Genomic DNA, 243,793 nt, shown 5'->3' on the forward strand with positions numbered 1-243,793 from the left:
AAGAAGAAACTCTCAATTCCAAGGCTAGAGTTGTGTGGAGCCCTTACAGGAGCACAGCTGGCTTCTGTTCTGAAGAAAGAACTGACCCTTGACATCCAAGATGTGGTGTTCTGGACAGACTCGACTACAGTGCTTAACTGGCTCCATTCAGATTCATGCAGATATAAAGTCTTTGTGGGAACCACAAAGAGTTGCAGAGGTACAAGAACTCTCTGCTGCAGCATCTTGGTGGTACGTTGACTCAGGAACCAATCCAGCAGACTATATCATGAGAGGGAAAACTTTGGCTCAGCTTGCTGGTGAGAATCGCTGGAGCCGGGAGCCACCATTTCTTCAGCTGCCATCCAGCCTTTGGCCACAAGCACCAGTGGGAGAAGCTAAGGAGGAAGTGGAGGAGCTGAAGAAGCCAGTGTTCTGTGGTCTGCTTACTGGATCCACTAGTCCAGCGATACCTGACATCAACCAGTTCAGCACGTATGAGGAACTCCTGAAAGCCACTGCTCGATTGATGCACGGGGCGGCTAATGACACCAGTCACCCTGATGCTGATGACTTTTAAAGGACAGAGCTGGCCCTACGACATTCTCAGATGGAGAGCTTCCCGAGAGAATTCATATTACTTAAATCAGAGAAGCTGATTCCATCCAGTAGCAGGCTAATTACCCTTGCTCCTGTGTTGGAGGTCGACTCCGCAGATGCGAAGACCTGAGCCCTGAGGTACTACACCCTGTACTTCTAGAGCCCACTCACCCAGTTACGAAGCTTCTAATCCAGCAATGTGACGATAAGCTTAACCACCCAGGAGCTGAACGTGTTTTTGCTGAGTTGCGCCGGAAATACTGGATCTTAAAGGGGAGAGAAGCAGTCAGAAGACATCAGCACTACTGTTCCGAATGTAAGAAGTGGAGAGGTCAACCAGATGTCCCAAAAATGGCAGATCTGCCGCCCTCAAGTTTGAGGCTCTTCCGACCTGCTTTCTATTCGACTGGAATGGACTGCTTGGGCCCTATGCTCATCAAAGTGGGTCAGCGCACAGAAAAGAGGTGGGGGATCCTTTTCATTTGAAAGACAGCCTTCAGAGACAGCCTTACTACTCGAGCAGTTCACATGGATCTGCTTGTAAACATGGATGTTGACTCCTTCTTGATGTCACTCAGATGGTTCATCGCCCGTAGAGGGAAGCCCTTTGAACTCCTTTCAGACCAGGGTACCAACTTTCGAGCTGCAAGTAAAGAATTACATGAAGCATTCAATGCCCATAGGTGTGCATGTCTGCAGCTTCAGTTCAGAGACAGCCGGCAGCCGAACAACGGACAGTGTGTGCGTTCATAAGAACGTGAGTTAATGTTTTACTTCACTCGGTTATGTTGGTGTTCAGCTATGAGTGTATTGGATGACTTACCAGCAGTTTCTGCTTCTGTTTAAGTGACGTTATGCATAAGTGGCAGTTCGCTAGCATAACCGATTTGTTCGCTAATTAGCTTCTAGCAGAGAGATTCGTTGTTATCGTGTTGTTGATTCTGTGCTCTGTGTAACAAATGATAAAACAATGTTGCCTTCAGTGCATAGTTGTATGCAGTGTGTTAATGCATAATGTCTGACTTTAAGTTTATGTAACCAGTCTGAAGTATAATGTCAGCTTATTTATTTATATACTGTACTTGAGTACACCTCAGTTGTATCTTTATGTTTATTATGTAATTTGATTCCTAATTGATTTGAATCATTATGTTTTGTCTGCAGAAACCACACACACACACTCTCGCCCGGCTGCGGGCACATTCTCAATTGGAAATACAAAGAATGACAACTTTATTCCTGGACTCTGCCTGTTTGTTCCTCTCACATCTGAACATTTGCAAGTGTTCTGACCCGACACTCTGAAGTGATTGCTGCCATCTCAGATTTCTTTCACCCTTCTAGACACTTCAGTCTCCTTCTTTTGTTAAGTTCAGTCATGTTTCTAAATTTCTTAGTTTCAGTTGTTGGTGGTGATGTTGTTATCCACTTCCTGTTTAACTTTGACACTACTTTATCTCATGTGTCTTGCATTTAGTTTTACTTCCTCTACTGGGCCATTGTCTTAATTAGGTTCAGTGGTGTCTCATTACCCTCCTGTGTACAATTCCCTGATTACCCTTTTGTGTGTAAATAGCTCTGTGTGCCATTACTTCCCTGTGTGTTTCCCTACTGTTTATTAGCAATTGCTCAGAGGTTGTGTTTTGCCTTTTGTACTATTTGGATTTTGATTAGCCTCAGTAAATTTCTTGCTTTCAAGTCAACCTGTCTGTCTCCAACATTTCTATTTAGGTGCTGTCACTCCATACTTCACGACAGACATTGCGACTTTCACGCATGTGCTACTTTTCCGTTTAGCAGAGGAAAACCTTTCTTAGACAATTGCTATGAAGTCAAAATTCATCTCTGATATACAGCGTCTTGCATTGTTATTATATATAATATATTCACATGTTGTAAAGGGTTGACGTGGTAGGCCTTTTTTCTTTTTAAACAGATCTTTGACCTTGTAAGGAAATAAAAGTGTCACTTTTCACATGTGAAAAATGACAACTTTATTATCTGTACTTTGGCACGTTGCACTTCCCTCCAACAAGAGCCTGAGTTCTCATTTCAGCCCACTGACATAAACTTTCTGCTGTTTCCACCACCTGATAGCACCTCCTGATGTTCGTCACGCAAACAGTATTGGTGGTCAGAGATTCAATCCTGTTAATTGGCCACACTTACTTGCTCTTGCAACCGTTGTTTGCACGCTCCTAGCCTTGCCTAAGTAAACCCTGTGGTGAGCAAGTGCTGTATACTGTTGGCTAGACCACTTTGGAGTCACCCAGTGTGCCAGAGGAAAATCAATAGTAATATGGCTCTTGCGATAGTGACCAGTGTTCCAAACAAGTTTCTAATAATAGGACATTTTCTGTAGATCAATGGTACATAGGTATGACAAAAAAAACTATTGTTTTTTTAATGCCCAGTGGACATTGTGGTGGAATATACCTTATATTATTTACTATGATTTTTTTTTTCTTCGTATGTCATTAGTGTTCTTTGTATGATCACAAATATCACAATCAGCTACCTAGAATAACTGATCAAGGCCTCTGTCAATGTACACATACAAACATTCATTCATATTTATGGGTAACTAAAACACTCATGTCATAGCCCAGGTAATATATATATATATATACACAATCAGCCCATTGTAATATATTTTTAGCGTGGTCTGCCATGATGATTGACTGGTTCTTTCACAGTTGGAGGGAATAGATCATTCAAATGCTGAGTTTTGCATTCAGTGAGAAGAGTCACTGTGCCTTAAATTGTAAATCCTTCTTGCACTGCACTTAGTTCTGTATAGCTGTGTGTACATGTACGTTTGTTTGTGTGTGTGTTTGTGTGTGTGTGGGTTTGTGCGCACATGTGCAGCTGGCAGGATTTTATTTTACCGTCCAGTGGAGCAGAAATATGGGAGCCAGTTGGAGAGCAATGCTGCTGGGAGACATTTAGAGGAGCTCTGCAGGTTCCTCTTGGGGATAATAGGTGCTGGGAAGCAGGTGATTGCCTGGAGAGCCCTAAACTGTTTGTCCCAGTCGAATTATGCTTTCTTCCTCAGTGACAGCACTTGGTAAATGGAAGGACAAAAATAAGCTAATTCTGGGTTGTGTGGTTTATACTTAAGGGCACACAACACACAAAGGCAGTGCAACAAACTCTAACAATAACTTTTCTTTTGTAGTTAAAATATCTAATAGTGCTCAGTATATAGTGTTGACAGAATATGTTCTCTTTGGTCAAATTTTGTATGTTCAGTAGGATGTCATTTTTCATTTTTCATCTTTTTGATGAATGCCTGGCCCTTTCTGAGACATTGTTTTGAACTGTCACTGTCAGTATGCACTTTATTTGACAGAGAAACAGAAAATGCTGGAGGCAAATAAATAGCTTTTCAATGAGTCACACTCTTGAGAGGTAGATTTGATTGAATCACTTAATATTGTAAATGAATCTTTCTGATTTTTGACAATATATACCCATTTCAAAAAAAAAAAAAAAATTAAAAATACAAAAACTATGGATGTCCTCAAATGGAAAAATCTAGCTTGATATTGGTAGATAGTTCTAACAAGAAGAACAAAAATCTTCCTCAGCTGTTTAACAAGACAAATTGGATTTAAAAAATACATTTTGATGATTTGTTGCTGTCTGTCTTTGATGCTGGCAGATTTGTACATCTTGATGCACTCTGCATGGATGTCTTCATCTTTTTACACTCCTTTCTGACTGAAATATTGTAAAGTATTCTACAGCTTTCATCAAAAAAATTAACCTTTAGCTAGTGAGTGGCAGAGAAACCTTATGTAAAGCTAGTAATACCATACAATAACAATACAGCATTCAATATATAAAGGTTTATTACTACCAGATTGTTCATAAAATATAAAAAGTAAAAGCAGTTTTTCTGCAGAAAAAAATCTGTATAATCAGCGTTATACAGATAAAAAAAAATATTGTTTGTGCAGATATTTAAAAGCTAATTTTAAATACTTGATAATATGTTACCTTTTCAGTATCAATCAAAATGGTTAACTCTCAGTATCTACGTCGGACATAATATATTACTGATAAATGAAGGTGGTGTATTAGCAAACTCACTGGTTAAACTTTGTACATTTAGTCGTACCCGGTGATTTCTCAGAGGTGCTAATTTGAAATACATCCATGCACCTGTCCAGCTTGTCTATTATCAAATAACATATGGCAGGAATGCCTCTCTCCATCATCAAAGCTTTACTTGATAAAGGAGTTATTAAAGCCCACAAGTTTATCCACAGTGCACACATGCAAACAGCCAGTAAAAGCTGCTGACATCTCTGCTTGACGAGCTCAAGCTTTTGTTTAAAGGATATGCCTAACAAAGCTTGAGACACTGCAGATTTCAGTGGAATCAGAGTTAAGCAAATGTACGTCTACTTCCACAAACAATAGCCAACCGATGCCACAGATGACAGTAATTTAAAGGATGGATAGAAAAATGAATGAAGCTTTATGACAGCATAAATAGAGTGGTTGATTTAAATTTGGTGTGTTTTAACTGATATGTGAAAAGTAAATATTTGGTCTATTTTCGCTTAGCAAGCAGTGTCTGCCTTGTTTACCCTGATGGAATACTGCTGCGATACAGTATTTGGGACACCTGACACTTTTAATTATAAACATATATTTAATAAGAATTTACGCAGTTTATTGCTTGCATCCCTATTGCTAAATAGTGATGCATTTATTCTTAAATAAAGGCTAAAATCTGATTCTGAGGATGTAATGGAACTTCTAAAGCTCAAAAAAACACAAATCAAAGGTGACATTGCCACATCCACTGTGGTCCCACACTAAGCCCTGAACCATGCACCATTCCATTTTAACCACAGTATTTTTTACAATTTAAGATTTAACCAAGATTTAAAAAAAAAAAAAAAAAAAAAACAATGTTCAGTAGCACTACATTGGTTGTTTTGTTTGAAAAGAAAGACCATTCATGTTACAGCAACCAAGTTAAGATTTACAATCCACTAGGGTTACATTTCAGGAGAAAAGCATAGTCTAATTGTTTCTTTTCAACATGTCACTGGTCCACATTTGCAGTTTGTTGGAAGCTTTCACTCACCTTGGAAATCTTACCCCTGAAAGCACAGAAGGTGTTTCTCATTTTCTTTTCCAGTCAGCATTTGACATAGAAAAGAGAAAAAAAAATCACATTCCCCATCTAACACAAGCATTAAAGAAATCACAAATACATTGGAGCTTGCCAAGTTATGGTTTTTCGATAACAGCAATTTTACACCCCAGCCTTGGTACAGTTGTCCCTATTGATTTCTGTAATGGTGAGGGAAAAATGTTCCATTTCTTTAGAAATGATGTATTGAAGCTTATCAAATACGACATGACTTTTATGTTGTGGAAAAATCTATATGTACGTACTGCATGCAGGGTAGATTGACTGTATTATGTATTATATATATATATTACTTGCCTTCTGACATAGTTATGGCAGTGATCACACAAACCAAGATTCACTAAGCAAGCACAGCTGCTGTTTTCTCATAAAGTCGAGAAAACAAACCATATTCCATTTCATTTTATACCTCATTTAACAGAATATGCAGATAACCCATTATTGACTGGTGGCTGAGGACTAGCAGGCCTCTGAATACAACACTGCTTGGATGCTGACAGAATTAGCACAGCTAAGTGTTTCATACTCGAAAGGTCAGGAGCTGGCGGTGATTGAATATTAGCTTGCGTAGTGCCAATGAAATCAATTAACTTCACGCTTCATGAAGGGAGCTAAGAATACAGAGAGACATAGCAAAGGTAAATCTGATTATGAAAGCTTTTTAAACCAATTGCTCCATCACACATCCAACATTCTTCTCAATGTTCTTCTTCATTACTCACAAACTCACACATCTTAACATTTTCAGTATTTTTCTTATTTATACTGTCACGGTCCAGGTTATATGCCATTATTTCTGCTCACTGGTAGCTCTATCTTTTGAGCCTGCTAATGTTTGTCTTTAAAAACATGAAGTGAAATGGGTGCATCTGATCTACCTAAAGCCATAAAGTTTGCACATTCTGTTTAACAGTATGTTTGCACAAGATCTGCTGTTATTCTGTTTTCAATGTTTTTAATTCAGAATTTTTGTATTTTTGATTGCCTGTCTTTTTCTAATAATTGTGCAGTTTTTGTTTTTTTCTTCCCTTTTAGTTTTCCCGTGTTCTTTCATGTCATTTTCATTTCATGCATTTTTGTATTACCTTTAATTACATTTTTGTCTGCTTTGCCAGTGAGAAGTGCTATATACATAAATGTAGCTTGCTTCCTTATCTGCTAGTCATCAAACTTTGAACAAATATTGTTTAAGACCACCTCAAAAATTAGAAGAAAGTCTGGCTGCTGGCTGAAGAAAGCATCTTGTTTTTAATGCAGATACTTTTTTAGTCTGTTTTTTAGTCAAGTGTATATAAAGTTAATGCATAGCATAGATTGATATTGTATGGCATTCTAATGCTGTCGTAGTGCTATAATAGTGCACTAAACTGTATATTCGCTAAGGAAGCAAACCATGGTTTTTCAGCCGCCCTAACCTTAGATCACCTTCATCTTCTCATCATCCTCGCTTCTTTCACAAATTGCATTGTTTAACTTTTGAGTACTTTATAAATATGTTTAACAAATCAGTTACAATTCAAAACAGCCCCCATGTTACTCTAAATGACCTACTTTGTTATATTAAGCAATTACCCTTGACACACAATTGATTCCAAATGCACTTCTTCGTGCTGTGTTCATTTGCTTCAAAAGCGTACAGCTTTATTACATGACGGGAAAAACGAAAGCACACAGAGATGTAGATGTTTATTATGGGTGACATTTTCATCCACCAGCAGCAGTCGGGTTTTGCACACTTCACTGGAGATCTAAATGATCATTTTTATGCTCAGACAATAGAAGCAGAATATTACAAATTGGTCAGAGCAAAACAAACAAAATGCAATGTGACATGGCGTACAGTTACATTGATTCCATGGTCTGTTACACCAGGTCCCAGCAAAGCTCCTCCACCCCACTACAGACTATTTTATTGTACCAACCTACATAAAAATGCTGTAGATCCATGTTTTTTTTTTCACCTTAATTTGCCCATCATTATTTTAACTGTTGCTCTCTTGATTGAGAGCAACAGTTAAATGATTTGGGCAAAAACATCTCAGCAAGAGGCAAGAAATGCCCAGTATAATTTGCAAAAGATGAGGGAAATGTGAAATGTCCTGTTTTTTTTCAGAGTAATGATGCCAAAGACATTTTACAGTAGTTTACTCTCCTACAACAGAACAACACATCAAAAACCTCACAACTGAGAAGTTGGAATCTAAAGTTTTTTGGTGTTTCTGCTTTTAAGATGCCAAAAAATGATTCATCATTTGCTTCTAATTGACTTATTTTTTAACTAGTTCAAAGCAAAGAGATGTTTTCCAACAATTGGCAATGGTATGAGCAGATTTTGAGAGAAAGCATGTACAGTCTTAAATCTTACTTTCTTGATGACTGCGAAATGCCAAAAAAAAAAAAATGTAATGCACACTGCTGTGCTGTTGGTAGAGGGAAGAAATTCCTTCATCTTCATAATAATCATGCTATTTGTCTCTATAAATATCACCCTCCAGCAGCGCTTTGTCACAAACATCACTGTGTTCAAAACATGGTGTCGTGACCTGATCAGAATGTTTTTCTCTAAACCTACCACATGCTATGGATGAAAACATCCCTGTTCTCATCAATACTTCATCCTCTCTTAAAGGGGCTTTTTAAATCTAACATGAACCTCACATTGATGAGATCCACCTAACACATAAATAAAGACTATTACTTGACAGTTTCTCTTTCTCAATGTAATTTCCCGAGAATTTCATTAAATTATATAACAGATACTACATTTTCAGTGAGCTAACAATTATCTTCAAATGTTGGCATTCATGATGCCGTCATTGTTTTTTCTTTTTTATGGAAACACCGTTATGAAAACAAATAAGGGCAAAGCACAAATAAGCCGTACAACAACTGATTTGTTCATTATCCATTCATTGGCCATTGTGTTTGAAATCGCTAAATGGAATTTAATTACACTTCTCCAGGCTCGTTATTAATTATTTTCTCTTCCTGACTTTTTGTGTAGTTGAATATCTCTCTGCCAGTGTTGCTCATAAAAAGTAGCTGCTCAGTTCTCAAAAGGGTCAATTTATGTCGCCAGATAACAGATCTTGTAAAGGCTGTGATTTGCTTTTATTCCAAACCTGAAAATAATTTGTTACTTGAAAAAAAATCCTGATAAGTTAATTAGTCATAAGTTAGCACAAAGATACACAAGACTAAAGACTGGTCAGTGATCTCACAGTAGCCACAAGCCACTAAGGAAAAATGTCTATTCCCTAACTAGTTGTTTAGTGTCACAAAATAAAATTGGCCACAAAGCTGTATATAAGTGCACTAAAATCCACTTTGTGTGACTGAGATTTACTTGAGATTAACTGCAGTCAGATAGGTAAAAATATGTGTACAATATATATCAGATAAAAATTTAAACGATGAAAGAACTAAGTTCCTAATTTTTTCATCCGTTTTTGGAAAAGACTTCACTGTAGAAACGTCTGTATGTGTGTCAGTTTTTATAAATGCTTTGTGCTGTAAGACTACAACCAAAACTACTGTTACAAGCACCTTTATTAACATGGATGCATCACATAGAGTGTTTAGGCTCTCAGACAAGCCGCCATGCTAAGCTGCAGCACCAAAGGAGATGATGAGGCAGCCAAATATAGCCACTCCACAGGAGCTCCATTCTTTCCAGCTTCTCATAATGCTGTTTCAAAACCAATGAAGTGCATCGCATATTTATTGCTGTATACTTTGACGAAGAGGCTAAATGTAATATGAAATCATTTATGACAGCAAATACTTTGAAATTAATGAACTGAAGACATATTAAAATGAAAGGACATCCAGTTTTGTAGGGAAACAAAGTTCATGTCTCACACAGCTTGAGTTAGTCTTCAACAAAACATCTTTGGTTAGTGTCCGTATATATACTGGCCACTTCATTAGGTGCACTTTGTATTCAGTTTAGTTCAGTTTTATTTATATAGCGCCAAATCACAACAGCAGTTGCCTCAAGGCACTTTATATTGTAAGGTAAAGACCCTACAATACTAGATATACAAGTTCAAGTGCTAATTGAGAAAACAATCTAATCAGCCAATGACACTGCAGGAACTCAATGCATTTAGTCATGTAGGCAACCTGCTGAATTTCAAATTGAACATCAGAATGAGGAAGAAAGGCGATATAAGTGGTTTTCAACATGGGATGGTATTGTTGGTCTGAGTATACTGGGGAAAATACTGGAGTATATTGGAGCAAATACTCTGGAGTTTACAGATCACGGTCTGAAAAAAATAAAATATGGAGTGAGCGGCAGTTCTCTTTGTGAAAATGTGTTGTTGATGTCAGAGGTCAGAGGAGAATAGCCAGACTGCTCCAAGCTGAAGGAAGGCAACAGTTCCCAAAGTATGCAGAAGAGCAGATACCTACACCAGGTACCACTCCTGTTAGCTTAGAACAGGAAACTGGACAGTAGAAGATTGCCTGGTCTGAAAAGTCTATCTCTGCTCCAACATTTAGATAGCAAAGTGAAAATTTGCTGTATTCCAGATGGATAGCTCACAAAGCTCAAATCATCTTACACTGATTTTTCTGAACATAACAGTGAGTTCACGCCACCAGATCTCAATCCAACAGAGCACCTTTGGGATGTGGAAGAATGGAAAATGGGTGTGCAGCCTACAAATCTGCAGCGATGGTGATGCTGTCATGTCAAAAATCTCTAAATAGTGTTTCCATCACCTTCTAGAATCTATGCTATGAAGAAATAAGGCAGTTCTGAAGGCAAAAGGGGGGTCAAGCCTGTTACTAGCAGCTAGGAAATGTAACAGATGTAGTTTTCAATGGTGACGATGAGATCAGTTTGTTCCTCTTGTTTTTTGTTCTTTTTAATTGCAGTATTGCTTTTAAAGTAGCAATTAGCTGCCCAAAATAGACAATAGTTACATGCACTAGTGCACATCAAACAACAGACAAAAAAATGTAAAATACTGGTAAGTTCAAAGCAATGAAGTTTTCGAGTATAAATGGTAAATGTTACCTTTCACCATACCTAAGTAGAAATTACATTTCCTCTGTAGAAATATATATATATATTGATGTTCAGGGTAATATGTGCATAAAAAATTGCCAACATTCCTCTTTTATGAAGGTTGAGTACATGCCTCCTGTCTTCCCTCCTTCCCCTGGAGAGTTAGCTCTCTGTACCTGTACTTGGAGGCGAAGTGGCAAGTGTTGATAGTCTGACAGATCTGATTTGTCAAGCCATTGCCCAGGGTATGTGCTACGCTGGCTTTGCCAAGCAACGCTACTCAATGAAATAAATACACATTAGCCTCTGTCTCAGCCCACATTTCTCTCATCGTTCAGCGCATTCTTGAACCATGTGCAAATTACTCTCAGTCAAAAAGGCACAGGGGAGAGCTCTGCTCAAAAACTGGGATGAAGCATGAAGTTGTGGGGAATCGTGGTGAAGAGGCATTTTGCAGGGTTACAAAAATACTTCAGCTGCATTAGTGTACTCAATGGGGCGGAAAAAATGTGCGCATGTGTGGAAGGTGTGAAGCCCATGGATGGGAGAGCAGAAAACACAGGTTAGGCTCACAGTCACATAAGGGCAACAAATGAACCACAACGCAATGTTATTATGCAGATTCAGAAATAGTTACTATACACACACACACACACACACACACACAATATTATATATATATATATATATATATATATATATAAACTGGGAATACCACACATTATATTTAACCTAAATACTTTGTTGCTGAATTTGTCCAGCTTTAGGCAACCACACGGCAGTGAGCCTTGTTGGCACTGTCACATGGGCTCTGCTCTAAGTGAAATTTGCGCTCCATGTTCATTTAAACAGGAAAAACCACAAAACACAGAGTGTGTGGTTCTCTTCTCCATGTGACTGATGGCTGTGAAACCACAGTTCTGCTTGTGACACATGTCAAGGGCCTTAATGATGCTGTGTGCATGCTTGTGAACAAAAAAAACCTAAGAAATGAGGTGACAAAAATCTGCATGATCATGCCAGTTGTGATACTAGCATGGAAAGAAAGAGGAAAGAAAAGGCTGCTGTTATTTATTATTAATATTAACATATTATCCTTATATACAGTATGTATGATATAATCCCATATGCTCATTTGGGGGCATGTATTTGTGAGGATGTGGTGCTATGTTTAGATTTTACAGGGCCTAATGAGAGCCTTGAGTATCTGGGATTGTGAGAGTGGCAGGTTGCTGCTATTTGTGTGGATGTGTGTGACGTGCAGTCACAAGGCTGTGCAGACTTGATGTGTGTTTGAAGTAAAGCTGTGGAATTCAGACGAGTGGGTGTGTGGTCAGCTGTGGTAAAACGTGGATTTCCCCCCAGTGGTTATGGCCAAACTGGGCTGCTCAGAAACCACTGTGACTGTTGTTGGACACTGGCCACTCTAAAGGAAAAGCAGAAGAAAAGCTCTTGCTGTGCATGAACAAATCACAGTTTCCTTAAAGTCCCATGTAGGTTGCATGGAAAGAAAAATGAAATCACTCAAACTGTATTACATTTAAATGAAATGTTATTGCCAAATTCTATTTGAGGACCCATGTGTCATATGTAAAACTTGTTTCTGTGCTGAGTGAAGAGAGTTTAGTGGGTAGCTGCGTATCAGCTTATGAAATCAAAAATAAGAATTCAGTTTTAAGTTTGAGGGTCGGGAAGTCACTCCCACTCAGAGACAATAAAACAGTGAAATTGTGACGTACCACCTGACTGATTGCTGACATTTCCACCCTTCATTCATTAACAGTCCCTGGTTGGCTTTCACAGCTGACCCTGGGCCTGCAGAACATAGGGGCCTAAATGTCACGGTGCCTTCTTCTTCACATAGGTGAGACAGCAGGGCACCCTAAGTGCTTGCATACCCACTCAACATCCAACATTTAATGCTTTTAGAGGAGAGAATGGACGGTGAAATTATATGAATTAAAGCATTTTAAATATGAAAGTTTCAAAATGGCAATGTCCATAAAAGCCTTTTACCTAAACATGATGACACCAAGTGTCACGCAGCTTTTCTTGTGGAAAAAAAGAAGAAGAAAAAAAGACCTGCTTATAACTCAACTCTGTTGTGTATTTTCACATAGACTTAAATTTTGATAAACCCTTTGAGCTTGGTAGAGTTCCAGTACATCACCACGGCTCTGCTGATCTCAAAACATGCACATAGCATCATGTATATTGCCCCCGCTAACCCCTACAAAAACCTGCCTCTATTTAAGGTCCTCTAGGGAAAAACTATGATTTTTGTTGCTCTGAGTTTTCCTCTACAACTACTTCAAATCCACATGAAGACATTTATGGATTTTAGTCTCAACAGCTCTTGGATGCATTGCCTGAAATTTGGTGCACAGATTCAGGCTCTTTAGGATTAACATGTGCAGTAGCATTACCACTATCAACTTCACAGCAAGATTTTTTTGTCTGGGATCTGTTCTGTGCGGAGTTTCTTGAGGGTACTTGAGCATGAGATTCGCCAGGCTGCACTGAAGTCCAAACAGATGAATATAGGTTAATTAGCCACTCTAAACTGGCTGTAGGTGTGGATCTGAGCATAAATATGCTGTAAAATACTGTCTTTTTTTTTTTTACTATCAGAGTATCTATTAGGCCTTTAGTTAATCCCAAAAACACATAGTTTGAATTTTTTTACTGAGCTGCGGTATCTGAGAAAATAAATCATATGAAATGACTATACGAAACTATTGTATGTCACAACAAGATCACTGTAATAATGTTTACAGTTTTAAATCACAGTTACTTGTTAGAAATCTGTCTGTGTCATGAACAGAAAATAATACATTATCAACCAATTAAAAAGTGTACTTTGAAAAGAGACATTTCTCTGTACAGTATAGGGTCGGGGTGTCAAACTCCAGTCCTCGAAACTTTTAAATTTGTCCCTGCTGCAGCACACCTGAATAAAATTAGTAGGTCATTACCAAGATACTGTAGAACTTGACTGCATGCTGAGTTGGCAGAGTCTTGCTAATAACCTAATAGTTTCATTCAGGTGTGCTGCAGCAGGGACAAATTTAAAAGTTTCAGGACCCCGGCCCTCAAGGACTGGAGTTTGACACCCCTGCTATAGGTAGTCTGTTCAAAGTTCACAGTTCAAGGCTCCTAGTTTAAAACATTTCATATGACATATAAAATAAACATTTTACATTCATGTTTATCATTTAAATGTTTGCTTGTTTTTTAACTGAGTATGAACATGGAGACAGTGATTCTACTTTTATCACACAGTCAGATCAATATTTACATGACAACATGGAAAAGATGCATATTTGTGATGATTCAGACTGGAAAAAGATTAAAAATCTCTGAGAGAATCGTCAGTGAAGACCTTGGAATATGTTGAAAACTGAACTTAGAGAGAAAACTTGATCTGCGGAGAAAGAGCGAGAGAGCACATGAGCCACATAGAGAGCGGCCCAGAGAGACGAGACAAACCGAGTGGTGGAAGAGAACAGATGGCAGGGTAATACTGCTCTGCTCTCATTACTTTTTCCTCCCTGACATTGTTGTTTGGAAAATGGATGTTACAGCGGACATAATAGCCTTTATCTGCAATTTTCTCCTGCATAATTCCCTTGCTTCTGCTCCTTCAAAGGGAGATAAATACTCACCTGATGAAGGCAGAGAAGAGGCCTACAGTAATGTAGTCGCATGGACAACACGTGTTTTATTTCAGCCACCTTAGGTGCACTTCATACAAAATCAATACACTAAAACTGCATGAGAAATAAAACACTTCTCATGGATTCAAAAACTGGTCATATTCTTTACTGGGCTGTTTGATGCCATAAATGTAAACCCTGTAGTGCTCCAAAACGCTTTGACGCCACACTGTCCACTTAAGGAAAGCCTCGTCTCCTCCTGCATCATATTTTTCAACTTAATTACACCAAGAATATCTGAAAGTCATACACTGTATCTGTGTAGATTAATGATAATCACTACTGGTAAAATAGGTGACAAATGAACATGCATGTTTTAGAAACAATGGATATATGAGTAATGTTTATGGCTTTTCTACACTTCTCTTTAAACAGCCTAATGAATATGTATAATATGCAACTGCAGCAGGGTTTTTTTAAAGAGGATGATAGGCTTCATAAGTTCTTTCATCAGCAGACTAGTGCGACCAGAACGCGCTGCAGGCCTAATTGGAATAATTTAACTGCTTACTTTGAAGTGTAAAATATGTGCTAGAGAAGAGGTTCCTAAAAGGTCAGTGCTAGAGGCGGCACACGTTGATGCTTTGAGCTGTCGAATGGAATGTAGAGATGATATCATTATTTGTGTTTCTGTTTGATTTGTCAGTCCAGGTCCTGAAAAAATGAGTGGTAACTTTTTGTGCTTGTTTAGTTGATGTTGTCATAATTCCAGCCCTGTCCACTGCTTTGGTTTCACTGTTAATGGCAATAAATAGGGGAATAAAATCAATAAATATGACGTGAGATGTGTCCAAATGAAGTTTGTGTAATTATTACATTATTATACGATTGTCCAGTTTTTGTGTTTTGTTTTGTTTTGTTTTGTTTTTTTTATTTTTTTTATTTATTTTTTTATTTTTTTGGGGGGGGGGGGGGGGCTATGCTGTTGTGCAAAAGTCTTGAGCCAACTCTTGTTTCATTATATTCTGGAAATAGCATCAGCTATTTATTTAAACGTGTGAAATACTGTCATGATTGCAGACTGACAGAAAGACCAGACTCACTCTTGCAAAGCAATCTAAAGATTTTATTTCCAAACTTAGGATGGAGTAAGTCCGTTCCACTGCAAATGTTGATTTGGAGGAGTGGGCATGCTGGTAAGTTAGAAAAGAGCTAGCGGTTTTAAACCTGTTAAATTCACTGAAGCTGGAAGAGCAAGTTTCTGTGTCAGACTGTTTTACGAGACAAGATCTCAGTGAAACGGAAAACTCAAGAGCAGCACAGTGAGGGAGAGGAACTGAGACGAAGGTGTGAGTCTCAAAAACACCCTGGAAATGATTCCAAACATTTCGATATTATCACTAAAGCACCATAAACAATTGGGTAATGAGTGGAAGGAAAGCCAGGACGCAAGAACTGTGGCTAATAAGGTAATGGCACACAGATGTGGCAACCAAGATGCTGCTGCTGACCACACCTCCCAAAGACCCAATCATTCAAAGACATAAGAGCAAGAGAGAGAGCCAGAGATCCAGAGCAAGGCACAGAGAGAGGGGGGGGGTTACAAGATTCTGGGAACCGTAGAATACAATAATAATAATTTAACCTCTTAAAGCCTGAACCACAAAATTCTTTTTAAAAGGAGTTTTTTTTTCAACCTTCTTACAATAAAAAAAAGAAAGAAAAACTAAATATTAACAATATTTGCTACATCTGGAATTTTTTGCACAATGAACTGCTTAAAAATGTATTGTGCAATTTATTTAGGTGTTTCAGTGGAAAATTAAAAATTAAAAATCACACTGATGATGTAGAAGTCGTTCCCTCTCTCTCTCACACACACACACACACACACACGCAGTCTGTTTGGAATCATTGTGATGTGGTTAAATGAAACTGGTGCATACCAGGCTTTATAGCATGGTAGGTCAAAATCTGGCTGTAATTTTTTTCTGCATTCAAATGTCCATAAATTTTGACAAGATCTATGACACAACTGGCTGAAATGAAGTTCCAAACAATGACTAACTCCAAAATGCAGAAGCATACCATTTAAAATCAGTTCTTTGCTAAGCTGTCTGTTATGTTCAGACACCCAGTGTTGTGGGAGGGTCTCAAGACATACTGTATGCATTGTACTGTAGTTACTAAGGTAGTTACTTTCTTTCTAAAAAAAAAAAAAATAACACTCTTTCAAATTAAAATTCACTTTCCATAAATATTAAAATATAGGCTTTTATCATGTCTATCACATTTTATATATTATTGTCAGGATTTGGTCAACTTTTCTATACATATTCTATCAATGTCAGCATTGACAACACCTAAAGTCATTGGCATAAAAACACCTTGCTGCACTCTCAGCTCTCTCATTTGGATGTGGTTCAACGCTCTGTCACCAGCCAATCATTACTGATGCTTTTTAATACCAATGTGTGAACTCATTTCATTCTAACTTTTAAAGAAACAACTCCCCTGACTATTTTGGCTGCATTGGCAAGAGAAACACAGAGGATTTGCTTCCTGTCAGCCTTTCAATAAAGAAATTAAAGGAATTAGTCAAATTATAGATATACTTAGCCAACCCCATCTTTCAGCACAGTTTTCAGCACTTGAGTCAAATATAGTCTGAGTTTATCTATCAATTAGATATATTAGTTAGATAAATAAGCCACAGTTGTGTGAGAAGGAGTTTTTTTGACAAGTTCAGTGATGCCGACTTTTTATAGCATTAATCCGATGCAGGGCTCTAAGAGAAGCAAGAAGAAAAGAAACAAGGACAACTGTTTGCTGGTGGCAGAAATTTCAGTATAATTCAAATTTAATTCTACACTAATATTAGAGTCATGGCGCCCATGCAAAAATACGATCAAATACCCTGAAATATATATGTGATCAAAATGTGAATTTTTAGGATTGTCATTCAGAATGGCACTGCACTGCAAATACTAATGAGCCGCAGTAAAGTAGATGCATATAACATGTTGCAGACCTTTACAAATCCCCATGTGTGCTTTCAAAAAACCAATTCCACACTGTCCTTCAGAGGGTATTCAAATGCTGAACACGTCACTCTAGATATTTTCAGTTTTGGATTGCTCTGTATCTACAAAACGAGACTCAGTGCCATTTGGCAGATTGTCATTAATTTGATGTATAGTTTTATGATTTGTTAGTCTAATTTCATACAGGTAAGTACTTGATTTTATTGTTAAAGTAAACCATAAACATCCTCATGACACAGTTATGAGGATGTTCTGCTGTGATGCTGTGATGCACTACACCACAGCATAATCATCTTCATGAGAGATTTTAAGTTAAAATCTTCCTCTTATCATTCCTCTCCTCAATACTGTGTGATGTTCAACTAATCGCGTATGTAGTTATGGAAAGTATTGACATTACCGTCACCAGTGTTATATCTGTAATTTGTTTTTATTTATGTTTCCTGATTTGATGTGGTGGTGTACAGAAAAAAAGGCAGAAATACGTCTGATAGACTCAAATGGCTTGAATTAAAAACAGTAGTTTCAAGTTACAGGTTTGAAATCTTTTGAATAATGTTTGTTTTTGTCATAATGCCAGCAACTCAGAGACCAGAACAGATAAGTTGTTTCCTCACAGGAGCTTTGCAGGGATTTCTGCTAAAGAGGAGAAAACAAGTTATACCTGACGTGAGGTCAGACAGAGGTCATGTAACAAAATAATGTAAAAATAAATTACAACTGGTTTATTTAGAGATGACTGTGATTTCACTGAGTGTGGAAAACACATGTACCGTACAGACTAGTCTGCAGTAAGGTTTTAGGTTTAAGTGTTAGGTCTAAGACAGGGATGTGAGACTCATTTTACATCGTGGGTCACATACAGTCAACTTTAATCTGAAGTGGACTGAACAAAAGAAACTCCCATTTTTGTTGGTGTGAAGTCATTCAACCCTAAGAGAAAGAAACATAGTTTCAACAGTTTGTCTCAGTTTTGCAGTATGGTAACAACATTTTGCTGATAAAGATAATGAAATGAAAGAAATCTGCCAGAATGAAAAAGTAAATTTTGAAATATACAGAAAAGATCTGGTAGCTCACTGCTCAGGCTCTCCTGTAACTAGTTTTTCATTAATTCACAAGAAATCTTCATCAATTTATTATTGTTTAATGTGGATATCTTATAAAATATATTAATTAATTAAATAAATAAATTGGGACTATCTATAGCCAATAGTAAAAGAAACTGATGCAGGGCTGATTCCAGCCCCCCGGGGTTTATATTGGACATTCATGGTTTCAGGTCTGAGTGTTAATTAATGTTGAATAAATAGAAATACAGGGATCTTTTTTCTATAATACAGCATTGAGGATATTTTTAAATAGTAGTAATGGTTATCAATGATTGCATAATCATTGATAACCATTACGCTGGACAGACCTGGTGCACCTAAACGCGTAGTGAGGGTGTGCTGGGAACGTCTAGCAGAGTCCGCGAGATCTTCAACGCACACCTCCGGCAGAGCTTCAACAGCATTCCGAGGGAGACTGGGGACATTGAGTCCGAATGGACCATGTTCAGCGTCTGCATTGAGCTGCTGCATTGAGCTGCTGCATTGAGCTGCGGCCGCAAGGTGGTTGGTGCCTGCCGTGCTGGTAATCCCCGAACCAAATGGTGGACGCCAGAGGTGAAGGGAGCCACCAGGCTGAAGAAGGAGTCCTATCAGGCTTGGTTAGCCTGTGGGACTCCAGCGGCAGCCGACAGGTATCGACAGGCCAAGCGGAATGCGGCTCGGGCAGTGGCTGAAGCAAAAACACGGGTGTGGGAGGAGTTCGGAGAGGCCATGGGAAAAGACTTTCGGACTGCCTCGAAGAGATTCTGGCAAACCGTCAGGCGTCTCAGAAGGGGAAAGCGGTGCTCTACCTGCACTGTGTATAGTGCTGGTGGAGTGCTGCTGACGTCGACTGAGAAAATTGTCAGGCGGTGGAAGGAATACTTCGAGGACCTCCTTAATCCCACTGACACGTCTTCCGAGGAGGAAGTAGAGTCTGGGGATGAGAGGAATGACCCACCAATTTCCGGGGGCGAGGTCACTGAGGCAGTTAAACAACTCCTTGGTGGCAGAGCCCCTGGTGTTGATGAGGTTCGCCCCGAGTTCCTGAAGGCTCTGGACGTTGTAGGGCTGTCCTGGTTGACACGCCTCTACAATGTTGCATGGAGATCAGGGGCAGTACCCATGGACTGGCAGACCGAGGTGGTGGTCCCCATCTTTAAGAAGGGGGACCGGAGGGTGTGTTCCAACTACAGGGGGATCACACTCCTCAGCCTCCCTGGGAAAGTCTATGCCAGGGTACTGGAAAGGAGAATTCGTCCGCTAGTCGAACCTCGGATACAGGAGGAACAATGCGGTTTTCGTCCTGGTCGCGGAACATTGGACCAGCTCTTCATCCTCTCGAGGATACTTGAGGGTGCATGGGAGTTTGCCCAACCAGTCTACATGTGTTTTGTGGACTTGGAGAAGGCACTCGACTGTGTCCCTCGGGGTGTCCTGTGGGAGGTGCTGCGAGAGTATGGGGTGTCTGGCCCATTGCTACGGACCATTCGATCCCTATACAACCGTTGCAAGAGCTTGGTTCGCATTGCCGGCAATAAGTTGGACTCGTTCCCGGTGGGTGATGGGCTCCGCCAGGGCTGCCCTTTGTCTCCGGTTCTGTTCATAATTTTTATGGACAGGATTTCTAGGCGCAGCCAAGTGGCGGAGGGCTTTCGCTTTGGTGGCCTCAGAATCTCATCTCTGATTTTTGCAGATGATGTGGTTCTGTTGGCTTCATCGGGTGAGGGCCTCCAGCTCGCACTGGAACGGTTCGCAGCCGAGTGTGAAGCAGCGGGAATGAGGATCAGCACCTCCAAATCTGAGGCCATGGTTCTCAGCCGGAAAAGGGTGGAGTGCCCACTCCGGGTCGGGGATGAGTTCCTGCCCCAAGTGGAGGAGTTCAAGTATCTCGGGGTCTTATTCGCGAGTGATGGGAGAAGGGAGCCGGAGATCGACAGACGGATTGGGGCTGCAGCTGCAGTAATGCAGACGCTGCACCGGTCCGTCGTGATGAAGAGGGAGCTGAGTGTAAAAGCGAAGCTCTCAATTTACCGGTCGATCTACGTCCCTACCCTCACCTATGGCCACGAGCTGTGGGTAGTGACCGAAAGAACGAGATCGCGGATACAAGCGGCAGAAATGAGCTTCCTCCGGAGGGTGGCTGGCCTCTCCCTTAGAGATAGGGTGAGAAGTTCGGCCATCCGGGAGGGGCTCAGAGTAGAGCCGCTGCTGCTCCACATCGAAAGGAGCCAGCTGAGGTGGTTCAGGCATCTGACAAGGATGCCCCCTGGGCGCCTCCTGGGTGAGGTGTTCCAGGCATGTCCCACCGGGAGGAGGCCCCGGGGCAGACCCAGGACACACTGGAGAGATTATATCTCTCGGCTGGCCTGGGAACGCCTTGGTGTTCCCCCGGATAAGCTGGAGGAGGTGGCTGGGGAGAGGGAGGTCTGGGCCTCTTCGCTTAGGCTGCTGCCCCTCGGATAAAGCGGATGAGGATGGATGGATGGATGATTGCATAATAAGTTTAACACCATTTTTACTTTCAATAAACTGTATTTTAATCATTATGGCTATTGTTACGGCCCTAGCAGGGCCTCCTCCTGAAGGTGCCTGTGTGGGCGTGTCCCACCGCCTCTTCTGCCTGAGGTGCCACCTTTCCCTGTTACACAGCTGACTCACATCAGTAATTAAAAGTATTTAAGCCCAGGGAAAGGTGAGCTCTGGGCCAGAGTGCCAGTAGTGTGGTTACAGCTTGTGAGCTGAGTGGTTGTTGTGTTTTCAGCTAGTGAGCTGCTCTTTCTTTTTGGCTTTCGTTTTACTTTATTGACCAACGCCTGAGTTTTGTTTGTTTTCTTAAATGGTGATAGCGGCTTGTCCGTCTCTTTTAGTTAGTATAAATTGAAACTTTAATAAAACTCTTTAATTTAACCCTTTTGCCTCCTTGACTCCTTTTTCTGACCCGGTCACTTTTGTTACTTCCCCCTCCCCGCCTAGACCCCTCAGGGGAACGTAACACTATTATGTTTTCATGTCTTGAATAAAGCAGGACATGATAATGTGTTGTAATTAATGTTTTTCTCCAAAACATCAAAAAATTAAAACCTCTTCCAGCTCTCCAGTGCATTTATTGATGATTAATCATCCATTTGCTAATATGAGGTAGGTAGATCTGTTGTTCAAAATTAGGTATTGAGCAAAGTATTACCAGTATGTAAAGGTTAAGTTTGATTTTTGGTATGATTTTAAATCCAGCCCTCAAAGGGTTGATGATTTTGGTTTCCATAGACTGTTCCATCATTTTGTTTTCAATAAATTACAAAATACACTTTTTATGTCAATAAACATTTTTAATGTCAATAGATTTTTTGAGGAGTATATTTTATTCTCCAACACCTCATATACCTGTTTAGTGTGAATACGTCTGTCTGAAAAATATGTGAACAATATTGGAAAGCATTTTTTTTTCATTATTATTCTCACACAGTTTTGCCAGAATATCCTTGAGGTATTGTGCTGGGGACAATACAAATATGCTTTGAAAAGAAAAATAGCATCTTTTCTCCTGAACATTAAAGCAAACAAAGCTCCAAATGTAACTCTAGTCCAAGTATATAAGTAGAACAATTGTCATTTATTTCATAGCACAAGATTTTCTGAAAGATTCTTGTACTGAGAAACTAAATCAAGCGAGAACTTTGAAGCAGTGAATCAGGTTGTCATTGTAAGTTGTGTTCCAGCTGCAAACAGATTAAAAAATCTGCATTTTCCTCTGATGGTGTGGTTAAAATACCGGCAGTGTTGACATCTGATTTAAATCTGGTAATAAAAGATATGTGGTGTGTCTGGGTCGCGGCTTAAAAAAAAACACACACATGCTGTAAAGTCAGGACAGAGTCAGACATGATAACACATACACCTATGAAATTTCTCTTCCTGCCTCATCCCACCATTTAGCCTGATCACAGTGCCTGTCAGACAGCTTCTTAAATGTGAGCTGCTTTATCTGTCTGACATTTGCAATGACTTTTAGCTGAAAATGTTTGCTGGAGCTTAATGGCTGACAAATATCAGTTGATTTTACTGAAATGAGCTCATCTCAAAATATTGACTACTGTGTTTAGGGAATATTCTGTATTATTCTTTTAAGACACGTTTCTCTTTCCTGAGCTGCGGTGTAAGGAACACAGGTGACGAGTTCAGCTGTCAAATGAATATCATGAGTCAGATTGAAAGTTATGAAGGTAAGATTTCATCTCTGATGGACTGCCTGAAATAATTTTGGAGCTTTGAATAGAAAGAAAATAGAAGAAATAGAGCAATTTCAGCAATTCTGTCCACTCTACCACAACCCCTGTAGTCATGATTTGTGTCAGTATTTCTTAAGACTAACCCCACAACTAAAGTTATCCCTGGCATTAATCACCCTCACTATAACAGTGTTCCTTCTTGCTTTTTCTGTTTCCTTCTCCTTCAGTTTCATCAGCCAAACTGTCAGTCATGTATCTGCTCAATAATTCAGAACTATATTTTTCTTTCTTCATCTGATAAAGAGAAAGCACAGCCCACTGCTGCTGCGGAAACTGCCTCAACCTGAGACTGGGCCGTGAAATTGGAGTGCCAGACAGGCATTAACCTGGCTGGGTATGTACATATTAATATGCTCATTATCGGCAGCATGGGGAGACACGTGGTTTGTGGCACACCAGTGACATTGAAGAGGGCACAATGCAAAGGCACACGCGTTTGCACTGGGAAATATGCTTGTGCCACCATACAATAAATATATTAAAGGCCCAACAAACAAAAGACACACAACCCAGCCCATTTTTACACACCCACATTCATTTTCAATATTTTTGAGTTAATTCCCTTAGCAGAAGGTGTAGGACAGCATTATTAATCATGTGCAACTTCCAACAAAAAGCCAGCCAAACAACCCCAGGAAACAAAATGTGACTTGTTTACGCAGAAAATTAATTCTCTGTCATGCGCATCTTGTTTAAGAATTAAAGAAATTAGCCTGCGGTAAAGACATATCCATGGTGCATGTTTGACCTTGTTCTCTGACTGCCTGTACAGGCCTATATGAGGCGGCTGTAATAGACCAAAGACAAAATGAGTGTATCATGATATCAAAGGATACAAACTACTTGTCGGGCATAAAGTAGCGTGGAATCGACTTTAAAACACAATAAATCGCTTATGAATTCCCTTGAGTTTCCTAAGACACGGGTTTTTTAATCATCTTTATGTACTTTGACATTAATACTGTTATTAAATTTGTTATAGGATTATTAATAGCGATATTAATAATAGTAGCAGTTTTGAGGGGTTTGTTAAGAGTTTACACCATAAATGTTGATCAAATCATTGGAAAATGTACTCAAAATTCTGCAGTCAGAAAACAGCAAGATATGAGTCAGAAGTTAATCATCAACTCTAAGATCACTGTGTTACATTTTAACTGCAATCTAGGCTCAGGCAAGAGTTGATGTCCCATAGAAAAAAAAATATGTATGTTGTGAAATCTGTTTATGTTGTCCTAGTAAGGCTACCATGAGGTAAGCCACTAGAGGTCGCTAGAGGACCGGTGTATATGTGTTTTTTCCAGAAATTGATGTAGCGACAGACACTGCTGCTACAACTCAATAAAAGTGGTTCGTGCTTGAGAACCCTGCGTCTTATTGCCTCCGAACATGACATGGTGTCAGAATTGAGGACTTCACGCCGAGTTACACGAAGAAATGGCTAAATTTGGACCTCCGGAGCCGTTCGACTTTACACAGCCGGCAGAGTGGCCGATATGGCGGCAGAGATTCTCCCGTTTTCGAGTGGCGTCCAAGCTAGGGATGGAGAGCGGCGAAGTGCAGGTGAACTCGCTTCTTTACTCCATGGGGAGAGATGCCGAACCAATATATGGCTCATTTGTGTTTCCTGCTGCTACGGAGGCCAGGCCAAGTCCGCAGTTTGAGTATGATCTGGTTATACAAAAGTTCGATGAGCACTTTGTCCCAAAGAGAAACGTTATCCATGACCGCGCCTGTTTTCACAAACGGAGCCAGAGGGCCGGGGAGACGGTCGAGGCTTTCGTGCGGGGCCTGTACGAGCTCGCGCAGCACTGCGAGTTCGGCGGCAGTAAAGACGAGCAGATCCGGGATCGTATCGTCATTGGATTAATTGACAAAGATGTTTCACAAAAACTCCAGCTCGAGGCGGACTTAACTTTGGATAAAGCCATTCAACTAGCACGCCAGAGTGAACAAGTCAAACAGCAAAGTGCAGACCGAGTGGAAAGCACGGTGAATGAGGTGAAACAGAGGCATTATAACAGCATGAGAAGGAGTTACTACCAACCTCATCAGGTACGTGAGCAACAACATGGTGAGAGTAAACCAAAATGCCAAAGATGCAACAGGGTGCATGACAAAAGAGAGAACTGCCCAGCCCGCAATAAAAGATGCAGAAAGTGCAATAAGTTGGGACACTTTGAAGTTGTATGCAAAACCAAAATGCTAAAAGAGGTCAGGGCTGAGGCTGTAGAGGACTCAGATGAGGATTCATTCTTCATAGGGGAGCTTTTCCTAGGAGCAGTAATTGAGCCAAAAACAACAGTCATTGAGGAGTCAGGCTCAGATGCCGACTGGGACATTGAGCTATTGGTAAATGGCAGTCCAGTTGATTTCAAAATTGATACAGGCGCAGACACCACTGTTATGACAGAAACGACCCTTAATAAGCTACAGCAGAGACCCAAACTTATCCAGTGTAAGCCAACTGTGTACAGCCCTGGTGGAAAAGTCAAGTGCATGGGTAAATTCCTTGCTACTACAGAGTACAAAGGCCAAAAGTACCAGTACTGGATTACAGTTATAAAAGGGCAATATGCAAGTAACCTACTGGGGAAGACAGTAGCAAAGCGCATGGGATTAGTCACTAGAGTTAACAAAATCAGTAGTGACTTAAAAGAGGATGTGTTCGGAGAAATTGGCCTGCTGAACTGTGAACCTGTAAAAATCGAGCTGACCGAAGATGCAGTGCCGTACAGTGTAACCACCCCACGCCGGGTGCCTTTTCCTCTCCTCCCAAAAGTGGAAAAGGAAATAAAGCGCATGCTCAAACTTGGCATCATTGAGGAAGTCACCGAGCCAACAGACTGGTGTGCACCAATGGTGCCTGCTCCAAAGCGCAACAAGGATGAGGTCAGGGTGTGTGTGGACTTAAAACGTCTGAATAAGGGAGTAAAGCGTGAACGGTACATCTTGCCCACATTGGATGACATAACTCCTAAGTTAGCAGGGGCTAAAGTTTTCTCCACTTTGGATGCCTCCAGTGGGTTCTGGCAAATACCACTGGATCCCAGCTGCCAAAAACTAACCACGTTCATAACTCCCATGGGCAGGTTTTGCTTCAGACGCCTGCCATTTGGCATAACTTCAGCACCCGAGATCTTCCAGCGGCTCATGAGCACCTTGCTCAAGGGCCTAGAGGGGACTGTCGTCGTGATGGACGACATATTGGTTTTCGGGGCTAACAAAGAGGAACACGACAAACGCTTAGGTGCAGTATTACAGACAATCAAAGCATCAGGACTTAAGCTCAACAGGTCCAAGTGCCACTTTGGAAAGAATGAACTACAGTTCTTCGGTCACATCATCAGTGCGGATGGTGTGAAACCTGATGATGGCAAGGTGGAGGCTATTGCCAGGATGCCCAGCCCCACCAATGTAGAACAACTCAGGCAGGTACTGGGATTAATAAACTATGTTGGAAAATTCCTGCCAGGCCTGTCCACGGTGCTGCACCCCCTCTCCAATCTACTCAAAAAAGAGACTGTATGGGTGTGGGGCGAGCCTCAGGAGCAAGCATTCAACAAAGCAAAAGCAATGCTCGTGGCTGCACCAGCACTTTGTTATTATGATGCAGGCCGACCAACAGTTGTCAGTGCGGATGCCAGCAGCTATGGCCTGGGTGCTGCACTGTTACAGGACAATGACGGGGAGTTACGGCCTGTTGCCTTTTGTTCTCGCACGCTCACAGACGCAGAGAAAAGATATTCGCAGATCGAAAAAGAGTGTTTAGCATCTGTCTGGGCCTGCGAACGTTTTACCCGCTACATCCAAGGCATGGGTCATGTACGTCTACAAACTGACCATAAGCCCTTGGTGCCTTTGATCAACTCATACGACCTTGATAAAACGCCGCTGAGATGTCAGAGATTGCTGATGCGACTGATGCGATTCAATGTCACTGCTGAGCATGTTCCCGGTAAACAGTTAGTGGTGGCGGACGCACTCTCCAGACATCCACTGCATGGATGCTACCCGTCCGAGACAGACAGCCATGTCAAGGCATATGTGAGCAACGTAGTGACAAGCAAACCTATCAAGTCACATAAGTTGGAGGAAATTCGTAGAGCTACACAGAGGGACCCAGAGCTTCAAAAAGCAATCATCTTCATCAGACAAGGGTGGCCTCGAAGAATGGCAAAGAGCTCACCACTGCAAGGCTTTTATGCAGCCAGAAGCCACCTTTCAGAATCAGATGGTCTAGTGCTCTACCACGATCGCATCGTAATTCCCACAGCACTTAGACCCAGTGTCCTTGACCAATTACATGAAGGCCACCAAGGACTAACTAAATGTAGAGAGCGCGCAAGATCAACAGTGTGGTGGCCCAACATTGGACTTCAAATAACACATAAGGTGAGGTCATGCAGCTTTTGCAGAGAGCACAAGCCTACACAGCGACGGGAACCTCTCGTGACTACTCCTCTGCCCAATGGCCCCTGGCAAAAGATTGCAGCTGATCTTTGCGAGCTTGAGGGTAAGAACTTTCTTGTCGTTGTTGACTATTTTTCAAGAGACATTGAGATTGCTTCCCTCACTACAACAACCAGCAGACAGGTCATTAACAAGCTTAAACACATGTTCGTTAGATGGGGCATCCCGTTAGAACTGGTCAGTGATAATGGGACGCAGTTCACATCATCAGAGTTCCAAGACTTCAAACTGAGTTATGGCTTCACCCACACTACGTCGAGCCCTCATTACCCCCAGTCAAATGGAGCTGCTGAAAGAGCTGTCCAAACGGCCAAGTACATTCTCAAACAGCCGGACCCCTGCTTAGCCTTAATGAGTTACCGCTCTACACCAATTGCAGCAACCGGTGCAAGCCCAGCTCAACTTATGACAGGACGTCAAATCCGCACCACCGTCCCAGTACTCGAAAAGACATTGCTGCCCAGTCCAGTCAATAGGGACACAGTGTGCCAAAGAGATGCTGCAGCTAAGGACTCTTACAGATTCTTCTACAACCGCAGACATTCAGCTCGTCCACTTCCTGAGCTTCTCCCAGGCCAGGATGTTGTAGTGAAGCTTGACGGGGAAAAGGGGTGGACGACTCCAGCTAAGGTCATCAGTAAGTCTAAGGAGCCGAGATCCTACTTGGTGGAGATGGCGAATGGGAACGTGACTCGCCGCAACAGACGACACCTTCAGCCTGTCCCAGGCACCGCTGATCCTGAGGAGCAGCAGCAGAGCACTGTTCCAGCTACACCGACTACTCCAACTAAAGGGGCGGCCGCTTCCCAAGAACCACCAGTAAGGCAGACATTGCCAATCCCTGTCCCGGGGTCTCCTCTCCACCCTACCACACCTGTGAGAGTGACTTCCAGGGGGCGGGAAATTAAAGTACCTCTCAGATTCAGAGACTGAGGACTATCTCCTTTCTATGTTCTAAGGGCAGAATAATCCCTTATCAGGACTGAGGGTAGTCTACCCCTGTGATGTCCTGCGTTCTGACAACACTGTTTTATGTTAAAGTACCTTTGTTAAAAGGGGAGATGTTGTGAAATCTGTTTATGTTGTCCTAGTAAGGCTACCATGAGGTAAGCCACTAGAGGTCGCTAGAGGACCGGTGTATATGTGTTTTTTCCAGAAATTGATGTAGCGACAGACACTGCTGCTACAACTCAATAAAAGTGGTTCGTGCTTGAGAACCCTGCGTCTTATTGCCTCCGAACATGACAATGTATTTTCTAGTTAAAGAGCACTTAGTTCACTTACAATTCGTTCCACTATCATGAAACACCACTCATTGTGTGGCCGGGTTCTATAAGTACACACCGAAGGCTTTTGGATTAGCATAATGACCAGCTGCAGACTTTAAAAGCTGTAATCAAGTTCCTCAGTGAATCTATAAATGCTAATTAGACTCACTGAAAACCTCACGTTCAAAAAGGAAAAACACAATTTAATTTGCCTTCCAGCACTGTTTAAGTGTTGAGTAAGTTGAACAAATGAATCTGAAGAGGCCAGCTTACTAGAATTCTCCTCTTTTATCTCACTTTCCATCCATTTTCTTATCCTTTATTGAGATATTACAACCATCCAAAGTGTCACGGAATACTTTTTTGATTATGTTAACAGAATTGAAGATCTCTGGTTGTGTTCTCAGTGCATTTACAAAACACATTTTCTTATAAGCCAACTCTTTATGCAGTCTGTCAGATTTACTCCCAGGGAACTGGAGAAATATTAGTGCAGCTTACTCAGCTTTGGGCCAGGATAGGAGGGATGGGACACAGTGCATGAGGGTAGCCTGCGGTGCTGTCAGCCGGTGATCGGCTGTGATCAGCTGATCACGGGGCCGGGGTTAAAAGAGAGACGCCACCCACCTGTTCGCCGCTCAGACATCAGTATCTTCTTGTCAGGAGCTCCGAAACTCTGCCGACGTCAGTCTCCGCCTGATTCAGCAACTGTGAGTGACAATCCCTTTCAATCCTTTTTCTCTTCCCGGCTCCGCTCGCTCTCTGTCTGTAACGACAGTTCCGAAGCCACGCTTCGTGCACTGGTCATTACTAGAATAACTGCGTGTCTGCTCCAAACCCACCGCTAGCCTTCGCCGCGCTTGGGTCTAGCCAGCACGCCACACGGGCACGCCGAATTACTGTGTGTGATCCGCCCGGCCGTGACAGGTGCTGATGAATAAAGGTACTGAAAGCTATATTTCTGTAAGAGAACCTGAGGGTTGGTTGTGGGTGGAGGGTATTTCACATTTTCTCAGCATGCTTCATAAACCTAACCTGAGACACTCCACATTAGTTGTATTAGTGAACTGTGTACATGAAATACGTATGAAATTAAGTGCAGTCATGTTTGAAAATTTTAAAACAAGACTACATAGCATGTGTTAAGCAGTGGTAACAGTGGCTTCTGTGGCCACAAGTGCAAGAAATGCAGGACTCTCAAAACCCTTTATTAGGCAGAGAAGGTAAAAAAAAAATCTGAATCCCAATTTTTTAAAAGATGACGAGCATGAGGCTATGACAACATGAGGGTTTGTAAACAGACACTCTGACAAGATTTCAAGGGAAAAGCAGGACTTGCACACAAGGTCATTACAGAAGATCGATATGGGAGCATAACAGAACACAGCTGCTAACAATCAAGACAAGAGACGGAAAGTGAACCTAAATCCAATACACAAGAGACAAACAACTACTGAAGTGAAACAGGAAATAAGAGCCAAAAACTAACACTAATAAAACTCAGACATTGAAGAAAAAGAGAGCGATAAACTGGGGACATGAATAAATTAAAATATAAGCTGTAACTGGAACAAAGAACTAAAGACTCAAAACCCAAAGAAAGTACATTAAGGTGAAAACAAACTAAAAGCCAACTGGAGGATATTGGATAACAGAATACAAAGTCCACAACTCAAAACCCAGGATCCAAAAACCCAGAACCGCGAAAACAAGTGGGAATTATTGGAATTTGGTGTACAAAATTCTGCATTGCTAAGCAACCAACTGTAGTACATAGCAAGCACAAAATCATCATCTTTCTAGAAACCAGCAAATCTACTGCTCACGTCAGCGGGTAACTCAGTTTTGCATGTGCCTAAGCTGAAAAAATGTGTTAATTTTCAGAACATTCACTTTCAACATTCCTCTTAACTCTAGGATGTTGAATAACAGCCATTCGTAGCAGTGAAATAAAAATCTAACACCCACACACAACCATCACTTTAAGCAAGTTAACAATATGTAGTAAAGGAAAGTGTTAAAACTAATGTTCTGGCTTGAGTAAAGCAGATTTTTTTTCTACAGTGAGCAACTATGGCAACGTCCATCCATCCAAATTTCTGCCACTGATACAATTCAGGGTTGTAGTGGAGCTGGAGCCTCTCCCAGCTGTCACAGAGAAAGAGAGGCAGGGTACATCCAGGGCAGGTTGCCAGTCTGTTGCAGGGCTAACAGAGAACAATTCACATTCACACCTAGAGCCAACTTAGTATCACCAATTTAACCTAACACAATCCATATCTTTGGACTGTAAGAGGAAGATGGATTACCTGGAGAGAACCCACACAGCCATAGGTCATGACATGCAAACTCGACACAGAAAGGTTCCAGGCTGTATTCAAACCCAGGATCTTCTTACTGTGAGGATAAACGGCTAGCGGTACTAACCAGCCCACCACTGTGTCGCCTGCTGTGGCAACCTCCAGAGCTCAAAAATGAAGCAAGTTGGTAAGGCTGCAGTTCCTTAAATGGCCGCTCAGGGCTCTAAAAGCGAGTTAACCCTGATTGGCCACCACCTCAGCCTGGTACAAAAAATGATTTTGGTTTGTATAACTTTTTCTATTCTATGTATAAATTAACTTTAAGCCTTTACCATTTAAAGGTAAGTATTAGTAGCACCACTGCTTTTAGTGACAAGTGAATGCTTTTTGGTGTAGTGCTTTGCTGTTATAGGACAATCCATGAATAGACTGTATAGTTTATCTGTTTTCTCACCAGCCGAAAGTATACAATTTGTTCTTAGTTGATAATAAAAATAACTTGCTTGTTCTGCTATTAATTAACTATTTCTACCTTCGCATTCATAGACAATTTATGAGCAGAATCTTTGTGGAAATGGACTTGACCTATCATCAAAAACTAACAAGAAAACTGGCAACGGTCCATCAAATGAAACAATGTAAGACAGAGTATTTAGCATAGGATCCTATGTATTCAGTTCTTAACCTGTATTCACACTGGAATTGTATGTGTTTGTTCAACTTTTTATTCCCTACTGCAAGGTCAGGCATCTCCTGAGCTCGACTTTTATCATCCAAGTTTTCTTGGATTGCATGTTTGGTTAGGAAGTGGGAATAAAAGAGATAACACTTACCCTGTGAAAAAACAATCATAATTACACAAATTACTGTAGAAAGGAGAAATCAGATCCCTCTTTAAAGTGTGTTAGTGGCAGCAATATAAGTTGGACTCTAAAGCAAGACCTAACAGGCATTTTTAGGTTGAACAGATTTCTTTTTACTGGAAAAGTCTGCACAAGAGGTGATGCCAACAAGGAGTGTTCTGGGGAACTGGGAAAGTGCAGAGGTAGGTTAGTCCAAGTAAGGATATTTGAAGATATGTCACAAAGTAGTTCCAAAGGTAGGAAAAGTGAGTGACAGAGATTTCTTTTAGGTGTCTAAGAGGATACTCTAAGGGCTGCTGGTTACTCTGAGTTGGCAACAGGAGGCATACGAGGTTGGGCAGGCAGACGGGTGGTTATGGAGAGTTTTCCTGTGAGGGATTCTAGGGGGAATGAAACAGCTCAGCATCAGCAGGTAAGTTGGTCTGGGAAGAGAGCTACTCCATGGATACGCAAGAAACAATGGAATGGAGGGAGCCAGCGAAATTAAACTTTGGAAATTATGGGAACACGGGAGAGCCATATGAGCCTGATTATTAAGCAGGGAATGCAGACAATCTGACAGCGAATGGATACAGGAACTGTTCCTTAAGTGCAGGTTGGTGACGAGGCTGACGTTCCACAGGTATGGTGTCTGAAGAGCAGGAGTGCCAGCATGGACTGAGAGAGTTAAAGCATCAAAGAAAGAATAAAATGTATTTCTGTGACAAATACAGTGAAGTGTTAATAGAATTAACTTGAAATTTTGGATTTTTTTAACTTAAAATGTTTTTGCAGTTACAGAGTTGATCTCATTTTTTAAATAATTGAGAAGATTTGTAGAAAATCACCCTCCTGTGTATATATTGTCCGCATCTCCCTCTGTTCAGTGTGGTGTTCTCTCTCTATTTTGCCTCTTTTTTTGCCGGCAATAAAGCTATAAGTTCAACATTCTGTTTGCTGAGTCCTGCATTGGAGGCCCACTACCCATTCGCCACACTCCCCACTCTACATGACAAAAAGAAAAGAAGAGCTTGCTCAGGACTTATTATGTAGATATATATTGGCAAATTAAATGTTACAATGAGCAATTAAGCCCAAGTAATAACTGAAGATATGTACATGACACGAAGAAAAAAACTGCAATATAAAACTCCAAAGAACTTCTATTTCATTGCCACAAGTTTAAATAGCTAGCTAGCTATTTTACTGAACTAGCTAGCTAGCTAAGTGAGATAGATAATCTTGGGAACTCTCAGGACTATTGAGCCCCTGTTGATCCCCTCTAAGTTGTGGAGTATAAGTTCAAATCTTAATCTTATCACTCAAAACCGAGTGTATTCTATTGTTTTTATTATTTTTAATTTTATTTGATGTATATATAATTCAAGATGGAAGGAAAGGAACTTCAAGTATTTGAACCATGGTTGTTTTGTGGAGACAACCAAGCCTTTGGCATAATGGATTAGAGGTAAATATTAGTATTTTCTCTGATTAAGGCTTGAATCAAAACTTGTGAAATTGTCAATTTCCTTTTCTGCAACAGCATCATAAGCAGTTGAAAGCAGATGGATAGATTAGCTTGGGAGGAGATTGTACATTTGCTTAACATTTTGCTGTAGTCCTATGAGACCTCTGATCTAATGAAGACACACGATAAGCCAGGCAAAAGTTGGCATGGGACATTTTGGCTGAGAGAGGAAGTCAAACAGGGAGCCAGGCCCTGATATTTACTGTAGAAGACCAAATGCCAAGATTAAATGGATCGGAGCCATTTGTCTGCTGGATTTATAATAGAATCTAAAAATCCATCTTAATAATTTACAACGTCCATTGTTCATTTGTTAATTTTAAACCAATAATTAACTATAGTTTTATATTTGATTTATAATCATTTTTTATACTAATTTGTCTTATTTTATTTATTCACCTCTTTTCTTTTTCTATGTAAAAACTGATTCAGCCTGTCTAAAAGATTTTAATGGAAATAACACAAAGCAAAAATCAAGGAGGCAATTCCAGCTCAGCTGTGTCAGGAATAAGGCTGCATGGAATGATGCCTGTTTGGATTGGAAAGCTTTTACTCATCACTTCCTGTCATCCTGATTGCATGTACCCTCATGAAATGTTTCTTGGGGTGGAATTTTCATATATAAGAGGAAGACACATGTCAAGATTTTCATCAAGTTTTAACAAACAGATTGACATGGGGACACACATTATGCAAATAAGCCACCATGTAGTAATTCCCTAAGTTGGCAGTGTCATACTTAAGATGATTATATCAAAATCATTCTGTCTATTTGAATTGCATTTTAATTTGGGGGTACAAAGCTCATTCCGTCCTTTGCCACTGTAAAATAAGAGCATGAATATGCATGAAGAACAGTTTAATACAGTAATATCTTCTGATAGCTCTCTAATGTGTGCCAGTGGAAGTGCTGAAAAATGATATTGATGAGATGTGCTGAAACAGCCATCCCACCCCCAGCACATAGAGGTCAGAAGACTGTCTCCAGTAATATTTCATGGTAACATATAACACAAAACATAGCCCCCAGTTGAAATATGAAGCAGTCCATGTTTTTAAAAAATAAAACAAATAAAAATAATTGAAAAAAAACCCTTCAGGAGACAGAATACAATGGACATATCCAAATGTTTAAAACTTCTTGGCACAGACGCACGCATGTATGCCCATGCAAATACACGCCCTGCTGCTGGCTGCTCTGAGCCACCCCCTAACTAAAACCACTTGTTTACTCAGTGATCCCATGCTGGCTTCCAGACCACAGTGACCTGGGAACAGGGCAACTTTCAGCAGCCTAGCCTGCCCCGTAGCCACTGTCCCTGGCTAAAGATCAAGGCTGTCTGGGTTTGCTGAAAACACAGCCACTGAGAACCCAGACTATGTAGGAAGGAGAGAGCAAAACAGGCAGTTGTGTTGACAGGGAAATTAAAATACACAAAAACATGTCTATAACTGTGCTCCTGCTTCGTGAAAATCGATTGTTTCTAATGAATAATACACTGTTATTTAGTAGTGCTCCAAAGAAACATCCAAAAGTGATTGCTTGTTGTTGCTTGTTTTTAATCAGCATGTCTTCTGTTGTTTTTCTTTTTATTAATAATTATGTCTTTTCTGTAGTTCAGTGCAAAACTGATTAGGTGCAGGATGATAAATATCATCAGCAGAACAGAGTCAGCAGAACAGCTATATTGTACAAGTTAGCACAAGGATTTTGTCAATATTTCTCAAGAAGGAAGTTAGAGATCAATGAATTCATAACACAAGGGAACCACAAAATCAGCCCTGACATTGCAACTTTAAATAGGTACTGACAGTTGTCCAAAGTAACCCAAAGGTCACCGGTAAACAATGTGACCTTAATCAAATTTGCACCTAATTTGTTGTGCTTGGAAAATCTTAAGGAGGATTCTCTGTGGCAGCTGCAAATTGTAGATAAAAAGAGTATTTAGCTTCTTAGCAGGCTCCCATTAAACATAGAGACAAATTGCTCTTTCTTTTTTTTACAGGAAACAATGTTTGCATGTTAAGCAACTTTCTGAACATTGTGGTGTAAACAAGTTTCACACCTGACATGTTGCAGTCAGGATAGGGCCAAGTGGAGCCATCAATATGCAATTACTCTAATGCAATTAAACATGACTCTTCCTCTGCTCTTGTAATCGATACCGATCATTTCCTCTAATCACAGGAAATGTGTCGTCAAGGTCCAGCGGGGGTGTCATTCCTGTAATTAAGCATCTCGTCACAAAAACCACCAAGCAAAACAGGCCACTCGCTCCCACTCTTTAACCTCATCCTTCCTCTACAGTATCCGGTGCTGTCTAATTATGGGCTTCCAGGATGAAAAGTCTTGGCCAAAAAACATTTTCCACAAACAGGAGAGCCATCATCACAAACAAGGTGGCACTGTAATGAAAAGGGAAATGTCTGCCTGCTTCTCAATTGACAAGCCGAGTTTTGTATGAAACACACGTATCTGTTTTTCTTATATTTGGATGTCTGCCATGACTTTTAACGTCTAAATTTTGGAGGTCTAGCCAACGCCCTACAATGACCCATGTGTGAACATGCGAGTGGGAGCAGAGCAGTAACAGGATGTGGCCCATGAGGGATTAGAGCCATGCCAAACACTTGTGTAACAAACAGCCTGTTAAACAGCCAGAGCCAAGAGGAGAGAGTGAGCCCCAGTGTCTACCATACACAAAACAGTGAACAGAGCCACATCATCGTACTACTCTTGGTTGCCCTGGTGACCTGTAACATGTCATGCTAACCTTGCACTGTGGGTAAAATAATCTTCAGGCTGAGTCATCCCAATAAGAGGCAGAGCATAGCAAGTCTGTTTTATAAAGCACAACACACCGCATCAATTTAATGATCTTATGATAAATTATGATATAAGTTTGTCTCTTTGTCATCTTGTTGATCCATGTAGCAAAATTTTAAATTGCAAACATTTATAATGATTTTTGCCACCATTTTTAGAGTCATCTTCAAATTTGAAATAAAATTCAGCAATAGTTTGGAAATATTGTGAGACCCTGCTTCCTAATCTCTTGGGAGTGTAAAAATCTGTATACATTTACTATTGAGTCATTATAAACGATAGGATGGGTGTGCAGGGGTGTGACACCAGATATTACTGTCCTGTTCTGAAGATCATTTCAAAGGGGAAATCATACTATACAACAGTTTGTCCATGTTTACCCTGCCTACCAGACAGGGTCATTTCTACTCGCTTGCTTTCAGCCTGGCAAATGTGGGCTGACCAAGTCTTTAGTTCTATCTCCACAGCTGGTTGTGAGAATGGCAAAACAATCAGTGTCTGGTCTTGTTTGCTTAAAAATTACACAAATTATACAATTTTCTCTAAAACTATAGTGACAGAAGGATTTAAACAAGAGCTTCATATTGCATGAAATTAATTTACTTAAATTCCTCTTAGAGTGACATAGAGCATTACAAATGACAGCTGAAAATACATTCATCTTATGATGGCACACTTATGTATCACACTGTCACTGATTTAGATAATGAAAGGTTTTTTGTTTTTGTTTTTTTATGTGAGGGGAAACATCATATGTTTGGGTAAAATTGGTATTTGCATAGGAAAGCAAAACTGGCATTTTATTATGGATTTTCATCATTATTCTTGCAATGATAAACATTTGGTTAAGGTTCGCGGTGATGTGTGAAACAAGTTACACCCAGAGCTGCCACCACGATTTGAGGCCCTTTCTGAAACAACTGCTTTTGCTGTTTTTCTTTTGGAGACTGCGGACTTCCTGCAGAGGTTGGGAAACAGCAGTCAAATATAGTACTTTGTGGTCCTGTACCTTGAAATTAGCACCGCTACCTTAAGTATAGGACCTCAGTAGCCTTTGATTAGACCATGTCCCCAATATCTGGGGCTGCACACTCTATAATGCATTGATCCATTAATTACCTGTATCTTACATTGACATCGATCTGACAACAATTTTCTTGCTGGCCACAGGGAGCAATTTATCTTTCTCTTCAATGCGCTTGATTCTCTCTCCACTGTATCCTAAACCAAGGCTGAAGTAGTGTGACTCCAAGGCATTTGTTTGGCAAACTAAAGGCAATATCCAAAGCTATAAACAAAAATATATTATTTGAAGTGACACTTCACTAACAATATCATCATTATTCACTTGTGCGCGTTACTTTTGTCTGGTTGAGCAGCGATCCAGCTTCAGCCCTGCTGGAGGAGATACAGCCCCGCGATATCCCTCTGAGGCATCACATCCCAATGTCCAGAGAGCTAATATGACAGCATATTACCACTGCTACATAGCTAACCAATAACCTCGCTGAAATATAAGCCTGTGCTTGCTACAGTCAGCAGTCACAGGCCTGTCCTCTTTCATTGTTAGGACATTGTTGTCACAGCTTTGGACAAGGTGTTAATTTAACCTTCCAAGCCACTGAATGTGATTTTCAGTGATTGTTATTTTTATTTTAACAATATGCATTATAAAAAAAGGCACAGCTGCAACAACAATAAATCACATTCTCCTATGTCCTCAAGTGCAAAGACACAAAACTAGTCTCTGTGATAAGCATAATAACCAGTGAGTTGAATGGAAATCTTTTTACTATGTGTTCGTTTTTTTTTTTTTATTAGAAGCTTAATAAAGCTTCTAATAACGCTCTCATTTCTTTGTGGTGAGAAATAGGATTCATAAACAAAAGTATGCACACACAAAGAGACAAAAAGGGTGAAATCTGACCTCTGACAAAACCAAGAGAACAAACACTGTCAAACGTTATAATGAGACGTGGCCTTCATTGTCATTAGTCTGCTTCTCTTCAGACACTTGACGTCAATAGAGGAAAGATTATCTTCTATCTCAGATCTTGGCATTGTACAGACTCTGGGCCACATCCGCCCCTTTGTTTGTCCCTGCCCGTCCCACATTAGGTCAATGAAAAATTAGGATACAAGCGTAAATAACTGTGCTTAGTTTGTGCAGAGCAGATTGCTGTGTTTCAGGATTACAGTTTGAATGGTCATTCTGAGAATAAACAAACAGAAAAATACAAGAACCTTTCCTATCAAAGCTTTCCACATTGAGGGATGGAGCACTCGAGACCAGCTTAGGTGATTTCCCACCGAATCACAAAAAACAGTAAGCCATCCTCTGATGGTCTGATGGGGACAAGCAGACAATTTTGAATATTTTTTTCCATGGCTATGGACAACAGCTGGGATGTCTTCGGAGGATTACGGAGGAGCTGGAAACAATGTTCTCAGTAAGAGAGACTACAACAGACAGTGAAGGCTGGGCCTGAAATGGAACAAACTACAAGGTGTTACAACCAGAGGTGGGACCAAGTCATTGTTTTGCAAGTCTCAAGTAAGTCTCAAGTCTTTATCCTCAAGTCTCAAGTCAAGTCTCAAGTAATGTCAGGCAAGTCAGAGTCGAGTCTCAAGTCACTGGTGTAAAAGTCCGAGTCAAGTCACAAGTCTGAAACTTTGAATTTCAAGTCCTTTCGAGTCTTTAAAAAAAACAAAACGAAAAAATAATGTTGCAGTTATATGCTAAATGTAAATATTAGACCATGTAATTTTAAAATCTGTGTTTTTCTCAACACATGACAAAATAGTGAACTTAGAAAATATACACAAATTGTGAAATTGCACCTCTTTAAAATGCAGCTCAATTAAACCTAGCTCCAAGAATAATTTTCACCGACAGTTCTGAGATAAGCTGCATGTTATTCTTGGATGCGCTTGTAGGACCAGCTTTAAAATCGCATGACAAAAATATCATACACATTAAAAAAAACTGTATCACCAACGTAGCCTGGACAACATTTGCTAGTTAGATGAAGTCAGCTATCTCATCTTAGCATATTTATATGCATATTTATAATCATACGGTTCTTGGAGTGAGTGCATACACTCATGAAGTTTAGTAACTTCAGGTCACTGCAACAAGCCCAGGTACAGTTTACCGACGGATGGGTGCAGGACCTTGAAATGCACCGTGTAGAACGAAAGACCATCGTACGTATCATAAGTTTACCAGTCTCACAAATCGTCATCATAAATACACATTCCTTAACCGTTTATTAATAGGACCTTTGAGCTCAACGGTAATTAATTAGTAGTGGAAATAATTTCTGGTACCCATCACAGAAATGTAGCAGTGACAATAATATTGTATGCTGTAATCGTACTGGGCAATTAGTGATACAAAAAACAACTGTTTTATCCTGTGAATAAAAGTATATGTTCTTGTCAATGTACCATAATAACAGAAGCGAAACGCAATATTGTGTCAGGACAATTCACTATTTATGCACAATAAATAAAGGAGCATAGCGCGACAATTTCTGTTCAGCGCCAGACTTGCTTGTAACCTATATCACTAATTATGTTATGAAAATGACGTATTAACTACTAAAAAACACTGACCTTCGTGTAAATGCTTGGAGCAGACTAACCTGTGAGCTGGAGTGTTCTGGGACGTTATATATAATCCACCCCTCACAACTCATCAGGAAACTGACAGACCTGGGTATCAGTTCCCTCATCTGCAAATGGTTACTGGACTTCCTGACCAACCGCCCCCAACATGTCCGGCTGGATAACCGCTGCTCATCTACCATCACAATGAACACCGGTGTACCACAAGGCTGTGTGATGAGCCCTTTCCTCTACTCCCTCTTCACCCACGACTGCAGACCTGCTGATGGTTCCAACACCATCATTAAGTTTGCAGATGACACCACAGTGATTGGCCTCATCAGTGACAACGATGAGGCCGCCTACAGGGAGGAGGTGGATCGTCTGGCTGAGTGGTGCGACAGAAACAACCTGCTGCTTAACACCGAGAAGACCAAGGAGCTCATCGTGGACTACAGGAGGAATGCTGACCCACATCCACCCATCCACATTAAGGGGACGGCTGTGGAGCGTGTGAGCAGCTTCAAGTTCCTGGGAGTCCACATCTCCGAGGATCTCACCTGGACGACCAACTGCTCCAAGCTGGTCAAGAAGGCTCACCAGCGCCTCTTCTTCTTGAGGACTCTGAGGAAGAACCACCTGTCCTCAGACATCCTGGTGAACTTCTATTGCTGCACCATCGGGAGCATCCTGACCAACTGTATAACAGTCTGGTACGGGAACTGCTCTGCCTCGGACCGGAAGGCGTTGCAGAGGGTCGTGAAAACTGCCCAGCGCATCGCCGGAGCACCACTTCCTGCCATAAAAGACATCTACAGGAAGCGGTGTCTGAAAAGGGCTGGGAAAATCATCAAAGACCCCAGTCACCCATCACATGGACTCTTCACCCTCCTGCCCTCTGGGAGGCGCCACAGGAGCCTCCGGACTAAGACCACCAGGTACCGGAACAGCTTCTTCCCCACAGCTGTCAGACTCCTGAACTCTGCCTCCTGACATCTGACCCACGTTAAACTCATGGACTGAACATACACACACCCACAATGGACAACTGTACCCTCAAACACAATAATAACATGGACTGAACCACCACTCACAACCACTAGCACTTTATATAGCCTCTGTAGAAACTATCTACACCCTCACTTATCTTAACTGCACTAATGTATAGCTCTGTGTAAATAATCATTCTGTACATTCGATAATCTTTAATCCTACAACTGTTTACAACTTGCATAGTTCCCATTTCTGTATAGCTGTATATCCCAGATTCTGTAAAGTTATTTATTTCATATTCTGTATAGTTTTTCATATTTATATCCTGTTCATATCCTGTACATAGCTTGTACTCACTACAGCCTGTACATACTTATAGTTATAGAATATTCACAACATACTTCATACCGTGTACATTATAACATACCATAATAGACCCATTTCTGTAATATACTCACATATCTATATTATTGCTAATATATATTGTAATATATCTATATCACTAAAGCACTTCTGGATGGATGCAAACTGCATTTCGTTGCCCTGTACCTGTGCATGTGCAATGACAATAAAGTTGAATTCTATTCTATTCTATTCTATTCTATTCTATATTTGGTCTTTGAATGGCTGCAATCCAGGCCATCCGTCGCGTCTTTGTTACTTCGGAAACATGGCTCGAACAATTTCTCTTCAACGACGTAATCCGATAACAACCGATCTCTTTACCCGTCGGCTTCCCGTGGCTGTCATGCGACCGGCTATTGCAGTTAATAATACAACGGCTTCTTGACATTTTTGTGTTTCTTTTTATTGCTGTATAACTGATTTTAATTGAAAGCCTGCGTGCGCTAGTACCGCTTGCCACGAGTTCCCAGAATCCTTTGCGGTTCTACCCGAGAATGACGTCACATTTTCAATCTCTATATAATATGCATGTTAAATTTTATATTTGGGGTAAAATATCAAGTCTTTTCAAGTAAACAGGTTCAAGTCCAATTCAAGTCCCAAGTCATTGGTGTAAAAGTCCAAGTCAAGTCACAAGTCTGAGAACATTTTTTCAAGTCAAGTCTAAAGTCATAAAATTAATGACTCGAGTCTGACTCGAGTCCAAGTCATGTGACTCAAGTCCACACCTCTGGTTACAACCAATAGATTCCCAGATCTGACAAGGAAAAATGTCTTGGTCTTTGTTTTGTTTTGTTTTGTTTTGTTTTGTTTTGCTTTGCTTTGTTTGGGGGAGGGGGGGCATTATAATGTACAACTGCAGGTGTTGTGTAAGTAAAAAAATGTATAAAAAAAGATAAACCATGCTGTTGATGTTGAAATTAAAATAGTTAACTTTAGCAGGGAAAGAGCACTGAATTACAGACAGCTTGTTACGCTTTTGGAGGAGCATGAGATTAAACATGATTACATAGGCTACCAAACACCTGTCCAGTGGCTCAGCCTAGGCAAAGTGCTAAAGAGAGTGTGTATCCTGAGAGCAGAAATTTGAGTTTTCTAAGAAGAATGGTAAATGGCCTGTATTTATATAGCGCTTTACTAGTCCCTAAGGACCCCAAAGTGCTTTACACATCCAGTCATCCACCCATTCACACACACATTCACACACAGGTGATGGTAAGCTACATTGTAGCCACAGCCACCCTGAGGCGCACTGACAGAGGCGAGGCTGCCGGACACTGGCGCCACCGAGCCCTCTGACCTCTGACCACCACCAGTAGGCAACGGGTGAAGTGTCTTGCCCAAGAAGACAACGACCGAGACTGTCCAAGCACAGGTCCAAAACAAAAAGAATTCTCTCAATGAACAAAAATAAAATACTGGGTAACTAAACTACAAGGAAAAACAGCAATTGCACTTTATATAAAGTTAAGTATTTGAAATTTTGCAAAACCATGGACATTTTGTTTATGATTGTTTTGGGGAATCTTAATTAAATTGTGGTAAAATGTTTGCTACTATGGATTTTTTGTCTCATGTTGCTCCGTGGAAAATGAACTGCCCACCCCTGCTCTACCTGGTAATTAATCAGGTATTGGACACAACATTGAGAATTGCAATAATCTTCAGTCAAGAAAACTCCAGCCAACAATTGGTCTTTAATTGCCAAGGTTGTTGTAAATATTTCAATTAAATTATTTATGAAAATAAGTAGGGTTGAAGTTATCAAACAGTGAGAGCAGAGGTATTGTACACCAACAAGAAAGAGCAATTCAGTTTCAAATTCAACAGTTTTATTTGCACACTTTGATATGTGTGCCAGGCAAGGTCATGGATAGATAGTAGGCATGCAAAGTACAGGACACCAGAGTTGGTATTCGTATCCTAAATGTAGGTTTAGCCGACAAAAGCTCTGTGGTCACTTAGAGAATGTGTTGAATCATCAGCAAAATATTTAAGCAAGCCACTGAAAAGAAAAGAATACAGCAGGCTTTCTATTTCTTGTACAGTTAGGCCCAGGTTTTGTTATTTTTCTTCTGTGCATGCCAACAACAATTGTACATTACTGTAACATCAAAAAAGGCCTGAAAGACCACATAAGACTACTAAAGAGCATGATGACAGAATTATTTTCCTGGTTAAGAAAAACCCCTTCACAACATCTAGCTTGAGTGTTAGTACTGTTTACACTGAAGAACAAGAAGGCCAGAATAGCTGCCTGAAAAAAAAGCTTTTAAAGCGTCTGCATAGATAGCACCAAAATTAGTTTGTATCAGAATGGCAGAAAAGGTATGGAGAAGAAAACAGAGAGAAACAGCTCATGATCTGAAGCTTACCACATCACTACGAGAAGCAGCAGAATGAATTCTGGCCTACAGAACAGGGCTATACTCTCTGCTCAGAGTCAGCCAGACTGATCGGACAGCAGTTTTTACTGATGACCCAACAGTATAACAAAAAAGAAAGGCCAACCCAAGAATTTTTCAAGGCAAAGAAACAGAGTAGTTTTTCAAGAGCCTGATCAGTCACCCACCTGATCTCAACACTATAGAGCTTGTTTTTCAGTATTAAATGTAAAACTGAAGGCAGTGACCAATGAATAAGTAGCAGCCAAAGGTGACGGTGGTAACGGCCTAACACAGCATCTCAAGGGAAGAAACGTAGCATTTGATATCCACGCACACCTTTCATCACACTGAATTGAAACTGAAAGTCTGCACTTTAACCTTGATGTTTGATGTCAAACTACAAAAAAGTGTGTCCTTGAAGTGTGCCCACTTCAAGAACCTCTAAGTGAGGTTGATAAGCAAAAGTGTGCTTATGATATAGTATCTACTTCTCCCTTATTCGAGCATCCAACAGTGGAGCATAGAACCTGTCAAAACCAGAAATGTTGATTATTTGCCCCGTTCTAGATTTCTGCATTTTTGCATATTTGTCACACTTAACTTCTCGAATTTTAAATCCAGTTATATCTATAAAATTGCTATTAATATGCTATTAATGAAAAGAACATAATACCAACAGTTAAAAAGTGTGGTGCAGGCAGTTATTATGTTTAGGGGGCAAATACTTTTTCAAACAAGTAGGTTTGGGTAGCTTTTTCTACTTAATGAAAGAAATCAACATTTTAAAAAAAAAAGATTATTTAAAAACATGTGAAATAACTATTATCATTAAAACTGAGTATGTTTGATATTAATAAGTATAAGTGGAAAAAAATGGAGACCTTTCAGCTGGCAATGAAGTGAGACTTTAAGTAACAACAATACTTTTTGATGAACGATGGACAGTTGAGAGTTCACTGGTCAATCACTCTGCTGCACTCAGATGGACCAGTGGCTGTTGTTACCTTGTCAAGTCTATTTTAAGAAATCTATCCATGTACACCTACCAGTTCACACAAAACATATATCCTTTCTATGACTCATTTTCAAGGTCACACCCTTGTGTTTTTCAAATTGAAAATCCCTGAGCTCAGTTTTACCCTGTGAGTCTTTGAGATAAAGAGATCAACACAGCGGGACCACTGTAGAGCTGCTCATGGCACCAGTGGTCTCATTATTCTAATTCTGCAGCGAGCTGTGATTAGCAAAGGGTCCAAATGAAAGATGTAATGTGACCCATGTGGTAGAGTAATGTTTTATATAGAAATCCTGCACATTAAAACGACCATAACATGAATGCATTCATTGTATTCCATTTGACATTATTGTGCAGTAACTGAAATTGAAAGCATGTAAAAGGGTTCAGTTTAAGGTCACGTACTTAGACACAGACACACAAACACCCTACAACAATATATTACTGCTAAGTTAGAGCAAAAGAATTTTAATAAAAATGGGTCTGACCAAAAACAAGTTTTATTGAGTTAGTAGGTGGAATTATTTTAGCCTGAAGTACAGACGCCTAGCCTCATTAATGGGCCCTTTTCACACAACTTTCCTCATATGTCCCCAAAGAAGACCATTTTCAACCTGTTTTCAGTCATGTGAATAAATGTGCCATTACTCAGCACCCACTCTCACAATAATTTTCTCTCTTTCCATTTCTGTCAGTAGCGTTCAGATTCCCTCAGCCACGCCTTCCTTTCTTTTATCCTGGCAGCAGTGTTGACACGCCATTTGTCAAAACAGCGCTTTTATTGCTTTTACTTGGTCACATTATTCTCTAATTATAATCTATACTTGTGACATTTGCACAGCCATTTCTCCCTCATCTTGATATTAGCTGTGCAACAAATCATCAGGCTCATATAACTGCCTACCAGGTTTATATGTGACTGAACCTACCTGTGCTTCTATGGATAGCAGTAATAAAAAAAAAAAGATGTATATTTATATAAATGGATCAGAAATGTGTTTTGCCTTCATCCAGTACTAAAGTTATAAAACCTATGTTGTTAAATAACCAGATTAATTTGATGTTAGTGTAGTCTGGAAGCTCAAGTTGAACTTTGGAAAGTCTACTTCCAACCCGAGGAACAGCCGAGCCCTACGGTCAAATATTCAGACACACAGACAGAGAAAAAAAATATTCATCAGTGGATTCCAATGGACCCCACTAGACCAGACTATGCATTGATTTTTTTTTCATCTGTTCCCTTCCTCTCCTTCCCTTCATTTTAAACATAAGGCGATTCATTCTTCAATTCCCAGAGCTAATCAAAATGTTATAAGACCAGCTTCCACTATGAAATGCAGCATGACTGCGGATCCCCATGTAACTGAACTTCTCCATCTTCAGTCACTTTTCCTTCTTTGGGTCAAAGGTTACCATTATTTCCAGAAACAAATTAGATGCAGAGAAACTGCACTGGGAATGATGCCTCAGGACCAAGAAATATCGTATGTGTAACCTGAAAAAACTGCTGCAGTATTAGTAGCTTTAGGAATGAAGTATTAGAACCTTAAAAAATGTAACTATTATAACCTAACACAATAGGCCATGTGAAAACCTGAATAAATTGCTGCTAATTCTTATTATAGGTCATTCAGCCCTCTTGCCTTTCCTTCTCATATCTCATGATATTATTGTTGTAATAAGTATATTAATAAATACTATATCACTGGGAGTTATTTGAGAAAACTAATGTCACAAAAGCCTGGATGTGCTTGTGAAACTGGATTGTTTTATATAGCAGTACACAGACTATTGTTTGCTGTTGGCCATGACAATAAAATGGTGCAATGCTTTTATAAAATGTTCTAGGTGCAAAAAACAAAAAAACAAGGGGCGCTCGTAGCTGACTGCTACTTACGTCATAATAAGCTGTATCACATATTACTGGGCTTTTGTGGATATAAATGAGAGGCTATTGTTGTGAAAGTAAAATGATAAGATGTTTTCGTAGGTGCTGTAGGTGCGTAAAAGCAAAAAAAAAGAAAAGAATATTAGCTTGTTGCTTCATGGTTGCCAGGTAACGTGATGGCATCATGATATATCATGAATAACTGAACTTTTGTGGATAGAAATTAGATGTTCATGTAAAAAATTATACTGTGCTTTCATTAGGAGCTAGATATACATAAACGCCCATTGTTAGGTGGTTGCTAAGCAAGATGATAATGTCTCAAATAGCTGATACACTGCACATGTGAACCTTTAAGGACCAAAGATGTGCCTGTGTGCAAAGTTTTCAAATTCTGATCATATACAAGGACTTTGCAGCCACAAAAGCAAATAAACACACAGCCAAAGGGATTTCCTTTATTACACTAAGATACTGAACCAATCAGGCATAACATTATGATCACCTGCCTAATGTTGTGCTGGTTCCCCTTTTGCTTCCAAAAGAGCAAAAAAAAACAACAACCAGCAATAACTTTATTTGGCAATTTGAGCTAAAGTCTTTTGGATCGGACCACAAGAGTCAGCCTTCGCTACCCACATGCATCTATGAGCCTTGGCCCGCCCGTGAACCCATCCATGGTTCACCACTGTCCCTTCCTTGGACCGCTTTTGATAGATGCTGACCACTGCAGATTGGGGAACATCCCACAAGATCTGCAGTTTTAGAGATGCTCTGACTGAGTTGTCTAGCCATCACATCTTAGCCCCTAAATCATACATATCTATATGCTTCCCCATTTTTCCTGCTTCTAATGACAAAAATGTTCACTTGCTCCCCATTATATCCCACCCAATAAGAGGTGGAACAATGAAGAGATAATTAGTGTTATTTACTTCACCTGCCAGTGGTCATAATGTTTTGAGCAATTAGTGTATAACACATCAATGTGCATCAATTACCGTTTCTTCAAAAAAAGGTGGAAATTTTATCTTTTTAATTAGTTTCTTGATATTATAATTCCACATAATGTTAGGTTTTAAAACTGCTTGCAATTTGAATATCTTCCTAATTTCAGTGGATTCTTATCATGTGTGCACGTGCCAATTTGTTTTGTTTGGAGCATGAGATGAACTGGGACAGCAGGCCTGCTTTGGGGGAACAATTTGTTTGCTTGTTAGCTTTAAGATCTTGTTTTATTTAGATGCACAAATCTGGCAGTGGCATGAACTCCAGCTCAGTGCCTCTGGGAAGAGGGGCACACGCCAAATGAAGCTCTTCCAATTGAGCCCACTTGGTGAGCCTTCTACACCATTCAAGCACAAGCCAAAGAAATATGTTTAATTTGTTCAATTTATTACTTTGTGTATTTTTTTTTACTGCTAAGGACTTTACTTTTTTCTTTTTTAAAATCATATAACAAGGTTAAATAGAACATATTTCCCTTTTTTCTGTCAGTCAAAAAGTATAGATTTTACAATTTGAACTCAATAGCACCTTCGGAGTTGGGGAGAAAGTCTAGTCCCAGATATAAGTGCCAGCTGCAGAAATTGCTGTAAATCTTTTGTCCCTGTGAAATTATAAATAAAATATGTTTCACTAAATAGAAAAAAAAATCACCTCTGAGAAGACCAGCTGGTGTGTTTTCACTGCACAATTTCCACAGCTGTGAGTTTTTACTTCTGGACAATAAATAACCAAAACCTTTTTGAACATAACAAATTAATCAGGGGATGAAAATTGCTGCTCTCTAAAATAGAATTTAAGGGAACATAATGGAATAAGAACAGGCTTGGTTAATCCTTTAACATCACAACTCAAAATTACCCCATTACAAGTCAGAATGACATTTACATTGGTCATCAAGGGAGGATCTGTGAGTGACCCAGCAGGGATCTTCCACTGATCTGTACAGAACCTGTGATGAACCAAGTGGAAATCTAGTTAATTTCCTTTTGATTCATGATTCGTGTGGCTTACATGTAGCTAAATATGCATTAAAATAGATTTCTGATAATCAAACAAACAATCCATGTAATTTGAAAGCCTAAAACGTCTGCAGCTCTGTGCAGCGATTATTTCTTTCTTGTGATTTTATTTATATATAGTAGAATGTACAAATCCTGACAAACAAGCTATTACTTGCTACTTGCTGTTTGCTTCAAAAGCAACATGCTGTCAAAGACTCCAAATGTCCAAGCGCATTTAAAAAGAAATAAACAAGATGATAGCTTGATAAATATGCCAACACATTTGGGCATTATGTGACTTTTATTATGTGGGAAGTACATTTCCTTCTGAAACAGAATTTCGAGGAAGCATTTTGGGTTGGATTTATTTTTTTCCTCTGATGCCAGTAACCAAAAACAGAGTTACAGTAAATGACGACTTTATGCTCACGCTTCAATTAAGGTTTCCATGGACACCGCTCCAGCTCCATATTACCCTGTGACTCTTGGATGTCAAAGCAGGGATTTACAAGCACCTTTTCTTGACTGTAACAATGCCACTGAAAGACTTCTGACCTAAATGACAATTTTCCATGTTTCTATAAACTTTATAAGAAATAGAAAGGACTCACCCGCTACCACCTCAACAATAACAACAATAATAGTCATGGCTAATTCACAATTAAAATTAATTTCTTGTATTTCTTCAGTTCGAATAATTTTTGTCTAAAACACTCGTTCCTTCATCCCTCTATTGAATGTCCCAGTTTAATTTACCCAATTCCTTATTTTGATAATGATCTAAAAGAACACTTCAAGCACATCCAGTAGGAATACATACCCATTGCCCTCCGTGTGATATAGGATGCACAATGTTTCAGGTAGTTCCAACGCCCTCTGGCTGTGTGCGGGGGACTTGCAGCCTTACAGGGTTTCAGCATACAGCTTTTTATCCCCGAAGCTCGCCTTTCATGTCACTAGTGCTACTTGTATGTGCAGACGCAGCCAATCTCTTCCTCATGACGCCACCGAGGTTGGGCTCAGAGGGCTTCGATCATAATATTTAACACACCCACTCTGGATGGACACTTGGAAGGAAGACAAAGCAGTGCTGAGAGGAGAAATCACAACCAGGATCCCACACACCTGCCGGCCAGCCTGCCAAGCCAGTCTCTGATTTGACTTCAGCGACGTTTGCAGACAGCAGCAGCTTTGTGAAGAAGCGGGGCAGCATCCAGGCATCTTGCAGCGGATCACCTGTTATTTGTTTTTTGGTTTTTTTATTATTATTATTATTATTCCTCTTTCTGTTTATAAATTGATCGTAAATGTTAGGAAACCTGTGCTTTTGTGGACTACGTTATATCAGTGTCATCCTGTTACTTTCCTCTGAAGACAGTTATGACGCGGTTGACATCTCACTCCGTGCTGGCAGCGACACAGGGAAGCAGATTTGAAGAAGACTATTGATGCTTTTAGCAGGACCCCACTCCCTTCTCTTAGCCTAAGATACATCTTCAGTGAGATTTATTTAGTCACTCGTCCTCCTGACACTATAGGCTATCCTGCTCAACAAGGCAATGAATGAAGAGCACTTCCTGAGCCAGCAAAGTGTCCGGGTTTTTACAATGTCTTGGTCTTTCCACCTGTCTGGGAATGAATCGTTGGGACTGTTTTAAATATTAAACACCGCACATAAAATGGGCTTTTTAAACATAGGCTGACGCTCATTATGTGTGGAGCGATCATAGAGAATTCCCAAAGTAACATCGTTGTCTCGTCCTCAGAAAACAGTGTTAGACACCAATGTCGGTGCTGTAGCTAAGGTGCGCTTAAAGCTTGCTATAAAATATATATTTATAGAGGCTAAACATGATCTTGTTTCGCAAATTCAGAGTCTTGATACTTATGGTGTTTTTGGTTGCGTGCACCATGCACATCATGATAGACTTGTTACCAAAACTAGAGAAGCGGGCGACGGGAGCGGAGAGCGGGGACGGCGGCTGCCAGTGCGCACACCACACGGGCGGGGAGTCGCAAGGCTGGGGGAAGCAGCGAGCCAGGACGGCGGCTGAAGCCGGCTGGCCTAATAAGCACACGCTGCGAATCCTGCAGGATTTCAGCAACGAGCCGAGCTCCAACCTCACATCGCATTCCCTGGAAAAGATCACCACCGCCGGGGACAGGGCGGACTCTTTCCGGCGGATGAAAACGTCGGCGGGGAAGGCAGATGACCACAAGCCGCTGATGGGAGACGCAAGCGGGGGTCGGATCGTCCCTTCCCGTGCTGTCTCACGACTTTCTCGCCTGTTTGAGCATCCTTTATACAAGGTTGAGCTTCCGCCTCTCACGGACGATGACACTTTGTTTAACGTCAACAACGACATCAGGTTTTATCCCAGAGCAACAGGGAACCAGGGATGGTAAGCCGACGAGATTTAAATTAAACTTGTGTGATTTAAACGAGTCCATGAACAGCTAGAGTGCTCTGACTTCAACACGTTTGCTCTATTAAGAAGTCATTTTGTCACCCAGGTCTTTTACTTTTATATAAGGTTTAAAATCACTCCTGTTCTATTCTATCATGTCCATTCAGAACAACAAATCTATTTTATTTCCTTATCAGTCTTCACCTCTCTCTCTATCTATCTACTTTCTTTGTTTGAGCACCCAACTTGGCCTCTGCTTTCCATCATGCTGGATTTTGTTTTCTTTTCATTGTCTTGGATTATCCATAGCCAGCCAGGCAGCATTTTGTTTTTTGTAGTTTGTTTTTTTAAAAACCATCTGTTATAAGCTTGTATTGTTCTTTGTCTACTCCTTCACCATCACTTATACCTTCCCACTCTTCTCCTCACTTGCTTGTCAGGCACAATGAGGACGGAAACGAAGACGAAGAGGAGTTCTCTCCAACTGAAGAGGTGACAGCAGAATCCTACCCCAACTGGCTGCGATTCCACATCGGGATCAACCGCTATGAGCTCTACTCCCGACACAGCCCTGTGCTGGATGCCCTGCTGAAGGACCTGGTCACACAAAGGATCACCAGCGTAGGTGAGTCAGTCAGCTATGCTGAAAAGGTGTATGTGTGGGTGTGTGAAGTTGAGGATTTGATGGGGTCTGCAGTTAAACTCTTTTATCTGGTCTGTGTTGATCAATTTCTAACTGTTAGATTCTGTCCTGTCATTTTGGCCTACAGCAGCAATGTCCCAACTAACTTAAAGATATTTTCCCTAATTATACTCAAGGTTCAATGTTATACTAATGTGTGAAAAATGCAACTTGGGAAGGCTTTTTCACCTTGGTATGAACAAAAAAAAACAACTTTGGCATAAAATTTGAAAACTGTAAAAAGTGGAGTGCCTCTGGACCTGCTTGTTTTTGTAATGACTCCTAAATTATTTGAAGTGTAACAATTATATAATCAGGATTTTTGATAGAAATTCATTTGACACTCTTACACTGGAAGGATAGTGCTGTATTCAAATTCCCTTTTGTTTTTTGTTCCATTCAATCACAGTATTTCACTGAGATCTGCATTGTGTCATTAAAAATTAAAGTGGAGCACCAGGAATTTTTTTATCAGAGAAAAAAATAATAAATACAAAAGTTGTAGGTTTTTTTTTTTTCATCTTAAATCAGACAAGCTTAATAACTGGGAAAAACTGGAAGAAACATTTGAGGAGAACTTCCTCCCCATCAACTCTGAATGTCACAACATTGTTTTCATTTCTAAACACCCATTACTCTCTTTTGGAAATGCTTTTCTTTTAAAGCAGATTATAAATGAGCGCAACAGTAAGAGCTGCTAAAAAAGTTGTTGTTTTCTCTATGTAATGAGATCAGATGTTATAAGGCAGATGTGCATTACATTGTTACCACTGTGGCCAAACTTACTTTGAGTAAATGTGAGTAATAATCATGACCACAATCCCAAACTGAGACCATTTGTTCCCTTTTAGGATGAAAATTTTTGTCGAGGTGTTTCTGATGTTTTTGTTGTTGTTCTTGTGGGGAATGTTAGTTACTTATGCCTATTTAGCCTCCAATACTTGTTGTATTTGTCTGGTGTCTCAATATTATTACATCCTCGTTCTCTCAAAGAACACTCACAATTTCTCGTTCTACACATCTCCTTCACTTTAGCACTCTCTCTACCTTTAACCCTTCTTTTCTGTTTTTCAACAAAAGACAATATAATTGCTCACGGCCAGACATACCTACAAAGATACTGTTTGTCTGCAGTGAAGCAGTGCTCTATGTCTGTGTGGCTTTATGTGTGTTTATATGTCTGTGTGTGTGTGTGTGTTTGTGTTAGTGTGCACGCCCTGGAGGCATGCATTAAAACATTTGTGCCCCATAATTAGCACAAACACTTAGCTGTCTCAACAAAATGACAAATCAGACACAGCATTAGAAAGTTTTCTTCATCAGCATTTTCTCCTCACTAGTGCCCCCCCCCCCCCCCCTTTCTTCCCTCCTTTGTGTCTGTCTCTCTGTTGGGGCAGGCTGTGGCCTTTTGTTCAGTCTTCAGCTGCACTCATAAATCATACGCACAGTAACATGAGGTGATACAGGTGAGAGCAAGATGGATTTATCATTGCTGCATGAGAGGGGGAATCTCAGAGCGTTGGGCGAGGCCTGGAGCATATCTGAAAGACCTGCGAGCAGGAAGGTGTAGAGAATAAGTCAGCGACATTGATTCACTTGTGGTCTCCTGGAGAAACAGAGCAAGATAGATGGTTAGATCAACACAAATGCATACTCTCAGGCACAGCTGAGACAGATGGGAGAATCTTAAGAATGTTTTGTTGTGGGTTTGTTGCTGTTCAAGTCATGTGTGATTGCACGTCAGTGCAGAGACAATCCAGTGAAACAATCAGCCAAGCTTTAGCGGGATTTTTCACTGCGGATTACCTTTTTCTAGTTCTCGATTAGAAGGTGGATTTTTATGAAGGCCTGCGGTGAGCAATGAATTCAAGAATTGTGGCTTATGTGTTCAAGGTCATGGCATTAAATCATAGTTCAGTCATTTGCAATCTCTTAAAGGTTTTAGATCCGTTGTATAGCTGCACCAAGTTTGAGGATTACTCTAGGGTGCTATTCACTTGACCTGGCTTCAGCAAATCTGTCATATGTGAAGGCCAAATGCTCTCAGTGTATTTTTTTTTTAGCTTTGCATTCACTCAGCATTCATCCTCTGTCATAAAGAAAAGGCACTGACCTGAGGTTATGTAGGTTGTACTGTTGTGTGCAACAGTGTATGTAAAAATCCAAAAGCTTTTGAAAATGAGTCACGGTAAATGGAGAGGCTTGCCAGCACTGAGTATGATGAATTCAGACAGACAGAGCATAACAGAGAGAATGTGAATACAAGGATGACATATCCAACTAAAAAGAGAGGGGGGAAAGCAGAGGAACACACCGTGAGAGCTCTGAGAGAAACAACAAGAGAGTCATTGAAGACAAAAGACAGCTCGGTGCAGGGGGTAGAGTGCAGTCAGCTACTCAGCCAGCAATCCAGTCAGTAAGTGGGTCCACTACAGGGGGCTTATGTGGATATTGGGGTTAGGCAGAAGTGCTGTGTTGTGTAATATGATCAAGTTAATGCGCTGTAATAAATGGGCAAATACCCGAAAGCTTGTCCATTGTGACAGAAACACAAAGCAGTTGGGCAGGCCTGGCGGTCTTTTTGTTTGAGTCGAAGGAAAGCGGGAATCTCACAGTGAGCCTCCATCACCCTCTGGGAGACACCATGGACATGACTGATAGTCAGTGACATATGCCCTGGCTCATCTCCCTGAGTACAGGAGGTTAATTTGTCTGAATGAAAAAGGAAGTCGCTACAGTGAATCCAGTGTGCACAAGAAACTTGCTGACAATGTGTTCAATTCATGAAGGCTTACAGACAAACATCTGGTGAGACTCATGTTTCTTATATTATGTAGCTTGTAGCTAAACACGCATGGATGGAAGTCTACATTTAGGTCACTTTATTGGACAAACGGACAGATAGTGAGGGGTCGATTGAAATGGAACAACAGGTTCAGGCATCCTGGAGTCAAACCATAATAATGTGCTATGTGCCTAAAATATTCTCAGCAATGTGCTCCTGTTGAGGCAGCGTGTGTGAACTTTATGTACTAAAATTGAAGGGGCTTCTTTTCCTCAATCACTGATATTTTGTCATTCTCAGAGCACCATGTTCTTCTAAAGTTGCATGCATGCTGCGAGAACACACAGTCGCTCTTTTCCATTCAGATAAACTGTCCGTTTCATGTTCAACCCTCTGTTAAATCCAGAACTAGCCAGAGTTTTTAGCAGATGCTCTTCAGGCCACTTTTTGCTCTCGGTCACACCCAGCTCCTGACTGGCACGATTGCCAGCAGATGTGATAGTTCTATTATGCATTCATGCAAAATTGCATTTTTCCATAATGGCAAATAACAAAACAGCTGTGCATGTTTTGTTTTGTTTGTTTTTTTTGAGTGCATCCATGTGTTTGTGCATGTATGCTTATGCCTCAGACAGTTTAGTTTAGATGCTGATCTAACAGCTCATTTTGTTTCCTCCCAGCCATGAAATCTGGAGGCACCCAGCTGAAGCTGATCATGACTTTCCAGAACTATGGACAAGCACTGTTCAAGCCTATGAAGTAAGTAACACATGAAGTGACTGCATGACAACACAGGTAAACTACATTTTATATACGTTAGGTGTAACAATTGTTCCTGGAACTTTCTTATTAAACATCTAACTGCAGATTATACTCTTATACAAGTTTTTCTATAAAAAGTCTGTTTGATACACTCAGCTTGATTTACCAGTTGCATATGTTTTAAAGAGGGCAACACGAAGTCTCAGATGAATAAGTGCCAAGCACTGTCATCGCATCTCACTGCGTGTTCACCTACACATCTCCCCTCCTCCCTCATTTTTTTGCGATCTTCTCCTGATGGGGAATTGTCTGTCTTCTTTTTTAATTAACATCAGCAGGCTTATGTGTTAATTAAAACGAGCATTGAGCCATCGTGAAAGCGTCTTTGGGGAGGCATACATACTGGCAATGGCACATTGCATTTGAAAAAGAAATACCCCCACCCCCACCCCCTCCCTCAGCTGTCTGAGTTTTGCCCAATGAATTCCCATGGCGACATGGATAAACAGCGTCCAGGCCAACTGGGCTGCGATCAGAAGTAATTGCTCACGAGCCAGGTTTGATTGCTATGAAACGCTGAATGGTTTTCTACATGAGAGCCTCAGTGGAGAGTATTAGATTTTGAGAGAGAGAGGGACAGAGGGAGGAAGGGAGAGAGGTAAAGCTTTACAAGTTCATAATGTCATAATTCAACAAATCGTACAGGTGTAGTTCAGGATGGTTCTTTATTTCAATTGTACCAAGCCCTTTACCACATAAGCCAAAGTCACATAAATAAGAGGAACAGTGAAGGATTAGGAAAGCAGACGTGTGAATGCAGTGCTGGCTTGACAATGAACTGTGAAAAGTTTGGAACTGTTTTCTTGGACTGATTTATGGTGAGAGAGCCTGCAACATGTTTTCAAAGTTTATTCAGCGAGTGCAGGTGTTCAAACTCTTCATTTGTCTTCTTTTTACATTAGGGTAGTGGCACTCTGTGTGCTCAAACAACTGGTCATTGTGTCCCAGCTTGCCAAATTATTTCAAGGTCAATTAGTGGATGAATTTTAGAACATGTGGCACTGTTTGCAAAATTAGCGTCAGAGAATATGTGGTTCAAAGCACAGCGGTCTGAGGATGTATTTTAAACACAGCAGGAGCCAACACCCAGCAGGCATCATCTAGTCATAGTCAAGTAAACTAAGTTTGGTGATTACCCTGGGTTTCTATGTGTCTGGCTGGGTAAATCTGATATTACTGGTCTAATCATTCAGGGGCTGCTGCTAGGTAATACGGGCGCTTGCATGGGTAGTATCTAAGTTTAATGAAGTAATAAGTCAAAGGAAAGGGGAAGCTTAAATATTGTCAGCAGGGATTTGAAATGTTACACCATCCACCAAACTTTAAAATGCTAAAGAATCTGTGATGTCTTAAAGTAGATAAGTAAAGCAGTCAGTTGCCATCAGAAACAGTTTTGACAGTTTCGGAATCACATGCTACCGATTCCCACGGCTCCTTATTTAGCCTGTCATATTTTTTATTCAAGCCTCTTGCTTTGACTGTCACAAACTGTCTCAACTGTTTACAGATGTTATACAAAATTCCACAGAGCGAAAATACAAAAATATCAGTGCTTACTGAGAGTCGTAATGTAGAAACATAACCTTTGTCTCTGCTTTTGTTCAAGCACGGTGTGGCATTTTGTTGTTTCTGTCAGTGCACTGATGTGTCCCACTTTTATTTTAGGAACCAGTGCATTCTGGGTACAGTAGTTCAGTGCTTTCTTGTGTCGACTTGTTTTTCTTCACCTGTCCCTTTGTGCAGCATCAAGTGGTGCATCAGAGAGACTTTGATGTTTCAGGCCTCCTTTGAGCCAAATGCAAATTTCTACACTGCCATAGGCCAGGAGCTTGCACAAGCTGACAGCTTGCCAGACACCTCCACAAGATTTTCTTTTTCCTGTGCAGAAAAATTGTCAGTTTTTTGGGGGTTTTTTAATCTGTCTAACTGACTTTATAATTATGTTTGATGATTTAAAGTATGATCCCAGATTGGAGTAGAAGGTGCTAATTTAGTCTTCAAACTACAATTTGTTTTTCCCCACAAAAAGATTTCATTACTTTTCCCTTTAAAGAGACAAATGTGTGTAATATCCTGCATTACCAAGCATGTACAGATGTCCTTGGTTTGGGTTCTTGTAAATCATATCTAGAGCCAAACGGATATGTACTGTAAGGCCGGAGTTTTAAGGCTGATATCAGTATTGGGTGATTCCAACACATCGGGTGATATTTTATTCTTTAAAACATAAACAGATTTTTGTAACATTTGTTATGTGTAGTTATTTATTTACTTGTTTACACTCTGCTTGACTCTGCTCAGCTGGTTGTTGTGTTTATACAGTAGCATACCAGGCAAGTTGCAGAGTACCCCCTGGTGGAAAGACTCTGCAACGTCAGCACTAATAACGTGGTTGAATGGTGTTTCTACCAACTCATCTTTACTTTTTAAATTTTCATTTATCAGTCATTTTAAATGCCGATACCAATAGATCAACACTTAGTCTTTTATCATATGCAAGACATACTTGTCTCCAAACAGACATGTCTCCAAATAAGTATGAAATGTATGAGTCAAAAAGAGTCCAATTTTGGTGGTGTAACTTTGTGGCCATCTTTCCTGTAGCCAGTGAAAATTGATAGAAAATAGATTAAAGAAACTGAAGTTAGGAATATAAGATGGTTGTAAGATAAAATGTTCTAAGGCTGTTATGGAAATAGGGGAAACTGGCTTGACGGAGTACTGACAATGAAAGACAAATGAGTAGTTGTGGTAATCCAGAGGGTTGGGGCGAATTTGTAATGCCAACCTGTCAAAGAACTGGGTCCTCCAGCTAGAGCCATGTTTACAGGCTGAGAGAAAATAATCCATGCCAAACCTCCATGTCTGTCTGGCTTATGTCCCTGGTGCCTATCCTTCCTATTCCCTGTCAAGATCCCGGTTACAGTGTGTATACAGAGCTATAATGTTTATGTAATGCTAAATAGATTTGTCAAATGGAGGTTTGAAAGTTTGAGAGAGGAGGTAAAAGCCTCTGATATGCAAAGAAATAATTGATTTCTCCTTCACATCCTATCTGACAGCTCTGTTTCGACTCCCTCCCTTTGATGTTGTTGATAGTCTCACATTTCAGAATGGTTTCAGAATTGCAAGAATGATACTGATTACCTTTTCAGGTGCAGTCCAGCTCCTGAAAAGGTAAAGTATTTTCAACAAATGCAGGTTAATAGATTTGTTTATGCTTGCAAGCATGAACTCAAAGTGCACACCTGTAACTATGAGCATAAACACAAAAAACCCTCTGCAATTCAACACCATGACTTAACTGAAGCCTTTTCAACAATTTTGGTGGAAAAGGCAAAAACTACTTTTGAGATCTTATCAAGTTTTCTTGGTCTTGGGTTGTTCCTTTGTAAACATAGCCACTGTGGGCTCAAGAATACTGCTGGCTCTAATAAGATGGACAGATATTGAGAGGTGCCATCTGAGCTCAAGGTTCTGTGAACAAACACAAATCAGGCATGTTACTACAGACAGATGTTCAGATAGCTGTAGCGCACACACACGCACATACGCATATTTACAGACAAGCTGCAAAGAGAAGGACTCTTTGGGGGTTATAGAGTTCGTGCTCCTGCCATCAGGGACGGCTGGTACTGGAAAATCCGCGAGCAGTGAGCCAAGCTGCAGCTGTAGCCACTCACTCAGAGCTGTGGGTATATTACAGAGAAGGTGATGACTGCAAGGCCACACTCTGCCTGCACACACAAAAGAAAACTAGCTCATTCACTTCCTACCACTCACCATTTAGCACTCCCCTAATGATTTTCACTGTGACAAGTCAAAAAGCCTTGAAGCGCAAAGAGAGACTTTAAATGTGATGAAACGTCAAATCTTTTCACATTAACACCCCTGTCGTCTCGTCCGTGATGAAGTTTTCTATGATGATTCTGACCTCAATCTTGCATATTATGAAAAGCTTCAGCTGAGTTGTCAAATCTATCTTTTCACTTGCTGATAGGTTATGTAAACTTTAGCTGCATGATTTAGTGGCTTTATCAGCCCTTTCATATGAAGGGCACTTGGCGGGGAGGGATTCATCAGGTTTTCAGCTGCCCCTGCAGCACTGTCTTAGGTGCCAGGGGACAGAGCAGCACCTTGGGATGCCAAGTAATTTGTCTGACTGGGATGTTGCAATCAATGAGAAACTGAAAAGAGCTACTGTGGTTAGATCATAAGGGAACAGAAATAGAGGAGGCTATAAATTTCAAGCGAAGTGTGACGTACGCCCACTATGTAGTTTGTTCTGGAGGTTTCTTTCTTTGCTAAGTGTGTGTATGTGTCTGTGATTGGATTGTTTTTAATGTAAGAATTTATCATTCATTCAGAATTATTTGTGCATCTATAGAATATTGAACAAACTGATATTCAAACCGTGTGTGTGTGTGTGTGTGTGTCAGAAGAAACACTATGAAAAATAATGTAAGATTTATGTGGAAAAGCTGATTGCATTGTGTCCAGCCAAAGAAACGGTTATATGTTGTGCAACATTATTGTACAACATTTCCTAGTTGTGTTGACATTCATGTTGACGCCATTGCTTTTTTTGTAATGTTGTGAAATTGGTTAGTTTTTTTTAAGACACATTGGAGTGCTATTAGTGTACAGATTCGGTTTTAAAGTGAAAAATTAAAAGCACTGAATCTCATTGTTCTGGTTTATTGTGCAAGTATTAGGCAAGAACTAGCTTCTGAAACAGATTGAAAAAACAATAGTAACTATTTTAGCACTTAGGATCTGCTGTAGTGAGATTTAACGATGCATGTTACCCAATTTGTGTATGATCAAAGTTCCATTTAATTTAGCAATAAATCAGCTTGCCTCTTGCTGATTGGCCACAAAGAGGCACAACACAACACAACATAATAAAATACAACAATCACAGTGTTGCCCTCTGGCACATTTGCATGATCACAAAACCACTTAGCTCTTCGCTAATTAAAAGCACAAGTAACTGATCAACTTTCTCCCACTTCAAGCACTAAATTGGAAGGAAAATGCAAAGCTCCACCTAGTGGTTGGAGGTATTATCAGAGGTATCACTCCAGCTGCAAGCAGCCATCTACTGTAGAAGTGGCACTAAGTGTGGTCTTGTGCTGCTGTAGCAAAACTCCATCAAGGTTAATATAGAGATGTGCTTCTGCATATCCTGGTTATAATGAGTGGGTATTTGACCTCTGACATTAACATGGCATTTTCACCAGAGAACCGCTGCTCACTGGATATATTTCTATACCACCCTGACCATTCTCTGTAAACCATAGAGATGGTTGTTTGTGAAAGACTCAAACTCACCTGGCACAACCAACCATGTCAAAGTCACCTAAATCATCTTTTATCTAACTTTAAATATCAGCCGGCTATTTTAACCATGTCTGCATGGCTAAATAAATTTAGCTGCTGCCATGTAATTGGCCTATTAGACATTTGTACTAACAATCAGTTGAAAAGGTGTACCTAACAAAGTGGCCATTGAGTGTATATATGGACGTTTAGGAAACAGTGGCATAGGACATTGAAAAAGATTGCAGGTTTTGCACAACAAGCAACGGTACTTGGAATAAAATGTACTTTTTAAGCCTATTTTACCTTTAAGTGACTGTTGTCTAAATGTAGCAGTACCACTGAAGTAGTAAATGTACTTGTAATTTCTTCTCCTGCTATAAAACTTTACATTATTCTGTGTCATAAGCTGAGGAACTCAAACACAGAGAAATATATTGTACTCTGCAAACGACATCTGCGATCAAACGTTATCTGGAGGGTTCTAACTGTCTTTTATGTTTCATTGTCTACACACACACAGATATACACGCTCAGTATTACCGTGTCAGGCATTCACAACATCTGTTTTTCATGCAGCTTTGTACTCGCAGCCAGGCAGCCTGCAAGGGCCTGAACCCAGCGACTCTTCTTCAGGCTCTGAGCATGTCTGACTCCTTCTGTAGGTCTTTAAGATTAATTTGTTCTTTAAGCCATTTTAATGTGGCTCAGGATTGCTTATATTACAGAGGCTTTTTCTGCTTTCCCTTTCTCTATGCACCTCTTTTATCCCCTATCCCCCCTTTCTTCATTAGATGTTGTATCAAAAACTTTGTGTAGTCAAGCTTCAGGCTGATACTATCATAAAAGTTAATACTAAACACGGATTTCTATCTCATACATACATTTCCAGTATTTTTCTTTTGCACTCAGATGTGCTCTGATTCATATTTTTCTTTTCTATGAAAGCAAAACCCCTTAAAGAAATTCTCAGTTTCTCAGCTACACACTGTGTTGAAGCAGAAAATGTGGGTTATTTATATTTAGACGTTCAAATTCAAAGTCTCTCTCTCGATGTGTGTCTGTGTGCTGTGTAATCAGTGTGTGGGCTCTTTGATAGGTTGACCTTTTGTAGGCTGTGAGATGAGCTGGTTAATTAGTGCTGTACTTTAACAGCTGTACAGCCACATGCCTTCAGTAATTTATCACATTTTCCTAGTCATCAGCACACACTATAAGCGCTGTTTGAGTTGGGAATGTAAGATAGCTTAGTGAGGTCTTAGCAGAACATTTACTGTGAAATGATTTGATTGAAGTGTCAATCATTTCTGTGTGTTCTGTTTATTATCTAACTATGTCCCACCAATAAAGGAAGTGTTTGGGTGCCGCAGCACTTGCGGCTTTTCTGCATAATTACCACTGAGTCACTTAGTCTTCCATTTGTTTGCTGGACGTTCTCAAAAGAATCCACTTCTTTTCATGTCCCTCGTTTCTTCTCGTGTCTCGCTTACTTCTGGGTTCTGTCTCACTCCGGTGTCTGTTCTCGATTCGAGAGGTCCGCAGTGTAGCAGCTGGCACCAAGCGGGCCTGCATGTCGTCTCAAATCTCAAGTAACTTATTTATTTATTTGTTTGTTTTGACAGGCACACTCTTATAGGCTCCCAACACAGACACTAAAACGCAGAGGACCGTCTTATTTTAGACTCCCGAGTCTTAAACTCCCTCCCCTCCACGTCCTCCCTGCTCACGCACACAAACTTCACATAAAGACTTCTCTCATGAATGTTTTACTAGGTCAACTCCTGAGGAAGTCTTGTTTTCATCACCATCTCTCCCTCCCTCCCTGTCCATCCCTCTCTCTGTCTCCACCTTCCATCCGCGCTCCTTTTTGGACTTGTTTGTTTGATTCGCTGAGGCAGTACTAATCCTCGGCTTGTCACTCGCCTCTGTTTAGAGCCTCGCTGCTCTGTATTTTTAGGTTCTCTACATTTTCTCTCTCCCTCTCTCTGTTTAACAAGTGTTTAGGCACTCACAGCGTAATGAGGCAGAGCTGCGAGTAGCCTAATCGTAATGCGATTACAGGCCAGCCGAGTTGCAGGAGATGACTGATGTTTGATTGCTTAAATGGTCATGTGTTGTTGTTTTTTTTAACCACATTGCAGCAACAGCACATTCTCAGCTGTCAGCAGCTAACTCAGTGACTACAATGCATTACCATCATCCAAAGCCACGCTGTGAACACATTTACTCACTGTTACACTTCCTCATGAGACAGACCCTCATTTTTGACAAATAGGTTTTAAATTTAATGTGTAGATTTAAAAAAAAAGAAAAAAAAAAAAGAAAGTAAATATTTGAATTTCAGACCTACTACAAGTACTTTTGCATCCTTGCCTCTAGGTTCAGCCAGTGCATGTGCTATACCACGTACAAGCATATCATATTTTTGTAATTATGTATTCTTGTTGTGGCTCCTGACATTGCCACTGCTGTGCATGGCAATGTTGATCATGTGTGCTAGCATATCATTATAGTCCAAAATACTAGATGGGGGGAATTCCTAAGCTTCCCGCTAGGAATGTCGCTGCCGCATTTGTCCTGAACGCTGGAAATTCATTTCCCTTCAGGAGGTGATTTCTAGACATTCCAAATAAACATTTCTTCGTGAAGCAAGAAAAGCAGGCCAGGTGCTGAGTTCCTGTTGGGGTGCTTATTGTGCTATGAGCAGGAATAGCTGTTGAAATTACACAAAATTGCATTGTTTATCTTAATGAGTATGCAGGAGCATGGTGTTTGATTGAGGGAGCTTTGCAAGAGCTGATTGTCAACTAAATGCTTTGGTGACTCCACAATCTGAGACTAAGACCCAGCATTTATCTTAACACAAAAGATAACCACTCGCTGTGTGACATAAAATCTTCCAAGCCTTAACATTTTTAATCTCTGGTTTTGCTCTAATAGGAGTAATCGTTCAGGCTTAGATAGAAAGAGGACTATTCTTCTTCTGTTGTTTTCTTTTTTTTGTTACAGCTGTTGGTGAATGACACAGAACACTTGCTTCATTCTTACTTTGTCACTAACTCAACTGTTGCCCTTTAACAATGGGACCACATGCATCGCACCACCCCTTACAACCGAGCACCGTGATTAGATAACGACCTTTCCCAGATAGATCTATCACAGTCCAGCTGAATGCCTCTCCGAACTCAATGAATGAAACAGTTCTTCAACAGAGAGACAGAGAGAAAGCACTGTAGCTCTGTAACTTGGGCCTTTTGTAATAGCACACACAGAGGTAATGCATCCATAGTGGGTAAGGCCTGTGCTTGTCTGGGCCTCTGCCATCCAAGGTGGCAAATAGACCATGTGTGACTCCTCTGTTCTACTGACAGAGGTCAGGAGAAGAGGAGAACACAATCATTGTTTATCAATTATACTAGAGGAGGGAAGGAGGGTTCTCCCTGCCTTTGCCCATTGTCAGAGCAGGAAGTGGGAGGGGCTGCAGCCAGGTCTGGTTTCACCAAGAGGCAGGAATTTGATCCAGGGGTTTCCTGGGCTTCCTCCTCCCTTCTCACCCTCTTACCTTCCTTTTTGCAGCTCTGGCAGCGGTGATGCAAACAGAGGAGTCTCTGTGCTAAAGGAGTAGGGAGACTGAGGCAGTGCTGCTGCTGCTGCTGCTAGAAAGATTATTCACACAATGACTGCAACCTTAGATATCTGAGATCAGTCACTCTGATGTTTGTGTATGTGTAAAACTTTTTTTTATTTTACTTTTGAGAAAATAACATTCACATCTGTTTAATCTCCTCATGTTATACAACTTTTTGGGGAACAGAGCATCAGTAAATATAGACAGAGACTGGATGTATCCACAAACGGGGGCAGACTTACAATTTCACATGACAGCTGACCTCCAAGTGGACCCATCAGCTAGTGGTGCTTTGAGCCATGTCAGCATCCTAACAAGTTCATATTGACATCATAAGATGCTGACATAAGCTGCTGATAATTGGCAAGTATGGCATGGAGCTTGAATAAAGACACTATGTAACCAGCACAAAACAAAAAATACAGCAGTGGCTGATGAAGGTCATATTTTGCCTTAAAATGGCGCTAAAGGAAACTGAGTCCACCCGGAGGATGTAGTAATCACTATGAATTCTGTGGAATTATGTGGACATTCCGCTTATAATGGATGTAGTTGAGGAAGAATCCAGGGATAAAGTGATTAGGATTCCTCCTTTAGGCACCTTCTGCTGGGTTTCCCTATTATCCTTCATGGAATAGTATTGAGTAGTTCTTAAATAACAAAAATGTAAAAAAAAGAAAAAGAAAGAAAAGAAAAAAACCCTGATTATGGAGGAGTTGATTGACTTTGCTGTCTGTTTGGCCATAAATTTTGCAATTTATTCTCTGCATTCTGTGCAAAAGTACTTTTTCAGCCTGGGAGAGAGGTAAAGCAGTAAAGCAGGGTTCTTTATTGAACTTAGTAAAGGCTGTGTTTTGGGGTTTGGTGCTTGGTGGTTGTGTTATTAAGTTAGTAAGGAAAATGTATTTATATAGGATTTTTCATGGATGAAAATCACAACGTGCTTCACAATAAAAATTATGAAATAAAGATATAACATATCCTAACAATGTAAAGCACCAGAATACAACATAAAACAACAAATGAAAAGGTTTTCTGTATAAAACATTTCTTCAGATGCTTTTTATAAGAGTCAGTGGAGTCTTTAATGAGTAAAGCCCAATCCCCATGAGTTTTGAACTGAGTGTATGAAGCCAGCACCAACTTTTGATCTGTTCTGATCTTTTGTACCTTCTTCTAAGCTATATAGACAAGAAAGACCAATTAATGCTCAGAGAACACATCATTATCACTAAATGTTGCATTTGAACACAACTTGCAATATGATGCATGAGCAGTAATAAATAAAAAGAAAGTTTTAGAATATCTTGCTGTAATTCTTTCATTTTTATGTTTGACCAAGTCCTCCACTTCTTTTCTTCTCATTTTCATTAGTCTCATAAGCCCATCGATGTCTCATTGGTGCACTTAAATATTTTGTTGTGTATCCTTTGAGCAATGTTTTCACTAGAAACTGAATATACAGGGGTCTACCCGAAACGCGTCCTTGGTTTTAGTGTGACATCTCCGCCTCACTCCTTTCACATATAAATTAACTCTTTTTATCCTCAAGTGTTTTGGATTTGGGCCATCCCACTTAGCTCGTACACAAGGATAAAATGCAGCCCTTGGAACTGTTTTTCCAGTCCTTTCCCCACTTCCTCTTTTGCGCTGTCACCCACTCATGACCACAATGACATCTCTCAGCCACCACTTAGCCTCTGATAGATGGTTTCTATTTAGGAAACGACACCTGACCACAAACCACTAAGCACAACAAGACTGTTGACAGGTCTAAATAGAAAAGTTCAGCTGTGGGAAAAACAAAGCACGCACACTGTTGGCTCGAATCGGGGGCCTCGCCCACAAAATAGCTTTCCGGATAGACTTTTTTGATTGCTTTTTTCGGCGTAGGTATCAAAGTTTTTAGCTTTATGTAGTTAGGTTTCACTCTGTGGTGGAAAAAGCACTGAAAATGACTGATAGGACCCTTAAAAACTGAGCTGTTTGTGATGGATGAACTGTTGGGGCTTGTAACTTTTAGCTCTGAACAGAACAGGTTGTTGTGAATCCCCCAAAGCTTCTCGAGTAATTAACAGTCACATTCATTGGGGAACTGAAAAAAACACAAAAAAAAACATGGGAAAAAACCATGGGACTACTTAATCAAATCACATTCACGGTCATCCATCACTAACAAACCTCACATTGGACTAATTAGGAGAAATAGTACCAAATCCTTCAAGCTATTATAGACCAAAGTCTTCAGAGATTATCAAAAATAAACCGATGCCAAGTTTCTCTGTCGGTCTGCTGCTGTGTGCATGCATGTTTGTGGCTGCTTTAGTGTGTGTATATATGTTATCATCCAACAATCTTTGCGGTGTGTTCACATTCAGTTTAAGTAAACACAGATGGGAAAGGGAGTGACTGGCCGGCAGCCACAGTGTCCTTCAGGATAAAATCAGAAGACGGAGGATGAAGAGAAAAAGAAGAGGATGATGGAGATGTGTTTGTGGATTCATGGATATTTGGGTTATAGCTAGAGCACCTTAGAGGATAATTACATTTTATTTCAAACCCAAGTGTATTTCCCACTACCAGCATGTGGCTAATGAGCCAGCATAGCTAGTGTGTCCAAATTTAGCCCACAGAGCCATAATATCTTGTGGGTCATGTCAAGTTGAAGTAAACTCATTACCTTTTAAGGTCATCAATTTTGCACTTTGACTGATAACCAGTAGAGAGGAAGATCATTTTGGGGCAGTTGAAGGAAGATCTGCAACTGTAGCAGGTGATATCAAATATAATTTTATACAAAGAGTGAGTATGAGTGTGTATTCTTATCTTTGGGTCAAGATAATGCGATTGCTTTGGATGGGACATCTCTAGATATTCACCCCTACAGATGATAAGATAGTGGACATCCAAAATGCTTAGACAATCCAATTAACTTCTCTTGGCCAAGCCACACAGGCATGTCCTAGATGAGCGAGTGCGTGCGTGGATGTGTGTTTGTGTGTGTGTTGTTGGGGGGGGGTTGTACAAATGTGATGGGGTTGTGTGGCTTCAAAATTAATGCTTCCCAAGATTTAACATAATTTTCTCTAATTGCCATTTGCTGTTGAGCAACTACTTAGCAATAATCAAATAAGTTCTTAATGGTTTGTACCACAGGCTACTCAGGAGGATGGACCAGCTTGCCTCTAAGTGGATGATTTATATGGTTTTGGAATGTATTCCTTTCACTGCACTTTTTCTGACTCCGTCACAAGCCAATTTGCAGTCAGGGAGTCTGCCTTGAATTTTGTCTGTTTCTATTCTGTCAGAGACGTTTTCTTTCCCCTTAAATAACCTCAATTTGTTTTTATGAATGCTGACATGCAGTCATCAAGACCTTTCCAGTAAGACGCAGCATCAGGCAAAGTAAATAGGAGATAATTCACATGGTGAATTGTTACTGCTCCCTGTATCTTTCTCACTCTTTCTTTTTGCTAACTCTGCAGTTTCTGCACCTTACTGTCACTCTCAGACTTCAGAGCTTCAGCTCGTATGTCATGCTGAATACTGAGGCTTGTTACTCACTCCCTGTGAGATGAAGACTTGGTAATACCCATTGATTTTTTTTTTCTTTTTTAGTTGCCAGCATAAACAAAATCTTGCGCACACATGCATACAAGCAAAGCTCATAAAATCCTCATCGATCCCACCAGGCTATCCAGTTTGTTTTGATTATAGAAGTAATGTTGGGCTTTGCTGTTAGCTGACCTTTTTTTTCCTTAGTAAGACCAGAGTGTCAAGACTTTACCACATCACAGAGTTCTTTGAAGCTTCAGTCCCTCCCTATTCTCATCTCCTCTTTCTTCACAATTTCTGAAGCTCTGAGGGATAGAGACAACTGGTAGAGGCTTGAGCGGGAATTTTCTGCTGAAAGACTGTGAAGGGTCTGTAAGAATGCTCTTTGTGACTTTTTAGAGTGTGGGTGTGCGTGATATTTGCAGTGGTGTGAAGGGACTGTTCTTACTGTTCCTAGTCAGTCTTTACATAAATCATGTCATGGTGGATACACATGCAGTTAGGTATAGCTGTCAGTGTCTTGAAAATGTTTTTGAAACAGGTGGTTTTGGAGCTGCCGTTCAATATTCAGCAAGCCTATTTATGTAAAAAACATACAGAGGAAGGTGAAAAGCAGACTGTCAGTATGCAATATCAAAATACTCTGGCATATTATGAAGCTTATTGTTCTAAACCTTCCCACGCTCATGCTTTTGACATCTAATCACTGTTGACCCAAGAATACCCTTGGTGTTTGTGTATGTTCTGCATAATTCATACTTCATATTCTGTGCAAAGCCTGTCATAAATCGCACACCCCGTGAAGGATTGCCTCAGACTTGTGCTATTGAAAAGAGCTAATCCACTGTAGATGGATATGTAAATATAGCGAAGTGTGGCCCTGTGCTGTGGGAACACTGCTGATTGTTGAGAATTGTTGTGGGTGATGGTGTGGGAGAGAGAGGAAGAGAGGGACAAAACGAAATGTAACTATAAGCATAAAGACCTGTCCTTTGAGTAAATAATCCACATAGCTAATACGCAGCCAACATACATAGTGTACATGAACAAAAACAGTCTTACTCCAGTATATGAATCTACAGTAAGAGCAGAGTAAATGTCATGTTACGCCATTAGATTTTCTCTTTATAATCTTTATATTGTTTTTAAAGACATATGCACAGGTGATAGTTGTATTTAGGTAGTTTTTGGTCCTTTTAGTCAGTTATTCCATTAAAACAACTATGGAAATAAACTTCCAAGAAACGAGGGGAAGGGTGTCTCAACCATAACAAAACTTGGACATGGTTACAGGATGCAAACATTACAACTGTTGAGCAAATTCTGAATATAATTTGAATGTGACAACTGATCAGAAGCACGTTTTATACTCAAATTTCCTCTGTGGGCCATAAAGTCTGTGTTGCCCTTTATTGAGTGTCTCACCTAAATTTTAAAGTCGTTTCCCTCAGTTTTTGGCCTTTTCAGTCCAAACTACACCTCATGTAAACAATGCAAGTTGTCTGTTACAAGTTATATTTGTATTGATAAAACTGCCTTTCTTGTGGGATTTGTGGGTTGTTTACTGTCAGTCATCATCGACCAGTTGTGTGTTGTGCACTGCTTGTACTATTGCAAGCTTAATGCTCATTCCTGACAGCAAAAGGTTTGAAGAAATGATCTTTATCGGTCTTTTAGGTTACAGCTTCTCTTTGATTTTCTTTCAGATACCACTGACTATCACTAGAACTTTCTTTTTTGACACCAAAATTCTGAAAATGCAACAGTCCTTGTTTTTAATAGGTCAGCAGCATATATACAGAGGCTGCCATTCTTCTTCTGGTGACTAATTTGACAGTCATGCAAACTAGAGAAAAAAATGATTTGACTAATCAACTCTCAGAACACATATAAAGCACACACACTTACTTTAAATGGATAAAAAAAAAAACAATGTTAGCTAAAGAAATTGGAGCTATATGAAACTGATTAGGTTTCTAGTAAATTCAATCATGTTTTAAATGTTACTAAAGTATACACAGCGTAAAGTAGGGGTGGGTTTTGATTATCGATTTATTGATTAAAATCGATTCTAGCTTGGATAACGTGATATCGATTCATTAAAATCCTGTATCGATTTTTTTAATATAAATTTATTTTGCCCAAACAGCAGCATCTCAGGTTAAACCTCACAAAATTTCAACAACCACCAAACAGCTAAAACAGAAAATGAGAGCAGGTACACGGATTCTGCACAAAGACATAAACACAAAGCGCGACCCGCTGACAGATCAGAATCAGTGAGATGTCGCCTTTCTCACCCGACGGCACGGACACGGTCGGGGCTGAAAGCCGACAGCTTGCTAATTCTGATGTTTCAGCAGGTACGCCCTTTTTGCACCGATTCTAAAGCTGCAGGTTTTATCTCTCTCCAAACTATTTGACTGAACCAGCAGCAAAAGAAGATCCAAACTACGCTTCACATAAACATCGTCATGAATTCCTTCTGACTTTTGCTGTTTTGATAAAAATCACACTTCATGCACAGCTCTCTCTCTCTCTCTCTCTGTACTTCAAGAACAGTTTCCCGTCTAAAAATCTGTTTTCTACCTTATTCAGTTGCTTGTTACGCTCAAGTCTATCGTTGTTTACAGCGCTGTCGGCCACTGTTTTTTTTCTTATACTTACTTCCGAAAAGAAAGCCTCATTTCTGTTGTTCAATAAGCTTCTGAACAAATTTAAACTTTTTAGAATTATGCAGAATTGCAAAACGCTAGCTAACTGCTAGCAGCAGTAGCTTTGGTTTCTTTCACGTTGAAGTCCACAGGCCTGTACAGAACATGGTCACGCATCTGCTTGGTTACATTCCAATTTATTCTAACAAAGCAAACATACAGGTGGTAATTCTTTAAAGAATTGTAGAACAGCGCTGGTTAACACAGCTGTCATCTGTTTGCTTTTTTCCTGACTTAGTTATAACTTCCATTCACAGACAGTGCGTAAGAGAGGGTTGGTGTAACACCTTTAAACTGGTAACTGCCATCGTATATTACTAATATAGCATTGTTTAACTGGGTATTTCTGGTGCTAGCTAGCAAAGGAGCAGCGTTTAAAAATGTAGTCAAACAAACACATATATCTCTAGTCTATGCTTGCATACTGAAGAGAAAAAAAAGAAAGATGTCCACAAGAGCAGGAAAAGCTACTTGTGGAAAATGGGGACTAATTCTGCTACTGCAACAGCTCATCCAAGACTCATTGATAACAACAGAAAGTCAGGCAGGAAAGTACTTTGTGTTTGAGGCAGGATTAAAAAAGGCAATATGCAAACAATGCTTTCATGCTTTTCAGAGCAAGGGCGGAAGTACTTTCATATAAATATTAATACTGATGTAATGCAAATATCATTATACCTTGAAGTAACATTAGTCGGCTACTCAGTAACCACTCTAAGGTTTAGATCTGTTTCCTGTCAACAAAATATAACATTAACATTTTTGTACTATTTTTGTTTTGTACTGTAATTTTGCTGGTAATCGTAATGACTACTCAATTTCTAGCACTGTGACATCTCTTGTTCTCATCTCAAACAGGAGAACAAACAGGCCATAGTATTTCATAGATTTATGTTTTAAAAAGACACCACATATCTCTCACTGTGTTCACCTCCTAATTATAGGTCATGATGCCGTGCATCATGCCTACAACACAACATGCAAATTTTACGTAAATCTGATGATGCCACCTGCCCTTTTTTTCTTTTTCTTTTTTCAAAGCAAAAGTTCGAAATTCACTATCTCCACAATGAAAAGTAAAAATATTAACAGTTTTGAAAAGGTCAAATTTCCATGAATGATATATTTGAATTTACTCTGGTTAATTTTTTGGGATAAATCTGTTAATGTGCAAAAACTTCTGTGGGGGTTAAAGTATGACTTCAATAGTCTTTTTGTAAGTCTGATATGATTCATGTTCCTGTAGAAACTGGTATATTTGGTTATAAGTTCAACTTTAAGGTTTTAGAAGGGGCACTAATGAGCTGTTTTGCTACATCTAACTAATACTCATGAAGCACTTCTGACATGTAAGCAGAGAAACACATTCATACATATTTCAATCAGTTTTTTCAAGCGTAGAAGAAAAGAAGGAATCCTTCAGATACTACCAAAGATACAAAGGGAAAATGACATGTGTTCAAATACATGTCTTTGACTAGATTCTAAGAAATCTCTGAAAAGCTGTAAAAATCTGTTAAGCAAAAATTCCTAACTGGTGTTTAATATTCATCATGTAAAGTGATATAACGAAAGAAAACGGTGCCAATTATTGCTTTATGAGAGTGACAAAAATATTCTTTTATCTCCGATATCTGTCACTGAAAAAACAAAAACAAAATCTTCTTGATGTTGAGCTGTGTTAATATGAAAAAAAACTGTACGTAAATTATTCTGAGCAAATGAAATGCAACTGAAGCATTTGAGTCATCAAACATTTATTCCACTGATATCACGAAGCTGCTATTTGGTGGTGTTTCTTATTGAAAAGCACCAGTGAATATACTTATCCATTAACAAGTACAACAGTTTCATTTTGACACAGAGAAGCGTTCCCTTAAAACGGATTTATGAAAACCAAAATAACAAAGTGATACTAATAAGATTTACTTTTTTTTTCCATATATGTTCCAAGTCTGCTTACAACTCAGGGGAGCCCGTTAAGATGATAGTAGGGAAGAGATCCCAAAATGCTCAGATTTAATTCGGCAGCTTTGCATCGGTTCTTCAGTGATTTCAGCTCTTTACACACTTGAAGCACTATGAAGCAGTAAGCTCAGGGGAACAAGGCTGAATGTGTCGTGCCAGTCAATTAAGGTTGGCAGTTAAAAAAAATAACTCATGCCCAATTCAAAAATAGCTCTAAAAGTAATGTGGAGCAGAGTAGACACTGAGACTCAGAGACTAAGAACATGAGGAAAGCCTTGTTATCCTCTATAGGCCATTTTCCACACCAGACACTATTTGGCTGTTTCACAATAATCCAAACCTCTGTCTTGGTATGAATTTTTTCAGGACCTTTTTCAACACTACAAACTTCAGAAGTAGTTTTGGTACCCCTATCGTACCCACTGGACCTTAGTACAGCAACAAGTTTTTTTCTGATCCCGTTTCTGTTACCAAGGTGTTTTTTAACCACACACGGTTGTTATCTGTGGCCTCTCCCCCCGGACCTGTCCAACATGGGTGACCCTACCAGGAGCACTAGGCTCCCACCAGTATAGCGCTCAGGTTCATCAAGGCATACGTGCCCTCTAACCAGCCCAAGGTTGCGATACTCTAGAGAAAGCAGCCCTAGAGGGAAATAAACCCTTGAAAATGTTAAAGGCATGTAAGATTACTGATTGGTTAAACTTTGAGAAAGGCCATCTTTGTGGCAAAGAGCAGCAGGCTGGTCTCTCAAACACCATCAACACAGAAAATCTACTATAGACTAACAAAACAAAGACTACTACAGCAACCTTTTTGAACATCGTTATTGGTGTCCTTGTTGACTTTTGGGGAAAAAACTTTGTGTTCAAGACTTGTTTCATATTGTCCTTTTATTGATTTGAAGAAAAAAAAAGAAATAAAATACTGTACTTGATAGAAAAAGAAGCAAGCAAGGTGCAGTTTTTTGACAGTTTCACATATTATATATTAAAACACTTACATAAATAAGCATAAATGGCTAAGAAATGTTGCTTGTATTTAAGAAAAATAGGCTCTGGTAATACTAGTATGTGGAGAAAACAATGTGTGGCTATCTTTTTCCAACCATTTAGCAGCCAGATTCGCTGTCAAGCAAATATGATTGTATCACAAAAAACAGACATGCCTTTAACTTGTTCATAGTAATAACCTGATTGGTATTTGTTGTTGTGCCTGACTTATATGTGGAAACAGTGTCAACATCTGCCCATTTGCAGTTCAGTTTTTGATGTGATGCTATATCCCAATTGGGATTAGAGTGCAAGACCAGCTGAAGAATATCAACCAAACTGACTTCACATTGCTTCCAATACTCACAAATTTACTACAAATCAACCGGTTAGAAAGCAATGTGTGTTTTTTACAGGAAATGCACAGACCAAACGCTGGTAGAGAAAGGGAAAAAAAATAAGGAAGTTGGAAAGCTGACTTTTTCAAATGTAACAGCATTGCAGATCAGACATGTTTTCTCTGTGCAATCTATGCCACTTACATCGATTAAGATGAAGATTTCATTCCATCTATCTGGTCCATTAAAACATAACAGTGATTTTGTACAATTATTATTGGAGTCGAATTTAGCTCCCTACGAATATGAACACTCGAAGTTCACTTTAATTCATTTTTTTAAATAGCACTAAATCACAAGAAAAGTCCCCTTGATGCACTTCATATTGTAACGTAAAGACCCTGCAATAATACAGAAAACACCAATAATCAGATAACCGCCTTCAAGAAAACACTTGGCGAGAGTGAGAAGGAAAAACTCCCTTTAACAAGAAAAAACCTCCAGCAGGGAGGGGCAGCCATTGTGTAGTGATGGGATTTCTGGCTCTTTTTAGAGAACCAGCTCTTTCGGCTCGGCTCACTAAAAAGAGCCGGCTCTTTTGGCTCCGAACCAGCTCTTCAGGTTGTTTTGTTGCTTTAATTAATTTATTATTAACCATAATATAAAATTATGCACAAAAGGAATTACTAATGTAAAAAAAAGTGGTTTTATTTATATATGTTTATATATAAATATATGCGGTGGCCCCCATAGACAAAGCACGTACAAACTCCAAATAGCACGTACAAACTCCAAAACACATTTCTAGTGTTAACTGAACTTCCAAAACAGAGCTACCTAGATCACTTAAATTACACAGTTGAAAGCATATGTGTATTGTTTGTGTATTTATACACAAGCACTCATATATATTCAAATAATCAAAAAAAAATGTTCATTTACCTGTTACTACCACGCACCAAATCCGGTCCTGGCTTGTGTAGCCACTAGGTAACAAAAGCTCAACACTGCACCTAGCATTCTGGAGCATTTCTGTTGTCTTTTGTACGTGATTTGGAGTTTGTACATGCTTCAGGGTTTTTATCTGTTTTGGAGTTTTTACGTGTTGTGGAGTTTGTACATGCTTCAGAGTTTTTACGTGTTTTGGAGTTTGTACGTGTTTTGGAGTTCGTACGGCTTTGTCTCTAGGGGCCACCGTAAATATACTTTTATTTATTCACTCCACATAAAATGTAATAAATAAGTCATATAATACAAAAACCAACTATTCACATTTCAACTTTTAACCATTTACATTTTCAGCTTTGTCCTTTTAAACAAATTTAAGGTGAAACAACACAAAACACTGCAAACCACAACACAATTAAATATAAATTAAAATGTGAAAACAAAAAGAAGATGCACATTCTCTGTCATATATAGTGATGCGCGAATCATGAACGAATCGTTCAATACTCGAGAATCACTTTACTGACTCATGAATCATGATTCACAAGCCCAACTGACTCACTGACTCATCCCTGTTGCTGTTAGCAGTAATGTATCTAGCTTATAATTAAAATTGTGGAGAAAAACACAACATCCAGTATCTTACCAAAATAATTTCTGCTCTGAACTAGAAGAAAAAACCCTGAGTAGAAGCTCACATCAAGAATATAGCTCCTCGGTTCACAGTAGCATCGCTCTGCTAACATGCTAACAGCACATTTGAGCTACTCACCCCCTCCCTGCTGTGCTGAATCATAGAGCGAACGAATCACTCAGGACACACTAACCCCCTCCCTCTTGTGCTGAATCATAAGCGTAAGCGAATCACTCAGGACTCGCTCACCCCCTCCCTCCTGTGCTGAATCATAGATGAGCGAATCACTCACTCACTCACCCTCTCCCTCCTGGCTCACAGCTTCTTCTTCTTCTTGGTTGGCAACCAATGTTAAGGCGCATCACCGCCCCCTGGCTCACAGCTCAGTGGACATTTAGATGAGAAAATGTATATTTAACACATTTAAGGAAAATACTAATAAAATAAAAAGAAACAAAATAAATGTTTATTAAGCAATTTTGATAGGAAATTGCTTAATTTTAGAAATGTTTTTGCTCATTTTTGCTCTATAAAATAGTTGGTTTTTTTTAGAATCATTCATCTTAGCAGTAGGATTTACATGAAAAGAGAAACAAATTAAGTTTGAGTGAAAATGTAAATTTTTTGCACTCTCTGGTCAACTGACTAAGTGAATCAAATGACTCGAAAACCCGATTCACTTTGGTGAGTGACTCATTAAAACTTGATTCAGTAAAAAGAATCAAATTTACCATCACTAGTCATATAGGCCTGCAGGAATACACTTTCTGAATCCTTTATCATCCGCAACTGAAAATAGTTGTGGATCATTACTATACCTTTCTAATGTGACTTTGTTGTTCCTGGCTCTTTTTCTCTGTCTCTCCATCCTGCTCTGTTCCCGTGCTACTACGAGTGTAACTACCGCCCCTCCCCCCTCTTCCCAGCGCAAAGCACAAGGCTCGCCTGCGGAGTGAAGCGGAAAAAAAGTGCGAGAGAGAGGGTGAGAGAAAGAAAAAAAAACATGGCTCCCAATAAGGAGCCGGCTCGCGTCGTTCACTTCAAAGACCCGGCTCTAAGAGCCGTTTCGTTCGCGACTGACACATCACTACTGACGTGACTGTGAAGCATGATGCATTGGCCTTCACAGTGGAATAACAGTTGTACATTTGAAATGAAGAATACTTAGCCATAGACCTGACCTGGTCAAAGATGATGATGGAGTAGAAATTTGGGGGGGAAATACATATCAGATGCAAAAGTAATATAGGTATGTGACCCATAGCAGGACAATTGCTTAGCTTGTTTGTTAAGTTACTTTAAGCTGATGCCCTGATGTTTCCGGAACATTTTCCTTTCTAAAACCTCAATGCAAAGAAGTTTCCATTTGACATATTACAGTGAAAGAGAGAAATGTACACCATTTCTCTCTTTCACTGTAAAAAAAAAAAAGTCTTTGAGAAGAGAAACTGTAGGAAGGGATTATGATAAAACTCATTTTAAATTGATGAAGTACGTTGCTGTTAATGTGCTTAATGTGCCCTTATTGTATGTGTACTAATCCTCCTCGGGGCATTAAAAGCTTTTCAATCATTGACTGTCAAATTTTGTTAAGAGCTTTTGATAGATATTAAAGTTGTACTCCTGTGGTTAACCCTGATTCTGAGTCTTTCACACAATAGTTTGTGTGCTTTATTTACACGCATCTGTACTATGTTTGGCCTGTCTTGTTGAAATGAATAGCCAGAAAGTAGTTAGAAAGCAGCAGGACTTAGCAGACCTATAAGCCATGGTGCGATCCCTGACACATAAGCCCCTATCAGAGATGCACTCCTTTCTATTAATCTGGCAGCAACTGAATGTGTCTGCTTAATGTCTAAATGAGCAGCCTTTTCCATAAAGGTCACAGTAATCAGCAATTAGGTTTGAACAATATGGTCAAACTTTTTAATCAGTCCATCATTGCCGATACAGTCACAGAGGTGTGTAAAGTTTTTACCAGGACAAGCCAAAGGTCAGCAAGAAAATACCTTCTGCTATTTTAAAGAACTAATAGTTGGGATAATATATGCTATTATATAATCAGTGTGTACAGCCTGTAATTCGCGGCGGTTAATGTAGAAAAAAAATAGCAACACATGGCTAATTTGCCCAGCATGATATCTGAGATAGCTTGTTAGGTCAGTAAATTATCCTACACGGGAATAAAGATTTACACATGGGTGTTTTCTTCTACAGTGATCAACACTGATGTCTGAACTGCATCCACAACATGATTGTTTGCAGAATGCCCTTAAAACTAATCTCTTTTTATTTTGCAATAGACATTAGCCGTTGTGTGGAACATACAGAATGACCCAGTTCTTAGTGGCAATGTGCAGATTACTAAATGTGGTGTACTTGTCTGTAGCACATTTGTCACATATTGCGTTGCGTACAGTGGCTTTCTCTTTCAATCTTGCGGGAATGTCTGAATGAAAATGTCAAGAACATTAACGTGACAGTGACCTACGTCCGACTGATCGAATGCTGTCACTTTAATAAAGTGATGAAGCCAGCGATGTTACACATCCTCTGTCTGCAAAGGGCTGCACAGACAGAGATTTGCAGTCATCTGGTCAGATGAGATAGTCGGACAGACGCATTCACTCCCTGACTCTTGGTCGTGACTCAACCGCACACTCGTGCAGACACACGCGCTCCCTCTAACTCACAGACACGATTTACACTGGTTCTGAGGGGTTCTGTCATCTATCTCAAGGGTTGCCAGTGAGCTCTGGTGGTCACAGATAGTGACCTAGCCCAGAGCTATGCAGCTTCCCTCAAAGCCCCACATTTAGAGTCTAATTTCAAGGGCTGACTTCATGCTTGCAGCTTTTAATGTAGACAGAAGGTCAGACATCGATGAAAGAATGAGGAAGGAGACACGAGATAAAGTGAAGACACAGAATAATACACACTCTATAACTTTAAAAGGTTGCATTAAGATGTCATGCTAACATTTTAAAACTTAATACTTAATTAGACGCTCAGTAACATACTTTAACAACATACTTTTAGATAAGAAATTGTTTACTTTTCAAATCACCTCAGTCACCTCAGTGTTTTTTAAGAAATGTTTTAAGCATGTCGTTTGAGCACTTATAAGTATTCTGAACTACGGCAGACATGTATGCCTGCTAAGTAACAATTTGTTGCTTGCGCTCTCAACATTTTAACCCGTGCGCGCTCAACTATTTCTCTACACCGTTATATTTGTGCCACAAAACCAGCCAATCACAGACTTGGATGCAAAGAAATCTGATTGGCTGTTCTGGTCTCCAATCAGCTCGAAATGACGAAATGCAATATCCCAAAATCCATTTCGTCCAAAACTTAAACGAGGCAGTGGCAGAGGAACACAGAGTGGCAGAGTTTGAAATATTACTCTTTCTGGGTCACAAAATAAACTTTTAAGATATTTTCATGCGAGAATGGTGCTGTGTAAACTTCAAATATCTGCTCGATTCATCAAGACATCACATATTTGCATAAGTGTTCTGATGTTTTCGAAGATGCCTGTTACCCACCAGCTGACCACACAGCTGGACTGGCCATTGGGCATACCGGACATTTGCCTGGTGGGCCGATGATAATTTTTCATTTTTATGTTTGTTTTTGTAACGGTATAAACAATGAAAGGTGGTGGATTAGCCAATTCGTCATGATCAACTCTGGACTGGACCAATTACAATACATCCGTATTGAGAGGAAAAGGAACGCGATTAGTCCTGCACTTTAGCTAGAATGAAAAAAAGACAAAGCTGGAGTTATTCTGTCTTTACGTTGCACAGCTGCCTCTTCTCCCCCCCTCCCTCTCCTGTTGCTATTTCAATCATGAAACTGATCAATGATCAGCTGATCGTCTCTCTTGTTTGTTTATCTCCCACTTTGCGCCAGAAACAGGAAACCAGCGGATGTTGCGCTAAACAACAACAGCAGCACGTTCAAACTTGATAAGCTGTTGTTATAATTTATTTAAAATTAATTTCTAGTATCAGCTGATGTTTGCTGGAGCCACAGCTGTAAAAGCCGCTGCTCATGATATCGGTTTGGAAATGAAGATGATACAAATCATACATATATACCAACAAGACAGTGTACGTCACTGTCACAGCAGCGTTTGTTTTAGTTCAAAGGCTTTATGATTTTTCCTATAATACCTGGTGGTGTAGTTGGTGATTTTTTTTGTCAGTTCAGCTTTATATATTATGTTTAACCCGAGTGACCACCCGGTCAGCTGGTGGGTAACAGGCATCTCCGAAAACGTTAGAGCACTTATGCAAATATGTGATGTCGTGATGAATCGAGCAGATATTTGAAGTTTACACAGCACCATTCTCGCATGAAAATATCTTAAAAGTTTATTTTGTGACCCAGAAAGAGTAATATTTCAAACTCTGCCACTCTGTGTTCCTCCGCCACTGCCTCGATTGAGTTTTGGACGAAATGGATTTTGGGATATTGCATTTCGTCATTTCGAGCTGATTGGAGACCAGAACAGCCAATCAGATTTCTTTGCATCCAAGTCTGTGATTGGCTGGTTTTGTGGCACAACTATAACGGTGTAGAGAAAGAGTTGACCGTGCATGGGCAGAAATGGTGGGAGCGCGAGCAACACATTGCCAGCGAGTGCAAATGCAAAAACTGAGCGAGAGGGGCTGCTATTGTGTGTGTGTGTGGATAATAGCAATCACTGAAAGCACAAAAATAACGCCATAACCAAGCAGTATTATTTGTTGCATAATCCAGTTAGCAGAAGTAAGGGTACAGCTCTCTGTCCACCTGTCACACGACTGTTTTCAACCCTCACAAGTATCCAAACAGGTGAGTTCACCCCACAAACAGTGGTTATAAAGAGGGAAGCTATGCATAGAGGCCAAACCATTTTTTTCCACCAGCTGTAAACCACCTGTAAATGCTGTGCATTTGAGCATGTTAACACTTGAGTCTACAGGGAATAGAGCCAGCTTTAAGTGGCCATTAGAGGAACTGCACTTTTTGGCACCTATGCACTGGCTTCATTTTTCTGCCCTCGGGCCTGCTGCTTGATCAACTTTACACTCCCTACATTTAAAAACAGAAGGAAAAAAAAGACAAACACATACACAGCTTGAAATCACAATGGCTTGGAAGCAAAAATATTGAGTTTTATCAATCATCACTGCTGATACAGAGCTAGGGTAATAGGGTAGTATTCATATGACTTCCTTGCAAGAATTTTTGATAAATGTATAAATAAAAAAACAAATCTTAATAAATGACCTTTTTTTTTTTTTTTTTTTTTTACAGCTGATAGGTTTAAACTCTGTCTAGTAAACCACAGGCTGAGGAGCTTTTGACCAGTTTTTAACACTGTTCTCTCAGCCCACATAGCAATACATGTCCCATGGTAAACATTTTACAGACTGCAGTAGATGGTGATGCATATTTGAGTTCAATAAAAGACCGTTAAAGGTAGCATAAAGGCGGCGAAAGTATGCTGTGCATGCAAACAAGTCAATTTAACATGCCTGTAATATATTTAAAGAACTTTTTAGGAAGCAAACATGTAACTGTTAATCTTTAGGTTTCCTCCCGGTGAACGGCATATGCCAGTTTGGACAACTTGACAAATAATATGCATCTTTCCTTTTGGTAGTTCAGTGGATGTTTAATAAAATGTGCACTATTTGAATAACCTCTAACCCTGCATCAAAACTTTGGGCTCCAGAAACCTGATCACTGAGAATTTCAGTCTTTGTGTTAATTCCACGCTGTCCCTGTCACAGTCTGGCGAGGGCAGACTGTAGGTGTTGGCAAAAGGACCCAAACGTAACTACATAAACTGAACGTGGCGTAGATTTAACAGAAAATAAGCCGTTTATTGAGGCCAGCAAAAGGGGAGTACAAACAGCAGGACACAGGTGAACACTAAACCATAGCCTAAACTGGGTGAACTAAAGCTAAACATGAAAAACCTTAAACGTGGTGAACTGACATAGAATGCTGACGTGAGGGCATGGATGAGCAGACGACCTGACAAATGACATGCAAAAACAGGGGACTTAAATACACACATGAGGTGATCAGGGGAAGTGGAGACCCATGAGGAAACAGCTGACTAACATGAACCTAATGACAGGAGCAGTGAAGCTAAATACAAAGAACCAAGAACACACGACTCCTTCCAAAATAAAACAGGAAACATAATGAAACGCAGACATGACAACCAGAACTTGACAACGTAAGACACAGACATGAAACACATGAAGAGCAGGGGAGACTTAACATGGGTTGGAAACACAAGGGGGAATTAATAAGAACTAAAATCACCTAGGCATGGTAACAAATGAACTTAGAAAACCTGAAGGGCTTAACATAAACTATAAACATCAAAATGAACTAAAACTCAAAACACTGGGTCATAAGACCCAGGACCGTGACAGTCCCACCTTGCGAGTATCTAATAACTTTGAAAATGAAGCACTGCTTTCAGGCTAACATCCATCTTCTTCAAGTCAAGTCTTTTCCCCAGCATTCTTATGATAATACCGCACATACCACTTCCCACACATGCAGATGACTTGCCTTTCCCTCCTGGCAGTGTCTCACCCTGTGTGTTGAAAATAGCTGAGGCTGGAACACAACTTGTGTAACATTGATTTGAAATTCAATCTAGACAGCTACCTTGGCGCCCTGGGCCGATTCTTTACATCTCTCGCCGATAGCAGTGGTGGAGGAAAATAAAGAGAAAAATGCAGACACTGAGTCAGGAATGCTCAGAAAATGTATATATATCCACAGAGTAAGCTGCTGTTTGCAGATGTAAAGAACACACACACAAACAGAGCCTCGACAGTGTTCTGTCTTCTGTGTGCAGTGCTGCTGACAGACGAGCACACTCTGACACAAATCACCAGGCTGAAGAGGTTTTATCTCCCAATCTTTCATTCTGGTCCTACATTCTTCCACCTGTCTGTCACCTTGAGATGTGTTGTGAGTACTCTTCAAGGTGCCATTTACCCAGGAGTGTCCTGAATACGTCACGCTAATCACTTGTATACCTCGAAAAGCCTCGCATACTAAAAATACTCTATGTGGACTATTTTCATAGTGAATTAGGCATTTTGTAATGCAGCACTTTTTGAAAACATAATCCAAAGAGGGATGAAAAATAAATGTGATTTGTTCAAATTTGTTTGTGAAACATCAAAATAGGAGGAGAAAATAAGACAAATAGCAGAGATGAGATGAAACCATAGAAGTGTATGTGGAAAAAACATGTTAGGAAAAAGGAGAAAAGCTGCAGGATCCTTGATAATTGGAGTTAAGTAGGGTCAGGATAGCGAGAGCGAATTGGATTTGGCTGCATGGTAACCAAACAATTGGTAAATGAAAGCAGGTTAGAAAACACTTAGCAGGGTCTTCTTTCTACTTTTCTTCTTTGAAGCACTTGAGATCATTCTTAGGTGAAGTGATTGTTCGGGTTTTTTTAGTCTTCTTAGTATATCCACTAAACTACTGCACATTCACATCTGACTTGGAGGATTTCATAGTAAGTACGAAAGCACACAAAACAAGCAAAAAGCAGCAATAAGTTAAATCCATGGAACAAATAGGAATCTAATGAGTTAATAATCAAAACCAATAACAGACCAGCAAAAATGTGAAAATACAGGTCTTAAAACCCTTAAAAGAAGTATAAATTAAATCTAATAATAATCAGTATCACCACCACCACTACTTACCATAACCACAAAATTAGAAATGTAGTTTTGGCTGCTCCCCTATTTCCCAAGAGGTCCGCATATTTGGTTTGGCAGAGATGAAACGCTGGATGTCATTCCTGACGTATTTAACCCGGCTTGAAAGAGCAGTAGGAGAACAGAAGCTTACACCCCCTAAGAGTGTGCTTATGTCTCCCAGGGGCTCTTTTGCATGCAAAGAGAACATGTTAACCTCTCAAAACTAAACCAAAATTTATAAAACAAACAGAAATTAAATGTAATGATAATTAAGACTACGAGCTAGACTACCAGCCACTATGCTGGCTGTGGTTCAGGAGGTAGAGAAGGTTATCTACTAATCAGAGGGTTGGTGGTTTGATCCCTGGCTCTTTAAGTCTGCATGCTAAAGTATCCTTGGGCAAGATCAGGAACTTTGAGTTCCTGATGCTTTCACTGAACTGCAAATGTTAGAGTGAAAGAGAAATGATGTATAAAGTGCTTTGAGTATCCACAGAACGCTAAGGCCAAAGGGATCTAGCTTGTTTATACATAACCTATATGTTTACAGGTTACATAGATGTAAGAAGTATCTCTTAATCATGCAGAGCTTTAAAAATTACCTTTAAAATTTAAAAATCAATTCTAAATGTAACTGGAAGCCAATATAATTAGTCAGTACAGATGTGGTATGATCATATTTAAGCTAAAACTGATAGCTGTCTTGTGGAGTAACAGAAGTTGAGGTGCTTATGGTGCTTTTTTAACAACTTTTAAATATGCTGCTGATGTTTCCAATGATGACACCAAGGTTTCCAACCAGTGGTGTGGGACATTTACAGAGACAGTTGTACCAATTTATAAAATATTTCCAGTTTTCTTTATTGCTAAAATATAGCTCCCTTATTTACAAGGAGTCACCACCATGCTGGATGTCCTTCATGACACAACTCCAAAGGAATTCGTCTCCTCACACATAAACTGTTATTATTCATAAAGAAATAATGTGAGATATTTGAACTTGACACGTACCTACTGAGTCTCCTTTCCTGTGTGAACTGATACTTTTTTACTCTCATTCATAATCTAACCATTTGTTCTTTACTTCTGCACGGACCATTCACTCGGAACTTCCAAAGTTGATAGCCTCTTTAACTTTTTTCCATTCAGTAGTTTTGATTTTCTTTGTGAGTCCAGAAGAAAACCCCAGAATTAAATCACGGTTCTCTGCTTTGCATACTTAGGGCGATGTTTGGCTGTTTTTCACACCGCCATGTCTCATAAACTTGTGATGTAAACAGCATCTACTTCCATTCATAGCTAAAGAGGGGAGGCCTGTGCATATGGACACAATTTCGTCATGACTGAGATTCATAAAAACAAGCACGTGTAGCCATATTTAAAGAAATATGACCAGAAATAATATGTGTATGCACATTACTTGTCTGCTAACAGTTTTACTCTTGAATCTACAGTGTTGTGCCCCTGGCCCTACAGTATAATGTTTACTTTGGGCTCTGCAAGACATCCAGTGTGTAATATAATTGACAGCCACATAAATTTCTGTTTTATTAAACATTAATATTGGAGTATTATGACATTTTTTAACATTGCATCTCTATTTTGTGTACTTGTATGTTTTAATGCCATGATCACGTTTCACTGGGATCAGATATGATGTAAAATGGTAACTTTAACACCCAGTGAAACCTTTGATTCAAATATAATCCAACTACTATGAATGTTTGTAGTCTGATGCTGTCAAATGCTTGCATCTGACTCATACATACATACATACATTACATTCAGTGTAATATGTGTGCACTGTAGCATTAATCCCAGCGTCATATTATACATTGTGTCTCAATGGCAAAGCCCCGTCCATGTCTTCTTAGCCACCTACCCACAGGACAAAGGGCCAGACAGACAGACAAACAAGCCTGTCAGAGGAGGGCTGAAATCTGCTGTGGGTTACGAATAGATGACTGTCTCTCCTGCTCCTTCTCCTATTCTCTATTTTCAATCAGAATCCAGCTAACATTACAAAACCAGATTAGTGGGGGTATATGTAACAGTTGCAGTTGTAAATACAGGCAAGTTATTATTGTGAAGTTAACTCATGTTTGTGTAATGAAAGCATACATATCCTTAATACCTAGATTAAGTGATTTTCTCACAGGTGTCTCACAGCCTCTCACACACTTTGCCATTTTACAGCTTATGTGCAAAATATTTGAGCTTATTAAATATTCTGTGATTTATGTGCTACTTTCTTTGAATTTCACTGCTTTAAAGAAAGTGTGATTCAGCTGTTCAGGTAACAGTTTCTGAACTGAGATTTGTGTTTTATCCTTTATATGGTGCTGGCATTATTATGTTGTGCTCTACTTTCTAGAAAAAGGTCATGCCTAGGTTTTAAATTTTATCAGGTCCAGTTAATCCCAAATAGCTAGGAGAAATTAAAAATGCATCACAGTGAAGAGTGCAGACCTCAGGAGGATATAGTTTCACAGAAACATTCATCACTCAAAAAGATCTTAAATCTATCCCAGTTTTTTATGTTTTCATCAACTTTTACGCACTCTTTCTGCAATCTGAAGTCTCTTAATGATTCTGTACTTTTTGTTCATGCCTTCAATGAAACCTTCTATTTTTTCTCACTTGTTCTTTTCAAACATCTGATTCCCCTTTGATAAATTTCTCATTCTTTCATGCCAAGAGTCCTACACTTGCATATCATCTTTTATATATAAATGTGAATCATCTTGCGTTCTTATTTCAGCTTCAAGATACCTTTCAAACAATTCAGATCGTGAAAGGTTAACTTGATTTTAGAACATTGCGGTAGCTTCACATAACCATAAGTTATCAAAAAAAACCCAGCTGTAATAAATATGATTTAAATCATGACATAGCCATTTTGCAAACTTAGGTTTATGCCCATTTATTAATGTTCTTAGAAAACACTCTATCTGTAAAGCCTTACACATGCAAGTTTGAATAATTTTGATTGTGGCTGCATGTGGGGTTTTTTCTATTTCTATCTGTAGGTAGGTGATGAAGATGAATCATCCCTAAACATCCTTTTCACTTTGCCTACACCTGGCTTGTAAAAACAAGCTAAAAACTCTTTAATCTTTATTTCGCAGGAGAATATGAACAGAGCTGTTTATTCCCTCATCAGTTTAATGGTGCTCCAGGTGATTGAGTTTCTGTCTGTGGGTTTGTCTCTACTGCCCTCTGTCTGCCACAAACATGCATCATCAGCCTGGCTCTGTGTGTGTTTGTGTGTGTGCGTGTGTGTGTGTGTGTGTGTGTGTGTGTGTGTGTGTGTGTGTGTGCGTGTGTGTGTGTGTGTGTGTGTGTGTGTGTAAAAAGAGTCTGGGACACAGCTGTTCTTCTCACCCCTCCCTCTCCCATCTTCCTCTAATATAACCCTCCACTGTGCAGGCCTAAGCTCATGAAAGAGCATTAAAACGGTTGAGTCAGCACAAACTGAGTCCACATAGGCAAGCAGTTCAGCTTCATCATGCTCACACATTCTGCTGAACTGCATACAGTAGGTCTGCTGTAGCCTAATCACACAAGGCTTCAGATAAAAAGCCTTTTTTATTATCAAGGACACTCACTGATAAAGGGTCTACACAAGTGTGAGAGGAAATTTGTTTGAGATTTTGAATACTGTTTGCGTATGCAGATCTGTATCGGTGTATTTGTGCCCTGTGTTATAGGTTTTCCATCACACACCTACCATAGCCTTTTATCAGAAATGGTTTTGCAACTCGGCGATGAAGTAATACCCAACAGTCGGGTTTATATCACAATCGTTTTTTTACACATGGCGGAAAATGAAACCAGAAGCAGAAATATTATGCATGCTTAAAAAGCTTGGAGCAAAATATATCTGCACAGCTACTGACAGAAGACAAAAGGCTCCCTCGCTGACTGCCAATAGAGCAGAGCAACTTACTGTAGTAAAACTTATCATTTACATCTCGGAAGCGCAGTTTTCTGGATTCCCAAGCTGTGTCCACAAACCTGATTATCTATGATTTTATTTAATCCATATTTAGCCAGGAAAAAAGTAAAACTGTTGAGATTAAAAATCTCTTTTACAGTAGTGTAAGTGTATGGATACCTATCCGAACACAGAAACAACCAGAATATACACTTAAGTATAATTAAAAATGAATACTTTTGGAAAAGCAATTGTCTAATGCCAGAAAAAAAGGTAATAATATTATTCCCTTTGGTAATTATAAGTGCATTCAAGTCATTTAAGTCCGCCTCAATTGCAAACTATTTAATTGATGTCACATTGAAATCACAGCGGCTTGCAGTGCGATGACTCACGGGGTCACCTTTAAAATCCAAGACTCTTGCTGCTGTTTATTCAGCTCCCTCTCCACTTACACGGTATCTTTTATCCCCCACCCTGCACCCTGAAAATGAAAACACCATTACTCCCCTCCCTCCTCTGGGTTGGAAAGAAAGGATTACAATGGCAGCAATTGATTTATGGGTAAATGGCTGCTTCCCTGAAATGTAAAAGAGAAGGAGGACAGGTCATTTTCTGTTGTCACCGCTTTAGATTTTCAAGAAAATAGAAAGGGTGGAGTGGGGATAATGTGACACTCTGCCCTTAAGTCTGAGGAGACGAGACGGGGGAAAAAAACAACAAGGCAGGGCAGAGCAGAAAGTGTTAGCATTCACAAGTATGTGCATGTGTGGATTGTGCAAGCAGAGGAGTTATAGCACAGGCTGTTGTCAGGTGCGTCAATATATGTGCGGTTTGGGAGAAAAACAAAGAAAGTGAGTGAAAGTGGAGAGATAATATTCTTCTCCCAGACGGGTGAGCAGACAGTGAGAGCCAAAGACAAAGACCGGCACAAAGAGGCTTCTAGCATTTCCTTACTTGGCAGAGATTCCGAGTTTCTTGTGTTTGCTGAGAGGAACTGAAGGATGCGAGGGAGAATCTCGTGCAGCTTCCCTTCAGCAGCCTTGTCCACACAGGCTTTACAGTCGTATGAGTCAGATTCTGGCCTAGAAAAGGATGCAGAGGCTTAGATGAGTTTGGCCCTGCAGGAAGCAAAAATCTGATGAAAGTTGAAAAGATTTGCATAGACGGGAAGAGAATGTCACGAATCAAAAGGCTGCATAATTCAAATTAAAACACATCTGATTCATAAAATGACTTGTTTATAAGATCACCCTCCTGATGAATTATCTTGAAAAGAAATGAAAGCAGGGGTTGATTTTTTGTCGTTCAGAATTTTTAATGCACATCGTCATGTTCCTAAGCAAAAAGTAATTATATATATAAAGTATATGTGTGTGTGTAGACATATATGTATATGCAAGGAAATCACATTAAAAAAGCAACTGCTTTGATTTCTCCTGATGATGCGGTGCTTTATGCTGTGTTTTATCTTTCAGGCAGACGCGGGAGCAGGAAACGCCTCCAGATTTCTTCTATTTCTCCGACTTCGAGAGGCACAATGCTGAGATCGCTGCTTTTCATTTGGATCGGTGAGTTTTCCATCTTTTACCACTCAACTATAAAAAAAGAAAAGGAAACATACATGTGGTGCCAGAATGTGACCCATGTGCTTCCCTACTTCGCCCATTTTCTAATCATCCCTCACAGTCTGTTCCAGAAAGAATGACAGGTCACACCGACCGCGACTTTTACCCCATTATAAACCGGAGGTGTGCCATAATGGACTTAAACTGTGAAAATCTGAAAGGGATTAAGTACACGAGGGATTAGATAACACGCCAAAAGCAGGGATCATCTCCTCTAGTTGGTGCTGAGTATACTGATTTCAGCATGATCCCTTGGCTCTGAGGACTTAAGCTGACAAGGTAGAAAAATATATCAACAGAAGAGCACTCAGATTTGATCATTTGGGATTCTGAGACAGGATGATAAATGGACTACTGGGCATCTTAGGATTTCTTGAGGGTGCGGTAATTATCTGACACATGCTCACAAACACGCAATCTCGCTCTCTTTTAGATGAGATCGCCAACACATGTTCATGTGGGTAGGCAGATAGAGCCAAATAGGAAAATCTCAAACATGCCATTACACCCAGAACATGGTTATTTGCTGCAGGGAGGTGGTGCCTGTGTTACCCCTAAAGAGCTGTTTGTTTTTAGGTCACATTCACCATGTGGGGGTGCCTGTGAGTTATAGTGCAGCTGCCCAACCACTGCAGCCTCTGGATACCAGACTGAGCTACTACTGTTATATTACTTCATATTGATGCAGAGTAGGAGGTTGTTTGGCCCTGCTAAAACTAGACACTTCTTACAAATTGTACCACCCTGTCTTGATGATACTAGGAAAAGTAACCGCTTTCCAGTGGTTACTTTCAAACCCGCTTGTTCTTTGCCTACTGTCGTGCCATCTGTTTTGAACAATGCATGACTCAAGGGCGTGTAAAAGGTGGAGTGCACACGAATAAAAGCCTGAGTGTGCTCTCACAGAGACTACACACTGGCACACACATGCATGTAGAAGAACAGGTGCTCTTTTGTCGTCACGGCCCAAAATGACGGTGCATTTTGTCGCTCCTGAATGCTCTCCTCTGTGGGCTTAAGTTTCGCCAACTCTGTTCCACTGAGCCTGTCTGTGTGTGTCTGTCTGCTCCCAGGAGGCTTAGCTTTAGTTTCAAATAGATCAAGATCTATTAGACGGCAAACATATAATGGGAGAGGCTAAACAGGGGTTGAATAGGTGCCTTATGTGACATAATATAAGAAAAGAAGAGATTGAAAGGCGGAGACAGAAAGGAAGAATTGGGCCAAGGAACATAGAACTACCCTGATCTGAATACTGGTGGTGAGAAACGAACGTGATCATGTGAATGGTCTGTGTAAATCTTGTATTGGAAGTTAAATAAAGACAAAAAAGGTGTCAACAGGTTCAAATAAATTGATTTTGTTTTGGTGCCATTCACAGAGGGAAACAGATTGTCCAGTAAAGATGATTAATTTATTGCTACATCTTGAATGCTGAAGTCATAAAAATGATGTCATGTAGTGTAAAATTTAACTAGAAGTCACTAAATATAATATCAAAATACAGAAAAACTCCTGATGTCTCACTTTGCCAGTCTTTATTCATTCACAAATGGACTTGTGTGAAGGGGCAGAGCCATGGAGTGTCTCTCACAACCCTCTGGTCAGCCCCACACAACCACAGGCCCATTAGGGACCTTGTGTATATTCTTAGAACCAGAGTTACATCTAGTAACAACTTTCTAGCTGAACTTTTTTTACAATGGTTTTTACAGCATGTATAACACATTTTAACCACCCATCTCAGTTGTGTTTAAAAACAACTGTCATGAAGTGTTTCTTATTATTATATATTAATATATATGAGTCTGCTTCTACGAGACATACCTACGTAAGCAAACAATACGTGTGAGTGAGCCTTCAGCAATTTGCCATGGAGAAAGAGAAAGAGTCACACGTTTATGCACACAAGTTGATCCAGACTGGATGAGTTTTATTAAATTATAGTTTTTTTATGTGTTTTATGGCAGCAGTTTATAAATGTTTCCACCTTTTTACTTGATCGAGCACATAGTATTAATCTGCAGAATGACGCCTTCTTACATGAAAATATTTCCTTTTAAGCCTCTGTTGGCGTGCGTGTATCAAAGATAAAGTGCAAGCAGGATAAAAGAGGAAGTTCAAAGCTGTTTGTTAAAACAAAGCAGGTGCTCAACGTTCAGAGCTCTCTTGCTTTGCTGGAAATACTCAGCCCTGCCTGGAGCACCACAGGAGAATGAGCTGCAGGCTGAAGTTGCTATGTAGCATCATCTGTTCAGTACAAAGTAAATTTTGTCCGATGGTTTAAAGGCAGTAAAATGTGGACCTAGTCTTCCAATTTGCCACTATAGCAAAATCTGCTTCTGTGCATCATCACTTGTGTTTAAATACTGAATGATTCGCTTTTTCTGCACTTCTTTCTTTTGCTTTATAGGATTCTTGACTTCCGGAGAGTTCCCCCAGTAGCAGGACGACTGGTGAACATGACGAGAGAAATCAGAGACCTGACACGTGATAAGAAGCTGTGGAGGACCTTCTTCATCTCACCAGGTAGAGACTTAGGTCTCTGCAGCTTAGCAGAGAGATGCAGCTACTTGACTGCATCATAAATCCAACTTGGAAACAGCACAGAGCAACCCCAACTCACTGACTTATCTAGTAAGACTTCAGTTAAACTGTAAACTGTAATTTGCAAAGTGGAGTATGGACTTGTAGCTTAGGGTAGTGTCAGTCACTGTGTCCTGGTCTCCTCTTTAAAGTAATAAAAATGCCAAGTGTGGAAAAAAATTAAGTCATATAAAGCTATAGCCAGAACTCTCCACATGGTGGCACTGCAAGACAACACACAAACCTCATCAGTGCAGGAATTAGGATGTTTTGGGATTTGTTTGTTTTTTATAGAAACACTCCAGGTTCTAATAATAATAAGATCTTGAAAAAGTCAGTTTTTCTGACTTCATTTAAAAAGATAAACTTTCACATTTTCTGTGTTCATCACATGTAAGACAAGTATTACACCACTTTTCTGAGATAGTAAGCTAGGTTTGGAGTACGTGGTTGTAAACGTGCACAAGCAACAGAAACGAATGCAGCCTTTAAAGTCAATTCAAGAAATTTCACAAGGAAGACTGAGATGCTGTCAAGAGCCACCAATTCACAGATGCCTTCCAGAAAGGAGCTATCATAATGAAACTTACAGTGACTTACATAGACTTACATAGACTTACATAGAGACCTTTGTGTAAAACAGAAATAAGAAATAAGAGGAAACTACATGTACTTCATACGGTCTAGGTTTTAAATACCTATTATAAGTTTTTGGAGCTTGTTCAGGTCTTATGAGGCAAATTAAAGAACCAACACATGTGTACTTCAGATGTTTGGTCACCCAGCAAAAGTAAGTGTTTTTCGGTTCTGTTTTTTCCTTTAATTTGTCAGTGAATAAAGTTTTCGCATGTTGTCTTTGATTGTACCGGGGTCAGCGGTTCCTCATCGCCGCCATTAATCATTTTCTCCTCTGTGTCTCCGTGTGAACTAAATCAGCATTTCTAAATCCGTGCCTTCACCTTTTCTTTTGTCAGCCAATAATGTCTGCTTCTATGGTGAATGCTCTTACTACTGTTCCACCGAGCACGCTCTGTGTGGCAAACCGGACCAAATTGAAGGCTCACTCGCAGCCTTCCTCCCAGATCTGAACCTAGCCAAACGCAAGACCTGGAGAAACCCCTGGAGGCGCTCCTACCACAAACGCAAGAAAGCAGAGTAAGAAAACGATACTGAGACACAACATTCATATATGTTTGTGATCACAGTCATGCCTTTAGCCAGCCCAAACATATGAGTCATTAAAAACAATTACTCATTAAGTATTAAGTGATTTTCTGCATATTCACAGGTGGGAGGTGGATCCAGATTACTGTGACGAGGTGAAGCAAACACCCCCGTATGACCGAGGCACTCGACTGCTGGACATCATGGACATGACCATCTTTGACTTCTTAATGGGTAAGAGGAAAACCAAGTAAACATTAAAATGATAAAAAGGTGTGTTTGTGAGTCTTCTAATGTGCCATTTCCCCCTGTACAGGTAACATGGATCGCCATCATTATGAAACTTTTGAGAAGTTTGGAAACGACACCTTCATCATTCACCTTGACAATGGAAGAGGGTAAAGATATTCAACTAATTTAAAAGGGTCTGTCTTGGTAACCAGTTTAGGTTTGATCTACTTCGGCACCAAATGGATGAAAACGTCATTGTTTTGCTGTTAGTAGCAGATTATAATCAGTAATTAAGATACATTTGCGGTATATGTAACTTTGCCCAAAAAGTGTGACCAAACACACGAGTTTACAGCTTCCAAACCCGACAGTTGTGTATCAGGTCAGGAGCCTAAAGAGGAGGATTCCAATATTTTTTTCTGGATTCACTGGATCATGAGCAGTGAATGGAAGACACGCTGAAGGAGATACAGCACAAGTGCACAAGGGAGTCATCTAAAAACTGGAAGCAGTGGAAGCAATACAGCTCCACCCTCTGTGACTACCTAGGGTGTCTGCAGAGGTAGAGCAGGTCATCCAGTAATTGGAAGGCACCGGTCTGCATACCAAACTATTGTTGAGCAAGATACTGAACCCTCGTTGCTCTCCGGCGGATTCATCAGAGTGTGACTGTTAGATAGAAAGAACTTGGGAATAGAAAATAGTGCTTGTGTGAATGAGGCATGTTGTATAAATTGCTTTGAGTGCTCCAGTAGAGTAGAAAAGCCTATAAGATTTAAATCAAGTATGTTTTGTTTTTATTGTTATGCTACTAGCTGCAGAACTTTGTGACCTTACCTCATAATCGTTCTTCTCATTATAGAGTATTTTAAAAACCATTTCAAGAGGACATTTTCACAATTAATAAGGAAATAAACTCGAAATTTGTCTAACAAACTTAATCCTTGTGATAATTCATTCTTTTTTCTTTATCCCCACACTTGCAGGTTTGGAAAGCATTCTCACGATGAGCTCTCCATCCTGGTACCTCTGAGTCAGTGCTGCAGGTAAGATTTTAGTTAGTTAGTGAATGACAGTTATTTTGATAGGTTCCTTCTCCTCTTAGCTTTAGGACTAAAGGAGGCTGATCGCCCCATCAAACAGTCATATTGTGGATAAAAACAAACAAGTATTAAGGTCAAATCCAGAGATCAACAGTCCCCGTGGAATAAAAGTTCAGTTTTGGACACACCATATGATTTGGTCTAGTGGTACGCTGAAACAAATAGGTTTGTTAGTATGAAATAAACTTTTCACTTTTATTTTTCCACAGCATGTTTTTGGGCTTCTTCCTGTTAAAAGGGAGTTTTTCCTTCCCACTGTCGCCAAAGTTGTTGCTCACAGGGGGTCAGCTCATTGTTGGGGTTTCTCTGTATTACTGTAGGGTGTTTACCTTAGAGTATTAAGCACCATGAGGAGAGTGCTGTTGTGATTTTGTGCTATATAAATAAAATTCATTTTAATTAAATTGAAAAAAAGTACTAGTTGGTGGGTTTACTAGATTCATGTGTTTTATGATCATCGTGTTAAACACAAAAAGTTTCTATTTTCTTAAGAGATGGACAATAACCCTTTTTATTTTCCACCATTTCAAGGATGAGGAAGTCAACTTACCTGCGTCTCCAGCTGCTGGCCAAAGAGGAGTACCAGCTGAGCTCCATGATGGAGGAGTCGCTGCTGCGTGACCGCCTATCCCCTATTCTAATTCAGCCTCACCTTCAGGCCATGGACCGCAGGCTCCGGCTGGTGCTGCAGGTCGTGGCTGGCTGCATAGAGAAAGAAGGATATGTTAATGTTGTGGAGGAAGATTTAGTTGGGGACACAGCCACCCACAGGGGCCCTGGCCACAGGTAGTGAGTGCGAAGAGCTGACACCAATGGACCGTGGCTGTTCAACTAATGGGATTAGACACACACACAAAAATAAATAAATAAATTCTACTTCTGATATCAAGCTGAATTCAGTGAATTCCAAGACTTGCCATCTTTGCCTATATGGAAACTGCTTTTAAGTGTGTTTATATGGAAGAAACTGTCTACAAATACCACAAAAGACTGTCCACACGCAGCACTTTGTATTTGTTAGATACAGATGTATTTTTGTTCTACCAGATGTTGTATGAGACATCAAGGAACCACTGCTGTGTTCTGACTTTGTCCTGTTTGGCCTGAGTATGGAGGGCATCGGTTTGCTTTGTGTGTTTTATTATATTAGAACATAACCAAATGAGAACCTACACTGACTAGGGAATATATGGTCAGACAATAAGCTTTATGAGTTATGACGATGTATGAAAACGTTTCATTTTTGCAAAATGTGTCAGAATTCAGTGTTTTGCATTGAATGTTTTCAAGTTTTAAGTCATTCCTGGCTCAAACGACGACCAGGAGAATATCAAGTTTTCCAATAATCTATATTTATAAGGTTTTTGTCTTGGCACAAGCTCGACAACATAAGTGCAAGTATTTCACACTGTAGTTCAAACAGTACCTTCACATTGCCTTATTTCAGCTTTGTGTATTTTTTGTCACCCCCTTCCTCCCACGAAAGTTAAGCTTGCACTACATACAGCACATCACTACAACACCACGATATTTACCAAAAAACTTCAAATGTTAAGACTCGGCACCACACTGACATGATGGTCACGTACATCAAATGAGGGCAACCTGATGTAACATCACAGTTTCTGTGATGCAGACTTGTTACAGATTTTGTGTCCAAATAGCTCCCAGAGCATCACAAAAGCCTGTTTTTTCCATCCTGGTTTTGCTTCCTGTTGCATTCAGTTGGACAGGAGGATACTTTTGAATTTGGATCCTATTTAAGTTGCCATTGTGTATATTTTTTATGTTTGAAATGATAGGAAAAACCAATCAAGTTGCTGACATGGGACCAGTAGAATTTTCTCTTTCCTTCTAAGAGTCCTCTGTATTGGCTAACCCAGTACCTGTGCAATGACAGAAATACAGTACTTGAATGTTTTGGGGTTGGCAGTACAGACCGGATTCACAGAGCAACAAAAGTCTGAGTGGCTGATGTCAAGTTTGGAAAACACTTGGCAGGGATAGCGACGTTAAAATGCCAGGGATAGACACGGGGACATCGAAGTCCTTTTTTTGTATTTTCATTGTAAATACCGATAAATACTTTGAAGATCTATCAAGCTGCACTGCACAGTGGTTTGCTTCTGTTTTCTGCTCTTGCATTGTTACTGTGAAGACCTGTTTACTAAATGATTTAAGTGTGCAATAAAAGCAAAAAGTGAGGACAAATCCCTGTGTGTCAAGAGTAGCAATGGTGAAGAGTGCACCATGAAGTGCAGGAGGACGAAGTGGAATGAGCCCTTATTGGCCAACAGCAACAACTATTAGTAAAACTAAACTAAACTCACAAGGAAACATGCAGAAGTAAAACAGCAACATGGAGTGAGCCGCTAACTAACTCAGGTAGCCTAAGCAGAAATCCTAACAGAGGAAAAGACCAGACTATACACAGACACAGGTGGGGACACTTAAAACAGGTATAAACAGTGAGGACGGACCAATCACAAAAGAGGCACATGCAAATAACAAAACAGAAAGTAACCAAAAGACTGAAAGATCCAAACCAACCGGATACCAGGATCATGAAAGCGTGCGCATGTGTTTGCATGTTTCTGCAGATGTGTGATTTATACTGTTCTTTATTTTACGCATGGGTGGATGTAAATGTGTTTGCCCGTGAGGACTAACATCCTCATAGAAACGAGGCTGGGATTACTCAAGAGTTTCCAGTCAAAACACTCTTCAACCTCTGAATATTAAATGAAAAAACTGCACATTCATCATGGCTGTTTGATCACTTAGCCTTCAAGTTACCAAGTGGTGTCATTTAGGACTCGAGCTATAAGGATATTGCCATATAAATAACTGGCTATTGTGATATTTAAATATAAAAAAAAAAACAACAACTTACATTTTTATGTACGTCTACAAATTGTCATTTTTACTTTTACAGAAATTGGTGTGGCATAGATAACAAAAAGCTGTGCTGGCTCATCTATGAGTCTTTGTTTGTTTGTTTTCTTTGTCATTATATTCTTTGATTTAAATGTAATTCATCATTTCTAATAATGACATTTTAATGTTCGCAGTGAACCACAGCTAACAGACCTCAAATACCAATATTTACTGCTGCAGAAGGCTTGAGGCAAGCTCTAACTAATCATAAAAATGATTGAAAACTATAATTAGAACCATTAGCACATTATAGAATATCTGTCACATGAAGAAAACAGATTGACAAACACAAATAGAACCATTAAAAAATATTAATAGCTCATAAAGTGGAATCATAAATGACCCCACTTGGTCATTTCCATAATATAGGCTGGCAGCTTTAAGGGTGAGCAGAGTCCAGGCTATACACACAACTACAAACAATTCAATTTGCATTTTTGACGGCAGCATTTCACCTACAATTTCCTTTTATCTTTTCTGATACAAGTGGCAACACAATCCAAAAAATAAGTGCCCAAGTGTTCGGGATCTGTTGTTCGGGGCATGTTTGTTGTATTTCTTTTTACAGTGAATAACGCACCAAATGTTTTTAATGGGTCACAGGACTGAACTCGAATCTAGATAACCCCTCTCTTACTTACAGGTTCATGCGGCCAGAGTATGTGTAAAGGTTTGGTGCTGAAATAATACAATATATGTCCCAAACCTGAAAATAATGTTCACCAATAATGGGGACTTCACATGTTACGGGCACTAGGTTTACAAATGCTGACTTATAAACTGTCCAGATTTCCATTTTATCTCAGTAAGTCTTAAACGAGACTTGGCACAGATCATGTTGGTATATGTTATGCCAGTTAACCAGATTAATAGTGTTGTTCCTCCAGCAGCATTAAAAAAGTCTATCTGGCGCTAAATTCAAATTATGCTTTGCCTCTCTTTTTTTATGTAAGCTTCAAATAATCTGCAAATCATTGTTTTTCACAGCATCCTAACTTGTTAACCAAAATGTATATAGCTGTATATAACTCTGATGTAATAAAAAAAAAACAACTTCCGTTTATTTAAGTCAGACAAACCCTGAACATCACATAATTTGATGTCACGTGTAAATCTCGGCTCAGTCTTTCATTCCATAGAGCCTGATTCTCGGCCTTTCACTTAAACCTTCAGTTAGAGAACGCTTTTAGTCCTTAAAGGCGAGAATATCGAGCTTTGCATTAGTCGTCCGAGCATACACACACATACATGCACATATCCCAGAGCGCTGATGGTGTTAAAAGGTACTAAATTAATGGTGTGCTTAATAATGGCGACCGAGGCGCTGTCCGTGGTGCTAAAATTACTGCCGGTGTAATCTCAGCAGTGCGGCGAACAGCACCGCGGACAGCGCCTGGTGTTTGTGGGGCAGCGGATGTGCAGCCACACTTTTAGGAGGTGTGACGACTGGAGCCTTCTAGTGGCTGTGAGCTTTATCTCTGGACTTTTCTTTTAGCTGTTGGTGTTTTTAAAAGTCGCAGTCAAAGGCAGATGATGGCTTCCGTGCCCGTTTTTTTCGATGGCTACTTTTGTGCGCCGCTTTCCTGCTTCTCATTAAATAAAAGTACACCGATTACTCCCCAGCAGATGGCGCCAGTGGGTAGTTTATCTAATCAGCTCTTCCCGGACACATTTCAATAGGTGGCGCTCGAACCTCGCGTTCACGTTTGAGTTGTTTACATCTGTGTCGTGGAGGTGACGTTATTTGTTGTCCTGGGTTGTGCACGCAGACGGTGATGCGTACACGCGTGCATGCGTGCTCGCTGCGCTTGATGAGCTTGGTTTGATTATAGCTTTCGTGACCTTCGCTGTCCCTCAAAGACACAGAGGCTACCAGCATGGGACAGCGTCAGTCGGTTTGAAGGTATAATGACACCCACACACACACACACGGTGTCGGCATGACGCCACTCGTTTGTTTGTGAAAAGGGTTAAAGGAACAGCTCCCCCCAAAATTAAATATATCCGTTTTCCCTCACTCTGTCCTGTAGTCCTGTTTAACCATCTAGACTGGATTGATGGCAGCAGCCCAGTTTCTCTGCCCTTTCTTGAACAAAATTACGTGATGCTACAAGTGTCAAAATTACATTTGAGGAGGGTCGGAAGCACATGCTTTAAAAAAAAAAGCACTGCACGAGTGAACTATATAAATAATTAAATAATTAAATAAACATCAAAAGAAGACAGATGCAATTTGGGTGATGATGATGATGATGTGTGTGTGTGTTGGGGGGGGGGGGGGGGGGGTGAAAAAGCTATTTTAGCCATGTTGTTGCAATTAATAGCACTGCCACTAGGCTGGGATTAGACTTTAGACTGACTCGTGTAACTGTAAATAGCTGTCTGTAAAAAAAAATTAAAAAAGAAAGAATATCGAGTCTGTGTTTGAAAAGGTCAAATTCTGGGATTTGTTTATTTATTCATGGATGTACGTATTTATTTAATGAAACATGGCACACACACACACTTCACCAGATTACCATTTGCAGTTTACTTGACCAGAGGGAAATGACCTAAACAGAAATATTTAATGTTCCCTCACTCTCGGCCCTGATGTTGTTTCCCCCTCCACAGCAGGTCACCCCGCTTTCAGAATGGCGGCCTCTCCTGCCTAGTAACAGTATCCAACACCACTGTCCTCCCGTCTCTATGGCAACAGAGAGCCACCCCTTTCCTGTCCTCCTTCCCATTGATCCAAGTTGAGCCAAGGTGTGTGCGTGTGTGTCTATGTGTGTGTGGTTGAGTCCTGGATGACCGTGACCCTTGCATCACCCGTGCTTTTCCCCCATCAGTGAACTTGAAGTATGGCCGAGTTGGCATTTCTTGAAATCCAAACTTTTGAACTTCTGAAAGGAGGCAAAAAACAATCACAAAACTAAACAAAACGATGATAAACACCATTTAAAAACGCCGATATCCACCCCTGAGATCCACGGCTCAGTGCCGCAGACTGACTTATTATTATAAGCAAAGAGAGCTGCTTCCTCCCAGATATATTTGACTGGTAAACAAACACACCGCTCTCCCTTCAAACTGTTCACACAACCCAGCTCGCAAGTGTGCGTCAGAGCGTATGGCGAGATGAGATGAGAGGCGCTTTCAAACGCGGCTTCAGAGGCACTCGTTTCTAACCCCGGTCCATCTCCACTGATGTCAGCGCTGTAGGCAAAATCACGCTCCACTCAGATCCGCACTGATCAAAAAAAGAAAGAAAAAAGAAAAGAAAACAAATGCGTCCCCAGGAGGATAAGCTGCACCGAAATGATTCAGGGCCCTGCGTGGTTTGGTTTGGCTCTGCGCGTTCAGTGGCATCGCCTTAAAGGTGGACGAGGCCGAAATGTCACCTGCCTGTCAGATTGACATCTTTGTGTCCCATTTCACCTTATGGGAGGGAAGGAAGGGGGCATTGTTGCTCTGTGAGCAGCGGGGCCTGTCCACGTTGTTTTTCACTCGGCTGAACAACAGCCTGGCGGTAGCTTACGCGCTTGTGCCAGCAGCAGGAGGATGCTCTGTGTCTGAGCTCATGAATGATTAAAAGACGGCTATTTCGCGGCTGCAGCTAAAATTGGGAGTTAGCCCTGCCTTAGCTATAATTAGAAAGCAGATGGAAAGCGTTCATTTATAAAAGCGCATAGGACGGTTTAGACGTTTTCAGGTGACCATGCCCCGTGTGTGTGTGTGTGTGTGTGTGTGTGTGTGTGTGTGTGTGTGAGTGAGTGAGTGAGTGAGAGAGAGAGAGAGAGAGAGAAAGAGAGAGTAGAGGGGGTCTGCGTTGGGGAGGTAATGTAAGCGCGTGTCCCGAAACTTCCCCCACCCCCGCACCCCGTCTGCCGTCAAGGTCAGACGGAGGCGCATCCTTTTGCGTCAAGAACCCGGTGGGGAGAAATTAAACTCCAAATCAATCGCCCTTGAGCCGAAGGCGAGCACGCGGATACGCCCGCGTGCCACTGAGTCTCGTTTGTTTTGTGAACGTGTGAAAAAAAGAAAGAAAAAGCAGCCGAGCGTGGCTCTTCTCTGCTCTTCTGCTCATCTGTCCATCCTGGCGCGTGCGTGCCAGGAGCAGATCACGGGCCATTGCCGTAATTGCACAGCGAGCGATATACGGAAGAGAAGGGTGGGAGGAGCAGGAGGAGGGGGCATTCTGAACCCGATGAAGCGCCCTTGGCTGCACGGGAGAAATTCAAGAATGACCGAAATAGGCGAAGCTCGAGCAAAGCGGAAAGAAGAGGAGAAGACGCTGATTACTGACGCGCGCCCGGGCACGCTGCCGGCAGCGCCTCGTCTGTCACTCAAGAGGGAGAGGAAAGGAAAGAGAGGAGGAGATGGCTGAATGGGAGGAGAGTCACAGTCCCTCCTCCCCCTCCCCTCCCTTCCTCCTTATTTTCATTCATGGCACAATCAGTGACACATGCCTACACATATCTCCCCCATGCAGTGCCTGGCTCGCTCTCTCTCCGTCAAAAGACCGCTCTGTCTCTCCCCTTTACACACAAGCACACACACGCACACCGCACACACCTTAGCATAGGAGAAAACACCCCTCCCCTTTTTTTTTTCATTTGTTATCTAATTTTCTCATAAACACCAAAACACACTGCAGCCCCCCCCCCCTCCCTCATCTCTTCCTATCACAGTCTTTCACACTGGGATTTTGGTCATCTCTTTTCATACGTGAGTAAACACAGAGAGTATGTCTCTGTCCCCCATTCTCTCTCGCTCTCTCTTACACACACACGCACACACACACACACATATTCCAGATAATAACAAACGACAACAAACACATCCAACCCAAACAGGATAAACAAAAAAAGAAGGACACAACAAAACAAACACAGACACGGGCAACTGCACACTGAAAATTGCATATTAAATTCTCTCCTTCCCTTCTGCACACACACACGCACACATACACCCATACACGCACGGTTGTCTTTCCAGACACACATGCAGCTTCCTCGCCACCCACTCAGAGAGAGAGAAAAGTGAGGAAGGGTGGGAGCGAAGGGAGGGAGGGAGGAGAGGAGAGGAGGAGGGTGAGCGAACCTGAGAGAGAAGGCTTTGAAGCTGCCGCTCACCCTTTCTCTCTCCTGCCGAGTACCTCAGAGTGCAAGAGAGAGAGAGAAGCAGGTGGTCCCACAGCTCAACCACTCCTCTCCTTCCTCCCATCAGCACATCAGCAATCTCTCTCTCCCTCTCTCTTTCGCTAGTCCTAACACACAAACACACACACAGGGCGATAGCAATCACCCCACACTCACACTCACACACACACTCACACTCACACACACACACACACACACACACACACACACACACACACACACACACACACACACACACCCATCTGCTCTCCCTTGCGCACACATTTCTGAGTGGTGACTGTCAGACAAGCTCCTGGACTCCCCAGCAGAGGCTGCAGGACCACGCACCCCAGTGTCCCTCCAACCTCCCTCCAATGCTCACCATTGACCCCCCCCCCCCCCAAAAAAAGCTAATTCCATTATACATTCCCGACTGGTAGGAAGAGGGCCGTCTTCTAATTGCTTTCTTATCCCCCTGAGTCCCCTTCACTCTATCCTCCACCACCACCACCCCCCCCTCTTCTCGGCCCGCCCCTCGCCCTACGTGCACTCGACATGGCAGCAGACAAGCAGAGGAGGGAGGCGAGCTAGAGAGCAGGAGAGAGGGAGAGCAGGAGAGAGAGAGAGAGAGAGGCAGGCAGGCTGCTGCTATCAGGGAATACTGGTGCCATTTTCAGCATCGCAGGCTAAAAGGATTGAGCCTCGCCGCTGTACGCTTGGCTCGGCTCAGCTCAGCTCACCTCAGCTCAGACCAGCTGAACAAGAGGGGGACTGGAAGGGCCAACAAAAGAAGGAAAGAACGGCTGACCCCTAACACAGGTACCACGCTTCTCCCTGACATTTGCATCTCTTCTAAGGCAGGACACAAGTTGGAGCGCAGCACAGTGCAGATGGAAGTGTGAGCAAGGTGTATTGGCCAAGGGGGTGTGTTTGTGTCTCTTTGCGTCTGTTTTGTCGATGTGTACATCTGTGTGTGCGTGTGTGTGCCTGTGCATGCTGAATAGAGGACAGCAGGGTCTCTCGTGGGACTGCGTTCTATTTTCATTTGCTGGGTGTTTTTTTTTTTTTTTGGGGGGGGGGGGGTTCAGAGAGGAAGAACATTTGCCTCCCACATAAACACACACTCCCAACACCTGCTTCAACCCTGTTTTCCACCAGCATCTGTCCAAACAACAGGCACCAAAAAAAAGATTAAAATTAAAGCCATATCTGCCTGCAAAACACATGGATAACAAGCAGCGGAGGCATGAGCTGCAACCTCTCTTTCTGTTTGTCTGGGGTTTGTTTGTTTTTTTCCTCCCTTCCAAGCTCCGCTCAGCATCCTGCGCCTTAGGATGTGTTACGTAGTCTTCTAACAGGACGCTATGTCAGAGCAGCGATGTGTCATAGCACGCTGTTTACTCTGCCTATTGCATAAGGACAAATCTGAAATACACACATCAATATTAATCTTATGAAACCAGTGATGAGGTCAGATTGTAAAATGTGTTTAGTTTGGGATACAGATAAATTTTTCTAGATCTTTGTATTTTGTTTGTGTGTCTGCATGGAGTTTAGGCACAGCGTGTTAAAGCTCATATGCTATTTTTAGTATGGCATTGCCTATTTCCTGGCTCTGGATGCATGCTGTACGGTACATATGCACACTGATCTATATGTGAGTGCCGCATGTCCAACATGCTGCATAGCTCATTTCTGAGGTGCCTTTACTACAGCGTGTCATTAAAAGATGCACCGAGACTGCAGTGTCACTGCCGACTGAAAGTGATGCTACCGACAGCTTCGTTCACCCCGAGGAGAGGGAGAGATGGGATGAGGTGGACAGAGAGTGTGCGAGGGAGGGAGGGAGGGAAGAGGGCTGAGGGAGAAGGTGTGACAGAGAGAGAGAGAGAGAGGGAGAGTAAATAAAGCGAGGGGGGAGGTGGAGAAAGATACGGCAATGTGTGTGTGTGTGTGTGTGTGTGTGTGTGTGTGTGTGTGTGTAGGTCCGTTTGTGTTTATGTGCTGGGATAGGACGAGAGGGAGGGAGAGAGTGCGCACAGCGGGGGAGGAGGGGTAACGACGCGATAACGCAGAGAGGGTGTAGAGAGGTGTCAGGGAGAGAAAACAGAGGTGAGATGGAAAACAGCAGTGGCGTGTGTGTTTGTGTGTGTCAGGAAATATAGTGACAATATGCACACAAGAGGAAGAATAAGAGAATGATAGAGCGGGAGAGGGGAAGTGATAAGAGAAGAAGTAAAATATATGAATGGAAGATGAGGCCGATCCCCTATAGCGATGCAGCGGCTTGATTGTCGTCAAGCGCGTAAACAGTGTGCGTGTGCAGAAATGAATTTTTTCCATGTAAAAAGAGTACAACAGCAATGAATGCACCACATATCTACAGTTACAAATCTGTTTTCCAGCAATACGTCCATAGGATTCTGAATGTGTGTGTAAAAGAAAAACTTGAGTCAAGAACTGCCCCACTGCTTTGCCAAAACATGGCAAGGCACTTTCCCTCAAACACACAATCGCTGCTAAAGAGACGGCAGGCTGTTGCACGCAATATGCAGAAACACACGCGAAAGCACACAAATCGTCTGCTCTCCTTCTCCTGTGACTCTTTCTCCTTCACACACAGACTATACACTGGCTTTCCTGCATGATGCAACACAATGAAAGGAAGCTGATTATCATGGAGATTGGGAGTCATGTGGAGAGCAGGTTTCTGTGTGTGTTTGTGTGTTTGCGCGTGTGCGTAGGTGTGTGCATGATGGCCTGTAAAGGGCATACTGAAATTGGCAACTCATTGTTGTGGTGAAATGAAAGGTGAAAGCTTCCCTCTGTTCTGTGTCCCTCTTGCTTTCTCCTCCTCAGCCCTCCACCCCCCTGCCTGTCTCTCAGTCTCAGACCAACACAAATATGTGAGGTCAAAGAGAGGAGAGGAGACAGAATGGGTAACAGAAGCACAGATTAAAGGTACATACCAAGGATGACAAGACACCATCCTTGTTAAAGACTTAAAATACCCAGCGGTTGTCTTTCTCTTCTCAAAGTTTCTTCTCCTTAACTTTTAATCTTTCTATCTCGGCATTGATCCGTCGCTTTGTTTACATCGGATGTCTCAATTACTCCATAACACCATTTTTAACTAGGCTGTTTCGGTGTGCACGTGTGTCTCTGTGAGTTTCCAAGCAACACACTATAAGCCCCAAGTGCCTGTCTAATTGCCCCGGAGGCTCATGGTTATTTACTGTGAGGGGTTATTAGGCAGACACAGAGAAAGAGAGAGTCGGGGAGAGAGAGAGTGTTTGTCCCTCATTAAAGAGAAGAGGCACAAACACAAGCAGGGCTGTAGCAAGCAGCCAGACCACAGCACCATCATCAGCTAACGAATGTGGACACTCCACCTATGATTCATAGCATGTCATTTGTATTCATACTGAGTGACAATTTCTGTTTTCTTGTCTGAAACAGCCGTAAATCTTCCCTTAACCTTCCCATTGCTGTCATGATTTCTGTCAATTATCGTCAATGATTTCTCAAACACGATGTCCTCTGTCAAGGTCTGCAGTAACTGTGTGCAGCACCTTGGCAGCTTGGCGTGAGCACACTGCACACAGATGTTATGCGCAGGGATGAAATTACTAAAGGGCACAAAAAATGAGCTGCAGGTCCCTACCCACTCTATCTCTCATATGCATGTTCCCCTACTTTGCCACTGTGTCACAAGCTATTCACCACACTGCAAGAACCGCAGGGTTCACTGTTCAACATTCAGGTTTCAGACCAGGTTTACTTATAATGTAGTCGCACATTAAATAACCGCACCACAAATCGCATGTTTATGAAAATTAATACACTACCTGGTGGCGAGTTGTTTGCTATTTTTTAATCTGAAACTTCATAGCAGGAAATCATGCTTGTCCTTTTGTACACCTGATTTGTACGGGCTCTCTAACACGTGAAGCACACACGCAGAAACACACATGTGCTCATGAAAGTGTAGACACACAGCGTGCAACACGACGCCGCTCTGAAATCCTAATACAAGTTCAAACCCAGGCGTACGCTTCCTCTCATCACGTCTGCTTCTGCACTTACACACAAGCCTGAAAAACTCTGCCTGCGTGGACATCATTAGACCTTACACAAACACACAAACACACACTGTGTATTTCCAGGAGCTCAGTGTGATGGGGTGGGTACATGCTGTTCCAGTGAACATTATACGACGGCTGCTAACCTAGATCTGATTACACACAGAAGCTCGCTATATTCACAAATGTGTGTGTGTGTGTGTCTGTATGTATGTATGTGTTACTTACACTTGGGCCTAATGGAGTTTGCAGGTAATATGTTTTTATTGGAGCAGCAGCTAGGACAGTGTCGGTGTAGTGTGTTTGTCGAGCGAGCGATGGCTGATGTATTTCTCTCCACGAGAGTGAGGAGCATCAAGAGATGGAGATGGAGAGGGAGGAAGTTGGGGGTGGGGGTGGTGGTGGAGGTGTGTGTGGGGGGGGGGGGGTAGCAAGAGGTTACTGCAGGAAGAGAAGACAGGGGTTGTGATGAGAGAGAGGGAGAGAGATGGCAAGGAGGAGGGGGAAAGGAAAGGCTCATCTGTATGCTGCTTACTGTGAGCTGCTTGTTTGATCTGGAGGGAGTACTTAGTGCTGGATGGTGGGATGCTGCAGAGTAGGGAAGGCAAAAATAAGGTTCCTGCAAATGCATGTGTGTGTGTGTGTGCATGAGAGAGCAACTGAGAGAGAGAGAGAGGAAGAGAGAGAGCGAGAGAGAGAGAGAGAGAGAGAGAGAGAGAGCGTGTAATTACGTGTGAGGTGTTGGGTGCAGCACTTTGCTCATTAAAAGGATCTGGCTGCTGTCCAGCTCCGCGCAGTTTATCAACTGTCCTTCATGTCTCTCATCCTCCTCCTCCCCTTTCTCTCCTTTCCTCTCCTTCCTTCTCTATCCATTTCTTTCCTGCTCTTCTCTTGCCCCTTTAGCTTTCTTCCTCTCCCTTCTCTGCACTTCATCCTTCTCTTCCAGGATTACTGCAACAAAACGCTGCTTTGCAATGGTGCTGATAGCCTGGTGGGGGGGGGGGGTGTCTTTCATCACTGATGGATGTTTGTGCCTCATTAGAGATGAATAAAAGTGTCGGTGGAGCATCAGAAATGAAGATATTTACACATATAGCGTGAGAAACATATATAAATGTAGGAAAAAGCGTTTCGTAACAAAGGTGAGACCGACAGCTTGTTAGCACAATACACCCGTGGGGCGACTGCTAAACATTCAAATTCACATTCAAGATAGAATCAGCCGTCTGCTGCAGTGAGAAATAAAACACTCTTGTGCGTTGGTGAACACCACAGACCGGCGCCGCCTTCTGTATGTGCCCCACTAATGGTAAAGAAATGCATAATCAGGGCTTTCTCTCAGCATCAGTGAGGGTAGGGGTGATTCTGCTCGCGAATACAATGACTTCACTCACGCCTTCCTTTCTGCAAGCATATGGAGAATGATATATATGCTTGTTATTATTAAAGTTTTTGGGTGAGTTTGCAATTGTGGGACTAAGTTTTCTTTGCCTGCACAGCTGTTCAGCCCTGTGTGTCCAGCACGCAAGGCCTCCGTTTTGGCTGGAATGCATATTGTGTGTGTCTGTGTGTGCGTGCAGGTAAACGAGTGCTGCTGCTGTTCAGTTAGGACGCGAAATAAAAAATAGAGGAACCAAATCAGGCAAATAAAAGATGACAATAATGCTGGAAAGAGTTTAAAAAAAAGTGAAAGAGGCAGATTGAGAAAACAAGAAAAGAGGGAAACAATTGAAGAGTGATGCTAAAGCAGAGATCAGGGAGACGTAGGAACAGAGAAAGACAGATTAGGGAACGGTAAAATGAAATGATAACCAGAACGCAATATGGAACACTTGAGCAAAATGGAGAAACGGCTACAAGTCAGGCGGGGAGATCGGTCGCGTGTGTTATGCGAGAAGGAGGAAGAAAGCGCATGAGATGGGACCCGGCGATTGTCAAGCATTGTAGCGGAACCAGAAACTGTCACCCGTTTCTCTCCTGTGTTCTGATCAAGGAGCAAGAGACACACTTTGAAAAGTTTTCTACCCACCTACCCCCTTCCTGCGTCTTCAAACAGCTGCTGGAGTTACATAACAGTGAGGTGAGAAAGAACGAGAAGCGTGAGAGAGAGAAAAGGGAAGAAATGACTTACAACGCAAAACTCACACATAGCCTGAATTAGGATTTATTTGTCACATGAACACAATTCTTTTCCCTTTACTGTTTTGACAGTGATGTTTCTGAAGTATCTTTGCTAAATTTGTGACAATGACAATTAAGAAAGACAAGGATAGAGAAAGAAAAGGTATAGGAGAGAGGTGGATGTGTCTGTGAGCATGCTGCAACTTGACTATATGAACAGAGTGTATTTAGGTTAAGTTGAATGTATCAGTGATGCCTGTTGTTGTTGGTAAATGTGGGTTAGAACATAGAAGATTCTCTGGGGTGAGAACTTAAGATCAGTCTGACGGAACTTCATTTCCCAACATTCAGTATTACAGACAGCAGGAATATGAACACATGCAGACACAGAACCTAAAACATTACTTTGGAGACATATTCCTGGATAGCTGTGAGATGGGTAACATGAGTAAAATTCTTCGTTATCTTAAAGAACAGAAATAAAAGCAGCACATTTAAAGTGTCTCAAAGTGAAAATAAACCAAACAGATCATTTTTTCTTGCAATTCCTGCCTCTATATGATGATAATGATAATGCATTATATGGTCATCTCACCTGTGTGTGCACAGTGGCCCAACCCACCTGCTGCTCCAATCCTTTTGTTTATGTGAGGCAGCCAATCAGAGGAAAGCTAGCTTAAATATGGGTTGGTCCTAAAGAGAGATGAGTGAAAATGGCTTAAATTGCACCGATTCGCCCATTAAAAGGTGAATAAGAATTATTTTGAGTTGTGAATCCTGCCGAGCTACTTTTGTAGAGTACTCATAGTCATAGCGATTCACACTTGTATTTTATTGCTAAACCTCTTCAGTTCACCACATGCCATCAAACAAATAACCATGTGTGGCTGAGGAATGCAAGCTGAAGTGCCTGCATTCATCTACTCAACAGGGTTAGGTTCAGCGGGCTACATCACTTAGGTGCAAAAGCATGCTTCCCACACATATAGTACATATACGTATGTTTCAGCGATGTTGGGCCTGTCTGACGGATTACAGCACAGCAAATTGCAAACGCAGGTAAAAAATAATGCTGCGGCTCCTCTCCAGCGCCCGTTGAGTACATCAGCCATGCCCCGCATTCAGTGCTGTTGCCAGGTTGCATGCTTGTTTGCTTACACGCAAGTGTGCGTGGCTGCATGTGCCTGTATGTTTTGCTTGACTGCCTCTGTACTATGAACACAAAGTGAGTTCTCTGCCTGTGAATTAGCCTCCATAGCAACCAGTGCCACACAGTCAGCCAGCCATCCAGCCAGCCAGGCGGTGCAGTGAATGAACGCCATTCTGCGATCAGAAAATGGGTACAGGCCTGTTGCCAGATCTGGGTAAAGCGGGCACGTCGGTATGCCGATGTGCAGAGACAATGGGCCGTTGCTGTGGTGATGGGAAGGGCTGGTCGGGTAACAATGAGCATTGGTATGTGGATGACAAACAATGTCAACAGCAACTTTCAGCCACTTTGTTTGTTTACCTGCTGTTTCTCTTTTTGTCCACCGCTATTTTTTGTTTGTTGCTCAGCATCTACCTACCTTTCATCCCCTGATCTCTCCCTGTTTGCTTTCCTCCTCTCTTCTTTCTCTTCTGTCTGTGTCTCTATGAGAAAGAGGTTGCGGCATTGCGGAGGTGGGTGTTGAGCGGGGGCACAGGAGAGTTTTTTGTTTGGTTTTGTTTTTTTATCAGTATGTTATTGTCAGAGCCGTCCCATCACCTTGGATACACACACACACATATATGCGCCCACAAATACAGACACGTGAACACACACACACACACACACACACATCTTAGACGTCAAACATACGTCAGATGCTAATAACTGACAGTCAAGCTCAGAAGCGAGCCCAACAGTACACAACTCACATGGTAAGCTGTGCTAAATTGACCAAACTGTTCTAGACAAAGATCTAAGTATAAACAAAACAATCATGGCACACACGTCACACATACGCTTTATGCTCGCTTCTGATCTAAATGGTAACCACGTCCCAAGGTGCGCTGTTCAACCACCAGGACAGGATGAGGGTGAGCAGGGGCATAGTTGGGACCTGGCTAATTGCTGATGTTCTCATGCAGAGAAAACATGAGGGAGATGCTAATGACCTCTCACTCAGATGTGTATCGACTGGCCCAGGCGTAGCCATGGTAGCCAGCCAGAACACATACACATATACACACACAAAACGCAAAATTACCTGAGGCTCAGATGAGGGATAAGTGTAAGCCAAATTTTTGAAATTAAATTATAATTTGATATCATCAATTATCTGACTTGTTAGGATGTCTTACTGCTACGTCGAGCTAAACATAATGAGTGCTGAGAATGGAGCGACTTCGCTGTACTGCACATTGATATTGCTTTTTATTATTCCTACCATTCTGGAGATTAAAAAAAACCTGTTTATTGAGCCCAAAAAAGGATATAAAGAGAGAGAAGAAGGGAAGGAGAGTGTGAGAGTGAAGGCTGCTGAAAAGCCGACGCACCTGGTACAGGATAAGAATAGTAATCAATCACGCACATGCACACGCAGAGGCAAACATGTACAGAGCACAGCTGGGCTGCAAAAAAGCCATCTGTATTACCACAATGTAACACTCAGTGTGTACGTACTGTGTGTGTCTCTGTGTGCATGTATACGTGTGCATGCGGGAAAAATCTAGATCAGCTTCCTATTCGCTCAACCATGTCTGTCTTTACGATGGAGAAACAGACTTGCACAAGCCGGGATTAACATGCATGCTCACTAATATATGCAGACACCCCACACACACACACCTTCACACAGAGACTCATGCGGAAGCACTGACTTTCACCTGCAGCCATAGGCTACATAGCAATGCATACTAAAAAGACCAGGATAGAAGAGGGGCAAAGTGTAAATAGAGAGATGGATGAGACAAGTAGGGGTGGGGAGGCTGAAGGATGGATGGGTAAAAGAGGGGAGGCTGGTGACGGGGGTTTGTAGAGCCGGGGAGATCTGTAATGAGATCTCGGTGAGTCAGACAGGATGCTAAACTCTTATTCTGACTGGATAACCAACAAAGCCAAAGCGGGAATGCATTAGAAAGCATTAGCCTAGCTGGCTAATAGCAAAATCTGTGTCAATGGCATTAGAATGAAGTAACATCCACGGAATCACTCTCAAAAGCATTGATCTTCTTCTTTTTTCTAAAAAAAAACAAAAAAAACAAGGAGCACAGGCATCCGGGCGGTGGATTCAGCTAAGGCTGGCAACAATTCACAGCTACCTAAGCAGTTTTCCCCTCAGCATTAAATTAGAATAGCTTAGCGTTGACCCACTGTTGCTTTTAGCGCGTTAGCTTGTATCAGAGTGTGAGTCATAAGCTTTGCTGGGAGAAGCCACAGCACAAATTTAAACATCAGAGCAGTCAACAAACCCTGGGCTATCTCCGTGGCCATATTTATTCATGCGGTGTGACACCCATGAACATGCACATGCACGCACGCACACATAAAAACGCACACATAATGAAGGCACATGCTGAGCTTGGGTACAAACTAGAGCAAAAATAAGCAAATGCATCAGATTTATGTAGGAGAAAGACGGCAGTATTAGACATTTTTCTCACTGTCAACAAATCCTGCATAAAAGGCCGACACAGAGCATAACTTGGTCCAAAAGGCGAGCGTTTTCTGTGCACCCAACACCAGAGAGCTACGGTGGTAAGAAACTATTAAAAGCGCATAAATGAGCCACTGTGTTGCATCGGGTGACACTTTACTTCATTATGACAAACTCCAGGCTAGTTTATTTTGAGCGAGTCTTTCATATACTGTCCTGCTGCAATGAATATTAATGCGTATTAATCCGCAGCGGAAAATAGACCCGTCATGAATGCAATCTTTACTTCCAACTGGGAGATATTGTCGAAAAGCTACACTGCCCGGCAGTTTCAGGAAATTATCTTTGCTTTTCTTAAAGAATAAAACATTATAATTGTGAGCAGCTTCAAAAATTTACATTAGCTGAAAAAAAAGTGCTGCCCTTTCTTATCCTTTAGGACAAGTTAGTAATTCAGAAGTGGCAGTAAGTTATTCTCTCTTTTTCCATGTTTTTCCTCTCTCTCTTCCTCCTTTGAAATTTCTCTCCATCCCTCTTTGTACCTCCATCTCTTCTCCGTAACTGCTCCATCTTTCAATAAAGCATTCTGCTTTGCAGCTTCCTCCCTCCTTTGAGTTATCCCCATCTCACTCTCTTTATCTTCTCTCAGAGCCTCCATCTTTCACTGTTTCCCCCTGCCTCTTCCGCTAGCCATCTTTCTCTCCCCGGCTCCCCTTTCTTTAACCTTTTATGCTCTCCTCTTACTCCTCTCCACCTCTTTTCACTCTCTTTCTCTCGCAGCGTGTGTGTCAGCTCCCTGTTTCAGTCTTTCCATCACCACCCCTCCAACCCCCCCGCGCCATCAACATCCTATACACCACACCTCCTCCCCTCTCACTCCTGCCTCTTTCTCTTTCCTCCTTCCGCCTTTTTCCATCTTCAGCACACATCTGCTAGTCTAACACCAATCGTCTCCCTTTTCAGCATGCTATCCTCACACCCATTACACTCTTCCCTTCTCCACCCCTCTATCTCACTTTCGGGTTATGACGTGTGATTGCATATTCCTGCCTCATTCAAGCAGCCACATGCTCACACATAGATGCACGCACCTTCATCCTCGTTAATATATTCAGTGTGTATAATGTCATCGTCAAGGTTAACAGCTGAGGTGCAGTGGTAAGAGGAGCCAAGGGTTACTGGCAATGTAAGAGCCACATTGTTGTTATGGGGTACTCTTACTGATTAATGAGTTTCACAGCTCAATAATCAGCAACATCTAAGTATTTTAGGGTAGAAATTATGTAATCCAACGACCTTTCATATACATCATCAAGGAATGCATTGAAGGATAATTGAAGATCCTCTAATCAAATGGTAATTATAGTCATAAATGTTTGGAACTGAAGGCAATCAGAGAATTTCATGCTGTTTTAGCCTCAGCCTCCATCCTCCATCCCCTCATTTATGTTCATTAATATGAAGGACTGCCATTGTTCCATGGATAATTCATTGACATGCATGGCGGCAGCGTCCCCGTGTTTGTTTGTGTGTGCGTGTGTGTGTGTGTACATTCACCGGGCGGGCGACCAGATGCAAAAGGCATGACAAGAAAATAACCTTCCCTCCTTCGTCTCTCATATTGACGAGACGCCTCTATTGCGCTCTCACCACGCCACCCCACACCCCACGCCCCTCTATTTTTATCATCTTTGCACGGTCTCTCCGTCTCTCGCGCTCGCTCTTTTGCTGTCTGACTCTCACTCTTTCAGCCTCTCTGTCCTTGGGTGTCTGCAGCCAGCTGTGTTTTCAGGCCATTAGTGCCCCCCCCCCCCCCTCCATCCATTTTCCCCATCACCGATTCCTCCAGCAGACCTCACCCTCCTCCTGCCCCCCCTCCATCTCACTCTCTCTCTTCCTTTCTCCTCCTCCTCCTCTTCCTTTCGCACTCCTCTGTCCCCATGACCACTGGGGCTCCATTGTCAAAGCAACTGCTGATAACAGCCTCGTGTTTGGCCCAGCGTTCTGTTATGCCACTGCACCAAAATATCAGATGTCTGCACTCATCCTCATCTGTAAACATCCACAAGATACATATGAATGTGTGCTTGTAACAGGAAAAACATACAATAAACGTCTGCACCAGCAAACGCACGCATTATTTTTATACATGCATGGCTGTTGCAACATTCACACACCCGCATACAACAACAAATCTACCCAGTCAGCACCTTCCCCTTTATGTAAACATCTTGTTGTGCTGCTAGCCTCTTGCGGTTGTTTCCCGTTATGAAAAGTTATTACACTGCATAGTGCCATTTACTTTTCTACACCCACCCTAACTCACTCATCATAATAAAAACGTGATTAATCTACTTTCCTGGTGGCTTGCTGATGCTTAGAGAGTCTGGCCTTCGAACGCACAGCGGAACAGAGGGAGCGAGAGAGAGCAGGTTGTCTTTGAGAAAGTGGGCCACGGATATCGCGTCCCCGGTGGATCTGTGCGGTCAGCAGAAGAGGGCTGGCCCAAGTCACTCGTGATGCGGATGATGATTACTATTTCATCTTCTTTTCCAAGTGGCTAGAAATTAGTGCAGAATCCCAGTAGCTTCGATTCCTGGATCACCAAAGTAGGGCTGGGGTTAAAGAAGAAGTGCGTTTGTCTAGAATAGACATTACATGACACTATAACACATAATGCAGCTGACTCATGAGGCTTATATCACTACTTCCTATCTTTCTAACTTGAAGTCAGTTACAGATAAAGCTAGATCTATTTGCTCAGGTTGCTAATAATAGTCAATGCAATATGAAAGTTCCAACCAAGTAAATATAGCCAGGTAGAGCACACATATAAAAAGATTTACAGCATCACATCAAAAATATCATGCATCAGTAAAAAAAAGAATAATCTCAAACCAGATTGGATCGTCCTTTTCTGACTGAAGACAATCAAGGCACTTCTTTTTTGGCCTATGATCATTATAAATGAATTTGTACTACCATGTTTCTGCTATGCCACTGTGTGTGTGTGTGTGTGTGTGTGTGTGTGTGTGTGTGTGTGTGTGTGTGTGTGTGTGTGTGTGTGTGTGTGTGTGTGTGAATGCTCGAAAATGGATTCCGTGTGTGTGTGTGTCTCACATACACACACATGGATTCCGTGTGTGTGTCTCACATACACACACACACACGGAATCCATTTTCGAGCATTCACACACACACACACACACACACACACACACACACACGGAATCCATTTTCGGTTCCCTTTAACCACTAGAGGACAATAAAAATGGGTCGTCCTAAAAGAGGGGGACATGCACACACTCACACATATACACAAGATGATGGCCCGTTGCATCATCTGCATCTCGTCTTCCTGTCGGCTAACACTCCCTCCTCCTCCTCCACGTCCTGCTCCTTCTCCTCAGTCTGTCCTTCCTCCCATCCATTATGCGCACCCCCCCACCACCACCACTCCTACTCTATTGATTGAGCCATTCAATTTCCGGCCGTAATTCAACTACACTGTTGCACTTGAATATGTAAATGAGCCCATGGGGGTTGCTGGTGCTGTTGTTGTCATGGAAACCTCTCATCAAACGCGCATGAAAGACACGTGCGCACTCCCGCACGCACAACGGCTTCCTTCGGGGGTTAGGAAGGAGAGACAAGGTGAAATGAGCGTGTGCGCGTGCTGTGCTCCTGTGAAACCGAAACTTTGACAGAGGCTGAAATGACCTCACCGCACCCTTGCTTGTGTGTGTGTGTGTGTGTGTGTGTGTGTGTGTGTGTGTGTGTGTGTGTGTGTTGGTAGGAATCATGGATGTATCTGTAGCCTTGCGCTTTTTAAGACCACCCCCCCACACACACACACACACATACACACACCCACCCACCATCATCTCCTTCACCTCCCTTTAAATTCCCTGCCCTATCTCCCTCTCTCTTGCTCGCTCCCCCCCCCTCCCACCATGTTAGTGCAGCCCTCTAATCGCACTGACAGGAGAACAGCGCTCTGTGTGGCTTCTGCCACCATGCATGCACTGAAACACACACAGGGAGCATAAACACATGCAGAATTAATACATCCTCCGTGTTTTCTCTTTCTAGCTCATGCACGCCACCGAAAACTTCCAGACACGAACAGCCGCGGTGCGCATCACTCACAGCCTCTTGTTTAGTCTCGTGTGTCATTAACGTGCTCCTCTCCCTCTGTGCTGCTTCCTGCTCCCGTGTGGTAGCTTTTGGGACGTTTTTGGGTCACGGGGATGCTACGCCAATCTCTCAGTGGGGTTTTTTTTTTATGTGTCTGTGTGTGAGGGGGGTCAGGGAGATTCAGGGGCAGTCTGTGATCATTGCAATATATCTTTGCATTGGTTATTCTGTGTTTGAGGCATATGTCTGTGATTTTGTGCATGCAAGACATGGGAGGAATTAATTTTAAAGCCCCTGAAAAACACCCACAAGTTTTTGTTTGACACAGAATGAAACATTCAGATTTAACCAGCAGTGCAGCCAAAGCTGAGCAAACAATACACTTCAAACACTTCTGTGGCTGCTGCACTAAAGTATGTGACATCACCTTTTTCTAGATTAGTTAAGCCCACTTTAAGCTGGCAAAAAAAGGAAAATCAAAACTTGTGTTTTGTTTTTTTGGTTGTTTTTTTCTGTAGGTTTGAAGTGTGTTTTTTTCTTCCTTCCAAATTAGTATAACAGAATGAAGGCAGCTGTTCAATTCATCACTGCAACGCTTCCTACAGATAAATTATTAATGCAAGTCACCCAAGCAAGGGCATTTATCCGAGCAATAATAAGGCATTTGATGATGTGGTCGGGGTTAAAGTGTTCAGCTGGCAGTTGAGCCGCATCCTTGTCATGAACAATGACACTTCAATTTGGCAATGAATCAAGAGGGAAGCATTTTCTTACTCCCGAAAAAAAAAATACAAATCCAACAAATGTCTCCCACAGTGGTTTTGTTTGAACTCAATTTTGGTGGAAAGTGGAAGACCTAGTGGGCATAAATGAGTGAGGGCTTGCTCGTGTGTTCTCAGGCATGTACATGTGTGCGTATGCATGTGTGTGCACACTGCTAGGCAAATGAGCTTGTCAGTATGCGGCGCAGGCCTCTCTCTGGTGGCAGGCAGATGACAGTGCAGTGATTGGGCTGATTTCACTGAGGACGTGAGGGGAAATCTGAAGGCTGCCTTAGGGCTCAGGTGCTTATCACCTCCCCGCACACTGACGCGCACATGCGCACACGCTCGTGCACGGATTCGGACGCGTGCGCATACACACAGAGATGTGCGTACAGCTACCTTTTACAGCCGTCTCTATAGACACACGCGCACATACAGATGCATGGACAGACGCATGAAACCAGAGACATGGACAAGTGCTCACCTGGGTGATACACACATGTATGTACTTACATGCACTCTGTCTCTTCTACTTTATTACAAAGTTAATTATCGAAATCTCTTGCGAGAGTGCTGCACCATACCGTCTGTGTGTCTGACCACCCAGTGCTAGCAACACATCACACACACACACACACACACACACACACACACACACACACACACACACACACACACACACACACACACATCTGCAGGATTCTGTGCAAGAGAGAGCAATAATTATAGCCCAGGGCAGGTGGGAAAGGGGAAATTAGAGTTTGTGTGAAGGTCTGCATGCACTTCCTAAGACAATAATTGACAATTTATTACTGCACACGTGGCGGTTGGCATTTTACAATAGATTTTTTCTTTTTTTTTTCTTTTTCAAAGGAATGGCTTTTTAGATTTCTTTGCATGTCTGTTGATAGCATTATCTGATAATTACCTTTCAAATATTTTTTGTCATAGAAACAGATTGTGTTTTGACTGTTTTAGTCCCTCTCTAGTCAACGGTTGCAGTTCAGTAGTAAACTGCTTGGTTTTGGTCATTTTGATCATCATGTTGTGCCCAAGCTTAAATCCCGAGCATCATATGAGTCAGTGTGTGCTTTGCATTTCACGTTTCTATATAGTTTGTTCAATAAGCCTCACTCTTTCTGCTCTTGAATGAACTTCAAGAGCAGCTGTAGACATAAAGACTCGTTTACACATTTAGAAAGGCCCTTTGCTAAACAGTATCATTCGATCTGAGTCAGAGTCTTGTTGGTTTGATTAATTTTTAGATCTGAACACAGCATAATCCAGCTTGGTTAGCACTTTTGTCTCACAGCAAGAAGGTGCTGGGTTCAAATCCAGGCTCTCTGTGCAGAGTTTGTTCCCTCCTGCTAATATGGCTTCCTCCTACAGTCCAGAAACATGCATGTCGGTTAATATGTGGTTTTAAAATGGTCATAGGTTTGAACAGTTGTCCGTCACTGTGTGCTAGACCTCTGATAGATTGGTGGCCTGTCCAGGCTATAGCCTTCCTCTCACCCTATGACAGTTAGGATAGGCTCCTAACTGTTGTGGGATCTCAATGAATTGAGTAAGTGGAAGAAAATGGATGGTTGAACACAGCAATAAGATGAGGGTCTTGATCTTGTTACATATGAAATCTGCACCGGTTCATTTTATGATGTAATCTGCATGCTTGGAGCTCTTCTAGTCAAGCGTATTTTGCACACCGAGAAACAGATTAGCAAAATTAACAGCTGCCAGCAGCAAGCTGGAGAATGAATTGAGGTCTGACCTGGACAAGCAATGAAGTACGCTGCTTCCTCCATATGTTAGACCTTATTTGTGTGTTTATTCCTCTTCCCTCCCCCCCAGTCCCTAAGAGTGAACACCGCTGCGTGGCTTTAGGTGATGCATTATGGTGCGTTTGAAGTCATTTCTGGTGCAATGCAAAAACTACTGCTGAGAGTGCACTAGCAGCTGAAGTTATTATCTCTCAGATTAAATGTCGTGCCGCTCTAAACTGGGTATGCGCTATAATTCATGTAGCATTGCCGAGATAACGCGAGGACTTGCAAAGCTAGTAGCATTAAACATTACACAGTGTCCTCCTTCTCTGTCACCTGAGTGATTTTAGTGCTTTGGCGGATTATGTGCAACTATATCTGTTGACTGGGGGTTGTTTTTCATTCAGCTCCAAAAGCTATTCAGTAATGGTAACTTGTACAAACCAATGCCATTTTGCTTCAGTTCACAGAGGTGCAGCAATTTACAATGAATTACCTTTGATAGTTCACAAAAGATTGAAATGGGAAGTGTGAAAGAGGGTTAAGGGGAAAAAAGTACTCACAAATGACAAAAGATAAATTGAGGGTAAGGGACTCTGAGAGGTTCAAGTCTTTGGTCTCACTCCACTTGGAAAAAAAAAAAAAAGTGGCTCAATAGCTGCTGTCAAAGAGAAAGAGATGTTAGACAGCCTTTCTATTTTCAGTTTGTCTGTCTGTGTGTTTGGCTGTCCATGTGCATGTTTGTCTCTACGTCCGTCCTTCTGTGTGCTTCTCTCCGTATACTTGTCTTTCTCCAAACTCACAAATCTGTCTGCAGCAGGAAAGACTGTAAATTAAACATCTAAGATTTTCTCTCTCTCTGTCCTTGGCTGTTATCCCTTTGCTCTGTTCCTCTCACCCTCCTCCCCTGTCTTGTGCGCTCAATCGGCCCTCCCTGGCTCGCCCCCGACTGTATTTCTTCTCCTTCCTTTCATCTCTGTCCTTCCCTGCTCTTCTCTCTGGGCAAGATAGAGAGAGAGAGAGCGAAACAGAGAGCAAGTAAGGGATGGAGCATGGAGGCGGAGGACTGGGGTGGGTGGAGATCATAGAGGCGATGAGGCCGTGTGGAGCGGATGGATAGACAGATGCATTGATAAGGGCTGCCGACTCCACAGCGCACTTGCTGCATATCCAATCTCTCTCGCCCTGTCTCTCTCTCTCTCATCTCTCTTTTTCATTTCAGGACTAATGCTCCCCTAGCCTTCAAATGTCAGTTCAGTATGGCAACCTATTAGATGGTTAGCCAGAGTGGCTGACAGCTCTCTCCCTCCCTCCCATTCTCTCTTGGCTTCTCGCACACATTCAGGACAGAATTATTGTCTGAGGTTTTTGCAGTCTTTCAGAGCTGGCAAGAAAGACATGAGACAGACAGATACTGAGGGAGTATTTGCATCTCAGTCGCTACTCCACCTCCCCGCTGCTGGAGTACTTTTCCTCATATAGGTCATTGTATTAAAAGCTATCATAATGAACATTAAATACCAGCCAGTGATGACATGACTACTTCCTTGTGAAAGAAAACGGTTGTCAACCCACAAGTTTCCTTCAGCTTTATGTTTGAAAGCTTATCACCGTAGTTTTAGAGCCTTGACTTTACTGTTTATGTCACTTCCATCGTTCTAGCTGCCAAAAATTTATTAGGAACGGTTCTGTTTGGCCAGAAGTGGGAAGAGCCATAGCAAGAATCCCCAAACACAGCGGGCATCAATGACCACAGACATGGCACTGATTAAGTCAGACACAGTATGACTTAGTCAGCCAGCCTACAGACCAACTCTAGGCTGGCTAAAGCAACGTAACGTAAACGTTACATGTGGAGAAGGGTGTCTGCTGTGCCATCAGCTGATGTGTGACGGCATTAAGATCAGTTTCCTGTCTCGAAATTGTGTTTCTTTTCTTTGTCCTTATAATTTGCTACATTTTAAAGAAAAAAAAGACATGTAATGGTAAACTTTTGCTTTGGATCATTTAAGTACACCCAGTTCATAAAATTACAAATGAATAAATGATAAGAGTAACTGATATTTTCACTTATGTAAAAATGTAGCATCTGAATACTCTTCTGAGCCATCGCAGCCTCACTGTGAAAGCAAGTTTCAGCAAAAGAAAGGTAGAGTGAGCAAGAGAGAGAGAAAGAGAGCGTGCGCAAGAGAGAGAGAGAAATATATAAATAAACCAAAAAAGAGAGACAGAGGAGAGGCATGAAACAGAGGATTAGGGGCTTAGTTAGCCTGCATGAAATCCCCTTTTCCTCTCGCGCCCTACAAAGGGAAGAAGGCAATTGGCCACATTATACAAAAAGAGAAGGCGAGGGAGGCGTGTGTGGGGATTGAGGAGGGAGATGAAAGGGGGGGGGGGGGGGGGGCAAAAAAAGCTTTCTGAATACTTTGCTGTTTTTCACATCTCCAGTCTTTCCACAGTGCCACTCAGCATGGCTGCCACCCCCACCTGTGACATCACATATAGCAATACAGGAGGTTTTTTTAGGTTTGCCGTTTTTTTGGCAAGGTGAGGAGGTGGGGGGTGTGACATTGGCCTTGAAACCTGCTATGGTCTTGCCTCCAGGACAGACAACCAGGCAACTCAGTAAGAGAAAGAGAGTGATCACAGTGAGAATGAGGGAGAGTTGGGAGAGCAGGGGGGGACACGGTTGCCATGGTGACTTGCTGAAAGATGTGAGCACGCTTGTTTATCTGTGGGCCGGGCGAGCGTGCACGGCGGGCCCTCTAACCGAGCAGATGTGTGTGCGCGCGCGTTTGTGTGTGCATGTGTTTATCAGCATGTGGGTGAGGACGCTCACGTGCAGACAGACTCCAAGACCCATAAACTGACCCTTCCACAGCTTTCTTTGTAAACAAACCTGCACGGACAAACACACAAACACAGCCTCACTTAATAGAAGCCCACCTTACCAGCTCGGTATTATTGAGCCAACAGGAGTGGGCTGATAGAAGCTAATTGGCCTGGTGTGAGTCGAGACTGCAGATAAGAGGAGGGACAGAAACAGACTGAGGGTATAATACACAGGGTGATAGACAGAGAAGGAAAGAAAATGAGAGACAAAACAAAAAAAAAGGATGAGAGGATGTAATGGAATGGGCAAAAAAAGAAGAGGAAAACAGCAGATGCGTAAGACACATTAGAGCAAAACTGAAGGAGTATAAAAAAGAGGTTTGGGAGTTTTCAGATAAATGGAAACAATGAAGATAATGAGGGAAAACAAATGAGAAGTGATTATGAGAATGAGAGAGAGTAAATGTGACGTGATGAGACGTCTTATGATGTGATGAGATTCAATGCGACGTGTGCAAGCGGGGGCATGCTTCCATGCTAGCAGAGAGCAGCCCCAGTCCCATGGGGCAGACACTGCAGGCGTCGTAGTACGTCAAATGTCACAGACCAGACATTAAGCTGCAAGGCTGCATGACCACTGGTTTTACACGCATACACACACACACACAAATGCACAAACATCGTCGTATGCAGATTCCCCCACAGAGATATGGAGACTGCTTAAATATTTCTGAAATCTAAGGTCATCACACAGAGGTAAAAGCTGCAGACTGTGAATAGGCATAGCTGCACACAGGGTCACATGCATTTGCACATAATGTTCTCATGGGCTCTGTGACACTATTTGTGTCATCTGGAGGTTGATGTGATGTCGTGAACACGCACAGTGTGTTGAGCTTGCCCCCATTACCTGCGACAGATAGACTTATAAGGCACTGTGTTAGCTGGTATGCCATGTGCTGGCAGCTTAATTTGCACAGAGGTATAAAAAATACTTGTGTAGGTGTGACTGTGTCCCTATTTATTCTTTGTGAGGTGAGCGCCAGAGTCACCCTCCTTAAAATAACAAGCTACCCCTTTCCCTTAGGACAGCAGACAGCCATCCATGCAAGCTGCCTGATCCCGAGCCGCCCTAGTTCACTGCTCGATCCATCTCCGGCTTTCTCTTCCTGCCTCTCTCCCCCTTCTCCCTTTGTCTCACTGTCCATGAATCACCCACACATAGTCAGTGATGGCCTCATAAGCTGAGTTTCTCTTGGTGACTTTTCTGTCTTTCTCTCGCCTTGTGCAACGTTGTGAGTGGAACAAACACATAAAAGTACGGCCGGTGTAACCCACAACTCTGGCTGAAATTATCAAACATGCAGAATAGGGGTGCAACGATACTCGTATCGATATTGAACCGTTCGATACAGTGCTTTCGGTTCGGTACGCATATGTATCAAACAATACAAAATTTTTTATTTATTTTATCAACTTTCCTTCTGACGATGCTGTCTGTGTTGAGCGCTCAGTGGATCTGCGCTCGACTACTCCGCCTAGGCTGCACTGTCGAGCGCAGAAGCTAAGCTCGTTGCAACACGGCAAATTGAACCTCCCCCACCCTCATTCAGATCTGGCCTTTGGAACTATTTTGGTCTTCATGTGACGTATGACCCTGAAGGTAAGCGCGTCATGGACTAAAGTAAAACAGTATGTTGGATGTGCCACGCAATGCTCAATTACATGGGTGGGAGCTAGTGTGTTAGCGCAGTTAGCTCGTTAACGTGTTGACACCGTCCAGCCCCACGCACGGGGCGATCCGCGGTAGCTCGTTAACGGAGATTTGCCGTGTTGTGGCGTTAACGTCATTTCAGACTAACGCTGACAGCACTAGTGGGAACACAACGAATATGACTGCACATTTACTCCGACATCATCCTAGTGCAAAGACAAGTGGAAGCAGACAAAAACAACAAGCACGCATGCTACAAACTTTACCCGAGTCATTTAGACAGCCGTTAGCACATGATTCTCCTTATGGGGACCTGATATGTTTAATATGCTGCTGAGAATATAGCCCAGAAGAAGCGTATAGTATAGCTTTTATTTTGGAAAGAGCCATTTCTCTGTAATAAACTCTCTTTTCCAAAGATGAGGGATTCCTCCATCAGATAGATTTATTATTTTATCCCTTTGTTGTTTCAGCAACATTAAATTTAAAAACTGTATTTTTGAGTTAAAATATATATTTATAATTTTAATAAATGACAAATTAAAAAGGCATGAACATTTTTTTATCGAAAAAATATCGAACCGTGACACCAAAGTATCGAACCGAACCATGAATTTTGTGTATCGTTGCACCCCTAATGCAGAAGGTGCACTGTTTTTAAGATAAGAGATACACACACACACACACACACACACACACACATATCCTAACAAGGCAGACCACCTTCACCTCCAGCTACGCTTAATGAGCTCTCCCCCGGCTAACTGGCCAAGAAGAAGCAGCGGTCAGCTGCCCAAATCTATCCAGCTTGCTCTAATTTTTTATCAGACTCTGCACTTGAGTGGCTGAGCCCTCGGCTCTGTCTCACTAGCTGTGCGGGATAGGCTGGGACAGAATAGGCCTCGTTCACTCAATTAATAGCGCTCTGTGTGTATGAAATGAAGCTGAAATGCATGCAGTGCCAAAACTGGAAAGAGTAGATAAATAAAGCGGCAAATGGTTTTAAGGACTTAGCAGTGTCTAATTTGCCACTAAAATGTGTTTTTATTGCATTTAAATAATGATTATAAACACATTTGTGGAGATATTCCACAGAAGATGGCGGGGGGAAAAATACAGCAGGGGCAAAATCTCATTATACCCCAGATGAATGTGTGTCTGTTGCAGCGTGAGTATGCGAGAAAGCAAGCGTATAAATTCTTCATGCGCCTGTCTTCCTTGACCTGTATGTTACTAGATTGGGGAATGTATGTGAATGCCTGTGTTTGAAGGTGTGTATGCTTCCTAACCTGTGTTTGTGTGTGTAGATGCAGATATGAGGCAGTCTGCAGGCTGCAGGGCTGTATGGAAATTAGGAGATACACTGCTGCGAAGCAGGTGACGGAGGAGGGAGGGGGAGGACAGGGATGAGGGAGTGAAAGGAAGGAAGAAGAGGAGAGTGGTGCAAGGGGGTCGGATAATGAGGACTCTGATGAGAGGGAAGGAGAGCCCTGAATAGAGATGTCTCAGTGATGGAGAGAAGTTTTTTTAAAAAATGGGAGCGCGAGAGAGGGAGCGAAAGGATGCAGGGGTTATGAATGGACAGGAAAATGTGAAACAGCTGCCACTAGTGGTGGATTGTGGAAGTATATAATTGATGTAGGAGGGGGGGAGTAAAAAGGAGGGAGGAGATGAAAGGAGGATATGAAAGTGAACAACAGACAGAAAAGCGGTTTGGTCTGAGGTGGAAGGGAAAAAAGGAGCAGGTAGGTAAAATAATAAAAGAGACAGACTGTGATAAAATGTGGTCTCAATAAGACAAATGGACCACATGAGACAAAAGGGATATGAGAAATTAGAGGAGGAAGGCAGGTAGAGGCTCAGCTATTAAAAAGATGTGAGGATGAGAGGGCTGGGCAGAGTGGTCACAGGCATTAAATGAGAGGGAAAAAGGAAAAAAAAGGGCTGCACGCTGGGGAGACAGAGCTAAAGACGAAGCAATTTATCCAAAACAGAGAAAACGAGAGATGGGGGAAAGAGCGTGAGCGGAGAGATAAAAAACTGAGAAAGGATGAAAGAGGAGGAGGAGGAGGAGGAAGGGGAGGCCAAGAGACTGATACAGAGAGAGGAGGGACAGAGACGCTGGCAGTAGGAGGACACGGGTGCAGGCGTGGAGACTGTGGCATGCAGCTCAAGTTGGCATGGACTCTATCACTCAGTCTCAGGCCTGGGCACGGGGCCCTCAGTGGCACAAACACACACACACAAACACACACAGACACGCACGCATAGATGTACACGCACAAGCAGATCAAACACAAGGACGTTCGCGTTTTCCTGAGTCTCTTCATTATACACACACACACGCGCGCTCACAGCAGACAGAGACACAGAGAAAAACACTGAGCTCAGACACAGCCTGATGCACACATGCACTCAATTAGTCTCAGCCACACACACACACACACACACACACACACACATTTACACACGGAGGAAAAAGATGGATGGATGAGCGTGTGCATGAAGGTGTGTGTATGTGTGTGTGTGTCTAATTGTGCCACCGCTTGCAGAGCAGAATGAGGGATGGTGTCTCAGAGCTGCTGCTGCCGCTAATAGCCACTGACTAAAGGTGACAGGCTCTCTCTCGCCTTCTGCCTCACTTTTCCTCCGGTCTCTCTCTCACCCTCTCTCTCTCTCGCTTTCCTCCTGTTCTCCATCCAATCAGCAGTCAGCACATCTGTCCTTCCCGCTTTTCCTCAACCTAATTCGGCACATCCTCTCCCCTTTGTTTCTCCCTCATCCTCTATCTCATATGCCTTCTTTGCCCTTTTGCCTCAAGCCCACCCCCTCCTCACACACACACACCCTGCTTTCATCTCCACTCTTTACCCCCTGCCACCTTTCATCACTTTCTCTCGCCCCCTCCCCACCTCTGTCCTAACCACCCGGTCCTGATAATACACAGGAGATGGCTCACGCATGAATGATCGCATTGGGGTGCGTGCACCGCACAAACACAAACATTTAAAGACCGTTATCAGCGAGGCAAGGTTTGTGTATGCAGCGGGATGGGTGCTGTATTTTGTATGTGCGCATGTATTCGGTCTGATAATGTGCACTTGTGTCGTAGGAAAGTTATTATTCCTGGTGTGCTGCAGCATTTCAGGCCTGGGTAGAAAGATCAAACAAAGAGCAGAGGACGAACGCACACTAACATAGATACACACAAATACACACAAACATACATACACATCTACGCCTGTACCCCTCCTATCTCCTGCTGCCTTTTCATATCCCCGGCTTCTGCAGTTGCCTCACGTCTGGACTCTGTCTACAGAGAGACGAGAGACAAGAGAGAGCACTGTTCTGCTTTCTATCTCCACCAGGTTATTAGACGCATGCAATTAGCGAGCTCGATCAGGATAAATACGCCTGTTTGTGTGTGTGGGTGTGTTCGGAAGTGTGTGTGTGTGTGTGTGTGCGCACGTTTAGAGGGCAGCTGGAGTGTTTGTGTGCAATCAGGGACAGATTGTATGGGATGCATCTGGGTTGGCCTGATGTGGAGACAAGGAGGGGGAGGGATGGAGGTTGTTAATATGATAGTGGCTGCTGGGTGTCTGTGTGTGTGCACGTTTTGCGCCTGTTTGAACAGTTTTCTGTCGTCCCGAGTCGTACTTGTTTATCTGTTTTTAACGTCTGATTATAAAGAATTCTGTACACTTTTCTCTCAGTTTATCTCTCAGTTTATCTTTATTAAAGACACGAGGACGTCCTGCTGTATTTTTAGTGTCCCTGTACATATTTAACGTGTATGTGTGTGCACATTTGAAGGGGAGTGGCCTGTCATGGTATGTCCTTCCTAGAGGGAAAGAGCTGGCCCCGCAGGGCGTACAAAAAGGGGGGCTTTACTTCACAGCCAATCAGTTTATCTCTGCTGAGGGAACCAGCCATTGCCACCACAGCAACAACAACACCAAGCCAGGCTGCTGCAGGGGATGGATGGGCGATGTGTACAAGCTCCTCTGCTATATTTATCTATCAGTTATCGCTTGGTTGCTTTGTTTTTTTTCTCCTTCTTTTTCGTCTTGCTTAGCCCACGTTTCATCCAATCTTTTACCAGTTATCTGCTCTGTTTTACCATCTTGAGTCTTTCTGTCTCTCGGCCTGATATTTCACGTTAATGGGGTCTTTGCGGGAGCTCTCTAAGGTGTGACCTAAAGGGTGAGAACAGAATTGAAAGAAAGAGGGTAAAAAAAAATGAGGTAACGAGAGAGAGAGAGAGAGAGAGAGAGAGAGGGAGAGGTTGCGCTTGCAGTTTCCCACTGAAAGGGCTCTTTTTCATTTCTTTTAATCAGCGGCGGCCTGCCTGCATATCTCACCTCTCCTCCTCTTTTTTCTCTCGCGCACAAATCCCCTTTCTCTTTAGCTCATATGTATGCAAATAAGGCATCCTATGCAAATGAGACAGGTAGGGATGGGCAGCAAAGAGGGGAAAGAAATGGGCAGGGGATGAAAAGAGGAAGCAGTGAAGGATAGAGAAGGGAAGCGATCGCTGCTGGCATGCTCCAATCAGGCACTGATAAATCTGGCTTTAACACACGAGGACAAACATTTCCGCACTTTACAGGTTCGTAGATTGAATGCAGAGGATCTCTAACAGCTTAAAGTTCTTACATTGTTTACAGCATAACTTTGAGGCTTAAAATGTAATTGATGCATTTATGATCAAGTCTTTAAAACATCACAAAACCTCAAGCAGCCTTGTTGTTAGATGCACTGCTTTTAAAAAAGATATGTCCCCACGTTTTCCACAAGCCCCGCTTATTCTGCTGACAAATAAGATGTGGCTGCTTATACCTCCTCCTCCTTTCCACCTCCTCCTCCTCCCTCCATATGCATTTGTTTTCTCTTTCGTTTTACTGAAAAGAATAAACATCTTGGAAGGGATTTTTCCATCAGCTCGTCTCTCTTTCTACCATCTGCCATTGCGAGAAACTCAGAATGCTTCAGTTCTCCGCTTCTTTTTTTTTTTTTTGCTGGAAGAGGAGCAACTCTTTCTTGGAGTAAAGTGGGCCAGCACATTTTCTGTGAAATTCAACCCCGTTGCACACATTGGAAAATGCAGCCAATCTTCTCAGCAGTTTGTTTATCAGCGGTACACTAATGTCCCAGAATTAACATTTGTTAACGGTTTATTGATGTTGAAATGCTGCACAGAGTGAGACGCCTGACTGTCAAAACACACTGATACTAGATGGCAGAAGCAGTTTTGTCTTGGGTGTTTTCATGGGTCTACGTTAAGGCAACCAGATCTGTGTTGCAAGGAAGGAAAACTTGGCATTTACTGGCTGTAGATTAGTTGCTGGGTGGAGCAGATGATATGGATTTATTGATGTTGACATTTGGACCAGAATCTGGAGCCGGTAGGTTGAGGAGAAAGCTTTGAATGTGCATAAAGGTGTGAACAGGAGGTGTTGAAGGGAAATGTCTGGAAAGCCCAATAAAAGTCCAACAAAAAGGAAAACTGAAAGTCAAGGAAATAACAGTGAGCGAATGAAATCAACTGGGCAATGAGTGAGGACATGGCTGGAGAAGCGAACAGGTGGAGACACAAGACAAATAGACAAATGGGTGGCTAAATACTCGTGAGGACCTAAAAGGTAAACAAGGAGCAGGGCCCTATTCCAAGAAGCGTGTTCAACAAACTCATAGTTGTTAGCTCAACCTGCTTCCTGGAATAGGGCCCAGGTGAAACCAATGTGAGCGGGGAAGACAATCCCAAAGGAGGGGAAAAAGACAAAGACAGGAAGTGGCAGGGTGGAATTAACAAAAATAAAATAGGAAATTGCTAAAACAACAATCGTAAACACAAACAAAGAGGCACAGACAAGAAAACACAGGAGATGCAAATGGAAACTTTGACCAAATCCACGTAAACAGATTCACTTTGTCTCAATGTCAAACCACCACCTATCAAATTGCCTACATTCAGAGGTGATAAAGCAACCAGACACCACCCTCTGTGCAGATGTGCATGGGGGGGCCTTCTGCTGAGGGACTTGGGAAGATGCAATGGCCTCATTTGCTTTTCACGCTTTACTGGCGTGGTGAGTCTGCGTAGGTTCACTCGAATTTGCAAGTTTGCGCATTCGCTGTCTGTGAATCCTCACGAGCCAAATGCAGGTTCCTAAAGGTTTCAAAATGTGCGTGTTTATAACTGACAGAGAGCGAGAGGCTGATGCTCAGCGTGTGTGTGTTCAAGTGTTTCCAAAGCAGTGCGCATAGCTGCCGCTGTATCCACTCACCAAACTGCTTTGTGGCAGAGTGTCAGCTCAGCTCCCAAACACACACACATACCACTAACACACTCATACTACTGTCTTGTGAGCTTAATGCAAAAAGATTTAAGCTACTTAACATATGCATTTTGATGGATCATTACTAAAGTTCATATTTGGAGTCCATGAGTCAAACAGAGGCTCTGGGAAAGGATGTAGTGCAAAGCAAGCAGGCAAAATGAGCATAGAGTGTGGATACATGCAGGTCGAGGAAACTAAGATGAGCAACACTGAAGTCTGCAGAGATTAATTTCTGTCATTCACTTGCTTTCAATGTTTTCCACCTCAGGCTTCATTCATTCTGTGTCTGCGGCTCTCTTTTTTTCCACGCTCTTCCTCCTTTCCACAGAGCAGCATCCCTTCACACCCTCTAAGTCAGTCAGCTACACTTAGTCCCAAATCCCCCTTCTTTCTGCAGGAGGGATGAAGTCATGCACCGCAGGCATAGTGCAGATCCCTCCTCGCTCGCTGTGCCCTCCCCATGCCTGCCACTCAGTCAAAAAGCATATGGGCACATTGTTGTGCCAATGCCCCTCCCAGAACACCTGACTCTGTCTAGTCACGCATGGTGGGCACTGCACACACACACTTGCAGAGAGGACAGACACACCTGCTTGCGCACAAAAAACACACACACCACCATCCTTGCATGACGGGCATATCCTTGATTGTCCCCCGATGTTCCCCACTGCGAACCTCGCCACCAGCTGTGGGTAATACGCACAGTGAAGACACCCTTCAGCGTAGTGCTCCGAGACCTGACATAAACTGTGACACGTGTAGTTACTCTCTCTTTTGTTCCAGGCCCGGACTTAACTGCACAGATGACACCAACAAGCTCCGAGTTTAAGGGTTTTAATTCCCGCTGGCGAGAGCTAGGCTGAGGAATATATGCACTCTCTGGCATCGTTAGGTAGTTAAGATAAAAGCGTTCACCGCGTAGCGTATGCTCAGTTCCCTGGTCCTGCATTAGCGCTGCAGTATTTACTTAATAATTTCATCCTGGGATATTGCAGCAGCAGTAGCAGCAGTTAATCTACAAAATGGGGCCTCTATGATGGCTAATTTGGTTGAAGTCAGCCCCACTCACCACCTGCGTGTGGATTAAAGGAAAAGATCGGCCTTAAAACACCGTAACAGCACTAAGAATGATCAATGGCGCTGTCACAGTTTGATGTTTCATGCATGGCCGCGCTCTTTACTGTTTTCAATGAAAATGAATCTCTTTCTGCATGTTCTGTCTTATCGCTTTAGCATTCTAAATTGGTTCGCGTTGCATATTTTTTAGCACATGTTCTACCTGACCGTCATGGTTCTTAGCTTATGAGGCATTCTTGGAAATGCATCTACAGAGCAAATTAGAAAGCACGCGAGACGTCAACCTCGCCAGTCATTAGTGAGTCATGTCTTCATTTCTCTGTCCTCTGTGACCTCAACTGTTGCTGCCGCTGTCCAGGCAGGCTGTATAGCTGCTGCTGCTGATAAGCGTATGTGAACTGTAAATGTGGCACGTTGGAGCTGTTTTAGGATTTCATGTCAGTATTTTTTGCTTGCCAGCGGATCAGTGATGTCATCCACAGAAAGACGGGCGCGCACATATATATGCACACACAGACTCTTGTGCATCCATACAAACACAAGCTGAGAGTCAGGCTTGGAAAAGAGGCAGGTAGGAAAATGGTGGTAATTATCGTTAGTTCTTTGTGATTAACCAAGTGACACACACATACACACGCACGCACTGCTGTGCTGCCCTCTGCTGTGTGGCACAAAATGGCGGTGTGTGTGTGTGTCCTAGCAGAGGCTGCGTCTGTAAGAGAGAGATGGGAATGAGGCCAGGCAGAGGAGAATGCGAAGACTTGGCTCGCAACAACTTTGTGTGGCTGTGTGAGTGTGTGTGTGAGATAACATTCAGGTGTGAGAGGGAACATTAACTAGCTCAGAGAGAGAGGTCCCAGCTGACTGCTCCATTTACAGCCCTGGTGTCACGCACACACACACACATACACACATAAACAGCACAGGCATAGATGTGTGCTCATATAAATACACAAAATCTGATGACAGAGGCGATACAGGAGACAGAATCAGGGGGAGTGTAAGAGTTTTTTTCTCCTACAGGTAGTGTGACCTTCACTCCAACTCTCCTTGCCTTCATCTGTCCATCCCTCCCTCTCTCCACGTAGCCCCGTAATTCAGCGCTCAGTTGCGTGGCAGGTAATTTGTGCGCTATTGGAGATTAAAGTTTAATTAGTGAGCGAGGAGTCATTTGGGTCTAACTTGAGTGGAATAAGACAGCAGTGTGTGCGCGCGCATGTGTGTGTGTGTCTGTGTGTCCCTCCTCATTCGCTCACCCTAACACTTCAAGGCTCATCACCAAGAGAGAAAGCGTGAGTGGGAGTAGAGGATCCAATTCCTCCTTTCATCAACGAAGAACAAAGGAAGGAGTCTTCCCCTCTTCTCTTCATCTCCTCTTCCTCCTCCTCGTCTTCCTTTCTCTCTCTTTCTCTCTCTCTTTTCCTCCCTCCCCACTCCCATGCTCAGTTGGCAGAGTTCCACAGCCATATTCACACTTCCCTGGTCCCTGGCGAGACACTCTCGCACACACATCACCTCTACTGCCACCATCACACTGCGCCAAGGAAGGGAACGAGAAAGACGAGGGCCCAACTTTGTCTCTCTCCATCTATCTCCGAGAAATGACCGATAGATCTGTCACCTGGAGTGAGAGGCGTATCACCTGAGACGTCGTGGCCAGATCACTTCTTTTCTTTTCTTTTCCAGCCTCTCTCTCTTTTCCCATCATTCAGTCTGCCATAGTCTGCTGCTGGTCTCTCCCTCAATATGTTTTCCCATCCTGCAATCTGTTTTTGTCTGTCTCTCTCCCCCACAAAGTGCTTAAACTTTGTCATCTGTCTCTCTGTTTTGCTCTTTACTATTCCTGGCCCTAATCATATGGGCAGCGAAGATGCCATATGGTCACAGACTAACATGGATGCACGTGCGCGCCGCACACTCGGGTGTCTTAAGAGCTCTCTTTGCTAATGACGCAGGAGTCTGCCTCCTTGTACCGCTGTTATTCCACGATCCTAACGCAAATCAATAGGCAGCACGGCCCCGCGATAACAATCTCTCCTCCCTGCGTCTCTCCATCCCCCTCGTCACTCCACCCGTGCCCTCCTCCCTCACATCCTCCCTCACATCTGCCTTGATCTTGCAGCTTCAATCTATCTCTCCCTCCCACTCTTCCTCTCCCTTGTCTCTATGCCCTCAGTCTCACATCCTCTTCCCTCACCACTCCACTTCCTTCTTTACATCGCTCCTTCTGATTCTTCGCCATGCGCACCTTTTCCTCTCTCCCACTTTCACACTGTGTCGCTTCTCCTCAACTCTGCGCCTCCATTCACATCACCCCACTTTACCCCCTTCACGCCACACAGCTGTCTTTTTACTTCCCCCTCTTATACTCTCGTATCATATTCCCCCTTCTTTCACTGCCTTGCTCTCATTTTCCTCACCTTTCCCCCTGCTGCTCTTCCATTTCTTCCAATATCTCCTCATTTGTGCTTTGCTCTCCCATATATTTGGGCTGCAGTGCTTCCCTCATCTCACTCTCTCTCTCTCTCTCTCTCTAACGATCCCTTCTCCTCTACCTCAATGCTTCTTCTTTTCTCTGCCCTATTGGATCAAACTCTTCTCCTTGCTCTCTGCTTTGTATCCTCCTCTCATTTCACGTATCTGCAATCGCTTTATCGGTGGCTATCCTGCTTTTAGTGTCGGGCTGTCTGTGTCTGCAGATGGAAGGAAGTATTCCCCAGTCTGGCTCTCAGGTAACAGCTGAGAGAAGGGGAAAGCAGAAGGAAAAGGAGAGCCGGTCATCAAGGACACCTTTTGGGAATTACGAGGCACAAGTACAGACATGGGTATAAAAAAATAAAATGAAATCATAAAAAATGATCCAGTAGAATGAATTCTGCCCTGTGAAACTTGAAGATGAGAGTAGATATAGATAGATATAGACAAACACACAGTCACATGCATGCACGCACATCTAGAACCCCTAGAAAGCCTGTGTCAGCCTTTAATTTCCTATTGAGCAGGTAGAGGGAGAGATGTGAGACAAAGATACTCTCTGAAAGCAACAAAACCTGGTTCATATGAGGTGGTTTGTCCCCTGTCACCAGCACTGTATTAGGTGAAGATGGAGCAGTAGATGTGACAAACCTCACCGATAAATTAAGCTTGCAAAGCAATAACGCAGCTTATTGATCATATTAAGGCAGTTCAAAGCCCTCAGTGTCACATAAATTCACTGACATTTTTTAATTGGAGCAAAATGAGAACCTCTTCTTTTTCAACCTTTCTTCAGTAACAAACTAATCTGGTAGTATTTGTCAGTACAAGCACAGAAACAGATATTACAAATGAAAATTGCACGTACCTAATTAGGCTCATTTTAAGCACAATTTGCCAAAATGAGATACAAACAGATGCATAACCTGAAGCTAAACAGGAAGGTAGACTGGCTTGCACAGCATAATATTGGTGGTTCACATCCCCCAAGTCATTATGAGGATTAAATCCTGATTTTAAGCCTGCTTGTATGGCATTTCTTCTGAAATTATGAATGCAGGAACAAGTCAAAGAATTGGCTCACCACTGAAAGCTCTCAAATATCATCCCCACATCACTCAAAAATAAAAACGAGTTACTGCTTAATACTTTGTATAAAATCGAGGCGACTGCACACAAAAAGACACTCACTCCTCTGCACTCAGTAACCCAAAGAGCAGTCTGCCCAAGTCTAACCTCAGACAAGGTCACGCACACACACTCACACACACACACACACAACACAGGCAGGCAAATGCACACAGACACGAAAAGCACCACCAGCAGCTGCACTGTAGCTAAAGGGCGAGAGCAGGGACAGATAGAGGACAATGGAGGACAGGGTACAACTTGGAGGTTACAGAGACAAGGAGAACAGAGAGGAAGCGTGTGCGTGTGTGTGTGTTTGCATGTGTGTGTGTGCTAGAGAGACAGCAGGAGTGACACAGCATCATCAATTAGATGAACCGAAGTGGCACAAAGAGGGAGCAGGTGCAAATCAGTGTGTGTGTCTGCATGTGTGAGACCAAGTGAATTTGCGTACATTTACACATGTGTGAGTGAGCGCATGTGTAAATGAGCGGAGGGACCAAAGACATGGGAGTGGAACGCATCACGAGCCCCAACCGGGATGTCACACCAGACCTGCTCCAACTCAGTTCCCTCTGCTTCAGTGGAGCACTCCACCCCATTACCTGGAAAGGACGGATGTGTGTGTGTGCGTACGTGTGTGTGTAAGTGTATGTGTGTCTGTGGCAGAAAGATGTGCTTTGATGGGCCAAACCAAAATGGGTCACTGCAAAATATGAGCCATTTCACATCTGTTTTTCAACCTCAGAAAGCAGCACATTCACTTGAAGCGAAGGTACGTTACCTCCCTGCGCCTGCTTTTTGGGCGAGCCGAAGTGGATTTCAGCTCTCGCATATGAGAACTTACCCGACGCGCTCGTTCTTGATTGCTTTGCTTTTGTCCTCTTCTCCCGTGTATCATCTTTCTCCTGCATCGTTTCTTTCCCCTGCTCCACAATCCTCCCTTGCTGGAGGATTCTGATGGAATACCAAGTAGCTCTGCGGCCCACTTTACAGGACCCTAACTCCCTTGTGTGTGTTGTGAGTGCGTGAGAGGGAAAGGGAGATGGAGAAAGAGAAACCTGGAGACAGAAAAGCAGAGAAGTGTGTGGGCATGGGTGAGGTTACCTGCACTGTGGGAGCATGAATCCACATAGTGCTTCTTTCTCTTTATTCCTTTTATTCTGTGGCTATATCTCTCACTCAATCTGCACCCAGCAAGGTCATTTAGAGTCCACCAGACACAGACGCATATGTGCACATACACACACACACACACACACTGCAGGAATATTGCAGTCAATCAAGCCTGATCATTAAGCTCTATCCCTCTTTTACACACGAATATATTCATGCTAAGCGCTTGCACATATTAGTAAAGAGTTCCGCAAGCCAACATTGACTTTCGTTTGTTGTCGCCCACCTACACACTGACAATGACTCGCTCACACAAGAGCATAAAAACACCAGGACACGGGTAACGAGCAATCAGGTTTATTTGTCCTGATTCTTGTCACAGGGCCTTGTATCCAAGACAACCTTTGCACCAAAAACGCACAGCCTACAAATGCGTGCTTGATTGCATGTGTGTGAATGTCGCCCTCTTTCGCTCATCCCTCTCTCCTTCTCCACTCGGACTCGTCTCATCACTCCGTTACCATGTCAACAAAGCCAGGTTTAGTCCTTCAAAGGGCAACGCACGGCAGCTGCCCAACGGAGGTGACCGCGCTGAAAGAGAGAGCGAAAGAAAAGATAGATGATAGGAAAAAGAGATAAAGGAGAGTTGTGCAGAGGAGCAGGAAAAGGGAGGATTCGATGATTTTTGGGTCAAGGCTATAAAAAAAAGAAGAAGATATTAAAAGAAATAGGTGTCCAGGACTTATCCTTTCACAGCCTGCATGCTCATTTTCAGCCTATTGTTCAGCAGGGAAGTGAAGCAGTTTATTAATAATGAACAAAGTGATATAAGAAGAAGTAGCAAAGTCAAATCGGAGTTGATTTGCGAAAGAGCTCACAGAGCTGACTAAATGCTGCTGATTTGAGTCTGAATCGTGTCGAATTGTTTTTCCTCTCTGTGAGGGATAAAACAATCAATATGTAGTTATCAAAGATTCAGTGCAGAACAAGGAAATCTCTGCACAACTTGTCAAAGTATCACGTACAAACTGGGAGCCCTCTACTTTTCCAGGATGCGATTAAAAGCGAAAGGCCGTCAGGTTATGGCTGCAAATAGAAAATAAATGAAAACCCTGTAAAGATATCAGTGCACATGTGCCTATGGCGCGTGAATAAGGAGAAATGTCGGCGTCATAGTCTTTAATATCTGATCACATAATATTGTATTGTTTTTATTGAAAAAAATGCACAAAACTAACATGTGACTAATCTGTGTCTGAGTGTCCTGATTTTCACTGCTGTGTACGCACTCACAAGGATTGCCTGTGTGATTGCCTCATGCCACTCAAGGTTTTCACTTCTCTGATTGGCTCTGTGGTTACTATGGTGACTGCAATCCCTATTGTTGTTGTTTATGGCCTAACACGTCCCACTGTTTAGTTGTTCCTGTCGAAAAGGTCATTGGCAATCACCAGCTTTTCGGCCAAATAAGGGAAATAGATTGACACAGATGCACATTTGGGCACCGTCCAACTGCTAATGAGCAGAACGTCTTTGTTTTCATGCCACAGACAGAGAGACAGAGGAAGAGAGAAAGAATGATATTTTATAGGCTGGTGGGATAACCTCTGCACTCTGCCTTAAGAGCCAGATAGGGATTCTGAGCCTAAACCTTCCAGTAGATTGCTGTGGTGGCTGATGCATTTCTCTCTCGCTTGCAGACAGACACATCTGCCTCGCTTTGTCTCTCTGACCTTTATTTATTCTTTCCCGCTGAACCTGAAGCGGTGTGCGTGTGTGTGTCTGCGTTTCTGCAGTCAAGAGTTTCTGCTTCGATTCTTCCAGTTCCAGGCATTTAAGTAACTTCTGTGAAGAGTGCGTGCGCTTGCTGTTCACGAGTTCACGTGTGCATGCAGACATTTGTGTCTAGAGTCATGTCTGCGAATGCCGATGAGTCATCCCCAAACCCCAGAGACAAGACGATATCTCGCACACGCATGAACTCCAATTACATCAAATGTAGACCTCAGATTAGCTGGATTCCTACGTGGAATCAAAGTCATCTCCAAGATCAACCTAAACAAGACTCACATTTAGATGATATGGAGGCATTTCAGCCTTAAAATGTTGCTGGATATGAAATTGGTTAAACAGGGAATTTGGTGACAGACTAGTTAGGCAGAGCAGTCCAAGATGGGAAGAGCAGTTCCTGATCAGTCTGATACGTTTTCACAAGAACACTTAGATGACATCTAACAGTTTTTCTTTATTTAAATGATCTGTATTTCCATTTTTTTGACATAAAATGCCACAAAATTTCTGGATCTACATCTGGATCTGAACCAACCGTCAAATTTAATCACGTAAGTTTTGGTCAAACCAGATCCCTGGTAAAATTTCCATGCAAATTTTACTGTAATTTTTAAGTGATTCAATTTTAGGTTGTTTTTGTAAAAATACACAAGAAAAATTAACTATTCATTCATTTTCTTCTAATTATCATTGAACTTCATTGAACTTCTTCAATAGTAGCAGAGGCAAGCGTAACCTCGTATGTCTACATTTGGCTGCTTTCGAACACTTACATGTAGCACACGGTGAACGCTGCATTCATACATGTGTAAAACATGAATTTCAATAGGGTGGAGTTACACTTGCGGGAAATGATGACTCCAACATGTGCAACGACTTCTCAGTAGGTGCCACTGTGCCACAATTCGTCCTACAGCACATGTAATACTAGATTTTTCTACAGTGAATACTCCAGTTTCAATAAAGACCAAAAAAAATGCCATAACACATGAAAGAACCACATCTGTAAAAAAAAAACCACAAATCTGCCTCTGTTGGCTGTGTTATCTCTGGCTCCCCCTCCTGGCTGAAACTTAAATTTGGGTTTGACGTGAACATAAACTCTACACTGTCAATTAGGAGCTTTCGCCTTGTTTCCTCTAAATCGGCCCTTCAAGTTAGTCTCAAACAGGCCTCAACCACTATCTATCCATCAGTCTGCCCGTCTGTCTATAAGTGTCAGTTGCAGGTCTCCGCCCCCTTCTATGTCTCCTCCAATAATCTATGTGACTGGCTGCGGGTGAACCCCTGTGACCTCCAGCTGTGTGTCATGACAGTGGGCCACAGACAAATGTCAGAGCAGATATTGGCTTCTTCCATCTTCTAAGCGTCTCCTTTGGGAAGGAACCCACCCACACTGTCTGGGCAGACACTGCGCAGGAGAGGAGGAGAGAGGCAGAGAAGCTGTCACTCAGACTGACCACCTGTCCAGTGTGTTGAACCTGAGGTGATCGAGTTAAAGGGCAGAGCATCCACAGAGAGAGGGGGAGGGCACGCACAGGAAATCTGAAGAGGCCAAGTGATAGTTTGAGGCATCCGAACGCTCTGCGTCGTACTGAAATGTGTGTAATTAGGGAGGGGATTGCGGCGTACTGATTGGGAGCAGCAGCCGAGTGGTTTTGCTGTGTTATTTTGGAGCGTGCTGTGTTAAGCAGGGTGTTAAAGGCAGATGTGTTAGACATGAGTGTGTGTGTGTGTGTGTGTGTGTGTGTGTGTGTGTGTGTGTGTGTGTGTGTGTATAGTGCAGTGGAGAGAGCAAGGGGGTGCAGGGAGCATGGCATGTTTGGGTTATTTTCAAATGCGTTGTCAGGTTGTCGAGGAGCATGTGAGCCGAGCTTTGGCGTGCGTGGTGCTAGGTTGCGTTGTGATGATTCCGGTGGTGGTGGTGAAGTGTGACTTTTTGTGAATATCTGTGATGAGATGCGTGTATATGTTTGTCTGCGTGTGTGTGTGTGTGTGTGTGTGTGTGTGTGTGTGTGTGTGTGTGTGTGTGTGTGCGTTTCCTCCCAGGCCGCTCCACCTCCCGAGCAAACTGCCTCTGCATGCATAATTAACTGAGATGACTGGGGAGGTAAACACACAGGGAGACGTCCCATCCCTCCACTCTTTATGCCGCCATTTTTTTTGTATGCGTGTGTGTGTGTGCCTGTGTGTGTTTGTTTGTGTCAGACAGACAGAGTGCAAGGAAAAGATTTGAAGCAGAAGTGCTTCAGAGTCACAGTTGATGGAACGAGAGAGAGAGAGCTGTCTGTATCTCCCTTTGTGTGTTTGTGTGTGTGTGTAAGTGTGTATGTGTGTGCGTGCGTGCAATAGAGAAAGGAGATAAATCCCATCTCAAGCTGCCTCTGAAGATGATGCGATGAAAGCGAGGGAGAGAGAGGATAAAAAACGAATGAAGGCTGTAACCAGTCACAGCTCTGCACATTATGAACCATCCAGCGGAAAAATCCGATTCAGCCATCTCTCCCTCCCTCTCGCTCTTTCCCTTCTGTCTTTCCATCCTGAATGTGTTTTATTTGGAGACCGACGCATTCTAATACTCGAGATGGGACACTCCTGCTGTGTACGTCCTTTTAATGCATATGGAAAGTCATACACAAGGTGACTTCATGGTTTACAAATCTACAGTAACACACCAAAAAAAAGAGAAGGCCTTGAGGGAAGCTTTCTCGATAAGAAGTGGAGAAGTGCTCCGCGGTAATCAATCACTTGTAGCAGCTCATGTTTGTGTGTGAAGCTGAAGCATTTGGCTAATTATGGACCTGCATAGTAAGTTTCCACACATCTACAATTTTGCATGCATTGGACCCCGGTGTGTATGTGCATCTATGTGTGTGTGTGTGTGTGTGTGTGTGTGTGTGTGTGTGTGTGTGTGTGTGTGTGTGTGTGATGTTTGCTGGAGCTCATATTTCCCAGGAGCCCAGGTTGTAAAGCCCACTCAGTCAATCATCGCTCCTCCTCTGTCCTCTGCATCCTCATCTTCCTCATCCTCAAACTTATCATTCTATCACTCTTTTCCTGCTTTTGCATCCCCCACACTCAATTCCCCCTCCCACACCCCGATTTTGCTCGGTCTCGTTGTCTTTCCCCTCTTGCTGCCATTCTCCTCTCTATTCAATGCGTGTGAGAGAAAAACAAAGAGAGAGAAAGAGAGAAAAGGAGAAGAAAGAAGGGAGAGATGATGGAATAATGGAGGAGATGAGCACCTTCCCAGCACAGATAACATTGTGTTGAGAAACGCAAGAAGACAGTCTATTTAATAAGAAGGAAGAGAGAGCAAAAGAATTTGCATGCCTCTCCGTGTGTGTGTGTGTGTGTGTGTGTGTGTGTGTGTGTGTGTGTGTGTGTGTGTGTGTGTGTGTGTGAGGGATAGTACGTGTGTTTGCTTCACCTTCATCCTCCTTTCTCTGCGCTCAAGCACCAGCAAAATCAATGTTAGCACTACCTCACTAAACAGACGCAGGTGGACTGATAGACAGCTAAACCAGGAAGATTTGGTGATCTCAGCATGCATCCTTCATTCGCTCTCCTCTCTGACCCCTACCGAGGCTGTGGCATAACGCAACCATAAATGCAGCAGTCGGCCAACTCCACAGTGCCAGGGTTCTCTGTGGAAGATGGCTATGAAAGGAGGAGGCGCAGCACAGAGGTGGAGGAGAGACGTGCCTGGAATGTAGACACTGGCATATGCACGAGTGCATTTGGGTACAAGAGAAAAGACTGATGGAGGTGAAGTAAATTGATTGGGGAAGGCATTCCTTTGGTTTATTTGCTTCTTAGTGTGAGAGAGAGACATACACATACACACATTTGGTTAAAAGTCCAATTAATCCTTATTGAGAGTGGACTGTTGAGGAGACGAATAGAGACAGACAGACTCAAATGCAGTGTGTTTGAGGCCATCTTATTCACTGTGCTTGGTAGGCTTGGTCCTTGTCCTCTACAAGCATGTTATATAGGTCATTGTGTAAACAAGTGTCCTACTCACACACAAACACACATACACACCACCTCAACGGAAATCTGTATCTGTGTGCATTTGTGTTTGTGTATAATTAAGCAGTACCAACATCTGTACACCTACACTGTACAGCACAAACCTACGCCAATAAAATCACTCACAAACGTGCAAGAATGTACGCAACATTCGCACACAGCTTTCTCCTATCACACACGCACACACTCCGTGTTTCTGTGATGAATAATGCTACTGTGCATCTGGTGGGATGCACCACTGTCCCCGGGGTGGGTAGAATGCAGGGATATTGTGCTGAAGCTCCCCAACAAACACACATATACACTCAAACACATACACACACATTCACAGAGGCTCAGTGTTCTGTCTCCAGGTGACGCTTTTCCTTTTTTAGATCAAGAGCAAGAACACTTTCCACCCCTCCTTCCTCTTTTATATGAATGTAGGAAAGCACCTCCCCTCCTCAAAAAAAACAAAACCACAAAACAATCACCCTCCTGCACCTCTCCATCACATGCACACATACACACATTACAGGCAAACATCCCCTCATTCGCTCAGATATACCATACATAAACACTATAAAACCCCTTCTGGTGTACTGAGAGCATGCACACCAACACAGAGTGTAGCACTTCCTGCTTCCCCTTGGAGAAAATTGGAGTTTGCATCTGTGCGAGAGAAAGCAGGGAGAGGAGAGGCGGGGAGAAAAAGAGGGCTTGGATGTACCTTTCATGAAATGCTGCATCAAAAACAAGCCAGAAAATATTGCTTCACAATGCTTGTTTATGTAAGAAACTGTAGTTTCTGGAAGAGCTTGAGGAAAATAAGGAGAACAAGAAGTTTGTGGATCGTGTTTTGAGACCTGAAACGGTTACAAATAATCTCCTAAAAACGTTAAACACACATCATTGTTATTATCCCGCCTACCTGCAGTCTGTGAACATGTGCCTGGCTTCGCTTATGCACGCCTGCATCTTCACCCACACCCGTACAAACATTATTTATTTATATGATAAATAAATAGCTGATTTCAAAAGTTCAGTGCGACACCTTTCATCGTGAAAAGACTGAAAAAAAGATCCAGGAGACACACAGATATATGCACATTTCTTCACGTATGAACAACAGTTAGCAGCTGGTAGTATTCTAAGAAATCTACAACACAGTTATTGTTGTGTAATCATCAGTGATGGGAATAACGGCATTACAAATAACGGCGTTTCTTTTTTCAGTAATGAGTAATCTAACTAATTACTATTCCTATTGTTACAACGCCGTTACCGTTACTAACAAGAAAATGCGGTCCGTTACTATTTTTCAACAAACAGACAGCTGAAGCTGTGTTCAGCTTACCCCACCTTATATATATATATATATATATATGCACGGAAGTAGCTGTACAGCTTTAAGCAGCTGCGCGCGCTCCCGCGGACCAATCACTTTCTGGTAGACAAATCACTTTTGGCCCCACTTTTGGCTAGGGGGGAAACAATCGCATGAGTGCTGCTGTTTGACTGAGGACGAATATAGTAGTCGTGGTAAGCCAATAACATGACCACTTCAAGATGACAAAGCAACAAGGTGATATATATATCAGTTTTTAAATTGTGTTGATAGGCCACGTAAAACCAGAGTCATGATAAACAATATACGCGCGTTTTTTCCTCAATATTGTCATCATGTTTGCTGTCTAAGGACAGCGCTAGCAAGCACTCTCTGCTTATGACCAAAAAATAAAACAAAACAAAACAAAAAAACGCCCGTTCTGTTAAGTGACGGCTGTGTGCAGACAGGAATAGGACCCAAGGTGCAGACTCCAGAGACAAACTTAAACCGAAACAGCTTTAATGCTGAACTCAAATATAACATAACTGGAAAAAATCTAAATAAACTAACACCGGTGGACTGACAAAACACACAGCAACATAAACAGTAGATCGCAACACGGACATAGAGAAACACAGGGCTTAAATACACAGAGGGAGCAATCAGGGAATGAGTAACAGGAGGGAAACACAGCTGGGGCAAATCAGGCCTAACGAGACAAAGGAAGCAAAACCAGACACATTAACATGAGACATGGACTTTCAAAGTAAAACAGGAAACATAACAGAGACTGAAAAAAAGACACAGACTCACATGCAGTCACTACAACAGAGGGAACAGAGACGTGGGACCAGGGCAGACAGGGGAGACAGCAACTAAGGATTACACAGACAGAAAACCAGAACACTAAAACTCTAACCAAACCCCACCCAGAGAACCTTAACTAAGAATAATCCTAAAACCCGTAAAGCAAAGCTAGAATATAATGAAATAACAAAATCAAAGAACCAAAAACACAAAACACTGGGTCAACGACCCAGGGACCCTAACACATTCGTGTTGGTGGAAAAATGCACCATGTCGACCAATCAAAAAATGATATGGCGACATGACATTTGGTTGTTTAGGGAAGAGGGGGAAGTTTTAGGAGTGACGGTGAGAGAGAGAGAGAGAGAGAGAGAGAGAGAGAGAGAGAAAGAACAGAAAAAGAGAGAGAGCAAGTTTTGAGATGTGAGAGATTTGTGACGTTTAGCATGTTTGGAGTGTGTAGTTCATGTGTTGTCTTGTGTAGTTAGTGTGTAGTGTTGTGGATAGTTTTGTGTTGTGTGTCAGAACAATGAGGTGACTGTTGTCTCCAGGTAGAAAACAGGAGTGATGCACCTGCTGCTGTCAGACCTGCAGGTATCAGGCTGTGATGTTCTCCTTTATAGTGGACAGAATTTTTTTTTTTTTTTTTTGGAGTGGCACAAATAATTTGGCATCTTATAAAATGCAGAACAGCTGATTGTTCTGTAAATAGTTTGAAATGGTTATAAAAAAAAAGAGTGAAAGGTAAATGGCTGCAAATAACTTGCTGTGTGCAAAACTTGTGCATATGATTTTAAAATTCACAATTTATATTTGCATTTAAGGTTATGAAATATGATTCAATGAACATGTTTGTGGTTGTTTCAGTGAAAATATCACTTTTTTTATCGGATTTGATGTTTTTGTCTGATTTTAGATCAGTTGTGTTAATACAGTATATCAAAATGAAAACATAACTGTAAATTCAGACACGTGAGGTTGTGCTAAAAAGAATGATACCAAACAAGGCAAAGTAAATAGTTGTTAAAGGTTAAATGTCGAGGTAAAATCAAAAGTGGTTAAAATGGCCAATTATACCCTGGACCCCAGAGGCAAGTAACGCAATAGTTACTTTTCAACGAATTAATTACTTTTAGAATCTGGTAACTCAGTTACTAACTCAGTTACTTTTTTGAAGAAGTAACTAGTAACTATAATTATTTACTTTTTCAAAGTAACTTGCCCAACACTGGTAATCATGTTATGATGATGAAGTGAATATATTTAAGGAGTGAACGGTGCATGTACCTGTGTCTGTGTGTCTGAATGTTTGTGAGCCGGAGTACAAAAACTGTCATCATTAGTTTCTCATAGAAAGGGAGAACTTTCCTTTGACTCCAGGTGAAAGTAAAAATAGATTTAGACACTGAATATCAAAGGAGAAGATGCAGAATAGCTGAACTCCAGGCTCAGCAGCACTAACCCTCATCATTTCTTCTTTTTCTCACTTTTCCCTCTCTCCCTGCCTCCAGAACCCCCAACCCCCCCTTTCCCCTTTCCCGTCTCACCTCACCTCCCCCTCCCTGCTCTGGCTACAGACGGAGAACGTTATGCAGTCCTTCCGTGAGCGCAGCGGTGGTTACCACAGCAACCAACCCTGCTACCAGCAGGAGCCCCATGAATTATCCCGCCTGGAGACCTACCGGCAACACCCGCATCATCCCCATCCACAACACCCGCACCCAGGACCCGGTCCACATCCAGGCCCAGGCCCGGGGCACACCAGGTCAGGCTACGAGGCACATTCCTTGGCAAACCCGACAAGCATGCCGACAACTGGAGGACCAGGAATTGGAGGCGGACCTAAGGACTGTTACAGCCAGCAAGCCTACGCTGGTTACCCAGGAAATGGCGGAGGAAATGGGAGTGGAAATGGGGGCTCAGCACCCTCACAAGCAAAGAAATCATTCAGAGGAAGCAAAGTGCCCCCACCTAATCCCAGTCAGCACCTGCAGGGTCCCGGGGGCTACAGTAATCACATGGGCCCAGGAACTTATTCAGCCCAATATATGAGCGAGGGCCACCTCCAGCAGAAGTGGGAGGACCCAGCGCAGTTAGCACAGTATGAGCAGGAAATGGTTGGACGTTTGGAGTCTAGTGGTACTCCTGCACCTAGTTCCTCCCAGTACATGGAGCAGAATATGCTGGGCCACTCCCAGACCCAGTGCCACCAGCCCTCTACCCCTATCTATACTAGCCCCCACCACCAGCCCCATCCTCCCAACCCTTCCCCTTCACCTCTCATGTATCCCCAGAGTCACCTACACTACCCGCAGCACTCACCCTCTCCATCTACATACATGGAAAAGTGCAGCCCTATGCCCCACTGTTACAAAGGGTACAACTTGCCTCCAGGTTCTCAGTATGGCAGACAAATGAGCAGCCATGGCAATCTGAAGCAGGGGGCCTACAGGTCGAGCCAAAACAGTTACGGATATCAGCAGCCTCCCTCAAGAGGTTACGAGCAGCAGCCCATGACCAACCCCCAGGAACCCCATCCAAAATACCAACACTATAGCCAAGCCCAACAAAACTACTGTCTCTCAGAGTTGCCTGTCAGGTCCCCAGAACAGTATTATCAGACTTGTAGCCCCTCCTCGAGCCACTCCCCAGCCCGATCTGTGGGGCGTTCCCCTTCATACAGTTCCACCCCTTCACCGTTAATGACCAATCCAGAGTCATTCCAGTATAGCCAGCCACCTATGACCCCTGGAGCAGCCTCCTCCTCTTCATCATCTTCAGCTGGCATGCAGGAACAAGCCAGTGCCAACACTATGTTGATGCCCCCACGCTCACACCCCTCACCCAGCATACCGCACAGCTATTCCACAACACCGCAGGTCCCCACAATGAAAGAACGCTTCTCAGAGAAGCTATTGTCAAACCCCAGCTTGTGGAGTCTGAATGCTCTCACCTCTCAGGTGGAGAGCATCTCTAATAATGTACAGCAGCTCCTGCTTTCAGAGGCCCTGGTTGCAAACAAAAAAGGCAGTAAGCGCAGCAGTGGCGGGAGCAACAGCAGTGCTGGAAGTGCAGTATCATCCAAAAAGGGTGAGGAATACAAAAGTCCTCCATATCCAGACAGTGGTGGCAGTGTGGGTGGGGGACCTATACAGGATGCTTACTGTACCCCACAGCATCAACCGCTGCCCATGGAAATCCATGAGGGTGGCTACTCCAGCAGCAGCGATGAACCGCTGGACAGGGGCTACTACTACTTTGGCCAGGGCAGAAGTCCAGCCCAGGCCCATAACAACACACAGCTCAGCGTCGACACAGCCTCTTCATGCTCCATGGCATCTCCCGATGACATGTCTACCAGGTCTGGCGACTCAGGTCTGCACAACCTCACCCCTGACCCTGCTAGATGTCAATCAGGGCAGGGAGGAGATGGCATGAGCACTCCAGTGAAGAGCATTAGTGACGAGAGATCTCCAACAAGCATTACAATCCCCAGTCCCATGAAGCAAGAACAAGATTCTCCCTCTGATATGCAGCACATCAATGAGCCTGTCAAAGAGAATTTCGAAGAATCGGCCTGGACAGAGAAATCTTCTGATAAAGAAGAATTGACAACAGAGAAGACGCCTGACCACAAGAGTGAGAGAGATGTGGACACGACAAAATGTGGAAAGAAGCTAGAAAAATGGTCAGATGAAGAGAAATGTCCAGATGTTTACAGCAAAATAAACAAAGAGGGGACAGGAAAAGCCTACTGCTATGAGGAGACAGTGTACCAGACTAAATATGAACCTAATGCAGGAGACTCGGTTGAACAGTCACCGGCAGCTCTGTCTGATTCCAGCCACAAAGATCATTTTGGCCAGGAGATGAAATCAGAGACATACAAATCTGAGTCTCCAACTGCATCTGAGAGCTCAGTGAAAACATTGCCATTCATTTCCAGGGGTGACCTTGAGCAGGATCAATACTCCACAGGGAAGGAGGACAGCTCAGAAAACACGTCTCCAACTCCTCAAGTTGAGGCCTTGGAAGACCGTGTCTCAGACAAGAGAGACACAAGAGACCTGGACAATGAAGGAGAGGGTGAAGAGGAAGAGAGAGAAAAGGAGAAAACCAATGCAGAGGAACAAAAAGAAACAGAGAAACAAGAGAAATGTTCCCTTTCACCACCTCTGTCTGTAGAGATGAGGGAGGAACTGGGGAAGGGTGGGGAATTGACCGAGTCATTGAAAGAGGAGCACATGAATAAAAGAGATGAATTAGAAAAGATGTCTGGGGATATTGGCAGCAAGACAGAAAGCCAGACTGCTGAGCTCCATTCTGACAAGGAGTTTGCAGGCGGACCTGCCCATCCAAACTCAGCAGCAGTAACGGCCGCAGCAGATGCCTCTGAAATGGAGTCAGCAATTGGTGACACTGCCCCTCAGCCTCAGTCTGCTATGCCAGTCTTCTCTGCTCTCAATGACAAGTCAACACCTCCATCTCAGGCCAGGGATCATATTGATCACAGTGATGCTAAAGTGCTGGAGCCAGACTCTCCTCAGCTACCAGGGAAGTCAATACTTCCCTCAGCCCCCTCCTGGGCAGACACTCCACCTTCCCCGAAAAAAGGTGACGAGGACATGGAACCAGGCATCAGCTGTTCCAGCGCTGTAACCCCTTTGGCCAAACCAGAACCTGTGGCTCCATCTGCTCAGCCGAGGGCATTTGGACGTAAGCATGCCAGGGGCAGAAGAAGAATCATGCATTCAGGTGTGGGAATCAGGCAACAGCTAAGCTTGGAGAGGGAGGGGGAAAAGGAAGAGGAAGAAGGCCACTCACACACACAGAAAACAAGCATGCCTCCAAGCAAAACCGAGCTATTCTCAGATCAAATGGATCTAGCCCATCAGGAATCTATTGTGAGTCAGACTCCCAAAATGCTAAGTGATGGTTTTCGTTCACGAATGTGCACACGCTCATTCAACGCACAAGATTTGCCACCTAAAGCCGAACCTCATGTAAAAAGAAAACCAGGCCCAAAGCCAGGTTCAAAGCCTGGGCCAAAACCAGGGCCAAAACCTGGTGTAAAGCCAGGGTCAAAACCAGGTGCAAAACAAGGGCCTAAACTAGCCCAAAAACCTGGCCCAAAACCAGGGCTAAAACCAGGACCAAAACAGGGACCAAAACCTCTGCCAAATGAACCAGAACTGCCACCGAAAATTGAGACTCCTATAAAACGAAAACCAGGACCCAAACCAGGTTCAAAGCCTGGACCAAAACCTGGGTCAAAACCTGGATTAAAACCAGGACCAAAACCTGGTCCAAAACCAGCTCTCAAGCCAGGTGCAAAACCAGGACCTAAGCCTGGACCCAAGTCTCCAGGCATTTTGTCCCACACTGACACTGCACCCATCAAGGCCCCAGTGGGCCGGCCCAAAGGTTCACTTGCTAAACCTAAATTGTTGCAGCAGGAAGAAACCACTCAGCCTTTCGTGGGGCCGCAAAGCAGGAGTAGGAAGAGCCTGAAATCTACAATATCACAAGTAAACCAGGGAGCAACACAAGAGGAGCAACAAGCACACCATGAGCTAAAGACGCCAGAGAACGAGAGCAAAAATATGGTTTTGAGATCCAGGAAGCCCTCCCAGGAAAAACTGTCAAAAGAAAAAGAAAAAAATATGGGTGAAGATATTCTCACAGAGACAGTCACAGAATTTAAAGCCAGCGATGTTTCTCTTAAAGAAGAAGAGCTCATAACTGTGGAGCAAATGCTCTCCCCCATTCAGACTGCAGTCACAGATAATGAAGTTACAGGAGACCCACCCACACCACACATGCCACCTGAGCAATCTGAGGAAAAGATCCCTCTTCCACTAAAACGGAAACCTACTTCAGAACTTTCTACACCATTAAAAAGAAAGAGGGGTCCAAAACCCAAACCAAAAACGTTACCGCCTCAGCCCGCCCTGGTGGAACAGGCCGTCCAAACACCTAAAGAGAAGGTCACACGTGGCCCACGAAGAAAGCGAGGGCCGCCTAAGAAAGAACCTGTGGTCACTCCCATAACCAAAGACATTCTGGCCAACACCAGTGGACCTGACATCACTAGTGACCCGCCTGTGGTGCCTCCTCAGTGCCCCACTAAAACAAAAGTTCTCCCACCACGCAAAGGCAGAGGACAGAAATATGAGGCCATGGTGCAGAAGATTACATCTCCTAGCTCAAAGAAACACCTCCCAATCCCCCAGCTAGACAGCAGTCTGACTGATGACATGACAACCAAGGCTTTGCCTGAGCGTATCTTAAAGGAAGGTGAGACGTCTATTGTGACGAACAGCACTGAGGTGATAGAGTCTCAACAAGATGGAGAGAAGCAACTTGAGGTGGGAGAGAGGAAAGTGGAGGTGACACAAGACAGAGAAAAGCAAGACATGAGTCCAGAGGCACCAACACTAGAGGGGGTGAGACAAGGGCTGGAAGAAGAGGTTGTAAATAAAAATGAAGCAACACAGGAAGATATTAAACCAGGGACAGAGCAGGATGTTCTAGCTGATAATGTCTGGAGTTCAGAGGCCGCAGTAGAAGACAGCGCTCCAGGTGAGTGGATACCGGAGGCCTCAGAAGGCGTATCTACAGCTGCCGCCAAGTCTGTGAGGACTAAAAGGAAGCGATGGGCCATGGTGGAGAGTACAGATGCCTCAGTGGTAGCCTTGGAAGCAGGGAGTCTAATAGTTACAACACCAAGACTAGCAAAGCAAAGGGCCATCAAAAACAACCATGAGATGCACCTGAAACAAAGGAGGAAGAAAAGAAAAGGCCAGTCCTCTTCAGAGGAAACAGATTTAGTTGAGGAGGCTAACACTGAAACAGACGAGCAACAGGAGAGTGTGGAGGACAAGGTCAACCCCACAGAGCCCACAGTACCTCTGCCAATCAGCACAGATGACATCATAGAAACTCCCCAGGTTACCAGTACAGACCTCATCCATAAACCTCGAAGAGGCAGAAAACCATCAGCAAGCCCAGCTAAAAGGAAAAGAAGCAAAGCCTCAACAGAGCCGATTCCTGGCAAGCCAATTAAGATCCACAAAAAGCCCGGGCCAAAACCCGGGATGAAAGATGCCATCGAGGTAATTGAGGCAGTAGTGAGGGCAGCAGGATGTGAACAGGAGGAAAAAGAGGAGAAAGAAAGACAAGAAAGGGAAAGAAGGGAAAAAGGAATCACAGAAAACGAGGAGACGTGTGTTATCGGTCCTGTAGTGACAGTATCAGAAAAACAGACCGAGACCATTTCTGTGAAGAGGATCAGGCGTAGATGGATCCATCAAAGGTCTAAACTGTCTTTCTATCCTTATGTACGGATTAACAACTCAAGAGACTTTTCTTCCTGGTGTGCCATAGTCAACAAGGCGGAGGATGCGGTCGTATTTCAGAGACGCAGAAAAAAGGGCATCCTCAGAATGAGGAATCCTTTCACAGTTGCAAAGGTAGTGCCACACACTGCTGCCATGCTGCAGGGACCCACAATAAATAAAGATCTCGTTGGGAGGTGTCTGACATGTTGCCTGTGTGGGAAACCGGCAAACTACAAAGACTTAGGTGATTTATGTGGACCTTACTACACAGAGGACGGGGTTCCACGGAAAATCTTGACGATTACACACACAGAAGCCTTCAGGGAAGAGTTGGACAAGACCAACGACGACAACAGCGGCAGCAGCGAAGAACCGGGCAACTCCTCAAAGAGTGAGACTGAGGGCACCCCAGAAACGGAAGGAAATACAGAAGCAACCGCTCAAGAGGGAAGTGTTAGCAGTAGCAGCAGCAGGCATCACTGGCGTTTTCGACGGGCAGAAAGAATGGAAAGACCGGGTCGGGAAGGTGGCCTACGAAGGTTAACTCTCCGAGAGAGGTTCAAGAGGATGAAGCAGCTACAGGCCGTCAACACAGGAGCCCCCACGGGCCAAGAGGGCAATGAAAGCTTGTTCCAAAGGCTACAAATGGAGGCAGAGGCTAAGGAGCACTGGGCCCATGAAAACTGTGCCATCTGGACCAAGGGGATAATTATGGTAGCTGGAAGGCTATACGGACTGAAGGAGGCAGCCAACACCTCAGCCCAAACGGTACGACAGCAGTTATCATCAGTGAATCTTAGACCAATCTGACATGTGTTTGGATGCTAAGAAATATCTTTCAGAATTACTGAAAACTTTTAACATTTTCCCCTCTTTTCTCTCCCTTTCTGAATGTGCCTCTGTTGGTCAAACTGTTTGTTTCTTTACTGGTCTTGATCCATATGTCCATCTGTCTTACTAACCCCAGAGCTGCTACAAGTGCCAGATTGTGGGGGCGTCCCTCAGCTGCTGTTGGAGAGGCTGCTCTCATAAATACCACTATGTCTGCGCCAAAGAGATAGGTAAGAGACCACAGCGAGAGAGGGAGGGAGCAACAGGGGGATAAAAAGACAAGAAAAAGCTAAGAAGAGAAGGGAGAAATGAGGAGGGAAATTGGGAATGTGAATGATGAGAGGCCAATTGGGAGGGAACAATTGCAGAAAAATAGGTGGGAAAAATGAAAAGAGAGTGCAGGGGAAGTGGTTGTGGTTAAATGAGAGTGAGAGGGGGGGAAATGCATCAAGGAGTAGCATTATTGAGTGCGAGAAGAGATGTCTGAGAGTGTTAGGGCAGAGCAGAAGAGGAAAAGAGAGAGGGAATGAAGAAGGGAGCTTTGAATACAGGGAATGATGAGAGGAAAGTGGAACCCTGGAGTGTGCAAAAAGGAGAAAGCGAAGAGATAGAGGGAGGAGGCTGAGCTTGCATGTATGTGTGTGTGTATTATTGACCACAGCCCCTGTGGCTCCATCCATCCACGCTGCTGCTGTCTGGAGGCTGAGCGTGCATGTGTGTGTCTGCATGTTCGTGCCTTCCTTTCCAAATGCTTGCCAGAACACTGCCATGCACACCTTATAACAACTTGGCCAACGTGCATTTCCATCAGCGCTCGTGTGTGGTTGCTGTTAATACAAGAGAGTGTCCATGTGCCAGCATATGTGTAACATGGTTTCCCCCTTATATTATCTCATGCCAAGGAAGTACAGTGCGAGGATTAAACGGTCTGCCACGTCTGCCGAGCCAGCACAGGGAGCAGAGCGAGGCCCTTTTTTAATCCCGCTGAGTGCACCAGCCATATCTGACTGCCTGCCTGCCTGTCTGCATTGCAACGTATCCACTCAGTCTTCCTCTTTCCTCTGATGCTCTCCCTCGCTTGCATCGCTCTTTTATTTAGCTCAGTTTTTTTTCCATTCATTTGTGCTTTTTGAGGAGAGCTGTGGGTTTGTTTTGTTGTTGTTGTTGTTGTTGTTGTCAGGATTAGCCTCCTGGTATGTTTTTTATTCAAAGTAAAATGTGAATCTGAGATTTCACACCTCATTCTGTTGTTCTTTGCTTTTTCTCTTTCTGCACAGGCTGCACATTCCACGAGGATGACTTCTCCATCAAATGTCCTAAACACGAGGTAAGGAAAAAAACCCCACTAAACTAGTGAAAGCATGCTTTATTACTTCGTCCTGCTTTAACAGTTAGTTTAACAGTTCCCCAGCATTTCACAGGCAACATCAGATATCAGTGTTTACACATATGCCTAAGCACACAAGTTCAGTTTTTCTTTCTCCTCACCTGGCCTCCCTTTCCATTCCGATCCTAACACCAACGCCGCCAGCAACACCCCCCCACCATCCCCTGCCCCTCTCTTTATCCACCTCCTCAGCACAGGGATGAAAAAAATTGAATTCACACATTTCTATAACAAACAGCAGCACCTTGGCTGAACAGATGATATGGTGCTGAACAGGAAACACAACCGTCAGTTCCTGTAAAGCAGAGAAAAACAAAGAAAAAACACAGCTGATGTTCATTGTAGACTGGCATAAAGTACCTTTTTCTCTTTGCCACATGAAGACTCTTCCTACCGATTCAACGTGTACCCAGTGTACCTCGGCGAGTTAAAATCACCATATCAACGAGCGCCCTTCATTTTATTACCATCGCCTGCTACTGTGACTTCAAACTGCTGCATTTGCAGGGTCACTGTTCTCCGAGTTCATTCGAATGGTCTCCTCCACGTCCAGTTCTTCCTTGTAGGGCAGACGCCATCTGGTGGCGATGCGTTTGCATGGCAAAAGGAGGAAGGTCAAATGAGGGAGGGAGTGTGGAGGGGGAGGGGGTGCTAGAGATGCTGACATTCAGCAGGGAGCAGCGGTGCATTGAGGCAGCAGTGGCAGTAGCCTCCCATCCTCCCTCCCCGCTCTGCATCTCTCCCTCCCTCCCTCCTTTCCTCTTTTCCTCTTCCTTTCCTGTTCTCCTCTGTGCAGACTGACAGGGATGAAAAGCTGGCTGCTGATCAAAACACCCCACCCACCATCACTGCCTGCTATCTTCCCCACATGCTCTCTCCACCGTTTCCCTCTCTCTTGCTCTCCTTTCTCTCATTATTTCTCTCCCTTCCTCCTTTTTCCCCCCCTCCGCTCCCCTTATTTTGCTTCGCTGCTACCCTGCTGTTCCAGCTCTCTCCCCCCCCCTCCAGTCTCTCACTCTGTTCACCTCTCATCTCCTGCGAGCTCCCTTTTCCGTTTTCAGCCGTCCTCCCTTCATCTTTCCTCATCCCATTCTCCCTCGTTCTTTGTCATCTTCTCCACTCCTCTCTTCACCTCAACTCCCACGTCTAAGCAGCAGAAATAGCGTGTGAGAAACGGAGAGAAAAGGAGAGCGAGTCAGAGAGGGATAGATTGTTGTTAGCAGGCTGAGGCAGAGCTGTCATCAGCTGAGGGATCTGAAGGTCTGCATGTGTGTGTGGGGGGGGGTCTGTGCCGTGCCAATTTACGCCGAGCGGCTTAATCAAAGGGAAGAGCAGAGACACACGTACGCACACATACAGACACAAGCACACAACCACCCCACCCATGGGTCCCCCTAAGAAATTCTCCCTTTCGCCTGCGTTCACTTGCTTTCAGGGCTGAGGGGGAAAAAATGCACACAAACGCACTGCCTGCAGCTGTGGATTGTCCAGTGCTAATGGACACACACTGTGAGAGTCCACGCAGGTTCATTAACAGGTTGCCTGGAAGCTCGCACACATATACTCATAGCGAACGCAAGACAGACAGACAGGCAGAGAGAAAAACAGAGCGTTTTGTGCTGCAACTGAGTGGGAACAAAAGACGAATGGGGGCAGTTACATCAGAGAGTGGCAGGCTGAAAGAGACGGAGATAGAAGGAGAAAAAGAGGGCAACAAGAGAGACGAGCAGCAAAGGGAGCGACACTCTGTGATAGAGAGGTGGGGAGAAAACAAGCGGGACTGAAGGTGTGAAGGAAAATGAGTTGTACCAGAGAGGAAAAAGCAAAAAAAGGAGTGAGAGGTAGGCTTTAAGGAGGGAGGAGAAGGGGGGAAGTAGAAGGATTGAAAGTAGAAAGATAAAACAGAGAGAGCAATGCTGCTGGTCTGAATCCAGGGCATAAGGATGGGCAGCTGGCAGTTCAGAGAGAGAGAAAGAGAGAGAGAGACAGTGGAAGAGATATCAGGGGATGCAGAAGAGTAGAAGGGGGAAAGAAAGTGCTCAACCACCACACCAGCACAATTTAGAGGTGTTCCTGCTGCGTCTTTCATAGGCGAGCTGGTTCACTGGTCAGCTGCATCCATCTCCCCACTCCAGCACACCAGAGCCAGCTTGCTTTAATGCCTTCACTCTGCAAATCTGCACAGAATCCCTTTCAGCATTGTATTATACCAACATCTGCACAGAAGACGCCTACGCTTGCAGTTTACCTGTCTGCACATTTACTGCAGCTTTTAAGAATTTAGGTGCTTAAATTCGAGCACAAAAAAGCCTCACAAGTCACAGGAAATGATGAGAAAAGAGCTCAAGAGTTCTGGGCGAGGAAGGAAAACTTCTGGCACACCTCACACATTTGTATCCCAATTGTGTTTTTGACTTTGTGTTTACATCTGTGCACTTCCTTCACAGGACCTGTAAGATATTCCTGTGTATCACTTTCATCGCCAACACCATCACCTCTCCGCCAGACAACACCGATCCAGCGAGGCAAAATCCACTCCCTATTCCTAAAGACACGGTGACGACTGATGACGAACAGGCACGCCAGCCAGCGCGGCTGGGCGAGGGTTAAAAGGCAGCGCTGAAGTGGAGCTAGGAGCAATACAAACAGTGGAAAAACAGCTCTGCAGAGAACAGCTGCTCCTTGAAGCCGCCCTAGAAATGTGCTTTCTCAACTGAGCCCCTGACTGCAAGGCAGAAGGCAGTGACACTGTTTAACAGGAGGGTAGGCTGCGCTTTAGAGACTGCGCGCCTAAGGCCAGTGCACATGGGGACCTGTTTGAAATGCAGAGCGAGGAACGCATGTGTGTGTTCTGCCTTCGGATGGGTTGCTATCATATTCAGACACTCGGCGGACACTGATTGGACAGGGACATCCCTCTGGCCACCTTGTCTGTGGGCCAAGAGGTGCATATGTGCGTGTGTATGTGTGTGTGTGAGAGTGCGCGCATGTGTTTGTATGTGATAACCATAGAATTGTCATTCTCCAAGCACACCATCAGTGTGTTTGTGCATATGTGTCTGTGGGAGTATGAAGAATTGCTTCTCTAACTCAAGATGTCACGCGTCAAAAAAAAAAAAAAAAAGAAAAGAAAAAAACAGCAGCCAACCACTGGATGTATCTCAATGTGCGCGTTTGTGTTTAAAACAAGAGACAAAATAAAACAGGTGAGGATGAGGAAACCATACAAGATGATGGTGATGATGATGATGATGATGATGTGCTTCACAGGCTCGAAATATTCTGATACTGAAGAGTTGAGGAAAAAAAATGGACGCAGTATTTTAATATACGGCTCTTATCTCGGGAGCTGTATTTTGATGTGCATTATGGCTAAACATCATTGCGTCACCCTTGGTATATGTCCGGCTTTGTGCTATTCAGAAATTAAAATATATATATATAAATATATGAAAATGAGAAAAAAAATATGAACTCTGTTTAAGAGTTTACTTCAACTGTGCGCACAGTCAGTATGTACAGCAGACACCACCATCATCACTCGACAAGCTGCAGACGAGGGCTCAGAGGACCCACCGGGAGTCAGTCCATCCACTTCATATCTATGTACAGTTCAAGAAGTATTACCTGTTAACAACATTTCGAGATTATTTCGCACACCACAGCCGCGAGGAAAGACGTGCATTCAGTCCTGATGTCATGAAACACACACACACCCATCTGTTTGTGTATCGAAAAATGTAGCCTCTTTTCACTCCGCCATGCTATATAACAATGCCCCGTGCGGGGCGTCAGTTAAAGTACCGGTCATTTTCAAAAGGAGACATATTTAAGTATTAGGGCATAAAAGAAAGTGCAAAAATGCCACACCAAACTTTCTCTTTTATGAAGCTCATTATTTAATGGTGTATATAGGTATTTGATGCTGTTTAAATGTAAAATGTGATGTACTAATATAATTGTGTATAGTATTTCCTAGAGATGTTTATTTTCTATAAAATGGAATATGTTATTGCTTATAAAATGTTATTAAAAGAATCCATTGATGAAAAAAAAACAAAACCTTTTTTGGGAATGTCACTGGTCTTAAGTGGGAGCATGCCGTTTATTGATTTTCATGTCTATTTGTTTGGACTTGATGACACAGCATCACTCTGTTTGAAATGTTTTTTGTAACGCCAATGTTAAATATACCAGCACCTTTCAATGCTGCTATGACCAATGCCTGCTCTTTTTGTCTTCACTCAACACGCACTGACAGTAAGACATGTAAATTGTGGTTCTGTGCAGAGTGGCCACTCAAGGGCACAAATTAGAAAGAGGAATAATGACAATGCTTAAAAAGCCATATTTTAATACAGTTAATCCTTAACATGATAAGAAATCATACAGAAACATTCTGCTATTTATTATAATTAACAGGACCCATAATGCTCATCTTCAGCTCCATACGTTTGTTCTTGGACTCTGCTAGAGTAGCTTTGCATCAGTCACATTTCAAAACATCATCTCAACCTCTCACTGAAACAATAATTAAGTCAACTTTGTTCTGATTGGCTGCCTCTCACAAACAGAAGGTTTAAACACCAGAAAAGGTCTTCTTGACGCTGCGGGTCAGAGGAGTTATAGGATGGCAACACTAACTCAAATCACTCCTTCTTACAACTAAGTTATGCAGAAGAGCGTCTCTGACTGCACAACACGTCAAAACTTGAAGGAGATGGGCTACAGCAGCAGAAGACCACACTGGCTGCCACTCCTGTCAGCTAAGAACAGGAAACTGAGGCTACAGTTCTCACGGGTCACCTAAATTGGACGACAGATGCCTGGTCTGATGGATCTCAATTTCTGTCATGACATTTGGTTGGTAGGCAAAAACAGCATGAATTCACTCTACCTTATAATTATGATTAGGTGATGGTGTAATTGTGTGGGGGAGATTTTTGTGGCACACTTTGGGCTCCTTACCAGCAACCAAGCATTGTTTAAACACCAAAGCCTACCTGAGTGTTGTCGCTGACCATATCCAGCCCTTTATGACCACAGTGTACCAACTCTGATGGGTCCTTCCAGCAAGATAACATACTGTGTCACAAAGCTCAAATCATATGAACCTGGCTGCTTGAACATGACGAGTTCACTGTATCCGAATGTTTCGACAAATCTACAGCAGCTGCGTGATGCTATCGCACCAATATGTACCAAAATCTCAGAGGAACTTTGTTGAATTCGCCACAAAGTAATAAACGGGGTTCTAACCCAGTATTAGGAAGGTGCACCTAATGACGTGTTCCAACACATTTATTGGCAAGCTTAAGGTCACTGGTTCGATTCCAGCTGGAGACACAAGTCCCCTTTGGGGTTATGTCAGGAAGGGAATCCTGCGTGAAACTCAACCCGAAAAATGGAGCCTTTGCTGACATTAGTCCATATCTGAGTTAGAATTTCAGCCAGACACAATGCAGACATCATCTCAGGTTAGTGTAAGACTTTTAATTATTGATCATTTTTCAACCCGTATTACCCAGTTGTTTCAAATACCACAGGAAACGCTCATTTCTTCTTTACAAAATATTTTAATATTTACATGACGAAAAGGAATAGATGAAGAACATAGAAGAGATGAAAGCATGTCATTGAAAGGTCTACATCAACATTACCTTCAGACATGGTTGCATCACTGTCATCTTAATCCCATGTTTTTCAGTCTTTCACATTAGTCACATGCTATAAAAAAAATATACTGGTCCTGGGACATGTCAAAAAATTTGTTAAAAACCCCCCCAAAACAATCCTCTTAAAAATTAAAACATGGTGCTTTCTCTAGGAAAGAAACCAATAATTGAAAGAAAAAGTAACATTACAGCTACAAATAAAGAAAAGATTTGTCACAGGTTTTCTTTGGAACAAAAGGAAAAAAAGTTAATTATTTCAAAACCTTCTGCATGACATACGCAACTTTTTGTAGTTGTACAAACTACAAAAAGTTGTACCAACAGCTCATGTTTAGCTTGAGCTGTTGATTTACAACTAGCCAGTGCCTACGACAGTCGCATGGGTATGCAACGCTAACCTGATACCGCACAAGATATGCAGCGCCTAGTTTAAAACTGCAAAATAAAGCAAGATTAAAAAAGGAAAAACAGGCATTAAATCACTCTTCTTATGCAAAATACTGCTTGATCAAAGATCATAAGATTATAAATACATATTAAAATATGTACACAGCAAAACAAGAAGGAAAAAACAAACAAAACGCGACCTCTATGAAAATAACCTCATAAAGCCATAATATTACTTATCTCACTGAAATCAGCCTCACAGGCTTAGTGCAGATAGAGAAACGGGGCTCAGCTTGTGAGGCATGATTTTTTTTTTTGTTGTTGTGTTTTGTTTTGTTTTTTTTCTATTTACCTCGACAGTTACGGTTTAGTGCTTTCCCACCACACAAGCCCACGCGCTCAGACCAATACAAGTTCTCGTTTTTCTCCCACAAAAACACAGATGCCTCATTCTGCAACCAATCAGAGCAGCCCGCCACTCCAGCCCACTAAGCTCTCCGCTAATCGGGAAAAAAAAGAACGAAAGAAAAGTGGGGCGAGTGGGGATACGCCAGTAAACGCAGGGCAAAAACCTCTTTCATACTTCTCACCCTCTCCAGTTTCCATTAGGACACGACAGCTCCTCTTTGTGGGCAAACTGTGGCACTGCAACACATTCTCACCAAGGGATCCTTTTTATTTTTTTATTTTGACAAGAGGAAAATCGTTTTTTTAAATAATCCGCAGCAACAAGAGTGCGAACTCGACAAGTGTTTTGTTGTTTGACTGGGGTGATGGGAGGGACAACGCATGAAGAAAATCCAGTTTGATATGAATCTGTACAAATCTGTTCGATAGCTGCTCACCAAAGAGAGACTGTATGGTTTTGTCTTCTGTCTGTGTGACTTTATATGTTACAGATGTTTATATATATATATATATATATATGTACACAACGTCCATGCGTGTCTCTCAGCACCCACCCCCCTCTAGCTGTTGGTGACAGTGGTGCCGCTGCCCAGTTTTATGATCATTTGCTGGCAGTCGTGGAGGGTCCTCTTGTCTCCCAGCTTCTCCAGGGTGCGGGCAGCGTCGGCCAGCATGCCCACCCTTTGGCCCGGAGCCGAAAGAAAGGACGGAGGAAGGTAGCGGCACGCCAGCATCACAGCCTCCGCCTGCTCCCGCTGGCCAGGCCGCATCTCACACTCCTCTGCACACACACAACACACAAAAACAAAAACAGTTAGTTACTGTGGAATTTCGGGTGATCTTTTTGATGTCGTTAACCAGCAACAGCCAAACAGAGTTTAATCACTGATCTGATTTATAACGAAAACTGAAATGGCCTGCCCTTCTCCAAAAAGCCTCCCACCATCACTTATAAACACAATGACAAATCAACAGCATGTCCCAGCTTCTCTGTCTGCCACAAAACAAGCTAAATGAATGGTAAATAAAGCAAATACTAAAAAAAAAAAAAAACTAAAGTAATTGAGTCTAACAATCCATAGATTGCTTTTAGTGTAAAATATATTAAAATATATTGGATTTCACCTGTTTATCCATTTATCAAGTATTCTAAAGAACCTTAGAAAATAATGTAAAGAAATTGTTTTCTAGCAATTCAGGAGGATCTCCGAATGTCTCAAACAGATATATACTTAGTTTAATAAAAAATAAGTCAAGAAAAAGCATCACATCCACAGAATGTAGAAGCTGCACTTATTAAATGCTGGCCCTTTTTTGACTAGACTTAATAAAGAAATACATTTTCAAAGCAGACGGATTAGATAAGGACTGAGTGACATAAATATTCAGAGCTTTCTCTGTTACTTCACCAAATTAAAAATATCAACAGGAGTTATTAAAACAGAATCACCAGTGCAGACTGAATGAAATATCAAATCCACAGTAATATTGTACACACACACACACACACACACACACACACACACCTGTCTTGGCTCCGGGTGTTGCTCTGCGCCGCAGTGAGCGATCCAGAAGCTGATGTGTGCGGGTGGGACTGGCCCCCGCCATCAGCCTGGCCGTAGCTTCATGGAGAAACAACTGGAAAGGGATGGAGTGCAAAGAGAGAGAGGTGAGAGAAGAGGAGGAGGAGGAGGGACGACAGCGAGTGATGATGACTCACACATAATGCTCGGCTCAACCTCTGAGAGACTTTGAAGTCTTGTGAACAATGCTGCTAAACGCTTGCCTCAGGGTGTGTGTGTGTGTGTGTGTGTGTGTGTGTGCGCATGTGTGTGCTGTAACACCTCCCAACCTCACAGAGAACTATATATACCCTGCACTGCCTGCAAATACGTGCACTGGATTATATTTGTATCCATTTCCAATGTGCTGCTCTGTGCCTTTATTAAGTGAAGAAATTCTATTCTTTTTAATTCACTCATTCACGATACATATGCAGCAGATTTGTGTTTTACACTTTCATTAAAGAGCATCTTAAGATTCATCTTAGCATGTTTTGGTTTGGATAGCATGCTGCACTCAGATCCAGTGTCTTTGTATGCAACTACTGAAATAGTTTTCAGTTGAGACAAACTTCAGATTTAGCACAAACTCTTCCCTCATATTAGGCCCAGCACAGAGCTTTGATAAACCAAAAGAGAAAACTTAAAAGACAGAATGTGGTGACAAGGTTTTACATACTCTTCGCATCGCAGGTCTGAAACTCTGTGCCAATTTGCGTAGCGAGCTGAGGTCTTGCTGAAAGCCCACGAGCTCTGGTGGAGAGGCCTGCTGAATGCCCGCAGGGCCGCTGGTCCCCGCTGAGCCTTGTCCCGTGGGAGTGGCCCCTTGTTGCTGCAGACGCCAGACATTTGTCCTCATAACCAGCAGCAGATCGCACAACAGCAACTGGACAACCTAGCGAGAAATAATTAGCTTTAGTGCTCAAATATTCTCAACTTAAAAACAAAAATGAAAAGAAAAGGGAGAAAAAAAGCCCCAGTCTCCACTGACCTCAGAACTGGATACTGAAGTATGATGAATATGTCATGTTTTGAAAAACACCAAGAATTAGACTAAAAAAATGTTTGCATGTTTGTCATACAACACCGCTTCCAGTTTATAAAAATAAGTAATATCCATCACATTTTGCTCAGGATGTTAATCTACAAATAGTTTCAGCTGCTATTATTAAAACAGTCACTTTTCGTTATGTTATGCATCTCTAATCGACGCTAAAGGACATTTTCCCACCTCTCCTACGCGAGTGTGTGTTCTGCTGTGAGTGGCCCAGCTCTGTGTTGCACTGCAGGTACATTGCACTCAGCTGAGACACACATGCAATGCAACTACAATGCACTGCAGCTCTGGCCATGCACATACACCGCTGTGAGCTACCTATCCACCAGCATCACCATCTGTTGAGTGCCAGAGGGTAGGACACTGCAGCATCGCAGAGTGGAGATGCTGCGAGGGATTCGCTGTCTGGTGAAGTGTGTCGCTTTGTACTGTGACAAAGGTGCACGTGTCTGTGTGCGTGCATCGTTTAATCACTTTATAACTATGTAACTATTCCCGACACTTTAAGTATTCTTGTGCATTTTTTTCCCCTCGTGCAGATGTTGCCACCTTAATGAAATGTCCCTCCTAGGTGTAATAAACATCACTTACGTGCACAAATCTGGAAGAGATTGTGCCTTTCTTTGTGCGTACCTTGTCTAAACTGGAGCTATGACAGTGTGGTCCCAGGTTGAGGCTGTCTCGGAGCAGGGCGCTGGCCTTGTCACTGTAGCTCAGACTCAATTGGCAGTTTTCTGGCTTGGACAGCAGAGCTCGCACTGCTCTGAATGTGTTCAGACAGGCTTTGGGCAGAAGACTCCTGATAGAAAGAGAGTGGTGGGCGGGCAACAGACAAAGGACACAGGTTAAAGTGGTGTAAGTGTTAGAGGGTGGGTGGGTGTGTGTCCTTAGCCTGGCATTTGCAGGGCAAAGTTCCAAATTCACATCTTTATACGTCTAACTTACTCTGCGTTCTGCAGACTGCGGGGCAGGTGCTCAACCGTCGGATACAGTCTCTCTGCTGCGGCATCATCTCCTTGGAGCCAGTTGATGATCACCACAGTGATTGAGGACCACCACTTAGAATGAGGGTCACAGCCTGGATATTAGAGGAAAAACAGTCAAAGCTGAGACACCCTCAGACAGAAACAAACATGCAGATATTTAAATCCCAGAGTGTCCACTTTCACATTTAGCATGCATGGCGGTGCACCCGTGCAGACAGCTGCTGTCTGCATTTTGACCTCTGAATCAATCTGTTTCTACCCTGGAGGATTTTGACGACTCCCTCACAAGGAAAAAGTACTCCATTTAACACAGGGCAACACACACAGACTTCTAAAACATGTAGCGAGTAACCTGAGGCTCTGCCAAGAAAAGTCTCCTATTAAAATCCCTGCACAGTCTCTCATCCCTCCCGCTCCCTCCTTCCTCTCAAGGTGATCACCAATTTGACAGTGCTGAAGATAGATGAAGCAATCTAGCGAATGCCTCCCTTTCACCTAGCCCTCTCTCGCTCAGATCAGTGATCAGTAAGGACAAAGGAAAGCGGTGGGAGGATGGAAGTCAAAGGGAAATCAAGCTACTTGATCTCTGTAGTGTAAAAATGAACTTTGTCACACAGCTTCTTATTCTGCACGCGCAGTAAAGAAAGAGCAGTGTGCAGAGAAGGCTAATGCAATTATTGCAAAAAAGATAAGTAGCAGTGAAGTAAGGAGTACGCATCTAGACAGTGTAACTGCTTGATGTACTTAAGCAACAGAAACATTTAGAGGCAAGTTCTGATTTTTCTAAAAGCAAATTTTAACCAGATTAAAAAGTCGGTACCATTAGTGATCGCTAATGTTTTTAGCGCTGAAGATACACTGTCAAAGATTACTTTTCAATACAAATGAGACCGCAAACAGAAGCGACAGTTTCCATAGCCATACCTGTGACAGTTGCCATGTTGGACCCAATAGCAAAGGACTGTGAGGTGGCACCAGCCGCATCTGAAGCATTAATCAACAGCTGGAGATATTCCAGGGCATCGGCATACTCGCTGAGGACACACACACACGCACACACACTGAATGGTTATTTTGCCCCACAAATCGTTAAAATAAAACATACCTACAAAAGGGTTTTCTTTTTAAATGCCAAATTTAATTCTGCGTTTATTATCCTCATTCCTTTCTTTGTATGTTGGCGACTCTATGAGAAGTAAACCGTAACTTGTTGCCAAGAAAAGCAAACGAACCAAAAGTTACAAGAATCGATTATATGAAAGCCCGTCTTGATTTCTCACCCGTCTCCCGGACTTGTATTTTTCTCTCCGCGAGGCTGGGCCACACAGTACAGAGCCTTTTCCAGGAGGTGTTCTCTAAATGCCTGAGTCACCTGAGCCAGAGGATCCACTGCAAGGGAAACCAATAACAAATATAAACATCAGAATGTGCCTGCATATTGTAGGCAAGAGGATTCCAAATTAGGTATTGTAAAAACACAGTTATAGACTGAGTGCAAACTTTTGCTTTCACTGACCAGTGTTGCCAGCTTGGCTGTAGATGCTTTCTTTAGGGGTGCTGCGAATAGCCCAGTCCCCATCCACGAAGAAGCGGTGACCTAGTGGGTGACAAAGCCACTGCATGGCTGGGGGGACACTGCCGCTGGAAGATAGGCAAGCTTGACGAGCACTGCTCAGGAACACACGCTGTCAAAAGAAGGAAAAAAAAAAAAAAAAAAAGGTTTTGGTTCGGTGTAGTTTAAAATATTACACGTTAGGACAGATCGCAGGATCTTTAATCACCTCAGTGAATGTTTATTAACCATGAAAGATAAATTAAACAAAATGTCAACTCAAAACTGGTTGTTGTTACATCACGTGAGCACAAAAGAAACAGAGTCGGGGTAAAAACACTGCTTATAAATGACTGAGCATGCTTGTGCAAACAACAGGGACTCACAGAGGTGAAATGCAGAACCCTCGGCAAACTGGCTTTGACTCGTAGAGCCGCAGAAACATAGATCTCAGCCAGCGAGGCCACAGGCAGGCATGAGCCAGAACACTCTGCAAGGTTCACTGCACTTAAAGACATGTGCACTGCTGAGAGGTGGCTGCCATTCAGTTTACCTGCAGGCACAGATCGAAGACAAGAAAACAAATTTTTTTTTTAAATATTCACAAAAATTATTTAAACTGGAATTTATCTTTAGACAGAATCTTTTTGCACAGCAAAGACTGCAATGCTTTTTAAACCTTACTTCAAATGTTGCTGAGTCGCTTTGAAATGAATGACAATTCACCTCCTAATGTCCAGCGTGTCACACTGATCTGATCTAAAAGCAGGACTCTTATGGTGACCAACCTGTCATGTGAAGCTGGTGCAAGCGGTGGTAAACCAGGGCGGCATCACGGCTGCTTTTGCAGGCATCCTCCTGCAGGGGGCGATCAGATCGCAGCCCTCCTGCCCTGGCAGCTAGCCAGCGGCCAACCCATAGACGCTGGAGGCAGAATCTTAGCAAAGACCAGAGCGCTGCGCAGGCCAAGTCCAACTGGGAGGTGGGTAAGGGGCGACCGAGAGCCTTCAGACAAGTCCACAGGTTGTGACTGGCTTGAGCAAAATCTCCCTGTGAAGTGTAAAAGATAAATAGTGAGAGAAAACAGACGAAGAGCCACTTTATAGATTCTGTGAGAGTTCAGAAGGATTTCTGATTTAAATATGGTCAAATTCCTCCTTGTGGATCAGTACACTTTGTCAATTGGGCACACGTTGAAAAGAAAAAAAGAAGCATACTCTTGCCAGGTCCAGGTCAGCCTGTTTGCGATGCCTCCAGAACAAGACGGATGATCCAGAATGTGGTCTGGTTACAGGTTCTCCATACACCAACAGCCGTATTAGAACTCCTGATACCAGAATACCGTTCAGTAACCACACCAGTATAGTCGGGAGCATCCAATCCATCCAGCCCCATGAGTCAGCTATAAACAACACAGAGTCATTTAACTGCAAAGAAAATCTATTTATTGAGAGCTAATTATGTGAAATTTGAATCACTGCCATCTGTCTCCCTCCCAGCATTTTCCCCACTCTGTACCTGCGACATCCACACCCAGGACGGTCCTGCCCGCGTGATGGGTGCTTACAGCTTCAGTATTTCCAGATGAGCTGCTACCCGATGAACAGAACAGAGCAGCCAAAGGGTTGAGGGAGAGGAAGAGAAAGGTAAAGGCGCACAACGCCATACGGGAACGGTCCAACATGCCAACGGCACTGCCACCTGCTGTCGACTGGTCCGGCGTGCCTATATTTGGCTGACACACGAGAGAATCCAGAAGGACACATTTGTGATTATTCAGTTTATTAATTCAGGCAGCAACATCAATCTGACAAAAAGTATGAGTAATTACATTTTTGAGGTGTTATAGTGGTTGATTAATAGTTGAGCGCTGTACACAAGCTGTCAAGCATCATGGGTGTTCATGGAGAATTTTTTCGCAGCCAAAAGAATCACGTTTGTATTTTTTTTTTGTGTCTATTAAGACTGACAGTTGCAGTGTGGTCAAGGTTTCTGTTGGCAACAGTTTCCTAGATTGTTCATGGGAGCACCTGTGAAGGAAGTCTAGCAAGGTGAGGTGCTTTAAGCCGTCACCATGGCACCGACCAAACTCCAATTCACAAAAATCAGCTGATGCCAAATTTTATCACCAGAGCACATTTGGGTTAAAGGAAGAAATAGGCCGAGTTCGTGTGACGTCACTCCTGCCGTGACGTCACTCCGGCAAGCACACACGCAAGGCAATGGCGGTGTGACGAGCCAAAAACAGACTCAGGCGAGCTCACACTTTCAGAGCTCGGCACAGACAATGTTCTCTCCCACGTTTGTAGTGCAAAATGCAAAGCTGGAAACGGCAATGCATCTAATCTGAGGAAACACCTGGTCAAACACAAAACACAGCTCGAAGAATGCACCAGATCTGATAGCCCGAAAGCCAAATTCACAATCACTGCAGCTTAATTTAGCACATCTGTCACCAGTGTACAAGAGTGTGAACCAATGGATGATGACAATGATGAAAAATCTTCGTCAGGTAATTAATTAGTAAGTCGGACACGCTGCACGCAAAAAAAACAGGACTTTTTTCACTGTGTTGTTTGAAATTTTAACTCGCGTGCTGTTTACGGCAAACATACACGTCATGTGAGATTGTATATCCAAAGCATTGGTAGATAATCGCAACTAATTATAGCTTAGAATTAATATTAAATGTGTTATAATAATAATAATGATAATAATGGATTGCATTTATATAGCGCTTTTCGGGGCCCTTAAAGTGCTTTACAATACCACTATTCATTCACTCTCACATTCACACACTGGTGGAGGCAGCTACAGTTGTAGCCACAGCTGCCCTGGGGCAGACTGACAGAAGCGAGGCTGCCATGTCGCGCCATCGGCCCCTCTGGCCAACACCAGTAGGCGGTAGGTGAAGTGTCTTGCCCAAGGACACAACGACCGAGACTGTCCGAACCCGGTGTTCACTGCCAGACAGCGACCAAAGCATTAAATAACAAAATGTTTCAAGTGAGAAGTTTGGACTTATTTTTGTAAGAGAAATCTTGGATTTATTATGTCACAATGAGTAAAATACCAAAAAACAGTACCAAAGCCCAGGTACAGGTATCTGTATCTATTCAAATGTGAAAGGTAACCAAGGCTTGTTGTTCCAATAAACAAAAGAAATCCCATACAGATGGCACCATATGCATAAAGGAATAAACAAAGCACAGCAAAAACAGGTTTTATCTAGTTTCAGTTAGCCATATCTCATTTTCTATTTTGAGAATATGCAAATCATTAAAGCAGTCTATGGAAAAAAAAACTGTTGGGGATTCATCACAGTGTGAAGAACTGTGTGGACAAATACTTCCAACAATTTAATGTATCTTAATTTTCATTCCCAACCCATCAATTCACCGCATGGGCTCAAATGAGTCCACTAACCAGTGCTGTGCTGGTGTCCCTGCATCCATAAAAAAACCTATTCTAAACATTTATTCACAGCTGCTGCCCATCTTATAAAAGGCACCATTAACACTAACATATGCTACTATCAAGACAATGTCTTTTTTTTTTTTTAATGAAGGGCTTGGCCACTTTGCCAGCACACTACCAAATTGCATGCATCCATCTGCAGAGAGTCTGGCAGCTAAACTGACCTGCCTGCATTCTGACAGGGCTGTCACCCACAGAGCGTCCGTTGTTGTGTTTTTCCTTTCACAATGTGCCAAATGTTCAGACTGCTGAGCAGCTGAAATCCTATATCAAGCAAGCACAGAAAAAGATTGTGCTTTCAGAACTACAGCAACTGTTCTCCACGGTTCCCTCGCGCCTGCTTAAAGGTGACGCAAACCAGCGGGAAACATGCCGGTGTATCTACATTTGTCTTTAAACGCTTTGCTTTTGCTGGCCTCGAATTCAAAATAAGAAAGAAAACTTTCAAAATTTGAAATGTTTTCTTCGCATCATTTTCATGTCAATGCAGGATTTGAATGATTTGCAAATTCAGATTTTTTCAAATATATATTTTACAGAGTCCTAACTTTCATTCAAACGCAAACCTAATGGGAACAAACCATCTGTCCTTGCATCTCTATCCCCAACCCTCATCTCAAATGTTTAGTTTAAATGAGCTCTGCATACCTTTGTGTCCTCTCCCATTGGACTGTCAGGTTCTGAGTCACTGCCACAGTGAGAGAAGGAAGTTGGGGAACCCACGTCAGAGGCTGGCGGGGTGGGCAGCTCGCTCTTCACATCAGCCTGTCCATCCACCTCCATGGCAACCAGGTCCTTAAGAGACTCTGTAGAAAAGGGGTTTAAAAAAAAAAAAAGATGATGAAGGGAGTAGTTAGAGGGTCAATCAAGGGTACAAAAGAAAAGAAAACCCTACAATACACTTCATTTCATTTTATATTTGTCTTTTCAGGATTAAAAAAAAAAAAAAAAAAAATCAGCAGTCATTGTTGTTAAAGGTTACCGGAATGATTGACTTTCAAGAAATTGAAATAAAATCCCAAGAGGCTGTTGACGAATAAAGAAAAGAGCATTTTAAGCACATACTGTTTTTCTGGGCTGCCATTTTAAGAGTCATGTTCTCTTGTTTGAGCTTCTGGTTAGTCTGCTGCAGGTAACGGATGTAGTCGATGGCTTTCCTCAGTACTGCAGATTTATTGAGCTAGAAATGAAAGAAAAAGACCAACCGAATTATTAGACCTCTGCTGTTCATGAAAAAGACAACTGGACAAAAAAAGAAAAAAAGAATATGGCATAAAAAGCGTGGGATGCTTGTAAATACGTGCTTCTTACTTTAGCATCAGTGCCAGCCACCAAGTCTTTCAGCTCCATGATTTTGTCATTGATGGAGGAGCGGTACCGCTTCTCAATAGCGTTGTGGGCGGTGCGCTTCTCCCCTTTGTGTGGCTGGCCAGCCGGCTTACCACTGATAGCGATGCGGTTGATGGGAAGCTTTTCAGCATCCACCATGACAGGCACTGTAGTCAGGAAAGTACCCCCACCCATGAATGCCTGAGAAAACAGGATGATGTAAGTGCCAGGGTTAACAGCGTGGGTGTAAACTCGACAGCGGTGCACTGTGTGACTTCAGTATTAGGTTTGAGTTCATATTGTGCATCTACCTGCAGCGAAGTGCTCTGTGCTGGGGTGGTGGTGGCCAGGGACGTGGGAGAAGCTACAGTAGTGACCATGCAGGGGTCAGGCTTCAAAGTGGTCAGCAGTAGACTCTCGGCCTTGATGAACTGGGGCTGAAGCAACACCTGAGGACACCAGGGCAGATAGATGCACCGAAAATTCATTTACGTAAACGAGGACTGCAGTGCATTCGTTTTTAAGTCCATCCAGGCTCGCTCAGAGAACACCTTCACACACTTACAGGTACTTGCTGTACGTGGGCTGCGACAGTTTGAACCGGAGGGCTTGTTGACGTGGTCAGGAGAGGAGATGCAGTTGTCAGCCCTTGGAGCTGAGCCTGAATGGCCACTGGCTGAATGCTCGGCGGTGAGGATGACAAACTGGTGGCAGGAGTGCTCACACTGCTGGGACTGCCAGCTAGAAAAAAAAAACAACACATTGATGCCAAAAAGACTTAAATCACACAGGTAAAATTTGAAGTAAAATCCGAGCAATTCCAACTTGAAAGTAACATTTTTATATGTTAAGTATTTGATGGTTTGTGTTAAAATTTCCGTGATCATTTAACGGTGTAGTAGCACACTACCCATTTCAACATTTAAGCTTCCAAAAGAACCGCCAGCTTTAAAAGTAAAAAACACCTGAACTCTTAATTTCATCAAAACTGCATTAGTTTTAAGACTTTGTAGGCAAAAGGTGAACTATGGACTCATTATAAATGCGATACTCTCCAAATGATATGGCCGCTACTTTCGCTTATCTCCACCAAGCTTTAAGAGATATGGATAAAGATATGCACATGCAGTGGACTGTCTACTGTGTACCCACCAATGTTCCACGTCTTGTCCACACACATAAATTTCATTTCACTTGCAAACTCTTACGCAGCTGACCAAAGTCTATGAGATTACGACATTAATTAGAAATCATGCGAGGTTAAATGACCTAGTGTCCTGATAAATGCGATGCACGTGAACAGCAAACTTGCAGGGCACTGGGCATCAGCTGCTAGATTCCATGGTTAACACAAATGTGCTTTATGTGAGCCACTAAAAACATCCTCAGCATTTAACAGAAATATAAATAAACACTTGGAGTTTTTTTCCTTCACAGATGACAATTTGTCATTCTCCCCTTTTTTTCCTTTAGAGAAAAAAAACGCTGGTAAATGAGGTTATGTATCTCTATGAGATTCCATTTGTTTGTATTTGAAAAGTCGGTAAAACAGCAGTGCATGTATTGTTGAAAAGAAGTCTAACGACTGAAAGGTTAGCATCACATATTTTAATCAAATCACAATTGACAAAAATGAGATATTAACATTTTCCTTAATAACCCATTTTTTCCCCCTCACTGAATACCTGACACAAGAGGTTTGTCATTTTCACTGCGCAAAAAAAGGTTCAAAAACCTTGAACTTTAACTGTAAATTACAGAACAAAATAAACTGGTTAAGCCAGGTTAATGAAAGTTGTAAAAAGCTAAAGACAGCAGGAAGCTTGCTGGTCAACGATGCAGACAGAACTGGATTAGAAAGATCCAACATCAGACATGCAAAGTCAAGGAACTTGTCTCTATGTGAAGAAACACACTACAATAACATCACAGTTTTATTTTCATCCTTTCCCTTAAAGGTTTTATTTTTAAAGCACAGTTTGATACCCCCTACCATCTAACTCGCACATAATCTATGACTCAATCATCACCATCAGAGAGGGCTTACCTGTGTAGCTGTTTGGGCTGCTGTAGTTGGTCCGGGCCTGAGGCTGTGTCTGTGTCTGTGGTGGAGTCTGGGGTGCAGGAGAGGTGAAGAGTGCCTGAGGCGTTGAGCTGAATGCTGGGTTTGGTCCTGGGGAGCCATTAGGTGAAGCTGCCTGGGAAGGAGCAGACGGGCTGAGAACTGGTTGGGGTTGGTCCACTTGGGTCTGTCTGATGCTTTGAGCTTGTTGTGGGGAGGACGGCTGCTGCCTCTGGGTGGAGCTGGGTACCTGGGCCAGGGGAGACTGCTGGAAGGTGGGAGGCTGGAAGGCTTTGTCTGGGCTGGACGCGCTACGAGTAATAGGAGGGCCCAGCAGTGCATCCAGATGGGGGTTACTGCTTAGGATGGAAGATGAAGATGGAGGTGTGGTAGTGGTGGCTGGGGGGGAAGCTGAGGTGATGGTCTGAGTCAAACCATGAATCTCTTGTATGGGAGGAGCCGTGGTGTATGGAGGGGCATCAAAGAGTCCTCCAAACTCCATGTCCTGGTTGCTGATGAGCTGGAGCATGTCTAAACAGGAAGACAAATCACAGCCACTGTGAATGTTATTGTTCAAGTAGAAAATTTATAGCAATCTGCCAGCTTTAAACAATTAAATATGGACCAAGATCAAATCTATAGGAACTGTAAATTTCTCGAGAAAACTTGTTTAGAGATTGAATTACCGTACTATCCATTTCAGTAGCAAACTGCACTTTAATTACCAATTAATCAACCCACATGTGCTGTGACTGTTTATGATCAAACATCACTGGCAACAATTTCAGTCATGCTAAAGAAAATAAAAACGCAAGTTATCATATATCTAAGTATTATTATTAATATATAATTGCAGTGTAGAGTGGGAATGCATAGCGTGTTTTGGTATTGGGTTTAAAAAAAAAAAAAAAAAAAAAAAAAAAAAAAGCTAAATGGCAACAAACAAAGTTGCATTAAAAAGAAGGTTTTAAAGGGGCTTTATGCAGTCCTGTAAAAAAAGTTTCGTTCAGACCTTTGCAGGCATTCGTTCATGCACAGCTCTTTTAAAGTCTCCCCGCGGCATTTTCTTACCGCGTTGATGTCTGGACCTCAACTGGGTCACTGCAAGACCTTGACTGTTTCCTTTTTCAGCCACTATCTTGTACATTTGCTGCTGTGCTTGGGAGCATTGTCCTGTTGCATGACACAATTTCGGCCAAGCATCGGACAGATGGCCTCACACTTAACTCTAGAATACTTTGAAATACAGAGGAGTTTATGTCAACTCAATCAATGCAGGTTGTTCCAAACACAACCCCCAAGTCATCACCATTCCATCGCTATGCTTAACAGTTGATATTAGGTGTTTATACAGATATGCTGTGTGATGTTGTGCATTATGAATTATTGCTCTAAAACTGTTCTGGTTTGTTTAGCTGCAACTTTGCTCCTGCATGTGCTTTTTAAACTTCAACCCATATTTGTGTTCAGTCTCTTTCCAACTTTACTGTCATTAATGTTAAAATTTAATATGCTGTAGATTATGTAGCTCATGTGTTTTTTTTGAGGTTTCTCTGACCGTGAGGTGAATTTGGGACTTCCACAAACCCATGTACTGCGAACCAGAAAAACTTCTGCTTTTATAGAGTCCATTCTTTTCACATGACTGTAAATGTAGTACATCACATGTACTTATGACTACAGCAGTTTAAAATTGCTAAAAACTAAATTTTGTTTTGTTTCATCACATTTTCCATTAACACTCAAAGAACTACTAGAAAACTACTTTAAAATATCCAAGCAGGAGATGGGGTGTCTTACGCAGTTTAAAAAACACACTTTACAAGAAAGACTGCCTCTTGTTGCGTTAGAAAACACAGCAAGAAATACCAGGTACAGGTATACAGTACATTTCACACTTTAAGTTTATCAAGCCATTCATCATGTGCGTGCAGCTGTAGGTCCAAGAATCCAAGTGGTATATTATTAATGAGTTATTAATCTTAATTTGTGCTCGTGCACATATGGACTTGTAGGTTTTCATTAGCATGATCTAAAAGATATAAAACATTTTAATATGTATCTTTTCCAGAAGATTTGCTAATTACAAAGATTTAAAACTGACAAAAAAAAAAAAACTTTACATGGAAAAAAGTGAGATGGCACGTGTTCACTAATCATTTTTTATTCTAGGAAGCAGTGTGCTCTTGAAAGACATAAGACACTGAAATAATTTTCACAGCATTTTTTACAAGGACAGTTGACCGCGTTTAATTTCTCTGTTAAGTGATTCTGAGTTCATGTTGTGACTGCAGTATAAAAAAAGAAAAAAAACGAACAGCCTGGATTTGTGAAGCAGCGTTGTGTATGAGGTGATCGCTCTTGGCCAATCAGAGCGCATCTCGGAGACTTGCTATGCCGATCAGCCCAAGACAGGAAAAGAGAGGGAGAGCTGCCTGTGGCAATGAGTGTGAGGTTACCATCGAGCAGTGTCACAGAGGGTTACTGTCGGTCAAAGTCAGAGAGATGGAGAGCACGGCCGCAGGGTATGAACACTGTTTACGCAGTGCGTGTTATCTTATTTACACGTCGCCCCCTATCACAAAACACATACTGGCCAATTTAAGAAGACTGACAGAAAACTCCAAATCTTAACAATACTCGAAATACTCTTGTGATTTCGATTGAAGGCTTAAATTGTTGCACGAATTTTATATATGAATCATACTATATATGCTGTTTGTTTTTTGCAAAAACGGGCACGTGGATAGCACTATATTCGCAAGAAAACAAATAAAGTCGTCCACAGAGCATATGGCTAGATTAGTTTTCAACCGATTAATTTGGCATACATAAATACATAAATATTTGTCAAATCGGTCAAGTGAGGCTCTGTGAACCCAAAAAGAGAGGAATGAACGACAGTAACCCCGGTCTATGGAGCACGCTGGGGGCGGGGCGCACACGAAGCTAGCTGTACGTTAGTGTCACATATTCGCCTCATGAAATGCGCTTCTATTTTTCTATTGAACAGTAAGACACACAGACGACTTCTGATATTGCAAGAATCATCGTTATAAATTACTAACAAAACATCCCAAATATCACTTCCGGCTAGCCTCCATATACTTGCTCACTGATAGTTAGCATGTAGCTAACAGTGGATGATGAAAGCTAGCTCTCAGCTTTTAAAAGCTTTTATTTAAAAGATGTCTTTGTATCGAATGTCGTTGTAAGTGATGTTGTTAGTGTGATTATTACATGCAGAACACTTAAAGATACGAAAAGGAATGATAACACGTACGGTGTTACCGGTTTTAGCAACTGTTTTAAGCCAGCAGCAACCATTATATTTTCTTACCATCAATGTCGCTTAGGAGGGCCGTGTCAATATCACTGGGGTCGTTAAGCGACAGTGTTGGATCCAGATTATCCAACGAATGATCGTCAAAAGACAGGCTGTTCATCTTTACTGTCGTGTCTGGGCTTTCCAGTGTAGACTTGACTGACTGTCGGCGAAATCGGAAACTTCTGAGTCCTTACATTTGACAAAAGGACCAAGATCCCTGTCCTTTCGTCACATGCGCAACGCGAGCTGCAACTTTTCTTATTTTTGTAACTTTTGTGTCAACTAACTGCTCACAACTAGCCCCATCATCATCCTGGGAAACTTGTCAAACCAAGCCAAACACCGACGCTCATTCACTACTAACGTGCTTATAGCGGTAGCCAGAGAAACCCATCCAACCGATGATGATTGACAGTTGCCCCAGCCAATCACCCTCCTTTGAACTAGATTCCCACGTCCCTGTTTCTCAGGCTTGTTTTGATTGTTTGAGTAAATGAGTGAGGGCATGTGCAGTATACGGCCACGATCTAACACAATTTATACACAAAAATCAGATAATGTACAAAAAACAACAAATAATTACAGTAATCGAAGAAGTGATGCCGTGGCTAGAAAATATTTATATGGTTACATTTGATGGGTATGTAAAAAAAGCTAACTACAGCATAAACGAGTTAAGTTATGATTCCAGAGCAGCTTAATACAGTTCTGAATATCTTTTATAATATTGATTATAAATAAATATATTTTTTTCTCTTTGTATACAGCATGGACATGTTTATTGTGGGCTTGCCACCAATAGCCAATTATAATCGTGTGGGGCGTGCGCTTAGCGACAGCCAAGCTTGTTTGACTCGAATTAGCGACTCCTCCTGTAGAACCAGTAAAACCGTCCAATGAGAAGCTCAGAATCAGAGTGGGGTGATCTGACGTTGCATCTTTGGGTCTAGCGATTACATCATGTGTTTCGCTCCTGGAATGATGGAAGCAGGAACAGCAGGAGGAAAATAAACTGCACAACTACATGTAGCCAGAAGGGAAAAAAATGAGCACGTGTATTTTAACAAAAACAGTTCCTGCAACTCTTCGTAATGGTGGTTTACATTACATTTTTTCTCCCTCTCCTATAATAATTAGTAACGTACAAACAGGCAATGCGGGTGTTTTTGTTTGTTTGTTGTATCCCTAAGACTTCATTTGAAACACAATCTTTCACAATGTCTATGTTTAACGCACTGTTATAGTAACACAAAAGCAGAACCCCACAACGGTATTGTAGGAAAATAGGTCAGTGACCTAGAGTAGCACTGCTAAGTTGTCAGTAAAGTTTGGTAAGATTATATAAAGTCCAGCATGGTTGGTGGTCAAGTGTGTAACAATAAGTCTCGTCCGTTTGTTTGCCGGAGTTTGTAAAGTTGGCTAGTCTTGGTCCTCAGGTAAAGGAAGGAAAAAATGATTCTTTTAAGGATCTATGTTGTGCAAATGCCCATAAACAACCACATGTGAGAGGGTGAAAGGCTCATTTCACAATGAATGACCAGTACAGTACAAGATTGAGTCTGGGTTGCATCAGCATGTACATGAGAAAAGAGAGACTAGTCACAGATCCCCTAAGTGTAAAATAACCACAAACAGTTATGAGGTAGAGGTCACACACTGCTAGTGTTTTATTGGGCAGTTACATACGTGCATTAGGTCAAATACAAATCTGACCATTAGTAATGGCAGCAGACAGCACAGCCAGAGAGACATGGAGCACCCACCGATAGAAAACAAGCCTCAATTCCATGTCCACGAAACACAAGCTTAAATATCCCGCTTCGCGGGTATTAAAGACATTCAGTTACCACTTTAAAGATAGCCAGAATTTAGAGGAATACATGTTGCAACCAGGACTTAAGCTTCATAAGAGCAAGTTAACACAATACACTCTGTTACAGATGCAAAGTTACAGAACACACAAACACAGAAAACTGTCAAAGTTCCCTTTAAAGAATCTCCTGTTACAGTTTTAGTAACCGTCCTTGTTCAACTTGCATGGTAGATGTTTTTATATTTGTTATCTGGCAATGATAATAAACCCTCAAAACCAAGTGTAACCATACAGCATGAAAGAAAATTAAAGCTCATTATCATTATTATTTTTTTTAATCTAAAATACATTGATTACACAAATACATTTTTAATGTCACCTTTGCATCTATGTTAGCAAGAAGCTTTACAACTGAGGTGCAAATGGGCTGCCTCTGATTAACAAGGCTTTTGGTCTTAAATGGACTGAAAGGAGAAAAAGAAAATCTGTTTGAAGTGCAGTGTTAAAATGAACTGGAAAAAGAGCTGCAAATAAGACGGGTTTTCTATTTTGCCTCGGATCAAAGACAAAACCTTTCTCGACAGAGCAACTCTGCTGAAATCAGTCGGTCATAGAAATGCTTGGCAGCAGCTCCAATGAGAGCAGATGAATCATAGCAGGTTGAAAATGCACAGGAAATAAACTGTAATGTGTTTGACTGCACGAAATCAAAGAACGCAAAATCGTGCTTGCTTTCCGCACGGTTCAACCTCGGCCTCAAAAACATCAGTTGTTCGTTTCCCCTTTGTTGTTTTTTTAACCATGAATTATAAAAATACAGAAGGGGAAAACAAAATAATACTTTCAGTGATCCTGATATTATTATGACCCAATAGATTTTTTACAGAAACCACCATTTCTGTATTTTGAGGTATATTGATTAAATACTATGGAGTATGTGAAGATTTGCCTGTGTGAATGCATCTGTTACCACAGCACACTTGTCTTGTAGATGATTATGATGCCAGTGCTAAGCTGACATTATCATTTAAATCTTTATTTCTGTGTTGCATCTTTATGGAATTTCCAACAGTCCAATGGTCCATCTATCCACTTGTTAGGCAAACAAGCGCACTAATTACATAGTTAGAAAAGTTATGTGCAAAATGAACTCATTCTTAAGATCATTTCCCATCCCCTAGAAAAATAGTAAGCATCTTGTAAACACAAAAGGACAAAATACAGATTTTTCTTTTTTTGCTTCAAAGTGCACAGACATTAACGCGGCGGGGGGAGGAAAATTTTGACAATCCAGCAACTTATTTTGAGCGTGTGAATGTCACTATTTTTCGATTGGTAAAATGAAGAACTAGTTTGTCATTAAAGCATCAATATTCTTTGGAATGGCTTAAAGTGTTTGCAGTTTGCGGCACTTTTCTACATTAACTTCTTGTAGCTTTTCAATGAGCATCTTCCTTCCCCTTAGCTATCTGAAATAGATACGAGATAAGAGTGAATCCTAACTAGTACATTTTTTGATTTTTATTATTCTTAATTCCCTTTGGTTAGAGGAATGCTGGCATACACATTTTAAAGAGATTAGCTAATATTATAATCTTAGTTTGCAAAATTAGCCTGCTAACATGAAACTGTTCATTACAGTGCCTTAAGCAAACTGGGTAATAAGAGGCGCTGCCCTGCCACGAATATCTCAGTATTAAGCATAACTAGAAATCCACAACTCTTAACAAATGCACTGATCGATCAGTATATAACACAAAAAAATAAAACAATTAATGCATAAATAAGCATTTAGCCGAAATGTAGTAAAATAACACAATATACTCCTAATAAAATGCTTCCATACTGACTCTGTGAGTAGACCTTCAGAGAAATTTCCCAGTAATCTCACGGTCAGGTGTCACATTTTTAAACCACATGTCAGTTAAGTGAAGTTGTTCTCCTTTGGTGGCGAGTTATGGAATGAGATGCGGGGCTGCGAGCAGTACATCCCACACTGACAGATTAATACATCCATATACAGTAAAACATAACGCAGTAATGTGCATTAAACTTGTTGGACCTCTAATGGTTAGAGCAACACTCTGGCAAGATAACAACAAGGAGGTGGAGATCAGTTGCTACACCAATGCCAGTCAGCAATGAAATGGGACTAGGAGGATTGTTTTGGAGGGTGGCGGGTGGGGTCATTTTGGGCCAAGACCTTTAGATGCCCTGGAGAGAAACCGAGGTCCTCTGAGAACAGTCTACAAGGCAAAGAGGGCATCTTCCGTCCGTTCAGTCTTCTTATGGGAGCCACTCGGGGCACGGGCGGGGTGGGAGAGGTTAGCAGGGTTAGATCCTGGGGGAGATGGCAGAGTGTCTGCAGCCTTAGCTCGCTCCTCCAGGAACTTATCAAATTCTGAAAGAAACAAATTGATTTGTCAGAAACATGGAAGCTGAGGGTCACAGTGTTAAGACTCTCAATCATTCCCACACACATTTGAGCGAACAGAACACACCCATAGGTGTGAATCAACTGACTATACCTTCACTAGTTACCCCTTCTTCAGCAGCATCACCTTTCTATTAAGAAGAAGAAGAAAAAACATGACATAAGACACAAATTTCTATAGAAAACTATCAAGAACGGAGTTAATTAATGTGAGTGTAAAATCGACAGCACAAGCGGCACAAGTCAGCTGCCTGTAAAGTTCCCACAAACTCCAAACCCAGTGGCTCATGAAGGATCCGTCTCTCATGCATCCTCCCCACATTTTCCATAATGAGAAACCTTCTAGAGCACCACCACAACCACCACATGCACAAGTTAAAGAAGACCATTGCAGCTGCTTTAGGTTAATTATCATTAGCACTGTTTCCACATATGTCTCACCTCATGGCAAACAGTTATGTAAGTGATTGCTGGAAATGATTAAGGTGAATGATTACGGTAAAGATTTTAAGGAAAAAGAAAACCAAGGTCAAATGTATGCAGTTATAAGAAATGGTTGGATGAAAAGTGCTTTAAGGGTGGAAAAGAGGGAGAAAGAGAGGCTAGAAAAACAAAAATGTTAATCAAGGTTAAAAAAAAAAGAAAAATTAAAATCTCACCACGTCAGTACAGAGCCACTCCTCTATGTCATCCATGACAGAGGACTGCGATACTGGGATCTATGGAGCAAAGCCATGGACAACAACGAGGGGTAGCAACAAAGCCACACGACAACAAAAACAACGTAACACACGCACACACACAAAAACAAGAATCACCAGAGGCTCAGGAGAAAAGATAAAAAGAAAAACAATAATAATAATAAAAAAAATGCTTGAAAGACACTCAACCTCTCTTGATTCTGTGCCATTATTGTTTTATCATGTGCAACGACCTGCTGCCGAGCACTCCTCTGTATAAGAAGAGGACTTGCCGGCCTGTGTATTGTTCTCATTAACTCTGTACTGCTGACATGGCTTAACAGCTGCCGACTAATGTCACACACAGCCGTGCTAATTATTCCGCATCATTAGTTAATTAGCAAATCACTTGAACGTGATTAAGAGATTGATTGGTTGGAAAAGGCTGAAAGCACAGGGACTGTCGAGAGGCACGGGAACCCTGCACACCCACCCACACACACACACTCAAAAACACAGGGCGCACAGAGCATGAGCATCGCTGCATGGCATGTAGTGACACTGGTGATGGAAGCCATGTCAGACTGGATGGTGTCCATTTGTGTTCAAGATTGTGTGAGCACCAAATAATCAGAGTGATTAAGGAGTTTGAGGCATTACAGGAGGAGGCGAAGGTGAACTTTAACCGTGACTCAAGAAACCTCCTCTGAGGAGTAACTGGTAAATTTTTTAAAAGTTACTTGAACCCTTTAAAAATTAAAGTCTGCAACATTAATTTCATCTATTTTGACAAAGTTAAAGACCATCGCCCAGTCTCAAAGTTAACTAGAGAGAACAAAACCCATTTCCTAAGGCCTTTACAGACACTAGAAAAACACTGGTGGGGTTTCCTTGTGAGATCACAGGTTATGCATATCAAAAGATTGGCCAAGGCAGAGTGGCAGTGAAAAAATGCATGCAGCTGTGTGAAAAAAGGGAGGAAAAAATAGAAAAAGAAGTCTGTCCTCATTATGACTCACAACAATAACACTGATATAACTTCAAAGTGTATAACATTGTGCTGAACATTTATAAAATCAACATATCATCTTCTTCTACATCTACTGCTTCATCTGTTAGTTGGTTTATGTGTTAGAATGTGAGGTAATAGTGAACTGTATAATATCTAAGATCCACAGACCATTAGAGGACAACTGACAAAATACTCACCACTACACAGCAAACCACAATCACTTTTAATAATTCTCTTATGCTTGGCTGATATTTCATGAGTACTTGGATTCGCTGATTGGATTTTGCTGTGTAGCAGGAGCATCTCTACTCCTCCGCTTTTTTAGTGAGTGACCGTTAAATGATGATGGAGCTTGGTCAAAGTTCCTAGCGACCCATCAGCCTCATTTTAACATCCATGGAGGGGTTAATGTGAGCACCAGTAATGAGTATAGTCTTTAACGCTTGGGTCAACAGAGTACAATAGAGGTGGGCAGTATGGATAAAAGAAATTCTGTATTAATATGCCAACCAATTTGGGAGCTACAGTCAGGGTAAAAAGAAAGTACCCCTTTGTCAATTTTACAGTTTTACATACAAAGTTATAATAAAAAACAAACAAAAAAAACCATCTGATTCTTAGCATCTTCTAAAATGATTAAATTTGATTTAAATTTAAATTTAACAACCGCCAGTGCTACTCCTCCCTCAGCCTCCTGGTGGAGATGCTATCAATTTCAAAATCCTACATTGCCTTCAGAAAGCTTACTCTGACTTTGAGGTCAAAGTCGCTGAAAATCAGTTTGAAAATTCTACGTCACCTTGTTCTTGAGTTACCGAATTCACAAACTTGGGTGCCCACGCCATTCTTTTTCAGTCATTTTTTGTAGATCTGCTGCTGTGTTTAGGATCACTGTGCAGTTGCATGACACAATTTGGGCCAAGCTTTTAGTTGTTGTCCTCATATTTGACTCTAGAAAAGTGACTGCAAGGTGTTTATATCCTGTGGCTGCAAAACAAGCCCAAATCCTCACCACTCCACCACTGTGCTTGACACTTTATTTGAGGCGTTTTTGTTGATATGCTGTTCGGCACTTTGAATTATAGCCAAATATCTCCACCTTGGTGTCATCAGTCCAAAGGACACTGTTGCAGAAGTCCTGTGGTTTATTCAAATGCAGTTTTACAAACACGCTGCTGCATGTTCTTTTTAGAAAGAAGACACTTTATACTATAAACCACACTTGTTCAGTCTTTTTCTAATGGATTTAACATGCTAACTGAGGCCTGTAGCTCGTGAGTTTTTTGCAATTTCCCTGAGCATTGCACAGTCTGACCAAGAGGTGAATTTCCTGGAAAGTGACACAGTGTAATATGCCATGTTTTGTACTTGAGGCTGTATTTACCTCATTTTAAGACTTGCTAGTTGTTTTTTTTTTATGGCCTGTTATGTAAAAACTTCCAGCTGAAAGAGGGTGTGTTTTCTTTTTATCATGACTGTAAGTGTAACTCAGAAGAAGCAGATTCCAAAATAAGCCCTAGTTTAAATATCTGTAATGACATATTGCCCAAGACTACAGTACAATATCTAAACTAGGCATGGACATGGATGTTCTTAGAAGGAAAAGCCACTTGGAAGTAGGACTGTTGGGAAGATTTGGGAAAAAGGTGAGATGAGGCTGAAAATGAAGCGCAGCTCATGAGGATGATGGACAATGCTGGAGGAGGCTGACATGAGGTGGACATGAGGGAGGGGTAGGAGGACACACTGTGGATAGAGTCCTCACCATTCCTTGGGTAATAAGCCAGCTGTCTATGGGCAGCTCCTGATCTGCTGGGTTATCATCCCCTTTAACCCTCAGCTGAATCAACAACAGAATAACACCTTACACAAAAGAAGAAAGGCCCCACCACCACAGCATAGCACAAAGTGCAGAGAGAGAAAGACAGAGAAGAAGTCAAATGTGCAAAAGACGACTGAGAGAGGAGGGAATAAATGAGGCCAACATAAGAAAATGGCAAAGGATCACTGCATAAAGATGAAAATGAGGAAAATAAAGAAGGAAAAAAGAAGAGATTTAAAACTCAGTGAAGTATACGTTCTAAACAAGGAATAAATCACCTAAGGCAACTAAAGAATGGTGCCACCTTTTTGTGTATGTGTACCTAGAGATAGCCAAGCAAATATACTGCAATGTGTGCTCAGAGAGAATGACTAAAAATCTTGAAGCTAGTCAGTGATTTAGAGTTTCTGTGAGCACTGACTTTAGAGATGAGCAGATTAAAGGAAGAAGAAAGACATCTGCTTTGAAGAACGAGAAACCTAAATGCATGTTTTTTTAATAACTGGGAGAAGTGCTGACACTAATGGCTAAAAAGTACCAGTGGTTCAGATACAGTATAAAAACTCCCAGTTAGACTTTGCTCCCATCTTCTGTACATAAAACTCATTTATATGCTTATGACTGGCATAGACACTATAGACAACAGCACTATATTTGAGGTATTCAAAAATGAGAAAACCTCAAGCCTCTGTTTGGTCAAAGTTCAAGAAGCACTTCATCAGGACAAATGTCACTGTAAAGTATTCAGTGTTACAAGCCATCACATGCAGAGAGCTAAAAAAGCTCGTCAGCCATGCTTATTTGTACTCACCCCTCCTGTATTCTGTTGTCTAACACCCAAAGCAGAGGCCAGGCCACCCAGAGCCTGAGGGTCTTCATATTTTACACTGTGTACAAAACCAGAAACAGATTAAGAAGAATTAAGCTGTATATAAAAAGAATTAGGAGCAAAGATGATGTCTGACAGCTTTTTTTAATATCATCTCTGTCCAAAGAGAAGACAAGCAAGACATTTCTTCTTAAGAAAGAGAAGAATAAAGTGCAACAAAAGTCTTCAGTTCTGTCCAAACTAGGGATTTTGTTGATTCATGGCATAGACCCTTGAGCTAAAACACACCCCAGTGGACCCCTTTGTTCACAACTTGCATAAACAAAAAACACAGTAACATTCAGGTAGTGGAAAAAAAATGGGCAAACATACTTATTTATTCACAGTGAGTAGCCAAAAGTAACACAATAAACTAGCCGCAGGGAGAAAATACCAGATTAACATCCAGCCTGTCCCGATAGGAATTCAAAAGGCACTCCAGGAAATATAACCGGATATCAAGCATTTCAGAAATGTAGTGAGCACATTACAAAGAGCTATTTGTCAAAATAAATTACATTAAGGGAGCTAAATTAAATGTAGACCTACTTTTTGCGCTGTTCAGCCAGAGAGCTCCCCCTGGTCTGTGCGAACATGTCAAAGTCGTCCGGGTTCTGGGCCGATTGAGACGACGGGGTGCCGCTCGGGCTTTCTGAGCCTACATCTGGATCAAGAGGGTGGCAGGAGACAGCAGAACATGGAGAAGAGCAAAGATTAAAGTAAAATGAAAGAGGATGAAAGAAGTGGCACAGAGAAATGAATTTAAAATTAATGCAGCAAAGTTTAAGACGTCCTAATTATAGACCAGACTTACAACACTCCAGTTTGGCAATGTGTAATTACCATATATTACTGCACAAATATAAGAGGTAATCCCTCTAAGGTTGAACCACAACACTTCAGTGAATTTTACTGCAATTAGTTAAAAACAATTAGCTACAAATTTAACTTTTGTCATGTAAGAACCAGCAAAGGTCTGCAGGGATTTGAGAGGACAGGAAGCTCCAACAATTTCTAAAAACATGCTTTTACTTTGTCTGTATGGATCTCGAATGGATTATTAGGAAAATTTTAATTTTACAACAATAAAAAGGTGCTTCTTGTGCACCTTTTATTATCCTAAAAAATAGATTTCATTATGTTTTATCCTTACCAAGTCCAGCTAGAGCACTGGATAGGGATGCTGCAGTGGGGTTGCGGGCAGGAGAAGCCATGGCTCCAACAGTGGAGCTAGGTGGAGGGCTGGATGTGATCCTGGGTGTTACCACAGCTGGGGATCCTGGGCCCAGGTCTATCAGGTTGTCCTCTGTGGCTTCAGTTAACATCTGAAAAGAGGAGAGCAAGTGAAATATACTCGTTAACTACAAATATAAAACAATGCAACTATGCAGCATTTGTGACACCAAGTAAAAGATTAAATTATTGCTTTTTCTCCTTTTTTTTAAATGAGAAGAAATGCTTCTAGCTGCAGAAATGCTACACAATTTCAGACAACACTCTAAACCAGCAGTCATGGATTGGCAGCTATGCAAAGGAGCAATAATGGAGCCGAATAAACAGCTGCAAGAGATTACAGATGTGTGAGAAGGAACACCATGAAAGGTGGAGGGAAGGAAATAAAACATCTAGTTTCAAACAGTAGAACCAGTGTTCACACATCACAAGGCTCTAAACACGAGATTCATATAACAGACGTTTTGACAGTCATCACTCAGTTCATCCCAGCACACTGGCTTGGACTGAATGTGGTCGTGGTGTTATACTTGCCTCCATCAGCTAGCCACAACACAAACAGACAGAGCACACGGAAAGATCAACAAGCTGCAAACACAAACAGCTATGTGGGATGTAGTGAGAGATGGCCCAGTCCATTGGCAAATGTCTCAAACTGGCAAATGTGCACTTTTTAATGGAAGTTTGGCAGCGCTCAGCTCGCTCAGTTTTACAAAGCACTAAAATGCATTCCACTTGCATTACAAATGAATGCTGCTATGGTAAACAGTTGAGGGGGATTATTAGTTCAGATAATGTTTGAATCATCTCTCACAGCATCCATAATGTTAGGCAAAGGTATATGTAGTGAAATGTGAAAAAAAGAATAGAATAATGATACGTGCAAAAAGAAAACATGCAATTTCAGCCAGTAGGCCTCTGTTCTTTGTTTCTACTCTTTGTTGATGGTACTCACCCCATTGTTCTGTGCAGCTCTACCTGACCTGTACCTCTCATACCTGTGAGCAACATGAAAAAAAACAAAAAACAAAACAATTAACACTTTGCCACATGCTCTCTGAGCTTAAACGCTCTTTTAACACAAACACGATGAAAGAAAAGTTTTAGCATTAAGAGCCCACAGAGCACATAAACAATGCACAGTGCTTTACCGTGCAATATTTGGACAATCGCAAATCTCGATTCATAATGATTCAGTTATCTTAACTGATCTGACCCACTTATGTAACCTTATGAAGTACAGTGAGTCCGTTTGACCTGTTATATCGCGATCTGTGTCATGCAGGTTTTTCTTTTTCAAGAAAACCTGATAAGCTTAGGTCTAATGATATCTAGAGAGTCATCTTTTAAATTGTGCTCGAGATCTTGCCAAACCAGAAAAGCAAAAACTAACAAGCACTAGTGATGGAGGTAGTAACCAAAATACACAAACAAGTATTTCTTTTTGTGACACTAATGCAGTTTGATTGAATTCACCTCTCGTATCGGAGGAAAATGTTGTTGAGGTCATCATTTGCGTGTAGGAGCTCCTCGGTCACTTCCTCATTAGAGACGCGCGAAATCAGCTCGACCACTCTCTGCTGCATAGCTCGGCATGTTCTGTTCAGCTCCTTGACAGAGTGTCACATGAACAGATTGATCAATATATTAAGTTATAAATCAATTTGAGAAAAAGTGAGCTGTAAAGAAACGGACAAGCTGACACATACTCAGACAGTCAAGCGTGTGTTTGTCTGTCTACTGATGACTCAAAAAACCCTCTATAAACCACTCCATTTGCCAGTACATAAACTGTTATGCTGCTTATTTATGACTCACGAATGGGTGGAGAGCTTTCTATAAATATAATACAAAAGGCTTTTAGTTTTAAGCAAGTCAAAAATATTTGTTAAACTAAATTCTGTTACAGTTTTCTCTACATTACCTGAAATAAATAGCAAAGTGAGTCAGGTACTACATAACAATTACACTGGCACAGGCTCTTTAGCCCGGGGCCAGATACTTGGAGCTGATACAAATACCTGAGGGGTTTCTGGCCTTCAAAGATTAAAATCTGCATGAGCTTGCATGAGAAAATGTTGCGATTTGACCTGCTTAATTGCCAGTTTAAGGAATTTTACCACAGAAAAATGGCCCTTGGCAGGTTAGCATGAAACTTAGCCCATAACACCCCCTGGTGGCTGCACAAAATTACAACACTTGGCAGTTAAAAGCAGTGTTGGAAAGAATTTGGCTTTCTGAATGCACATCATGCATGGGGGTGTATATAAAGAAAAGAATTCACAGGAGCCTAAAATAAATCTTCTGATAAGAAAGAATGTGACAGAAAAATCTGTGATCTTTAAAGACTTGTTCTTCAGAATGGCAAATGTCTTCTGATATGCATTAAGAATTGAATTAAATTTATGCCAAGTTGGGTTTTATTTTGTTTGGATTTTTATTCTTTTTAACTACAATGAAGTTGTACACAACACAGGCAACTACTGAATGCATTATAGTGAAATTCATAGTGTATTAATCTAACCTGAAGCAGTTCTAGATCAGAAGCCTCTTCCTGACCTGGGACCATCTCAGTTAACATCTCCGACATGACTTTGACGTTTCCTCGCACTACGTCCAGCTCACTACGCAGCCGGGCAATCTGAAAGCACACAAGATCAAAGGTCAATGAAAAACATTTGGACTAATTTGGTATCAGCGGCACAGCAGCGTAAGTTGAAACTGTACTTAAGTTTTAAACTCACTAAACACTGAAAAAAGCTTTTTTTATTCAAAAATTATTTTAAAAAAAATGCTGTGTGAATTAATTTAGCTGAACAAAGGTTGGTGTCCCTCACCTGTTCAGGAGTTGCTGTGATGGGGTTGGGAATTTCAGGGGCCTGTGTGGCAGGGGGAACGGGTGAGGCAGGTTTAGGAGTCGTGGGATCAGGTGAGGTTGGGGCAAGGTACTTGACCATGGCTGGATCTACCTCTGGTGTCCCCTATGATAAAAATAAATACATAAATAAATAAAACAAAAACCCCAAAAAGCAAAACTCTAGGCCAGTTTATCAGGTGCACCTGTTTAATGGCTTATTAACACAAATAACAGATCGGTCAGGGGCAGGAACTCAACTCAGACATTAAATCCAAGAAGGGATGGTCGACCTGCTAAAGTTCAAACCGAGCATCAGAATGGGGAAGAAAAGTGATTTAATTGACCTTGAATTTGACACTTGTTGTTGGTACCAGACAAGATGGTCTGAGTATTTCAGAAACAGCTTATCTACTAAGTCCGGCATTTACAGAGAATGGTCTGAAAGAGAAAATATCCAGCAAGCGTCAGTTCTCTGGATAAAAATAGACGCCTCGCAGATGTTAGGGGTCAGAGGACAAGGACCACACTGCTTTGATCTGACAGGAAGGCAACACTAACTCAGATAACCATAAGCATCTCTGAACACAGAGTACATTTAAACATGAAATTGATGGTCTAAAATAACAGAAGAGCAGTGATGCTACAGTTTGAATGGGCTCACCAAAATTAGACAACATAGGATTGGAAAAATGTTGTCCCTTCTGTTGGAACATTCAGATGGTAGGGTCAGCATTTGGGATAAACAACATGAAACAGGAGAGTCCCATCGTGGATGTGCAGCTGACAAATTTGCAGCAACTGTGTGATGCTGTGATGTTCACATGAACAAAGAGGAACGTTTCCAGCACCTTGTTGGATTTATGCTATGAAGAATTAAAGCAGCTCTGAAGGCAAACATTGGTACAACCCAGCACTAAAAAAAGTGTACCCAAAAAAGTGAATGAATGTATTTGTGTATTTCTTCCCTACCCTCTGTGGTGTGTGAATCGGAGACAGTGCATCCAGGTCTGCCATTGGGAACTCAACACCTTTCCTTTTCAGTTCCTCATAAATATGCACCACCCCAGTTAGATCAGGACTACTCCTGAAGGCATCTGCCCAGGCCTGTCAAAACACAGACAAATTATTTAGTATGCTCTCAATTCTTGGTATTAATAAAACCAACTAAAAAAAAACAACAACAACAACAACTGAATGAAAGCACGTAACATTACTAGTACGGACATTATTTTGCTCCAATGCTTAGGGAATTTCTTTTTTTTTTTAAATTAGTCAAATATCTCTACAAGAAGGCTATCCACAGGATCTCCTTCAAAACGTTCCTATTAATATTTAAGGGAGCGCAAAAAAGAGAAATGGAGAACACCATCTGTTGGCTGAGGTGACCTCAGGTAACCAGATAAAATCACAAAAGGCTGAAGCTGTTGTGCAACACGTGTGAAGTGGCGCATGTTGTGCCCACCTGATTTAAAATTCTGCAATGGAGTGTGTTGGTAAAAGCAAAAAGAAAAAGAAAATATGTTGCAAAAGAATTTTATCATTTAAAAACAGCAAATACAGAGAGCGCTCCAATACCTGTATAAGAGACAGCACTTTGTCTTGTACGATCGTTGGGGGGTTGGCTTTGGGGGAGATGATCTTTACCAAAACACCATCAATAAAATCTCTGTTGGCCACCTGGACATGAAACCTGTGACCACAGTTCTTCACACATGTCTCCAATACCTACAGGAAGAGAGAGGATTAAACAAAGATGCTTTAAAAAAGTTTGTGTGTGTGGGGGGGAACAGCAGAGAAAAGGCAGACTTAGTCAGTATTTTGCTGCACACAGGGCCTTCCAACTAGCAGAGCTATCAAAGATGTGGGAGGACATAAAGACAGCTCAAAGGGCATAGCCACTGTAAACAAATGGAAAGAAGAGGCAGAAAAACACAGGCCATGCAGTGGAAGGCAGAGGATGACAGAGCAAAATAAAATGACCAGGAGCACAAGATCAGTAGTGTTTTCCCTTTAATGTGACATTAAAAACCTACACACTGAAAAGCATCAACACCATGGGCATGGCCCAGTGAGTCATTTTTGTCTACCAGTGCCTTGCTCATATATTCAGCGACTTTATTCCTAGTTTTGCAATATAGTTCCAAGAAGAAGTATGAACTTACGGTTAGTGCGAGCATAACTTCTCTGTAGTTCTTGTTGCCGCTCAGTCTCTTCTTCAGTGCCCGCATGGCATCTTTTGGCCTAGACAGGAACAGCAGAAAGTTACAGCTGCACAAAGTACCCTCTGCTTATAGTGAGCGTAACGTCACCGACTTTGATGGAATAAACTCTCCTGTGTGCCACAATAACAGATGCGATTCAAGTCCGTCAGCATATCTATTTGACTAAAACAGAGAAGTACTGTCACACCATCTGTCTCACTCTTTTCTCTCTGTGTGACTATACTGTAAGTCTGTCCCACAGCAAGATCAAAAGCAGCCCATGCATGAAGAGTTCAGATTGGCTGTCGGCCTAACATTGTCCATCTTCATTGCAGATGAGACGGTACGCTTTTATGGACTACCTACTGAGCTACAGTACATTTACAGAGTGAAGGAGCTGAAACAGAGAGAAATGGAGGGAAGCATATTGTCTTATATATATACATATATATATATATATATATACACATATATATATATATATATATATACACATATATATATATATATACACATATATATATATATATACACATATATATATATATATACACATATATATATATATATACACATATATATATATATATACACATATATATATATATATATATATATATATACATACACATATATATATATATATATACACATATATATATATATATATATATATATATATATATATATATACACATATATATATATATATACACATATATATATATATATATATATATATATATATATATATACACATACACATATATATATATATACACACATATATATACACATACACATATATATATATACACACATATATATACACATACACATATATATATATATATATATATATATATATATATATATATATATATATATATATATATATATATATATATATATATATATATATGGTCCCAGACAGCCCTCTGCACATGACTGAGTTTATTGAATATAATCTACCCTGCATTTCTGATTCTCTCCACAGTTCCCTGTTGTTTCCTGTACATGTATTTTCGCTATATCTTGATTTAGTCCTTACCATCTGCTGTCAAACTTTCATAATTAAATGCACACATTAGCATGTGTTAAAACGTCGCACAAATGTTTGTGCTGCATTTCAAAGTCTGGAATTAAGGAGACTCGATCTATCTAGCTAAACATCTTGAAGACAATAAGTTCTGTGAAGCTGAACTCCCTCTCTCATGCCTTCTGTTTTGCAAGCGTGACCCAGAGAGCGCCTGTGTCGCATGTCAAGACAATGAGTGTGTGTAGGCATGAAGAATGTAAAAAATAAAGTAAAAGGGGAAGCAAAAAATACATTTAGCTATTTAACAGAAAATGGAAGTGTCTGATTATCATGCATCAATGTCTGTAACAGGTTAAGACTTTTTCCTGAGATAAGACGTGATCAAACTGTTCTGTTAAAAAAAAAAGTACAAAAAAGGTTTTCTATTTATATTAGACCAATAAACCCTTCAAAATGGTCTTTTCAACTGTTTCATAAAAGTACTGTCATCACCATTTTCTATGCCCTCCTTGAATTATTTTTTTTAACCACTAAATGGGGAAGAAAGGTGATTTACGCGACACTGAACGTGGCAATGTTGTTGGTGACAGACAGGCTGATCTGAGTATTACTACTGCGATTTTCCCACATAGCCATCTTTAGTGAATACAGAGAATGGTCTGAAACAGAGAAAATATCCAGTCAGTTTCAGTCTTCTGGGTAAAAATGCCTCGTTACAACTAAGGTACGTAAAACAGCATTTCTGAACACACGTGTCAAACCTCAAAGCAGATCAGCTTCTGCAGCAGAAGAGTACACCAGGTGCCACTCCTGTTGGCTAAGAACGGGCTCAGCAAAATTGGGACAGCAAAGGACTGGAAAAAACACCGCCTGGTCTGATGAGCCTCAATTTCTGCTATGACATTCAGATGGTAGGGTCAGAATTTGGCATAAACAACATGAAAGAGTGGATCCATCCTCCCTTGCATCAACCGTAATGTGTGTAATGGTGTGGGGGATATGTTTTCTTAGTGCCTTCCTTAGTACCATTTGAACTTCATTTAAATGCTACCCGACAATTGTACGCTACCGAGTTAACCATGTGTCCCTTTATGAACACAGCAAATAAAAGTGTAAAGCAGAAGTAGTAAACCTCAAATTATAACAAACCAGTTTCTTGAAAAGGAAAAGGAGTTCTCTTTAGCTGAATGAGAGACAACCATGAGGGGAAGCTTGTCAAAAAAATGTCAATGCGGTTAGTAAGTACGGTTTCAGCTTTTTTGAGGAATCCTGGAACTTTCTGATCACACCTTGTACACTAACTACGAGCCAGTGTTTTGTGGTAATTAATTCTGATATTATGGGCTTTTCTGCATGGCAGTTATAATCACTATATTATGCAAAGTAGAACCCAATTAATAACAATATTATTAGTGCATTCTGATTAAAACAGTCATTCAGATTTACTTATTTGTGGCCAAAGGTCTAACTCAGGGGTCAGCAAAGTTTTTAACTTCTTTTTAAAAGAATCCACAGAGCAACTAAAGTGTGTTGCTTATGAAATCCATGAAGTGCTACAGAGAAAATTTTATTTTATTTATGTAATTAACACATTTTGAACTCTTAAAAAAATATAATAAAAAAAAAAGGAAAGACACTCAGCTTAACTAAAATCATCCATGTAGCAACAAAAACTGTTGTGAGCCGCCACCCTTATATCGCCTTTGGGCTTTTGGAGCGTTGACCTGACTTTTAAAAAGTAATTGGAAAAAAAGCACTATGCTGCTAAAAAATGAAAAATAGATATTTGCAAAATTCTGCCTAAATATGTATTTTACCTGGTTAATGTGTGTGGCGGGGCGTGGTCTGCAGCGCCGCTGCATGGGAGTCGGACGCACCTGAGCGGCACCCGCAATCACGCCTCGCCGCCTTAAAGTCTGTGCTCTTTCTGCTGTTGTGTTGTCGGGCTGTGAGCTGAACAGCTACAGCCAGCTGTATGTACAGCAACTGTGTGTGAAAAGTGGTCAATAAAGAGATGCTGAAAAGCAGCGGGTCTGCCGTGGTATGTTTTCAATGGAACTTCTGCTCCTGAACCTCTGCGCACAGCGTCTGCAAATCGGGGCTGTACGAAGTCACTTTCATCTTTACGCAGGACTGTAAGCTGTCATCTGTGAGGCGTGAGCAGTGTTTGTTTTTAACATACGGTAGTTCATGGTGGAGAACAGCTGCCAACATAATGTGGATCCGAAGATCAATAATTGGCCTACCTGGGTTTGAAAGTCTCGATAAATGCACGGCGTTTCGGTGGGTACACCGGCTTCCGCGAGTATGACGCTTATTTTGAGCGATGAAAAATAATAAAATTATTTTATTTTATATTTCAATATCACAATAATCTTCCAATTTAGAACTACAAGTTAAAAAAATAACTAAACACAAATAAAATACACTTCACCTAAATATTTCTAATTTATTTTCCCAAACCACCCGGAGCCGCAGAATTTCTCCATGCCCAGATAAAGCTTTCCATGTTAGTAATAATAAACAAAGATTTGTATAAGCTCAATAAAATAAATGCCAATCGTCTGGTTTTATGGCTGCAAATCTATATAATTTGGGAGACATGTTCACCAAGTGCAGGCTTGGTATTTTTCAGTGTGGGAGGCTGACATGAGAATCTATTCATTCATTCACTCATTCATTTATTCAGACAATAAGACAGTTGGTCAGTCATACCTAAAGAAACAAAAGGCCATGTGTAGTAGAGTGTCTGTCAGCAAAGAACAGTGGGCAGTGTATTATTTGCTCGAGCCTCTCAGTTAGCCACTGTGTGATAAAACAATGAATGTTTCATTACAAACCACAGCAGGAACTTGAGTCATTTTGGGTTAAATACCCTTGCTAATCCCACTTGATAAAGCAAATTATAACCTAATAATAATAATGAAGGAGCTTACCCTTCATCAGTTTCATTTATGATATCGCAGATCTCCATGTTGAGGGTCCAGTCCTCATTCTGTAGGCCTCCATCTGTTGCTCTCTCTGGAGGAAAACACAAAGAGTTCAACTGTTATGTTAATAAGCTAACTGCAGTGTACGGTCTATGCAAAAGGCAAGGTTTGAGTGACACAAATTATGATTGTTAGGATGTCAGTTAAAATCAGTTACCACTTATAACAAGAGACACGTCAGTATATACAATAAGTTCAGACTCAGTTGTGCAACGACACAAAATGTGACTATTGCAGAATAATAAGTTGTGGACATTAACCAGCGCTCGGGCTGCACCCAACGAAATGTTACTTTTGATAGAAAAATTCATGGTTTGCACAATGCCAGCTGTCTCATGTGTTACCATGGTGCTGCATTTTAGCCAGGCTCAGTTGTTCTCAAGCTAAAGCACACTGATTAAAGCAACCCTCATTTACATAACATCACAAGCACACTTGTGTAAATAAGCCAGCATGTGGTCGCAGACTTGTCCATCCATCAATCTTCGATTGCTTATCTGGATCTGTCACAAGGCAGCAGTCTAGACATTCCTCCCCCAGGGAAACCTCCTCCAGTTCGTCTGAGGGTTTCCAAGCCAGCCGAGAGATATAATTTCTCCAACATGTCCTGGTTCTGCATTGGAGCCTCCTCTCATGCTTGAAAGACCTCACCCTCCACAAGGCATCCCAGTCAGATTGCCAAAGCACCTCAACTGGTTTCTTGCAATGAGGGGAAGTAGGCCATATCCTGAGCCCCTCCCGAATGACCATGCTGCTTAACCTAACCCCAGCCACCTCGCTTGTTTGCATTCAATTCAATTTCATTCATGTAGTGCTAAATTAGGGCTGTGCGATATGACCAAAATCTCATATCCCGATATAAGAATTCTATCGTCCCAATAACGATATAAATCACAAAAATGTAACATTTTCTGTAAATTCTGTGAATCTCGGGCAGCTCGACTTGCGGGAAGTGTTTCCAGCTGCGCGTCATGTACCTGGAGTCGAGTGTTTTAACCGATGCATGAAACAATACATTTTTAGACATAAGTTGTAACAGCCGCCGTTTTCTTTGTATTTATTACACAGGGTGCTGCGGGGAAAAGCCTGTTCTAACGTTTGAGTCTAAGGTCTATTTTTTTAGCACCTGGCGGCTCTTTTTTACTTCTCATCCGTAAATAATCTGCTCTTTCACGTGATTCGGTTTATTTTGAAAAGTCTCAACAGGATCTTGAGCTTTATTGTGAAAGGTTTATGTGGAACATAAACAAGCGGACACGCGATGGTGTTACCATCGTTGTTGCTAACGACAACGCATAAAAACAGGCGCTTGTCCATCAGTAGTGTGGTTATATTCAATATAAGAGAAATAGAGAACTTTAAGAAATTAATATAGCCACTACAGTGACCATCAAAACGATGAAAAAATATTGCCGTAAACAGTTTATTTTGCAACACCACAAAACAAACACAGCTTAAAATGAAACGATAGACGTTTTTATATCGTCATATATATCGTTATAATGAACAGCCCTATGCTAAATCATTACTACAGTCACCTCAAGGCTGCAATCTCATTCTTTCATTCAGAGCTCATGGCTCATATCAGTAGAAATATAGATTACTGAAATAATAAATAGACCAATGGAAAATGTGACAAGATTTAACTCAGTACTACTTTTAACTGTTTGTTTTTGCAATTATAAATACAGATGAAAAAGCTATTAAGTTCCCTTTTTGAGATGTGAGCACTGTGTGCAAGCAAGCGCCATAAATATAGCCAAACGTAAGAGTAATCTTTGTAAGAAGAGGTTTGGATGAAGTCTTGGATCCGTAATCACCAGACTACCATTCTATTTCATTTTCACAACGCTGCAGTTTCCAGCTGTCACGGTAAACCCAAACATGCAATAAAATTTTGCCAAAAACATGCTCCTCCAAAGCCTCCAACGCCAGTAAATTAACTGAAAAGAGCCAAGAAGTCAGTTGGGAAGTGGAAAGCCGAGATCTCAGAGGGAAAGCCACACTGACTGACAGTGAGTGATCCAGCTGTGTACTCAGTTTTAACTATTACAACATGCAGAAAAACAGAAGTTCCAATGACCGGCTCTCGCCTTCACACTCCACCCTTTCATTTAATAGCATTTTGGCTACAAGGAGGAAATAAGGAAGCCAGACTGTGAAAGCTGACAAAGATGAACTGGCTCTGCATTCATCACTGTTCCCGCTCCATCTCCTTCTTCCTCAGCAGCCCTCCAAATCCATCCATCCTGTCTGTGGAAGCTGCCGTTTTATAGAAACACAGAGACTTAGAGCAAAATTTTTAAAAAGAAAAAAGATTTTCTACTGAAGCAAAATACGATACAGGTTCTGACTGCATAGATCGTCATTAGATGAGTCCTGAGTGTAGACAGGAGATGTTCCTCTGCAGGAAGCTCAGAGGCCCTTAGCAGGATGTCATGCCAGAGCCAGGGGTCTCACGGGGCCATGCAACCACTGGACATGCCTCAAAACCATGAATTATTCATGCTTTAACTCCCCTCTCAAATCAACTTTTCACAGGCTGGGCAGCTTCAACAAACCCACTTATCTACAAAAATAAAAAGGCATGCAGTGAATTCAAACATGAATAACACTTAAAAACACCTCTGAGTCCACCTTCTGAGTCTACAGCATCCAGAGCATGAGTTTGAAAGATTTAACCAGCTACTTCTTCTGGGATAACCCATGTAATCTCCTCAAGTGGATTGTCATGTTGTGGCAGGGCAAAGCACGGGCAGCAGAGGACAGAAGGAAGGGACGCCCCCCTAAAACTCCGATCTATTCGTGTGACACACACTGTAAGGACACTGAACATGAGCCTACTAATGGAGTTAAATGCCTGCTAAGTGCATTAATTCACGGTGTTGTGTCAAAGCACCCACCCCAGCCCTGAGAACTGACACCACACAAGTGAAACCAGTCGATCACATGGCTTTAACAGAGGCAAGCTGTGCCATGCACTTGGCAACAAAGCCACAAAGTCCTTCTCTGGCTACAAAGTGAACTTTTAAGACTCTTCTTTAATTCCTGCCTTTCGTTGTCTCCACTCTCACATATATCCTATTTGTCCCATGCGTTTGTCTTGATATTATTCGATTCATTTCCTCTCATACATGTGCCATGGTCATAGTAAGAGCTGCCAAAGGTTGGTTGTCTTTATTAAATATGGACACAAATTGTGGTAATGCATCGGGCTCTTACAGCAATTAGATTTACCACACATCTCCACTGTCAGGCTTGAACTCTCACATTCCCTTTGTGTCTGGTAAGATGATACTTTGCCCCTCCACTGAGGTGTACAGATCACTACCGCTGCAAATGACAGCTGGGTGTCAAGCCCCAAACAGTGCAGCAGCTCAACCGGAGAGATCTGGCAGGAGACAAGGCCAATTCTGTGATGGAAGGGGGGATGGTGGTCCAAGACATGCTGCATGCAAAAACAAAAATGCATCTGGTTCTGCCCAGTCGAGAGCTTGATTAAAGCACTACATGGCTCTGCAGAAAGTAAAAACATGAGTAATTCTGACACTTAACCAAAAAAACAGCAGCTGTTGCACTTGGTCAAAGGCAAGCACAAACAAACAGTGGGAGAAATTAAAAGTCTCGCACACATCTGTTTTGCAGGAGTAGTTTGCCAAAGCATTAACTCTTTTTCACAAAAACGGCGAAAAAAAGTAAAGTTCAATGTACCTACGGCACCTACAGTACACTCCTACTTTCACATTCTTCAAGTAAACATAAATTCTTATCTTTATACTTCATAAAACAGCTGTTGTCAGTAGCCGGCTCATTGTCAGTTATAAAGGCATGGTCAGGCCTTGGTACCAACTATTATGAATCTCAGCTTGCTTTGAAAAACAAAAAGGGAAATGCAAATATTGATGCAACTACACCAAAGGGATGCTGCAGCTCACGTATATGCCCCCCCTGGGGAGAAAAAGCACCACACCGTATCGAGACTGGAGGGAAAAAACCTCCAGGCTGACCGCACAGTTTGGTCAACCATTGTTCAGAAACTAAGGAAGTATGGAAGTTATCTGGGTCTCTCTTGAAGACACTTTAAGTCATGTCAATACAATAGCGTCAATTTCAGTTAACCTGATTTGATCTTCTTAAGCTGCAATCAGTGTCTACACATATGCATGGTTATTCAACTTAATGCATTTCTTGTGATTACACCGGACTAAGTTATGGGTTAGCTGGCTAACATTAGCTGAGAGCCCATTCCAGGCAGATGACGTTTGCTACGATGACACCCGTTAGCTCGCTATTTCCACCTTTGAGCCCAGTAGTAAACAATATATGATGGCCCACATTCAAAGTACGTTGGGGGAAGGAAGCAGCAAGCCTTTAAAAAATAATTTCAGGTCTAACGTACCTATACACTGGCCCACGGGAGTACTGTACGGATTTCCAAGTAAGAACTCCATCTTGACAACAAACGATCCGCCCGGGAATGACAGGCTTCGGCCCAGAGGCAGTACTATCAAGTCCCGCCTACCAAGGAATTCTATTGGTTCAAAAAGTTGGACACGTACAGAGGTTTTTGGACACGTGTGGCTACAATCGATGTCAGTCACAGTCAGTAACTAAAGCTATGTTCAACAAACCTTTTCTACGTGCATCATTTAATTATTACAGAGGGGAATAATAACTCTAAACAGCTAATAAAAACAATGCAGACAAGGATTAAATCCTTGGAATATAAAAAATGAACGTTCATTGTTGTTGACTATAAATAGCTCATATCTTGAAAAAGCTACCTACCCCCCAAAAAAATTCACAAAATGTGTGATCCCAACTAAACACAATTTCGACTTGTGGTGCTTTTATGAATATAAGACATACATGTACATTACAAGATAACCTCAGACTTAAAAGACAGAATGTATGGTTAAAGCAAAACTCTTACAGAGTCTTGTCTCAGGTTGATGCCTTTTTCAACGGGATCAAGTACTTGAATGCAGCTTAAAATGAACCTGTTGCTATGTAACTGAGCGTAAACAACAGGGGTAAGTAGCGGCATACTGAATTTATCGATAACACCAGCTGGTTTTCTGTATTTTTAAGCGTTTTACGGTGACAAAAACAGCAGTAGTTAGGTTTGGCTTTGGCTAAATTCATTTATTTATTTCTTAGAGAGCCAATGACGGTGTTTGGCAGTATATTCAGAGCAATATCCTCAAATTTGCATACAATGATGTGAAAAAGCATTTACCCCCTTCCTGGTTTCTTAAGTTTTGTTTGTTTTTAATGACATATTTTTCTTTTTTCTTTTTTTATCAGAGTGTAAAGTGATGCCAAGTCTGTCTCCGGTCACAAAACAGCAGCATGAGCTCGGAATATATTATCTCTGAGCCCACGTCGATGGACAAAGAGATCCTGCAGCATGCTGTGCATGAACAGTTTAAACCAGATCACATCCTGCGTTTTCCAGATACGAGCCAAATCCACTTTAATGAAGTCCAGAAATTAAGACTGGAGTACAAAAGTAAGGGGAAATCATGAAGGTGATGAGGAATGTAGCAATGTTTAGCATGCTGATTTTGTTTGAGTGAGAGGATGCTTTTTTATACATTTTCAGACATCCTGAGGATTGATCACTTATGGGACTTCTCATCTTTGTCCAAACTTGAGTTAAATAACAATGCTATAGAAAAGATCCAGGGACTGGACCATCTGATTAATCTGACGTGGCTTAGTAAGATACAAAGTTTGTTCTTGTTGACCAAATGATGTGTAGGCACTGCCATCTTATATCAGCTCAGAATCTACTGGTAATGATGAGAGTCATTTCGAATGTGTCCCTCAGATCTGTCATTCAACCAGATTGAGAAAATAGAGGGTCTGGAGTGTGTGCAGAAGCTTGAAGTGCTGAATCTATCCAACAACAAAATCTCTGTCATTGAAAATATGGACACACTTGAGAACCTAACTCACTTCTTCATTTCAAACAACCTAATTGGGCAGTTGGATAATGTAAGAAACGTTTCTGCATTTGCCATGCAAGTATGGGGAAACATTCATGTGATACTGTTTAATTAACCTAATGCATTTCAAAGGTGCTCTACCTCAGGAAGTTCAAGAACCTGGCAGCGTTCAACCTGTTTGGAAATCCTTTCCTAAACGAGGGTGATTACAGATTTTTCATCGCTGCCTACTTTCCAAAGCTGATGTTCCTAGACTCCAGAATACTTGACCAGAAGACAGTAAGTGCAAACCCAATCTACATTTTGTTCTGCGCTTACCTTTAAAGTAGCATTTACATACACATTTACAGAGTATGAGTATACCCAAGCCTAGGACATGTATGAGGACAGTGAGACAGTGGTGAGGTGTGCAGAAGGAGTGACACATTAGTTCAAGATGGGGATAGGATTACACCTGAGCCCCTTTTTGTTTGCAGTGGTGATGGACAGGTTGACTACGATGTTTGCAGATGAAAATGGGATCCGTAGTGAGAGTAGCGAGCAGGTGGAAGAGAGTCTGGAGAAATGGAGGTGTGCTAGAGAGAAGAAGGAAGGTCAGCAGAAGCAAAACAGAGTATGTGTGTGAATGAGAGGGAGACAGATGTAACAGTAAAGCTGACTGTACCCAAGCTTGTTTGAAAGTCATCCTCATGTGCATTTATGAATTGCTGGTTGATGCAGAGTAACAAAATTTTATTTCTGTGTACGTACAGAGAAAGGAAGCATCTATCAAATATCACTATGTCCTTGAGAAAATGAGACTTGAAGAGCTGGAGCTACACCAGGCTGATGAGGCTCGACAAAGACACGAAGCTGAGCTAAAATTACACCGAGTACTATCTTTTTTTGTGACTCATCTGTTGATTTGTATACATACAGTCTGACACTTATGTTTTCTTTTTTGTTGTTTTTTGTGAAGGATGCCTTTGTGGAGTTCCTTAATGGCTCTTCTCTGTTTAAGACCATGTTTAAAGATGATCCAAAAGCACAAACACTGCACTGTGCACCAGGAGTGGATTCTCTGATTCAAAGATATCTTTTATCATCCTGGTTTCCTGATCCATGCGTGCATTGTTATTATTGTCATAGTACAGGCTAAACCAATCATTCCTTTTGGTTCCTTGACCTTGCACTTACATTTGAGCACCAAATGGGGGAGCTGTGTACACAGTTATTTGAAAGGGGCTTGGCTGAGCACAAACGAAGGGAGACAGAGGTGAAGTCTTTCTTCAGTTGCCAAGAAAAGGCTGTGACAGACTGCCAGGAGAAGGCGTCGCAGATGTTAGCAAAGTTTAATCATGAACACAAAGAGGCAAGCAGGGAGCAATCGCCTTTTCCGTGTGCACAGTGATTTACATGAATGCAGTGACTCAGCATGAGATGATATTTTGTGTTTTCTCCTTTAAAGCGGACAGAAGAGTTGCAGCAGTTATCAGACCCAGAGGTACGCAAAGTCAAGATTGACCACTGCAATGGTGAAATTAACCGGCTCTGTAAAAACCTCATGACACTGGAGTTTCAGCTGGTCAGCGAGATGGAGGTTAGTGTATGCTAGAGTTTGTACACTTGTATAATTTGTAAAATATCTCAATGAAATCTCATGAAATTTCTTATTTTATAAATTATGTTAAAATACTTGATATGTCATGAGACTGTATGTCTGTGTTTCACATTTAATCAAAGTGATGCTGCTTGGTCATTTTAGGAGAAGATCAAAACTTTTGAGAGCAGAATCTCAGACATGGTTAGACACTTCAGTGAAATCGCACAGGGGATATATCCTTTTTTTTTTTTTACAGGAAAATAACAGAACTGCCTCAAAAACATTCTAAAAACACTCATTACTGTATGCTAGTAATTATATAGTCATGAGCACTCCAACTCACTGGTGACCTGTCCCTGCAACCTTAAACTGGATAAGCAGAAGAAAGTGGTTCATCAACTCACCAGAGTGTCGTAGCACAAATGAGGGTTTAATGGGGTTTAATCAAACAGATGTTTTCCTGTGTGAGTGATTTCTTTAACAAAACAATACGTTCTCCCACTGTCGAGATCTTGAAGATGACTATTATCAGAAGATGCAAATAGTTGCTGCTAAAATCTTGCAGACAGTGGCCAGAGACGCCCGGAAGGAGGACTTGCCAGATGATGTTATAATGGTCAGTGTCGTCCTTTATAAGCCAAACTGGTATTACAAAATATATGGTTACAAATATATGGCTGAAAAAAACCCCCCTGCAAGTTTCTGTCTCTGTTCTGGTCTTTGTTAATCTAACAGATAACTGTGCATGAATAGAGGGTGCAGATCATTGCGTGTAGTTTTCAAAGAGTGAAAAAAGAAAAAGAATCAAAGAAAATACAAAAACTGCATTATATTTTTTTCAATTCCAGATCAAGTATAATATATTTCTTCAGGTGAGCTTAAAACATGGTGCGCTAACAGTATCAAGGCCTCATTCTGTCACTCCTATGTTTTATATTTTAGCTGTTTGAAGACAGAGATGCAGTGATAGATGCACTGGCCACAGCCCACAATAACCACCTCCTGAAGATCAATGACCGAGAGACTCAGCTGACTACAGGCATCAGTGCCTGGAAGGAGGCCCTCATTAAGGGGGTAGAGAACTGAAATTACATTAAACAAACAGTCTAATGTAAAGTCGACATATAAATCTTGTACTTACCGTCATTTCTTTATATGTTGCTTCCAAGTAACCAAATCTTTTTGTATTTTTTAAGTGATCTTGAGCAGTAGTTCTGTAGGATTTCCAATAGTGTTTCTTGAGAGAACAGAATCCAAAGAAGAGATTTGAATGTCCTTCAACTATTCCTGAAAACTACGACTAAGAGAGTTCAAACTGTTGAAGAATAAAGGTGGACATAATAAATACTGATTTTCAGGCTCTGCTTTGTTTTCCAGTTGTTTTTTACGCCTTTCAATAAATCACTGCATGCATTTCCCATTTTCTTAGCAAAATATAAAGAAATGAGAGGGGGACTCAAGACCTTTGCACTCTATTTTAATATTTCTTTGATCAAAGACTATTTATTTGTTTGATGGCTTTGTTGCTTTTTACAGATACGAGATGAGGAACTGAAGCGGAACCGCATGAACATCTCAGACATCCACAGATATGTGGATAATTTGAGGGAGCAGCTGGAGGAGTTGATATAGTGGAAACCACTTGGTGGCCTCAAGAACACTTCAAAAACCACTGTCAGTGAATACAGTTGTATTCACAAATGAGGGTTCAAACACTACCGCTAAAAGAGAAAAAAAGATACAGAGCAAGAACCTATACTCGGGGCATGAGCTACTGTGCTGTGAAAAAGTATTTAACCCCTTTCTGATTTCTCTGTTTTGTGTGTGTGTATTTATCACAGTGGCTCTGTGATGTACTTGCACACTCGTTCTGCAAATGAAAGGTTGCTGGTTCAGTTCCAGGCAGAGACACAAATCCCCTTTGGGGGAAGGAAAGGCATCTATACAACCACCTCTGCTCACAACAAAGAAAACTGCAGTTCACTACAAACAAATTCAGATAAGACAACATCAATTGCCCTGAATTTCTCTGTAAAAGATTCATTTATTGGTGAAAAGGCCAAAACGACCAAGGAAAGATAAGCAAAACGGTGGAGAGTAAACAAGGAATCTTAAAATCCAAAAGCCCTTGAAGAAGTGAAAAGTGGAGGTCGTAGGTCAAAGAAATTGAATAGAAAATAAAGAGAAGAAAGTTATAAGTGCAAAGCGGGAAGTGCTGAATGTCAAGAAAGCACAGAAAGGGAAGAAAAGGAGAAAGCAGCAAGCAAAAATACAAAACAACTGTTGGAAGTGCAGAAAGTATTTGAAGAGGAGAAAAGTGTAACACAGATGGCAAAAAAGAAACTTCAAAACACAAAACGGGAAGCGGAAAATGCCAAGAAAGAATTACAGGAAGTCCTTAAAGCGCTTGAAGAGGAGAAAAGTAAAAGGCAGGAGGCAACAAACGAACTGGAGAATGCAAAGAAGGAAGCTGAACAGCTAAAGAAGGAGTTATTGAATGTCCAGAAAACACTTGAGGAAGAAAAGGGGGTAAACAGGAGGCAAGAAATGAGACTGAAAATGTAAAGAAGGCATTGTTAGAAGCTCAAAAAGCACTTAAGAAGGAGAAAAAAATGCAAGAGACAGCAAAGGCAATGCAAAATACAAAGAATGTTGAAAATATAGAGATCAAATTACAGGAAGCCTGGAAAGCATTGGAAGAGGAAAAATGTAAGATAAGATAAACCTTTATTAGTCCCACACGTGGAAAATTTTGGTCAGTGTGCAATGCAGTAATGTATTCACAAGTTTGTTTGTTGATGTTATTTTTTTGTCAGAGACTGTTTGCAAACATCTCTTGCTTTCATCCCCCTGACCCCCACCCCTACCCCTGCCCCATTTCTTTCCACCACCCTACATCATCCACTGATATTCCTGACTTAGGAAACACCCAAGTGGACATTTTTTTTACATAGAACCAAATGTACTGATGAAGACATCACGGCCACAAGCTGCCCCAGACCATCCACACTACCACCACCATGTTTGACTGTTGGCATGAATAAACTAATATATTGGTATAAATCAGAAAGGAGGAAAATAGTTTTTCACAGCACTGTAAATGAGCATTAGTCTAGAAAAGACGGTGGTGTATGTGAATAACGTGTCTTCTTTTTTCCATCATGGATGTTTAACCTGTATTTGTGGACGGTACAGCAAATTATGTTTTTTTGGGAAGCGTTCCTGAGTCCATGCACTGGAATAGCACCTGTGTGTAATGCAGTGATTTTGAGCCTTGTCTCTTAGGCAGAGATTTTCTCTGAATCTTTTGATGATTTTATGTGCTGTAGATGAAGAGATATTTAGTCTTTACAATTGCATGTTATGGAACTGAAATTGTTACACAATTTGTATACACTGTTTTTTTCCAGATTGGTGAGCCGTTGACCATTCTGCTCTTTTGTTTACCTAATTATGTAATTGAACTGCTGTGAATTAACCTTAATTGATCTCAACACTTTCTAAAATATTGTATGATTCTATGTGTGATTTCAGCACTTCAGCACTAAATCATGCAAACGTGAGTTGGTCGCTGTCTGTGTTAAAGTGTATAAATAAAGCTACTGTTAAAAGAAAAAAATCTTGAACTGCGTGAGATTTGAATACAATACCCAGAACAACTTTCGGTGCCTTTTCCAATAAGAATCCAGCTGAAGCAGCCGCGCGCCAGTTCCCAGCCAATCAAATTCAGGGAAGAGGCGTTTGGCAGAAGCGAGTTCTCGGACTAGGTTTTCATTTGAGCGAAGTTTTGGAGCTCTGAGAATTTACGTAGCTGACAGGCCCTCCTGTCTCAGCACCCACTTTTTCTCTCTGCAACTGCGGTGTTCCCGGTGACAAAGCTCATGACGGTTGCTGACGGTGGCACCTTATCGCTCGTCATGCCTGTCCGAGCAGAGTACCGCGGCACCACCCGATCGGCCTGCCCATCCTCGGCCTCTCTCGTCCCCCCTGCCCCGATCAACACCCACCAGCCGGGGGTGGCCACCTCGCTTCTGTACAGCGGCGCACAGTTTCGTGGATACCAGAAGAGTAAAGGCAACTCGTACGACGTTGAGGTGGTCTTGCAGGTAATTTTGTGGTCCTGTATAGTTATATACAAAGTCTGCATATGAGTAGACTCTGTGCATCCATAGTTGCTAACTTGCTATCTTTCCAGATGTTAGCTTCATTAGCTCATTTTTTGTTTTTTGTTGCTTTTCCTACATGTTGAGCAAATTTTGAGCTAGCTTAATGACCTTATGTCTTCTTTTGGAGTTTGAATTTGGGACAACTTGGCTTTAAAAACCGATGTTTCACAGACAAGTTGGCGTTTAACCCCCCCCCCCCCCCCCCTCAAAGCTACCTAAATTGCAGTATTAATATAGCAGCTGGTGTTGACACAGCTAATATAATATTTCCCATCTCGGTGAGCTTTCCCACCAACTTACAGACAGTTTTCTTGTTACCATGAAGGATTTTGTGCTCGTCATGTGGAACCATCAGTAAAATATGTGTTCTGTCTTTCTCAGCATGTGACTGTAGAGGACTCGTATTTGTGTGGCTACCTGAAAATCAATGGCCTGACTGAGGTAAGTCTCCCAGCTACATCATGAGTAGTAAGACTGACCTTTATTCTTTTGAAGTCGTTCCACTGACTGGTTTCCACTCGCTTTAAGCAGACTGCAATGTGACAGAGTACATTAGACCAGTGGTTCACAACGTTTCCACTTCAAAAGCAAAAAATCTTAAAAATGTAATCAATCAACTTATGAGTAAAAGAAGAGCCAAGTTTAACTTTAGTTAAATAATGGCCAGCTTGGTTGCATCAACCAACTCCTTTTTTTTAAAACTTTCCCTAGAACAATCCCATTCATTCAACTTAAGCAAAGTAGATTTGGCTAGATGTGAGGCCTTTAGGGCTAACCACACATGCTTAAGCTCAAGTGTCAGCTGTATACCCATTACATTATGTAACATATGGAAGCAAAAAGGTCAGGGGGATCTTGGGTTAAAGTTCAGCTTGGGCAGAGCGAGTGAAAGATGAGAAGTCAGGTTGTGAGTGAAGGAGTTGTATTAAAGCTCACCTGGTATCCATGAGAAAATTAAAGCAAGGGAGCATTCCTCTTAATGCTGCTTTATTATTTTTACATGTTATACAGTACCATATTTTAAGAAATTGTGAAAGCAGCCAGATGAAAAGGAATAATGCACTACATCTATTCTGCTGATCCTGAAGCTTAAGCCCTGCCCATCAACATGTAAATCACAGGAAATCTGGACATTTGAATAGGCTGTTTGCACAGTGCAGGATAAATGCAGTTTTAAAACGAGTACCAAATCACGTTGCGAACAGTCCCGTTTTATCTTTCCCTCCTAATTCATTCTGTGTCTGGCAGGAGTATCCGACTCTAACAACGTTCTTCGCTGGAGAAATGATCAGCCGGAAGAGGCCATTTTTAACTAGAAAGTGGGATGCGGATGAGGATGTGGATAAAAAACACTGGGTAAGTCGTGCTTTTAGTTTTCTTCATCATTGATTTTTAAGTTTTTGGACATGTGTCAGTTTTCTCTAGCTTGGAAAACTGGATACCATGACACAGCTTTTTCTCAAAAGGGCACAGTTAAAGTCGCCACAGCTCCTTATCTAACCAGTTTGAGGGCAGTTTGTGTCCTCATGTCTTTCAGGAAAGCCTTTCCTAATGTTGTGTGTGGAGGTCATTGCTTCGCCATTCCTGATTTTTCAGCTAACAATGGGTGTTAAATAACACCTATTGTTATTTAACACTTATACTACTTTATCCCCTACTTTATCTTCTACATGGCAGAAGATAAAGTAGGGGAATCAAACAAAGCCTATTTCACAACAGTTTTGTTTTTTTGTTTTTTGACCTGATATTAAGGAGTATGAGTAGCACAGGTGTTACTAATGATGCAGTGCTTTAATTAATGTGATTGCTGACACCTGTTTACCAACTCTTTTATATCCAAATGGTTACTGTCAGAAGATCTGTTGCAGATGTTGGTATTTATTTCCTGCTCTTCTGTTTTGTCACCAGAGCAAGTTTAAGGCTTTTTGCAAATATGCCAGGAACTTCAACTCTGATGACTTTGACTATGATGCACTGGAAAACAGTGACTATATCTTCATGAGGTGGAAGGTTGGCACTCTGTCATTCATTTTAGCTGTGAAATTAATTTGTGCATGTTCTCAGCTTGGGGTCAGACTTTAACCTCCGCTCTTGTTGTGCATTCAGGAGCAGTTTCTAGTTCCAGACCACACGATCAAAGATATCAGTGGTGCCTCCTTTGCAGGTTTCTACTACATCTGCTTCCAGAAGTCCACAGCCACTATTGAGGGTTACTATTATCATCGGAGCTCAGAGTGGTAATTACTAATCATTAAAACAGTTTTCACACATGCACCTCAGCCGCGTGACTTTGCATCCATGTGTTTGTTGGAATGTTGTGTAAAATTTTGCAAATCGTAAACTTTTATTCATAGTAGTACAAATAAAACGATCAAATGTACCATTTTAAGAAAAATATTAACTCATTTGTAATTTGACGCCAGAAACGCGTCTCAAAAGTTGAGAAAGGGCTGTGTTTACCAATGTGTAGCCTCCTATTTTCTTAATCTTCTATAAACTACCTGGAACAGACAAGTTCAGCTGCTGGGCTTTCGTCTTCATAGAATTGTAGCTGCCCGAGTTGGCTTTGTTGTACGTTTTGTTTCACTATGTGCCAAATGTTTTTAGTTGGTGAAAGGTCTGGACTGCAGGCAGGCAGTTCAGCACCTGGACTCTTCAACTATGAAGCCATGCTGCTGTAATTGATGCAGTATATGGTTTAGCATTGTCTTGCTGAAATATTGAAGGCCTCCTGTGGGGAGAAAAGACTTATGGATGAGAGGATATGTTCTAAAACCCGCATATACCTTTTAGCACTGATCGTTAGGGATGGGTATCGTTTAGGTTTTAGCCGATACCGGTGCCAAATCGGTACTTTTGAAACGGTGCCGGTGCTCAAACCGGTGCTTAAAGAATGGAGAACACAAAATTGGTCCAAAAACCTCTCATGTTCAGCTGTTTTTTGTAAAAAGATAACAATGTTAGCCTTTTCTGCAGCTATGGGGCATATATGGTATCACTCTTGGCTGGAAGCAGTGCTTAAACAATGGAAAAAACACAAACTTTGTCCTAAACCTCTCATGTTTAACTGTTTTCCACTTTTTCTTTGGTCATTTTAGCCTTTTTAGCCAGGGTGAAGGGAGTATCTGCCATCAAACAAGAGGACAGCCGCATGTAGCTATGATGATGTTTGCTAGTTCACCTTACATGCATTAATGTAATAACGTGGTTAGCCTACTCAACGTAAATTAGCTACTCACGCAGAGAAGAACGGCTGCTGCCACCATCATCCGTCATCATTTCTGCTACACTGGCAGGGCTAGGGGCCAGGACTCTCCTCTTCGTGTTTTTGGGGGATGTTGCATAACAGGCAACCCGCCCGCAGTAGATGCGCTCGGTGTGAGGTCTCGCAGCAAGCTATCAAATACGGCGCATTTCTGGGCTTTTAAAAAAAACGCTATGCGTCGCCAGGTGTTTCATCAGATTCGAGGTGTTACCTCCTTTGACAGTATCACAGTATCAGCTTAAAGCACTTGTTGCAGGCTGCTGAGTTTGCATATTTTGCTGTGAAGTACAGCCAGACTTTTGACCGCTTCGCCTTGGACATTTTTAATCTGTAGCTCTGCTCTAACAGAACGTACGTACCTGGCCCCGCCTACTATCCTCGGAAACGTAAAATGATTGGCTAGAATCTAAAGTGTATCACAGCTCAGGAAAAAAAAGCACCGAAATAAAGCACCGAAATGTGCGCTGCTTTTCGGTCTGGTTACTACCGTTTATGTCAGGATGGCACCGGACACCGGTACCCATCCCTACTGATCGTGCTTGTTCCAGATGTACAAGCTGCCAATTATAGGCACTAATGCACTCATATACCAGAGAGATGCTGGCTTGTTAGAGTATTGCCAACAACAAGGTGGTCAATCTCCTTTTTTGTCATAAGGACCAGCTTTCTTATTTTTCAAAAGGTATTTCAATTTCCTTGACCTTCAACACAATCTGAATCTGAATTAGAGAAGCAGAAACAAATGAATTGATGATTTTTAGTCTTGTGTGCTGATTTCTTCAGATTCTCAGTCTTTGATATGATACTGTAAATCAGATATTCAGTCTTCACAATTCTGTGTTATGAAACGTTTTTCTGAATTTGTTCAATAGTTTCTAGATGCGGTTTCCTGTCGATTGCTAAGCTCCAACCATCCTTGCTTCTGGGAAACTTTGCCTCTCTTAGATGAACTTTTCAGACATGTTGTTACATCAACTTCAAAATGAGTTAAAGTATTTAAGTGTTACACTTGTGCAGTTCAAACATTTTGTTCTGAAATTTACAAATCACTGTTTGTTTTTATTCATTTGTACAAGTTTTTTGGTATTGGGATTGTAAAGGGGAAGAGTAGCAGTGGTGGTAAATGCTTTGCTACTGACAGTAAGCCAGGACTATATGGTGGCTGTAATAGCAGAAAAATATAAATTGGGAGGTGGTGCAAAGTGGGAATAAATTGGAACAGTATCAGGGTTATTATGTATCACTAGAGGGAGTCATCCCAATTTGAATAGGTGTACTCACACAACATTGATATAATTCCTGAAGGTAATAATATTTCCTCATGTTTCCTTAAGTTTTAAATTGCTTTCAACAGTCCTTTGTATTCTTTTCTATAACTTGTTATGGCCTCATATTGCTGTCATTTCACTCATGTTACTGCCTGAAAGCATTGTAAAACCTGCACAAGTTGTAATGTTTCTAATCTCTCTGTGTGAAGCACATTTACTGTACTTAGAATTAAATGTGCTATATAAATAAAAATTGCCATTTGTACTATTAACTCAGTCAGCCGAAGGACTGATGGGCTTATTCCATCCCAAGGCATCAGTCACCCACAATTGACAAAAATGACTCCTCCTCCTACAGGTTTAGAAAGAATTTAGTCAAACATGCAGACAATGATCACTGTATGATTCTTTACCCAAACCATGCTTGATGTTTAGGGCATAGCTGCCATTTTACAGGCGAAATTCTTAAACGCTGATACATTGTGGTATAATGTGCACAATGTTTGGCTTAATTATTGCAGCAGATGAGATCCTATCAGGAATGTTTCCAGAAGTGTCTCTCTCTTTGCCAGTTTACTTTTTCAAATTAAAACTGAATCTGCGCCATTTGCAAAAACTTTGTTTTCTGAGTCTTAAAGTACCCAAGTAGCGCCGGTTACTTTAAGTTTGCAGTTTTTCACATGAACACATGTCTCATGATTGGTTTTGTTTTTCCAACTTATTTCCTGCAGGTACCAGTCTTTAAGCCTGAACCATATTCGAGAGCACAGTATGCCTATTTACGAATTTCGGTGACGTGGCTGTGCAGGGATGTGGAGTGACAAAAGAAGGTTCATGCTGCCCTGTGCTTAAACGGGATGGAGAATCCTTTAATGCCAAGAATGGAGGTGACCCATTTTCCTCACTGGCAAGGAAAAACACAGCTGGTCAGACACTCTTCTGCTGGACTGCTAGAAAGAAGGCACAGATGAAGAACCATAAGGAAGATCTGTGAGACGTGGAATTTTCTCACAGTTGCTGCGGCAGATTGAAATTTGTTTTCTGGTTTTGTTTGTTTTTCCTGCACTTGTAAAAAAAAAAAAAAAAAAAAAAAAAAGAAAATTCCTCAGTAGTTCAAAACAGATTTCCTCCATTTGTTTCTGTTAAGACAAAGTGTTGCTTTTAAGAGTTGGGGGAAAAAAGAGTAAAGCTTAATATATTTATCTTATTTGAAAGATACAAAATCTTTGAGGACCTGTGATGATTAACGAGTTAGACGCGCAACAAGCAGAGATGCATGAGAGCTTTTATGCAGGTTCTATATGATCAGGGATGGTATGCTGCTGTAATGTTCAGGCAATATGTATTTTAGTAATCCTGATATGGATGAGCTGGAAATGAGTGAAAACCTTGTTTGTAAAAAGCTGCAGCTTTTTGAAAAATCATCTCAACTTTGTAAAGTGTTTATCTATGCAAGCCAAAGATTAATAATGGGTCGAATTTCTTACACCACTTAATTTTAGTTTTTATTTTAATTTTCAGATCACTTCTGTTTAAGGGAGATTTATTTATTTTAAATCAGGAGTAAAATGTAAGGGGGGGGGGGGGGTTAATTATACTAACCATCAACCTGAAGCACAGCAACTGTAACCAGTGACTCATAATCTAGTTGAGATTGAAAGTTTTTTGGGGGGTTTGTGCCAAGTAAAATATTTCTGGGAAGAGTTTGGAAAACTTCAGATTGAACACAAGAAAATGAACGCAGAGCTCTGACTGCAGTGTAACAAATTGGAGAATCAAATAATGTGTTGCTGTAATGTTTAAAAGCACCTGTGTGTGGTTGTGAAAGCTTGATGGAAAAAGAATAAAACCACCTTTGATGCTTTAGGAAAAACCTGCTGCCTTACAATTTTAACTGTAAAGCTCCTGTTGTTTTTAAGATGGGTGACTAGTTTAATGTTGCTTTATTTGAAATCATGAACATTTAATAATATGAGAGAAACTGTGTGTTATCTGGCTAAGCTAAAGGTCAGACCTCGGGTATAAGTTGATGTGCGAATGCTATTCACACTACAGTCTTTTAACTCAAGCGAGGAGATCGCAGATATTACTATCCTAATGACTCTTGTTACATGATTAACAAAAAACTGTAAAATGTGCAATGTAGAAGAAATGTTTATTTTGGAGTCTGTAATTAAGTTTTATGAAAGACGGTGTATTCTAACTCTGCTGTGAGGAGAAATAAATAACTTTGATACATGTTTGTATGGTTGGCTGCTCTTTAAAGAGTGTTTTATAATAACAGCAATTACTTGGTACATTCTGAATCACATGTAACAGCAGCTAGCAGTAGCTGACCACACAAACCAAACTGCTTTTCTCTTGTGACCATCTCAGCCGATATCAATACTGTTGTTTAGCTGTTTGGGCAATAGTCCCACTTTGTAGTCCCTCTAACATGCTGGAAGTGCTGAAAAGTCAAAGTTAGCCATTGTTTGAGTCTCACCTCTGTTTCAGCCTGAACTGAATGAGGAAGTAGTCACTAATGCTAACTCTGTATCACAGTGACCATGAGAAAGCTATTTATCAAGACTTGGTCAAATAAAAGAGTTTTGCATTGTTAAACATTTCACTGGTTTGATCTTCCTTTAGTGTTAAATGCTAAGAGAAAATAAAATATATCTATGTTGAGCTGCTTCAGCTTTTATTTTATTTAATTTTTTTTAAACAACATTTAACCGAATGAAATGGGCAGAGACTAAATGAATATTTTTGCTTTGGGGGTTATCCGCAGGCTGCTGATGACAGTCAAAGAACATAAAAGTCTAGAAAGAAAACAAAAATTGTCACCACGTTGGCCTACGTGCCACAGATCAAAATTCCTCAGAAGACAGGAAGAAATATTTACGGCCCACAGAAGGAAAGAGATGCCATTTTCCCCCCCACTAACTTCCTCATCTGGCTTTAACAATGGTGGTTTCTTTCTTAAGAAATTAGTTATGAGTAGTTGTTTGCAGCAATACTTTATGGTCTTTGGTTTTAGACCAACAGCAGGAAATCCAATAATTACTCACACAAAAAAAAAAAAACACTTTCATAGGCGTGCATAATAAATCCATATTTATATATCAGAATCAAAGCTGTATGGATTTAAAAGAAGTGGTGCTCTATATTGTCAGGTATTTTTGTAAATTAATAAAATAAACTAGCAACGCTACCATTACAAACACTAGTTGTTCTTTTCATTACACCACATGTGTCATTTGTGCTACTTCATTATCTTCATGATCATGCAAATTGATCCTCTAATATATAAAAAATATTTTTGATCATTTCTGTGTTTAATTTATTCTACTTTTTTTCTTCTTGTAAAAAAAAAGTGCTACACAGAACGAAACATCACACAACATATTATCAAACAAAATTAACATTAAGCTTTACATTTGGATTAGACAAAGTCTCCAGGAAATGAATGTAAATCACTGTCATGGAAATACAACTGTGTGTGTGTGTGTGTGTGTGTGTGTGTGTGTGTGTGTGTGTGTGTGTGTGTGTGTGTGTGTAACAAAGAAAGAAAGAGAGAGAAAATCAGGAGTAAATTCTGTTCTTTTTTCAAAAATGAACACTAAAAAAAACAAAAACTGCAGTTTTATATAAATATCAATATAAATTCAACTTTTTTGTGAAAATATATTTTGTGTGATATGCACCAAAGCTAATTTGCAAGAATTTCCAGCATGTACACAACTGCAGATTTTCCCCCTCTGGTTGCCTACGTAAACCAGAGCCACACCTGCTCCGGTGGAGGAAGCATAAATTCACCTGCAGAGCCTCACTGCTTCAGTCACATACCTGGGAAAGGCTGAGCTAGTTTGACTGCAGCTCCCAAGCACCCATCTGTGCTGTCATTATGGAGGCTAAGCAGTATCCCATAAGCATCCATCTAGTTGGAGTACTGCAGAAGGAAAAGACCAAAGTAAGCAGCAAAGGATTTTTCACTTTCCTGGTTCTATGTGTGGGTATTTTTATTAAATAAAATGCGTGCCTCTCCTGAGAAAAGCTGCCTTTTCTTTTCCAGTTTTACAAGACTTCTGTGCTTTGGTCCGACGAGAGCAGTGTTGTGATTTACAGACGTTTTCGAGAATTCATGAAAATGCACGTGAGTATAAAACACCTTCTTTCTTTTGTTTTTTCCAAGTTGCACATATCCAGGTAACTTTTGTTTTGTTACTCAAATTATTTCTCACAGAAACAACTGAAGAAAGCATTCCCACCTGCAAACAAGCTGAGAAAATCTGACAGAATTGTCCCCAGATTTCGAGGTATGTTCGGGTCATGTAGACCACACTTGCTGCTTTACAAGAATCGCATGGTTCACTTACAGACCGATGGGATTGTAACTAAAATCGTTCTCTGGGATTTCAGAGGGGAGGGTGAAGCAAAAAAGTCGAGGGAAAGCCCCAACCAAGTCACTGGTGCGCCTGAAATATTTGCAGAAATATTGCAATGCAGTCCTGTCCTGTGACCAGCGAGTGACTCAGTCTGCAGAGCTCATCCAGTTCTTGAACCCTAAAGACCAGGACCTGCAGCCGGACTTTGCCAAAAACGGGTACGGCTAAACATTTATTACACAATAAATGTTTTATAATAGCTTTTAGTTAAAGTTACCCACACAGATCTAATTTAGGGACCGTAACATTTGCAAAATCTTGTATCTGCAGGTTCAATCTTCTGAGTGCACGAGTACATAAATAAATATGTATAATGCAAGATGAATGCATGACTCTGACATTGTGCACGTCTGTGTTGCTCTTCCTCCTCAGCATCATCATCATGCCCCCGGAGGATGAACTCAGAAGCGAAGGACTTCACGCAAACGCCGGTGAAGTGACCCAGCCGTTTATCACAGAAGCATACACGTGTGTCGCCCCGTATGACACCAAAGACTCCAAGAACAAACCTTTGAAAGTAGCCAAGGGTGACAAACTCGATGTGGTCATCAAAGACAAAGGAGGTGAGCCGACAGCTTTCAGTTAACACGGATAACTCAATGTGAGCAGTAAAATGCATGTTTCTGGTGATTCAGGATGGTGGCTGGTGGAGACTGAAGACAGGCGGATGGCCTGGTTTCCTGCACCCTATCTGGAGAGGACAAATGATGATAATGAAGATCATGAGGAGATTCCTGAAAAAGGTAGACATAGCTACAGTTTTTCTTGTACCCTTTCTCACGACATTGCACTCTCATTATGTATTTCCTTATTCAGTGAATATCATTCATATTGCAAAGCATTATGTCTAATCCTTCATTCTCTCTCCAGGAGCACTCTACACTGCAGTCAAGAGCTACAAGGCCACCAAAACTGACGAGGTGACCGTAACCATAGGTGCTGTGGTGGAAGTCCTGCAGAAGTCTGAAAATGGCTGGTGGCTCGTCAGGTATTCTAGCCTGGGCTGAAACTTTTATTTCAAGTTATTTTGTTACAGATTCTTGCAAGCCATGAGAGTTGCAGCCACCCAGATCTTTCTCTGTGACTGCCAAAAAGCCAGAAACACAGGTTGGGTCGCATGAACATTAGTACGCAACGATGAACAGCTGATAAAAGAAAAGACAGGCTCAGTGAGTGTCACTGCCCTGTCAACCAATCAGCAGAGGCAACTCAAATGAGATGAATAATCTATTTTAAGCACAGACAGTTAATGACCGATTATGTTTTCATGGTAATTTCCTTTGAAAAAGAAATTTAAATCTCTTCCGAATTTAAAAAAGAATAAATAGAAGAATTTTGTACCATAGCGCAGCCTGATTTAACTGGATTTCTTTCATAACATCGGTTGTCATGGCTTAAAGTTTCACAAAAGGCCTGACACTTGTTATGTAGCCATGTATGTGGAAATAAAAGAACGATGCATGATTTCCAATTTTAAATTACTTTGATTTCTTCATTCTTGTCATCTAACAGATCCAGTGGGAAAATGGGTTACATTCCCACCATGATACTGCAGCCCCACCGCTACCCTCATATTCATAACACTTCCCATCACCTGGATCAGCGCCGCCACACTTCCCTTCTCGTTCCATCCTCGAATCTGGAACAGCACTCCCAACTGAGCCTCTCCCAAGGAAGCCTGCTGCAACATCCCCCCGTAAGGTCTTCGTCACCTCTCCTGATCCTGCCGGAGAGTAGGCAGAGGTCTGTGTCTCTTGAGGTTTTGTCTGAACAACCTCATGCACAGCCTGCTGCAAACAGTACCAGTGCTGCTACCGATATCTCCACTTCACCCACCTCTCCCTCTCACCCTCCTCCGCCCGTGATCACGGTGAAGATGGATGGAGAGGACGAAGAACGCGTCCTCTCCAGGAGTCAGACGGAGGATAGTGAGGATAGCTTTATGAGCGACAGCACCGACTTCAGCTTCAGTGACGACTCCAGCTTTAACTCGTCCCTGAACCTGAGCCCCACTGCCAATGATGAATGGCTGCGTCTCAGCCGCACGCCTCCACCGGGGACGAGCAACACCCTCAGCCCAACGAGCGGCCCAGGGGGGAGGCTGATCTCGAGTGTCTCTGATCCCACGCTCTACAAATCACCCAAAATACCCAAGGTGCCACCCAGACCGGGCGCCCAGGAGATCCTCTCCCGGTGTACTTCTGTCACCCGCAAGAATGCAGCAAAAGGTGCTCTGTCACCCAAGCTGAGATCATCAGCCGATAAAGTTCCTGTTTGAAAAGTAAAGCTTTATTTTTGTCACTGTTGAAGTGATAAAAGTACAGAAGAACAACTGTTCTTTTGTTTTAGATGATTAGATGAATATGTGATGGCTCCACTTTGACCAATCGATCATTTAACATGCCTCGTTTTATTTTCCATACTGGAAGCCTTGTGTTGTGCCTTATATGCATATAGTCTGTGTAGATTCCACAAACGATGGCTCTTCTGCTCATTTTGACTGCAGGAAAAGTAAATGTTTGTCTGCATACCAGTGTGTGGAAGTTGTTTAAATTCCTGTTGAAAAACCTTCGCAGCCTATCCCGCCGCCTGTGCATGCGGATAGTCAACAAACACACACTTCATTATCTGATCTGGGTGCACTCGTGTTACTGAGTAGCTGAGAGCAAATAAAAGCATTTTGGGGAACTCAACCTGTTTGTTTTGGCATGTTTCACATCTCAACCTTGTTTCAAACACATGAAGTTAGAAGGAAAATGTTGCAGTTCGGTTTTGAATGTCATAAAATCAGAGGCTTAGAGGACAATCTCGCCCTTGCTTGGGTTTCCTCCAAGAGCGCCGGCTTCACCTGTCATTTAAAAGCATGATAGGTTTACTTCTTGATTCCAAGAGTCAACTAGGGTTAAAACTCTAGTTGAGCTGGTTTATTCAATACTGACATTTCCCATAATGGAACTAATAATACACCTTTACACATCCTGCTTTTGCTTTCATACCTTCAGCTTGTTTTACACTTTCAGGGGCCTGTGCTGCAAAAACCTGGATGAACCAGGAAGATAAAGCTGTATCTAAACTAAAGGACATTTTTCAGCCGTTTTCCATGCTGAGCATGAATCCTCAAGAACTGCAGTCCTTATCTAAAGCCTGCCAGGAAACCACAACTCGTGCTGGCGCTCACTCACATAGCAGATGGTCTGGTTCTTGTGCATTTTAGGCACTTTATAAAACATGCCTCATTCACCTATTGACACACATTTGTATGAATGTGTGTCAATGGGTGAATTGACACACTTTTTTCTACGCCTGTGCATCAAGTGAATGCCATGGGTTCAAATTTAATTTACTCCCTTTGTAGCTATTTTATTTTAATAAAAATGTGACTCCTTTTAAATCAAACATTGTTTATTTTATTAACATTTTCAGAGAAGACAAAATACTCCACGGTTATATGAGGAAACTGCTGTCTGGGTTACATAAAAGTGTGTTCATTTAGTTGAGCTGGTAGATCAGGACATTGCACTACTGCAGAACAACACAATGGCATGTGGTGAGTGTGAAGATGGTCCAGGTTTCCTCCTCCTGCGCGTCCCCTTTTCCTCTTTTTTGTCTGAAGAAGTCAGGGTCATTAAAATCTGCATGGAGGAGCTGATGCTTTGGCACATGACTTAAAGTCTGTAGAGAAGCCGTCCTAACAAATGTTATCATTTCACATCTGAACTGTCTCCAGCTGCCAATAATCTGAGATAAGAAAACCTATTGTTTCCAAACTGATTCCTGTCAGCTGGCAAAAGTCTGGCACTGTTGAGCCGAAGAAACCGGGAGACCTTTTGTCTTTTTAACTGTCGTTTCCTCCTCCTGGTCTTCCTCTTCAGAGCTCTCCTCGCTCTCAGAGTGGTGCTTGCCGTTAGTTTTGTGGCTTGCTCCGTTTTCCACTCGCCCGTTGTCGGTGGAGGCTTTGTTGGTGGCACTGACATCCTCGAGCTCCTCTTCATCTTCAACACAGGAATCTGGATCTTCGTCTTGTTCACCGTCGCTGTCGTTGCCTTCGTCTCGTCTCTCGTCGCTGCCGCTCTTTTTCTCCTTGTCGATCACAAAGAAAGGCTGAGCCTGTGCCAGAGGTGTCGTATCCATGTCTTCATCTTGGCCCGTACTGGAGAAGATATAACAGCATAAATTAGGCTGACAAACTAAAAATATTTTCATTTAATAACCTCACATAGCTAATTACACATAGCATGTTTCCAGCTTTGGTTTAAGGCTGCTCCTGCACTACATTTGGAGAGCCAAACGGTCAAATATGCTGTTAAAAGTTGACACCTCATTCATGTCAGCGGTTCTTCATTCTAATTAGATTGGAAAACAAAACAAACACAAACTTAAATCTGATTTTGTGGTGAAATTTTCCTTTAATATAACAATTTGCTTTGAAACCACAAACAAGCAGCACGAGAGTCAATATTAGAAAGGTGCCAGTGTTGTTTCGGAAACACCGGGATTCAGTCAACATTCAGCGCGGTGATTTGTCAAAGCGTTCAGAGCAGAGTCTCACCTGGACGGCGCTCCGGCCACTCTCATTTTCTGCCACATGTAGTTCAAGAACATGGAGCCCTGCAGCAGACGCCCAATCCTCTGCATGTGTCTCTCTGTGGGGAAAATGACCATAAATAAAAAAAAAAGAAAGTAAAAAGTCTGTTAATTTACAACAGTTATTTTTTCCATGTAGGAGAATTGATTGTACTCATGTATATCATGTTTAATAAACATGGCATAAAGACCAAAACATCCTTTTTTCTATTGTCTATCCAGTTTCTCTAATTAACCACATACTACAATCAAACCCCTGCAGTCTGAACTCTTTACATAACATTGCACACACCTAATTTTCACAGAACGCTACAAGGAAAGGGTCACACTTTCAGTTTTCATTCCTTTAACTCTAGTGTTCTATTCCGTATATGAGACACTTATTTGTACGTTTCTGAGTGTTTCTAAAGTTTAGATCAATCTGTGGCCACTTTGAGTAAATAATCAGAGTAAAAGCTTTTTCTTCTTTTTTGTCTGATGCAGTTTTGGTCTCTGTTCGTCAAAGCACTCGTTCCCCCTCCTAACCTGTGTAAGGAATGAGGCCCTCAAGGTGTGATCGGGCTCCCTGGTACTGCAGCAGCTCTTCGGGGGGCAGGTGTGTGAGGAGCACCTGTAGGACAGCCTGGGCATTCAGGCAGTTCCTGGCGTTGGTGTTCCACACCACACAATAGCGCAGAACTGACTCTGAGTGGATCCAAGAAAACAGAAGAAAGAAATAAGGAAACTTCTGTATCACTGTCTGAAATGACAGGTATTGGTATTGTGTAAAAACACAGTCATTCTCTTTTTAACAGGCTACCTTTTTGATCCTGTCGAAGCTTCAGCAGCGTCTTTTCCAACAGCTCGGAGCTATTCTCTCCTTCACGGATCGCTGGAAGCAACATGGGACAACTAGTCAGAGTCAGCAGACAGTCTGTTCATATAGGGTCTGACACATGGACTCAGCAAACTCTCTCCAGAGTCCATCCATTCAGCTGTGTCGATAGCTCAATGTTTGTCTCACTTACGGCTGTTCTTGGCAATGGCACAGTTTTGTCTGGTGCCATCTGAATGTCATGATTTCTCAAAAAAACAAACTTGCAGCCAGTGACATGAAGACACCTCCAAAGCAAACTGTGAAACACCAACTATGAACCATTTTATTTTTGTCCAACTATCCTGGTGTGTTCAAATTATACTATAAACAGTGGAAGGATTAAACTACCAAACAAACCAAAAAACTCCTTCTGTGGAAGCCAATCAAACATGGTGTGAAAAATGAGCATTGCTGTTACAAAACAGGACATTTTCTTCCATTTCGATGAAATTGCTTTGTACTAACACAAATAAGTAGTGCAGCAAATCCAAAATACTGAGACGTTACAGCTTCAGATTAACAATATGTCACTGCAGTTTTAACTACATGTCACTGAACAAAAGAGAGTGAGCGCAGAAACGAGGTGTGTGTTATTATATGTTCACAGACCCACTGTTTGCCAGAGCTGCATGTGTCAGTGCTCGAGTGACTCAACGTTTAAAACAAAGCAGCCGTACAGAAGAAAAATAACAACATTCCAGGTAACCACAGGTGAAAAGCTAAAGGACAGGCGTAGATGAGCATCTAATTTGGACTTTACATGCACACAGCTAATCAAAGTCAGACACTAAAGACCAAAGTGTGATAGATCCGTGTGACAGAGTCGGTACCTTTGATAACAGTGAGCACGGTGTGAGGCTGGTCCAGTGAGATGGCGAGACCCAAGGCCTTCAGATATTTCTTCCCGTGGAGCAGATTGGACAGCTCTTGCTGCCTTCAGACACAACAAACATACAGGTGTGGGTTCGTAGGCAGAGACACAAACACACACGCACACACCTGTACATACTGCAGGGAATTTGTATCATGATCACTTACTGACAGCCTGTAGGCCTCTTTTTCCCCATCATAACAGAAAAAGTTATTATAGCTCATTGCACAGACTATCCATTTACCGTGGACTCACTAATGGTGGAAACATAGAAACTTTCCTGTCATTTATTTATTTTTCTGTCAATTACTTTGGAGTAATATGAATGGAAATGAGGGTGGGCAGTCTGTATCAATAGGGAACGCTGTAAAACGTAATAAAGAAAGAAAATATAGTTAAAAATGATTGTTTCAGATAGTTGATGAACTGTGGGCCGGAATTTGTGGGAATCATGCAAAGCTACTTTAGCAAGAATAAAAACATGGAGCTGAAATGTACTCTTTAAAAGTGCAAATTAACATTTAATACAGAAATAAATTCTTTATTGTTTCACATACTGCAAACCTAAAGTTTTTTGTGCTTATCAGAACAGCAAAGCACGCACTCCCACACTCATACTTTACTGACAGCTTTGACCTGCGAACCTCCACAGCCAAGCAAATCACAAAAACCATCTGAGGGACTTGCTGACAGGCAGGATGTCAAAACAGATGGAAAAACAAAAGCAGATCATGTCTGAGTGATGTTGAGTGATCCTTTCCACACGCCTAAAAGCAAAACAAAGAGTGTGTCCACCCCTGCAGACGGAGTGGAGAGGAGGATGGATGGTGCAGGTGTGCCTGTTCTACGATAGTAAATCCCTCTTCTTGCTGTCAGAGATGTCGTGTGCAACTTACTTGAGTATCTGATCTTCCTGTTTCGCCTGCTCCTCTGCCAGCTCTATTTCAGTCACATCCTAGATGTGCACAACAGAGAAAACTGTAGATCTACTGAACACACATTTTTTTAAAAACACAGAAAGGGAAAATAAATTTAAAAAAAGCAAACATTACCACCTAGATAAGATGTGCACTGAATCCCTCTTAAGGGATACTTCAGAAGGTAAACTCCCTACTGTCACAACAACACAGCTACCTGACTGTAGGGCTGCACGATTAATCGTTAGAAAATCGCGATCTCGATTCATACTTATGTGCGATCTCATTTCCAAATGACAACGATTTAAAAAAAAAGGAAAAAAAGAAAAAAAGACGACGACGATTGTACCGCATTTTGATCCGGGACGTAATCTGCATGAAAACAAGCGCTCACTCTTCCTGCTCAACAAATGACAAGGGCGGAGCCTTATACCACGTGATACAGAAGCTGTGCCGTGTGACGCTAAAATTAGCAGGGAAAAAACAACGGAGAGCACGTCAGGGATGACGAGAAAGTGACAGGAGAAAATCCGTCCCGGTCAACCACCCAAACATCAATAACGGGAACCTTATACAGCGCTTCCCTATACACGTCGGACTCCCGCAGGCACAAAGAAATTACGGAGGCTATCACTTATCACCTGACCAAAGATATGGCTCCCATCAACACTGTGCAAAACGAGGGATTTAGGAAAATGATCAACATCCTAGACAAACGCTACACAGTGCCGTCCCGCAACTATTTTTCTATTGTTGCACTACCTGCTCTATACACGCAGCGTCGAGCAACGGTGGAGACGGAATTTCAAGCAGTACAACGTTTTGCAGCAACAACAAAACGTGAGACATTTATTGTTTTTATGTTTATTTATTGTTTTTATGTTCAGTCTCAACTGTTACGAAGTTGATGTGCAGTTAATAAGTGCAATAAATGTTTATATTGGAAAAGAAAATCGTGAGAGAATCGTGATCTCAATTCTAAGCCAAAAAATCGTCGTGATTCTCATTTTATGCAAAATCGTGCAGCCCTACCCGACTGATCACTTTGTGCAAATGGTGATTAAAAAAAAACAACCAAGGAGTGAAGTTAAGTGCCTGCTGAACATGGAAAGTATTTATTAACTGTTAAAAAACCCCAAAACAATTCTTCAAGTTAAAACTTCCTCTCATTGTCCATTTCAATCTTTATTTAACTTTGTGGATTACACCATGAAATCCATTGTATAATTGTGACGCAGTTTTTAGGTTAAGTCATAGAGAAAATAGCAACACTAATGGAAAAACAAGTGAAACTCTTCGTTTTGGTGGTCAGTATTTGTTTAGAAGACTGACTGCTAAGTGTTTAAGGCCAAAGTTACCTTCCCTTCTTATTCCCTATCCAGCTGGAGGCTAGCAGCCGAATGCTACTTACCGACCACACGGTGATGTTAGAGTCTGCTGAGCCAGTAACCATCTTGTCATCCTTGCGACTGGCGTGGAGACCCCACACTTTGTCCTGGTGGGCATCCAGTGTCTTCACACACTCATTGGTCTTGATGGTCCACAGCTTCACTAAACCATCGGAGCCACTATGGAAAACAATTATTAATTACTGTGTGGAAACCAGACACAGCGTGAAAAACTGACATAGCTACCATTATGTCATTTGTTGGGTTTCCACAGTCATGCTTTGAAGCCTTGAAATGAGCATATCCGCTGTTGCCACAATCAGACCACGGATCAGGATACGTCTGACTGTGAAACCACTGTCTAATGATTTGTTGATTACAAGTCATTCACCAATGTATTTATAATATGTGATCCTCCTTTATGAAACAATGTGATCCTCCTTTATGAAACATAGTATGACCAAGATTTAAGAGACAAGCTAGATTTTTTTTTAATAATCAATATGACCCAAAACATGTGAGCGAACCCACCAGACTTCATGTTACTGATTTACAGTCCAGTTCTCGTGTAATTTGGCATACGTTGTCATTTTCTCCCCATTTCCCTTCCTTAAAAACAGCTTCTTGACACTCTACCCTTCCACTGACCATTTCTGATGAGACTTCAGTGAACAGTAGTTGGATCAACAGAAAGGCCAGTGCATCTCACAGATCCCGTCTCCCATATTTGCTGAATTTTTCCCTCCCCTCATCGACCTGACTTTCAGATACTGCAAACCTGTTGTAGATAGATTCTTCTGTCCTCCACTTATTTCCTCACTTTTTTAAGGACTCACTGCAAATCACAGCAACTTTTTTAGCTCATAGCACTTTGGAAATAAACTTGTTGGTGCAAAAGCACTTTTCTTTTTTTTTCTTTTTTTAAACGTGGTATTATATTGGTTCTCTATTATCTATTGGATATAATTATGAGTTAGGTGTCGTTTTATGCTTGAATTATTCATTAGGTCAGTGTACCTGTACTCTATTCTGATTTCTTGTACTCTTGCAAACAACAGGGAACAATAAAGATGGAAACAAAGATACAATTAATGGTTCCCATAATTTTCTCAATCTCTGCCATCTATAAACACCAAACCTCTGAAAGATATTTCTCACTGAGACACAGACAAGCCTCTTGACCTTTCAGCTTTGGTTTTAAATTACAGGGTTTGTTTCATTGTCTTACTATAAATGAGGAAGCTTTGCAAACTACGACAGATTCATATCTGAAATAAGATGAGAAACAAAGCCATGATTTTTAAAGTCTGGATTGGGCATTCACATCGATCCGCAGCGTGGGCGTGTATTTGGTTTCGTGTTCGGTGCGTTTACCTGGTGAGCAGCTGAGTGCCTCGGCTCACAAAGATGACCTTAAGAACCGATGCATCGTGGCCCTCAAATGTCTTTAAAAAAGTAGTAAGAACAGGGGGAGAAACAATGAAGCAATATAGCTACAAATTAGACCTCACTAATGTCTGAACATGATTACTTTTATGCAACACCATAAGACTGCTGTGATTCTGACACGTGGACAGTAAATGTCCCACCTTGAGGCAGCTGAAGTCTTGCAGGCTCCACAGCTTGGCTGTGCCGTCTGCAGAGGTGGTGGCCAGCACTTGGTCCACAGGAGAGAAGCAAACGGCCCAGACGCCACGACGGTGGCCCCGAAACACCCCCAGCAGGCTCACTGTTCCCTCCCCCGTCAAGGACCACAGCTTGGCTGTGCGATCCTGGGAACCTGAAGCCAGCAGCTTGTCATTGGGTGATACGGCAACACTGTTTACATCCTGGAGACATGACGTGGAAGGTAGAGGAGAAAAGGACCAGACGTTTTAACAAAACTGATGCGCTTCCTATAAATGAAGGTTTGAATGAGTACATGTATTTTTTTTTTAAAAGACTGAAGTAATAACTGAATTGGGATCAACTAATGTGATAAAGTTTCCAAAGAAATTCATGATCTCCACTAGGGATGGGTATTGATAAGATTTTCACGATTCCGATTCCATTTTCGATTCTGTTTAACGATTCGATTCTTTATCGATTCTCTTATCGATTCTTTTTAAAAAAGGAGAACACTAAGTTCGATTAGCTTAGAACTTTGTTTTATATCTTCTCTTTGAACAAGATAGAAATTTAGGAGTAACATGGCCTTACAAACCCAACAGTGAGATCTTAAGAGATCCAGCCTACGGCTCTTCAATGGGTGTCACAGGGTCCCCAGGAAAAAAAAATTGTAAATGTAAAATAATAAAATTAATATTCTTCTGTAGCAATAACAAAGCATAACATAAATTATTCAGTAGCAATTACACAAGAATATCCAGTAATGTCCCTGCCTACAATTAAACACATTCACTTACCTAAAATTGGGGGCATCTGCTGTGGCAAATGGGTTCAAGCCAGTGTTTCCAACTTAGCGACTTTGTCGCTATATTTAGCGAGTTTTCAGACCCCTTAGCGACTTTTTTTTTTTAGAAAAAAGGTCGCTAAAAAAAGGACGTGAAAGCGCGTATCGATTTTACTCTCAACAAGCAGTGGGTGCTGTAACGCAGTCAGTTCTTCTTTTACTCGTATGCTGTTTTGTGGATCACAAGGTTTAAAACTACTTATAAACACACACACAAAGTAACTCCACCAGAGTGCCTATTTCAGGTCACTTTTGCCGGTCCAAGCCCAGGTAAAGGAGCAGGGTTGGAATTGTGACATTAAAAAAAACAATAATTGCTAAAATAAATTTAATTTGTAGTTCTAAATAAACTCTAAATGCATTTAGGAAGTTTTTTACTCACTTAATGTCTCTTCCACGATGTTATTTCTCTCTTCAACAACATAGGTTACAATTAGATTAGCATGACCAATTATGCAAATCAGGCGATGACATCATTTAGCGACTTCTAGCGACTTTTAGGACAGCCAATAGCGATTTTCCTTACTGAGGAGTTGGCAACACTGGTTCAAGCCTTTTACCACAAACTTAGTCACTGCTCGGTGACATTCGTCTATCCTGGCCTGAAAGGAGACGCTACCGGTAGACTGCAGCGAGAACTGCCAGCATCTGAGCCAGCCAGACTCTGTCTGTCTCTCTCATCATGGTCACCTAAATGCACAGTAATAGCAGGTTTTGTAATAAGGCAGATCGCGCTAACATAATATGCACTGTTAGTTGATTATTTACCTGCCGCATTAACGGGAGAGGACGTGCAAACGTTACCGCTGCTGCTGGGTTGAGATTCACGAGTCCGGAGCGGAATTAAAAACATGACATTCATTTAAGGTTATCACGTGTTTTGTGAGCAAATGCTTTTGCATATTCGTAGTGTTTCCTCCCTTAAATGAAGTATCTACTTTGCAAGTATTGCAAGTTTCCCTGTTGTCATCCGTTCTCGTAAACTTTTGAGCGTTTGAGCCGCTTACGCGCCGTGTTTCCTGCCAGGTAAATGACGCTCCGCAACGTGGTGACGTCATTCGGGGCGACTGGAATCGATAAGGGAATCGTTTGCAAAAATGGCAAACAATTCCAAGGAATTGAAACAGTGGGAACCGGTTCTCAACAAGAACCGGTTTTCGATACCCATCCCTAATCTCCACTCCTGTTGCCACACTGCCTGCAGTTCCACCTTACTCTTGAGTAACCAATATCCTACTTCGGTTTAACCTGGTATAAAGAAATACGCATAGCACACTATTAACTGACTTTTAATTGCTCTATTATGCTGCCAAGTAAGATGAGGGCAGGTGTAGCAGGAAAGATTACTTTCCAGCATCGTCCTGGAAATCAGATCCACGATCAGATTTTTCTGCATTTCCTTATCAGAAGAGGCCAACTAGCTTAAAGCTGTTTACATAACTGGTGGCTGACTCACACATCTGTGTGTCTTATGATACACAACATCTGTGGAGTTATTTAAAAAAGAAGCATCATAATCTAAATTCTTCTTGTTTTAAATTATATTTAAATAACAGTTACTGACTCGCAGTCATATGGCTCCTCTAACCTTCCTGAGTCAGGTGTTTTGCAGAATATGAAGATGCCACAGTGAAGCCTTTAAACAAAAAGAATTCAAGGGATGAGTGGGTAAGTGGGTAAATAAGACATATTTACCCATTAGTCTAATACAGAGAGATGGCCAGTCTTTACTCGTGTTTTCTTGGCTTCCTGCAACTATAATATGAATGCTTGTTATAAGTCACAGTAATTGACCAAGTCAAAATGTTGAGTGACTAAAGTTAAATTGTACTTCTCAGGGAACCAGACAAATGAAATTTTATTTTGGGCAGTCAGCAAACCCTTCAAGCATTTTTTTATAAATCAGATTTGACTGGTGATTCTTTACATGTGGTTTTTATATCCTAGAGACCACTGATTATGACTCTCTCCTTAATTTATTTAGACCTAAGCTGTTCCCAAGATGGCAGCTACACGGTGACCGTGAACCTGTCCTGCAACTTTAATGTGCTGGACAAAATGGACAAGATCTTCTTGGACTGTGACCAGAACGTTCTGCCTTGTACCTTATCATGTGCTTTCTCTGTGGCGCGGGCAGTTAGCTGATGGATGCCTCCTTCTGCAGAGCAGTCTGCAGGTAGATCCCACACCTTCACGGTACAGTCCTGACTACCAGTCGCAACGAATGATGCCTTCATCCTAGGCACAAGCACAAAGACAAGGGCAGATGCACATACAGTCATTTCCCCCTTCAATTTGTATCTGTGTTGTCACGTGTGTAAAGAAAACCAGCTTATTAGACGGCTTGCAGGCAGAGTGTTACCTGGAGCAGGAGATGGAGCCCACAGCGTTGGTGTGGCCGGAGCCCTGGGCCACACATCGCACCTGACCACTGTCACTGTCCATATGCCACACACGCACTGACCTGTCCTACAGATGCAATATACAAATGTTACTGCTGACCTAATAAAGGGGGGATAGCAGCTTTTGGTCACATATAATATATAATTCTTCGTTCTTTCTTTTAACCGTACCTTTGCACAACTTGCAAAGAGAGATCCTTTTTTGAACACATCCAGTGTGAGGACCGTATCTGAAAAAGATAAGCAGATAAAAAAAATAAGCAGAGATAAAAATCTACCAACCTGCTCAGCAAGTCCCAAAGCTGAGACAACCACATTGTGTCACCTCTGAATTCTTGCGCAAAAACTTGGCAGGAACTTCATTTCTGTTCTTCCAACCTTACTTTAAAAACAGCTGTCCTTAGACTTTTACTTTCTTTTTATTATTAGATTTTGTGCTATACTACATTACGTACATTGTAAGTCTGGTGCAGTTACATCCCCTACAAATAACTATGATGACTTGTTGGCATATGGCAGAGATGTTAAACATAACTGAGTCCTACAGTTGAAATTACAATTATTTATCCTATAATAAGATACCTCAGGAATTAAATGTTTAGTTAAACTTAATTTACATTGAGAGAAAGAGCCGTTTCACTACTCAGGCCCACTCATTGTGGGCTATATGTGGCCCATCATGTAAAATGAGTTTGACATCCCTGCTTTAGTGCTTCTCTAATTCCATGTGGTTGCTGCAGCCTATCACAGGCTGCATCCTAAGCAGGTCATCAGCCAATCAAAGGCTCAACACAGAGACCGACAGCTGCACACTCACAATCAAACCTACAGCCAATTTAGAAACCCCATTTAAACTGACATGCATGTCTCTGGACTGTAGTTTGCTGTACATGAACACACATACTGTAGGTGTTTCCACATGTAAGCATACACACACACTGCCCTCTGCTGGCGACTCACCTGTGTGTCCATAGAGGATCTGGCAGCTGTTGGTGAGCAGCTCAAAAACCTTCAGCTGGCAGCTGTTGGTGGCCACCACGATGTGACTGTCACCTTTTCCCAGAAACTTCACGTCCAGCACCTCGTCACTGTAGCCCACAAACTGAAGCGGGAGGGTGAATAGAGCAACCGAGGAGAGAGTGACTGTTAATTCTAATACGCAGATACACAGAACAGCAAAAAATAGAAACATAGTGAACCTTCTGAGATGATACCAATGTTTAAAATAACAATTACATAGCTGGTGATGATATATTTTATTATTTTTGTAAGATTTTTTTTTACTTCTCTCTTTCTGTGTACCAGGGAAACAAACAATTCCATAAAAAATGATTTATTTTTAATGTGTATGTAAAAGTAAGAAAAAGAAACAACTAACAGATGTTTGAAGCTGTAGTGTGATGTCATGTAAGTATTGGACCTAAGCAGTCCACTAAGACGTGACCCCAGTACCCACTTGCTGCTGTGTGGTGAGAGCAGGCAGCTGATACAGCAGTATGTTGTGCTCTGCAGTGACTGTGGCCAGTCTAGCTGAGGCGGGCAGGTGAAACAGGTATGTCAGACTGCGGGGGTTGTCGTTCTCATCCTCCTCAGAGGCAGAGGGGAGGGTGGAGGGAAGGGTCTGCGTGTAGACACAACGTGCCGTGCTGGCCTCCCACACCCTTAATACACCTAGGAGAAAGAAAGGAGAGAAGATGAGTGACACAGAGGAGATAAAGGACATTTATATAAATATTTGAGGTACCGTATTTTCACGACCATAAGGCGCACTTAAAAGTCTTAGATTTTCTTCAAAAAGTGCGGCGCGCCCTATAGCGCGGTGCGCCCTATGTGTTGTAAGGAGGACGTAGTAGAGAACACCATGAGAACGTTAAAGGGTGAAGTGTGGGCGTTGATCGTATATACCGGGACAATCACACATACCTGTATAAAAGGACAGGTATGTGCATTATGTGGAACATCGTTGTTTTAACAACCCTGAAAATGGCAAAGAGACACGCTTACGAAGCACAGTTTAAACTGAAGGCCATCAGCTACGCGGAGGAACATGGAAATCGAGCAGCGGCGAGAGAATTTAAGATTAACGAATCGATGGTTCGCAAATGGAGGAAGCTGGAAAACAAGCTCCGGCAGGTCAAGAAAACGCAGCTGAGTTTCCGCGGACATAAGGCGAGGTGGCTCGAGTTGGAGGAAAGACTCGAGCGGTGGATCATCGAGCAAAGAGCGAGCGGGAGAAGCGTTTCGACGGTCACCATTCGGCTAAAAGCAGTTTCACTAGCTGAAGAGATGAACATTGAACATTTCCAAGGAGGTCCGTCTTGGTGCTTTCGTTTTATGAAACGGTGCCATTTTTCCATCCGGACCAGGACTACAATAGCGCAGCAACTTCCAGCGGATTATAAGGAAAAGCTGGCCATCTTCCGCTCCTACTGCAGCAAACACATCGGCGACAAAAACATCCAGCCCAGCCACATCACTAACATGGACGAGGTCCCGCTCACTTTTGACATCCCGGTGAGTCACACTGTGGAGAAGAAGGGGACCAGCACGGTAGCGATACGCACAACGGGGTATGAAAAGTCTTCTTTTACTGTTGTGCTTGGCTGCCATGCTAATGGACAGAAACTGCCACCTATGGTGATTTTTAAGCGAAAGACTTTGCCTAAAGAGAAGTTTCCAGCAGGAATCATCATTAAGGCAAATGAAAAGGGCTGGATGGATGAGGAAATGATGAAAGAGTGGCTGAGGGAGGTGTACGTAAGGAGACCAGGTGGTTTTTTCCACGCATCACCATCGCTCTTAATCTGTGACTCTATGCGTGCCCATCTCACAGCCGATGTGAAAAAACTAATGAAACAAATGAACTGTGAGCTTGCTGTCATTCCGGGAGGCCTGACAAAGGAACTCCAACCGCTGGACATCGGTGTGAACCGCCCGTTCAAAGTAAGGCTGCGAGCGGCCTGGGAGCGATGGATGACCGGTGGAGACCACAGTTTCACCAAGAGTGGAAGGCAGCGCCGGGCGAGTTACGCCACAATTTGCCAATGGATTGTAGATGCTTGGGCTAACATGTCTGCTGGCACTGTTGTTCGAGCTTTCGCAAAAGCCGGCATCATTTCCGAGGAGCCGCACGGCACGGAAAGTGACTCTGACGGTGAAGACAGTGAACCTGGCATGTTTGATGAAGATTTAGCGCAGCTGTTCAATTCAGACACAGAGGATGAGGACTTCCATGGGTTTGATTGATGATAAAAATGTGAGTACCAAACTTTGTTTTGCTCCTGCTTTATTTTTAAATACGCACACTTGTATGCTTGTGTGTTGTTGATGATGACGATTACCGGCAATAGAAATGTGAGTAAGGTACCGAATTCAGGTTTGCTCCTGCTTTATTTTTAAATACGCATACGGTACTTGTATGCGCCCTATGGTCCAGTGCGCCTTATGTGTGTGTTAAATACAGTAAGGGCACACATAACTGAGACTGCGCCTTTTAGCACAGTGCGCCTTATGGTCGTGAAAATACGGTATTTAGCAGCCAGACCTTTGCTTCCAGCTGTGATGAAATGCAAGTCCTTGCTCTTTACTCTGATCTCAGCCAAGTCTGTACTTCCAGGAAGAATTACAACACCCTCCACAGCCTGTAAGATCACATACACACAAATAAAGCTCCAGTTTTCTCCCCAAATGAAGAGCACAAAATGTATTTAAGTTAAAATGAATCTAAATTGACGAGCTTACCTCATAGACTGGAACAGTTCTCTTGGCTTTGCGAGTTTTCAGGTCCCAAACTGTGCAGATCTTGTCTCTGCCAGAACTGAAAGAGCACAGGACTTTAACACAGCGCTACACAAACAAAAAGGAGTCTGAGGTTGATTTAAAATATCACAGTACCTGACCATGGCGTTACCATCGGGACTGAAGCTGAGAGATGTCACAGCACTGTAGTGGCTCTGCAGGACACACACACACTGGCTGGAGCGCAGGTCCCATATCCGGATGCCACAGTCCAAAGAGGAGGAGAAAAGCTGCAGCAGGTCGGTATTTGGGTGGAACTGGACCAAACTGCACAAAGACACAAAATATTTCCTTTGTTTCTAGTTTCTTCATATTATTGTTAAATCCTGCTACATATGAGCATTTGTAAAAAATACTGGCAGCCACCAGTGCTACCTCTCAACCTCCTGGTAGATAAACCCATTGGTATCAATTTGAAACTTCCACATTGCCTCTTTTAAGTTATCACATTAAAATAATTGTGAGTCCAGTTCATGAGAGAAGGAAGAGCTGAGTGGAAGACTGACAGATGGACTGGTGCGGCAATAGTGTCCATCACAGACACTGTACCAATCTGCTGTGTAAAAGAGTGCACTGAGTATAAAAGCCAGTTGAGGTGGTTTGGGCAACTGATCAGGATGGCATTTCCAATCCAGATGAGAAATGTCATCTCTCCAGCATGTCCTGGGCATGTCCCACTGGGAAGAAGGAGGCCCTGAGACAGGCCCAGGACATGCTGGCTTGGAAGCGCCTTTGTACCTGTTTAGTTTCCTGCCCCTGCAGCCCAGACCCAGATAAGCAGCAGAAAAATGGTATGCTATACGAATATACATCATTTTAAGATGAGAGCCTGAGACTTACTGTACAACACCAGATGACCCTTTCAGGTTATGAGTGCAATACTGCTTCACCACATCCCAAAGTTTTATTGTGCCATCACAGCCACCTGCAGGTAAATAAATAGAAACAATATATATATATATATATATATATATATATATATATATATATATATATATATATATATACATACATACATACATATATACACACACACACACGTAGCAGATATCAGGGAGAAGCTTTTCTTTTTAATAAATCATGTGGTAGCTGACCTGTGGCTAGGAGAGTAGAGGTGGAGTCAAAGGTCATACTAGCTACGGGAACAGTGTGAATAGCCCTCCAGGACCGAGTGCAGTTAGCCTGCCTCCAATCCCACTGCTTAAGCAGCAGCGCCCGGCTGGCTGTTACCAGCATCTGTGGAGAGACACGAAGCAAAGACCAACTGAGTCCTGTTGTACAGGGTGACAGCTGAAAATACTGAAAACACAAATGTGACTGATCTAATGAGAAGTGACTCAGGCATTTCTGTACCTCATCATCACAGCTGAGAGCAAATGACGTGATGTCCTCTTGATCATCCTACCGGAGAAAAAACAACAACAAAATATTCAGACAGGAAACATGGAAGTACATTTTATTCACAAAAAGAAAGAAGACTGATAAATCACCAATGGCAATAGTTAGAATGAGGTTGTTGATATAAAGACAGTAAAGATGCAGTAGCCAAGGTTTCTGTGAGACAAAGGCTCATCACAGCAGGCAGTGCTGTTTAATTTGGCAGATCATTTGGGCTAGATGCCCTTCATGATGTAACCCCAAAGCAATTTGGATCTCTTTCCAAGATGAAACTAGAGATTTTTCAATTGTTAGATGTGCATGAGAATGCAGATTCACTGTAAACATACTAGAGCAGATGTTTATGAAGGTTTATGAGATGTTTTACACGTCCAGCAGGGATGGAGCAATGAGGATCCGCTTTGTGGTTTCTCACAAAATCGCAAAAAAAACAAAACAAAAAAACCCCCAAAACACAGTATCTCATTCTCTGACTGGGAGTTTATGAAAGAGTGTTTGGTGCACTGCTGTGCTAATATGCGCTGAGATAAAAAGAAGCATTTGAGATCCCTCTTGTTACAGTTTACCTGGAGAGGTAAACTGTAACAAGAGGGATTGAGGACACTGAGGAAAATCTTAATTTTTCGGTTAAAAAGGTAAGCGGACAATTTGGACTTTATCTCTTTGGCTCTGATCGAGAGCTGGGATGTCTGCGACACAACCTGGTTAGTCTTCTTTGTATATTACAGAGTAGCAAGCCACTAAGACAGGGAGTGATTTCTTCATGGAGGTAACTGCACACATAGGGTGTTTCTGCCATGGGACAAACTGGCAGGTATTACAACCGATGGCTATCTAAATGTGACAGGAAAAATGACAGGTGAAGGAAAAGAGTGACTGAAATTGGTATTTTCCCACTGAATCAGACACCAGGAGGTGTTGTATAAGTCACAGCTACAAATTAACCATGTTGTAGATATAACTAAAATAGTTAACTTCCCCAAAGCAAAAGAGCTGAATCACACTGTGAACAAAAACTCTGAATGATGGAAGTTTAACAAATCCAGATGATGTTCTGTCTGCTGAGATCACCTGTCTGCTGCTCTTCACATTTCAACCTTGGACACAGAACTTGACTGTAATGCACTTGTTCAAGTCCAAAACAGAACTAGATTTCCATCACTCAACAAGAAATCAACAAATGCAGATGAAGTTATTAAACTACAGCTGCAAGTTTAAAGTCTTTTAAATGTTGAACAAACATGCACATTTTGTTCACAGCCATCTCTGGGGATGTTGAATAAACAGTGAAAAAATGTCTGTGCTTTTAGTTAACCTAATTCTCATCATTATTGCCCCGTTGTAACATCTACTTTTACTGGGAGCAGTTTATACAAAATGAAAGAAATGCCAAGCTGAAGTCAGTTCAACTTTTTTGGCGCAGCCCTACACAAGAGACACAGGTTCTCATGTGGCCCTCTGGTAAAAATAAACTGCCCACCCCTGATGTTAGATGCTGAACTCACATGCTCAACACAGTGAATGATCTTCCCAGTGCTGATCTCCAAAACATTGACTCGAGAGCCACAGGTGCAAAAGATGTATTTCTCATCTTTGCTGATCTGGAAAAAAAGGGGAGAGGTCAGATTTAAGGTAATCTTGGTTATTGTCATACAGACTTAAAACAGATGTGTGAGACTCTGAAAACATCTGTTTGTCATGATTATCAAGAAACAAAGTCAGGACTTTCTTGATTTTGCTGCACTTCCTGTATACCTTGTGCAATTCGCTCAACTTTATACCAGCGCATTGTTACAAAAGTGTCTAAAGTGTCACAAAAGACATTAATAGAAGCTTCACACACAGAGACACACACACACACACATCAAAGCCGAGCACCCACCTGCACTTTCCCCCCTTTGTAAAATGGCTCGATCTTGCTGGAAACAGCATAACTGTAAAGGAACAAGAAAACGGCAACAGTGGATTCAACAACTTCATATAACACCTTAGCCTAGCTCGTGTTAGCTTGCTACATGATCTCCAGCTCACACGTGCAGAAAGTAAAACTCACTTGGTTTTGAACTGAAGGTTGGTATTTGCCATCTTGCCCGTGAGAAATGGCCCAAAAAAGAAGTGATGTAGAGAGTACAGGCGGCGTATACTACTTATTTCTCATGTCACACGTTGGCTACAGTCAACACCGCCATCCATCCCGCATGTTGACGGCAGGGTCGCACACGTTGCACGTCATCTGAGCGCACGGCGCGGTGATTGGTCAGACTTCTGTTGTCAACAAATGAACGCACAAACACCAAACTGGTGGTTTTTAAACTTTTAATTTTGACAGTAAACTTTATATAAAGCAAGGGAAAATAATCAGATCTATAGGCTTATAGTTTATTTATTTATTTATTTATTTATTTATTTATTTATTTATTTATAATGTAGTTCCTGAGTATCACAACAATAGCAGCCGTGTGAACCATGAGTTTGGTGCTAGAACAGCAGGGAAACGACGCTCTCCCATTATGGCTTCGATTCTACAGTTTAGCCCACTGTTTTCATCTGTCGAGCGCGCGCGCACACACGCGGTCCCTCCTTCGTTGTTTAGTCAGGAATGTTCACGCGTGTTGTATTGATAACGCGGGTGTGTGTTACTTATGTGACATATGAGAGGATCGATATGCAGTAAAACCAGCCCCCCGGGTTATGGAAACACGCTGAGAAAAATAAAACAGGAGCTTGCCATGGTGAGTAGAGGGCAGCTTTTTGTTTTGGCGTGTGTTTTATATTTATTTATTTGTATGATTTTTTGTATTTTAATCTAGATTTAGAATCTCAGATTTATGGACTGATGCTCAGTAGGTCAAAAACAGATTGTGTATATAGCCAGAATCAACTCTATTATTTGCTTGGTATTTGAATTGTATACTAATACATGAGTATTGTGGCATTTTTATTATATGTTGTACTTTAACAAAGTAAAAATACCATTGAGGACAATTTCAGATCTTTTTTTGTCATTGTTTAATGTTTTGTGTGTTAGAAAAAAAGATTTTTGGAAAGGGAGCAGACTTGTGATCATGTGATCAGTCATATGGCTTTCCAGAACAGCTCTGTTTTGTTGTCTCTCTTTTTTTTTATTTTGAGAACACTGTGGAGAGGTTATAGACAGTCACAGAGGCATGGTTTTCAGTCTCAGGTATATCTGAAATATAAGATACTGTTTTTTCTACACACTGTGGCCACATCTAGGCAGACCCAGAGGTGTCAACACAGAGCGGGGGTTATGATGTGGAGCTGTTTGTGGACACTCCAGACTATGATCTGATCTGCACCATATGCCAAGGGGTCCTCAGATGTCCAGTAAGAGCTGCGTGCCACCACATTTTCTGCAAGAAATGCATCTTGCAGTGGCTAAAAAGGTACTGAATGTATCTTATCAGTATCCTTGGACAAAAGTTTTACCTGGCTTTTTTATTTGGTCAGAGACTCATTCCTAGTTGTCCTCTGCAGACAGGAGACCTGCCCCTGCTGCAGGAAGCCGGTGAACCCAAGCTTGATCTTTGTCATGTTCAAGCTAAGCAAATCTATTGGACGCCTCAAGATCAAGGTAGGAAAGGGAATTTGAACACATTTTTACATGATTTTCTATGAGCCCGAACAGAGTGGATACATTTGTATTTGCCTGATGCTGCCTGGCATTTTCATGTGTGAACCACTTCATGGGACATATTTATTTGTGACTGTTTTTATTAAGTTATTAATAATAAGGACATCATCAAGACAAATTCTCTGAGCCCAAGATGACTTATTTGAGATGGAGGAAAGCAAAAAATATAATTCCAAGCTGACATTTTTGCTTGATAAATGACTGAAATGATTAGGTTGTGCATCAGAATTGTTTTGTTTTCAGTCGTCTATGGCTTGGATTAGCTTCTATCTCAATTCCTGCAGACCGATTTATAGCACATTTATAACACAAGTCATTTTATTAACTATATGATTTTTTCTGTGTGTCTCACAGTGCAAGAATGAGATCCGCGGCTGTGCAGAGACCTTTCCCCTCTCAGAGCAGTACTGCCACAGCATGAGCTGTTTGTATGAGCTAATCCCCTGCCCCTACCAGGGCTGCAGGGTACAGCTCCTCCGCAGGGACCTCGAGACCCATGCGCACCACTGTGAGCACTGGCGCCAGCCTTGCCACATGGGTTGTGGGACGATACTCTCCCACCGAACCCAGGCTCAACACAACTGCTACAAGCAGTTGAGGCAGGAGTACGAAGCTAGGCAGAGGAATCACAGGGCCATTGCCACCGCCCTACAGCGGAAGATGAGGAGGATGCAGAGCACCATGGCCCACATGAAAAGGCAGATAGGGCTTATCTGTGAGAGTCTGGAGGTGATGGATGATCTGCATGAGGTGGAAGAGGAGGACCTTGGGGAGAGTAGTGGCAGCTCCAGTGGGACTCCAAGTAGCAGCAGCAGCTGCTGAGGAAGGGAGTTAGTTGCTGGTGCTGGTTGAGCTACTGCTGTGTATAAATTCAGTATGTGTTTAATTCTTTGAAGGTGTGTGTTTTTGAGTATATGCAGTACTGTGAAAAAGTATTTGCCCTCTTCCTGATTTTAATAGTTTTTGCATATTTTGTTTCCAATAAAAAACACGTTTTTAATATTAGAAAAAGATAACCTGAGTGAATACAAAATGCAGTTTTTAAATGATGATTTCATTTTCTGAGGTAAAAAAAAAAAGCCAAACCTACCTGACCTGTATGAAAAAGTCATTCTTCTCTTGTTAATTTATGAATTCACTGTGATTAACCACATTTTTGTGAAGCTGAGGTCAATTTCAGCATTCACACAAATAAAGGCTCTAATCTAAAAAAAACAAACAAAACTGCAAGAACAGAAACAAAGTCACTAACATCCATCAGTCTGGAAAGGGTTACAAAGCCATGTCTGAGGCTTTGGGACTCCAGTGAACCACGGTGAGAAGCATTTTAGACAAACAGAGAAAACTCAAAACAGTGGTGAATTCCAAGAGATGATTGACGACTCATTCAAGAGGTTATAAAAAGGACCGAGAACAACATCTAAAGAACTGCAGGCCCCACTTGCTTCAGCTAAGGTCAATGAAAAAAGTTTTTTGGAAGGTTTGTGTCCTGATACATCTGGCGTGAGCCTACCACAGCATTTCATAAAAAGATCATACTGACCGTCAAATACGGTGGTGTTAGTATGATGGTCTGTGACCCTTTTGCTGCTTCAGGACCTGGACGACTTGCTATAATTGATGTAACCAAGAAGTCTGCTCTCTGCCGGAAAATCCTGAATGTCTTGCCATTATTTCATGAAATGAAGCCTAAGCGTACTTGGGTTATGGTTATTGTTATATCGTTTATATAACCTATTGTCATATAAACGATAACCTGGGTCAGGTTATTGTTTATATAGAAATTAATGTTAAAATTTGTTTGATGAGCCGGAACATGTAAGCGTGACAAATATCAAAAAAGAAAAAAAAGAGTGAGAGAAATATAGGAATGAAGGAAAATACTTTTCATGGTACTGTAGGCATCTGATTAGTGTTTTTGTTTTGTTTTTTGCCAGGTTGCAATGTAACCTGTTTAACCTATTTTGTAAATAAAGCTTTTACATTGTTATTATTACCTGTGCTGGTCTTATTTAAATAGATCAACTGATAAAGGTATTTCATTGAAATCTCACAGATGAACTAAGGCCAGGCTTGTATTTCTAAATTTGACTACATAAGTCCCGGTGCAGGTCTACCTCCTGCACCGAGCTCTGGCTCACCTGGAGAAGCCTGGAAGCACTGTGAGGATCATGTTCTTTGATTTCTCCAGTGCTTTCAACACCATCCAGCCACGACTTCTGAGGAACAAGCTGGAGCTATCGGGAGTGGACCAACACATGTCCCAGTGGAGACTGGACTACCTCACAGAACGCCCACAGTATGTAAGGACACAGGGCTGTGTCTCTGATATGCTGGTCTGCAGTACGGGGGCCCCACAGGGAACTTTGCTGGCACCGTTCCTCTTCACCTTCTACACTGCAGACTTCTCCATCAACTCCCCACGCTGCCACCTACAGAAGTTCTCTGACGACTCTGCCATAGTTGGCTTCATCACAGGTGAGGATGACTCAGAGTACAGACAGTGGACTCTGGACTTTGAGGACTGGTGTCAGCAGAACCACCTGCTGATCAACACTGGGAAAACCAAGGAGTTGGTGGTAGACTTCCAGAGACGCAGACCCACCACACTGACACCTTTGAACATCCAGGGAGTGGACATTGAGATAGTGGGCTCGTGTAGGTACCTGGTTGTTCACCTGAATAATAAACTGGACTGGAGCCACAACACTGATGCTCTGTACAGAAAGGGTCAGACCAGCCTCTACCTGCTGAGGCGGCTGAGGTCATTTGGAGTTCAGGTAGCGCTTTTAAAGACTTTCTATGACTCTGTGGTGGCATCCGTCAATTTTTACAGTGTGGTATGTTGGAGCAGCAGTTTATCGACAGCTGAGAGGAAGAGGTTGGATAAACTCTTTAGGAAGGCCAGCTCTGTTCTGGGGTGCACTCTGGACCCAGTGCAGGTGGTAGGAGACAGAAGGACTCTGGCCAAAATAACATCTCTGACGGACAGAGTCTCCCACCCCATGCATGTAAATGTTGCTGAACTGCAGAGCTCCTTCAGTGACAGACTGCTGCATCCTAGATGCATGAAGGAGCGTTTCTGTAGGTTCTTCCTCCCTGCAGCTGTCAGACTGTACAATCAAAACTGTTCGCAACAAACATAGATGTTTACATCAGTGCTGTAACAACTTCAACTGTTATAATTGCACATTACTGTTCTCAGCTTATACATACACTAACTTATTGGAAGTTACATGTCTACTTTTTAATGCACAGGTACAATACACAATCTGCACTTTTCTAACTTTTCTAATTATTCTAAATATTCTTAACTATTTAAACATCTTTCAGTATCCTGCTCTGTTTGCACACTATCTGTACTCTAATTTTAACAACTGTACTGTACTCTGCTCTGGTAACTTTTGTCTATGATGTAAATATGTAAAAATTGTTTTCTGTTCTGTGTCCTGTTCTTTTTTGTATATGTGTGTTTTTTGCTGCTGATACAACCAAATTTCCCCTTGTGGGACAATTAAAGGATTATTCTATTCTATTCTATTCTATTCTATTCTATTCTAATGTGTTATTATTACATTTCACTAGAAAATTAAAAACCAATTAAAGTATGTTTACAGAATAAACAGATTAATTAAATGAACACTTAAAATGGATTTTAAAAGAGTGCGTTTTGATTTTATTATAATTGATTTTTTAAGAACTGTGTTTTTAGTAAGCAAATATAAAATCTGTCTCAGTTATTCGGTAGAGGCGGTAGAGAGTAGGTTTTCTCGTGGAGTAAATCTCGCGATAAAACTTTAGCATATAACCCGGCGGAACCTTTCACAGGCCTTCTTCCTGTTTTGTCGATCACGTAAGTGTGCTGTTGAGTTTCTCTTCCTAGTTTATATCCTTAAAAATCTCACGCATCGTTCAGTCAGACACTTCAGAGCTGATTATAAGATCATATATGAACATATTAAATTAAAATCCCAGACCTATTTAACAGCGAATTTGAATACAGATGGAAATATTTGTAGTTTGCTTGTATGAATATGGCGGCGATACTCGTGTCCCGTAAGACTGAATTTCGGTAAGCATGTCCGTATTTTGGGGGATAAATAACTAAACGTCTTTGTTGTTTTCTTGTCGTGTAGCAAATGGCGGACGACGCCGGTGGTAGAGGAGGTTTTCGCGGAGGTTTTGGCGCCGGTGGCCGCGGTCGGGGCCGTGGACGCGGCAGAGGCCGCGGCAGGGGCCGCGGTGCACGGGGCGGCAAGTCCGAGGACAAGGAGGTAGGTTTTTGGATTAATAAGTGTTTTGAACATAAGCACTTAGTATTTTGGCTTTTTGTAGTTTACTTGAGTTTCTTTCCTGTCATAGTGGGTGCCGGTCACCAAGCTGGGCCGCCTGGTTAAGGACATGAAGATCAAGTCCCTGGAGGAGATCTATCTGTACTCTCTGCCCATCAAGGTAACTACAGTTCACATACATAAACAATCATATTTTATTTTATTTTACTTGTCTTGTGGAAATGTCTGAATGAACTGCAGTTTCTGTTGTGATGTAAACCCCTCAATGCTTACTCCTTTTCCTGTAGGAGTCTGAGATCATCGACTTCTTCCTGGGTTCTGGTCTTAAAGACGAGGTGCTGAAGATCATGCCCGTCCAGAAGCAGACCAGGGCTGGTCAGCGCACCAGGTTCAAGGTGAGTGTGGATTCCTTTGCAAAGGAGAAAGGTGTTTTGTTTTTTTTCTCCTGTTAATCAGCGTTGTCTAAGCCTAACACTGTGTGCCTTTTGCTTTTTGTCTACAGGCCTTTGTTGCCATTGGTGACTACAACGGCCACGTGGGCCTGGGGGTGAAGTGCTCCAAGGAGGTGGCCACAGCCATCCGTGGGGCCATCATCCTGGCCAAGCTGTCTATCGTCCCTGTCAGAAGGGGTTACTGGGGTAACAAAATCGGCAAACCCCACACTGTGCCCTGCAAGGTGACTGGCCGCTGCGGCTCTGTCCTGGTGCGTCTCATTCCAGCCCCCCGTGGTACCGGCATCGTGTCTGCCCCAGTGCCCAAGAAGCTGCTCATGATGGCTGGAATCGATGATTGCTACACCTCTGCCAGGGGCTGCACCGCCACCCTCGGCAACTTTGGTAAGCTTCTCCCAGGGTCATGATCTGCATACTGTATTTGGGTGGGGGGGGGTTGTTTCTCCTCGCTCTGCCCAGCTTCACCTCGGCAGTGGTGTAGTTGTCGTTAAAAGGAGAGAAAGAATTGAGTATTGCACGGCAGGGAGACGTTTTAGTGGTCTTCCCTGTTACCCTTTTACAATGCTCAACATTTTTTTTACCCCCAACAAGACTGTTGTACTTTGTTACTGGAGCGCCATGCTACACACACTTACTCTTTATAATTCCTTCCTCAGCCAAGGCCACCTTTGACGCCATCTCCAAGACTTACAGCTACCTGACCCCTGATCTGTGGAAGGAGACAGTCTTCACAAAGTCTCCCTACCAGGTCTGTACAGAGCCAACATGAGCTGTTATGGTTATGTCAGGATTTTGTGTAACCAGGCTTTCTGCTTTTTGTTCCAGGAGTTCACTGACCATCTGGCCAAGACTCACACCAGGGTGTCTGTGCAGAGGGGCCAGGCTGTGCAGGCCGCTGCCTCCTAAACATTTTGTATAGGGAATCGTTGAATAAACGTTCTGGAACACCACTTCTGTGTCTCGTGTGCTTAACTCACAAAACTATGTATGCTGCAAAAATGTGCAGACTTCGGTAACTGAACAAGACACAAGTGATATGTTGGGCAATAGGAGAAACTGCATCAGTTAATGCAGTCACCTCTACAGTAATACAGAGTAAAATTAACTTTATCTAGCCAATCAAAATACTTTAAAGATACTGAAACCTTTAAAATGATTATTTGGAGCAGCAGATCCCGTATTGTGTGCTATCATGAAATAAAACTAGTTTTCAGCTTCTGGTCAAAATGGTTTTGGAGCATTGTCCATCACTTGGATACTTTCACAGTATTGGGGTGACTTGTAGGAAGCAGGTGAAAGGGGGGAGGTATAATCAAGAAAAGGGAATGAAAATTAGAAATGGGATGATACGTGAGTCACTGAGGAGGATGAGATTTGGAAATTTAAATACTTTCAAATCAGACTGAGACAAATGTTGGGTGGATTACCATAGGATATCAGCGTGAGCGAAAGGGAATATAGGTGATATGCCTAACTCACCTCCACATAATGCTATTCTATGGTAGTTGTTTTGTTATGCTTTTAGTTTGAAATTACTCTGATACACATCTGAAAACGTAAGTGTGATAGTACTGAAGGTTTGTGAGGGGTCACCCAGGGGCAGATCTAGAGAAATTTTGTGAGGGTGGCAAAATCAAAGCCTTTTTTTCCAAACACATATGCAGGTGGTTACAAATGGTTAAAATGAATCAAATGCAGTAAGTATACACATTTTTCATATAAATAGTCTATAACTTAATTGTTTTCTGTAGCCCACATAATTAAACACTTCAGTTACAGAAAACATGTGATGTTATGTACTGTATAGCCTGTATAATAAGTAAATATAGGCCAGTAAGTATAAAATCCAGAAAGCTACACAACATGGGGCAGCTCATTGACAAACAAAATTCTAACTTAAGTTTCACACTGTTTTTTTTGTTAGAAAAAAATTAAAATTGTTACATGCTTAACAAAATGTCAGAAATCTGCACTTGCATGAACACAAATTTAAACCTAATTTTTCATGATTTGTTGGATTAACCCTCTGAGGTCCAAAATATAACGAGCCATTTTTGACTCCTTTTGATTTTACATTTGTATTTCACCTTCAAATTGTTTCTTTTTATTTTTCCCCCTTGCCTTGCTTGGTATCGGCCCGGCTATACGCTTAAATCAACCTTTTAGAAGTTGAGAAAGAAAATAATAGATTACCCACAAACTGAATATGGACAAGATTTACTACAGCCGCTAAAAAAATCCACTGGAAAGGCGGAAAGGTTTCGCATCTTGTTCGCTCTTTCCCTGCAGCCTCACACAGCACTCGGCAGAGAATCCCCACTCATCCTCGTCCCAGCTAAACATCCAATCACTGTTAATTCAATTCAATTCAATTTTTTCAAGTCAATTTTATTTATATAGCACCAAATCACAACAGTCGCCTCAAGGCGCTTTAGATTTAAGGTAGAATACAATAATAGATACAGAGAAAAACCCAACAATCATATGACCCCCTATGAGCAAGCACTTTGGCGACAGTGGGAAGGAAAAACTCCCTTTTAACAGGAAGAAACCTCCGGCAGAACCAGGCTCAGGGAGGGGCGGCCATCTGCTTCGACCGGTTGGGGTGAGAGAAGGAAGACAGGATAAAAGACATGCTGTGGAAGAGAGACAGAGGTTAACAACAGATATGATTCAATGAAGAGAGGTCTGTTAATACATAGAGGGTGAGAAAGGTGACTGGAAAGGAAAAACTCAATGCATCATGGGAATCCCCCGGCAGCCTACGTCTATTGCAGCATAACTAAGGGAAGATTCAGGGTCACCTGGTCCAGCCCTAACTATATGCTTTGGCAAAAAGGAAAGTTTTAAGCCTAATCTTAAAAGTAGAGATAGTGTCTGCCTCCCGAATCCAAACTGGAAGCTGATTTCACAGAAAAGGGGCTTACAAATCATACAAGCTTCCAGGCCAAAAGCTCTTTCAGGAACAAGCCCAGAATAAA

At 41.9% G+C, this 243,793-nt stretch overlaps 10 protein-coding genes across 16 annotated transcripts; 7 read left to right on the forward strand and 3 right to left on the reverse strand.

Annotated features, from left to right (window-relative positions):
• Positions 1–49,183: 49,183 nt before the first annotated feature.
• Positions 49,184–95,794, forward strand: fam20ca (FAM20C golgi associated secretory pathway kinase a). The gene is made up of 10 exons (XM_085271072.1): positions 49,184–50,795; positions 51,242–51,426; positions 54,949–55,027; positions 88,350–88,442; positions 90,913–91,028; positions 92,060–92,240; positions 92,374–92,483; positions 92,566–92,647; positions 93,467–93,526; positions 94,115–95,794. Exons 1-10 carry the CDS (start codon positions 50,245–50,247, stop codon positions 94,371–94,373), a joined length of 1,716 nt encoding a protein of 571 aa, XP_085127198.1. The 5' UTR covers positions 49,184–50,244; the 3' UTR covers positions 94,374–95,794.
• Positions 95,795–102,229: 6,435 nt separating this feature from the next.
• rai1 (retinoic acid induced 1) lies at positions 102,230–156,535 on the forward strand. The gene is made up of 5 exons (XM_085271073.1): positions 102,230–102,462; positions 144,267–150,863; positions 151,063–151,156; positions 152,204–152,253; positions 154,761–156,535. The coding sequence occupies exons 2-5, from the start codon at positions 144,345–144,347 to the stop codon at positions 154,767–154,769; spliced, it is 6,672 nt and encodes a 2,223-aa protein (XP_085127199.1). The 5' UTR covers positions 102,230–102,462; positions 144,267–144,344; the 3' UTR covers positions 154,770–156,535.
• A 1,334-nt stretch (positions 156,536–157,869) lies between these two features.
• srebf1 (sterol regulatory element binding transcription factor 1) lies at positions 157,870–174,513 on the reverse strand. The gene is made up of 19 exons (XM_085271075.1): positions 174,149–174,513; positions 170,794–171,339; positions 169,312–169,487; positions 169,058–169,195; positions 168,729–168,947; positions 168,483–168,597; positions 168,066–168,223; positions 165,459–165,675; positions 165,158–165,342; positions 164,729–164,990; positions 164,327–164,493; positions 163,905–164,073; positions 163,669–163,777; positions 163,313–163,422; positions 162,348–162,480; positions 162,036–162,201; positions 161,025–161,240; positions 160,310–160,421; positions 157,870–159,564 (listed from the first exon to the last, which is right to left on the reverse strand). Exons 1-19 carry the CDS (start codon positions 174,252–174,254, stop codon positions 159,344–159,346), a joined length of 3,525 nt encoding a protein of 1,174 aa, XP_085127201.1. The 5' UTR covers positions 174,255–174,513; the 3' UTR covers positions 157,870–159,343.
• Positions 174,514–175,779: 1,266 nt separating this feature from the next.
• Positions 175,780–197,572, reverse strand: tom1l2a (target of myb1 like 2 membrane trafficking protein a). 3 transcript variants are annotated; one of them, XM_085271076.1, is made up of 16 exons: positions 197,485–197,572; positions 193,032–193,116; positions 189,018–189,096; positions 188,431–188,580; positions 187,825–187,959; positions 186,836–186,979; positions 186,523–186,639; positions 185,475–185,608; positions 184,954–184,996; positions 183,919–184,090; positions 183,315–183,429; positions 182,709–182,784; positions 181,841–181,915; positions 179,043–179,102; positions 178,478–178,514; positions 175,780–178,350 (listed from the first exon to the last, which is right to left on the reverse strand). In XM_085271076.1, exons 1-16 carry the CDS (start codon positions 197,534–197,536, stop codon positions 178,196–178,198), a joined length of 1,629 nt encoding a protein of 542 aa, XP_085127202.1. In that variant the 5' UTR covers positions 197,537–197,572; the 3' UTR covers positions 175,780–178,195. The 3 variants fall into 3 exon arrangements, with proteins under 3 accessions (XP_085127202.1, XP_085127203.1, XP_085127204.1); XM_085271077.1 differs by lacking the exon at positions 181,841–181,915; XM_085271078.1 differs by lacking the exons at positions 179,043–179,102; positions 181,841–181,915.
• Positions 197,573–198,264: 692 nt separating this feature from the next.
• drc3 (dynein regulatory complex subunit 3) lies at positions 198,265–204,215 on the forward strand. Of its 5 annotated transcripts, none has more exons than XR_014892207.1 (13): positions 198,265–198,597; positions 198,691–198,807; positions 198,919–199,085; positions 199,169–199,315; positions 199,546–199,629; positions 199,789–199,908; positions 199,995–200,107; positions 200,213–200,387; positions 200,484–200,615; positions 200,781–200,851; positions 201,111–201,234; positions 201,561–201,949; positions 202,155–204,215. XR_014892207.1 is itself a non-coding variant. In XM_085271081.1 (13 exons), exons 1-13 carry the CDS (start codon positions 198,438–198,440, stop codon positions 202,248–202,250), a joined length of 1,596 nt encoding a protein of 531 aa, XP_085127207.1. In that variant the 5' UTR covers positions 198,265–198,437; the 3' UTR covers positions 202,251–204,215. The 5 variants fall into 5 exon arrangements, 4 of the variants coding, with proteins under 4 accessions (XP_085127207.1, XP_085127209.1, XP_085127206.1 ...); XM_085271081.1 differs by having other exon boundaries at positions 200,037–200,107; positions 201,561–201,692; XM_085271080.1 differs by having other exon boundaries at positions 198,266–198,597; positions 201,561–201,692.
• A 121-nt stretch (positions 204,216–204,336) lies between these two features.
• Positions 204,337–211,555, forward strand: gid4 (GID complex subunit 4 homolog). The gene is made up of 6 exons (XM_085271086.1): positions 204,337–204,724; positions 205,166–205,225; positions 206,033–206,140; positions 206,693–206,794; positions 206,891–207,021; positions 210,049–211,555. Exons 1-6 carry the CDS (start codon positions 204,500–204,502, stop codon positions 210,110–210,112), a joined length of 690 nt encoding a protein of 229 aa, XP_085127212.1. The 5' UTR covers positions 204,337–204,499; the 3' UTR covers positions 210,113–211,555.
• Positions 211,556–213,142: 1,587 nt separating this feature from the next.
• On the forward strand, positions 213,143–216,382 carry noxo1a (NADPH oxidase organizer 1a). The gene is made up of 8 exons (XM_085271085.1): positions 213,143–213,272; positions 213,375–213,455; positions 213,546–213,618; positions 213,722–213,905; positions 214,120–214,310; positions 214,383–214,490; positions 214,618–214,735; positions 215,260–216,382. Exons 1-8 carry the CDS (start codon positions 213,207–213,209, stop codon positions 216,023–216,025), a joined length of 1,587 nt encoding a protein of 528 aa, XP_085127211.1. The 5' UTR covers positions 213,143–213,206; the 3' UTR covers positions 216,026–216,382.
• Positions 216,383–217,131: 749 nt separating this feature from the next.
• tbl3 (transducin beta like 3) lies at positions 217,132–234,643 on the reverse strand. Its single transcript, XM_085271084.1, has 23 exons — positions 234,467–234,643; positions 234,296–234,347; positions 233,919–234,014; positions 232,369–232,416; positions 232,110–232,251; positions 231,856–231,940; positions 231,112–231,282; positions 230,959–231,034; positions 230,762–230,858; positions 228,674–228,888; positions 228,178–228,319; positions 227,389–227,447; positions 227,178–227,284; positions 226,921–227,053; positions 223,953–224,192; positions 223,738–223,808; positions 222,387–222,543; positions 220,955–221,013; positions 220,018–220,121; positions 219,131–219,202; positions 218,857–219,015; positions 218,297–218,390; positions 217,132–217,897 (listed from the first exon to the last, which is right to left on the reverse strand). The coding sequence occupies exons 1-23, from the start codon at positions 234,496–234,498 to the stop codon at positions 217,525–217,527; spliced, it is 2,784 nt and encodes a 927-aa protein (XP_085127210.1). The 5' UTR covers positions 234,499–234,643; the 3' UTR covers positions 217,132–217,524.
• Positions 234,644–235,064: 421 nt separating this feature from the next.
• On the forward strand, positions 235,065–238,119 carry rnf151 (ring finger protein 151). The gene is made up of 4 exons (XM_085272623.1): positions 235,065–235,145; positions 235,651–235,820; positions 235,912–236,008; positions 236,423–238,119. Exons 1-4 carry the CDS (start codon positions 235,065–235,067, stop codon positions 236,888–236,890), a joined length of 816 nt encoding a protein of 271 aa, XP_085128749.1. The 3' UTR covers positions 236,891–238,119.
• A 2,050-nt stretch (positions 238,120–240,169) lies between these two features.
• Positions 240,170–241,762, forward strand: rps2 (ribosomal protein S2). The gene is made up of 6 exons (XM_085271087.1): positions 240,170–240,342; positions 240,431–240,520; positions 240,648–240,755; positions 240,863–241,196; positions 241,469–241,560; positions 241,638–241,762. Exons 1-6 carry the CDS (start codon positions 240,208–240,210, stop codon positions 241,716–241,718), a joined length of 840 nt encoding a protein of 279 aa, XP_085127213.1. The 5' UTR covers positions 240,170–240,207; the 3' UTR covers positions 241,719–241,762.
• Positions 241,763–243,793: the final 2,031 nt, after the last annotated feature.

This window comes from Mchenga conophoros, linkage group LG4 (genome assembly GCF_057382185.1).
Source record: "Mchenga conophoros isolate Kocher_MC1m ecotype Shallow Benthic linkage group LG4, M_conophoros_male_GT1.1, whole genome shotgun sequence".
Classification (NCBI taxonomy): Eukaryota; Metazoa; Chordata; class Actinopteri; order Cichliformes; family Cichlidae; genus Mchenga; species Mchenga conophoros.

Excerpts from the sequence above, each read along its gene's own strand:
- tbl3 (XM_085271084.1), bottom strand. The coding sequence starts at position 234,498 with ATGGCAAATACCAACCTTCAGTTCAAAACCAA. Across the intron at positions 234,015-234,295 it reads ACAAAGGGGGGAAAGTGCAG|ATCAGCAAAGATGAGAAATA; the intron begins GTGGGTGCTCGG and ends CTTTTTTTCCAG. Across the intron at positions 227,448-228,177 it reads GATCCTCTATGGACACACAG|ATACGGTCCTCACACTGGAT; the intron begins GTGAGTCGCCAG and ends TATCTTTTTCAG.
- rnf151 (XM_085272623.1), top strand. The coding sequence starts at position 235,065 with ATGAGAGGATCGATATGCAGTAAAACCAGCCCCCCGGGTTATGGAAAC. Across the intron at positions 235,146-235,650 it reads TAAAACAGGAGCTTGCCATG|GCAGACCCAGAGGTGTCAAC; the intron begins GTGAGTAGAGGG and ends GGCCACATCTAG. Across the intron at positions 235,821-235,911 it reads ATCTTGCAGTGGCTAAAAAG|ACAGGAGACCTGCCCCTGCT; the intron begins GTACTGAATGTA and ends TGTCCTCTGCAG.
- rps2 (XM_085271087.1), top strand. The coding sequence starts at position 240,208 with ATGGCGGACGACGCCGGTGGTAGAGGAGGTTTTCGCGGAGGTTTTGGC. Across the intron at positions 240,343-240,430 it reads GCAAGTCCGAGGACAAGGAG|TGGGTGCCGGTCACCAAGCT; the intron begins GTAGGTTTTTGG and ends TTCCTGTCATAG. Across the intron at positions 241,561-241,637 it reads TCACAAAGTCTCCCTACCAG|GAGTTCACTGACCATCTGGC; the intron begins GTCTGTACAGAG and ends TTTTTGTTCCAG.
- noxo1a (XM_085271085.1), top strand. The coding sequence starts at position 213,207 with ATGGAGGCTAAGCAGTATCCCATAAGCATCCATCTAGTTGGAGTACTG. Across the intron at positions 213,456-213,545 it reads GAGAATTCATGAAAATGCAC|AAACAACTGAAGAAAGCATT; the intron begins GTGAGTATAAAA and ends TATTTCTCACAG. Across the intron at positions 214,491-214,617 it reads TGAGGAGATTCCTGAAAAAG|GAGCACTCTACACTGCAGTC; the intron begins GTAGACATAGCT and ends TTCTCTCTCCAG.
- tom1l2a (XM_085271076.1), bottom strand. The coding sequence starts at position 197,536 with ATGGAGTTCTTACTTGGAAATCCGTACAGTACTCCCGTGGGCCAGTGT. Across the intron at positions 188,581-189,017 it reads AAGTTATGCTCGCACTAACC|GTATTGGAGACATGTGTGAA; the intron begins GTAAGTTCATAC and ends CTCTTCCTGTAG. Across the intron at positions 178,515-179,042 it reads AGTGGCTCTGTACTGACGTG|AAAGGTGATGCTGCTGAAGA; the intron begins GTGAGATTTTAA and ends TCTTCTTAATAG.
- rai1 (XM_085271073.1), top strand. The coding sequence starts at position 144,345 with ATGCAGTCCTTCCGTGAGCGCAGCGGTGGTTACCACAGCAACCAACCC. Across the intron at positions 150,864-151,062 it reads CCAACACCTCAGCCCAAACG|AGCTGCTACAAGTGCCAGAT; the intron begins GTACGACAGCAG and ends TACTAACCCCAG. Across the intron at positions 151,157-152,203 it reads TGTCTGCGCCAAAGAGATAG|GCTGCACATTCCACGAGGAT; the intron begins GTAAGAGACCAC and ends CTTTCTGCACAG.
- srebf1 (XM_085271075.1), bottom strand. The coding sequence starts at position 174,254 with ATGAACAGCCTGTCTTTTGACGATCATTCGTTGGATAATCTGGATCCA. Across the intron at positions 165,343-165,458 it reads CCTGGGTGTGGATGTCGCAG|CTGACTCATGGGGCTGGATG; the intron begins GTACAGAGTGGG and ends TGTTGTTTATAG. Across the intron at positions 159,565-160,309 it reads AACACCCGGAGCCAAGACAG|AGGAGTGTGAGATGCGGCCT; the intron begins GTGTGTGTGTGT and ends GTGTGTGTGCAG.
- drc3 (XM_085271080.1), top strand. The coding sequence starts at position 198,438 with ATGAGCTCGGAATATATTATCTCTGAGCCCACGTCGATGGACAAAGAG. Across the intron at positions 199,086-199,168 it reads TAATTGGGCAGTTGGATAAT|GTGCTCTACCTCAGGAAGTT; the intron begins GTAAGAAACGTT and ends TGCATTTCAAAG. Across the intron at positions 199,630-199,788 it reads TGCTAGAGAGAAGAAGGAAG|AGAAAGGAAGCATCTATCAA; the intron begins GTCAGCAGAAGC and ends GTGTACGTACAG.
- fam20ca (XM_085271072.1), top strand. The coding sequence starts at position 50,245 with ATGATCTTGTTTCGCAAATTCAGAGTCTTGATACTTATGGTGTTTTTG. Across the intron at positions 50,796-51,241 it reads GCAACAGGGAACCAGGGATG|GCACAATGAGGACGGAAACG; the intron begins GTAAGCCGACGA and ends CTTGCTTGTCAG. Across the intron at positions 92,648-93,466 it reads CACCTTGACAATGGAAGAGG|GTTTGGAAAGCATTCTCACG; the intron begins GTAAAGATATTC and ends CCACACTTGCAG.
- gid4 (XM_085271086.1), top strand. The coding sequence starts at position 204,500 with ATGACGGTTGCTGACGGTGGCACCTTATCGCTCGTCATGCCTGTCCGA. Across the intron at positions 206,141-206,692 it reads ATGTGGATAAAAAACACTGG|AGCAAGTTTAAGGCTTTTTG; the intron begins GTAAGTCGTGCT and ends TTTTGTCACCAG. Across the intron at positions 207,022-210,048 it reads TATCATCGGAGCTCAGAGTG|GTACCAGTCTTTAAGCCTGA; the intron begins GTAATTACTAAT and ends TATTTCCTGCAG.